At 40.9% G+C, this 265,904-nt stretch overlaps 4 protein-coding genes across 13 annotated transcripts; 2 read left to right on the forward strand and 2 right to left on the reverse strand.

The window, feature by feature from the left end:
- Positions 1 to 4,926: 4,926 nt before the first annotated feature.
- Positions 4,927 to 136,054, forward strand: cux2 (cut like homeobox 2). Of its 4 annotated transcripts, none has more exons than XM_023342649.1 (22): positions 4,927 to 5,218; positions 64,603 to 64,713; positions 67,680 to 67,727; positions 97,777 to 97,855; positions 110,930 to 111,067; positions 111,238 to 111,412; positions 113,844 to 113,935; positions 114,318 to 114,384; positions 116,334 to 116,382; positions 117,022 to 117,126; positions 118,540 to 118,731; positions 118,820 to 118,878; positions 118,953 to 119,001; positions 119,231 to 119,330; positions 120,308 to 120,937; positions 122,663 to 122,764; positions 123,649 to 124,487; positions 126,970 to 127,135; positions 127,673 to 127,978; positions 128,055 to 128,243; positions 128,326 to 128,602; positions 130,287 to 136,054. In XM_023342649.1, exons 1-22 carry the CDS (start codon positions 5,156 to 5,158, stop codon positions 131,095 to 131,097), a joined length of 4,647 nt encoding a protein of 1,548 aa, XP_023198417.1. In that variant the 5' UTR covers positions 4,927 to 5,155; the 3' UTR covers positions 131,098 to 136,054. The 4 variants fall into 4 exon arrangements, with proteins under 4 accessions (XP_023198417.1, XP_023198418.1, XP_023198419.1 ...); XM_023342650.1 differs by having other exon boundaries at positions 111,241 to 111,412; XM_023342651.1 differs by having other exon boundaries at positions 111,259 to 111,412.
- Positions 136,055 to 136,335: 281 nt separating this feature from the next.
- On the forward strand, positions 136,336 to 172,859 carry mtmr3 (myotubularin related protein 3). Of its 4 annotated transcripts, none has more exons than XM_023341633.1 (21): positions 136,336 to 136,522; positions 139,144 to 139,219; positions 141,163 to 141,219; positions 142,528 to 142,617; positions 144,191 to 144,307; positions 149,061 to 149,143; positions 151,678 to 151,844; positions 151,951 to 152,047; positions 152,313 to 152,426; positions 153,663 to 153,853; positions 155,233 to 155,364; positions 155,519 to 155,630; positions 156,522 to 156,717; positions 157,742 to 157,927; positions 158,146 to 158,316; positions 159,704 to 159,849; positions 161,389 to 162,850; positions 163,656 to 163,766; positions 163,854 to 163,942; positions 165,214 to 165,240; positions 167,129 to 172,859. In XM_023341633.1, exons 3-21 carry the CDS (start codon positions 141,217 to 141,219, stop codon positions 167,298 to 167,300), a joined length of 3,666 nt encoding a protein of 1,221 aa, XP_023197401.1. In that variant the 5' UTR covers positions 136,336 to 136,522; positions 139,144 to 139,219; positions 141,163 to 141,216; the 3' UTR covers positions 167,301 to 172,859. The 4 variants fall into 4 exon arrangements, with proteins under 4 accessions (XP_023197401.1, XP_023197403.1, XP_023197402.1 ...); XM_023341635.1 differs by having other exon boundaries at positions 167,016 to 167,222; XM_023341634.1 differs by lacking the exon at positions 165,214 to 165,240.
- Positions 172,860 to 173,652: 793 nt separating this feature from the next.
- Positions 173,653 to 237,982, reverse strand: LOC102221046 (citron Rho-interacting kinase-like). Of its 4 annotated transcripts, none has more exons than XM_023342177.1 (40): positions 237,664 to 237,982; positions 230,560 to 230,664; positions 225,360 to 225,503; positions 225,002 to 225,121; positions 219,129 to 219,299; positions 218,919 to 218,972; positions 218,714 to 218,767; positions 217,129 to 217,269; positions 215,326 to 215,451; positions 213,815 to 213,910; positions 213,280 to 213,396; positions 212,959 to 213,068; positions 212,558 to 212,732; positions 210,112 to 210,309; positions 209,962 to 210,015; positions 199,236 to 199,433; positions 194,787 to 194,980; positions 194,206 to 194,341; positions 194,016 to 194,120; positions 192,565 to 192,705; positions 192,146 to 192,253; positions 191,777 to 192,008; positions 190,601 to 190,759; positions 190,401 to 190,424; positions 186,488 to 186,664; positions 185,600 to 185,780; positions 185,061 to 185,149; positions 184,866 to 184,970; positions 184,515 to 184,684; positions 181,294 to 181,374; positions 181,067 to 181,202; positions 180,491 to 180,630; positions 180,290 to 180,382; positions 178,977 to 179,085; positions 178,748 to 178,876; positions 176,993 to 177,073; positions 176,821 to 176,899; positions 176,566 to 176,739; positions 175,510 to 175,798; positions 173,653 to 174,802 (listed from the first exon to the last, which is right to left on the reverse strand). In XM_023342177.1, exons 2-40 carry the CDS (start codon positions 230,566 to 230,568, stop codon positions 174,779 to 174,781), a joined length of 4,923 nt encoding a protein of 1,640 aa, XP_023197945.1. In that variant the 5' UTR covers positions 230,569 to 230,664; positions 237,664 to 237,982; the 3' UTR covers positions 173,653 to 174,778. The 4 variants fall into 4 exon arrangements, with proteins under 4 accessions (XP_023197945.1, XP_023197944.1, XP_005802173.1 ...); XM_023342176.1 differs by having other exon boundaries at positions 192,146 to 192,265; XM_005802116.2 differs by lacking the exon at positions 190,401 to 190,424.
- A 2,223-nt stretch (positions 237,983 to 240,205) lies between these two features.
- Positions 240,206 to 250,515, reverse strand: LOC102220792 (arachidonate 15-lipoxygenase B-like). Its single transcript, XM_023341680.1, has 15 exons — positions 250,391 to 250,515; positions 249,980 to 250,156; positions 249,223 to 249,427; positions 249,024 to 249,105; positions 247,844 to 247,966; positions 247,657 to 247,760; positions 247,100 to 247,266; positions 246,847 to 246,990; positions 245,087 to 245,290; positions 244,798 to 244,884; positions 244,536 to 244,705; positions 243,719 to 243,840; positions 243,175 to 243,275; positions 241,786 to 241,956; positions 240,206 to 240,849 (listed from the first exon to the last, which is right to left on the reverse strand). Exons 2-15 carry the CDS (start codon positions 250,130 to 250,132, stop codon positions 240,670 to 240,672), a joined length of 2,013 nt encoding a protein of 670 aa, XP_023197448.1. The 5' UTR covers positions 250,133 to 250,156; positions 250,391 to 250,515; the 3' UTR covers positions 240,206 to 240,669.
- Positions 250,516 to 265,904: the final 15,389 nt, after the last annotated feature.

A 265,904-nucleotide genomic window follows, 5' to 3' on the forward strand; every position in this document is an offset into this window, starting at 1 on the left:
ATGTGTGGATGTGCCAAAGCTTTCTCCAGCTGAACAGAAACAAAACTGAAGTTATTATTTTTGGACCTAAAGAGGAACGATCTAGAGTTATAGATCTAGAGTCAATGCACAGCTTCAGTTATTACAACTGAAAACCAGCGATTAGCCCGAAACCTGGGAGTAGTGATGGACTCTGACCTGAGCCTCCAGAGCCACATAAAGACAGTTACAAAGTCGGCCTTCTATCACCTGAAGAACATTTCCAGGATTAAAGGACTAATGTCTCAGCCAGATCTAGAGAAACTCATCCATGCGTTCATCTTCAGTCGCATTGATTATTGCAACAGCGTCTTCACAGGTCTGTCCAACAAATCAATCAAACAGCTGCAGCTGATCCAGAATGCTGCTGCTGGCGTTCTCACTAAAACCAGGAAGATAGAGCACATAACACCAGTTTTAAAGTCCCTCCACTGGCTCCCTGTAGCTCAAAGAATAGACTTTAAAATACTGTTGTTAGTTTATAAATCACTGAATGGCTTAGCACCACAATACATTAAAGATCTGCTGTTGTTGTATCAACCTTCCAGACCTCTCAGGTTCTGGTTCTGGTTCTGCTCTGCATCCCCAGAACCAGAACCAAATGAGGAGAAGCAGCTTTCAGCATCTATGCACCACAAATTTGGAACAAACTTCCAGAAAACTGTAAAACAGCTGAAACACTGACTTCTTTTAAATCTCAGCTGAAAACCCACCTGTTTAGAATTGAATTTGAAATGTAATCAATTACAAATTTATTGATGTAACTTGACTTAATGATTGATTCTATGTTGCATTGTGATTCTGTGTTTGTAATGAGGTAAAGCACTTTGAAATGCCTTGCTGCTGAAATGTGCTATACAAATAAAATTTGATTGATTGATTGATTGACTTACACAAAAGCTGACTTTGCTGCACCCCAATCTGGTTTTAATCACTTTGTTAAATACAGAAAGAGTTTTCAAAGAAATATGTTTCCCCACCATGAAACACTTATTTTAACCTCGCTATTACTTATTTAATGAATGAGGTGACATTAGCGACTTTAACCCTAATGTGGCATATCGGGCCAAACAAAATCAACTCATTGCTGGACTGAATAACATTCAATACAACTGGTCATTTTGAGCATCCTTTCTTCAAATCACAGAAGAAAAATCCTCTCCACAAAATAACAGAGGCAGAATAAGAAACACGCTCAGCATTAAATTGCACAACTGATTCGGTAGGGTTGCAGCTTCACAAGTCTTTTTACATGAGGAGTCATTTACTCAGTTTGTCCAGTAGATAGCGCTAGCAACCTGCCACATTCAGCATCCAAACTGCTTCACAAGCCTGAGTCTGACTTTCAGTGAATTTTGTTCTCGTTTGTTTGTGAACCTCAGTGGCTCAGTCAGAATGCGTTGTCACTACGTTTGAGCTTTTAATAGCTTTCACTCCTAACTCGAATGCAATCGAGGCGCAGATAAACATTAGCTTTGTGGGTGAATGTGAAAAATATGCTTTGAATATCCAGGCATTTAATTGGAAAAGCTGCTGTTTATTGAAATTATATCAGTACGGATGTGATCCTGTCAGAGTTGAATCTAAATGATGAAGCCGCGCTCTCAGTTTGTCGCAGCGTAGATCTTTCTGACGTGCACTCATACACTCAAAAAGTGGGTTTTATCAAAATCTCACAGTTTTGCATGTGTTGATTTATTTGCCAGAGAGGACAAGTAAGACTTTTCATTGAGTATGAAACTGTCAGCACTTTCTAATAAAATAAAACAAAAATCTGTCATTTAAAAATCTGTGACCTCATCAAAACAATGGCTTTAAAGCTCCTGGATAATTTCCCATCTGTGTCCTGATTTTGCACTGCTTTTTAGATTAAGTGTTTCCCCCCTCCCCTGTAAGTATGTTTTAATTTGAATGGGGTGAGAAAGTTACTGGAGGAGGCCCGTAGTGCTTTGTTGGTGACGGCAACAAAGCACTACGTTATCGTAGCACGAGGCTACGATTACGTTCAGAAACAGAGCGATGATTGAGGCAATTAGATTCAGCAATCCCCCCCCCCCATCCCTAAAGGTTGAGTGAGGATCCAGAGAAGCAAGACAGACAACTCGTCAGCTTCCAGCGGTGGAGGTTGGGAGCTCACGTCCCGCCTGGTCTCCCACTAACCCGGGGCGCTGCGCTATTCCTGTTGAGTCAGAGCCAAAGAGTTCCTATCTGTCGTCTGGAAAAGTCTTAAGATTACAAATACTCCGTTTGATCTGTGGGCAGCCACTGTGCCAAAGGTTCTGCTTTTTGGGCACAGAGACAAGACTAAAGATTTAGTTCAGAGAAACACTTGCCCACGTCCGGTAGGTCTGTGTACTTGCTGAAGTGTCCAGATTTCGACTTTCAGTCGTTTCAGCAGTCCTCTTTAACTGTGCTGCATAGAGAATAGTAATACAGTAACTACTTCCATTCAAAATAAAAATCCTCTTCAAGTATTGAGAATAAACGTGCATGTTTTGCTCAGTGAATGTTTAACAATGCAACTGAATCATGTGTGAATGCATCCGTTATTATTGCACATGTGTCAAACTCAAGGTTCGCGGGACAAATACGGCTCGCCAGAACAATTTCTGCGGCCGTCTAGAATCCATGGCAGGCCAAGCTTTACGATGATAGTGTGCTCAAATATTATTTTCTCACTTCACTTCACATGTGTGGTACACATTTGAAGTTAATCCCATTTTTTTATTTGATACCCTTCAAATGAACACCAGTGTAATCAATTAGGCCAACATAAATCAGTTAAATATAAACAGAGTTTAAATGTTTTTAATCAGCATGAATCCGGATGCTCCGTTAAGGCCTCAGAAGTTTGTTAGAGAAAATATGCAGCCCGGCAAACACGCAAAAACAAAGTGATTTGGTCAGATTAGATCAACATTTGGCTTTTTAATTTATTTATTTTTTTGGCCTAAAAAGTGCTGTGTGAAATACAACATTGCATATTCAATTCAAATTAAAAACTACTTTATTGATCCCAAAACTAAATGAAATGTTGTAACTCATTTAATGAAAGAGTTAAGTAAGCTTCATGTTATGAATTTGAAGAAGCCTCTGACTGAAGACACTCTGTTTTTCTGACAGACAGAGTCAGAAAAACAGAGTTGTCCATATTTGATTTATTTATTTATTTTTTGGTAAAATGCCACCTTGACCCCAACATGGTGACCTCTAGTGGTGGGAGCAACATGCTGTGTGGTTGCAGGACTTGGTTAGAGTTGATGCTGAAGATGGAGCCAAACACAGGAGTCGTGGCAGAAAAGCCTTTAGAGGCCACGCAAGAAACGGATGTCACACTTGTCGGATTTTTATTTGAAAAATAAAAAAATAATACCTCACAACATTTTCTCCTCAAAGGTAGTCAGGTCAACTTTATGTGGAGTTTAGCAACAAGGCAGTTCAAAGGGCTTTTCAGCCACCAATCATATAGCAACAAACATTACATTTCGTCAAATGTCATCATAAAAATCACCAACCAAATATAAACCAAATGTTCCGGTTGCTGCTAATCACAGGGAACCTCTAAACAAAGTGGGAGGTTTTAGGCTTCATTTAGAGGAACTCTGTGTTTCGGCTGTTTCGCAATATTCTGGAAGTTTGTAATGCGCTGCTGTTTTCACATAAACACCAAACGAAGCCTATTAAAGTGAGCAGTTATGGACGACGTGCGGAAACGTCCAATGGGTGCAAATACTTAAAACAGGACGACCTCACCGCTGTCCAAATGCAAGAATTTAGCTGCCGCCTCAAAGCCAGGAGACAACTTTTAATAATATCTTGGCTTGAATATGTGGCAAGAAAAATAACTTTTAACACCTTTAGGATTTTTTAAAAAAATTATTATTTTTTACTTGAATCATTAATGCACAAATTTCTATCTGCTGCTGATTTCAGGTAGCGAAAGAAGCGAGGGCCCTTCTGCTGGACTGTCGGCTGCTGGAACCTTTGAGTGTGACGAATGCCTTCACTTTGAGAGAACCACATGTATAGGATGTGTATGAAAGGAAATCAAACTGTGCCCTGCCCTGCTGCAGACACCTGCTCACTGTGTGGTGTCAGCAGGGGGAGCAGCAGAACTGAGCCACATGCTCCTTGACCAAAGGAATTACTCACTCTGAGCAGAAAAAGAGCACCCTCATGCTTTATTAAGTTAGATAGAGTCAGTTTTGTGAGAATCTATCTATCTATCTATCTATCTATCTATCTATCTATCTATCTATCTATCTATCTGTCTGTCTGTCTGTCTGTCTGTCTGTCTGTCTGTCTGTCTGTCTGTCTGTCTGTCTGTCTGTCTGTCTGTCTGTCTGTCTGTCATAGTTTCAGTTTTCAAATGTCAGATATTCATAGATTAGTCACAAAGACCTGCAGTTGTATACCAACATATGTATAAAATGTGTGTACATTTCTTCCTGATGTCAACAGTTTAACAGAAAAACATGTCCGGAGTGACACGCAAATAATAGTAGTTCTAGTTATGTACAAATAACAAAGCAGTACATGTACTGATAGTGCAGCCTTTCTCAAGTTTTGCCCCTCTGTCTCTTAATTGTAATGTTCCGGGTACTCCTGCAATAAACACGCAGCAAGAAGAAGAAGAAGAAGACGAAAAAAAAGAAGTAAGAAAAAAAAAAGTAGGCTTGGCTATTTTCCCAGAACTCAACTTATCTACACATCATCTCCTTCTCTTTTCCAGATCATATTGATCGAGCTCGGGCTTTACGTCAGTATTGATAACTTTGCCAAAGCAAAAAAGAAAGAAAAGAAAGAAAGCGATTGTCCATTTAATATTGCGGATGAAGAGGATACACTTTGCTTTTTTTTTAAATATATATATATATATTATTTCTTTCAAGACGCGAACAAATATAGTTTACTTTTTTCTTCCTCCCTCCTTTTTTTCTTTTTGGTTCTAAAAAAGACAACAAAAATGCCGGCAGACTTGGCCAGCTCATCAGTGGACTCTTATATTAAGTACTTTTCTTAAGAAAAAGAGAAAAAAAAGTGGGACCGGTGACCGTAAACGCTGTTTAACGAGGGGGAATCCAGCCCACATATTTATTGCAGCCGCCGAAAAAAAATCTCCTCAATATCCCCCAAGATGGCCGCCGATGTAGGATCGATGTTTCAATATTGGAAGAAATTTGATCTACGGCGGCTCCAGGTTAGTGCTATTCTCACCTTTCTCCGCGTATTTCTTCAGCGACATGCCTCCTGACGGCGTCCCGACGCTCGCTGACTCGATTCGGGCGAATACGAGCGGAGAGTCGGCGCTGTTTGCATTGATAGTTATTAGAAATTGATCCCTGTTCTGCCTTTGTTCAGTTCAATCATTGATCAGCGGTGGAGCGACCGGCGGAGCAGCACAGCCTCAGTGTTAGCCACGCCGATCTGGGATCAGCACCGCGGACAGCACTGCTGTTTTACACGCGCTCTCCTTTCTCCCGGTTGTATGTTTTTGTACTCTTTATCCTCCCAGACCAGCTCGGCCGTACTTAGGCGTAGGGAAACTTTTAATGCGCCTGTGAATCGCTGTTCCTGGACGTAGCTGCAACTTTTCTCAGGCAGCTTCGCGTTTTATGCGGCTCGTGTCGGCGGCCGCAGCGTCGCTTCTCCCAGCAAGCTACGGGGAATTAAGTTCTAATTACTACGCTTTTGGACCGCGGAGAAAGTTTTATTTCTCATTTGGAAAGTTGATTATTTTATTTGTTTTTATTTTTTTTGTAGCTGCTAGTCGTAACGCTCGGACGCTTTTATCTGCCCAGAATCATTGAATTGAAACGGCGTTACGGGCGTCTTAAATCGCGTCTTCTCGGCGTGTAAAGGCACGAGCGGCGGACTGCGTGGTAGCTGGCAGCAGAATGTCTCTGAATAATGGCGTGGAGACTGTGGCAGGTGAGCACTTTGTTTGTATCACAGCCGTCATTTAGCCTCCTCTGTGTGACAGCATCATATGCGCCCCGTGTAGCCTGCTGTAGCTTCAGCCACCCAGCTCAAAGTTGGCTTTATAAACCACGGCGCTGACGGGCTGGATGGTTGTATCCGCTGTTGTCGGGGTCCACCTCTCTCCTCTCCTCCAGCCGCATAAGGGCTGCTCTGCTCGGCCAGGCTAGGGTGGTGGTGGTGGTGGTGGTGGTTGGCGGTGGGGGCTGTGTAATTGTATTCCCCGCTAATGTTTGTAAATCAGCCTCAGCCGGCGCAAGGGCACCGTCTCTGCCGGCTGATTGATGTTCTGTAACATGAGAAATGACAACAGCGAGGCAGTCCCGCCCGGCTCCCGCGGAAAAACCAGACCGAGGAGCAGACATGAGACCCGGTGGCTCTCTGTCCTCGGTGGGTCGGGCTGTGCTGGTGCCGCTGGCTGGACCTTCCTCTCCTCCGGCCTGAGATAGAGCCACAGGGCCGGGGGCGGGGATGGAGGAGCTGCTATTGTTGCGGTGTACACTAATAAAACAAACTGTTAGGGTTTAGCCAACAAATATTCTGAGGCAATTTGAGTACAGTATACTTTGGAAGATTTTGACAGTATTTCATATTAGAATGTGTGTAACTTTAAGAGCTCAAAGACAGTTAAAATAAGACCTGCATAAATTTGAACAAATTAGAAAAATTTTGGTGATTTGGTCTGTTATCCCAAGTTGAAAAGAAACAAAATTAAATTTGACCAAGATATAGATAAGAAACCTTACTGGAATGATTAAATCTAATCTACCAGAAACCTTACTGGAATGATTAAATCTAATCTACCGAGGTGACGTTCACTGAAGTTTAATTATTAACGTTAGCGCTATTGCTAAGCTAAAGATAAAAAATGGGTGCAAATGTTTACTCTTGCTCCAACATAGAAACGTACTCAACCTTAAGTATGCCAATTCTCAGCTTCTACCATAGGTTGATGTTTATTCATAATGTAGCAGGTATAAACGTATGCGCCTCACTGCCTCCTCACCACACATGGTGAACAAAAGTATTAGACACACTGAACAAACCTGTTCAGCTAAATCCAAATTAGAATATTAAGGTAGGATCTCATCGAAAATAATGTTAGCTTTTAACCATTTACAAACCAATATGCTTGAATAAAATGTCAATATTGTGACTAATATCGAATACCCTCCAAAATCCCTTTTTGTAGTGCATTTTCATGTCTTCTAGTTGTAATGCCTGCTTCGTCTGGTTTCACAGGAAAGGTTTCTAGATGTTAGTAATATGAAATCTGCCTCAGAAGCCCTGGAGCTAAATCTGAACTATCGTTCCAGGCAGTCTGAACCAGCGTCATGAAAATAGAAATGGAAGACCTGTCGTTTGTGTTCAAAGTACTTAACCTAAATTCTGATATAAAAATGATTTTGAAATCACTTGAAGTGGTAAAAATCTAGTCTGAAGGCATGAATGCTATCGTATGGATGAATCTTTTCCTGATTGATGATTAGGTAAAAGGTGGATAGCCTTTTCTGATCGACATTGACATGTTTTTGAAAGGGCTGTAATGCATAGAAAACAAAAATAAATGCAGCAGATTCTTTGGTAAGGGTCATAGTTTTAAATTCAGATTTTCCCAATCTATGCAACAAAACGTGTCCTAAATTATGATCTGATGATTATCTATAGCTGATGTGTTTATAACCTGAAAATGATGGGAGTTTATAGTTTTGATGCATTTAATGGATACAGGATATTTGAAATGATTATCTGGCGACCTGATTAGAGGTGGTCAGGGAAGAATTAGTCAGATTTCCACCTCTGATTAATAGGTACATCTCTGTTTTGTTTTATTATGACTATGAAGCTCTGAGCAGAATCTTAAGCTAGTCAACTGGATATATTTGAAAACGAATTACTTGAAAGTAAAAAAAAAAAATTGGTATAATAAAAGCTAAAGCATGAAAACGGAGTAACCCTGTGGCTATAGCAGAAAATATGTTTTGTTTGCAGTAAATTGTAGTGAAATCTGTGGATAGTTTGGAACAACACTTACTGTGTTTGTTGATATTTTTATTTTAGATTTCTTGGTTTTTCTCTTTTTATAGTTGACTATGGGGATCTTCTGTATTTGAATGCATCGTCACCTCTCTCATGTTGCACGGTGAAAGTCATGGGGCACAAAGAGTTATTCCTAACTCTGGTTTACAGTACTACTTCGGCACTAATTTCGCTGCCTTTATATGGTCTCCATGTTTTATATACATATCAATTCATTCTCCTTCTTGCTTTTCACAGAATATGATTTAGAAATGTCAAATCTGCCGAGATTTTGAAATCCAGAACTGAGCTGGGACAGAAAGCTGTTGGGTTTTTGTCTCACGCGATGCCAATCGTCCAGCTAACCCTCATCTGTAAAACTTGGCGATGCGTTTAAAGTAGCGGTGTTTCTGGTCGATCGCAGATCTTTAAAATGACTCACTTTATTATTCTGATTTTGGTTGGTAACGTTTTGTGTTTTTTTTTTTTGTCAGAAAAGTTGCTGAATGTAGTCACAAAGTTTCAAAGTTGGCAACAGTGGACATGACTATTGTTAACCGCGCACATGCAGACGGGACGTGGAGGTGGGCGGGGCTATCGGTCAACCCTCTCAAATGACCTTTACGGATTGGATTGAAATACAAATCTCTGCCTATTGCCGATCCCCCAAAATGAAGGAAATCCCTAATTTAAAGCCGTGGTAAAAACTCTGGAGTCTAGACTTACTGTAAATGTTTCCTGGTATGTTTTAGGATGTAATGCTCTAATCTGCTGTGTGATTTTTTTATACCGTGTTGTGTGGATTTGAGCTGAGCTCCTGCTATCTTTGCCAAGTTACCTTGCAAAATAACTCCAAAGAAGAAATGTTGATCAGCAGTCATTGCAGGATGTTGTCCTGCAACTTTTAGACAGTTGCAGGACCGTCTAAAAGACAGGAGAGTTGTCTAAAAGTCCAACTCCCCTGAATCACATGCCTGGACTACCTCCTTATCCAACACAGTGCTACAGAGTTCTGCTAATGACCTAATTATGTGATTCAGGTGTCTCAATTCATGTCTTTTCCCACCTGGTAGTCCAGTAGACTTGGTTCTGTTGGGGACCAAAGTTGCAACATTTGTTTCATTTCCAGCTGCTGCGGTTCACTTTCACGGTACATTGTGTCAAATGATCCAGACTAATTGAAAACCTGCTCCTCTCCTCGCCCGTAGAAGACATGAGCGCGACTTCCTCCTTCACAAAATGCAAGCAAAAATTGAGTGGTGTTTGATTTTAGTAGTCGTAGGAGTTGTCTTCTGTCTTTGGCAAAAGACCACAAGACATTTCTCCCGCCAGCGCTAGACTTGTGCGCTTGTTTTGGTTGTATTTACCCAGAATGCCCTGCGCTTTACTCCGCATACTGTTTTTGGAGCGGGGTCCGCCTGGCGTTCAAATATGCATTCAGACCGTGCCGGAGTTCACTTTGACTGAACCCAGACTTGGTCTCCAGCCTCTCTTTGATAAACCTCCGTGGCGGCGCGAAGGTTTTCCAGATCAGGAACAAAAAGCTTGTGATTGTACTACATTTAGCATGACTCAGTTCTAAGTCAGCTCTAAGACCAGAGCTCACTTTTGTTGGTCCACATCAGAGTTCAGTCACACATTTACACCTCTCCAAAGAAAACAGACTTTCTGGGCAAGCAAACTATAGGTTGATCAAAGCGGACTGACGTGAATGGGCCCGTGTGAATGCTTGAAGCGCTTAAACACTTCACGTTCCTTCCTATAACAGACACGCTTGTTTAAACTCGACTCGCTGCGGCTCTTGAAAAGTCAACTTGCAGGCTTCTGGTTGTAAACACGCCCGTATCTCAAATGTGACACCTTCTGCTACACGTGTCAGAAATCAATTAAAGCACTTATTTCTCATTCAGTCATGGTCGGAGCCAGTTGTCGCCGCAGCTGTCTCACCTTCCCCCTGCCCCCGTACAGAGCGGCGTTCTCACTACATCCGCGGCCATCTGCGAGCTATTCATCCTCGCGGCTCACACCGGAGCGTTTATTTTCTCATTACAAGTTATTATATCAGCAAACTGAGTGTGCACTTTTTTTTCCCTTTTCTTTTTTTTGAGTGTTTGTGCAGTGGATTTGTGCCCCTGAGTTGCACAGGATGAATAATTCACCTGCAGGGCTGATGAAAAGGAGGGCAGGGAAAGTGCGAAGCGCTGAGGTGGAGTGACCTTGGTTCCCGCTGGCTGCAGGTCGCCCGGCCGTTGCTGTGGTAATCATTCACACCAGCCAGATGGCATTTCCGTGGGCGAGCGTGAAAAGGACGGGTCAGGGTCTGCGCTGCCAGGTCCTGCCTGGCCCGGAGACAACTCGCCAACCGGCGATGTACCTGGAGAGAGAGAGGTTAGAACTGCGGGAGGAGTTCTGGCCTGCGAGGTCACGAGGAGGACTGGCCGAGTAAAACTCAAAATAGGGTTTGATCTGTGCGGCTTTACGGGAATGTAACTCCCTTTTTATGAAGTCAAACATCAAGGATTTTCAAGGATTTAGTCAAAGGAGAGACTCGATTGTTCCCTCTTAAAAACTTTGGCCTGACTGGCCACCCTTCCTGAAAAATTGCTCCTTTTTTTGTTTTTTGTCCTTGTCGCAACGCCGCGCTCGTATGGCGAAATAACGCTCCACTTGTTCGCTTCCCGTCTTCCGCGGCCCGGTCTCCAGCCTCTCTTTCATGAATCTGCGAGGCAGCGCGAAGGTTTTTCAGATCAGGAACAAAAAGCTTGTGATTGTACTACATTTAGCATGACTCAGTTGCTCTGGTGTCAGCTCTAATCCACACACAGAGACAACAGTATTGCCAAACAGTGAAATTGCTTTGCAGCCTGTGAGCCTCGCTGCCTCCGCTGCCAGCCTGCTCTGTGTGCTGTTTGCCAGAAATCTCTCCTACACGCACACACACACGCACCTACACGCCTACACACACACACACACACACAGGCACACATTGCAATCTCAAATTGGCTATGAAAATCGCTCTCTGTTTCCCTTTCATTCATGCTTTCATATATTTGTTTGCTGATATTGTTAATGTCACATGCATCAGTCTAATCTCATTCTGCTGGAGAGCAAAGGAGTCCGCTGTCTCTCAGATCCTGTTTTATTTATCATAATAACTGTCATTTTATTTCTATGCTGTGAGCGATTATGGAGAAGCTTTAAAGATGACCCCTACACGTGTTGGCTCATTATCTGTTTTTGTATACTTCTGTTGTCAGGTTATTTAAATAAGGCAGATAAGGGGATGTGATTAAGTGCAGAAACTGCAACACGCCTTGCAAAAGTATGAAACCTTTTCCGCAACTTGACAACCACAAACTTCAAAGTACATGTAAGGCGTCGTGTATATTTGAATGGGGGGAAATCTGAAAAGTGTGGGATGCATTTCTCTCTACCAGCTTGTGCACCCGCTGACTGGAATCCGTATAGAAAGTTCTCTGGGTTTTATCAGGGTTGAAGGCACATCGTCAGGCTGCCACCACCGTAATTGACAAATTCAAAAGTACTTTATTGATCCCAAAGGGAAATCAAATGTTGCTGTAACTCCTGTTAACTCAAAATCCTTCAGAGTTATTGTAGATGGTGATGAACGTGGGCAGGACTGATCTCCTGTAGCCGTCTGCGTTGCAGCGAATTTGAGATTCAGTGTGATGTGCAGCGCTAGTTGTCTCAAAAAGTAAAATGTTAGTTTTGTACTAGGGCTGAAACGATTAATCGACTTAACGGTGATTAATTGATAGTCGAAATAACTGTCAGCTAATTTAGCAATTGGTTAATCGTGAACTGGAGTATACAGACTCTAAAAACGGACATCTGCTGAAAGAAGAAGTGATTAAACCAAAACTGTACAAAAATATACATTTTGGATTTAAGATGAAAAACATTGTTTGTCTGTAAATATGTTTTATCCAGAAGTCTTCCACTGGGAAAGTTTTAGCTTCACCTGGTTGAAATAATGTAAAAAAAACCAAAAACTTCTACTACGCACCTTTTGCTATCCAGTTATTAATTCACAAAAACAGTAAACAGAAAGTACTTTTATAGCTGCAGATGCATCCTGCGCTACAAATGATCAAGTGTACACTAAAGGAATGCTGTCTTGCTACATTTCAGGCAATAAAATGTTTATTTTCTTAAAAAATTAATTGAATTATTTGCTTACTTTGATCTTTTATTGCATTTCTGATATTGTGTAAAAAAAAAAGAAGAGCCGTACATGATCAAATGAAAAATCTGCAGAATGTGTCAATTTAAAAAAAAAAAATACAACCAATCAGAATAATTGATGACTCAAATAATCGTTAGCCGCAGCTCCAGTTTGTACCCGTATTGCGACAAAATGTGAAAAAGTTCAAGGTGTGAGCACTTTTGCAAGGCCCTAATCTAAACATCATCTCACGGGGGGGCAGCGTGTTTCTCATTGTCCATCTTTTCCTGACAACTGAGCAAACGGGGGAGAAGGGCTGCTCCTGCAGGACGATCCGGGGCAAATTGAGACGTGGAATCCAGCAGCCGTGGCCGTGGATGCATAAAACGGCTGGAACATTAGAGAGTGAGAGGAGTGAGACGGAGTCGAGCATTAAGCTGTTTAACCTCTCCGCGTAGCATTAGTGGTAGAGACTTCAAAGCAGATGCTTTGGCGTTGGAAGCAGAATGACAAATGGGTTTAGAGACAGCCGCGGCGAGCATTCTCACAGGAAGACTAGGCCTGTCATTAATGTCAGCTTAATCACTTTGACCTTCCTTCAACTAGATTTCCATACCTATCCTATCATTTTGCTGTGCTTGTGCTCCTGCTTCGTGGCTACAGGATGCTCAGGAGCTGCTGCTCATTGGTCCAATATGTGCTTTTAAACTGCTATGTTAAAGTTTGCTTCTGTCATATTGTAAAAGTTTCTTTACTTTTTTATTTTTATTCTTTAAACTTACTGTTTAGATTGTTCCACCATCACAAAATCAAATAATTAGATTTTTTTTTTTAATGTATTGATGTTATTTCTCTCATGGAAGCAAACAAAACAAAATGCATATTTTAAAGTGAACTAACCCAAAAATAAGTAATAACATGAATGAAAAGAAGTAATAATAACAAATCGGAAAGGGAGTGGGAAGAAGCAAATGCTCATTTAATTCTACTCCGCCTGTATATTATGTATAATATATGAGTTTACATAAAAAACTTTTTCTTTCCAAGGTTTAGAGTTGTAAAAAATTTCCAGGCTCACAAATATTATGCCTTCCAACCAGGATGTCTAAGTTTAGGATCGTTTAACTTTTGAAAACATAAAACAAAAATACATTCCAGTTACTGAACAGATGAGAGAATTTTTTAAAATAAATTACTAATTCTAGAGCAGAAACTGTAGAGCCCAAAACAAGAGGCAGCTTTATTTAGCTGTACTTACTAAAGGCTTGTATCCAGATATAGCTTTACTGAGTTCACCACTAATCAAGCAAAAAAAAAAAAAGCCTTGAGCCATTTCCTACTAAATTAAAACAAAGTTTAAATTTGGCACATTTTGACCAAAGGTACCCGTACGCCTGAGGGCTTTTCTTTCAAAGAACTGTAGAAATTATTATTTTTTTTGTTTCATCTGTCTAAGGTTGAAAGCTCAGAGAACAGCCACATTCAACACATTAGAATATTATAGAAAAGTTCCTTTATGTCAGTAACTGAATTCACCAAGGAAAACACGTTCTATTTAGTAACAGTAATTAGTTAATTATGAGGATTTTCTGCATACATCTATAGAAAACACTAACTCAGAAGGTTGGAATATTACATCAGACCAATAAAACCTTTAATACGGAAACGTGGGCGTTATGAGAAGCATGTTTACTACATGATTGAAAGTTTCTATTTTCAAAAGGTACTTTTAATCTGACAGACTATCCTTATCAAAACATGTATTCTAATTTATGGAGTTTAACTGTATTACACTACAATAGTTTTTGCTGAATTTTGAAAACCTATGTTGTCAATTTCACAGTTATTTAGTTGCTGGTTCCATCTTGGACAATAGAGAGGGTTCAGGACGGGAGTCCAGTCAAAGATCTCAGTTTCTGGAAGATTCTAAGCTAAACCAGTGACTATAATGCATTAACATTGTCAGTTGGACCCCACTGTGGCTTTTATACTTATTTTTTTCTCTTTAGAGTAGATCCGTAGTCCTCCAGTTTGCTCGACTGTCCACTTAACTAACTGTGTGCTTTACGTACAGTCATCTGTAGCAGTCTCACATGTCCATTTGAACTTCTGATTTTTGAGACTGAGCTAACAGTGAGCTAACAGATAGCGCTGATACTCCCATTTAAAAACACACAGCAGTAAAAGAAAAATGTAAGTTAGATCTGAAGAAGAAAGGAAAGGAGCAATACAGCTGTGGGAAGAGCAGGCCTTTTCTAAATTTGGAGAGTTTTCCTCCCAAAACTTCCTGAAAATTAGAGAAGGTGACTTTCATAAAAATGTTTTTTTGTTACATATTTGTTAAAATTATTACTATGTTCTGACAGTTTAATATGAAAGAGATAATCTCTGAAAAAGGACAGCTGCAGCTCTTCACGACTGTGAATGATAGGCCAGTAAGCAAAGCCACTGATGATGGTGGATAAACAGTTTTTCTGAGCAGTAAGTAGCTCCTCCACCACTAGCAAACTTAGCAGCACGTACACGGTTGTGATTGACAGCGGTAACACCCTCTTGGCTCTGATTGGTTGTTTCTGGCCGGGAGCTGTGCATTTCTGTAGAAGGCAGTAGGACCGAGCAAGGAGGTGGAGCTCAAATGTTTTCTCCAACAGTTTATCTCATAAATACTGTCACAACTTAAATGTGTTAAAAAATAAGATTAAAAAAAAAAAACAAACCTTTTTTATAAAAGTTACATACTTCAGCTTTAAAGCTGCTTTCCTAGTAAGAAGCTACTCTCGTCTTTTCTTCATCTTTCTTTCGGCGTAGACGCATAACAAACCGGCACTTTATCGCCCCCTTGTCTGCTGTAAAGAAAACTACATCTGTGTGTGGGAAGCTGTGCTTCCATGTTGGCCAGGTCAGCAGTAGCAATATGTGAAGACCATCAGGCATATTTCATTCACATTCACTACCAAAAAAAAGAAGGCGTTTCTTTATCGTATAGTATCAGCATTATAGATCTGGATCATTAGAAAAACCCAGAGTAATTTCATTGGAAAACAAATGGTGGTCCTTTGCAACCAGAGGTGAGTAAGTATCCATTTATATAATGCAGAAGAGCTGGAAATATAGCCAGGATTTGGACCTATGCCTTGTTAGTATTGATCCCAAACTGCTGTGGCCAAGGGTTGCCAAAAACTACTGTCAGTAAACCTCCCTTATGTTTCACATTAATCCTTCTGTTGGGCTGAATTTTTCTGGTTTAGAAGCTCGCTTCTCTATTCCTTTCCTAATGTAGCTCACTAGAGGTGCGGGGAAAAAAACCCAACAAAAAAACCTCTATGCTTTCCACGTTTAACAGGCCACCCCCCCGAAAGTTGACAGTGCTTCATAGCAAAAGACGGCAGATTTTTCATAACGGCGTGTTCTCCATGCTGCCGCCCCAAGGCTGCAGCCATTGCTTTGCAGGAGTAAATAACCAGCTTTAACAAAACTTCAGGGACACATTAGTGTGCTGGAGGATGGCTCCGTGGCGGCGAGGCGGCCTCTTCTTCCCCGTGCTGAGGCAGGCGGAAGCATCAGGAGGGGGGAGGTAATAGCTCATCGGCATGGGTGTAAAGCTGTGTCCTCTCTCCCCGCTGACAGCCCAGTCCCCCTGCCCAGTAAGTCCATATTGAGCTGCGTTCGCCACCGCGGCCTTGGCTTCATTTGTTTTCACCGTCTGACGCCACAGCAGACGTATTGAGTGCACCGGGGGTTTTTTTTCTGTCTTGTTCAGTTTACTAGACTTGCTATGAATCCTACAACCCTGCGTCTCCCGGTCTCTCCACCTGATACGCCTCAGTTGGATTTGGCAGAGGTTCATTGTATTTTACTCAAATGTATTTTTGTCAATAATAAAAATAACTGCATGCCTTTTAGGAGTATAGCCATTCAGCCCAATTAAAAGTGTCACAAGATTGTGACACGAGTATTTTTGAGGAAGCTTGGAATCTTTTTTTCTCTTTTTGGTTCTCTTAAAGATAAATCTTTGTCATTGTATAGGGATTGTATGTTGGAATTTCAAATAAATATACTTTATGGTGCATTGAGGTAACATAAAAACATATACCAAACACAGTGTGGAAACTTTACTAAAATAAATCATACTTGCAGCCCTAGTCAGAATTTTCTGCAATGATTACAGACTATTAAGTTTTTGATTTGTTAATTATTCTGATGATTAATTAGTAAAAATAATAATAATAAATTGGCACCTTCTGCAGATTTGTCATTTAGCAGCTTGAAGTTGCAGTTTGTAACATTTATAAAAATGTATTTTATTTTTTATAAATTTGTTAAAATTGTCACCATGTTGTGATGCATAATATGTGAAACAATCTCTGCCCAGTGCTACCAGTGCTAGCTGCAGAGTTACACCACTAGATCAAAAACAACCAATCAGAGCCATGAGGAGGGCCTTAGTGCTGTCGATGATGCATGTGTCAAATTATGCATGTTTGAGAAATCCTTTAATCTCCATGGCAACCGATCAGCTGTGCAAAACACCTGGATGGACCAGCTATGCCTTCGAGGACAAAGCTCTTTCTCAGAGCTGCAGTTTCCAAGCATCAAAACTTTCGCTTCACAGAGCAACTCTCTCCTGTGACTCGCCCACTCAGCTCCTTCAGACTAGTCAGCAGCAATTAGCAAATACCTGGTGGAACTTTGCATCAACTGAGCTCATTATATGAGCTACTTTTCAGTGAAACACTGGTAAAAACGTTGTTAAAGGTTTAATGGAGGAGCTATGTTGTTATGACTTCCTGAAAGCGGAGTTTCAGAAAGAGGAGTTTTTAAAGTGACAGACGCCCAATTTACAAGGTGTTAAATTACAAAGTACAACTTCTTTTGTCATTTTTGATACATGTATTTCATTTTTTTAAACAACTGAAGTAAACATGGTTACTTGATTGTGCTATAAAGTGACACTATGTGCATGAAAAACACGTAATCCTGCCTCTTTAAATATAGCTTCAACGCATTCTGTGAGCAAATGAAAAACCGCTTCCTTCTGTAGTTCAAAATAAGAGCTTCAGAACAGGGTCATGTAAAACCATGAAAATTAGCTTTTTCATCAAAGTCACATGCTGGCAGTGAATGGACAATGCTTTGCACACACAGACTTCACTGGGACTAGAAATATTGTGGCGAGGAAATATTGTACAGAGGGATGTACAATATCCCTGTACATATTGTTGTCCTTCCTGTTGTGTAGGCGCCGGTCGTCATGTGGGGTTAGCACCACAGAGTGCAGGGTGCTCACCAGATCAGTGTTTCACTAACCTCCTCCATGTTGTCTCCGGGGATCTCCGCTGCTCTCATTATGTGCTTCTGCACAGAGTGTTTACCGGACAAGAAGGAATATAACAATCTTGCGCATCTCGCCGGTTTGTATGACCCATTTGTCCTCATTTAAGTCGGAAGAGGGAAGACCCCAGAAACGTGTGGGGGAGGGGGGGCTCTCGGTGGTCTTTTGAGTATTAAACCAGCATTTGTTATTACTAAGCAGATATACTCTTATTTATCAAAATAATATGAAAGGTGTGTTATAGCAAAGGTAGATGGATCAGGGTTGTTGTCTTTGTGCAGCTGCTACCCCCCCCACCCCCCACACACACACAGTTAATTACTCTCTTATTCATCTCCAACAATGGGAGGGGGTTGGAATCTTGCTTCTTCTCCGGGAAAGATGCAGACTGGGACCCCCGAAGCAAGCAGAGTTGCTTCAAGAGGTACAGTTTATCATTTTTAATGGAGAGGTACAGGAAGTGGAGACATGAAACTGGGCCCTGTGATTTATACACCGCCTCAGTCGGGGGGAGATAAGAGCAAGTCTGTCTCCCTGTCCTCACCTCCGGTCTGCAGTCGCTCCCGCTCAAATCTCCCCCCTCCACCACCACCACCACCACCACCACCTCCACCTTTTTGGTGTTCGCGGCTCATCTTGAGCGCCGCGAAAACGCACTTTGTCTGAGCCTCTCCGGGGAAATAAGGTGAAGAATTTACCTAACCAACTTATTTTATTTAACAAAGGTCTGTTTATTTATTTAGTCTCCAAAATTAATGTGAGCAATTACAAAGTGCTGTGAAAAAAAGTATTTGCCCCCTTAAAGATTTCTTCTGTTGTCACAGATAGATGTTTGAAATCATTACACCAGGGTTTCCCCCCCCGTGTGTTTTCAGTCTGGCGGCCCACCAGGTTTTTTACTTGCCTTCCCACCAGGCTAAGCGTTGTTTGTTTATTTTAAATAGTGTTTTCTTTACGCTAGTAACAGTGACAGTAAAGACGGATTGAGCTAGGTTTATACTGGGCCTGCCTGTTAGCCTCGCACGCTATTTAGTTACAAATTCAGACGCCTGCTTGTGCACCTCCAAATTTTTGTACCCTTTAACATATTTTAACACAGAAACATGGACCGATGGTGGACTGCCCTAGCATGCCTACCATAGAACTTAGCAGGTTTTCTGTAGACTATTTTAATAACAGACATAGATAACCTGGAGATTTATATGAATGTTTTTATTAACCTTGTGGGGGAACAAAAGCAAAGCAACCTGGGTTCAAGTGAAAAAGTATTTGTTCCCTGTACATAACTGCTTGTGCCAGCCTATGGTCACAGGGTTTTCTTTTTTTCACATTGCTATGACGGGTTTTTGCCCCGTTCTGCTTTGTAGAAAAGAGAAGAGCTCACTAGCATGAACACATCTGAATTGGATTGAAGTCCCGACTTTTACTGGACAGCTTTAAAACTCCACCCCTGAATGCTGTTTTAAACTTGCCAAACCCATAGAGGGCAGTGTAGCCTATGTCAGCCAATTGGATTGCTTTAAAACAACCATGACTTCCTGTTAAGAATGAAACGTGATGTCTGGATAGGATGCAGCTGCTCCAACATGGAAACCCATTCCACGAAGCCCTCTGCACGCTGTTCCTGAGCCGATCCGAAGGCCACATGGAGTCTGGAGGTCTGCAGTGATCGACTCTGCAGAAAGTTGGCGACCTCTTCTCACTGTGCACTTCAGCATCCGCTCACCCGGCTCTGTCAGTTGACGTGGGCTACCACTTTGTGACTGAGTCACTGTCGTTCCCAAACACTTTCGGTTTCTTAGAATAATTGGAATAATTAGGAGCGTGGAAATTTCACGACTGGATTTGTAGCACAGGTGGCGCCCTGTCACAGATCCACGCTGGAATTCGCTGAGCTCCTGAGAGCGAGCTATTCTTTCACAAATGTTTTTAAAAACATTTATGAAATGGTGCTTAATTTTATACACCTGTGGCCATGGGAAGTGATCGAAACACCTGATTCCCATAATTTGGATCGGTGAGCAAATACTTGTGGCAGTATAGTGTATCTTTATATTCACACCTGTATTTTTTCAGAATATTTTCTCTGTACTCTGGTAGATGGGCAACAACAATTCGTTGCAAAATTCCCTTTTGTGTCAAAACAGAAACTCAAACTCTTTACTTTTTCATATACTTATATGGAAAGGTTGGCTTGGGTGTTGTAATAAATAAACTGAAACCTACTTGATATTTTTACATTTAATTGGGTAATCTTCATCTAATATTAAAAATGTTTAACGCTTACATTTAACAACAAACACTGAAGAAATCTGTGAGCGTGACAGTACTATTTCACAACCTTATCCTAGTGTACAGGAGCCCCGGTAAACCTCTAAATCAGATGTACCTGGACTCCATTATCCCCTGTGGTCCAGTTTATTGTGCGCTGTTGCACCCTGAAAAAGCCCAGTGATGTCACGCCGCCATTGTCACCTGTTCATTTACTTCGGTAAGGGAGGGAATCGGGGTATTGATCAGGGTTTGCAACTGTGTTAACAGCTCTGCTGGTGTGTAATATCGGCCTTGAGGCTATTCCGTCTGCGCTCGGCCTCCAGAGGGCTTTCCGGACCTTGTAGTCGTAATTAAATATGCAACGTTTGATGGCGTCAGGGTCACCGTTTTTTTGAATTGGAACGCGGTCGCGCTCGCCCCGTCTCCTCAGCCGAGAGGCATTTTGAACGTCAGTGGAAAGGGGGAAAAAACAGTGAAGAACAAAAGAAGCGATTTGAGATCCTTTCCTTTTTCAATTTCCCTTGTTAGGCTCCTGCTGCATTCCTCCTTATAGTTTTTTTTCCTTTTTTTCCAGATGAGTTTTATGATATTTTCCTCCCTCCCCCTTTCCTCTCTCCTCACAGCATCTCTGCCTCTTTTCTCGCTCTCTCTCACTTCTCGGCAGTTTTCCCCAGACAGGTTCCATAGTGTTTTAGAGGGGATGGATTTAATTGCTCTGTGGGGATTGGTTGGCTGTGCCGGGCTCGGCTGTTTAATTAGTGTACCCTGCCGGGATTGGTTTAATGCTTCATGATCTCGAAATTGTCTGATTGTTCAGCCCTCTGGGGAATCTCCCTGCCTACGTAGGACAGCAGGTTTAGCTAAACATTGCTCCAGGCTTTTGCTGTATGCAGCAGGAAGGAGATAATGCCTAAAGAAGCGGAATGTGGCTTACCTGGAGGGGGGTCAGCTAATGTGACAAAAATGGGGAACGTCCATGTTATTGTTCTTGCATACTTGACTGGAGAAAGTCTCCACAGACTTTTGGAGGGATGCATGTATTTAAAATGCTTCATCTGGAAAAACGCTGACTGGAAATGATCAAACTGACTAATAATGCAGAGCCAATATTTGTAATAAGCCAGCACATGGGTTTTAGCTGCGGCAAGGCAGAGCAATTTGCTTTTCATGGTGGTTCTTGTATAATTTTCACATTTATTTCTTGAATGGTTGGCATGGTTTTTGTTTTCTTTTTTTTTCACGTAGCTCTCACCTTGGGCTGGACATTTATTGCATCATTTATCATGATAAATTTCTTATCATAATAAGATTTTGATTTATCATTGTCACAATAAATTCTAATTAATACTTAAAAGCCGCTAAAACTGTCTGAATTGTCGGATTGTTAGTTTTACGATTATTCTTCTATTTTTATGTGACTGGTTTCCTACAGAATCATATTACAAATGAGAATGTTTTTCAAGCGACACATTTGTGTTTGTGGGGCTTTGATTGCTGTGCATGTGTTCACAGCCATGCAGTTACTTAAAAAAAATATATAGTTGCAACGATTAATTGATTATTGAAATAGACGTCAACTAATTTAGTAATCGATAAATCGTTAACTGGAGTGTACAAACTCAAAAAAAGGCCATTTGCTGAATAAGTCAACATATTCAAAGCAGTAATTAATCCAAAAGGATACAAAATATATAAATTTTTTTTCTTTAAGATAAAAAAAATCTGCAAATATGTTTTAGCCAAAAGCCCTGAAGTGGCTTAGTTCAGCTTCACCCGGTTTAGATTTACTAAAGGAAAGTTTTACAAGGTTTCCCCTAGAAAACTTGTGAAGTCCAGTGGTTGGTCCTTGGGCAGTCGTTCATCCAGCGGTCTGTTGTGTTTTTAAGTTAAAAAATGTTTAAAGTTGACAGGAAATTTGAAAATATCACTTGATAATTATGTGTTATTGAAAGATTGGGAGATTAATACCTGAACACCAACTATAAAGAATTAAAAATTGAATTTTTTTTTAAGAAGACTTAAAAAAGATAATCAATGCTTAACCTGGTGGGGGCACAAGTAAAGCCTGGTGGCCCGCCAGGCTTAAAATACACAGGGGGGAAGCCCTGCTTTGTTGTTGCATTTTTGGCAATAAAATTAATTTCTTATTTATCAAAGGAATTGGCTTATTTTTTTATTTGCCTCTTTAAATGTACTTCTAATATTGTTTTAAAGAGGCAAAAGTGGTTAAATGAAAACTCTCAATATGACATTTTTTTATGAGATGAATCATCAGAATTACAGGTTAATATATTACTAAAATAATTGTTAGTTACCGCCCTGAAAAAAGTAATAAATGGTTCTTAAGGTCGCTTTTATCGTCATCACAATACTACCATAACATGTGATGGAACTGCACTTCCGTATCGTCCACCCCTTCTCTCGCCGTCGTGTTTTAAATTTCTGCTGCAGCGAGACGTCCCGCTCTCATCCTGACATGATGTGCCTGATCACCTTGACTGAGCGGAGGGGAGGAAATTGCATTTGCGAATGGGCGCCGGGTCGGGTCCGCGTCCCCGCCGCGGCCTTCTCCCGGGTGCCCTTGGTTTGGCGCAATGAAACTCAGCGCCGCGTCCTGGAAAAGGGAATCGCTTCTGTTGTGGCGGCGCCGCCTGGTGCTCGCAGCGTTCTCCACCGAAGGCTAAACTCATTCCGCTTCATCAGCCCGATCAAGCCCACTCACTCAAAGAACTCAACCTTGAAGTGCATAAATCTCTAGTGGAGGATAATAAGAATACCTTTCCCTGCCTTTCTGCCCGGACTTGTTTGTCCTCACACAGAATGATGACTGAGTGCTCCAGCGCAGAAATGATTACTTTTTGTCTGAGAGCTTTCTCCATTAGGAATCCTCCTGGTAGATGGAACACAGATTTTGCTCTCTGGTGTTGTTGATCAGATTGTCTTTGTGGCAGCCACGACTATGGGGCAAGGGGGGGCGGGAACAAGGGGCGGTGCTTTGTTTGGGACTTTGTTTACACCCTCTGAATCACCTAGTGGGTGCATGTGATCGCTAAGGTGACACACGGCGTAGCAGCAAAGTTACTCCCATATGAGAATTGCACCCATCCCCAATCTCTCTGGGGGGAGATGCCCTGATTACTGAGTGACTTTGTGCTGAGGCTGAGGGCCCTCTCCAGCTCTGAGGATTGTTTTTGTGGTGATGACTGGTTGAGAATAATGAGACCAAGGCGGTGCAGACACATTTTTCAGAGATGCACCAATCAGATTTTTTTTTTTTCAAACAACTCTGGTTCTTGAAAAGCTTTAACCTGCCAATGCCAATTCCAGCTGATTTCAATTTTTCGAAGATTGTGATGTAGGTAAGCATTCAGGATATATATATAGTGCTATAAGATGACACTATGTGGCCGGAAAAGACATAATGTTGCCCTTTTAACTGTGGAATATCAAAAGGCTGCCAATATTTCAAAGTTCTGAATGCTTGAAAGCTCAACAGGATAAATAAAGCAGTTATCAGCTCCATTTCCCACTCGTTCTTCTTCCTTTGGAGCCTGAATGAACATCAAACATGTCTCAGCAGGTCATAGTTATTGCAGGTTTTCTTTTAAATAGCATTAACTTGGTTTTAAACACTTGAATGATGCTGAATGTAGTTAACTTTGAGGTTTTTTTCCCTCAATAACAACTTCCACACTAAAGAATGTGGTTGTTGCGCAAGCTAGTAATGCTTATTCGCGCTGTGTTCATCGATTGGGATAAAAGTTGGCCAGTCAAGCTAAAAATGAGCTGATTTCTAGGTGCATCTCCACATTTCTCTGATTCTCAAAGATCAATAGATCAATAAGCTTTCAGTTCTAATGAACATTTAACACTGGAACTGGAATACATTTTAAATATCCAAAATTAACAAACAAAACAACAGAAACGACAAATAAAATGAATTATGTTGAGTTTTTGTAAACAAAATCGTCCTTCCAAAAAAAAGGGCCAGTTGAGACCAAAACACCAGACTGAAAACTTTTGTCATCCAGTTTTCGGTAGAGAACAAGAGAAAAATTATAAATAATGCAAATGGTAGCGACAGGCCTAGTTGTTACATATAAACCAGTTGTTTTGTGATCAGTTTTAATTTGTACACTTCATTTCTTTGCTCAAGTACCAGTCCGGTTCTGTCCGTGGTTCTGGAGAGGCTCATTGTTGTGTTCCCCAGGCCAACGGTGGATCACAGTCAAAGCCAACAATGCTGCTCTTTCATAAATAAGCCCCAAGACTTAATATTGCCGGCTTGGCTCGCCTTCAAAGATAAAAAATATTATTACGTCCCAAGCCCATCCCCCCTCTCCGCCTTTTGGGCAGGGCGTGAGTTCAGCGTCCGTCTAGACGTGCAGCATCATTAACCCGCCGTGACCTCGGTCCCTGATGAATTCCCTCTCACATCCCCTGCAGCCTGGCGTTAGCAGCCATTCCCCTGTCCGCCGGGAGTCGGGTGCTGGGTTGGGGGTGCTCCTCTGGACCGGCCATTAGAGCCACTAGCCTCTGCTGGCAGGCATTAATAGGCCAAGTGGCCGGAGCCTCTTTCAGACTGCTGAATAATTCAGAGCGTCTGGGCTGCGTCTAGTCCCGAGGTGCAGGGAGACGCAGGGTGCGGGGGGCTTAGGGGTTGGGAGTGGGCTTCACGGAGGTGCAGGGGTTAATAACAGGTCTGCCTCTGTATCAGCAGCTGGTGTCACCCTCCCCTCTCCTTTCCCAAACGCCTAACAAACACCCCCGACCCCACCTCACGTATGAAAGAATCCTATTCAGCTGATTAGATTTTTCAAAATGGATCAATTTTTAATCAGTGGAGCATCTGACTTCGGTCAATAGCTCTGTGGCTGGGAAGACAGTTGCTGGACAGCCATCTTTATTTACAGGAATGGGTTTTGTGAAGACAAATTTAGTAAAAATGTTTAAATAAATTTGAATGTACACTTTATGATGTTTCTATTAAAGGTTTGCACTCAGTTGCAGCTCAACAGGACATATGCTCTTCTGACCCTCCTCAAATAAGTGAAGAACAGGGTGTTCAGCAGTTAGAAATGTGAGACATGGCTAAGGTGATAAGCCTAGTTTGTAGAAGTTCAGTTACTAGTATCTGTTTAGCCATCAGCAGAGAGGCCTTTTTGGAGAAATGCCTAAAGTTGAGCTGTGAATGTGTATGCAACCCTGCTCGACTGAAACTTACAGATAAGTAACGTATAGATTTTTACCTGACACTTGAGCCAGGGGGTGTGGCTACGTAATGTGTGACGTATCCTATGTAAATGAGGGAACGTTCAGCCCCAAGTCAGAACTCATCCGATTCTCACTGAGATGTGAGCTTTGTATGTTTTCTCCATTTGCAAATGTTAATTAAAGCTGTGTTTGTTCTCTTTTATAGCTGAAGTTTGGTCTCGAATTTTGTGCAGCTTAACAGTTTTTCTTTTGTCTTACTGTATGCTGATGGGTAGGAAGCAAAAGACTAACTCAGATCATTCCACTTCCAAATAATCTCACCTCGTGACGTAAATGTGCCAGATCCGACCCGGAGCAGGTCCATCTCTCTCCGACCGAGTTGGATGAAACAGCTGAGAACCTTCATTCACAGCCAACCAGAACTACAGTCTTCCTACCATCACTAGCTGCGTTCCCACTAAACAGAAAATTTTAATTGCGAAAATAAATTCACTTAATGGAAACACGGCAATTTGGAGAGGTGGTTTTTCGGACGTATTGAAGTAGATCTATTTTTCGCAAAACTTCAATTGAAGCGCTTTTTTTTTCACATCACATGATCAACAGCTGGATGGTAGCCCGTCACAATGAGGATTAAATTGATCTCCTACACGATAGATTAAAATGAGCTCCAACAAAAATTACCATTTGAACAACAATCGTTAAAGAGATGCTCCCTTTTTAATTTTGTCAAAAAGCTGCCATTTTGAAAAAAGCTGCAAAAATTTACTAAATAATTAGTTTGCACTTTTTTAAACAGCAATCCTAATTGCCACTTTTATTTGTTTTCTCTGTTCAGGCTGAATGGTTAAAATTTTTTGAAATGCATTTTTAGTCAGGAATTTCTTAATCCATTTAATTTATTGTTTTTTTAGTTTCTATATTGACAATGTTTTCCAATTGCAGTGTTAAATATTCTTTAGAAATTAAAGTAAAAAAAAATCAGTATTTGGCTTTACTGGATTAATATGCCATTGTTGCTTTTCAGCGTTAGCTGAATACAGACAAAAGATTTGTGCACATTTGTAACGGAAACACAGCTACTGAGGGCCTGTCGAAAGAGATTACCTGCCTGGGTCAGGACGAGAAGGAGTGAGGAGTCGACTCACTGGATGTAATACAGCCATCAACATTTCATTGGCCTTTGGGGAGACCCTAATATGTTAAATAATGAGGAGCCCGTAAACTTAATGTGGAGAACCTCTCTGAAACTGCTGACGGTGCCTAGTTAGGATGCGGTACTGAGATATTCTCCTTTGGACTCTGCTCCTTGTCAAAGCCCGGCTGCTTTCTAAACGTCCAGCTCTCAAATATTATTTATGTGATCACTTCAATTACCTCTTGATAAGATCAGAGTAAAAAAAAGAGCATGTTTACTGTAGACGGTACGGTCAGGGCTACAGTTAAAAGTTGACATTTAGAAACATCTGATTGCTTACGTGTTTTCTGGAGCAATATTGAAGGCCTGTCTAAAGATTAAGAGGGTTAGACTTTACATTATTCAAATCAAATTCTTTTTTTGTCTTACTAAAAGTATTTTCTGTTTTATGACATTAAACTACGATCTTCACTGTGTTTTCATTGGGATTTCATGAGAGAAACCAACACAAAGTAGTACATACTTGTGAAGTGGAAGGAAAGTACTATGATGTTCTAGAAAAGATGTCTCCCAGCTTTACACATTTTTACACTCGGTCATCAGAAACAACCAATCAGAGCCAGGAGGAGGGTCTTAGCTCTGTCAATCATGCTTGTGTATAGTGTGTCAGAGTAAAGGTTATTAATGCAAATTCAAGCAATCCTTTTCCTGTTTCCTTTTGTAAGTTTTTATCACCTAAACTGCTACCCTAAAGGATATTGAAGTTGTTTTGTATTTCAGTCAGAATTCTGTTCATGCAAGTTATTACAGATGCTGAAATGAAATCCGGCATATAGGAAGCTGGCTTCATCATATATACAGAAAATAGAATAGCTCACACCGTGTTCCCCTTCTAACAGCAAAATGTTTTAGTAAACAAGGTCAAATGGTGCAATGTAGTCTAAAATCAATACGTCTCTCTCCTGGTGCGGCCAAATCAATTTATCAGAGATGGAAAAAACAAGATTAATCAATGTTATGACAATACAAACACTTTTAAAAAAATATCCGTTTGTAATGCGCTTTGCTCTTTTCCATTTCAACGTTTCAACAGCTTCCACAGGCCAAAAACATCAACTAAAGTGGAGTGAAGCAGAGCTTTCTAAAGACTAAAATACGAAATGTCATTTTCTGTCTTCGTTTGTTTTCTAAAGATTAAACCTTTTCTCATTGTACTGTACCTGATAGAGCATATCATTTGACATCCTATTGATGTCAAATAAGTTATGGCACCATTGTGGTACTTCATGTTTTTTTGTAGCCTTTTGACATTCCTGAAAAACTCACAACAGTGAAACACTTGTCATAAAAGGGATAATGGAGAAGAACTATCAGGCAGCGTTGGAAAGACAAAAATATGATTAGAAATTTCAACCTGCAGGAATCCTAAAGCAAATCTGTCACCAGGAAGAAGAAGAAAAAAAATTTCTCTACACAGTTTATATGAGCAAGCGGTGGAGTCAATGAACAACAGCAGCATGACTCTTGGCTACCTAACCTATCTGTATTTAATTTCTAAAGGTACATTGAAAACCACCTAATATGTTAGTCTGGGACTTTGTAGAACAGTTGCAAACTGTGGGAAGAGCAACCTGCTGTCAATTAGCAATATTCTGTGGACAGTATACAAAATATTCTTATTAGATATTGACAGGGTGACATACCCTGACGTCACGCCTCAGTTCTGTATTGATTTGACACCATATTGACAAAATCACATATGGTCGCGGTGCTCTGATGAGTCCTTGATGTGCCATGATGTGAGCCATCAGTTTGCAATAAGTTAGTCATCGCTGCATGAACTCATTTATATAATATTTTGGTCACCTGATGACACTGATTGACATTTTGGACTAACAGCTAGCCGTTTTATAGATGTACATATTAAATCACACAATGAAGTGGGACAACTTGGATTTTTATTTAAGTAGTAAGATCAGAATTGAGCCATTCAGAGAGCCAAGAAAAAGTCGGATATGGGTCACATTTGCCTGGTGTGTGAGCGCAACGCTGGAGGGAGCGGCACATTAGATCTGCCTAAGAAATTAGCGTAACTCTCATCGACAAAAATGTCCGTCTACCTGTCTGTGTTCGGTCTCCATGACGACCAGCTGTTTCACTGGCTGATGGATAGTGGTCTTCAGTCCTTTCTGGATCCAATTTCGGCCTTTTACATAGCTCCAGCATCTTCCTCACCTATTTGAGGTGGGAGGATGCTTCTAGCTAGCTCGATTCAGAAACTTTGCTGTTTTGACAGTTAAAAATAATGTTGTTTAAACGTTCACGTTTGAACAAACATAATCAAACATAATTTGATTATTTAAAGCTGTAAATGATCAGTTTGTGTTGTGCTCTTTGACGTGTTTGTCTAAAAGCCTGCCGCGGTCCATGCTTTGGCTTTCAGCTAGCTTGGTCACCCCTTTGTTTTTTGTTCTTTGGACAGACTGTACTCTACCTTTACAATACAAGCTGTAACTTTATTCTACAAGAAACTGTTCTCCATACTTCATCGCAGGCTGTCTTTACCTTCATCTAAAACTAACAAACTAAAAAAACTCCATCATGTTGAATGAGGGTAAAACTTGGATACATTTTTTTCTGGATCAGAAGAGCCCACTGCAAAAAATGCACACAACTCTAGAATATGTACCTTTAATCTCATACCTTAATAAAATATTTACATTTTGTGGAGGCAAATATGTCATCAAGTCGTGTGCAAAGAAATTTTGACATGATCTAACAAATGTAACATAACCTTTTTGCTATATATGTTAACATTAAGTGTGGTATACGATGCAATGCATGAAAACAGACAAGTTGATTTATAACACCCTGCAAATGACACAGATCACATGGTGTCATGTTTGCTCATTAACATGATGGAGTCAGCCTGCTTCATAATGAATAGCTTGGTGCTGGAGCACACAGGATGAATGACAGGCTCATGCAAAGACTTAACTCTGCACAGCTTTCTGTTGCTTGGAGCCAATGTCATCGTGCTTCCTTGTGTCATCTGTTGCAGCACACTGTCTCTGGAATACATTCAGACATCAGTGCAGATTTATATATATATATATATATATATATATATATATATATATATATATATATATATATATATATACACAGTATATAGTTTGTAATGTCTTCAGTGGTATACACCATAATTCAGGGTAGAGGCAGATCAACAAAAACCTATAAAAGTACATGTTTTTGTGAATATAGTTTAGATGCTTCAGTTTCTGACTAAAGCTAAGCATTGGAGAAGTATGACTGGGATGGTGTAATTTAGAAGTAAGGCTTTTGCTAAGCTCTGACTTGACTTAAAAGACCCTGTGCTCCATGTAATCTTCCCTTTTAACATCAAACTTATGCAAAAAGCAGCAATGCTTTCACTAAGGAGTACTGGTTTTTTTTTTTTTTTTTGCTCGGTAATGAAAATGTTTTGAATCTCTGCTGTTGTGCCAATGGCGTATTTCCCCCCCCCCCTCCTTTTGCTCTTTGATAATAGAGCTGGATAAACTGGCTGATTGTGTGCCTGCAGTTGTGCACTTTCTCTGCTTTCCTCTCAATACCTGCTACTTCTGATGGGCCCTACTTTCTGTTTTCTGTTTCTGCCTGATTTATATCATGCAGAAAGGCGGCTGATGTATGTTGAAAACAGCTTTGAGGATGACCGGTCAGCAGGTACGGTGCAGTTTAGGGCCGAAACGGTTAAATCGGAATAATCGTGATGAATCGATTTTATTTTATTTTTTTAAATAATCATCAACTAATTTAGTTATAGATTAATTGTTATTTAGACTATACAATCTCAGAAAAGGCCATTTGCTGAAAGAACAATGCTCTTGAACTGTCCTCAATAAGGGCTTAAACACTATTTCAAAAGGAAGCGAATTAAATTAAAGTTTACTCTTCACTTTATGTATCAAAATCAAAGTTGCTTTAAATCTCAAGCAACACGACTACCCATAAATAACAGAACTTTAGCAGCAGTGGGTGTTATTGCTGCCTTTAAAAATGAAAGTCGAAGCAATTACATGATGTGGTACATCTTTAAGATTTTTGGCTTAATCCTGTGACACTTGAGATTATCGTACAGCAATAATCTCATACCAGCCTATGCCCAATCATCCGTAACATAACCCTGTTTGTTATGCTCCTGGTGAACCAGCTGATTCTCATCTGTACATACGGTGTTTAATAAAGCCCTCCGCTCCCCCAGACCATCAACGCCGCTGGTGTTCAGCTGATCTCTCGTCCTCCAGCACTGTGTCGCCGTTGTCTGTTTGGCCTGTTTAATATGCGAAGGCGGTCATTTAGGGAGTCATTTTGGACCCGTGTAAATGAGTTGGCAACAATGATTAGCTGGAGCTCCAGAGGAAGTGTCCATCACTTGTGTTGTTGTGTTCGGAGACCATTGTTCCTCCCACACGTCGTCCCGCTTCAGGAAGACGCTCTCTGAAAAAAAAAAAACACCCCAAACAGCACCAGCGTAAAAACACTGTAAGTGGAGTAACTTAATGGGAGATTTTGCATTTCTAATTGCGAGTATGGATTGAAGGTCCATTAAGAGACATCAGAGTCCACCATACAGTTTGAATAAACTCGAGATGGATTGATCCATTGACTTCCTGGCTTTTCTATCCCGAGGAGTAATCAGAAACAAGGAGCGAATAGCGGTTTTGAGCGTGATGAAAATAAAGTCATCAACGTCCCTGGACTTTTTTTTTGGTTGTTGTTTGTGCGGCGTATGCAAGCATTGCTTGAGGGTGGCACCGCCGAGGTCCGGTGGGAAATATCAGGGTTATTTATTGGAGCCTTTTTAGCCCCAGCTCAATAGCGGCGGTCTGATGGCCGGGGAGCAGAGGGACTATCTGGCGGAGGAAGAAGAGGGCGGAGGAGGAGCTGGAGCACTGGCGTCAGCCCCACTGACAAGCTCTTATTTACCGTCCAGATCTATGACTCATTTTATGTACCTAATCGTAAAGCACTGAGATTTATCGGAGGTAACGGGACGGTGGGGAATACCCCAAGAGACTGGCAGGTCCAACCCAGCCGAGCCCGGCCCAGTCTTCCCCTCCTCCCTCATGCTCCTCTGGCGGGGCGTCAGGTTCGCTCTACCTGGCCGGTCTTCTGGGAAAACGGGGAGTGTTGCAGTCCACATGAGGAAGCCCATAACTCAGATACATATAGACAGCTGATGGGCTCATCCAATAAAGAACAGGGTCATAAAAACCCGAAGGCCTAATGAATCAAGAACAGCTTATTGGTCAGGTAGAGGGACCTCAGTGCAAGGAGGAAGTTTGGGGCATTAAAGAGGAAGATGATACGTAATTCATGTTCTAGTTTACCAAATTCTGGTTTGTGGATTTCAGTCTCTTTTCCCCTGGACTATTAATAATGCATGCATTTCAAGGGGAATGAAGGGGGAGAAATCTAAAGGTTGACATCCTCACTTAGCATCTTCTTCCCCTCCTTCACCCCTCCTTTCCTCATGTCTGGTACTCTGGTGCTGGCAAAGGGGAAGCGAGTGCAAGAAGTTATTCCAAAGCTGTCTGTGTTCTGACGGGAGGCTGCTTTTGTATTCCTGCCGAAATAAAAATTAAACTTTCATTGTTGTGCATGCTGTTTAATCCAATAACGATCTGATGTAACAAACTGCCGCAATATCTCCGGGCATACTTAATCGGAGCGGACTTAGCCCTGTCGCTTTATATTAACCTCCGCCGCAACAAGAGAAGGGCCTCGCTAATCTGCCATTGTGGGCTTTGGCAGCGTGTAGCTGGTGCAAAACAGATTTGGCAGCGAGCGCGAAAGTAAAGGCTTTATAATGACAGCAGGGCCTCTCTGCTATTTGAGCTAATAATGTCAGAATCTAATAACGCCGTGGCCCTCGGAATTAGATGGGAGGTAAATGGCTGGGAGTAGTGTTGATGTGGAGAAGGTTTTTGGGGAAGGGGGTGGCTTCAGTCATATCCACCTCATCTAATTATGTCATTCACTTTTTAAAATGCAAATTGGCAAATAATTTAATCCCTAATGGCCTTTAAATTCCCTCACCCAGGGTCTGAGAGCGGGCCCCCGCAAGACGAGCTTTGTGTCTGTCTTCTGTGAAAAAACTTGTAGACCTGATGCGTCTCTCCCACCTTTTGGTTTGATGTTATCTTAGCGAGAGACGCAACAGAGAAATTAGTTGGTAAACAGATTTGGACGATTTTCAGTTTGACTGAGTCAAGCTCCAAAACTCAAAAATCCAATCTTCTGTTAGTCCAATGAACCAGATAAGTGACATAAACAACCTTTGGCGTGGAAGTTGTTATTGATGGAGGAGGGTTTAAGGTGCTCACCAGCCCTGTTTAATCCCACTCCAGTCCGTTTGCTTAGGAAGTCCGGATCGTTTGGAGAGATGTGAATGTGTAATCGAACCCTGATGCAAATTCTGGTCTGCCTACAAACCTTGGTCTCAGTTCGGTTGCAGTGAACTCTTGTGCAAATATGAATGCCGGCAATCACTCCAAAGGCATGAAGCGGACTATAGCGCAGGGCATTCTGGGTAAAAACAAATGTGTGAGTCTAGGAAGAAGACTTTCACCTAGTCTTTTACCTCTTACTAAAATCTGATGATTCTCCATTTTTGTTTACATTTTGTGAATGAAGTCGGATTTTCGTGATGTTTCCTGCAGTATTCATTGGTGCAGCGCCTCCACAGGTACGGAGGTTTGGATCATTTCATCAGTGCAGTGGGAAAGCGAATCACACCAACTGAAAATGTATCTGGTCCCAATTAACAGAGTCTCCCGGACTATCAGGTGTGAAAACACCTTTAGGGTTGGTTCTTTTCAGCATCAGTGAGATGTTTAACAACAAAGTTAAACAGTCCGGAGCTGTTAAAAATGACTACGTATTTTGTAAAGAGGACTGTCAGATGTTCATTTTATTTTGGTTGATACAGGGCGCTGAACTCTGTCTGGTTTGAGTAATTTCACTCTTTCACCATTTTGGACTTGTCCAGTTTTGGTTGTTTCAGACTTGATTGTTTTATTTTGTTCAGGAATCCTTAAAAAGGATGTCAAATCATACATCTTTGGGACATTTTGATGATTTGGCAAGATAGCAAGTTCACCTTGAAGCAGATGAGACGAAGGCTGAACATATCACAGCAAAGCTGCTCTGTTTTACTCTTTTGTGTTCGGTCGTTTGTGGAACATGTTGCATTTGCAAATGTTGCCAAAATGCTGCTTTTTAGACTTAAGGTGAGGGTCTACTGTACTTCTCTTGAAAAAAGACTGCTTGTACGGCTAAAGACGCTCAAATGTCACCTCAGCCCTGGATTTGTCTTTGTTTTAAAATGGTAAAGCTATAATTTGCAGAAATTGCTCTCTCACACACAAGCTGCAACACTACCTCCATCTCAATATAATTGACTACTCATGCCAGGAAGACTAAAAAGATTACATTTTCAACATTTTGCAATTATAGTTCTTGAGGATGAATCAGAATCGGCTAACATCTCTTCCGGCAGGTCAAAGCTTTATCAAAGCTGCTGTTTGGTAATCAGTAAGACTTTGCTGGTAAAGGTCGCAACTGAGATCTTGTAAATTATTGCAATGCCAATATAAACTGTGTTCATCCCTCGTTCCCCTCAGACTCTTGTAATAATCCTATATCTATAAGTCCATCCAGCCGATTAACTTAATATTGGCATGCGCAGTGTGATTGCATGCGTAAATATTTTTGTCAAAATTTCATAGAAACAGTCGCTTGCTACTATAATATATGATGGCTGCCATTCATATATGACAAGCTCATGTCTTTTGGCAACATGCTTTAAGAAGTTTAAAAAAACAAGCACATATCCATTGACCATTTTATTAACAGCAAGTAAAAAGAACATTATAAGTTTACCACAGGACAAACCGAGCCTAGATGACTGGATGGATATAATATGTGACTATCAAATGGAAAAAAAACCCCTTTCTCAATCACAGCACTGAACAATTTAGTTTAAGGTGGTAAAGTTGAGTAGACTATGTGAAACTCAGAAGATCTGATTTTATTTCTAGTGACCAAGCCTGATGAAACCACCCTGACAATCCGCTCTCTTTAAAGTAGACACACTTTATCATTATTTAATGCATTTTTATTCATTTCTTTGCTTTTCTTTCTTTCTTTTACATTATTCTGCTTTTTGTTCCGATTGTTGTAATCTTTCTCTGGGAAATAGAGTTGTGACGGTCGTCTGATGTATCATGATGGACGGTTCTACTTAATATTTTCTTCTTTTAAATGTTGAAATTAGGATATTGTGACCAAATGTTTTGTAAAATTTGCGTCCTTGGGAATCAATAGAGATTAAATATTAGAAAAAAGAAATAAATAATGACGCATTAATAGTTTGAACAGGATATATAGTATATATATACTGTATATGTATGTATATATATATTTTTTTGCAAAGGGACACCAGCAGCTCAGAGTGACCTCCCACTCCTCAGAAGGGCTTCATCTGCAGCGTCATCACTTGCCTCCTGCATTGTCCCTTTAAGCAGCCTTGCAACTTAAAACAAAAATCTGATTGGCTGCTCCCTCCCTCAGCCTCCCTTCATCCCCCTCAGCTGTGAATGAGACCTCAGCACGGGAGTTAAAATAGCTAGTTATTTCTCATGCGCTATGCCGTTTTGTCAGTTTGACTGTTCCACTTATTCAGTGTTTTTTTTTTTTTTTTGACTCGCTGAGCTTGAGGGGATGAGAGTGCCATTTCGCAGCCAGATCTGACTTGTGTTGATTGAATTAGACAAAGTCGGAAGATAATTAAGAACCGCAAGGCGCTGCAAAACTGTCTGCTTCTAAACTGGCGAAAATGAGACGCTGCCACATCAATGAGCTTGCTGGCTCTACTTGATGTCAGCGCTGGGTTATATCAGTTGACACCCTTACCTCCTGGTGCTGGAGTCGGTTTGCTCCTTTCCCTTTAATGTTTCTCCAAATATGATTAATCACGGGCCATAAAAGCGTCACATCTGACAGCGCACTGCGTTTGTGCGGCTTTGTTTGTTTCGTTCCTGGCGGTAACAGGATCCTCGCCTGCTGAGTGGCGTTTATACGTTAACGCCACCCCAACGAGGTGTCTCTGGAGGTCAGCTGGCCTGCAACAGCTAATCAACTTGTGATGTTTGCAACTTGTTTTTATTGGTCGCATCACATCTGACGGCATAGCAAAAGTATTTGTATCACTAGAATCTTGTCACATTGAGGTACACATCCTCCTTTGGAACTTTATTGATTAGGCTCTTGTACTTGGATAATATTAAAAGGGCATTATTAAGTTTTTCCAGGCACACAGTGCCATTTTACTGCACAATAAAGTAACTATGTACTTGTAAAACGATATATATACCAAATATAACTTGGTTAAAAAATATTACTTAGTAATTCAACGTCTTGAACTTGGGGCTCTGTCTATTTAAGAAGCTGCTACTCTTTCTGGATAGTGCTTTCAGAAAGTCATCACAACATGGTTCCTCTATTAACCCTTTAACAACGTTTTTACCAGAGTTTCACTCAGAAGTAGCTCCTGTAATGAGCTCAGCTGATGCTCAGTTCCACCAGCTGTTTGCTAATTGCTGCTGGCTAGTCTGAAGGAGCTGGGTGGGGGAGTCACAGGAAAGGGCTGCTCTATGAGGTGGAAGCTCAGAAGCTTGGAAAGTGGAGCTTTGCCCTTGAAGGCGGGGCTAGGTCCACCTACGTGTTTCGGATAGCTGAATGGTTGTCATGGAGATTAAAGGATTTCTCAAACATGCATGGAAGAATGTTTTGTATGAGGGAATAATATGATGTAAAACTCAAAAAAGTAAATTTTACATAATACTGCCCCTTTAACCAATTCCTAATCTAAAAGTGGAAAGAGTACGACACATCTAGAAACAAAAAAACAAACAGAACATGGCTGTCCACATGAACTGACTGATTAGATGTAGGGCTAACGACACTGGTTGAAGATCCATGATGCAGAGAACACAAAAAACATCTAGAATTACTAAATTAGTCGTCGATCGTTTCAGTAATCGATTCTCCACGATTAATTGTTTCAGACCTAACTGGGGTAGAGATTCACCTTTTAGTGACGACAACCCTAAGTTCACAGCCAGTTGTAGATTAAAGCCTGGACATGTGTTAAACTGGCTCAGTCAAAGTCCAGACCTAACCCTGATTCAGAATCTGTGGATGTGAAAATTGCTGTTCAGAGACAATCTGGCTGAGACTGAGCTGTTTTACTCAGGAAGCTTGGAAGATTTTTAGTTGTAAGATCATTTTGGAAACCATGCAAATCCCAGTAAAACACACTGAAGTTTGTAGTTGTACGCTGATTAAATGTGCCAAAAGTTCAAAAGGGGAGAACACTTCAGCAAACCATTGTATATTCATTTCCCTAATCGGTTTTCATGTTGCAAGTGTTAACTTTGAATTTCAAATGCAGCGACCCACAACATCTCGAGATCCGCTCCGAGTTTTGTTAAAGTTTTTCCTTTTATTCAAAACCTGACTTGTGCAGAAGACGCTTCCTGAAGCGGAGGCTCGACAGTTCAGGAAGCCGCCCCCCTCGGTCTGCATTCAGGCTCCTCGCTTCTTCACTTTTCACCCGTTTTTTATTTTTACCAGGTTTTATGGGCGCTCGCCAGGTTCCCTTCCATTTCCATCCCTGGACTTTTGAAGTAGCTGCGAGGTTAATGTTGAGAATCGTATAGCTGGAGCATAATAAAACTGACACCGCGAGACCCAGGGAAGAGTGTTTATAGCTCTCTCTTTTTTTTCTCTTTTCTTTTTTTTCTTTTCGGCATACACCAGATTTCAGGAAACGCTCCGAACGTTCGGTCTAGGAGGGCGGCAGCGCCGCCCAAACTGGGGTGTCAAAGGCTAATTTTCATAGCCACTCACAGGGCGCTCATCTCTCACTGTGAAGTGGCAAGCGTGGCAAGTGGCTTGCTGGTTGTCATGGATACTAAAGCATGGGACCCCAGAGATGGGGAGCTTGGGATGAATTGCTGCCCTGTCTATAGGATTCCTGTCAGCTCCGGCCTGATAGATGGCATTGACGGATCATTTGTCATACTGTAATTGTTCTCGGCAAACACAGAAAACCCCACCAGTATAAACAGTAGCGTGCCGCAGGGCTAATAAAGCGGGGTTGGGGGGGGGGAGTAGAGCGGGTTATCCACTGATCCGCTGCCTCTTTCACTTTAAGAGACAATGGCTCTGTTGTCCAGGCAAGGCGGTCTGATTAGAGCGCTGAAGGCTGAGGAAAAAGCTCCTGGCCGCGAGAATAAAACAAGGCAATCATAAAGCAAACGGCAGTCACTTCTCTGTATCGATGTGGCTAGGCGGGGGTGAAGTCTGCGAGAAGTGTTGACAGCTGAGGGAACAACAGGAGTAGGTCTGGGAGTGATTCGTTTTCTCCCGCCCTCACCCCCACCTCTCTCTATTTGGCCGGAGAAACAGTGAGGAAGGAGAGAATGCTTGTCCAAGATAACAAATACGGCACAAGTTTCAGACGCATGGTTTGGACTCGGAGCTCTATCTCCGCCGTGCTTCTAAGATAGCCATGTGCCTGAGCTGGGTACAAATGACTCTGAGTGCAAGGGTACCATTTGTTCAGCCTCGTTTTTTTTTTTTTTTTTGGTGCATGCTGTTTGCTGTGGCTGTTTGGGATTAACCCGCTGCCATCTTTCTCTGTTGTGTTTTGGTTAGAGGAGCTCAGACCTATGTGTCTCTAACACGGCATGTTGGAGACACAACCTGGGATTTTTAATCACTCATATTGTTGATAGAAAGTTTTTGATAAAAATGTGATTAATTACCAAAGTTGAGATGAACTTGACCAAAAAATTTTGGTAACACTTTATTTGAAGGGGTGTGCATAAGACTGACATGACATTTGTTATGAACATGAAGGAGACCTCATGAGACAGTTATGACTGTTGTCATGAAGTTTCATTCGGTAAATGACATTTTGAATGCAAAGTTGCATTAAAAGTCCATTCAAATTGCTAACTTTGCATTATTCTGTAAATAATAACACTTTTGAAGCAAAGTTGTAAAAAAACTTGCTTTAAAAGTGTCATTATTTGCTTCATGACAACAGTCACAACCATTCATGAAAACTCCTTCATATTTGCAACAGGTGTTATGACAGCCTTATGACAGCCTTATGCACACACCTTCAAATAAAATGTTACCAAATTTTTTTATTGACTCCCACTTTTAGAAATATCTAAAGGCAGTTTAGAATGGCGGCTTCAACACCCCTTTGTTCTTGTTCATATCCCCGAAATCCTGTTTTACAGTGAAATCTCTCTGACACACCATGGGGAATCTCCACTGCTCCTAATATCGATAACAAATGACACTCCTGGCAGCTGAGGTGGAAGAAAAGACTCTGAATGCAGTTGGTGTCGGTTCTGAAAGCAGATTGAGGCTTTACGAAATATCAGAGTTTGGGAATCGGCCCCAAATTCGCCGCCCCTCCTCTCTAAATAAAAGTCGTGGCAGAGAGCCAGGGTACCAGCTGGACGCAGCAGTCAGAATCCTCCTCAGAGCTCAGAGTTTGACATCAGCCGTCCTATCCTGCGTTATTAGGATTTTGCCAAATTAGATCAAACTTGTCAGGTGCCCACACTGTTTTTCTCTCATCTGCTAACTCCACGCGTGGCCCGCTGCGCGACCTCGCTGTAAGCGTTTTTCTGCAGGAGGAGGTCAGGAGATGGATGATGCGTTGACTAATGCATGCTGTTGGGGGGGCGGGCGGGGTGGGGAGGCCCGTGTCTCGGTGTGGTGTGCTGAAGCGAGCGGTCCTGGCACTCCTCGTGGAGCACCTCGCCCCTCGCTGACTGTACCTGACACGCTGCGACGCCGGGAGCACTTCAGGCTGACCCGGCTGCTCACCTTCCGCCTGATGGACAGATTAAAGGGCCATTAAACGTAATTACTGTTTCAGTTGGAGAGGCCGACTCATCCCGTCTGAAACGGCTACAAGTTGCCGCACCTCTGCCCTCTGTTAAATTCAGAATGTCTCTTTGAATGTCCACTTTCTCCTTGTCAAACAAGCTTTGAAAATGGAAAAGTGTTCAGTCAGGAGCATTACAAAGACTAAGCTGTCAGAAATGCAAATGTTGTGGAGATTTTTTTTTTCTTTTACTAAATTTGGCACTGAAAGATTTTATTTCAATCAGCGGATTAAGCATGAGCCAACACAAGAATCTGGAGATACAGATCAAAAATACCTAACATTAATAATTGCATTTCTTCCAAAAAAAACCAAAAATCCTTCTTGCTGCTAAAATAAAATATTGATTAGGACAGTTATGTCAAAGTTATTGAGTAAAGTTATTCTGATTTTGGCCAAAATTACATTAATTTAGTCATTTTTAAGTGCTTATTGCACAGAATACCCCGACTTGTTGTCAAGTTGGCACTTTTAACACAAGTTTAACCAGCTGATACAAGCTGGGTAATTAGTCTAAACCTGCTTTAGTGAATTTTGAAACACATTTTTTCTTAAGTATTACATTACAGTTAGTTTTAAATAGGTCTCTTTGTGTAACCTTTAGCTGGAGGGTTTAAGGATGGCATTAACAGTTTCTTCCTTTCTAGCTGTAGCTGTGTTTTGTCTTGTCTTCGATCAAATAAAATTAAAATAAATAAAAGCATTTCTTTTACAGGAGCGATGTATGGCATTCCTTTGATATCCACATAACAACAGTGAGAGTTTTTCACAACTAAAAATATTTCTAAAACTTGTCTCTAGCTAGGTAAAGCTAGCTAAACAGCTAGCTGAACACTTATATTGAGAAATGACTGCTTCCTGGTAGCATAGACTCTGTTGAGGTTTTATATTTTATCCATGTATGTAATGTTCCAGTTCGACGCTACGAAGCTTAGAAAAAAACGTACTGAATGGCTTTGTTCGCTTCCTCCGCTGCCATTCCTTAAGCTACAGGCAGACTACAATGCTAAAACATTACAGAACCAACCGACGTCGTCATTTACAACTTTTCCTTTTGTTTGCTAATTCACCTGGTTGAAATTCTGCCAGAGAAATTCTCTTCTGTGGGAGAAAGTCCAGACTCAGCAGTGCAGTGAGATTAGAATCGCACAGAATTGCGTAGAAAGGGAATGACTAGGCTAAGGTAAAACTGTAGAAGCATTTTTTAAGCTAGCTGACCAGCAGTACCCAGCAAAAGGTTGTTGAATTTTCAAACCGTGGCAATTCATGTTTTTCACATCTACAAGTATTTCTAAACAGCAAAATTAGTCTTCCTTCTTAGCCTTTCATTTAGCGATTCCTTTACTAGTAAACGCTAAAAGCTATCCTCTTTTAGCTAGCTAACTGCTCACGCGCAGCAGCTGTAATTGAGTCAATGCTCAGTGACCCAAACACAGCTGGATGAACTGATCATTTCTGCCATTTTCTTGTGTTTCATTGAAAGCACTTCAAACCATATGATTGAAAATGTTTTTTGGCGGATGTAAAACCTCCTCACACCTTGCCTCTGGAGGCTGTGAGCCAATCAAATCGAATCTGCGGAGAGGCGCGTGATGCGATCTGGAGTGGAGCAGAGTCGGTGTGTGTGGTCCGCTGCACTGTCTGTGTGATTATGTAAAAACGTGATGAGGTGGTGGAACTCTGGCTCTCTGTTTCAGGGGGCTGCCAGCCTCAGAGCCGGTTTCTGAATGTGCTCCCCCCCAACCCTCCACCCGCCCGTACCCGTAGGTAAACCCATGCTGCAGCCTCGGGGAAATGGATCGATACCATCATCACAGCTGGAGGCCACGGCCGCAGACAGAGTTTCCCCCTTTTTTTTTCTCTTTTTTTTTTTTTTACAACAACACCAACGTTTATTATGAAGTCTACTTTCACTCCCAACCTGGCCCGCTTTCGCCCCTTCTCTCCCTCATTTGGCCGTTTATTACACCCGTGGCGAGAACAAACAGTTTCCCTGCTTAATAATTCACATCACTTTCATCTGATACTCGGTTACCATGGGCAATTTAGTAGTTGAATAATTTTGTGAAAAATTCATTTATTATCGCTGCGCGTTATGAATCTGGAGAGATGGAGAGTGGAGTAGTGGAGGATTTTAAATTGCGCCCGTGGAGCGAGGGATCCGAGGCTAGGTAATGTGTTCTAATGTTCTCAGCCATATGCATTGTTTTCAGGGCTCATCGGTTTTACATCGATTCCCACTGAAGTGTTTAATTGCATCATGAATATGATCTAATTCTGTCCTTTCCACTGAAACTGGAGCACTCTCTGCAAATGATGTACGGTCTTGACAGCACCACATCAGGATGTATTTTATATGGAATGTAAATTATAGTGTTAAATTAGCCCGGAAAGATAACTAGCTGGCACAGGGGAATGGACTTAACAGTTTAATTTAGTGTCAAAAGGCCGTGAAGGAATAAATCACCCCTCTCTCCCCTCTCTACTATTCCATATTAGGCCTTAATCTTTCTCCTTTTACTTGTAATATCATTTGTTTCTCACTTCTAGGAGCTCTTGAGGACATTATTGTGTTTCTCACATCGTCAGCTGCCTGGTTATAAATGTTTTGGTTTCAGCATTTATAAAACAGTGTTTTGCTGCCGGCACTTTACCCAGTTTTCTTAGAAATGAAATGAGAAAGTGTTTATCCCAATACAGTTTTTTTGCTTTCTTTCTTGCATGTCTTTTATCATCAAACAAACCATCCAAGATAAACAGCGTGAATATAGAGTTGTCTCCAAATAATTCTCTAAAACCCTTGTCAACTTTTTTCTTTTTTTTATTTTTGCAAATAAGCTGCATAAATTGGGCCTTACGGGTGTAATCTTTTGCTACTGCTCAAATTGTGACATGTAAGCTTGTTCAATTGTCTAATATTTGGTCTAAAACCGTCGTAGTGCTGCCCTCTTTGGATTGAAGGATGGTACTGCAGCTGAATTTTCCTATTGGTTACAAAAGTGAAGCTTGTCTAAGTCACAGCTCTGTTTGGACGTAGAACCATCTCACTCAGACAAGCCCCCATTGCAAGTCATAGCGATAGCGAATAGCGATCAAAGACTGATAGCGTTTTTCAGCTTTGCGACTGACAGCTTTGTGTGAGTCTTGCAGTGTGGACCCAGAGTGGGATGGGCTCTGACTGCAGTGCTGAGGAAGTGGGAGGAGTTCATGGCAGGACTCGCTGCTCGCTCAACATTTGGAGCCCTTACCTGTTGATGTAGCCTCCAAGAACAGGAAAAAGTTTCTGGTTTTGTCGCTAGTCACTCCTTTTTTAAAGTTGCTAGAAGGGTCCGAAAAGTCGCCAAATATAGTGGAAAAAAAAAAAAGTTAAATCGATAAGTTGAATTTCTCTGAATTTTACTGAGGGTTGGGTTATGTTTCATGTAAATAGTTTAGCTAACCCCACAAAAGCTTGTTGCGTATTTGGCAAAGCAACACCGTCATGATCCCCAAAGACCTTTGGAACAATATTCAATGGAGTTGTGGGAGAAAAGTGAAATTTTTAGAACATCATAGTACAGAAAAACACAATTATGGTAGTGGGAGGTTCAGGGACTACCCTGTTACTTCAGCATATAGACAATTTGTTGTAATTGTTAGAATCTTGAATTCTGCTTCCGTCTACAAAATCCTAAACGAAGGTTCGGTCGTCATTTTGGTGTATAAAACAATCCCACTTGCTTTAAACAGCAGGGCAGTGGTCCACTGACAGGTCCAACTGGCGTGAAGCCTGGTCAGTGTCTTAAACCCAGTGTCCTGAGATTTTGTGACATGATATTAAGCAAAATCTAAATGCTTTTCATGCTGAAATGTGGCTGAATTAAATCAATTCTGCAGAGAAGACTCAGTCAAAATTCCCCCACAGTGACAAAAAGACTTTGTTCCCTGGCAGTGACTGCTACCATCTTTGTTGCCTCTAAGGAATAACCAAACATTTATTAGGCCTTTCAACATGAAGCGAGATTGGTTTGGATGTCTCCCCCCCCCAAAAAAAATTTAAATAATTGAAAAAAGCATTGCGTATTTACTCAAGTTATGATTGACTATTGTTAAAAATTATTTGATCTGAAACATTCAAGTGTGACTAAAAAGCAAAAACAGAAGAAATCTATGAGAGCACAAACACGTTTTTAGGCACTGTAACCTTAATGTAGCGTTCCACATTCAAAGAGAGTGAAAATCACCTTCTTTTTTTTTTTTTTTGTCCTGCAGCAGCATATTTCATAATGGCAGCTTTGTCAAAGGACATAACTCTTCAGTACACCTCATCACTGCAGAGACTGCTTGGTGGAACATTCATAAAAACCGATGAAAGACCTTAGGTAAAGTCTGGTTTAGAAGAAGGACCTCTCAGTGTTTCCTGTCCTCCAGGCTGAAGTGTTTGTCTGAGTGGCTCAGGCATTATCCAGGGTGACCCAAGTGGGCCGCTCTGCCTGGGAGAAACACTTTGGCAGCCTTGCCTCTGCAGGATGATTGTGTACGAGGAGAAACCACCTGGCCAAAACCTGTTTGTCTGCATGTGAGAACGTACGTAGCTTTGTGTTCCCAGAGTCCTCGCTCTGAATTGCCATTCATTCTGATTCACTTCTCGTCGTCCCGGCCTCCTGGAGACGGCCTGAAGAGCCCAGATACCAGTGGGTGACGCAACTCAGCCACCTTTTGCCTTTTCTACAGTGTCTTATGCAGACACAGAGCAGCCTGCTGGCACCCCTGGGAAAGGTGTATAAAAGATTTTAAAATATAAAATGGTCTTGTATTTCGGTGGCATTATTTGACATTGACATTTATTCAGCTGGGAAAAAATATCCACTTAAGAAATAATGTGCATACCATGCAGTGCAGCACTTATCCTCCTGTAACATTTCTTATGTAAAAACAAGGGATGTATATCATCACATAGATCTGCACAGTCTTATGTTTGTAAGTCTCTTTGTGCAGGGGATTGTCATCTCAAAATGATGCAGCTATCTTTCTGACTCTTTCACATCGTGACAGGAACAGGCCCACACCATCACTGATCCTCCACCATACAAGCTTGTTGTAGGAAAAACTTTAAGAAACTCGTCTTTATGATTGAATGTTGGAATGTTTTGGGGAGTTTTTTCGGTCTCGTTAACAACTTAACCAATCACCAGCCTAACGGCTGGTTAGCATGGCTAATGATAATGGCAGATAAACAGTTTTCTTGGAACCATAAGTTGTCTATCCGCCATTAGCACATTTAGCATCGCATACACAAGGGCAATGGACAGCACCAACACCTTCCTCAAACAGCTGCCTCAAACACCAAACTTTGATTGGTTGTATTTCTACAGACAGTAAAAGCAGCTCAATCTTTTCACAGATTATATGTATCACACCAAACTGTCACAACGTGGTAAAGAAAAAAAACATATTTTTGTAAAAGTTACATACTATAGCTTTAAGGGGATGAACTGGATGTGTAATTGTACACAAGTGTGGTTCTTGGATCAGGTTGTGTGTGCTGATGAACGGTTGGGTACCGTTTGAGGCAGCCAACGGGAACAGGCATTTAAAGGAATAGGAGACCGGCGAATCGGCTAATCCCCCCACCGTACTCAGCCTCATGAACCTTCCTTAACCTCAAGGCAATCCCATGACCCGAGGCAAAGCATTATACACATTAAAAAGACATGAACCTTTGCGCATCAGAGCTTCCAGCCCAATCAATGGGGCCACAGGTGCAAATGTTTTTATGCACTTCCAATGGAATGCCCCGTTCTCGCAGGAGTACCAACGGACATGTTTCTCTGTGTTTTCATGTTAATGTCAGCAATAATGAAGACTTGCAGCAGAAGAAACAATATAAAAAAAAAAAAAAAAAAACGTGCTATAGCTGAAGACAGCTTTCTAGAGGTGGGCTGGAAACCTCACAGGGGAGCCGAGAAAGAGGGCAGGATGAGAGGAAGTCTGTCAACTTCTCCTTGTCGGCTCCTGTTTTCGCTCGCTTCAGACTGAGGGGAGCAAATGGGCCTAATTCACACTGGCTATGTGCGATTGTCTGCTGCTGTCGAGCAGTGTGAGCAGGAATTAGATCTATGGTTTGTAGCCCTTCATCCCTTCCCAGACAGACTTGTTCCGGCTCAGAGGCGCTGCCTAATCCGCACCTCTCTCCCGCTTGCACTCCCGGAAAATGACTTCACACAGCTGCCTCAAACACCCAACGCAGCAATTCTCGTCTGACTGAACTTCCCCCCTCTGAAAAAAAAGCAGACCTCCCATAGCTCATTTAACATACCAATTCCTCCCCATAAAGCCCACACTGCCCCCCCTTTACCCACACCGCTTATAATAGGAGATGAAAACAGGGAAAACAACAGGAGTCCCACTTGATTCAAGGGGTGTTATTTTTTCTTCCAACGCAGAACCAAAGTGGTTAGATTTCAAAGGTACATGTAGATGTGGACAAATTTGTTGGTAAGTCTATTAAAAAAGAAATTAAAATTAAGAAATACTTGGTTTCTACATTGACACAGCACCGCTGCCTGGAACTGCTGGTATTTTCGGATGTTGATTGGGGAAAACCACATTTAGACCGCACTGCCAAGACGCCAAGAGTCAGCGGTAATCGTCACACCAGACCACAAGGTGGTGCTGTGATTTTAGCACATCATCGAACATGCCTTACCTTCCTTCTCACCATTGTCCAAAATGTTGGTACTCCCAAAAAAACAATCTACTGCTGTATATCTGAACATCTAAGCCTCTGAAAAGAAAGGTATCTTCAGGGGTATCATGTCTCCATAGCAACCATTAGGCTATATCTACATGCTAACCAGCCTTAGCAGTCATGGCAGACTGCTGACAGGGATAAGCTGTAGCATAGCAGAGGGCAAGAGAGGCAGTCTGAGCGGCAGGTACATGAGGGTGATTGATGGCGCTAAGACACGCCTTTTGGTACTGACTGGTTGTTTCTGACTGGTATATTTCTGTAGATGACAGCAGAACTACAGGAGGTTGAGGAGCTTGATTTTTTTAAAATTGTAAATTCATTTTCATGGTAAGCATTCATAATAAGCATCCACATTTTGATACATTACAAAGAAACATAAAGGGGACGTGCTGTGGTGGCGTAGGGGATAGCGCGGCCCACATTTGGAGGCCTTGAGTCCTCGACGTGGCCGTCGCGGGTTCGACTCCCGGACCCCCTGTGACATTTGCCGTATGTCTTCCCCCCTTTCCTGTCAGCCTACTTTCATATAAGGGACACTAGAGCCCACAAAGACCACTGGACAGGAGAAAAAAAGAAACATAAAGGAAAAGCACATCCACATAGAAGAAGAAAAGATAAGAAAAAAACTCAAACAAAGCTAAGTAAAACAAAAGACAAAAAACCCCCACTCGTATTACTGGAAAAGTCAATAACTTTTTCCATCCCACCCTTCCACCCTTACTTCCCCATATGTCTCTCACGTCTTGTGCTTTTATATTCCACACATTTCTCGCCTTAGCTGTCATGACACAAGCGTCCTCATGAACCCGTTGACTTGCATATAAGTGTTTATAGGGTGACAGTTAAGAGCTTAAGGATAAAGTCTGTGCTATTAGGAGACGGAGGATGGTCAGTTGCGAGCTAAGAGTCAAACTAAGCTCTGAGTTCTGGTCCTCACGCTGAACATGTTCAAGTTTTTGTTGCCTCTGGAGTAGTTTTACTCAAACAGCCCGTTTTTTTGGTTTTCCTCTCTTTTCCTCCACCATTATAAGCCTTACGTTTCGCAACCTGCAAAAAAAAAAAAAATCAATGGGGTTGCTTTAGTTATTGAAGTTGGTTTTAGAGCACAGTTACTTGTGAAAAAAGATGGAGACGTTGGCATAAGGGGTCTCCCCCTCGTTCTCTCGCCGTTGTACTTGTCTCTTCCCCATCGCAGCCCTTTACACCCTGTGTGCCCAGTAATGAGCTGTATTACATGCTCTGTGGTGGGCATGTCTTGCGTTAGAGGGGCTGCATTCAATCTTTGTACAGTGAGTGCAGGGGAAGGCTCTTTGTGTTTCTTTTAGATGCACTGGGTTGAAACGGTGTGCAGCGAGTGAAGCTGATGAGGAGAGAGCGAGTCCTGAGAGGAACATGTGGATGCCTGGCAGGCAGTGAAACACTCTCCTATGCTTGTGTGCACTTATACACAGACTACGTCTAACCGTGCAATATCAAAAGGAATTTTGAGGGTATTATTTATTAGCTATTAAACCTATTTTTAGCTCATTAGTTTGCAATAGGCATAGACCAGTTGGATCAAAGTATAGCAATAGTTTAATCCTTGTGTTGTCTTGCGGGTCAAAAGTGACCCACTATTATGCTAATATGTTTATATTTCCATGTACACCAGCCAGATGACCATCATCTCATGAAGATGTTCTTCTTACCTTACCTTATTTTGAGCAGAAGATGTTCCTGTGTTGAACATCTCATATAATTATGAGACGCAACATAAGAGTTGATGTTAAATTGTTCACAAAAATCAAGCTACATTTTTGTTTGTTGTGTTACGAGAGATATCCTAAAACAGCAGCAAGCAGGAAGGCCCACTGTAGCTTCTTTCAATCTTTTCAATCAGATGGTTGGGATTTCCGCACCCATATGTCAAAGTCTCCTTGCTACTGATTACTGAACCCCAAGTTGATTTATAATAATGTGAATATGTACATGAATGGGTGACTTTAGGTTTTTATCTAGGTTTAGTTACTTTAGCAACAGACCCAAATACTAATGTCAAACTTGCTAACAAGCTGAGTTTCTTAAACCCTGAAGCAGTACTTACCAACGAACAGCACAGGTTAACTGCGACTGACTGAATGGTTCACATTCAATCAATCAATCTTTATTTGTATAGCACATTTCAGCAACAAGGCCGTTCAAAGTGCTGAACTGAACATTATTCAAGTATTCTAACCTATTCCATCCTTGTTATGTGCTGTGCAGTAAAGGCAAAACTACACCATAAAATACTGGGCAGCTATCGAAACGGCATCGTCCTATCCAAAGGAATGTGTAACTGAATGGGATAATTTTCAAAAATTGTTCAAAATGTTCATTGTGCATTATAAAACAGGCTATTTCCAATATATGAACAATAAAACTGCAAACAGATGTGCAAATTAATTAATTATTTCATGTATAGCTTTTTTCTTTTTTTAGAATTTAGTAACATCATATTCCTCTGGGATCGCTTCTTATTTCTGTTTCTTTTTGATAGAAAAATTATGTCCGCGTTATAAAACTTAATTTGTTAAAATATAATTACTTCCATTGAGTAGGTGCATTTTAAAAAAATTGTTTGAATTTGCTAATTTAAAAGATCGTGAGAAACTCCTATTAGTTTGTACAGAGAAACTCCTGGTGTACTTATTGTTGTTCTGCTTAGCAACCCAGAACAGAAATATTTAATTTTATACTTCACTCTACCCAGAGCAGGAATTAGAACAAACTTAGAAACCAGAGAAACTACTCATCACCTTAGATTAACATTTAGCACTTTTTATACTTTTATTTTACTCTTACTTTTCTTTTGTTATTTTGTTTGTAATTCCTCTAACTCATGTACAGCACTTTGAATTACCTTGTAGCTGAAAATGTGCTATAGGAATAAAATGACTTTACCTTAAAGCAAAGACAAACTGTGTTTTTATTTCAAACTCTCGTTAGCATCATACATTGGAAATGAATGTGATACCTACTGTAGCTAGCTAGCTAGTATTGCTAGCATTGATTGCAGTCTCTTTTTGCATCCTCTAAAGAATGTAACTCCTTACCTTCACCCTGAGATACACGTATACTGCCAAGATTTCTAAAACCAGCATGTTTTATGTCAGACAGAGGTTAGATGCTGAAAACGATAAAATAAAGCAACTTTTAAGAAATGCGATAATCAGCCTTCCTGTTATCTCCTAGAAGTCTTACTGTCTCTCTCTTTCAGTCTGTCACATTGGATCGCTGCACTTCTTCTCATACAGGCTACTAGTAACTTGTTTGTTTTTCACTTACTAACTTCATGACTTGGTAATAAGTGAATCACTGGTCAGATTTTAGCATTTCTGACATGCAGGTCAAGAATCAGGAACAGTCCAGCTAAGAACTGGATGATGTCTTGTTGCAAGTCTGCATCTAATAATTAGTTTAATAAGGGTATGGATATTTGAGGAATCTGAGCTAGCAGAGAGTTGTTTTAGGTATTTGGCTAGCTCATTGCACATGTTTCAAACATCATTCCAAGCCTAGCTCACATTATCCAACAGGAGTTCTACTCTACTGGGCTCATTCATCACTTGAGCCTCTCTCATTGTGACCTGTTCTGAGGACAGCAGAAGGCCCTAGCTTTGGGCTAAGTGATTTTTATGAAGCAGCATCATGTTTGCCCAGGTCTTATTCCTTTTTCGTGGGAATGCATTTTCTACTTAGGTGGCAACAAACTGCATTTGCACTTAAAACATATTCTGTAATTTTCTGTTATTTTACATACAAATTGCATCCTGGGCGACGCATTCATCATTGCTCATATCCAGCCCACTCTTAAATGAAAAATGTATCTGAGATGAATAATGGATCCCTCTGTAGTATAATTTTGTGTTTCTTGAATATAGTCGAGAGTTCCCCCTCCACTATATGCTCTAATATTTTTTTCCTTGCCTGGATGAGGTTTTGGAAATGAAGAAAAATTACTTATTTACTCCACTTATTGTATACCTGAGAGCTTCCACAATACAAGCCACTTCAGTGCCAATGATGTGAGGAAAATGGTAAAGATCACAGTGTCGTTTTGGATGTTGGTGCAGCAACTTGCTGGTTCACTTGATATCCCAGCCCCACTAAACACACTGTGGGTTGAGGTGTGTTTAGTTTGTGATTGACCAGTTGGCGGGGAGATGAGCGGTTTGGAGCTGGCAACAGGTGTCAGTGCAGTGGTTGTGTCTCAGGGTCTCCTCTGGGGTCTATGGGTGGCAGCCTTGTGTGAAACAGGGGGAATTGAGGTTGAGCAGCTGAGCCCTCTGTCTTTATCTCTAATTACATGGTGAGGCTTGGGGAGATTGGGCAGAACTGTAAAGCCCCGCCCCAACATATAGCTCTGAGGCCCTTCCCGCCTCCCCAGGCTTCAACCCAGCAGGTTCTGAGCGTGTGAAGCAGAACCGGGTCTGCTGGGGCCTCTAATCCCAGCACAGATTCGCTCCCCGGGGAGCCCCCTGTGTTGTTTCCTCTTCACGTCAGTTTTCCCAACTCCGCCGCCATGGGAGAAGTGCGCCGAGCCGCCGAGCAGCCCACTCTGTCGTGCTCCACTTGCTCCTGTCGCTTCCCGTTGTCCCCAAAGTTTTCCGGGCCGTCCTGGGAGACGTCCTGACACCGAGTTGCAGATGGGAGGCAGTGGACCGGACCGGCTGGTGTCACAGCGTGGATTGGAATTCACTGCTGGGATAAAATATGAAACAAATATGTCATTACACATATGTTTTTTTTTTCTCTACAGTTTGTTCACCCAGCTGTTTCCTCCTTTCTTTCTGCACCACGTAAACCTCGCTAGGGTACCTAGTAATAATCCATAATACGTCCCGTTGTGCTCCATTTTTCTTTGAGTGGGTGTTGCAGCTCATAAGCATTACCTTTGCCGGGTTTTGCTTCGGGATTGCAGTGTTTATGCTTTGTTGTTTTTGATGGAATGAGGCAACACCATCATAAGACGGCCAAGGCGATACTCCCCTACAAATGAAAGCTGAAATTCTCCCCAGTCAGATAACTGTCCTTTGATTCTTTTGCAAGTTTAATCTGTAGGAATCAATAGAGGGATGCACGTTGGGCTTGGGGAGTCAACAGGAGCTGGGTTTGATGGGTAAATGGACAGGCAAATGGATGATGTGGGGGAGCATTCATCTTTCTTTAGGCAAATTGGGTTGCTAGGCCCCGGTTAATTGATTGATTATGCGACTTGCTGATACAATCAAAGCCTGGCCTGATTTATGGCGATAAATCGATTGATTAATAAGGTTTTGGGTGATGGGGTTGATCCGTAGCGGCCGTGTGGAGTGTGTGTGTGTGAGATGAGGGGGCGTAGGGGGGCAGACACCTCCAAATCACACATCTGTCTAGGTGCAGCCAGCCTTGTTGGTTTAGTGCTGTAATAAGCGAGACCTTGATCTCCCAGCTGACATTTACAAAGAGCCGACGGGCTCCGACCTGCTTCCCAGATTAACCTCCACTTGTTCTCATAAGCACCTCCGATATTAAAGAAAAAACAAAACAAAAAAAAAAACGAAGCGGCATCAGAGAAGACTACGTCTAAAGACCGACTTCTGTCACTTCGCCTTTTTGCATATGGAGAAACTACGGAAATCAATTAGGGACTGATAATGCCAGGGTCTTGCCAGGGATTATGTTTGGTCAAATATTGAAATTCTGATTTCCATCAAGATGGAGTCCGTTCCCTGCACTCGCCCGCCTGCCTCGCCTGTCTGCCTGCCTGTTCGGAATATGAAATGGAAGTTAAACAGTGTGAATCTCCAGCGTGGGGAGGAGGGCTCAGGACGTGTGGGCAGTGTAGCATCAAATAGATTGTGTTTCCTCCCGTGTAAACGCCTAATGTGTGCCGAGCGCTCTGACACAGATGAATGTAAGGAATTTGCTGTAAGGACTTTACGGCCCTTTTGAGAGACATGGCTGGTAACTGGTAGTGTGGAACATGCTGCACGCCCCCGACCGTACCCCCCTCCTCCCAACCTTCCTCGCCTCCTCACCGCTCTTGCCCCTCGATCCTACGTCTGCACACATGCACGTACACATTGGCTGTCACAAATGCTTACACATGCACACATGTCGGGGAACATGGCCCCCTGAGGAGAGCGACTGCATCAAGCTGGCGAGGCTTGTGCAGACATCAGGGAAACTTTTTATTTGCTTTGGGTCAGAAGTGGGGGCCCTGATGATGTGATGAGAATCATCTCACAGACCTACTCAGAAACATGAGCTCTTTTACGCCAAGAAATAATCCCGGTGATCCTCTTGACCAGACCCGTCATTAAATCTTGGGGAGGCAGCTGCTGTCTGTTGCACAACAGGGCAGACCGTAACGAGATTCAGGTATAAACTGATCGTTCAAGTTCCTGCTTTGGTTCTCTGGCAATGAACGTCTTCCAGATCGTCGAGGGTTTCTAAAACTCTTACTCACTTAATAATTCTGCCCAAGTATTGTTATGTATAATCCAGATTTTTTGAGTTTTACATCATGTTTTAATGTTATTCCCTCATCAAAAACATTCCTGGAGTGTTACCTTGCTTCTTTCATGAACATTTGAAAAATACCTTAATCTCCATGGCAACCATCCAGCTGTGCAAAACACCTGGGTGGACCACGCGCCGCCTTCGAGGACGAAGCTCCTCCTCGTTGAGCAGTCTACAAGCTTCAAAGTTTCTGTCTCATAGAGCAGCCCTTCCCCATGACTCGCCCACTCAGCTCCTTCAGACTAGCCAGCAGCAATTAGCAAACACCAGCTGACCTCATTATAGGAGCTACTTCTTAGTGCAACTCACTTAAAAACGTTAAAGGGTTAATAGAGGAGCCATGTTGTGTTGACTTCCTGAGGTTGGAGTTTCAGAAAGAACAGGAGTTTTTACAGAGACAGAGGCCCAATTTCAAAGTGTTAAATTTTGAAGTCAGATTTCTTTTCAGTCATATTTGATATATACATCATTTTTATAACAACTGAAGGTAACATAGTAACTTGATTGTTCTATGAAATGGCACCATGCGGCTGAAAAACACATAAAACGTCTCCTTTAAAGAAATAACAACAATTGCATTGAGACACTGACTGTGCAGAAATCTCTTCCTGAACAAGGATGTAGCAACAGCACACAGTCGATTGCGTCAAAACATTAATCCCTCACTCTAAGCATTCAGGTGGTAACAGTGGAAATGAGAACTTCATTTTTAACAGGTGTGACCAGCTATCTACCAAAACTGACTGACTATGACAAAGAAAAAGTAGAGGGTTAATGGCATTAGTGGCTCCTTTAGCACCTTCATCCAAAGGAGAGAAACACATCTGAACATGTAAGAACTGAGTCAGTAGTAAAATCAATGCGATGAAAAACACATTGCATAAAACTAAGTTGCAGCAATAGCTTCTTCAGTTGCTCTGTCCAAGACAAAAATTGTATAATCTATACAGAGAGAACATGAAGCCATTGGCAGCGATGCCAGGAAGGTGTCAGGGCTAAACAGAAATGCCCATTTAATGTCTGTGGAGTGATAAAACGGAACATAAAACGAATGGCTCTGACAGACAGTGGCATAAATATTCAACTATGTTTCAAATGCGAACATATCTCACAATCTCTTATTTTATTTCAGCACAATACTCACAGGTTTCTCTATGAATAAAAAACTCAAAACGGTTTGAGATTTGAGGCTTTATGGGTTCTTCTGTTGTAGTGTTTTTTTAGGGACTAGAGGTCTTAATTTGATAGATTAGAAGACAGGAAGGAAATGGAGGGCTGTTTCTCTCTACATGGGTGTCTGCTCTAACCATTGTACTCAGGAGGTATAGCCAGCTGAGTTAAAAACAACCTCTGACATCATGTTCAAGGGTGTTGCAGGAAAATGAGTCCATTTATTTTTACATACAGCTGCAGTATGTAACTTGTATGCTTTTACATTTTTGTTAAACCTGTCCCTATTCTGTGACAGTATAGCACCAGAAAAAAATGTGCTCTTCTGCCTCCACCCAGTGCTAACTAATAAATTCACAGCTTGGTCAAACAACCAACTCAAGGAGAAGGGTCTTAGCGCTGTCAATCAGGCTGGTGCTCATGCTCACACCCCGGCCTCTTGTTTTCTGCTACTCTACAGCGTCTTTCCTGATAGCAGAGACTGCTAAAGTTAGTGAGGAAAGTGGGAATAAAACTGCTGCTTATATTAAAAGGGATAGTTCAGAATTTCTGAAGTGAGGTTCTGGTAAATGTTCATTTCTCACCTGCAGTACACAACTCTCTTTTGATACAGCAGTGCTGCTCAGTGAATTAGAATATCATCAGATTGATTTATTTGTTTATGGTCATTTTATGGCCTAAACAATCGTCAGGAAGACTGCCGACTTGACAGCTGCGAGTCATAAAGACCCTCTAACAAGGCAAAGGTCACTGCTGAAGTAGGGGCTTTATATATGCATGTTAACGTAAAGTCATGTGAATGAAGAAAGCGTGTTAAAATGTTTTACAAGCTGTGTAGGGAAGGTTGTTTGAGTTCCAGTGTGAAGTTTCCACAACTTACCATAACAGTATAACTGTTCATGTTCACTGGTGGCCATGCTAACTCTATTTAGATTCATTTATTTTTGGTTCAAATGCAGTAAAACGAGAGTGCGCCGCGGAGAGAGGGAGGATAGAGCAGCACTCCCAACTCTCTCTCTCTCTCTCAGACAGGTGGCCCCGGTTTATGTCGCCGGGGGCCCCCAGGGGGGGCCCAGCAAAGTGAGTCGGAGCAAGAGGAGGGACCAGTTTGTGCGCGCCACGCAGGTGGTGTGAAATGCAAGTCCTCTCTCTGCACCTGAAATATTCAGATTCTTCTGGCGGCGTCGCTTTGATCTCGCTGCAATCGACAGGGGAAATCCGGGTGCGTGGGGGGCGGGGGGAGGAGGACGAGGAGGGGGGGAGAAAACAAAAACAAGAAGGAAGAGCAGCACACCTGAGAGCGAACAGATTAACATTTCTTAAGAGAGAATAAACAATCGCAGGTTAGCAGCGCCGTCGTCGTTCCAGGTGAAAGTGGGCCAGCGTGGCGACGGCCGCGCCTTCCGCGCCGTTCTGTCCTCCCATCGACTGACCTCGATGGTGGAGCTTCAGAGGAATACGTCCCCTGCAGGGGCACTACTCCCATTTTATTTCCTCACACTGAAAGCTATACAAAACAGGAAAACAAACCCTGTCCCCAATTTATTATTTGTTCATCTCGACAGTGTCACCGCTGTTTAAATTTTTAATGCGTCCCTTTGTAAAAAGAGAAGGGGGAAAAAAAACCGCCTCACTTTGGAGACTTGAACGTCTATCACCTTCCCCTCATTTGGCCGACTGAAGTTATCGTATCTTCTCCCAGGTTCTAACCCACCAACCTGCTAATGAATCATAGGACTGTGTAATTAGTCACCCTGCATGTACCACACAGTGACAATAGACACCCTGATTGTAACCACAGTTTGAAAGCAGCAGAACAATAGTGGGACTTAATGATGATATAAGGTGCTGTAATTGGGCTTCGTTTGGAGCATTCAGTCATAGATTGTAATTTGAAGTTTCTAATAGGGGGGACATTTAAAGTTATTCATGGGATCCGGCGCGGATACAGGATTGTTTGAAAGTGCCGTAATAAGATGCTTTCCTGAGATCTCCTGATACTGTAAAAAAAAAATAAAAAGACTCAAGAATAAATAAAATTAAGAGCCTCCCCGATCATACGGAGATGCGCTACCGTTACATTAGCAAGAAGTAAAAACAGAAAAAGAAATAAAAAAGAGCGTCTGCGAGTTGAAGTGCTCATGTTAGAATTAAAGAGGGAGAAGTGTTGACAAGTAGGCTGTGCTCCGGCGCATCAGGCGCCAAAAACTCTCTGAATGAAGCAGGGTATGACGAATAATGGCTGACAACACCAGTCACACCTTTCGCTGATGATTTTAACGCTCACGCGCTTCTCCATCCTTTTGTAAGATTTAGCATGCTGTTTGAAGACAGCCTGACTGACTGGGGATTAATTATTTTTGGGTGATTTAAAAAAAAAGAAAAAAAGTATTTATTTTTTTTCTTGCAGACTTTCCAGTCCAGAGTTGAGAGATGTGTCAGAGTGAAATGTGATTTTTTTCTTTTCGGCTTTGCAGGTAATTCCTGACAGCCTACATGGTGCCTACATGTTTCGGCACAGCGCAGCCAGCGGTAATTGTTGCAGAGTGGACAGGTGCAGACTCTACAGTAGCCTGACATGTGGGGAAACAAACATTTGTGTCACAGCGTAGAAGCAAATGTGAGCCTTGTCTTTTTAGACTGTGCTTGGTTTTTTACTTCTTTTTCCTGTTTGTTTTAGTCTTAGTTTTGTTCTTGTTTTTACTGCGTGGGGGTTAAAACATGCAGTAAACATGTTAATGACTTGGACTTGCTTTACAGCCAAAATACATTTACACCCTGAAGACCTGCTTTGACAGTAATTTCAAATTTTTAAACTGCCTTTGTGATCTAGCAAAAAAATTGGCATTATTGTGCATTCGTACAATAATTCCGATATGTTGTGCATTTGTAGTTTATAATTGACGCACTGAACTGCGAGGGGGTGCACATCAATTGTGCTTCACCTTTAAATTTTTGTAAGTTAAAATTTTTTGATACAAAAACCAGGTGAACGGCCCTAGAAATCAGTTTGGCGTGTTGCTCCACATCACACACCACAACCAAACCTTATACTTCAGATTTTGTGTGTGGCCTCTCAATGGCCTTAGCTAGTTAGCATTAGCAGAGCAGTACGCAGCACCTCAGTGGTTGCTTTGCTGTTAAGATATTTCTGTCATTTCTGCTCGGTGATTCTGTGGCTCCTTGGTACTTTTAAGTTGAGTGCCATCCTTTTGAAACTTACGGCTGTTGGAGACAAAATCTGGGGATGAAATGCACTCAGGATTTGTCCTGAGTGTGTGTGGTCTGACAGTACTCAGATGCTGCTGTGAGTTAAAACAGCTTTCTCTGTTCTCATGGAGAGTAGATCTGTTGCACTTTGAAACCCCCCCCAAAAAAACAATTGGAGAGAGATGCCAGGTGACTGCAGACCTCCCAAATGTTGTGCCTGTCAAAAGCCGCTTACTCCGGTTGCGTTCGCAGTGCCGGGTCACAGAGGTCACAGGCTTCTCCCGCCCTTTTCTCTCTGAACAGTCCAAAAAGCACACGCGCACACACTCGCATGCATAGAAATAGTCTATTTGTTGTGCCTTCAACTGCTGCTCAGTCGAAAGAGGCCAGATCAGAATCCATTTTGGATCTTTACTATGGACAGACGCCAATATACGCCTTTCCCGCTCTCCCCTCTCCAAACTCCTGCCTCCTCTCCTCTGCGACAGGGGCGGGGGGTTGCCAATAATAATGTTGAGTCCAGACTAGACTGCAGTGATTGGGACTATTGATTGCGGTGATTTGATTTATTGATCAACGCACCCTCTCGAATGTGGCGTCTGCGATGTGGGGCTAATCTGAGGCGGCCATAGACAGTCTTGTGCCTCACAGAGAACGGGAGGCGATAAACAGCGTGTGAAAGGAAACTGCACCTATCTTAATCACAGAGCGACCCCTTCACTGCCTCGCTGCAGACCCCCAGAGTACAGATGTCAGAGCACATGTGTACCAAAGAGCTCTTTTGTTGTGAGACCTTGCGTGTGCAAGAGTGTGCGCCATTGAAGGGGTGTGTGCACGAGTGGGGGAAGGGGGGTGAGGCAGTTCAGTCACCAGGCAGAACAGAGTGGATCTATAAATTGATGGAATTCAAAGCCTCCAGCATCGATTACCATTATAACAAACAGCAGCACACAGAATGTCTGATTATTTTTAGACAAAGATTTTTGTGCTCTCAGCAGCAATTCTGCTGATGCTGTCACACTTTCAGACATCTGCCTATGATTGCAATTAAATGGGATACAAAAAGAAAAATAATACCCCATCTGCATTTTCCCCTCTCTCCTCCTTGTTCCTGTTTTTTTTTCTCCTTCTCTTTTAATTTGTGCTGTCCATGCCTATTCTACACAAAAGAGACTCAGTCTACCTCATTTTTGCAGTACCTGGAAAGTTTTTTTCTCCCCTCCGCCCCAAACTCTCTCTAGTTGTCAACATTTTCCTCTATGGTTTGTCTTTGAGAAAGGCCAGAAAATAGCTTACGAGTACAGATGTAATCAAGATGCACTAGGTTTAATGAATCAATGTCAAATCTGTTCTGCTGCTACACAAGTGAGCGTTGCATTTCAGCTAAAACAAAACTCCTCTTTGGTACCGATTGTCACATCTTTTTCTGCTGGGTTTTGTTAAGTCCAGCATTTGTACTAAGATTAAGATACTTAACTGGCTCATGTCATGTTAGTTGGTGTTAGATGCCAACATTTCCAGAAAAAAAATGGAGGAATGTAAGTATATAATTATACATTGAGCACAGAAGATAAAAGGACACGATACTGGGTTCACACAAGGAGATTTCAGCAATATTTTGGAGAATATATAAGGTTTTAAACTTGACTAAACAAAGTCAGTTGTAATTTTATGCAGTTCAGGTTTGATCAAAGTGTTTCAGAGTTTGAGCTGGAGATGACAGAGTGCAGTCCAGACATATTAAAAGTTAGCTTTTAAGTTTAGCACTAGCATCATCATCGTCGATGGCTAACAGGTAGTCGGTATTCTTGGACCTTACAAAATGTTCTACGGAGTACCACAAATTCTTCAAAAGAAACACTGTAAACGTCTGTATAAGTCGAGGTCATCAATATAACCCATTTATTACTTAAAAATATGAGATAAAACATAAATTCAGCATCTCAAGGCTAAAGCTCCCTTCCCAGGCCCATACTAATTTAAACTTTAGAAGACAGCTCATCTCTGGCTGCTTTTCTTTTAACCAAGCCCAATGACTCCCGGAGTCACAGCATATTTCCTTCTGACATGTCATTGAGTCGCAGGTCCACTTAGGCTGTTGCTCTATCCGTTTAAAACCCAATAATCTTCTTGTTTTCTTGGTCTTTGTTTTCAGAGTCAGGAGTCTCTAAAATTGCTTTCCCCTGGCATATTGACTCAAGCGCAACAGGACCGGTTCCCTGCTCGTAATCTTTCGTCCCTGCCCCTCCGGTCCCTATGACAGCTCCACCCTCCCCAGAGGAAACTCATCAATTATGGCTGGATGTTTGACTGGCAGAGGCTTAATGACAGAGGCTCTGTATTGACCAGACTGCCACACACTTAAAATTTGCTCCCAGTTGTCCTTCTTAAAACCTGTCAAACCATGTCTGAGAAGCCCGGCTTTCTGCAACTCACCTCGATTTGGAGTTGAGGAAGGCATCTGGACGTTAATGTTAAAAAAAAAAAAAAAAAAAAAAGGAAGTTCTCCATAGTGAAGGCAAATAAGTGAATCTCATCAGAGGTCTACTTGTTGTGGATTGAAATGTATCGCATCTGATTATAGAGGAGAGGAAAAATCTTAGTACTTTCGCCTCCTGAGACGGCTTTACTATTTCAGCAGCACTATATTGCGGAGTTCCTCCCATCATCAGCCGTAGCAAGACAACCAAAGTAGCAAACAGCCTGTTCTGCCTCACTTCTTTCCAGAAGGACAGGCAGGAGGTTTCATTTGATGGGCTGTTGCCCAGGCTCCCCTCCCTCATAATGGTCTAGAAACTGTGGGGGTGCTTTCAGAATAACCATGCTACAATGATTGCACTGTTTGGCTTGCATACTGCATGAGCATCCAGCATCCTTATCATCCGAGCTGAAACCAGCTCCACACAGAGGCCACAGAAGCACCGGCAGACTTAGAATCACCATACTGTTATATCTTAAGCAGTTCAAAAAGAAAGAAAGAAAAAAGATCCACTCAACGTCATTTCTTGAGGAATTTTTCTCTTGGTGAGATTAGCTGGTCCGGGGCCATTTGAATCCTGCAGAGGTTGCCCACTGCTCAGAAAGCCCTCTCTAATCTCCAGCTAGGCTCATCCCAGATGGACTGTGAAAGGGCTAACAGGAATTTATAAAGTCCCATCGCCTTATCCCGTGCGGTAAAATCCGTTTTCAGTGATGGTACTATTCAAGGGAATGCCACACTAGCCAAGTATTTGGATACTTTATTAGGAGTTCAATTGAGAAATAGGGTGATGGTGACCAGTCATTTTAAAACAGTTTTCACTTCTAAATTGGAAGAGAGCCTCTGTTTTTTGCTGACTTGATTTATTTTAGGGGGAAAAATAGTAAAATACTAACATTGAGTTCAGTTTGGGAGTTTGTTTTCAATCCCAGTCTGAGAATCTATCAACATTTGATCACAGTTTTACAGGAGTACAAATGTGAAGAGATGAAGTGTATTTTGTGGAACTAAGTGTTGTCACATCTATCTGTTATGAGGGTCACTTTTGATGCTTTGCCATTTTGTATAGTAACTATGAATTGAGTGGAAGGAGTAGAATATTTTTTTTAACTAATTTGAATAATAAACTTAATACACAGTTAGGATCAATTGTATGGATCAATAGTAGGATCAATAGTAGGATCAATTGGAATAGACCTATGATTGAACGGAAATGACTCGTACCTTGACAGGACGTGTGTTGTTAATTGGCGCTATAGAAATAAATTGAATTGAAATTCTTGTCTTGTCATGACCTTAGAATTTTGTTGTAATTTTTTTATGGTGATCTGGAGATGGACATTCAATGCCTTACACAGTCAAATTGTAAAACCATTTTTACCTGCTTTAATCAGACTATAGGCCAGGCTGCCATCAGTTGGAGCTACTCAGAGAATTTGTCATTCCTCTGGTCAAAAAGAGGGCGTGTTTAGCTGATGTTATTGTTACGTATTGCTCTGTCATATGAACCATACATCTGGAAACTCAGAATACCACAGAACTTTTCCACCTTGCCAAAAAAATAAAACATGACAGCTTGGCTTAGCAAAGGATAAAACTGTGTATGCAGCCCATTTGTACAGTTTCTACATTTAAGCTTTACAGTTCTGGGCATTATGATTTCATTTACACGTTTTCAGTTTTATAGCCAAGAAGCCTAATGCAACACATTGATCCAATCTACTTATGTTTGAACGAATTAGTTCTGTTACAGGATAAATCAGGTAATCGGGTATTCTCGATTTTTCCCTGTCAGTAAAAGTCACTGAAAGACCAAAGCTGACTGATCCTCCAAGTACCTACTTTGTGTGTCTCATTGTTTTATATCCTAATATCCCTTCAAGAGCAGTAAAAACACCTCTAGCACACAGGTGAATTTTTCATTTCAGTTCTAGCACTCAACTTGTTAGAATATTTTGAGAGATACTTTGTGGAAATGTATCAAGATACTCTAGTCTCTACATTTCGTTTTGCTGCCTTGAATGCCACTTGTCTTTGTAGAGCTAGGTGAGGAACCATCTTTATGTCATCTCAGCTCAGGTTGTGCGTGTTGTTTCCTCTTGTGTGCAGTACAGAAAAGGTGAGAACACAGAGAAAGAAGTGGAAAGGTGAAGCTCCAATGGATTCTCTCACTGAATGCTAATTCCACATCTCATAGTTGAAGAACTGAGAGATGAGCCCAACCTATTTTCACAAATGCAACCAAAGCAGCAAATGAAGTACAAAGCGACCAATCCAAAGATGTGCTGCAAAGCAGGATTAATGGCTAATCTGCATAGATGAGATGTTGGAGTTTTAGTGTCACATGTGGCTGGGTTCAGTCAGGAAGTCGCAAACTTTCAGGGGCTGTTTTTTAACCTGACTGGTACCTGCCACCATGGTATGGGTCTGTCATGCAATACCTATTTTTTCCCTTGTTGATATTACATGCAGCACAAAATGGGTGTATTGACTCTCCCAAATCCTATTTAAAGAAGTGTTGCACTTTAAAGTTAAAGAAACAAACATCTGAAATTGTAGTTCATTCCAGATGTTACATATATTCAGTTGATTTGGTCAAGTTAACGTCATCAGACGATGGGAGCCGATGAACGGATTTCAAGTTTCAAGAAAAGTTTATTTTTATTCGTAAGTGCAGCAAGTGTTTTTGTAAATTGTATTTACATGAGATCTATCTTTAGATCACCTGAAAAGACTGACTGTTTTTGTGTGGAAAAATATTTTTCCTGATACCAATCCCAGGCATTTTAGACTTTGCACTCACCAGGTTTGAAGTTAATGAAACCAATGCCATGTAACGGCTGAATATGCTCCTAACTGGATTTCTCTCATACATCTTAAAATATGTAGCTGGGCTGATATGTGGGTAGGTTACAGTGGGTTAGAGCAGAAAAACAGAACACAAAACGTCTGAATTGAGGCAAGCTGCCTCAAAGTTTCCATGTGCCATTGTGCACACGATACCTGTTGAAACAAACATGCGTGATTGTGAATCAGCTGTTCACTATTTTAGCTAGAGCTAGCACCGTTAGCAGGAGCTAACTGGAAAACAAAACAAACTGGAAGACCATGAATGGATGTTTAAAGTGACAATGGAGCACCTTTAAGTCTTTGCACACCGTCCAAATATGTTTGAGAACATTTTTGTGATACCGATGCCAACCCTAAACTGTTGGAGTTGCTAACTGGAGCTCTTCCAAGCAGCAACTGCACAAACACCAGCATTTTCTTTCCTCTTTCTCCATTTGGTCATCCTTATCTTCATTTCCTCGTGTCACCTCTGCATTGCCTGCTATCTTAGTGCGCTGTAATTCACATTTAGGGGGAAGAACGCTACTTGTTTGTGCTGGATGGAGCTAGCGCTGTGGAACCAAGCATTTGTCGTCTTCTTCTTGTGTTTTTATGTATGGTTGGCAAACAACTTAAGGTGCATTACCGCCACCTTTTACATTGACCAGATGTTATAGTACTACAATATTCTTTCCAAAATACTAGGTTTTTTTTAGAGAAACTAAAAATTCTGGAAAAAACAGCAACCTAGCATTCATCTACCCAGAATGCATCGTAAACAATATGGCAACGTCCGTGTACACGTTTATACACGTTTTATTTAAGTGTATAAAAACTAAGCAGCCTACAATATTGTTACTGTATATATATATTTTTTATATACAAGATCAATGTTATTTAAATTAACTCTATTGTTACAAAGGGCCCATAAATTTCTACCACTGACAACAAAAAAGCTTGTAGAGTTTTTTTCAAACGTGAAGAATAGTTTTTTCCGCACGTCTTACTTTTTGCTACCGCACTCATCTTCACTTGAGCCGTCGTCTGCTCTGCCTGTCCAGGGACTTGAACCGGCAGCCCTTCAATTAGCGGCTGCTTCTCTGACCGGCAGGCTTTCGCCATCCCACGAGGCGCTCCCCCCTCCCGCGCCGCCCCGCCGTTAAAAGTTTCATCCTTCCATTTCCTTCTCTTATTTTGCCTTGCGAGATGATTTATTAAACCGCCTTTAACTAAGACTGCAGATTAATTAAAACACAGTCAATTTAATTTCCCAGCGTCATATATGAATTTGCAGTGGTAATTGAATCCCCTACCCTACTTTCTTCTATTTTAGCCAAGCAGTTACAAAAGAGGCTCCTCATCAATTACTGATAATCGCAGTCGGAACGAAGCCGGGGTCCGATATCCAGTTGTCTATGCTATTCCTGCTTTCAGCACAAAAAAACAGAGTTGGAATCTGTTGTCCTTTTCTTCCTTTTTTGTCTGTTTGCTGAAAGGGCCAGGAATTGGATGACCGATCAATAATATCGGATTTGCGGTTGGCATGCCGAGCAGCTGAGTCCGGCATGAATGCGAGGTTCTGATGAAGGCACAGCCACGCAGACGGCTTTGAATGGCGGATCAGACGCGTTGCCGGGGTGGAGCTCCGATTGGCCATAACACAGAGATGTAAACAAGCAATGTGCCGGAGGAGCATTAATGGAATAGCGATCAGGGCTGCTGCTGCTGCTGCTGCAGAAGGGTCATTTGGTTAAATCCGTGGAGGCTGCTGTCATGTATTGGTAATCGATGCAGGATCAATATAAGGATTGGTGCAGGTTGGAGGGAGAGGGGGGATGGGAAAGAGACTGGAAATAGACTCAAAAGCTGTGGTAATTACAGCAGAAACCGAGCCCGGTTCCTTCCACAGTCTGGTCTTGGCTGATTTTATAAAACAATGTTTTATTTCAGGAAGAAGCTGTGTGTTGGTAAGAGTGTTTGTCAGGTTATTGGGTCTCTACACGTGACTCGTCCTCCTGCTCCCTCCCTCCTTCCCTCCTTCCCTCCTTCCCTCTCTCTCTCTCTCTGTGTGTGTGTGTCTCTGGCCCCCTCCCTCTCGTCCCACTTGCTCACTGGCGCTCTATAGCCGTTGCAAGTGTATCGATTATTTCAAATACTGATTATCTAAAAGGCCTTCTGCTACTGTAGGCATTGGATTTATTTTGGCTTAATTATTTATGGGCCAGGGCTAGCTGTAAGTATTACTGCTGTGAGATCATGAAGGATTACATTGTTAATATTCAGCAGTGTGTATTTTTATTTATGTACACTCTCTAAGCTGTGTGCCAGATGAGCTTCGGCAGGCCACGTAAAATGGAAAGAGAGAGGGGAAAAAAAAGTGTGGAAGTGCGACGCCTCTTCTTCTTCTTCTCCCCCCTCAACGTTTCTCTCTTTTCTGTTTTCGTGTTCTTGCAGAGGGAGCTGAACTCTGTCGCCTCTGAGCTGGCCAGTCGGCAGGAGGAGAGCGAACATTCCCACAAGCACCTGGTGGAGCTGAGCAGGGAGTTCAAGAGAAATGTCCCTGAGGTGAGTCTAGCACCCTGCCCCCCATTATCTCAGCCAGTATGTGTCATTTTCCTCATCTTCACCTCAGCAGGTACCGGCTACCTTCTTCAGGTGGTGCAACTTAAGCCCCCGCGTGTGCTTATCAATGGGGAATTATCTCCGGCTTTTGGAAAAATCAGCATTCAAGAGCCGCACGTTGGGAGCGCGGATACTTCACGAACAGTCACCGGATAACTCCTGACATTAAGATTTGGATGCGGAGGCCTTGCATTAGCCTCCATCTATGACTGACAAATGGGATTTAACTCCAAATCATAAGCAGCAGTTAATGAAAAAGTTACCTCGCTTCTTCGCTTTCGATACCAATATCCGAGTGTCGGTCAGTACTGATCCAAAGCAGAAAAACATTTCTGATTTGGCTTGAAATTTTTCTTATTTTAAAAACAGACACAAATGTACTGGATTGCAAATTTATTTGATAACTCTGCACCAGTACAGCACACTTAAATACACCAACAGCTTCACAAGCTTGGTCAAACATGTAAAAACAACTTTAATTTGTCCAGTCAGAGCAATTAGGAGTAGAGCAGCCAATGTAAAATAAATAAGAAACTGAAACTGACAAAAACAAAAGGTTGACCACCTTGTCAAACATGCAAAACATTGTCGCAGCTACCCGATCTAGAATCTTTTTCAATATCGGGGCCAATATCAACGTTGGATGCCGATCCAGCATTAATATCAGATTTCTACTGGGGGTATTTCTGAAATTTCTTCAGCTGAAACAAATGTGAATTTGCAATAAGTGGCAAACTATCCTGAATCTAAGGGAAAATTAAATCCCTTCTACACCTACCATCACACATATTTCATTAAATTACATCTTTTTGTTCTGTACCTAAACAGTAAAACAAATAGATGCTGCTATCATAAAATGTAGAGTGTTTTCAGACTTTAATGATCAGTTTGAGAGCTCTGGTTAGAAGTAGGAAAAAAATAGTTGATTATTATCGTTTTCATAAAGATAGTAATATTTGGTAGAAAAATACTTCATTTTTCTACCAACACAAGAGGCTTTGAATTTGACTTCACTCACAAGTAAATCACAATATTTTTTTTTTTATCTTTCAGAAGATAGGATAAGTAGACTTTTACTGTAAATGTTGACCTCATTGGTTATGTACTAAAGAACATTAGGGCCACTGATTAAAAAAAATTAAAAAAACAATTCTGACTTTTTGTTTTTTAGAATTCAGACTTAAATCTTAGTAGATTAAAAGTCAGGATTCTGTAAGCCGTGTAGATCAATCCAGGTCTGTCTGGTCCATATATCAGGATTTCAAAAATATACTGTGGTGGTTTGTGGTACTGGTTTGTTCAGTTTAAGTTTTTAGGCACTGAACTACCTGTTAAGTCCAGACTTATTAAAATAGTGAAATAACCCTTTAGCACCAAATTAGAGCTCCTAGGACATGCTCTTTGTTTGCCGCTAATGGCTAATTGTTATTAGGCTAATACAGTCATTCGCTTTTATTTTCACAGTTCTTTGATGTTACTGTTACTCTTTCGCAATTACCTCGTTGTGTTGAGTGGCAAAAATGCTGCGTCACAAACATTTTAAATATGGCAGAAGCTTCTTTGAAGTACTTTAAGACCTAGCATGCCCCGTTAGCGGTCTCTTTTAGCTTGTGTCTCAAACATTGATAAAGCAGGACATCAAGACTGAAGAACTCACCTTTTTACCCAGGGATAATGTTAGCTTAGACGTGCATGAACAACAATGTCAAATGCTAACAGCAACCGAGTTCTGAAACTGAAAGTGTGTAGCGTTTATTGACATCTTGTAGTAAAACTGAAGATGCCAAATACTTTTCACTTCTGCATCACATCAAATTGCTTCTAACCTAGTAGTCAAGGCAACCTGTCGAGAATAATGCAATCATCAGAAACGAATATTAGGATAACTCATTTACTTCACGCGTCCCATACTGACCGTATTTGGGTTTTTGCTGTTTTTCAGCCCCATGTTTTCCTTTGGGCACCAAACCTACATCTAAATGCTTTGTTTGAAAGTAGATTAAAAAAACCCATTTTGGCAAACCGATCAGGTACTGAATTGAGCTGTTACTACGCAGGTGTACTTGAAGCAAGAGGCTCTGTTACTAGCAAAATAACGACGTGTCAGCAGGTTTAGTCAGTTGTCAGATCAGAAGCTGGTAACCCAGCTGACTGTAATGTCAGTTTGCATTAGGCAAACTAAAATGTCATTATTGTTCTGAATACAGTGCTCACACCTGCTGAGACGCCATCTGTGCATCAACTTTTTGTTTTCTCTGCCTTACAGTAAGACTTGTCACTTTTGTTCCATCTTACTTTTTAAGGGAAAAAAAACAAATAAACTAAGCAAGATTTACCATGCCTAAGCTAAATCTATGCATGGTACAGATATGATTTTGTCCTTTTTCATCATACTTTTCTTTGAAATAATCATGTATTGACATTTGGCTGAAGTCAAAGAGAATATTTTTATGTTTTATAAATGAACCCTGAGGCTATTTGCCGCGCCGCCTGCCTATCTCGGTGCGGAGCCGGAATCTTGTCGGTATAATGCAGGCGTTTAAGACGGGATCAGGCTGTCACCGCTGGCAGCACAATCCCTTTACCTGCAGCTGCGAGAGCTTGCACGAGTCAGGATTTCTGAGCTCTAAATCAAGCTATTGGAAAGCCCCACTTTTCTAACATGCCCACCCAAACCCTTTTCAGTTTTACCAGTAATACCCTCCGCCCTACAAAACTACAGACATCGCCGGGACCTTAGAGGTGTTTTAGACTTTCTTAGCAAGCTGTTTGTGCCTCCCAGGGGCCAGTCTGATTCCTGAACAGGTGGAGCATCTGCACCGTAAAATCTGCTGAGACAGAGTTTCCTTTTTTTGTGTTGTGCGTGTGTGTGTGTGTGTGTGTGTGTGTGTGTGTGTGTGTGTGCATAGGAGGTCCGGGAGATGGTGGCACCTGTTCTCAAGAGTTTCCAGGCGCAGGTGAGTTGCATGCCTCCGCTTAGATTACACACACTGCAGAGTCGAGAGACCACTAAGTAGTAGTTATTGACGACTTCCAACGTTTCCGTCCCACAAATATTAGTCGAAGGAGACTCTCCTGTTGGACACCGTGCGGACATTGACCAGAAATGGACCGTGGCGCTCCTTCAGCGAGTGATTTGATAGATAGAGGGAGAAATCCATGGCGTACTTTGCGTGTTGCTGCTCATCTAGTGCGTATTGACTGATGCCTTTTCTGTCAAAGTGAAGTAGCATCTATCTGCCATTAGATGATCAGATATCTGGCTTCTCATATTTTCTTGGCTGAGACAAGCCCTCATTTCCTGTTGAGATGGTGCATTCGCCGTCCCCCCCCTCTGACGTCGCCATATTGAAAAAGTCATCTGATACCTACGAAGACTGTGCTCCAGCCATTAAACCAAGGTCATAAATCACATTTGCGAGCCGCGTTATGGTCCGCAAAGCAGAGGCTTATGGAAATGATACCGCAAATATGTTTCCAGTCTCGTTTCCTACCCCCCCTCCTCTCCCGCCCCACCACCACCTCTAAACTCCCGCTCAGTGCCAACCTGAAAGCCCTATCATCTGTAAACATGAGAACACTCAGCATGGATTGTTCAGATCTCTTGGAAGTGATTATTGGCAGCTCCTTTTTAATGCTTTCTAATTGACTGCGCCCGAGCAGCCGCGTTCCTGGGCGGCGGCCGTCGCAGTCCATGCCACGCTCTCCAGCCACGGCGCTGTGGCTGATTTCTGTGCTAATTCAATTTCTCCCGACTGTAAAGTTTCAGAAATATGTGAATCAAGCCGTCCATGTCTTTATTGCGCAAACGGGAACCCAAAGGATTAATTTGAACACCACTGATGTCTGACAACTGGGATTTGAGAGATGCCTTATAGTAGATAAAATAGATGGCTGATAATGAGCCATGATTTTTATTTATTCCCCCTCCCCTTATCTTCTGTTTTGCTGCAGGCCTCTCTGGATACCTCTTGGTCTCTCTTGTGTAACTTGATAAGTGCAGGCGCAGGCTGAGGAAGCACACTCATGTAGTAGACTGTATAGATGAGAAGTTCCTGTACAATTATCATTGGGACCAATCAGTCATTTTGGATTTTTTTTACAAGCTTGAATTTTTTCTATGCAGACTGGTAATAAAGCAAACCTCACCAGTTCCTAAAAATAAGAAAAAGTCGCACAAGTTTGAACTGTAAACTATACATATGCTACCACTGACATTTGGTGGAGGCTTTCAAACCACACACTTTGTGTAGTCAAATTGTAGCATCTTTTTGGTAGATTCAGTGGTGAGGGACATAAGCCAAATCTAAGCGTATTCCATAGATTTTGGGTCAGGACCAAACAAGGTACATGATACAAGGCAATTATATCAATTAAAAATTATTTGGATGTTATTATTATTATTCCCTATTGTGTCCAAGTTTCAACTAACTTGTTGTCGATTTGAGTTGAGGCTAATCCTCCGTCTGGATTATTTCACCTACCTCAACAACCCTGGCAGTGAAACAGAACCTCAGCATGACGCTCCCACCACCATGCTTCAAATAATGATTTTTCTTTGGTATTATTATTATTCTGGCAATTATTCGATTAATCGGCTGAAAGATGTAGATAAACAAACAGTTCAGTTTGATTTTAAAACAAACATTTCATTGCATAAAATGCAGTAGCACATCGTTCTTTTAGTTTATGCTGTTGCAAAGGATGCATCTGCAGCTAAAAAATACTTCCAACATCAACATGTTAGAAGTATATTTTGGCCTAGTTATTGCTCTGAGTGTGTTGTTCTTTCAGCAAATGCCCCTTGTTTCAGTCTGTACACTCTGGGTAATGAATACTAAATTAGATGACGATTATTTCAATAATCGATTCGTCGTGATTAATCGTTTCAGCCCTAGTAGATCATAGAAAATGTACGCTAAATTCAAAGTTCTGGATCTAATGTTACTTCACAAAGACCATATTTGTTTGTGTATATTCATTATTCCAAGACGGAGAAGGAGCCGTTTAACATTCACGTCTTACGACTCGTGCAGTTTTTGGTCGGGGCGGTGACGCCTGCCGCATGGCGCACCACAGCGCTGTAATCCTCTGGTGTTTTCTGATACACTTTGACCTTATTGGTAATGTCAAACAGCTTGCAGAGGCTTGTGAACTTTACCCAGCAGTAGTCTGCACGACCTCAGCGTGAGCGCTGGGACCTCGACCTGCTGCCGCCGAGGGGGGCGAGTGTGAAGAGGAGGCTGGAGTTGGACAGGTTGCGTGGTTGGGAGTAGGCTAACGCTCCCCCGCAGCTGCGCCGTACAGGTGTGCGTGCGTGGATGTGTATGTGTGAGAACAAACTGGGTCCTCGTTTCTCCGTCAACCCCTCCTCCTCAGCCTGGGTTCGGAGGCCCAGAGGAGCGCCTCGTGGTATTTGGACCCTCATCATGCCACTTCTAAAGGAGAAGCCGGCTCCTTTGAAGTGTTCGCAACATGACAGGTTCCCTTTCTTTCGTTTTTTTTTTTTTATTTCAGCGTTCCCCACCCACTTTTTCTCTCTTCTCCCGTTCAATCTTGCCTTCTAATTATCACTAACCAGGCGACTGATTAGAAACACGTTGCCGACCTAGTTTTTCCGCCGAGCTGGAGGAGGAGAAAGGGTTAATCCCAGAGCTGGTGACTGTCATTGGTCGCTTCCCTCCTTCTTCTCCTCTTTTTTTCGTTCCGCTCTCCTCTTTTCTTTCCCTGGAAGTTTGCTAATGAGGTCCCGTCAGAGCTGAGGAGAGGTGTTAATTTGGCCTTGTGAAGTAGGAAGGAGATTAAGGACAGTGAGGAGCTGAGTTTACGGCTTAAAATACACCGCTGTCCTTATTAATCCACGGGGCCCCTGAGAGACCGGCGTTTTTGGTTTTATAATGAACACTGTCTTATAATGAAGGTGATTTTAATAAAAATTTACAGAGCGGAAGTGGAGATGGTACACGTCTCTGCGGTCCTGGGCACACCTTTGGGGCCGAGGAATGTGACGGTTATTTCTCAAATAACCGACCGCGGGAGAGCCGGCGCCCGTCAGACCTCGCTCTTTTGCAGAGCTCAGACTTCTCTCTCTGCCCGCTGAACGCACACCAAACAGCCTGGCCAAAGACTTTGTGGGTTTCTCGATGCAATTCACACCTCCCTCTCACTTTGGTGGGTAAAAACTCCCCTCAGGATAAACCTTTAGTCGAGACAGATTGAAGACAAAGCAAGAACAGTGACGGATTTCTTTTTGCGTTTCTTCCAACGAGGCAGATTCCGCCTCGCATCCGGAGCGTCGGGGCCCAAATTAACAAGTCATTCTATTTTTCTCCTCTCCTCTTGATGTCGTTTGGTGCTCTCAGAATAAGAAAACAGCAGTATGGTTCCCTAATTACTGAAACTTGCTTTACAATGATAATCCGTGGAGTAATTTAGCGTGCACAATGAGAGCCGCGGTGCTTGCGCAGATGGAGATTCTGATAAATAGTTTGTAACGTGTAATTAGCAGCTCTGCCGGTTACATACCATTAACCCCTTAAGCTCAGGAATCATTATTGGGCCTCATTATCAAGCAGCAAGGTACGATCGAGCTGACTAGACATCAAAAACATCAAACAGCTATTAAAGCACAGCGAACCGGCGGCCGGTGGACACCTGTTTATGAGTCTAACTGTGCCATTCTTTCCCCTGAGGTTGAGGAGGGATGGTGTGAGGTTAGATATTGTTTTTTATGTTGTTGTTGTTTTTGCAGTTGTTGCTCATTCTCTTTGAGAGCATGAGGGGCATTTTGAAGACGCAGCAGCTTTTCTTTTCTCCTCAAAACTAAATTACCTATCAGAAAATGGCAGCGTAGTTTCATCTGTGTTCCTAAGATTTCACACTCAAAAAAAATGCCTACTTGTATGAGTTGCACTGATGAAATTGTAGCCAATTTTGGACCTTTGATTTTTGAAAATGCTTGACTTGCTGTTACAGATTTAACGTCCACTAACAAACAGGATGGATCCCCCTCATGGCATAGATTTAACATGCTGTCAGAAGGATTCCTCGGAGACTTTGGATGTGAATTTTCCATTCTACTGCATCTCAAACTAGTAATGTGAAAGAAAGCAGATGGAGCTGATTTTTAGCTTCATTACATGGTGCCTTATCATGTCTTCAGATGATGGGTAGCTGGGTGACCCTGAAGGGACACACATGTAGACTAAAGGGCTCTGCTTGGTCGTGCTGAACTGCCAGAATCGGTTCTCATTGTCGCAGTTGATGAAAATTGTATCGTTTTGTTCTCCGCCTCCTGTCGTCTGTCCCTTTTCACCCTCTTCTCCACGCGAACCTATTGTGTGTTCATAGCTGTGTTTATTTATGTAGAAAACAGCATAATTTCCAGTAGCCGCCATTCTGAATGTCTGCGCAAAGTAGGACGGATCGTCAGGTAGCACAGATAGTCGTAGAGCAGATTTTGAGGAGCAATGTGAGGGAAGTACTGAAATATTAAACTCCCCTTGCTCAGTTCTGGTCTGATGCAGAGGGAGAACGGATCACCGACGCTGTCTGTGATTTTTTATTATTTTTTTTTTCCAATAACGTGAAAAGTAAAATTAGATTTTCCAGCCCGTCAATTATCATTTCCTCCTCCTCCAAACTTGTGAACTCCTACTAGCTGTTCTTCTCCGTCATGGTCGCTGTTTGCTGGGCTGTTGTAAATCACACATTGCAAAACATCCGGATGTTATTGAGGCGGGAAGGGGAGTGTGGCTCGGCATGTCTTATAGACCATAAAAGGTCTGTGCGAAAGTGAACATCCAAAAACCACGTGACCATGCATTGACAGTTTGACTTTGATCCGACCATGTGTGTACCTTTAGTTAGGTTGGTTGGTACTAAAGGGCCCAAAGTTTACTGAGAAAATATTTCACACATTGCTGCATCAGCAGCAGCCTAATCCATTGGTGCAAGGCCAATCGGATCCATGCTGTCGTGTTGCTTATGTCAAATTCTGATCCTATCGTCTTGGTGTTTCTACTGAAATTGAGTCGTGGATAGTCGACGGATCCTGTGTAAATTGTAGCGTCTGTTTCCTGTACTTCACTGACAGGAGTGGCATCTGCACTCCTGTTGCTTTAGCTCATCTCCTTCAAAGACGTGTTCATATTTCGCATACCTTGCACTTACAAGTGTTTATTCAGAGTACTGTCAACTGTCCTTCATCTTGAACCAGAGTGCTGATCCTTCTCTGACACTGACGAGCCATTTTAGTCATTTTGGTTGCCACTCACTGGAGGTTTTTTTTTCTTTTTCGGAGGATTCTCTGTAAACATGAGCAATGATGGTGTGTGGTTTTCTGAAATGCCTGTCCAGAACCAACATTCAAAGCAACTTAACACCCCGTTTCTCCATTCTGATGCTCAATTTGAACTTTGGCAAGTCATATGCACAATGTTCAGATCCGTGAATTCACTGAGTTGCAATTGAATATGTGTACCAGTGGGTCTACGTCCCAGCATTAGAATACGTATAAGTTTTAGTTCACAGAGGTGACGTCACACTGTGTGTGTTCATACAACAGAAGATTTTGTAAAATAACATCTCGAGTGACTTAAAAATAAGACACAACGATTTGCACTTTACATTTCAGAGATTGTGTTGCACACCTCTGTAGTGCAATAAGTACAAAATGGTGAAGTAGTAACCATCAAAGCCCAGCTTGCAGCTGCAACGACGTGGTAAACAGAGAACACGCCTTTGCTAAAAAATAAAAATACAGCTTTGTCTTAGTTTCTTCTACTTTTTGTCTTTCATTCAATTTCATTTTCATGCATTTTACCGACACTGAAATATCTCATTTTAAATCTTCTGATGTTGATCCGGTGTCGATGTCACTGCAACCTGGTAGCACTTAGCAAAAAGTCTTTGTTTTAATGATCAAAAACATCTTCAAACTTCTGTGAACCTTCATGTCGAGTATTTGACCAGTGTGGAGGAGTCTATGTTCAAGTGCTGGAGATCTTTTTCCACAGTGACTCACCCGGAGCTCATCTTCCATGCCAGGAAGTAGACAAGCTCCATCTTTGATGATCCATCGAGGGGCGAACAGTTCTTCCTCTTTTTTTTTGATTAATTCCTGAAGGAAATGATAATTTCTCTTGAATGTATGAATATGTTATGAATAGTGGAATGAATCAAAGAGTAAAGGATGATAATTAATTACAGCGCCATGATAAAAGGCTGTGGGTGTTATGACGCAAGCTTCCTCCGTGTCATTATGAGAGGCTCCGTAATTACCTTTCTGCACGAGCCAGCGCTCCTGGCAGTGCTGGCGGTGTGAGAGTGCCGCTCACTGAGTGAGTCTAACGGTCATAAAGCTTTTCCCTGCCTAATTGTCTGAGGGACTCTATGGCACTTTCATAGATGAGGGACTGCACCGTTAGGAAAAATGCTTGGCGGTACTACAGCTTTTCCAGCTCAATGAAGACAGATCTTCATCACGGGCTAAACCTTGGGCTTATTAGGTACAGATTGCCTGAGCGGATGGCTAACTTGGGAAGGTGGTGTCAGAATGAGTGAGCAGCACATTCATACAGTCTGATACAGTTTTAAAAGGCAAGCTAGTGTTGATTTCTCAGTACATCATACATTATAGACTCGTAATTCCATGGCAGTAAACCAGATCCCTACCTTGGAATTGGCTCAGAATACTCCCTTTGCGTTATTATTCATGCCCTACCTTATGTAAGGGGCATTTACGACACCGTCCACATTGTCACTCCCACTCTCACGTCGTCGTCCCCCCCTGGCTGCCACTAGACTGCTCCGCACTGGGCTGACGAAGTATCTCTAATGTCTGTCTGCTGCTCGACTGTCAGGCTCATTGAGCAGCAGGCCAGGCCCAGGATCTCCTGGCCATTACCAATTCACGGCACGTCCGTGCCTCCAGCCTATTGTGGGGAACATAATGGGCTCTGGGGCCATGTAAACCACTGGCTTTCTGCTCCAGGTTTATCACTTGTGTGCTCTTCATACTAAGAGCAGCGAATGAAGGTGAGAGACAGGAAGGTAGAAGTGAGGAGAGAGAGAGACGGAGCAGAGGGGGAGAGATGCGGGGGGTTCGTAGGAGTGTAATTGGACATTAGATAATACCTTCCTTGAGGCTCTTACGTCTCCTGCCTCTCCAGAGGTTTTTCACTTCAGTGCAGCAAAGCTTCTTTGACCCACACTTAAAGCACTTCTTTTCATATACTGTTTATACACCCTCATTACTTTAAGGTTTATGCGCTATACATTGAAGTTAATCAAAGTTAAATATAATATCCAATATATTCTGGACCAAGTTGTGTCCGCCATGAAGCCCAGGATGACAAATAATTGATCTGCCCAGACATTTCCAGTCTCATTCAGATTTGCACACACACAAACTTTTTCTTTCTATCTTTACAAGGGCTTTGCATTGACTTCCACTCTGTTTTAATTCCTTCCTATAGCCTGACCTTTACCCCACACCTAACCGTTACCCGTACATGCCTAGCCCCAACCTAAAGTCAGTTCACACTTTATGGGGAGCGACGAACAACAGCGACAGACGAACGTTTCCGCAAACTCTGGTGGCCAAACGCTATGATGACGCCACCAACGGTGACGAAAGTTGAACATTTTTCAACTTTCTTGTGTCGCGTCGCTTGCCGACGCGTTAACATTTACATGGATGAGCTCGAAATTTCACACCCACATATTTCACCGGCTGGTTGTGCTGGAGGATGGCAAGCGATTGTTGCCTAGTTGCACAAGTTCCATAGAAAATGAACGGAGAGGGACCGACGTCAGCTTGAGACTTGAAACATTCAGCTGGAGTCTAATGAAATAGTTTTCCTCTCAGTTTCGATCCAAGACAACAACAGAAGCACATCTACAGCAAGAATCCAACCCTGGGGTTCCCACTCCTTCACTGCATCTTCTGGTTTGCTTTTATGAAATGGTGATGGAGATAGCACCACACTTTTCTGCAGACTGTCTCGATGTCGCAATAACCATCCAAGAGTTTTTAGCCTTTTGACTGTCTTTTTTTACTAGATATTTAGTGAAGAATCGCAAAAATGTACGTAATTCTTTGTCGCTTCAAATAAACGGTCCTTAAAGTCTCTTGGAGATACAAACAAAATGATAATGGAAGTGGACCAGCTAAAGCCAAATATCAACGTTGCTGCCTGAGCGGGTTTCTGGATATATTAACAAACGTCTGACCAATCACACAACACTACGAATAGAGCGCCGTGGAAATGGTTTGACTTGGGTTTAGGTGTCGATTTCGGCTGGCAGATGCCTCTCTGAGAACAAAATGACACAATTTTAGCTGCGGACGTCAATAATTGTTTGCAATTCGAATGTCAATTGGCACAATTTGACATTTTGAAAATGAATTTGCATAATGGAAACATGGCAATTTAGTAAAAAGTTTTGGCGGCAAGTTTATTTTACAAAACTGCAATAGAAACTTTTTTTCGCGTGGCACGAGTCACAACTCCAACAACCAAATGTTGCCACTGGTGCAATATTTGGAGAAGACGACTGGTAGTTTGAGGATCATAATGCGGCATGTTGTCTAAGGACTTATCACAGAAATAAACTTTTTCACATGTGATTTTAATTGCATGTCTTATTTAATGGAAACACCAAAATTGCAAAATTGTGGGGCTTTTTTCCGACTTTCAGAATATCAACAAAGTTTTGCACACATTTGTAATGAAAATGCTGCCAGTGAGTCGATTTCATCGCTTTGGATGAAGATCGTTTTGAGTCTTTACTCTTTCTGAGCCCATAACAACTCAGGATGGTCTTCTAGCTACAGCCAGCAGACTGTCCATCTTTTTTAAAACTGTTGTTGATGCCTACAAGTTTAAATGAATTATTTGCTGAAGATTTGTCACATAGCGGGGGCACTAATTCACACATTGCTTGAATAAACACAAACTCAAAGTGAAAGTCGGTCTCGCAGTTCTTTCTTTGTCTTCCACAAACAGGTTTTGTCTTTCTGCTTCCACCTGCAATATTTGAAAACATCTTAACATTAAAAAAATATGACCTGAACATTACTGGAAGGGGGAAAAAAAGCCATCAGTCTGTTTTATGAAAGCTCTCCTGCTTAAAAAAAAAAAAAAATCCTAAAATACCATCAATTCAGTAAACGACAGCATAAACAAACTCAGAAGATGGGTGGCAGTGTTTCACCAGTCAGGCTCCATATTTCAGCTCCATGTTGGGCCTTTTTGTACAAGTTGAATATATCTGACTGCTCCTGTTTGTTTCCTGGCGAGGTGACTGATGGCTGCGATCCCGCCGCGAGCTTTTCACGGCGAGACGCCCCCCAAACCCTTCCATCAGCCTTTCCCTCCGTCGGCCTTATCCCTCCTCTGCCACGCGCCGATCTGACGGGGCGCGTGTGCGTGTTTGTTTTCCTGTCCTGACTGATGCCCTGTCGGAACGTCCCGCCCCGGTGTATTCATCATTACGGATGCGTGTTTAGAGCCAGGGATGCGCACCAGGTAAAGAAGAAGAAGGAATAAGGAGGTGGGTGGGAGATGGGGGGTGTTATAAATAGGCACTTGGCGCTCTAGCCATGTGGAATTGATGAGTTTCAGCACATTCTGCTCTGCAGTGCCAGGTTTAATTTCTACCGTCCTGACAGCACAAACCTCAGAGCCTCAGAGACGTCACGCCTGACTGCCACTGCTGTGCAAATGTTAGCCATGTTTGAGGATGGACGCCTGCCCCGCTGCTGGATGGTAGGCCCCTCTTCTTAAAGGACCTCCCCCTCCTGGCACTATAAGAGACAGGCAGATCTCACCAGCGTCTTGGAAGACGCTTTTAAGACCTAGCCGTCACCTGCAACACCAGCAAGAGAGGCCGTAGCACCGTTTCCGACATCCTCCGAAACCCCTGGCTCAAGTCTGAGCTGCTGGCAAGAGCACAGGCAAATTAGCCAATAAAAAAACCGTGTGAAATCGGTGGCTCGGTGCCGGCGAGGACACGCCAGGAGGAATAAACATCAGGGAAGACTCACGTGAGGAAGGGAAAAGGCGGAACGAGAGGGGGGGACGGGGGGGAGGGTTGATTCTCAGGCGCAGAGAGAGTCGGAGCCGAGCCGGAGAAACGGGCTTTTATGGAGAGAGCAAAGCCGCTCCGCTGAAACACCGGGAGTCGGCCTCCGATTGAGCCAGTGGCAGCACGAGTCGCAGGAACATGAGCTCCTGTCAGAGGATACCCAGCCCTCACATGCTGAACTGATTTAATTCCCTCCGTTCATCTGCAGCGTGTTACCCCCTCCCCCCTCACCCCACCCAGCCAGCTGCAGCCTGGGAATACCAGTCTTCATTTCACATGATGCTCGGCTGTGAAGTTTAATTTCAGCAAAATCTAAACACGCTAATTAAATATCATAACTTTCTAAAGAAGGCTCTGGTAAAGGTACCTGAAATTTTAATTTAGACTTCAAAAGAGCGAAGACTTTAAAGCAAATCTATTGTTTTTCATTTAGACTTGCAATTTTCTTTTTTCTGCAGTACCGCAGTACGTAGGTTATGATTGATCTGGTAATTAAAATATGCAGAGAGGAGGAAAAAATATTAGCTGCTCCCCTTTTTTTCCCCCTTTCCCGCTTTTCTTTTTGTTTTAGAAAACAGCCGACACATTTTCCTTCTCTTTTTTTTTTCCAGCGCAGATAATTAAATTTTGCACATTGATGTTCTTTACACAGCATTCATCGGCCTCATTATTTTTCCATTTTCATCTTTCTGCCGAGAGATCGATAGATTGATAAAGTGATGGAGTCTATCTTAAATAATGCAAGCCAGAGAAAAGTTGCACTCACTTTGCTGCCGGCTACGTGTTTGAACTTTTATTCTTCTTTCAAATTGTTTTTAATATCCCATGAAGGTAGATCTCACAGTATTACTCGCCGGTATAAAACATTTAATCCAGTTTTTTTCTTCTTCTTCTTTTTTTGCTGTCCCTATACAAAAAATTACTAAAAAAATAAACAAATCATCTCCACTTTTTGTGCGTCTTGGATGATGCTTGTCAAGGCTAATACCCCAAATGATAAAGAAAGTGGCAATTCAAAGAAAGACGGCGTAAAGTAGGCCAATTAGTACCTAGGGAACATTTTGCTAGAAGTGATAGCAGAGCGAAATGTCACATGCACGAACGTTAGGACCGATTGTTTATAATATGACCTGACAGTTTGGGTCTCTTTAATATGGGATTAACTACAATACTAATTAACATGTGGCTTTATTAAGGCGAGCTCTGCTGCCTGGGAGAGAAGCCGCTCCTCTGATGTCCACCGCATTAAAGCGCTGCTGCTTCCCCACAAATCAAAATGTTTTCACATTCGTAAGAGACCTATTTGTTTTATGCGTGTTATTTCAGAGATGTGACATTTCTGAGTTCACCACCCCCCACCCGCCCCCACCCGTTAAAGCATCCAAGCCCCCAGATCAGAGTGCTCTTCTCCTTTGTCACACACAGATATATGTTTTAAACTCCCTCTGCAAGGGCTTCGCTGTTTCATCAGACTCATAATGTGGCCGCAGCGGCCCCTGGAGAGTGTTAAACACATCCTCAATTAAAGCAAAGTAACTTTGCATCTTCTTGTGATTTCGCCAGCAGTCGCTGTAATTGGGTCTCTGTGGATTTAGAGGAAGAGCTGTGGTTCTTGTTTTGGAGTGGAGGCCCAGCCCGGAGAGGGGTTGAGGGGCTGAGGGGCCGGTCAGTGAGGCGGTGGCAGTGGTGGTGGAGGTGGTGGTGATGGGGGCTCTCTGGTGAGGCGAGGGGATTTCAGCTTCTGGGAGGAAGTGGTAAGAGCAGGAGCCAGCTCAATCGTGTTTCACCCAGAAGGTTTTATATTGTTGTTTGATCCACTCTGATCCTTATTAGACTTTGGAAAAGGATATTCCGATGCTAGGCTAATGTCTATTATTTTCTACAGAAAAATTAGCTTTCTTACTCCACAATTGCCGAAGACACAATTATATATTCATCAGGTTTTAACATGACTTGAAAATCATGCCTCATCCTCCGTGAACAACAGTGAACCCTTGGTATTCACAAAATACCTAAAATCCACCAATTCTTGAGACCCCGCCTCTAAAAACACTTCTAAATGCCTATTTTAATAGTTCAAATACCAAATATATCCTCATATGTATTTATACGCAGAGTGGAAACTGCCTTAGCCCTACTGCAGAAGCTAACATTCATGGTCTTCCTTATCTCTGCTCTAGGGGGAAGCAGACAATCAGCACCAAATGGCTATAAGCTAGTTAGCATGGCGTTGGCTGAGGGAGCGCTAAATATCTAGATAACCAATCCAAACTCTTTACATGGATTTACACTAAAGAGCAACTTATCATCATCTGTGTCCCGTTTGCTGGAGAACTGATTAATTTTTTCTGATGACTTTGTTAAGCTTGGTGGAGGTAGGCTGAATGCTATTCAGAACAAACTTATGTTCTTGCCAGTTTATTGTAAACTCTTCTTTTATGTCTTTCCTGTCATTCAGATTGCTTCCTGTTATGTATTGACATCTTCCTCGCTCTTCCATTCTGATTTTTTTTTGTCCACACTTGCTCCAAAACTTTCGACCTGCCTCCTTGGAAACAACCGACATATTTTGCCACCATAAACGCTGAATTAGGCTTGCAATCACTTTTATTTTTTCTGCACTCTCATTTACATATTTAGACTTATGCAGCTATGTTTTAGAAATTCAAATCGCAAAGCCCTACTGGTTTTTCTTTCCTCTGCATTTTGGGAAGCGTCTTGTAATGGTAAGCTGCTAAAAGTATACAGAGAAAGAAAAAAAATAACTATGATTTTTATTATAGCTATTATTATTATTTTTGGCCTTTAAAAATGTCGAGTACCAAGAAAGTAGGGGAAAAAAATTCTTGATATTTTTTGGTTGAATCATCAAACCTTATAACCCGACATGGACACACACACGCACACACACAGGCGGTGGAAGTGAGTGTCGGCATGTGTGAGTATGTTTGCCAGCATGTGTCTTTCGGCGGCGAGACACGTGAAGGACAGCCGAAGGTGCGGTGATATCCAGCGACGGGCTTGTTTTATTACATCTCATATTGAGACCAATCTTCGTCCGTTCACCTGAAGGACAGCCAGCTATTCCCTAACTAAATTAGTCCGCCGCTGTGGTGTGAGAGGGCCTCCACGGGCATGCACAACCACATTCTGACACACAGACACGGGCAGACATCCAATAATGTACCTTTTTTTGTTATTTTGTGTGTTTTTTCCCATCCTGTCCTGTTTCATGCAAGTATTCAGACATATATTCGTAATCGGGCGCCCTGTCGCTCACCTCGTCTCTCTTAAACTTATGCACACTCTGTCCCTCATACAGCTCCCTTATGGGGGCCAGTGGATGTGGGGTAATTGCAGTCATCTAGACTAGGTTGTGTGTGTGTGTGTGTGTGTCCCTGTCAACACGGACTCCGAACCGCCTCAGTCTACCACCGTACGGTGTCAACACGCGTGCAGGGGATCTGTAAATTAACCTAGCGAATGTTTTAGCTTAGACCGCACAATTGCTGAGAGACAGAACGTTCTCTTTAAGCGTTTCATTCCCTAATGAAATGTCTTTTGTACACCCTGTTTTATATATATATATATATATACAAATATATATATATATATTGTTCACTCACAATGGATGTTCTAATGAGGCAGAGCCTGAAATAGCAGTGGGGCTAGCACTGCAGAACTGTGACATCCCATGTGAGAAGTTGCCCAAATCACAGTGGCTGCAGCCGTGCGTCAGGTTTCGTTATTTATAACCCGCATTGAATTGTCCTACACTCTGAGCATATGGAGGCTTATGTAACTCAGCATCCAGTAGGTAACTGCTAAAGTCAGAACCCTATATGCTTATATAAATCTTGCTGAGGACTTGTTTTGAAGCTGCACAAGATCGATTTATCACTCCTGAATGTCTGCTTTACATAGATTGTGTGTTGGGTTTTTTTTGTTTGTTTTTTTGCTACCTCTCTTGCAATGAGTTATTGTGAAGTAGGAAACAAAATTACTGTCAATCGACTACAGAACTGCAGCGGTTTCTGCGGCAGCTCTTTCAAGGTGCTTAGAAGAACTAAGCCTGTCAAATGCTGTTAAAAAAAAAGTGTACCAAGAAGATCTGCAACTGCTTTTCAAAGGGCGGGCCGGGATGCATCAAGGCTGATTTTTATTGGGGCTTTTAACTCCCTCTGTGCTTGGTGTGACATTGAGTGATTCAGATCAAAACTATTTGTTGCTTTATTTTCCACAGCATTAAAAAAAACCCCCATCTTTCTTAAAGTCTAAACCTTTATCAAAGCGTTTAATAACAAAAAAAAGCAAGCTCTGCCTCAGTCCTGCCTGGAAAAGATTCAGTAGATAGTCAGATTAATCAAAAGTGACAAAATATTCCGTTATTTTTTATTTAACATCAGGATCAAGAAGGAATGTTCCAGTGTAGTTGGGATTGACACAAACAGGCAAATATTTGTACACCACATCTACTACAAAATGAATTTGATTCATTTGTCTCTTAATTTGGGAGAATAATAAAGTACCTTGTAAAAGTTTTCATACCGGGTGTGCTGTGGTGGCGTAGTGGTTAGCGCGACCCGTATATGGAGGCCTTCAGTCCTCGACGCGGCCGTCGCGGGTTCGACTCCCGGACCCGACGACATTTGCCGCATGTCTTCCCCCCTCTCCTTCCCTGTTTCCTGTCAGCCTACTGTCATATAAGGGACACTAGAGCCCACAAAAGACCCCCTGGAGGGGTAAAAAAAAAAAAAGTTTTCATACCTATTTTTAACTTTTTTTATTAAGCACCAACAGGGTTTCTTTTAGGATGTATTCATCTTCATCCATCTTCCAATCAACTCTGAACAGCTTCCTTTTTCTGCCCTGCAGAAAAGCATCCCCGCAGCATGATGCTACCACCACCATGTTGCACCAAGGAGAGAGTGCAGTGATTTTCAGAATGATGTGCAGTGTTTGTTTTTCTCTACACATACAGTTTCCCTTGCATGACTGCTGCCTTCCTACGCAGTCTTTCTTGATTCTCATCTCTCTTCAGGGCTCCGTCTGGGATTTCTCCCACTAAAGTGAATTTCTCCTGTGGAATTACAACCAATCACCGAACAGAGGGAGAAGTTTTGAATGATGACGTTGATTTCCTGCGCTGTTTAAACAGGACTTCTTATGGCCATCTTTCCAGAACGGCTTTCTGCTCATCACTCTTCCATAAAAACCAGACTTGTAAAGTGCAAAACTCACAGTTGCCATGTCAGCACATTCTTCCGTCCGAGTTGTGAATTAGTGCAGCTCCTCCAGAGTTACTATGAACCTGTTGGCTCTGTCTCAGACTAACGCTCACCTTGCCTTCACCGTCTGTTTGGGTAGACAACCATTTCTAGCCAGAAGTCAGGCCAAGTTTATTTGTATACATTTCAGCAACAAGGCAGTTCAAAGTGCTTTACACCATTAAAACATCTTGCAATTATGAAACAAGCAATAAACTTTACATTTCATCAAATGCCATCATCAAAATTATTACGCAAATATACATATGGCAATTGGTTTCCTTGGATTTTATTTCAGAGTATCAAAGTAAAAGGGGGATGAATACAAATGCTTGCCACACAAAATTTTACTTTGTAAAAATTGTTAGTGTATTGTTTTTCTTTCACTTTACACTTTTGCTCTACTTCCTGTTGGTCTATCGCATACCCAACATCTACGGAGGTTTGTGGCTGTAACGTGACAAATGAGAAAAATTCCTAGGCTCATGAACATTTTTGTAAGGCTCTGTAAATGTTTGTGGGGTGAGGGTGGGGGGAATAAAAAATAAAAAATCAAACACTCTTATTTCATCAGTCGTTGCCAGGATATGCATTTGAAAAACATCGGCGCGGCTGCTATTAGAATTCTCTTCTAATTAGCCCTCATTCAGTCAAATTGAAATGCCACCTCGCGCCTGTCACATTGTATATGAGCGATCAGGCTGAAAGCCGGTCATTACAATCATGACATCAAATGCCTGGCAGCAGAGGTCAATCAGTGTACATTAACCAAACAGAGCTCATTTGTTTTACAGCTCTTAGTGGCGTGTTGGCTCCCCACGTACATGGGCTTTAGGCTGGCATCCAGCGGGCACGGGTGGGCCTCCTGGCGGAGCGGCAGCAGGAGGGGCTCTTGGCCAGCTCCTCTAACACAGGAATGTGGAGGAGACACAGAGAGGGAGAGGGGTGCACGCATGCCCACCATGCCTCCTTCCCCCCAACTGTTCAAGCCCTCTACTGATTTATGTTGGCAGGATGAACTCCTTCACACCAGACATTCATAAAAACCTAAATGGTGTAAAAACGACCATCAGGGTCAGCGGCAGGAAGGTGCCCTGTCTTTGCTTGCCCTCTTTTCAACTTTCAACTTTTTAGGCCTTATCCGCACAGAGGCGAATGCCCGACACACCAAGTAGATTTTTATGCGATTTGACCTCTCATTTACAGGTGAACTCTGTTTAACTTCACTAAAAATAATAATAAAACCTCTGACCAAGGTGAAGATTTGCAAATTCTCCTTTTTTTTTTTTTTTTGCATTTGCGTGTGGACATCGGAAACTGGAAATCTAGAGGTTAACACATGAACACGTATGTGACCATTGGTACTGTTCGGCCATGCAGTGGAGGAAAGATGACCGCAATCAGAGAGGTGCTGCTTTCTGTTTGATTAGATGCTTTTTGCTTGTTTCATTTATAAGCCCAACTGCTCCAATACGTTGAGTTGCAAAGGAGAAAGAGCGTTTAGTGTTCAGCTTTGTCAGCTCCTGTCCCAATGTGGAGCCACAATGCCCTATGAGCACCGCATGTATCCACATATTTGCTTTAGCGTGATTCCAATATGTCTTGACTTTATATTCTATCACGGTCTTTAAAAGTAGTTCAACCTCTCTGCTTGTCCACACAAATGAACCTCCTGGCGCCTTGTTTAATTCGTAGTAAGTACTAGTGGCTACTTTGAAGGATTGTGATTGGCTGACATAGGTTTTAGCTTTTCCCTATACTGCCCCCTATGGGTTTGGCATGTTTAAAACAACGCTTAGCAATGTAATTCAGCGAGTTGGTGAGGATGAATACATTTTTAGATTATTTTATAGAAACAAAGGTCTTTGCTACATCATTTTAAAATAACCCGGCTATGTGTGGACAAGGCCTTAATCTCCCGGCTGTTGGACGTGACACTTCTGATGCATTAGCGTAACTCTGCGTTAAGACAAATCCTTACACACCGGCTCTGCTGATCCCTCTTTACCCTCACCTGGTCCTAATTATAACTGCAGAAGCCATATTTTAGTGGCGCGACAGTGATCCGTCATCGACAGGCCCACTCCAGCCGGGCTGGGAGTGATATCTCTCTGTAAAATATGTATGACATCAAAAAGCCTTAAAGGTTATTACAAATTAATAATGAGTAGTGGGCTGAGAGTAGTAAAAAATAGCCTCCCCTTGGTGTCATGTTTAAATGTTTAATTTAACATGCTCTGGTATAAATGTGGACTGCCTCCCAGCAATATCTGTGCGGGCCCCCGGGGCCCCCGGCAGCCTGGCGGTGGTGTAGAACATAGAAAACCCCGAGCGCCAGGCTCACGTGTATTGAGATCGACGTTCAGATTAGACCGCTTCATGCAGATGTGAACGATCGCGTGTTCTCTTTTCAAAAGGCGCCTCTTCAGCTCGCCGTCTCTTAACGGCACACGAAATTATATATATAAAAAAAAAAAACACACACACAGTTTTTACTCGCATCAAGCTGAAATCCTCTGCAGACTCTGTAGACACAGAAAAGCTCTCTCGGAGCGCCTCTCTGAAGCGAGTCGAATTATTGGCCCTGAACCCCCCTCTCACAGTAATGTCAGAAGACACTGTACAAAATTGCCTTATTTATGCCTGTAATGTAAGCTGTCTGTTCTGGTGTCGCTCACTCTCCGCAGAACCGACGACGGTGGCAGCCGAGTCTGGAGTGAATTTGCCGGGCGACTACCTGGGAAACATCAACAGTCATTAATTATGTAAAACCCTTCTCACAGTGGGAGCAGAAAGAGCTGCATAGAGCTGCAGCGCCCGCTCCTATTAGACTCAATGTACTCTACAATGAGCCCCCCACCGCCTGGGGGCGTGGAGGGATTAGCAGCCTACTGCCACGACCCCCCATAGGAAGACACACACACACACACACACACGCCGCACCGTACAGTGCGCACACACTCTTGCACATTAAACGTGACGTTCTATTAAGTTCTGCATCAAAGTATGCATGTGTTAGGCTGAGGGGAAGAATAACACAAATCTCTGCGCTGTCTTTCCTCCCTAGTCACCCCATCATTCACTTCTCTCCTTCGCAGGTTCTGTTTCTTGCTCCCCTGGCAATTGCGCGTTGTTCCGGCTTTCTCCGCCGCAATAAATGAAATCGGCAAATCTGACTGGACGAATGATGCGGCGTGTTTGTCAGGTACCATTTGGATGTGGATGGTGCCGCTGCAGGCGTTATAGTGGCGTGTCCTGGTTAGAGTGATGCGGCTAGTTTATTAGAGACTCCTGTTCAACTGCTTCTTAACACAAGTAGCGACACATGACTCAGTGCGTTTAGACATCTAGACGTGATGAAAATCACTTGACTGAAGTTCAAGCTAAGCATCAGAATAGGTAAGCAGAAGGATTTAGGTGACTTTGAATGCGATATGGTTATATTAGACTAATCTGGATTGCCGAAAGTGTATGGCTGTGTTAATGCAAATCAGAAGTTAAGTGATACATTTTTCTTAGTCTATAGCATATAATAAAGTATTTTGTCAGCTCACTCTGTGCATTTAGATAAGCTACTAGAAAAGCTTTCCTGAAGGTTTAGAAGCGTATTTCTGGGAATCTTTGGCCATTCTGTCAAAAGTGTAGTTGTGAGGTCAGACACTGGTGTTGGACGAGAAAGCCTGTCCACTGTACCCTGTTAGCTGTGATGTTTTCACAGGAAGAAGCCATCTGCAAACTGTTGCCACAAAGCTGGGAAAATGAAATTATCTAAAATGTCTTGGTATTTGAACATTAAGAGTTCCTTTCATTAGAGTTGATGAGGCAATGTTACGTTCTAAGAACCGTCCACTACGCAGTCAGGCAAATGTGTCATACTGAAGACCAGACTCATCCATTAGATTGTCAGACAAAGAAAAACAATACGTCCTTCCAGAGGAAATGTCTCCACTGCTCTGGAGTCTAATGACTCCATGCTTTACACTACTGCATCTGACACTTTACATTGTACCTTAAGACAAAGCTTGGATTCTGCTCCTTTTTCATGGAAACCCATTCCACGGAGCTCTCCTGGCAGTGTTCTTCAGCCAAGCTGAAGGCCATTGACTCCAGAAAGTTGGTGACCTCTGTGGACTTTGTCCTCCGATGTGGGATTTTTATGTTTCCTACAGAGGGGAGGCTGCCATGCACCAGCGCCAATGGGTCCTCTAACCAACACCAGCAGGCAAGGCGGGTGAAGTGTCTTGCCCAAGGACACAACGATAAAGGCAGACGGAGTAGGGGCTCAAACCAAAAAGCATTGATCCATCGTTCCTTGTATTAATGGTTCAGGCTGCTGGTGGTGGGGTATATTTTTATGGCTCACTTTGCGTCGGTACTAATTTGTTTCCTCCCACTTTCTTGACATGTCTCTGTACACCAAAACCTGGAGTGAGTCAGTCAGTCTTGTTTGCACAATGCAGTTTAAAGTGGCTTTAAATTGTGTAAACATAAAAAAAAAAATTCGTCCAGGGGTCAAATCTGCAGCAATCACTTCATTCCATCATCTGAGGAATGTTTCCGACACCTTTGTCAAATCTGGGCCACAAAGACATAACGCAGTTCTGAAGGCGAAAAGAGGTCCAACATGTTAGGTACACCTTTAGCACGGTCTACCTAATAAAGTGGCCAGTGAGTGCATAAGGCCGACCTGAGGTCTTCCTCCACACACACACTGCAGCTGACAAAATCAGATACATCAAGCAAATAATGGAGCTAATTTCTACACCGTGTGTTTCCAATCCATCTTCTGCTCACAACAAGACTGTTTTGCAGACTCGGGCTCGTCTCCGCGCCGTCCAGTCCTCTGTCAGCCACACACCTTCAGCCGCCGCGCGGGCCTCGTTCATCAGCGCCACTCTTCTTTAGCGGATGTGGCTTTGGCACGATGTTCCTCCACGCTGGAAACAAAGGCAGCACTGACACCTGTAATTAATTAGGCTATTATGCATTCCGCAATGATAATTGCCTCACTGGAAAGTCACCAGCCTTCTAAGAGGGAGAGAGAAGAGAGGTGGATAGAGAGCACTATCCATCATAGCCTAGCGCTCTCTCTGCCTCTTTCACTCGTCTCTCTCTCCCCTCCACACCTCCAGTGTCACGCTGTCTCACCTTGACTAGTGCAAGCAGGACTAGAGAAATGCTGTCAACATGTGTCTGAGGGCGAGATATGCAGCTGTGGCTCCCCGGTGCCAGAACCGCTCCGCCAGCCGCCTGCCAGGGTCTGTCCACTCTTGGGGCTTTGGCTCACATTGGCACAGTTACCCATGACACCCCATCTGTTGTAGCTTTGTTCACTCTTGCAGTACAGCACCGAGATAATGGGGGCGCTTTATTTTTTATAATTAGCCCTTACCGGCACCTCTCCTCTCTTCTCACCTCTTATCGGTTCTCCCAGCACCGAAAAACTGGTCCAGGAGCACTCAGCGCTGATTCTTACAGCCTTCCCTCTCAGCATGTCAAACCCGCAGCCTTCATCTCATCCTCAGCACGCCCCACGCTCCCTAACCATCAACTTCTGATAGATCCATTTTCAACAGGCGCACTTTCCTCAAGGTTTAGGTCATTCGCTGCATGAAAGGTTTGAGAAAAGCAAGCTTAAAGAAAATGACAACTCCTGCCTTTTGAAGTACAAAGACACTGAGAAAAGATTTGTTTTCGTCTTTCCGTCTGTCTCTTGACTTTGACTTTGCCGTGACTTTGAGGCGGGTGCTTTGTGAATTTTGCGGTGAGAGCCGGTAACACAGTGGTTCTGCCGGCTGCTGACGGAGAGGGGGACCCAGAAGCCACCTGCTGCGCGGTGGAGACAGCAGGCCCTTTGATCTCAGTTTAATGTCGTGCCATGTTCTGTCTCTCAGGCAGCTCCATATGCCATGTCCTCTGGGATTACGTCAGCTCCACCTTGATCCGCTATCTCACCAAGCCTGGGTCATTATCTTCATTCTCCTAAAAGACGTTGACCCGAAGTTTCTATCAAACGTCTCGCATCATATATCATATATATTTTTATTGGCTGCTGTAGTAGAGAGAGGTTAGTCCAAAGGCCTACAAGAAAGTAGCATAAGTTTGGTCTGCTGTTTGATCCAAAGTGTGTTTATGATTGTTGTCTTGTTGAAGCACCAATTCTACTCAGGGTTAGATTGCGAACTGGTGATAGTTTAGTTCTTAGTTTTGGCTCCCGACATACTTCCTATCTTTGTGGCCAAGCAGTTGAATGTTTCCCATCTGCTTGTCCAAAAGTAATTTGGCTTGTCCATGTGTAAGTTGAGCTTGAAGGTTTTGACTTTAGAGAAGGGGCTTCGTTTTCAGATCATGCTGATGTTAAGCATTCTTCACCGTAGACAACAACACTGGCATACTGGTGCCTGACAGACATTGGCTGTGCCAAACCTTTAGAGGGTAGTGTTTAATGTGTTCTTTTGAACCCTAATAGTTTTTCAAGATTAATTCTCTCGTGACTAAATCCCAGCAAAACCTCAAACTTGCTTGTTAATCAAAGCTTTTTTTCTCCGTGTTTATTACATACTGGCATATTATAGTCAAATACTGAGTATGGTTACTCTTAATTGTATTTAGGGTTTTAGTTTCAAGCAGATACATAAATATCTTTATGTATTTCTTTCTCAGTGGATCTAGCTAAATTCTATGCTTTAGGCCCCTATACTTGAACTTTCTTCACATTTTTGTCATGATGAAATCAGAAATCAAACACGTTATCTGGATTTTATGCAACAGTCCAAGTCAAAGTAGTCCTTAATTGTGAAGTAGAAGGAAAATGATCTTCCATAAAGACGATATTTGTGGAGTTAATTCTCTCATTAACTGTGAATCTCTGCTGCTCTATCAATGTTACACTGAGCCTAGCCACAAACCTCTGAAATCCTTAAATAGTAACTGGATTCATAATTAAATCAAAAATATACACAGGTGGACTCTACTCTTTGCTAATTGGGGAATTTTGGGCATTTTGTTGCCCTGAATCGTCAGAGGATTTTGAAGACCATGCATTTTTTCCTTGTCTTGGTCTGTCGTCTATAAACCTCTAAAATCCGTAGAATGTTGTGCTTGTAACTCAAGCTTAATAAAGTTTAGGCGGTGCAAGTCCATTTGAAAGACTAATCTTACCGCTCTGACCAAAGGTGGGAGTCGCGTGTGAAATCTCCAGGCCGTCCAGCTACCGTGAGTCCAGTCGAATTTGTCATTCATGTGTCGCTGTGACGTTACAGTATGTAGGCACATGAAGACAACCGGTTGCAAAATCACATCTGCGCGGTCAGCTTCTGCCATAATTTTTTTTTTTTATTTAATTTTTTTGGCTGAACCGGTAGCTCTGTAGAGGCAGAGTGGCTGTGGCGTCAGTGTGCTTTGACTGACAGGCGCCGCTTATTGGAATTGACACGGCGACGAGATGTGTGTCAGCGCTCTGACTGCTCATCTCATTGGGCATCCAAAGACGGCCGCAGCCACCGCCGCGCTGCCACTGCGGCTCCGAGACGGGGTGTCACCATGATTAAATCTGCCCTGAAACGCACGCGCCGCACATGTACGCCGCATTGCTTTGCCGTGTGTGTGTGTGTGTGTGTGTGTGTGTGTGTGTGTGTGTGTTTGCGTGCCTCCCATGGTTCGAGTGTGTGTATGTGTCTACGTGTGGGTGTATGCAGGTCTCTCACCATCCAGACTGTATTGCAATAGTGTTTACCTCTGCCCCTCTCCTCCACCCACTCATCAGTCACTCCTCACCAACTCATCTCTCTTGCTCCCGCCTCTTCTATGAACCTACACTCAAAGCAGGAACAAAATAAAGGATTGTTGGCAACACTGACAGCTGCAGAAGTGCTGGGTGGCAGAACTAATATATGATCGCTTCCCTTCTTCTGGATAGAAAATTACTGTTGTGCATTTTTTTACCAACAGAAGTTGTTTATTTTAACATGACACAGTCGTGCAACGGTGACCATATTGTGCCTCGTTTTCTCAGCTTGCCGTTGGTTCCTATAGGACTGATTTTTAAGTGTTCTGGCGCAGGGCTTTCTCATGGTTTTGTTCTAATAAGCATGGCACGGCGCCGGGGTTGTTGTGACACCCTGTCAGCCTGTGGGCTGGACTGCTGCTCTGTGAACAGCTCTGTAGGATGGACTCCCTGTGATTGTGCGCTGACCTTTGCATCATGAGGAAGATGACAGGTAATTTAGAGGCCTCAGGGACTGCGGAACCATACATTTGCTGTCCCCAAACCGTGCACCAGCGCAACCACGTTCACCTTGAGATGGGAGCAGCGCGTCAATATGCACTGCATGTGCACACACATGTGCACATGCAGTGAAGAGGAATCCATAGACAGCCCAAGAAGGTCTGGAGTTTTAAAAATGCTCCAGGTCTGTGTATGGAAAAGGGAATTGACTATAACAAAAAATACTTTTTTTCACCCCTAGACTCCTTGTCATAAATTATCCATCCATCCATGGTCTGTTCATTTATCCTTTCATCAGTCCATCCAATTGTTTGTGCAATCATATTATTGTTTATCTACCCATCGATTCATGCATCAGTTTATCTTAGTGAACTTTCGTTATTAGAATTTAAAAATGCCTTACCAAGGGACAGTCAAATTTGATTCCAGAATTTCGCTCTTAAAGTGACGGTATTATGCATTTTCCAGCCATATAGTGCCACTTTATATCGCAATCAAATTATTATGTTATTTTCAGTTGTTATAAAAACACTGCATATATCAAACATGACTTAAAAGAAAATTGACTCTGCAATTTGATGCTTTGAAATTGGGCCTCTGTGTCTTTAAGAAGCCCCTGCTCTTTCCGACACTCTGCTTTCAGGATATCATCACAACATCGCTCCTCCATTATCCTGTCTACTACTGACATTACAAGCGCTGGACTGAGAAGTATTTTGTATGATGAGCTTAGCAGACATTAAGTTCCACTGGGTGTTTGCTAATTGCTGCTGCATCTAGTCTGGTGGAGGCAGAAGGTTGACAAGAGACTCAAACTTCAAGGCGGAGCTGTGGGTAAATAGGCGGAGCTTTGTATGAGCAGGTGTTTATGCAGCCTGAATGGTTGCCACAGGAGATGCAAGGATTCAAAGAATCAAAGCAAAACTCCAGGTATGTTTTTGATGAGGAAATAATGTTATAGCCTGATATAAAGCTCACAAAAGTCGATTTTACATAACATCCCCTCCCTGCTTTAAAGATGTATTAAACACCTCTGTGTGTAGTCATGCAGACGTGCTTTGAGCTTTCCCAAAGTTGTTTGCACACACACTTTGTGCAAAAACATATCTTGACACACTCCCAACACCCAACAGTCATTGTCACACACTCTAATCACCTACATCGTCACAACCCGTCCTCAAACAACCAAATCACAAGGGGTGGCAAACTGGTAAGGCAGAGGGGGGAAAACGATGATTTAGAGTGATAATTGCATAATCACCAGTTGTGATAATTGTAATTGATGACTGCATAATTGCTAATTGCGCTCTTTAAGGGAGCCTCTCTTTTCCGTTGTCTCTCTGTCTCTCGGCACGTCACTCTGTAGCCCCTCATCTCCGCTCCAGTCTTCTTCACTTTGGATTTGTTCTCCTTTCCCTCATTTATTTCACACTCCCCACCACACGTTAGGTTGATCCACTACACACACAGACACACTCACTAGCGGGTACAGTAAGTATTCTCAAAGGCTCATCAGTAAGTATTTCCCAGCAGCCCTGTCCCAGAGGCTGTGCACTGCCCACTCTGTTTCTGCGCGAAGAGTTATGGAGGAGCTCTAACAGGTTTCCTTTGTGTCTCTCTCACTCGCTGTGCCCCAGGCTTTACTCCTGCTTGTAAAATCATCCCGGGGCCAAGCCTATTCCCTTGGTGGTCGTATCCTTTATCACAAAACGGGCGAAAACAAAGAAGGCGCTGTGAGCCAGAGCAAGAGATGGGGGCCATATTTTCCAGCCAAGGAGGAGAGGAGATTTCCCAGTCGAAACCCAACCTCAAGCTGCAACTCTTTGTGCAGCTCACTCTATCCGTCACAATGTAGGAAGTCACAAATCCCAGCTGTTTAAGAGGTGGCGGCTTATGCTGGACATGACGACGACTCTGTGATCAGCCTTTCATTAGGCACGAGTGTTTTGATGGTAGCAGAGGCAGCTTGGAGGGAGGAGGGCGGGGTCATGTCTGTACGCAGACAGTGGGACCAACATGAGAGGGCATCAGGCAGGCGAGTGATTGATGTCTCCGCCGACGTCTGTAGGCAGGTTAATGGCGTGATTGTGGAGGTAATCTCCGTGTTCTCTCGTTAAAGGATGATGGAGGGCCAGGAGACCCCCGGCATGTACTCTAGAAGATGGAGCCCCAGTTGCTGCCTCTGCAGGATTTCTAGTTTATTTGTTTGTTTTATTCATTCTACATATGCAACCGGGGATTTTGATGAATCCGCTTCAGGGGAGGAAGGAGCAGCCCGGCCAGCACGCCGTCAGCCTGATTACAGAGGGCTGGCGCAACCACTCCGCTGCAGTGGCCGGGTAGTTCAGGTGAAATCTCAGCTTGGAAGTAGTTTGTCTCGGTGTCACAAAGTACTCTTGACGGTTAATGTGCTGCTGCACGAGGAGTCGATGAGATTTGATCCTCATCACTGCTGCACAAACAGAGAAACAGTCTGAATGCTGGCAGGAGTTTTTGCTGAAGCAATTCAGATTGTTCACATGCTGTTGACCCACCATGTAAAATCCCATAAATGTCATAAAAAGTCTTAAATTCATCTATTTGTAATTAAGGCCTTAAAATGTCTTGAATTCATTTTAAAAAGGTCTTAAATTTTGATATTAAATATTTAGTCTTGTATAATCTGGGTTGTTTTTTCTTAGTCACATTCAGATATCTGCATTGCATTCTGTGACTCGAGATGGAGATAGACATAATAATTAAAGTATAAATACATTTATTATGTATGTGTATAGATATAGGTCTTAAATTCCTTATAATAAGGGTACTAAGAAGTGTTAAATTTGAGTTGGTGAGACCTGCAGAAACCCTGTTTAATATGGAAAAGTTAAAGCAGTTTGAATATTTCTTCACAGCATTCATCAAAAGTCTTTAAAAGTCTTATATTGATGTATTAAGACATGAATTTAAGTGGTTTAAGCTGGAAAAGTTGTTTTATGATAGCAAGGTGATTTATGCACTCTTGTTGTTTATTGTTGCCACATAGTTTCATAAAGTCCTGGAGGGAGGAGAGTTGATGGGAGGTAGATGAGGGCAGGTGTGTGTGGGTTGGCGGGCGTGTGTGTGTGTGTAGGGAGGGTGGAAGGTTAAACTGGGGTCCAGCTGAGTGAAACAGCAGCACTGTGTATCAGGGAGCTGCCTAAGAGCAGCAGACTATTGCATCTGTATTGATTGGACTTCAGCCTTTTCCATTTTCCATGAACTCCTCTGAGTTGCTCTGAGTGGGAGTGATGGGGGCTGGGGGAGGGAGTGGGAGGTGAGGTTCTGAGTGGGGGGGATTTGCTTGATCTTTATGATATTTCTTTAAACATGATGCTGTCGTTATGCCTCCCCGGGGGAAAACGCGCCAGCCATTTCCAGTAAATCAAAGGCTCTCCGTCTCACGCTATTTTCCACACACCTTATTTATAACCCCACTAAACAGCTCCAACACACTGCCGCCATTCTCATAAGTGTTTTCAGCCTTTTGCGAAATGAATGTGTTTTTTCTTTTTTTTTCAAATGCATTTACACCGCTGAGGAGCAGCACCGGCTCAGACGTGCCGCCCGCCCTCCTGGCCCCTTTGTTGGGGCCCCATCGAGCCGATACGACTGCGGGGAATGTAATCGGCAGCGACAGAAATGACACGAACAGTAGATGACGATCATTTGAATCCAGTCGATGAGTCAGACTAGATCCAACTTTACTGTTGCCGCGTAGAGGGCGTCGGGGAGAAGGCACCGCGCGCGTCCTCTGGTTTACAAACAGATCCGAAGTCTCGGTGTGCGCTGAGAGCGGGTAACCCACATACCCACTAGTGCAGGTGCCCTCTCCATGGGGCCAGGTGGCGGCTAATTTGCTTTCTTTGTCCCTCCTAATGAATCGTTAATTGGTTTGCGTCACCCGCCGAGCCGCGGTGCTGAGTGCTGCTGGTGATGGAGGCCACCGGCGAGTGTCCTCGCACACAACGGGCGCCTACATTTACCGGGCCAAATGTCGCCTGGCAACATGCAACAGCTTGGCAGTTAAACAGGAGAAACATTGCCACGGTTTAAGCTTTCTCAAGATGTCACTGATTTACTGTTAAGAACTCCTTCCTGTCCCGTAAAATCATCAGAGAATATCAGTATTTCTACTGTAGATCTTTCCTTTGGCAGCAGCCGATAATATTTTTTACGTTTTTTTAGTAGGACTGCACAGTATATTGATTAACAAAATCTGAGCAAAATCAATGTGCACAATATTTACAGTATGTTGGGTGCAGCGTTTGTAGGATCTTACCTTTCAAGTGCCTTGCAGTCTGACGTTTCTTGACATCAAGGTGAAACAGTGCATCGCAATAAGCAATAAATCAATAAATCAATTAATCGCTTGATAAATTAAAACCAGCTCAATAATTTCTATTTGCATGATTTATCATTTCTCTCTTTCTACCAAAAACTGCATGATAAAAGTCGTAAATTTGGTGTTTTGGTCTCAACTGTCCTTTTCTTTTTTTTCTGAATCACAGTTTTGTTTTCAGAGACGTTGTAATTCGTTTTATTTGTTGTTTCTGGTTTTCTTTGTTTGTTTATTTTGGATATTTAAAATGTCCTCCAGTTCCCGTGTTAAATTATCAATAGAATTTAAAGTTTGTTGATCTCTGATAATGTGTTCTTGCATTATTATGCCATTACCATTATATTATTTTAAAATTGTCTCAAAACAGCAATATTATCGTTGATTGCAATAACTTCTGGGACGATTTATCGACCAGTAAAACGTGTTTTTGTGAACAGGCCTAATGGGAACGTCGTGGTGATGAAACAGAACGCAAAAACGAAGGAAAGTCTGAGCAAATGGCAAGAAAAACCACCGCTGTAGATCCTTCATGCTGTAGATTAGAAAAGGTTTTGCAGCTTTAATTGGTGAGTTAGGTGAATGTAGAGTTTTGGCAACACTTGTAAAGTTTTTATTATGGTGTAACTGTAGTGAAAACAGGAAAGGATGAGCGCACCTCTCTTTATTTTGATTTTACTACTGTTGCTGCTCAAATTCCTACACTTGAGTTTCAAAGTGACCAAGTGGAAAAGATCTTGAAGCAGAAGTTTGGTATCATCTAGAGATAATTACATCCTGAATGTGGCGTGCAGCTTTCAAAGTGCAGGCCAGACCCACTTAGATATGGTAGGTTACTTAAATTCAACTTTTAAAACATTGTGTGGTCCTTTTGATATTCATAATTGCTTGAATACATTTTTCTCCTGAGGAAAACTAATTTATAGGAATAAAACTTATTAAACTTTTAAAAGATAACTAAATGAAAAATCTCAAGATGTGATGACACGTCGGATACAACACATAAAGTTTTGATTGTGGAGCAGCATTTCAAATTTTGATTGGGCTTTAAATGAGGGGAAAGTTTTATTGTATTTTATGTCTCAGAAAGTAGCACTGTGTGTTATTAGTATCATATTGTTGTAAAACATACAATTTTTAACTCAAATATGATCACAAATCTGTCAGTTCGCCTTTAATTCATATTATAATATTCTGACCGGTTGGAGTAAAGCTCAGCAGGTGATACAAGCATAACAAATGTTCTAACCAATAATCATACATAGCAGCTTTAGGTGTAGAGCCGCAGAAAATTATAATCATGTTAACAACGTTTGCTTGAAAATAATTTTATTATATTAAGTATTACAGTCATATTTTATGGTAGAAGGTTTTTCTATTACTCTAAACACTGTTTTAAAGGTGCGGCATTATGTAAAATTGACTTTTTTGTAATAATGTTATTGCCTCATCAAAGACAAACCTGTAGTGTTGCTTTGATTCTTTCATGCATGTTTGAGAAATCCTCTAGTCTCCCGTGGCAACCATTCAGCTGTGTAAAACACCTGGGTGGACCTAGCTCCACCTTCAAGGTCCTGCTGCGCTTCAGAGCTGTAATTTCCAAGCTTCAGAGCTTCCGCCTCACAGAGCATCCCTCCCCCACTCAGCTCCTTCAGACTAGCCAGCAGCAATTAGCAGACACCTGGTGGGACTATGTATCGGCTGAGCTCATTATAGGAGCTACTACTTCTCAGTGTAACATTGGTGAGAACAGGAGCCATGTTGTGATGACTTCCTAAAGGCGGCGTTTCTTAAAGAGACAGAGGCCCAATTTCAAGGCGTTACATTACAAAGTAAATTGTTTTTTAAGTCATATTTGATATACAAATCCCATTTTTTAACAACTGAAGTTATAATATATAAGCTGTAGTTCCAGTACTTCTAAACTACATCATGATTGTCATCAATGATGTTTTACCTTAAACTTTAAGTCAGATAATCTTTGCTTCACCTGACCATTCGTGTACTCTGTTCCTAGGTTATGCAACTCCATGTTTACCTTAATGGCATCTTCTTCCCTGCAGGTGGTCGCTCTGAACAAGCGCAGTAAGGAGGCAGAGTCTGCGTTCCTGGGAATCTACAAACAGCTTATTGAGGCCCCAGGTGAGTCTCCCACTAAGACCAGAGAAGTGCATATTCACAAACAACACCAGCACACTCGCCAGCATTACGTGTAGAATTACCATTCTGCCTTTGAAGATCAATCTTTTAAAAGATCAATTCCCCGTCAATTGTCACGTCTGCGGGTGGACCGGTTCGCTCGCTTCGTTCGTACAAACCACCACACACACACGAAAAAAACCAGAAAGTAATTTTTCCCTCACCGTGAATACGGTGGATGTGGTGCGGCAGCACATGGATGTAAAATACAGAAAACCCTATATCCTGTGGCTCTTATCTATTTTTCAAAGTCTATGCTCTCAGAGTGGTTTCCAAAACTCTGCGTGATGCCACTTCAAAACCCAGCGCTGGTCCTCGAGTGTAGCCCGACTGAGGAGCAAACACGTTCTTAAGGAGCTCGGCTGTTGATTGTGGAGGACCAATTAAAATCCCAACTGAAGTCTAGGTTTGTGTTGAACCTGATGAGGCCAAAGGGGGGGAGGGTAAGGGAAAGAGGTGCAAAAGGCGGAAAATTGGAGTAAAGGAAAGGCACAAGTCTGTGTTTATTCAGTTTTTTTTTTCCTCCAGTGCCAGGGAGCATGTAGCGTATTGCTCTCTGTTGCAGGAGACGGCAGCAGTACGCAGCCCAATCTCAGTCTAGATCAGAGAAGCACTTGTGGCAGGAGTAGAGAATGCTGTTTACAGATTCAATGAATACGAGATAAAAGCCAGCGTCAGAGAAAAAGCGACGACGGCAACTGACTTTTAAAGGTCTCCATTTTTCCTTGAAGTCCCCTGCTTGATATTGCGCCACCAACCACCCACACTCGCTAACCCTCGCGCTCAGGCGCACACACAAACATAAGCCGTCTTTGAATGGAGTTATTTCCTTGATAAGAAATGCCTTTCTTTGAAGACGTATTCAGTTTGATTAATATAACCTGTGCCTTTTTTTACATGGTGACCTTAATTCCAGAGCATTTTAATGGTACACGATTTTAAAAGAGACCTTTGTCAGGTAGCAGAGGCTGCTGCCATCCCACGTAACACAAACACTTTGTTTTACAAAGCTAAATATTTTTTTCCCTTTTTTCTTGAAATATAAACTATGTTCTTTTTATAACCATTCACTTGCCTTGAAGATTGCAGAATATCACATACCCTGTTCCATCTGGTAGTCCTGCGAAGCCACTCGCCGATCTTCATTTGACATTACAATTGTAACGGTACGGGTCCTGCTTCTTTCATGCCACAAATATATTAGTATATTATAAATATGCAGTGTCTTGTAAAAATCTCTGCAGACTGAACTTCTTTGTTTGCCACTGTGCCACTTAAGTGTTTGGTATTTTATGTGAAGGAGCAACACAAAGATCATTTGAACGCAGACTTAATGAAAAGTATGTTTAAGACCTGCCTGAAGATTATTTCCAAAAGGTATTTTTAATCCGTTTAATCGGACCTGCTAGCCTCATCGGAACACACATTCTAATTTGTTGAGAAGTATCTGAACGAAAGAAAGGAACTGGAGGATTGTCAGAGGATTGTCCTCAGCTGAGAATTTACCACTGCATCTGTGCTACCAATTTCGGTCTTGGTAACTGTGGTTCTCGCTTCCTTCAGGTTGTTGACCACAATAATCAGTCTCACTCCATCTCACTTGGAGCTCCAGATAGATTTCCTTGGTTCTAGTGGCCTTGAGAATTGATAGGAAGTTAGAAGTTGGGTTGTGAGAGACGGACAAGACATGCGGCAAAGATCAACGTACCGAGACTTTAACGGTTAGAGTCTAACCTGTGACGACCATGTCGAGGACTAAGGCCGTACATGGGTCATGTGCTGCACTACTGCACATGACAGTGGTGCAGCACTATTTCTGCCCTATTTCTTTCAGTTTTTGAAAGATCAAACCAACAGTTGTCACCTGGCAACCTATTTCAAATCTTTGGTGTTGAAGAAGTTGGATTCAATCAATCAATCAATCAATCAATCAATCAATCAATCAATCAATCAATCAATCAATCAATCAATCAATCAATCAATCAATCAATCAATCAATCAATCAATCAATCAATCAATCAATCAATGTGCTAGATGTGTACCTACAGGAGGCAAAACTCCTTTTAACTTTTTGCTCACTGTATTTGTTTGTGTTATCAGGAAAAACATACACACTTACAATTAAAATCATTCTTTTAAAAAAACTTTCAGTCTGAACCTGAAAAATAAGTAGAACTTTCTTTTCAATTGATGCAATATATAAGTATATATGCCTTCAACATGAAAGATTTGGTGTTGCCCTCAGCATGTTGGGGGGTTTGCTCTGTATGTATCATCTGTAAGGACTCACTGTATTCTGCCCCTGTTTGTCACTGTACAGCTTGCTGCTGGTGTCCAAGGTCACCCCCCCCCTGCACCCCCAGTCCTCCTGCCCCGCCAACTCCCCACCCCCTCCCTCTCCTACCCACCTCTCGTCAGAATGGATGACTCCAGGTACACGGGAGGACACTCATTTGGCCGTGGCCCCGCTTCATTTCTCTCTAGCCCCCTCAAACACAACAAGCAAGCATTCCCGCCGTTCCCCCTTCCAACAGACGCCACAGCTCATGTATTTTTAATCTTTTGACAGATGCAATTATTCTTTACACGCCATGCTCGTTAATCTTAATGCAGTTATTACTATTCATGGCGTGGCGTTTTTCCCCTCCTATTATTTCATTTGAAAGTGCTTCTTCCCCACGTGTGTGTGTGCGTGCGCGCGTGTGTGTGTTTGTGCCCAGAAAGGCTTGGGGTGGTCCAATCAGAGGAGGCCAACAGCAAAGTTAATGAATGCAGAAGGAGGGGTGTGGGGGAGATACTCAATATGTGACCTGTTGTATCTGGATGCTGTTAACATCTGGTCTAGACGGACATCTGGACTGAAAATTTTATCACAAGACTTTGTGGAATTATTGTGATAACAATAAAAGTGACAATAAGAGCAGTTTATTTCTTTTCTTGGCCCCACAAACAGAAATACTGCTCTCGAGAAGCACACCAATTTGTAATGCACTTCTTTTGTCACCAGTCACAAACAAGAAGCTGCACACAGGTACTGCATTTAGTCGTATTTTCACATTTGCTGACATGCAGTGATACTCTAATTGAACAAACAGTTGAGAAAAATATTAAAGCTATCAATTCATTAATTGAAATTTATCTTGACAATGAATCAAAATTCTTATCATAAGAAATGTATCACGATAAATGATAAACTATACAATAAACCCCACCTCTAATCTGGTCACGCACCGGTTATCCACTTTGCCACGCCGTTACCGTTGGAAACGGGTAACAAAGCCGTCACACACATGAGCGTTAGTCATGACATGTTAATGCTTTGTTAGTACCTGCATACAACTAGAATGCAACAGTCAACTCTGAGCGAGAAACTTTTGATCTGAGTGATTGAAGTCTCTTTTTTTTTTTTTTATTACCATTACTTTTATTTTTTGTTAAATCTCATTTCTCCGGGCCCCTAAGCAACACGTCAATCCACCGGAGTGTTTCATTAGCGTGCTATATTTTGATTTGCCTGTGACACTTCCCCATGCTGCGCGCTGTAACTCCCACCCAGTCTGGCGCTTGAAAAGAGGGCCTGTTAACAGCGCTTCCCTAACAATGTTTATATCACCTCCGCACGGTTTTGATCAGCGCGCATAAACATATCCTGATCACTGAACGCTGGAAAACAGTGGCAGCATCTGCCCGCGTCCCGGAGATGCACCGAACCTCTCCTCCTCCTCCTTCTCCTCCTTCTCGTTCGGCTCGTCTCTCCTGGAGCGTGGGGGTGTAGGCGTGTGTGTGTGTGTGTGTGCATGCGTGCGCCGTTTGAACGCCTGCGTTTGTTGCCACCTCTGTGAGAGCGGCGAGGCCCTGTCGCCAGGGGCGTAGCCCTGAGACTGACACTCCAGGTGTTTGCTCTTCCTCGCCTCCTCACAGTATACACACTCATCCCCCAGGATCCGCCCTGCTCCCCCTCTCCTTTTAGAACACGTCTCCTTTTATCTGAGCGGAAAGCTCACGGAGACTTTGTGAAGATTCTGATCTAAATACACCCTTCTTAAAGTGTGTGCGTGTGTGTGCGCGCATGCACGTGTGTTTTCAGGGCCTACGGCATGTCTGAAGTGGATGCGCATGTCGGCGTGTGTGTGCGTGTGTTTGTTGGTGGAAATGCTAGGGCAAGAGTGCTTGCTAGTGGTGACCGTTGGTACTGCGGGTAGAAGTTAATGTTTTTTGTTAACAGACATCATATAAGTTCAACTTAATAAATTAGGTTGAACGAAGTTTTAAGTTGAATTGAAGTTTGTTTGTTTTTTCAGAATCTGTTAAAAATTCCAAGTCTTGTTATTTAGATTCACTACAAATAGACTGAAATATTTCAAGGATTCATTGAGTTTATCAGAAAGTTGGAATATTACATAAGGCCGATTAAAAAACAACTTTTAATTCAGAAATGCTGTGGTAATTTTGTGCAGTGATAACAGTTGTCACTGAAATCCACCATACAAAGTCAGTGACCCCTCACACCCCCACCATGGACTGTTCTCCCTGCTGCCCTCTGGAAAGAGGTTCCGCAGCATCCGGTGCAGGTCCACCTGGTTCCGAAACAGTTTTTTCCCACTTGCCATCAGACTGCTGAACTCTTAACTGGACTGCACTCAAAAACTGGTCTCCACTTCATACCTTGCACATATACATAGCTAAATAACTTCCATTTTACTGTCATTCCTGCACTTTATATTTTATATTTATATTCTGGAGTAACCTCATAACATTGAAACCTCAAAACATTGTCCTGAGCCGTATGCAACGAAACTTCGTTCTGTATACACCCTGTGCATGCAAAATGATAATAAAGTCAGTCTAAGTCTAAGTCTAAAGAAGCTGGCTGTTTAATGGGCTTTAAATGGATAGTTGAGTGGAAGGAAAAAGTGTAATTGGAAAACTCAAAAATAATAGGAATGAAATAGGCTTGAGAGGATTTCTAAACAATCCAGTTTAAGAGACTGATGCCCAGGCTTTTAAGATTACAATAAATGTAGCATTTTATTTTGGAGAGTCAGCTTCAGATCTGTATGCAATGGGCCATTAATTTGACAGAAAGTCACAATAAAAGCAACAACACACCAACAATTAGTATTTAACTAGAGGGTGTGGCACAAAATTGCACTCCTTATTAGGTCAAGGTGTTAAACTGGACCTGGGAAACTTAAACTGTGTCTGGTGTTAATAGTATATGGTATAGCCTGCTTTAATCAAGCGGACTAAACCCACTTCAATCATAGTCTGCCTCAATCAACAAACTTCATAGAAAAAGAGTTATAAGCAAACCTTTGTTTGCCTAGAAAGTCTGGTTTGTTGGCGGAAGTGTGACTGGACAATCAACCAAAAAGCTAAACTCTGGCCCACCTACAAAACTCTGTCTCTGGTGAGGTTCGAAAGCATATGTGAATGCCAAACGGACCAGAAACCTCTCCAAAAGCAGGAAGCGGACTATAATGCAGGGCATGTTGGACGGAAAAATGGCTCGTTGTTTTTTGCTAAAGACAAAAGAGAAATCCTACAAGTGTTAAAATCTGACGCTACTCAATTTTTGTTTGCATTTCGTGAAGGTGGAAGTTGTGCTCATGTCTTCTTCAGAGGTTTTCGTGTTGTTTCCTTCAGCGGTTCTTGGTGCAGTGCCACCACAGGCTGGCAGGGGAACAGGTCTTTCATAGGGTTTGGTTTGTTTGACACAGTGAAGCAAACCACACCAGCTGGAAATGGAACAAGTGTTAAAACTTTGGTCCCCAATCAAACTGAGTCTACAAGACTCTCAGGTGTGAAAACATCGATAGTCTCTTTACAAGACATCATAGATCCCAATGTGAGAAATCTGTGTACGATGACCCAATCCTGACTTGACCCGTCTGTGTTTACTGCTTCGAATCAGAAGACAACTTCAGCATTATAGTCTTGCCTTGAAATTCATAAAACATAAATGAATACCCTGCCAGAAAGATGTAGAAGTTTGAGGAAACGTGTGTAATTTTGGAAGAAGGGTCAGAACCCTGCGATAAAGCGTTGTTACTGGTTCACAACAGATGCTGCCCTGTGCTACACTCTAAATAGTAGGCACTGAACTCAGCGATTGGCTGTCTTTCAGAAGCATAAAGAAGAGTCGTCCTTCCTCAGCCCACCCCGCAGACAAGTGCCAGCACCAGAAAGCGAGGCCTGCGAGGCACGGCCAGCCGGTTTTATTGTAATTGTGCGGCTAAGTACCTAGGATCGGGAGGCGAGTGGAGAAGTGCTTTGTGCGAGTCTGTTGGAAAATAAGGCCATATAAAAGCTGACGGAAAATGAAAGCTCTCTGGGCGGGACGAGATTATGCACAAGTGATTAATAAGAGCAGTAATAAACAAAGGCCCAGGAGATGTTTGAGGTGCTTAATAATGCATTATGTTCATAAAAGAGCCAGGCCTCTCCAACTCGTCCCTGTGGAGTTGGAGACCCTAGAGGGACCAGGAGAGAGTGTGTGCTCTCCAAAGGCAGCATCTGTGTGTGTGTAGGAATGTGTGCTGATAAGAGCTGATGGGATGCAGAAATGAAAAGAGAGTAGTATTTATTGCTGTTAATTCATTGGAATTTGGATTTGATAAGTCAGAATATAAAGTTTCTCTTCTTTTTGTTTTACTTCATGTATTCCAGTTCAGTTTGGTTCGGATGTCACGGCATCTTGTGTTAATTTTAAACGCCGCGTACGCTCCTCTCTTTGTTTCCTTGACACCCTCCTCTTTGTTCCGGGCTTTAAAATGCCTCGACATTGATGTCGCTCCGTCTTCGTCCTTCAGTCTGTCAAAGAAACACGCAGAGCAGCGATAATAATAACAAAAAAAAAAAAAAAGAAAAGAAATGCGCAGGTTAAAAAGTTTTCTCTTTCTCGGCTTTGTTTCGCGCCGAACGCTTCCCACAGTCGCACCTCCCCTACCCCCAACCCTCTTTTTCTTCTCATTCCACGCATCTTTATATTTGAGTATTTCCTCCTTCCTTCTGCCACATCAAGGGAAGAAGAAGTGTTCGCTCTGCCGTCTTGAGTATCAAATGCCTGATGGTTTAAAATACGCCACAAACAGACGAGGTTTCTGTATTTGTTGCGAGCAGTTTGTGTTTCTTTTCATCAAAATTGTTCCTTGACAGGCTGAAGATAAGAGGGGGGATTTTATTTTATTTTTTTCACATGGTATATGTCTCTACATTGTGTGTGAAGGTGAAAGTGCTCCGTCAACCCAGTTTTGGTCCTTGACAACAACATTACGACAGTGTTGCTGTTTGTTGCAGCAGCGGCGGCGGCGTGTGTTTGTGGACCTTGAAGTCCACTCGCAGAGAGAGAGAGAGGAAGAAGAAAAAAAAAGTCTGTTTTGAATGAAAAGAAAAAAACCTTGGAGCACAGCCTTGTAAATTAATTTGTTCGTGTTGTATGATGGGAACACAGCTGGCCTCATTAACATGCGCACAACAAATAATTATAGCTTTTTTCCCCCCCCTTCCTCTCTCTCCCTCTCTCTCCAGCCAGCCAATGCTTGGCTAATGGGCTTGCTGGGTTAATTATGTCAGAGCGTAATTACACAGAGCCCAGGGAGACATAATGGTGCACCCTACTGCGCCCACACCGCCTAATGATGGTGTATCGCTGACAGGGCCAAGACGGACCGCCCTGACACACCTGCTTGTCTTGGCTCGCTCTACGCCCGTCCACTCGCTCGCCCACCTAAACCTGCGCCCCCTCCTCTCCGTTTCCCCTCGGCGGAGCCACCCACAGCATGCTCAGCCGTCCGGCTTCTGATCCTGCTTTCAGATGTGCAATACGATGGTGACCACAAGCAGGCAGCTGCAGGGTGGTAACCTCATTACTGCTCAGCCAAAGTGATGAAACTCTGTATCAATCCAGCCAAAACCACACGCACACACATACACACACACACACACGCACACACACAAGACAAAACAAAAAATTCTGCAAACTTTTTTTTGCAGCTTGTTTGATATTTAGGGTTTTATTACGTTATTCTTGTTTGTGTGGAGTTTGCTTTGCCCTGATTTTGCTTTAATTACTCCGGAGCCGAAACAAGTTCTCATCTGTAGAGTGTCTTCAGACCTTCTAGACGGCCGTCGCTTTTGATTTTGTTTTGCGCCAAACACAGCAGTGGACAGTGAAATAAAAAATTTAATCAGGATAAAAATTGGTTTTCCTACTGAGCTTATGAAATAACTTTCAAAGGACAACTTAAATTGACCGCATTTTGCCACGTTACAACTACAGACTTCAGTGGAGTTTATTGGTGTTTGAAAGGGGGCGTATTATGTGAAATCAATTTTTTTGCACCTTTTACCATGTTATACTGTTATTCCCTCATTAGAAACACACCTGGAGTATTGCTGTGATTCTTTTATGCATGTTTGAGGAATCCTCGAATCTCCCATGGCAACCACTAGGGACACTAAACACTTGATCTCACAAAGCATCACCTAGTGGCACAACGTTCCTCCCCCGGAGTTGCAGTCTCCAAGCCAAGCTTCCCCTGTGACTCTCTCATTCAGCTCCTTCAGACTAGCCAGCAGCAATTAGCAAACACCTGGTGGATCTACAAGTCTGCTGACCTCATTACACAAACTATCTCTCAGTCCAATACTCGTAAAACCAGACGTAAACGGCATCATGGACGAGCGTTGCTGTGGTGATCTGCAGAAGGCGGAGTATCTGTAAGAGCATGTTATCAAATTTCTAAGTTGAATTTCTTTAAAGTCAAGTTTGAACCATACATAGAATTTTATAACAATTGAAAGTAACATACACTGCAAAAACTCATAATTTTACCAAGTATTTTTTGTCTAGTTTCTAGTGCAAATATCTTAGTGCACTTGAAAAAAGAGCAAATTAACTTAGAAGTAACTTTTCAGCAAGCTTGTTTTTAAGCAATAGACCAACACCTGGGTTGTAAAAGAGTGACTGCGTTTTCTACGACTTTGTATTTTCGTATTTTTATGATGTAAAGCACTTTGGACTGCCTTGTTGCTGGAACGTGCTACACAAATAAACTTTATTTATTGATAGATGAAATTGAAAGAAAAACTTTTTTAAAATTATTTTTTATTTTTTGCAGGTAATCTGGAGAGTGTGGGGTGTACTTGTGCTTTAAATTTTTCACAACTTTTTCCCTGACCTGGCTGCTTTGGTTATTGGTCTTCATGACTCTGTACTGAACTCAGGAAGGTTGACCTGACTGTAACTGAGACTGAAGATGTTATTTTTCTTTTAACAAGCAGAAAACATGTCCTTAGTCTGAAAATATTTGTTTGCTTCTCGTCTTTTCTCTTTAACGCTCTTCTAGTCATGATAGAAGAAGGAGACAAAGAGAGGGGAAAGTTCCTGTGTATCTGACTCCAGATAATAAAGAAGTGTTAAACGACTCCATCTGGCTTTACAAGATGCAGTTAAAGAAGGGAAGAAAATGATAAACCATAATGTTCTGCTGCCCGGAGTGAGAGGGCTGAGGTATTACTAGCTCAGGAAGAGAAACTAAAGGGAAGAAAGTGGAGATGATTTTAATTTTTGGCTTTCGATTCTTCTTCCTTTAATTAATTTATAATCTAGATAAAACAAATGGAAGTAAAAAAACTTGAGATGGAGAGAAAACTGCTAAAAGTCACAGAGGCTATTCACTTTTCTGACAGTGGTCAGCACTTACCACTGTCAATACTGACGGGGGTTTTCTGTTAGTTTCTATATGATTTAAATAAGAAAACAATTGAAGCAAAACTTTTAAAAATCTACTTGTTAATACATTCTGACCCTTTGAGATTATGATCTGATTGAAACTTATGGGATAGAAATTTTTAGAGATCTTTACTAAATTTAAAATGTAGCTCTTATAATAGCGCTGCTTTGCATTTAGTGCTTTCTTGATAAAAAAACCAAACAAAATCATTTCTAAGATCCAGTTCTTGTGATAATGTCATTATGAAAGGTCAGGTAGAGAAACAGAGAGCAGTCAGTCAGCTGTACATGTTGCAAACAACCAGTTTTAAATCGGAGCTGAGTCCCTTAGAAACCAACAAAAATAACACATTACATATCATGTGATTTATTGCCTGTAACAGGGCAATATTATGTGTTTTCTAGCCTCATAGTGCCATTTTATAGCAGTGTCAAGTAATTATATCACCTTCGGTTGTTAACAATAAGTTGTATATATCAAATATGACTTAAAAAGAACTTTGACTTTATAATTTAACACCCTGAAATTGGGGATCGGTTTCTTTAAAAACTCCTGCTCTTTCTGAAATTCCACCTTCAGGAAGTCACCACGATATGGCTCCTGTATTAACCCTTCAACAACGTTTTTACAACTGTTTTACTGGGAAGTAGCTCCTATAATGAGTTCAGTAGATGCTCAGTTCCAGCAGGTGGTTGCTAATTGCTGCTGGCTAGTCTGAAGGAGCTGAGTGAGTGAGTCTCAGGAGAGAGATGCTCTGTGAGGCAGAAGCTCAGAAACTTGAAAGCTGCAGCTCTGAGGAGGAGCTGTGCCTCGAAGGCGGGGCTAGGTTCACCCAGGTGTTTTACACAGCTGAATGGTTGCCATGGAAATTAAACTATTTCTCAAACATGCATGAAATAATCAAGGCAACACTCAGAGAATAACAACAGGATGTAAAGCTTAAAAAAGTCGATTTTACATAATACTGCCAGTGAAACTAGTACGTTTTCTTCAAAATTAAGGAATTATTGACTTAAAAAGAAGTCCTGCATCTTGCTAAGAAGTTACTTCTCAGTTAGTTTCCTCTCACTTCAAGTGTATTAGGATATTTCCACTAAAATCTAGACCAAGAATACTTGGTATAAGATCCAGTGTGTTTTTTTTTTGGTGTTGCAATTGAAAAATCAATAAAAACAAATAAACAAACAGAAAAAAACAGATGTGCTTAAATTTAATGTTGGATTTTTGAAAAGTTTTCAGTGTGAGAATGACTCTTAAACACCAGATTAAACGTAATCATCACTTCTGTATGTTGGTAATAATTAGCAGTGGACAGGAAGATGAGCAGCTTTCTTTCTCTGATTATTCTTGGTGGGTTTACCGCCGGCGCTTTCCCAACAGCAGCTTCTTATCGTCTCCATCAATTAGCAGATGCGGTTCTCCGGCGTTAGAGGCAGCCTTCCTGGGTGCTCTCTCACCAACTGTAGATCCCGGGCCCTTGGAGAGCCTCCCCGCTGCTCCGCTTTGATGGGGGGGGGTTTCATTTTTGTATACAGACTTAAGTTATATCCCTTCATTTTAAATTAGACTTTACTTCCCTCTGCCCTCCTTCGCCGCTGATTGATAATCCCGGCTTGTCCAATGCGTGAGAGATCCCTTACCGTAATCTCTGTCCTTTGATCATTAAAAGTTGAAAGGATATAAGGGGGGAAAAGCGGCTGATAAAGTGATTTCTGTGACAGAGGGGTCGATGATATAGCCACGCTTTAAGTCATCCTGTTTGTCTTGGAAGGTTCTGTGCTCTTAATAGTGACGTCCCCTGTGACTGACGCAATAGCTTCGCGGTTGCTGTAACAATGAATGCAGACGATGTTTGACTGTAAACGGTCCTGGGAAGCAAAAAAACAAAAGGAAAAAAAAAAAAAAATCATCAATTAAATGGTCCAAATTGTATCGTCTGATGAAAAGGCAGATGTGGCGCGGTGCAACGCGCGGCCGGGATTTCAACACAATTGCACCGCCGCTGAGGATCTGGTTCTTTATTTATTTATTTTTTTTAGGCCAGCCAGACGCAGAGTTTTTGCATTCTCTCTGTGGCATCTGGCGAAGTTTAAACGTTTGTGGCTCCCAACTTCTTATGAAAAAAGTCACTTCAGTCGGTGCCCGCACCGAAGGAACGGGATCCAATTGGGTTCCGCACAGAAGTCTTTAAGATGAGCCGGATGAAAGCGGTGGCAGAAAAAAGTTTGTGCAGCAAAGCAGCGATTTTTTTTTTCTTCTTTTTTTTCCTCCTCTTTTAGAGTTTTGAAGGGCTGCGGTGTGTGTAGCTGTGTGTGTGTTTGGGTGCACGTCTGCCTGTGTGTGTGGCTCTACCCCCCCCCCCCCCACCCACCACCACCACCACCACCACCACACACACACACACACACCTCCCTTCTTGTCAAGGAGCTCCCCTGAGCTTCCCTCTCTGTGCTTTGGCACTAGAAGTCACCTCCTTTGGTGTTCGGCAGGCAGGTACACAACAGGAGCAGCTCTCTCTCTCTCTGAGCTGTTGAACTTTTCGGGAGGGGAAGAAAGGGGAAGGGGAAGATTAAAAACAGCCCTGTGATGTGGAGTGCCGAGCTGCCTCCTGAGAATTCCTGGCATAATAATTTAAATGATCAAATGATACAGAGGAGACTTGTTAGCTGAGAAACAGCCTCCTAGTTGGCCCCATGGGCCCCGTGCTGCTGCACATGCATTGCAAAACAGCTCCTCTGTTGTGCTAAAGAATCTCCCTCTCTCTCTCTCCCTCTCTCTCTCTCTTTCTCTTTTTTAACCCCCTTTTCAGGAGCATACTTTTTTTTTCTTTCCACACTTTACCTAGGTGTATATTTGGCAGTTAAGCCCCCCTCCCCGTCACATATTTATTGTAATGTTTTCGTCAACTTTGCCATTCATCCGTGCGCCAGAAAGCTCATTAGATTTGATCTTTTTTTTTTCCTGCTTCTTTTTTTTTTTTTTTTGCGCTCACGTGGGTCTGAGCGGCACTCGCGTCATTAGGGTCCAGCCTGTGAGATTTTCAAAGGCAAACTGAGTGAGGAAAACTCCAAGAGTCACTCTTTTGGAAACAAGTCTCTGTGGAATAGTCGGAACTGTGAGGCAGAAAAACTCTGTAATGTGCTTTACAGGCAGCGCATGCCTTAAAACAGCTATTTAGCGTTTTTTTTTTTGAAAAGCAACATTGTATGTCTATTATGTGAGCTTCAGTAGTTCTTTTTGCAGTGATTTGTTTTCTTTTCTTCTTCTTTTTCTGCCACAGATCCGGCTCCTTTGCTGGAGGCCTCCCAGTCCCTGGAGGAAAGGCTGCAGCAGCTTCAGAGTTCGGCCCCAGACAGCGAGGCCCTGGTGCGCGAGATCAGGCACTGGAGGAAACACCTGGAGTGCCTTGAAAAGACAGGTCAGTCCGCAATCATCCCCCATGAAGCCACAATCCCTACACAACACGTCTGCAGAGAGAAGCTGCGGCTCTGAGGTTCTGCCGGAAAATCTGGAAACGTTTGAAAATAGGAAAGGGCTTTTGAAAATGTTCTTCCTTTTTTTTTTTTTTTTTTTTTTTTTTTCAAAAAGTAGCTCTCTGTACGTCTCCAGAGCCCACAGAGGACGGCTCAGCGGCTCCGGCTGCGCCAGAAGAGGCCTCAGAATCCGGCTCTCCGGCCTCACTGATGACCCCGAACAGCACGCCGGCCCCCGAGGCCCCGGGGTCCCCACAGCAGAACCACCAGGACCAAACGGACGATCGACGGTGAGAGTCACAAGCAAAATCCGTTCTTTTCAAAAGTATTTATATCCACTAATTTAACAATATACACTTTTTTGAGATTTGCATGTTATTCCCTCATCAAAAACGTACCAGAAGTGTTGGTTTGATTCTTTCATACGTTTGAGAAATACTTTAATGTTCTGTGGCAACCATTTAGCTGTGAAAAACACCTGGGTGGACCAAGCTTAGTAACTTGGTCCAAGGAGCTGCTAGCTCCTTGAGACTAGCCAGCAGCAATTAGCAAACATCTGCTGGAACTTCACATCTGCTGAACTCATTAAGAGCTACTTCTCGGTGAAACGCTGGTAAAACTTTGTTAAAGGGTTAATAGAGGAGCCATGTTGTGACAACTTCCCGAAGGGGGAGTTTCATAAAGAACAGGAGCTTCTTAAAGAGACAGAGGCCCAATTTCAAGGTGTTATTAAGGAAGTCAAATTTCATTTGAATCATATTTGATATATATTGCATTTTTGCAACAACTAAAACCTGATTTTACTATGAAGTTGTACTATGTGCCTGTAAGACACATAGTACTTGCCCGAAAAATATCTGAAAAGTGTGGTGTGCATGTGTATCCAGTATATCTTAGTCAATACTTTGAAGAAGGTTTTTTGGGGTTTTTTGCTGCAATTAGAGGTGGAAATCTTTTCTTGTTTTTCTCCAGCTTTATTCATCTGGAGAACTGTTACCCAGTCTTTGCAAAATTTCTCTTTTCACAGTTTCTCAATTAGATTTAGGCGTGCACTTTAAGTAGACATGAATATACTTACAATTTTTTTTTTTTTTTTTTAAAGGTTTTTGTTGGCTCTAGTGGCCTTTATTTGAAAGTAGTTTGACAGGAAACAGGGTAATCAGAGAGGGGGAAGGCATGCGGCAAACGTCGCCAGGCCGGGAATCGAACCTACGACCACCGCTACCAGGACTAAGGCCTCAACGTGGGTCATGCTTTGCCCCTGCGCCACCACAGCACCCCAGACATGAATATACTTACAATTTTTTCTGTCAATTTATATAATGTCACAATAAATTTTGTCTCAAGGCACTTTACAAAAAAGTAATTTCAATTCAATCACACATAAATTCCTACTGTTCCTAGTTATCAAAAAGTTCATTAAGTTGTAACAATACGAGATAAAAGTTATAGTGAGACGAGAATAAAGTCATATCACAATAAAATTTAAATACATGAATAAAGTTGTATTACCAGAAAAAAGTTGTAATAATACAGGAGAAAAATCATAATAATACTAGAATAAAGTCATAATGTTATAAGAATAAAGTTGTAATAATATGAGAAAAGTTATAATATGCAAACAAAGTCATATTATTAGAAAATAATATGACTATATTATATTATTCTCATAATAATACAAGAAAAAAGTACTAATGGTACGAGAATTAAGTCATATTACAATAAAGTCTAAATAATACGAGATTAAAATCATAATACCAGAATAAAGTTGCAATGACACAAGCAAAAATTCATATGACAATAAAGTCAAAACAACACGAGACTGAAATCATAATGTCACCTGAATATTGCTGTAATATCAGCAGAGTGGAGTTTTAATTTCACGGCAACACAAACAATTATGAAAAATAAAATAAGGAATGTTGAGCATCTGCTTAATCTTTTAACACGTCAGCATCAAATTGTTATAAGTAGCAGGTTTTTGAAACTATTGAGCAACGACTGAGTTTATTTAGAAGAAAGAAATACTTTCTTGTAAATAAAGTGAGTTGGTCACATCAGAGCTTGATAATTATTAAAGTTTTTCTCTCATTAGGACAACGTTTTCCTAGAAAGTGTACGACTTCTTGCAACATAGTGTCTTTATTGTGTTAATATTACACAAACACACTTTACAAATTTCATTTGTAAAAGATAATTTAAAAAAAAAACGAGCACTTCCTTTTCGCCTTATATTTCTGTGCTACATTGTGTTGGGCTGGCACACAACATTTCCAGTTTAATAAAAAGAAATGAGGAAAATTCCAGTGAAATGTTGATTTTTTTTTTGGCCTTCATAAGCTTTTGCGCGGCGTCAGTCCCCATTCACCGATGCTCATTTTGCTGCAGGATTTTGCGCAACAACAGCAGACCATTAGAAACGATGCAAATCTGCATGCAGAATCTGAGCAGCCTGTCTCTGTAAAACCTACAGTTAGTCAGAGCTGCGTTTCAACCAGCGGCGCTTCCAATGCGGCTCCGAACGCTTCCGATGCCATTTTCACGCCGTCTCTCTTTTTGTTGTGAACTCCGCCGCACATGCCCTCGCTAAGTGGGAGGAGGTTGGCATTTACATTTTTCTTCTTTTTTTTTTTTTTTTTTTTTTCCAGCCCCGAGCCCTTTATTGTAGCTTTAAATGTGTGCCCGTGATGTAGAGAAGGAACTGACAGTTTGTTCTTGTAGGGAGGAGGAGGAGGAGGAGGAGGAGGGCGCTGATGTTAGTTTGGCTGACAGACTATCAGAGGCCGAGGAGAAGATCAAAGTTCTGCATTCATGTAAGTCGTTTAAACACTGGCATGTACTGTAGCTGCTGGATTTAATTTCAGCTTATTAAAAAGACACTTCATTTAGAATTGCAGTATGGTGCCCCCTGCTAAACCCCTCTGCCTCCACCCCCATCCCGCTGGTGCTACTTACATTAATGAATGTTAAAACAGGCTTTATTTTTAAAGGCAGGGGGACTGGATTTCTCACTAGGTAGAGGCATAATCTCATCTGTAAACTCTTTGACTGCTTCACGACTCTTTGTGTCACAGTTTCGCAGGAAAAATGGCCTCAAATCAGACCAGTAAATCAAGCCGTCGTGTTGCTTTAAGGTCAAAGTTTGTGTGTTTTCTAAAAGTTAATATCTCACTTCCTGCGGTTTGTCTCTCCCAGCATTGAACGCTGCGCAGACAGAGCTGCTGGAGCTGCGCTGTAAATACAACCAGGAGATGGCAAACAAGTAAGAATCTCTCATGTTTTCATGTTCTTCCCAAAAAACAAACAAAAAAAAACAAACCCTGCTCTCCCCACATACACACACACACACGCAGGCACACGCCTCCACCTCTTGCAGTCAGGATGCCATGAAATCCCTCCTCCCCTCTCCGGTGTTGAGCATTTTAAGCCTGCGTAGAGTCACGTCTGGCGTGAAGCTGAGGAACGCCGCGGCGAAGGCTGGGAGTGACTCAGCCGCTGACACAGGTCGATTCCGCAGCCTCTGTGTTTGCCTTCTCCGGCAGCTGGGCCCTGACAGCCCTCAAGAAGAATTGCTCCATTTAAAGATTGCTTCAGAAAACACTCTACCTTGTCCCGGTCTTTGAGCGCAATGTATCCACCGCGCGGCCGAAATGAATCTGAGCTCGTATGAAGGATGTCGATAGACATTCAAAGTAAACACTCCTTTGTTTGGGTTTGTGCTCCAGAGCACAGGCGGCCCCGCCGCTAATGGATTTTCTCCCGGGCTTAATCCATGGCGCAATTGAACTGATGTTTCTGGAGTCGCCGCCATCTATTTTGTCGGACCGGACACATTTCCAGTTTGACGCTCGGCCTCGGCGGGCAGCGGGGAAGTTTGAGGGAGGGTCTCCGTAATGCGATTTGTCACACACGCTCTGATCGCGTTCCTATAGGCTGAGAACGATCACACAGTTCCAGTCACTTATCCTGTTCATGACACAGGCCTTTATTATTCTTAATGGCAGCTCCCTCTTTGTCGATGATGACGACTATTTGTCTACCTCACCTTCAGTGACTGAGGTGGCACTTCATATAAAGCGCCTCTCTTAATGCACAAGCTCCTTTTTGACCTGTCACTAGCTGCGTTTCTATTACAAATATTCTGCTAATGTCAAGAAAACACAAATTCACAACTGCGGTGTTGAAATGACAGAAATAAAATTAAAATCACATGTGGGTAAGCTTGTTCATGCAGTAAGTCATTAAAATCATGGCAGTGACAGATGTAAACAGTTACATGACATTATAACTGGCTCTATGCAGCCATAGAGCTAGGATTCATCAGCCATCACAGGCGCCGTCGGCGTCTTATTCAGGAATTGGAGCGACAAGGTCCTTAAACTTGGGAGCAGCTACATATGTGACGATTTCACAGAAGAACTTTGGATTCAACACATACAAATAACACCATTTTTTCCCCCTCCATAACCAAACACAGACATAAAAGTGGGAGTAAAAATGTATTTTTACATGACTGGGCGTTAGCAAAAAGTCCTAAATACCAGTGGGACACTGACTAAACTGCATGAAAATCATCACGTATGGGAGAGTTTGGTTTGGTTTGGTTTGAAAACAAAACCAAACTAGGTTTGCATTCTGTACGAGTCTAAAATGAAATAATGTATGTTGAGCTGAGCAGTGTAAAAAGATGATTGGTAAGTCAGGTGTAGAAGGTTGTAGTTACATATTACAGCATCATCTGCAAAAGGTGTCACGCTTGTGATTAGTTATCATTAGGTCGTTTACCTGAAAGTGTAAATAAAGTTTCATTTGATAACATTTGAAAAGCAAACATTGAGAGCGTTAAGAGGAAAATTGCACACGTCTACAAAATGCAAGTACGTGTAATTTTTTTTTCCTTTTTGTTAAACGTTTACTGAACCAGGAAGTCACCTTTGAGATTCCCAATCCCTAAAAGGTTAGTTTATCATTCCTGTGGTAGACTCCTTTAGTCGAAACTGAATTCCTCTGAACGTTCACGGTTCCAGGTGCAAAGCTTGTTCTGTTTTCCCCAAACAATGCATGAAAACACTAAAAACGGGGATTTCCTTTGAGGTTTGACATCTCCTGAGGCAGGAACGTCTATTGTCGAGCGTTAGACTTTCCTCCCGGAGGTTTAGCGAACGCCGACTCTTTAATCCACTTGTTCTGCCGTGTTTGTGTGTGTTCCAGGAAAGCCGAAGTCGACGCCATCGTGGCGAATCTGGAGAAAGCGAACCAGGTGAGTACAGTCTGTCTGTGTACTGTTCCCCTGATTGAGAAGCTTCTTCGTTAAGGTAATCACTCCTGTAATCAAGCCCCAGCTTTAATTAGACACCCTCAGCCCCCTCACCCCATTCACGCCGCCTCCCCCTCCCCTGAGTGTGTGATTAGTGAGCATAAACTGGAGGCCCAGTTGGTGGGCACACCATGGCAGAGAACGGGAGACCTGCGAGTAGCGATTGACGCCACACAGCTGAACACTGGGGTTCTGGGTTATCTCATTCCCTTGATTACTTCCCATCCCGGCGATACTTCTTTCTTTTTCTCCTCTCCCTTATTCTCTCTCTTTCTCTCTCTGCTGCTTTCTCTGCCAGCAGCTCCCAGATAAATGTTCTCAAAATGAATCATTAATTAGCAGGCCGGGTGTGACAGAGCAGGTAAACAGTTTGGGGAATAAAGTGGGCTGACTAAACAGCCCCCTCAGCAGAATAAACCCGTGGCTGCACCCGCCTGCTCCGGCCCCGCGCGCGCTCCCTGTCCTCAGCCGGCTCTGAATCCCCATGTTTTTGATTTATGTGTCTCCGCTCGCCTTGATCATGTCATTAGCCAATTGATGTGGCAGGCGTGTAAAAACGGGCGATGCCGTTTCTGTACGCAGAGAGCAGAAATGGCTCAGAGGGAAGTGGAGCGGCTAAAGGAGCAGCTAGCCAGCGGGCCGGCCACAGTGGCAGGGAGCTGCCATCCAGCAGAGGGCGCCACCAGGGTAAGCGTGGCGTGAAAAGGTTTAATGCTGTATATTTTCAGCTCAGCTACTTTTATTGACAGATATAGCTGCGGGTTGTTTTAATGCTTAAAGAATCAAAATACTTCAAGAGTAATAAAACCCAAACACACATTCATCTTTTATATGCCCCATAATGCAGCAAAAAAAAAAATCTACAGAGAACTGGTCCTGCTGTCAGAAAACATCTTTTAGTTTCATGCCTTTATAGTTTAATGTGATTGCTGTGTTCACTAGTTTGAATACATGACATGCAGCTTATTTTAAAGTCGCACTTTACCCCATTTTATTAAGAATCCATATCTTCGATCAATAAGACATAAGGTGTGCTACATCTATAAGTGCAAATTCTTCTAATTCTTATAAAAATCTTCATAAATAGAGCAAATATTCCTGTTTTTGTAATTATTTTAATCATGGGTGTTCTGATGAGAGTTTTCTGGACCCAAACAGTCCCCTCCAGGATTTTCTAACTATTTTTTGTGATTCAAGTCAGACTTTGTGGAGCTACTTTAGAAATATTTGCGATGAACTTTGTGATTTTTGTTTATCATTAAATACCTTCCAAAATCTACGCATACAACCAAAAAGCAAGCAGACTGGACACAAACATTTTTATTCTTCAATTTTTGTTACTCGCCATATCGATCCCAGACTTTAACTTGACATCAAGGCTGAGGAAAGAAAGAAAGTTACAGAGAAAGTTGTAATGTTATGAGAACTCCAATGTGAGAAATCCATCTTATAACTGGGTAAGAAGAGGAATGTTGAGCATCTTGTGACTTTACACATCAGCAGCAGGACACACCACTGCAGTGATGTTATGCCTTTATTCATTACATATTAGGACTTTATTCTCATAATTTTATTTATTAGTTTATTAGCCTGGTCCTAGTATTCAGAATACCTTTTTTGGAATAGCTTTATCATTGTCATAAATTTTTCTTATTCAACACACACAGCTTCTTCCATTATTTCCCGTCTTGCTAGCGATGTCATGTGCAGTTTGATTTAGCGCCAGGCTAACATTAGCACGTTTCCTCTCTGTTTTGATATGACTTGTTGATAAGTCGACTTGGAATGTTTTCCCAGTTAATCGTGCCACAAAGTGTGGAAAAAGTTATTTTACTGCTTCATAAACGAAGCGCTATGTTTTGAGCATTCCTGAATTTAAAAGTTAACGTTCCTGATGCTCTCTGCACATTTTCACAATAAAGACATGTCTAGTTACATTTTTTCAGTTAGCCTACATCAGTTACCTAAAATTTAGACCAAGACTTGGACTTTATTCCTCAGATGCACCTGAAGAAGCCAGCAGTACTTTCTGTTATTCAGCTTATTTGTTTCCTCAAATGAGACTTGAAGTCTGTTGTCTTTGTCATGATGCCTACAAAGGACAAGAAGGAGAAGAGCGAGCTGCTGTCAGCCCAGGTGGAGGCCGCCTTGCTGGCCAAAGATCGCGAAATCCTTCGGCTTCTTGAAAACATTCAGCGGCTGCAGTTCACACTGCAGGACGTCCAAGAGACTTCGTCCAACCAGATCCTGGAGCTGGAGCGCCAGCTGGCGTACAAGACGGAGGCTATCGAGGTGAGACGCGACAGAACACAGCGCACACAGTTTTGTTGAAAATAACCAGTCGCTTCTTATTATAAATATATATTTTTTTGCGACTCAGAGATTAGAGGCTAAACTGCAGTCACAGATGGACTACGAGGAGATTAAAACTGAGCTCAGGTAAAAAATAAATAAATAAATAGTGGTATCTGTCCCATATAGATCCAATTAAAATCAATTTTCTCCGTCTGTAGCATCCTAAAGGTTATGAAACTGGCTTCGGCAAACGGCAGCTCGTCCCAGGTATGGAAGCTCCGGCTCACACAGCACTTTGCATATTAAAAATCCCCCATTTACAAAATGAGATGCCTGCTTTCTTCTTAATCATCTGTTAGTGTTTGGGAAGAGAAAATAGCCACTGCAGAGCTATTGAACGCTTCATTGATCCATCACCCATTATAAGGATATCGACAGCCACTGCTATTGATTAATCAGAAATTAACAAGGTTGGTGTGTGTGTGTGTGTTTATAGGATTCTGCCAAGGCTGCAGAGGCTCTTTTGTTAGATAAAGATGTCTTTCTTCCATCTCACAAGTACACGGGAGATAAAACCCGACTATTGCACAGTAATGGTAAGCTTCACTTCCTGTCTGCTGCTAGAGTTCAGTGCTGTGAAAACATTACATATCCTCTTACAGATTTCTTCTTTCTGCACTTTTGTCACACTTTATATGTTTCAAACATGTAAAAAGAAAAGCAATATATTGAAGCAAAGATAATCTGATTAGTGGGCGACATTATTAGCGCTGTCAATCAACCTGGCGTACACACAACTCACATCCTCCTCCTTGTTCTTTGCTTTGCTACAGCTGGTTCACAACAGCAGTGCCAGCAGTGAATGCTAAAGCTAGTTAGCATAGCCACCGATAACCATGGATAAACAGTTTTTCTGTAACGTTAGCTTCTTTCTCCACCAGGTCGGGATTCTCTTGTTAGAGATTTTTAATCTTAATGGGAGTTTTCAGGTGAAATGAAGCTTAATGAAATAATGAATAACCATTAGCACCTTGAGCAGCTCATACACAAGCTTGATTGACAGTCCTAAAACCCTCCTCCCGTACCTGATTGGTTGTTTTTGACTGGGAGTGGTGTGTTTCTGCAGATGGCAGTAGAACCACAGGGAAAAGACAGAGGAACTCCATTTTTCACAGATTATTTGTCTAAAGTTATGCTGTTGCGACACAGTGACAATTGTACGGAAAAAAAAACGTGTTGTTTATAAAAGTTACAAACTACAACTTTAATGAAAGACGGAAATCATTTGAAAACTGCTTTTCTATTTCCTGAGGTTTCTTGGCCTGCTGCCTTTTATCGAGTTTAGTGCAGAACATTGTGGACATTTGAGAACTTTGACACCATCTTAAAACTTAAAAAAAAAAAGAAAAGAAGAGAAGAGGTGTTCAGGCTCAGCTGATTCTGGTGTCAGTTTTTAGAATAAATTTCTGCAAGATGTAGTTTGAATCTGCCAGGCGAGAAGGAAGGTCATTGATATTCCTTACCACCTGTTATCACATCGAGAGCAACGAGAGTCTGTTTTTCCTCTGATCAGACGATGACCGCTCGGACAACACAGGGAAGGAGGCGAGCAGGCCGCCCGGCTCCCATTCCTCCTCCTCCCAGGCGGAGAGCCGTGCCTCCCCCAGCCCTGGCCCCCCCACCCTGAACGGGTCGTCCTCGGGCCACGACCTCCCCCGTCCCTTCTCGGCGTCGCCGTGCTCCGGAGACAGGATGTCAGGAGACCACATCCTCCACAAGCAGCTCCTCTCCCCACACTTCAAGAAGGAAGGCATCATGGCTTTCCCCACCGCCCTCTATGCAGCGAAGGTCGCGCTCATGTCGGCCTCGCAAGGGTCCGCGGGCGCCGGCAGTATGGACGCCGGCCTGCCCAGCGACCAATCGGAAAGCGGCAGCTCAACGGCAGGCGACGAGGACCAGCTGGACACGGCGGAGATCGCCTTCCAGGTGAAAGAGCAGCTGTTGAAGCACAACATCGGCCAGCGAGTGTTTGGCCACTATGTGCTGGGCCTGTCCCAGGGGTCGGTCAGCGAAATCCTGGCCAGACCCAAACCCTGGAGGAAGTTGACCGTGAAAGGCAAAGAACCTTTTATCAAAATGAAACAGTTCCTCTCTGATGAGCAGAACATCCTGGCTCTGAGGACCATCCAGGTCCGGCAGAGAGGTGAGTGGAAAACATTGTGGCGGGAGCTTCTGTTCAGATATACTCTGTTTGGCTGCAGTTGACACTAAATGCCTCTTGTAATAACTTGTGCTTTGTACTTTTCAGAGATATTCTTATTGTTATATATGCGTGTATTGTTTGTCGCTATGGTTTCTCAGTTCTGTGGGGTTTTTTTAGATTTTTTTTCTCTCTTCATGGAGGTGTATATGCAGACTTCGATGGTGTTATCGTGTGCTATCACCTCATCCTTCTTTCTCTCTTTTACTCTAATCTCTTTCTTTCTCTTTAAACCTTTTCTCGGAACTTTCTCCGTTTCTTTTCTCCTTTTCTTTTCCATCTCCATGTCCTTTGTATTTGAAATAAATCCAAAGCAATTTCCAATAAAATGTTGTTAAAGTTCAAGTGGAGCATCATGGCAAAAGATGTAATGCTCAACTTGTTAAAGTAAATCTGTTGAGCCACAATATCTGCGTTTACATCACAAATGTTCACTAAAGTCAAAAAAATTTAATTGTGTAATTGAAGTGTTTCCTTTAAATACAAAACGCAATTAAAATCACATGAGAATAAGTTTGTTCACGAGTAAGACTTTTAAAAACATGTCACTCCCTGATCCTTCAACTACTTCCTGTCGTCTTCTTTGTAGTTTGTGCCAGTGGCAACATCTTGGTGTTCATCGTGTGACTGGTGTGATGCTAAAGAAGTGCTTGTGTTGCAATTTTTACTAAATAAGCCCATTTTGACATGGCAAAAACAAAGAGAAAGAAAATTCATCCAAGAACAAAAACTTTTATCAAAAAACTTGAGTTTTTTCCAAATTGGCCCATTTCAATTAAGGAGATTTATTTTACAAATGTCCAATTGTGCAAATATAGTCAATAGAAAGGCAGACATTCCTAGACAGGACACACATAAAAACAATTGTATAACTAGAAAACATGCAATGCCTTGTGAAAGTACTCCCATGCCTTATTTCTGTGTATTGTGCCATTCTTGGTGCTGGTGCCTATCTCCAGCAGCCATTAGGCGAGAGGCAGGCTAAACCCTGGACTGGTCACCAGTCCATAGCAGGATCACACACACAATTTATATATAAAAAAAAAGACCAAATAATGATGTTTTTTGACTGCTGGAGGAAGCCGGAGTACCAGGAGGGAATCATTTAATTTCCTTCCACTTCAAAGTTGAGCACCACTTTGTGTTAAGTAAACACATAGCATTAATCTAAAACATTATAGATTGTGATGTGACAAAATGTAAAAACACAGAAAGGGTATGAAAACTTTTGTAAGACACGAAAAAATTCATTTTCTACCACAAATGACCCAAGCAATCAAAGGTGTTTGAAAACATCTCTTTAATCTTTTTTTTTAGAGAATTTTGAGCCTAACAACCTAGTAGTTGTTTTTTTTTTCATACAGATGTGATATTTCTCCTGGACCTGTGTACGCCTTAATCCACCTGGACCACATCCTTGACTTCGTCACAACTTCCTCTGGCATGTTTATAGTGTTACTTCTAAACTTTGTTTTCTCCCTAGATTTACAGCGTTTGAAAGTTGAGCTTCCCGTATACTGCAACCTCAGACAGCACGCGCTCAAAGGCAGCCATTGATCTACCAGTCAAAAGCAAAGCCTTGGAACTGCTCTCTGATCAGCCATCCCACTCACCCCCAACCTCCTCTCTCTCTCTCCTTCTCTCTCTTTCTGTTACCCTCTGTGGCAGGGAGCATCACTCCACGCATCCGAACTCCTGAAACTGGGTCAGATGACGCCATTAGAAATATCTTGGAGCAGGCCAAGAAGGAGATCCAGTCACAGAGGGGCGGTAAGGATAAAGGCTACGAGCCACGAGTCACAGTTGACAGCTAAATTGATTGGGTTTTATTTTTAAATTGACTGACTTTCTTATCTATTTTGATCACTGCTTTAAAGCTGCAGTATGTAACTGTTAGATAAATATATATTTTTCCATATTTATTACATCTCTCCCTGTGTTGTGTCAGTTTAGTATGAGACAGATAATCTGTGAAAAAAATTGAGCTTCTCCACCTCCTCCATGAGCTGCTAATGCTGTCTGAAAAAATGCACAGTTCCCAGTCAAAAACAACCAATCAGAGCCAGGAGGAGGGGCTTAGCGCTATCAATCAACCTCTTGTACGCTGCGTAGTGTGCTACTGGTAGAAAAAACATCTTACCGTTACAGAAAAACCGTTTGTTCGCTGCCATTGGTAACTGAGCTACCTAGCCTTAGCATTCATGGCAGACTATGTTGTGGTGAACCAGCACCACCACAGGCCTTAAAGTGATTAACAGCTCTAAGGCCCTCCCCCTGTCTCTGATTGGCTGTTTCTGAGTGGTGCAAATCTCCAATTGGTACTTAATTATAGTTCAGTTTTTTCACAGATTATCTGTCTTATTATGATCATTTTAGCAACCATATAAAAACAATAAAAAGTTACATAGTGCATCTGTAATGGATCTGAGTTGTAGTGGTCATTTAGAATGTGTGTTTTTTTTATTCATCAATTTCTGCATACAAACAAATATTACATACAAGCAAACAGAGGTACTGACCTACAAAATAACCAATGACACATAAGAAAAAACAACAAAAAGGGAACAAATTAAAATGGATAAGACAAAAAACAAAACACAAAACATTACCAAGTGGTGTCACAACAAACATGGAGTTGTTTTTTTCTTGTTTAGGTGATGGGAAGTCGTCTCTGAGCAGCTCATCTGGCCGAAGCAGCAACGGAGCAGGCAGCAGCTCTGATGAAACCATAAAGAACATCCTTGAGCAGGCCAGGAGGGAGATGGAGGCCCAGCAGCAGGCGCTCATGGAGATGGAGGCCTGCGGAAGGTCGTCCGCCGCCAGCTCTGGGGTCCAGGTGGAGCGCCTGGGGCCCCCAGAGCGCTCCAGAGTCCTCCCATTGCCCATCTCCATCAAACAGGAGGACGGGGGATGCATCGCCGTGTGCATGGCCAACTCCATCAGCAGCCCCCAGACGCCGCTCAGCGTCCTCTCCCCGGCCGCTTTCGTTCAGAACATCATCCGCAAAGTCAAGTCGGAGATCGGCGAAGCTGGCACTTACTTCGATCAGCACTGGTCTCAGGAGCGGGGAGCCATGATACTGAGCGGCGGAGGCTCCTCTCGGCCCTTTAGTTCCGTCTCTCCCTCCTTGTCTTCCTCCTCCTCCGGGCCCCCCACGCTGTCCCGCACCTGGCCCCGCCTGGAGAACGGCGACGGCCTCGCCAACAGTGAGGAGGTGTCCAACGCGGACGACGAGCTGGGCCTGGGCCGGCCCGTGGAGGTGAAGGTGGAGTCGGACACCTCGGTGAGCGGCGAGTCCCCTGGACCCAGTCCGGGCCGTCTGTCTTACTACCCGGCATACATCCCGCGTGCCCTGAAGCCCACCGTGCCCCCCCTGACGCCGGAGCAGTACGAGATGTACATGTACCGAGAGGTGGACACCCTGGAGCTGACCAGGCAGGTGAAGGAGAAGCTGGCGAAGAACGGCATCTGTCAGCGGATCTTTGGAGAAAAGGTGCAAAGTTCATCATTAACATCTGTTAGTCCTCAAAGAACAATGAAAACTTTCTGTATGCAGGCATCTATTCTTGCCACAATAAATTTTGCTGGACGATAAATTTTCCCAGTATTTATTGCGATAAATGATAATGTTGTTACTTTGAGACAATTTTCAATTAATAATCATAGTAGCATAACTGTGCAAGCACACCTTTTTAGACCTGTCACAATAACAAATTTTACCAGACAATAAATGTTCCCAGGTATTATTATGATAAACCATCATGTTGTTTTGAGACCATTTTCGCCTTTTCAAAGACTAATAAACTTTTGTTTTGTACAGAACAAGCCACGCTGGAACTGGAAGACATTTTAATAAAAAACAATACATAAAAAGGAAATAAAAACCTACACACATCTGAAACCATAAATCAAATGGATTATGGAGTCTCTAAAAAATATTGCCCTTCAAAAAATGTATATATTTTTTTGTCTGAAAAGTTACTAGATATAGTGACAAAGATGCTAAGTTGGCAACTGACTGTTGTTAACGCACAGACGTGACCTGGTGAGTGAGTCTATCGCTCAGTCCTCTCAGACCAGAGCTAAAGGGGACAGTGGCTGATATTCAGACCGTTGAACATGTAAATATCAGCCAGTCTCCCAAAATTAAGGAAATTATGGCATATTTATTGGCGCACCAACAAACCCAATCACACGCAACTGATGACTGCCATGAGCTATGATACACGTTTCATTTCATCTCAGTTGTGATGCTATTACTTTGTAATTAAAGGTATAATTTGTGATTTTTGAGGTTAAGTTACTGGCAGGTAAGTTAATATCTTACGTCCATTGAATAACTATTTTGGTTTCTTCATTTAGCATCAATCTAAAACAAGTTTGTCCAAGAAGTTGAAGCGAAACCAGAGTGAAGCTTTGCTGTCATGAATCAACTCACAAAACCACTGCAGTGATTAGCTTTAACACTGTTTAACGGACCTTTACATCAGCGTTAAATTTGCACTTATTTAAAAGTGGATGATCATTTTATGTTAGGCAAACTTGAAACGTGTGCCTCAGAAGGGAACATGTAGAGTTTCTGTTTAACTCTGTTGTGAAAGTGGTACAAAAAGCAAAATATTACAGTAGTTTAATCAGACGACATGTCGGAGATTTTCACACTGCCACATTCATCAGACAGTTACTCTGACCAAACACTTGATATCTTTTGTTCTCAGTGGCGGCTCACCACCTCCAACCTATTTTTGTGTAAATAATCTTTGACTTTTATGTAAATAACCGCCCACTGCAAATAAAAGTTTAAAAGTTCAGAAGACGTTTTATAAATTGCTGTTATTTTCTGGAGAGTGGAGTTGACTTAAAAGACAGTAAAACTTTCACTCTTGGCCTCTTCCAGACTTGCAATTAGCTTTGTCCTCCAGGACATTCTTATCTGGATTTATATTTAATGAAGATGCCAAAAGAGTTATCCTCTGCAGGTAAGATGTTAACTGCTTATATAACCTTTTAAATGAACTTCACTTGAAAATATTCTTTAACGTTTTTCTTGTCCGGGCTCCCTGTGGCCTAATTTTAACTTCTATAGCTGTAAATGATGTCAGAATAAATGAACCGAAGGAAAAATGTTGAATCGTGAATTAAAAGAGGCATGTCTACCTGTAGAATATTGTTTTAAACACTGAAGATCAAATAACATTGAGATTGTTGTTGAAAAATGTGTGTGTGTGTGTGTGTGTGTGTGTGTGTGTGTGTGTGTGTGTCTGTGTGTGTGTGTGTGTGTGTGTGTGTGTGTGTGTGTGTGTGTGTGTGTGTATGTGTGTGTAAGTGTGTAACTTTTACCTTTAAGTAAGTGATGTTCAAATAGATCAATACATCACTGAATTTAACAATATGATATTATAAAACACTTACATAATCAAGCATACTGCAGTTTTAAAAGCAAAGAGAATTTATTTTTGAGTTATTAAATCAAATTTTTTGCTCTAGAGTTTATTTCTCAATCATATGAATTATAGCGGCTGTAGAATGCACAAATGATTTGTGGTACACTGTCTCCCTCTGGTGGCACTCTACTGAAAGTCGTCTAATATTTATCTTTAGAGCACTAGGATTTAATTTCACCATTAAAATAACAAATATTGCGATCGGCTGACTCAGATAGTGAACATAATTTTATTTCTATTCATTAAATGCATCAAAACTGGGCACCTCTACTATATTCAGCACAAGATTCACCATCATTCTTTGTAAAGGTATTAACCAATGGCATCAACTTTAATATATAAAAATAAGGTTAATACACTTTGATGCAAAAATTGGAAGAATTTGGAAATTCCTTCATGTTTTCTCTTTTATGTGTTACAGTCCTTAGAATAAAACAATCTGTAATAGTAAAGACAGGTAAATGTCTGTGCCTGGTGAGCCACAAAGACAGATTTGTTTTCCTAACATATCGTTCTGTTTGTGCTGAACAGGTTCTGGGTCTCTCTCAAGGCAGCGTCAGTGACATGCTGTCACGTCCCAAACCCTGGAGCAAGCTGACCCAAAAGGGCCGGGAGCCCTTTATCCGCATGCAGCTGTGGCTACTGGACCAGCTGGGCCAGAGCCTCAGCCAGCCTCCGAACCAGGGCCACACTCAAGGTGAGCGTCCACACACAGGCAACATGCAAAATTACCATATTCTCCGGACTATAAGTCGCTCCGAAGTGCAAGTCTCAGGAGACAAAAACAAGCATCATGAAGAGAAAAAAAAAAACGTACAAGTTGCATTTATTTAGAAACATGATGGAGGAGTTGGAGAAGTTGAGAAGTCCATGTTGATGAAAAGCTCTGGTGACATCTTGTGGTCAGTTGCTTCTTAACAAACTTGCTAAAACTGTCGGCTTTGGTTTGAAAGTTCTGACAGTTTCTGAATCACTGATATCTGTGCTCTAAATCAGTGGTCAGTAACGACTTCGCTCCGCCAGTGTTCTGACAATCTGGGCCGCCCTGTCAGATATTCCAAGAGTTTGATTAAAGAGGACTAAGCTGGATGGGTGTGAATGTATTCTTATAGTCTAGGAAGTACGGTATCAGAACCACTTTACATGCTGCACTAACAAAACCTTTTGACGTTAGCAGCTACCTTACAGGAAGACAAATACTAATGTAACCCACATGAAATATTCTTAATTCCAGATAAAAGTCCCGTAACAGCCCAGTCCTGTCCCTCCCCACCGCCCAGTCCAGCAGAAAGCAACCCGAGTCCAGTGGCTGAGCCGGTCAGTCTCTCACTGGAGAGCAGCAAAGAGAACCAGCAGCCTCAAAGCCTTGGCTTGGGGTTGCCCAGCCACCCAGAAGGTGGAAAATCCACTTCCAGTCTCATGGGTCTGCATCAGCCTACGACCCCATTAGGAATCCAGGAGCTGGTGGCCATGTCTCCAGAGCTAGATACGTACGCCATCACCAAGAAGGTCAAGGAGGTGCTAACAGATAACAACCTTGGTAAGTCTGAGTTTACTATTCCCTCTGGAGGGGCAGGAACCGTTTTAATGCAACATCTGCCACTTGGTTTTGACAGGCCAGCGTCTTTTTGGGGAGACCATCTTGGGTCTGACTCAAGGGTCGGTGTCTGACCTGCTCTCCAGGCCTAAACCTTGGCACAAACTCAGCCTAAAAGGTCGGGAACCCTTTGTCCGCATGCAGCTATGGCTCAATGATCCGCACAATGTGGAGAAGTTGAGAGTCATGAAAAAGATGGAGAAGAAAGGTGGGGACCGAGACCTACTCACGGTTTGAAGTTTGCATGCTGGTTGTGTAGCCTAATCTCGGTGGATGTTTGTGCTTGCTAGCTTACCTGAAGAGGCGGTACGGTCTGCTGAGCACTGGCTCTGACAGCGACTCGCCCAGCACTCGCTCTGAGTGTGTGAGTCCGGCCCTCGCCTCGTTGGACTTGTGTCCCTTCAGCCAGGTAAAGAAGCCTCGAGTGGTGCTGGGAGCCGAGGAGAAAGAAGCCCTGAGGAAAGCGTACATGCAGGAGCCGTACCCGTCCCAGAACACCATCGAGATGCTGGCGTCGCAGCTCAACCTCAAAACCAACACTGTCATCAACTGGTTCCACAACTACAGGCAAGACCGATTGTATTTATCCTGTTCAGTATACACCATCTTCCAAATTATTGTGCAAATTGGATTTAAGTGTCATAAAGATTACATTTTTTGTTGTGCTATTAAATTTATAGATGGTATTGTGTGTCAGGGCTCTTTGAATCACTATAATTAATTTCAGAGAGCTGGTTGATTAGTTTGTCTGGTGAGCTCAATTAAAGGAAATCTACTTAAGAAGGATGTTCCACATTATTAAGCAGGCCACAGGTTTTAAGCAATATGGGAAAGAGAAAGGATCTCTGCTGATAAAAATCATCAGATAGTGTAGTGCTGTATGACAATGTATGAAAACATTAGATATTTAATGAAAACTGAAGCGATATCGTACTGTGAAGAGATTTGCGGCTGATTCAGAACAAAGATGGGTTTGTACAGATAAAGACAGAATGAGGAAGGTTTCTGTTAGACAAATTCATCGGATTAAGAGAGCAGCTGTTAAAATGCCCTTACAAAGCAGCAAACAGTTATTTGAAGCTGCTGGAGCCTCTGGAACCTCAAGGTGGAGGATCCTCCAGAGGCTTGTGGTGCATCAACCTACTATTGGGCCCCTAACCAGAGCTCACAAGCAGAAACGGTCTCAGTGGGCCCAGGTGTACATGAAGATTCATTTTCAAACAGACTTGTTCACTGATGACTGCTGTGGAACCCTGGATGGTCCAGATGGACCATCCAGGTGGTGGTGGATGGCCATCAGCAAGGAGGTGGTGGAGTCATGCTTTGGGCTGAAATCATAAGGAGAGAATCATTGGTCGGGCCCTTCAGAGTCCCTGAAGGTGTGAAAATGACCTCAGCAAAGTAGATGGACTTTCTGACTGATCACTTTTTTTCATGGTTCAAAAAGAAGAGCCGAACCTTCAGTAGCAAAATCATCTTCATCATGACAATGAATGCTGCAAGGAATACCACTGTGTCATTGGCTGCTATGGGCATAAAAAGGCAGAAAGTAATGGTGTGGTCACCATCCTCTGACCTCTGACCTCAACCCTATTGAGAACCTTTGGAGTTTCCTCAAGCAGAAGATTTGAGGGTGGAATGCAGTTCATATCAGAACAGCAGCTCTGGGAAGGTTTTCTGACATCCTGCAGAGAAATTCAAGCAGAAACTTTCCACAAACTCACAAGTTCAATGGATCAAGAATTGTGCTGTGATATCAAAGAAGGTCCTATGTTAACATGTAACTTGGCCTGTTATGATGTTTTTGATTGAAATAGCTTTTGATTTTAGTACATGTGACCATTTAATGCTGCACAAAATGTGCTCCATAAAATGTTTAGAAAATCTCCTGTGCATAATAATTTGGAACAGTGCACTTTGAGTTTTTTATTTTTGAAAAAAATACTGTTCTCACTGACCAGTGTTGTCGAAGTCATTTTGAGCTGTATCAAGATGATGAATGTCCCCAAAGGGCCGGTTATGGTAGAGCGTATTGAGAAACCACCTCACTGTTGAAATATGACTAAATAACTTCCTCTTCATTCAATGAGTGCTTCTTAAAGTTAACAAAATTGAACATCTTTTCACATTGATGTAATTTAGCAATATACAGATAAAAACTGCTTGGTTTTGGGAGTACGGACATTTTTGCAAGGCACTATTTCTGTCTGTGCTTTTAGAGACTTTTTCTAAATAAAATGTTTACATGCAGGTCCAGGATGAGGCGTGAAGTGCTGATGGGCGGTCTTCCAGATAATGACACAGACGCCGAGCCCAACAGCTACTCCCCCTCAGTAATACGGAGCCCCAACTCCGATGGCGAGGACAAGAGACTGCTGCTGCCCTCAGGACAAACCCACCCCGGCCTTCCTCTTAGCACTACCGACGCACTGCCTCACGTTAAACAGGAGGCAACTTACAGGGAAGAGGACAGCATGGGCGGAAGGGAAGGGTCACAGAAAGAAGTCGGAGTGCAGTGTTTTCCCGCCACCATGCCGTTGTCCCCTTTGAAAACCGAGCACGAAGACTCTGCCTCAGGCTGCCGCGAGCCCCACCCGGCTGGCCAGAGCCCGACGCAGGAGGAGGGCGCATGCAACCAGATTCAGGGACTCCACCTCGGCGCAGCGTCCGCGGACGGCCTGCAGCGAGCCAACAAGTCCAGGTACGATGGAGAAGAATCCGGGGAGTCGCCCATTGACCCGGTCAGCTTCAAGGCTACATCGGAGCCGTGCCGCAGCAGCCTGGAGGTCTCGCTGAACTCGCCGTCCGCCGCGTCGTCACCCGGCCTCATGATGTCCGTCTCCCCCGTGCCCTCCTCCTCCGCGCCCATATCGCCCTCGTTGCCCAACCAGGCGACAAGCGCCAACCACGGCATGGACGCTAACCCGCTTCCTCCATTCCAAAGCCCCAAACTCAACAGAAGCACTCAGAGACGCAACGAGAAAATGGCCAACCTCAATAACATCATCCACAGGCTGGAGAGGGCAGCCAATCGAGAAGAAACACTGGAGTGGGAGTTTTAGGGCCTGCTTTGACGTGTCTCATCCAGAAAGACTGCTGCTGCACACAACGAGGAAGAAAGGTTGGATGGAAGCTTCCGGACCTGAACGGAGCTTGGCTCCTTGAGGCAGTGTCGTCTTGGACTGGAAACAGGAATGCAGAGGAGAACACGAAGCTGAACTTCCTACAATAATTTAAGAGTTAAAAAAAATTTATAAAAATGTATTTGTTTTGTTTGTTTATTTTTTTCTTTTGATAATGCATACTACTTTGAAATGTATGTGACAGCGCTAGCTGTTGTTTTAACTTATTGGACTCGACATGAAGACTTTTGCAGCTATGGTGTCATTTAATGTACACTGAAGTTCTGAAGATTGCCACTGGGTGAGATTAAAAAAAAAGACCTCTGTCTTAAGCCATTAAAAGCACTATGACTATTTGAAAAAAAAAAAAGACACTGACCAAATTTGCTACTTTTTGAATAGCAGTTTTTCAAATTTTGTCTGTCAGACTGGACAGTTTAAGTCAAGTAACGTGAATTCCAATTACTGACTGAGGGATAGTCCTTTAAGACTCTAAATATACAACACCTTGTATGTACTTAGTTTCTTGGTGATATGTTTTGAAATCTTTGTAACTCACACGTATAAAATGTGGTTGTACATGTTGTAGAATTGTCTGCAATAGCCTTCTCTAAATCTGATGTAGCATGGTACTCACCTGACCCTGTTATCCTCTGTAGTTAGTCACCTGTGATTATACTTGAGCGAAAACGAACAAAAAAAAAAGAGGTTACACAACAAATAGTTGAAAAGCCTGCAAAAAAGGAAAAAAAAGTTAAACAAAGGAATATAAATGTTTTATTTTATTTTTCTCTCTTCATTTTCTTTTTTTTTCTTCTTTTTTTTAAGAATACTTGAGGTTTACAGTTTCGGGCCCTTGTACCTTTTGGTTAAAAGTGAAAGCTGCGCTTCACTTGAGCCGGGTTTACACAGTTTCTTTCAGACTTACCTCTTCGACCCTCTTAGGCACTGGTTCTCAGACCGTAAACAGGCCAAGACACACGGAGCTTGGTTTACCTCAGATTAGGTTCACACACATCACGCTACGATCACGCATTTCATGAACAGAAACGACAGATTTGACTCAGCAGAGGAGGAGCGCTCTGCCTTCGGCTACGGGACACTTTGCCCCTCCACTAATTTGTACCTCAGGATTGCACCCATTCACTTAAACCATCGCATATGTTTATTTATCTTTGTAGTTAATAGGCACAAAGTGCTAACTAGATATCTATGTATACTGAAGTTTAAGAAAAACACGTTGATTTCAAAACCAAGACACCCAATGCCAGACTTACAAGGATTGAGCCTCTGGGCTAGAGCCAGTTTTGATACCCAATAATAAAGATATTTTACTAATGAAAATTACATTTAGGCCTGTCAACATTAACGCGGTAATGCATTAATCTAATATTACATCGTTAATATTACATGATGCAGATTTATCGGCTTTCCTATTTTGACCTAAAAGCCTCTCTTGTGTGGAAGATTACCGCGTTCCAGGCTGCGCGTTACACGGTCTTGTACTGCGGTCAGCAATGCAGATTTCTGCTGTAGTTTCATGTTGTCCTAAAAAAATAACAAAAACAGAATTAATGTTATAATTTTCAAATACTTGAGATTGGTTTGTATTTATAAAAGAAATCCTAAATATTAATGCCGTTGACCTCATATGGGTTCAGGAGTTATGTGAACCCATATGAGTTCGCATAACTCATATGGGTTATGAGGAATTTGTTGAATGCAAAACATTTAAAAAAATAAATATTTGGCGCCCCCCAAAATTGGTGCCGTGGGCTACTGCCCCTTTAAGCTCTTTCTAAAGTCTGGTCCAGAAGATGCCAGACGATGTGATAACAGTATTCCTCTGACGGTACGAAGCAGGGCTGCCTGTCTCCCAGGTGTTGCTGCACACTGCCAGTCAGCTGGCCTAGTTAAAGCCCCTATTTTGTTCTCATACCTACAGAAAACATATTTCAAGTTGCATATAGACAGTTGTGGCATAGAAACTAAAAGAGCGCCATGTCTCATTTGTATTAATGCAGTTTTAAAAGTGCAGTTGTAAATTTTTCTAAATAAAAACTTTTACATAATATGTTTTATTATAGCTCAGCCATGTTATTTTATTGCTCTAGCTTATAAAATTAAAATCTCATCCTGGCCGATGTCTCGAAGTATAAAGTATATTTATGAATGAAGAGGTTGGAAGGCCTCCTTACCATCACCCTAATCTTCTGCTCCTTCCAGATTCTCAGGCGTGTCGAGCTCATTTTCATTTTAGGCCACATCAAGATCAAGAACACTGGATTGTGTTGATAAAATTACCCAATTACAAACTGTTAAAATATTAATAAATAGCTGTCTTAACAATTGATGCAATCCTCTTAAAGTTAAATATTGAACATATTTTCCACCTTTGTGGAATTTGGCAAAATATACAAAAAAAACAACAGGGATTTGACTTATGAAATAATATTCTATTTGAAATAATGTCCTATTCAAAGGTTTTATTTGTAGTCTAGAAGGCCACATGAAAGCTTCTCTTGGTGCCAGATGTGGCCCGCGGACCTTGAGTTCGACACATGCGCTGTTGGATTCAAGTGGGGCCACTCTGAACACGTGACACGTTTCACGTAGAAGAAACACGATGTTGAAATTAAAAGATGAAAATGGAATCTAAATCTGCCGGATTTCTAAACGTATTTATATTGTTTTCAGAAAACTTCATTTCACAATTTTTATTTTTCACATATTTGGGTTTCCGATTCCCATTTTGGTTTATTTCTTTACAAAATACGACAAATTAAGCCTCCTTTTCAATCTAAACTAGCTCCTGCTAGTAGGTATTATTTATTCACCCACTGTTATTAATTAACAAAAATGAACAAATTGCTAACTCTGTTTTGTTGGGGGGGGGGGATGCTGAGTATGCGACGACCAAAACTTCCAAGGTATAAAATGGTGACGGGGCGAAGTGAGCCTCTGTTTAGTGGCTCAGGTGAGCGTTCCCTCCACTGAGAACCAGCAGGAAGCAGGGTGCGTGGGAACGTTCTCCTTCGTATGTGTACAGATGCTCCTAACGGGTAACTTCTGAACTCAGTCGGGTCTCTCCCAGTCGTGAGAATAAATGACACTTTAATGGAACAGCTGCCGCGCGCGATGCAACGTGGTCAACGTAACACTGCTGAGATGAGATGTGCACCGACTAAAGCTCGGTATATCAGAAAGCACGATGCTTGTCATCATCCTAAAACCCTTCAGTCTGTAAGTAAGGTATATTAAAGAGCAAAACCCCCCGCATATTATCTTTGACCACTCGTGTATTGTGTCTGTAGCCGTTTCTTTGTCATGCTTGCAGGATGTTCTTTATGTATTTTGCCTCTATTTTATACTCTGAACACTTACCTACATATCCAATACCTCCTGTACGAACTACTTGCAGCACTTAGGTTTTTGATAATTGTGGGAACTCCGAGAACTTTTTTTCCAATATGAGCGTCATCCTTACTTAGCGTCCTCAAAAGTCTTGCCTTTACTGTATTGTTGGATTTGGTAGTAAACACTTGCACATGTCTACATAGTTCAGAGGACTCGGATTGTATTATGTAGAGCTATATATATTACACAATTATTAAAAAGAAAAAAAAACATAAAAGTAATCCTACATCCTCGGGACAAAATGTGCTGAATATATTGAGATATAGTGTACAGATTTTAATAAACCAAACTCTGTCGAGCCAGTTCTTGTCTGGCAAGCTTGCCCACGTTTTAGACCTTCTCTCAGGGTAGTCTTGCTTTTTAAAGCTTTACTGAAACGGTTGCTCTCATCGGTGATGGTGATCATGATAAACATGTGGTGTGTAGAGAATGACTCTGTTGTGCTCTTCAATAAATGATGATGTGGATCTTGTACGGTCGCTGGAGTTTGAGCTGTCTCCTATGAAGTCTCGGTTTGCTCGGAGGACCGACGCAGTTTTTGTAATTCACCGCGCGGATGTGCGTCAAAGCACAGCGCAGACCGGAAGCACCAGAAGGAGGCTTGTTGGGTTGCTTTTTCTAAGATCAGCGGACTTGCTCTCCAACGACACGGTTTTGTTTTCCTCTCGGAGTCGGAAAAGCTTTTGTGCCGCTTTTCCAGCAACCATCCTCTGTGCATAATATACTCTGATTAGATTTGATTAGATTTTCTTATGGAGAAAATGTCATTGTTTTTCATATTAACATGGTCACGTGAAAAGAAATGTATTTACCCTGACCGTGATCTTCTCATGTAAACATCATCTAATTGTTTTTGCATGCAATTAATTCTGGTCACATGACAAGGGGATATAGACTGGGTTTTTTTGTGTTATTCTTCTTACACAGGAACGGTGAATCCGAACTTAAGGTCCTTTTTACATTAGCAATGTCCATGCATGGTGCAGCTGATTTATATGACTTGCAGAATCATTACAAATCTGTCGAAAGCAGGAACTCAAAAATTCTTGGTTCATATTTAAATTAAGGTTATTTTGTGCCATATCATATGTTTCGTGCATTTTTCCTTGCAGAGGAATTTCTTGTGTGTGGGGCTGTTTGTCACCCAGTTCAGAAAGAAAAGCCTAGCTTTGTTTTTAATTATGAACTTTAAACTCAGTAGTTTTACTTTATAATTGACATTAGTCACTAAAAAGAAAGTAGCTGGCAAGCAAAAATTTAGACGATCGGAAGAAATATATATATATTTAAAAAAAGTGGCTACAACTCTGGCACTGAGGGTTTGTCCCAAAGAAAATTAGTTTAAAGGTTGCCTGTAAGGAAGGCTCCAAAAATGTTTGAAATGAACTGTAAGGCCTCACATGTCAATCTATCAAATGTTAAAGAATGGTCAATGGTATGCCAATTTTCTTGGAAAATAAATTGCATATGTAAGCCATCAGTCAATACATTTTTGTTTAAGACCTGCTGTGTTGTGTATTTATTTTCCTCATAAAAAGGATGCATAGATAGATATTTTTGCCTATAGAACTCCATAAAATTGTGTTTCAAGATGTGACGTTGTTTTATTAACTAGACCGTGAAATGTATGCTTCACCACCACTTAGTATTTTTGCGGTAATTTGGCAGTATGGACAGTGTTTACATTATTGTACCGCGTGGTGTTTCTGAGCCACGCCCCCTCGCGTCTGCTCTCTCACGTAATGACGTCGCCGGCACGTATGCTGTCGGGCTGGAGATTTCGCGGCGATGGCGACGGAGGCTCGGCGCTGGAAGGGGACGTATTGAAAGCGGGGCTTTGGCTTGGATATGACGAATGCGTATTTGCTGGAGATTGCTTTGCTCTTCAGTTATTCCATTGGCTTCGGATAAATCCTCGGCCGCGGACTTCTCAACACTCCTTTGACTGGTGAGTCAAGCGGCTGTAGTCTCGTCCGCGGTGTGTTTTGACAGAGGCCTCCGTCCCGGGGTCCGCCCTCCATCTCATAACAAAAACACTCGCTCTGAGCGGCTAGCTCCCGCAGCTACAGGCTAGCAAGTGAACTTACTGGCTGTTCTGTGGTTTAACCAGCGCTCGGACAATGCAACATAACAGCGCATTGCACCATTAGAGCTAGTGGTATTCCTTAAACGTCCTCTTAGGACTAGGCTCTAGTGTACGTTGCTATTTAGCTGGAATTGCCTGACGCTAGCTGGCTAATTGTTGATGTTAACGTTAGTTAGCTTGCCCAAAGAGAGCGAAGACCAGTCAGTCATCATTTTACAGTTTTCTCCGTCGCCACTTCAGTACGTTGACATTGAAAAGTGGAGTTAACTGCTACCTGCGTGTCAGTAAATATTTCCTCTGTAGTCAAATGTATGTTTTGAAGCTCAAAAATTAAAATAACGACTGTGGTTTTATTGTAGCTCATTTCATACAAAGCAAAGAGTGCAATAGCGTTTTTTCTTTTTTTATATTTAGTCTGTTCGGTCGAAGCTTTTTTTTTTTTTTTTTTACCGCTGACCAGCCGTTAATGGCCGGTTGTCAGTTTGGACTTTCTCAACCAGCTAAAACCGAGGAGGAGGCGGAGAGATGCTGCGGCTCCTGTCACGGGACAGGAGTAACGCCAAGGCTCTAACGGAGCTTATCCTTCCGTGTGTGAGTCTGACTGAAGCCAGCCGGGCTCTGATCATAAGCCTTCCGCTGTAAACAGAGCCGTGCCTCGGTCAGATATGCTTTATCAGGTAGCACCAGCAGTAAAAGCAATGGAGTAATGACCTCATTTGCCTGCTTCTTGGAGACGAGGCCTTGTTTATGGGGCTCATCTGTTACCATTTCGACTATTTTTTTTCTCCCATGTTTCTCTCTTTTTGCCCTCCCCTTGCCTGGGCATCTTAAATGTTTATGAGTAGGTGTGTTGTGCTCCTGAGCTGTCCATTCACTGACCCTCTTAGATCAGATTTCAGTCTCTGCAGTAAGAGCTGACCTTTTCAGCTATTTGTTGGGCGGTTTGCTGAGATATCCCTAACAGGTTGCCTGTTTAGAAGCAAGATGTTTGGTCTCTTTTTAAAAAAAATGCTACATCTATATAAACACACTTTAGCAATGTAAAAGAACATTACGGTACATAGCAATTAGATTTGTAATTATGTTTAAATTTGTTTTCTTGTTCTTTATTAATATAACTTGTGCCACCCTGACTATAAAATAATACAGTTTACTTAGTTAAGGTTATATGTTTGGCATGCTATTTGTCGGTTTATTTTAATCTCCAGCATGTCTTTCATAATGAATTAATTAAATGCATGATAAATTCAAGCTCAATAATTTCCATTTACATGATTTATTGTTTTTCTCTTTTCTCTCTCACTTTCTACCAAAAACTGAATAACAGAGGTCTTCAGTCTGGTGCTTTGCTGCGAACAAACCCCTTTTTTAGGAACAATTTTGTTTACAAAGACTTCGTAATTCTTTTCTTTAATGTTTTGGTTATGTATTTTGTGTATTTAAAATGTCTTCCGGTTCCGGCATTAAATATTTGTTAGACTATAAAGTTTATTGATCTTGGAAAATGTGTTCTTGCATTATTATTCCATTACGATTCTATCACTTGAAAATGATTTAAAACAAACAATGTCTTCGTTTATTGCAGTAAATTCTGGGACAATTTATTGTCCAGCAAAACTAGTTATTGTGACAAACCTACCGATAGCTGAATTAGCTCAACGTTGCTAACAATGGTGCATGTTTTCCCTCTAACAAATTCTCTGACAAGGAGTCCACAGCTGGCTAATCAAGTTTGGATTTCTGCTGCATGATTTTACTAAATGAAAAAAGCAAAAGCAAATTATCCGTGTGCTTTCTGTGGAACGATCTACAAGACACAAGATTTGGTTCTGCTGAGTTGTTTTCCATCTGATTGGTTTCTGTGTGTACTCGATTTGTCAGTACTGTTTTGATTTGAGTCGTGTTTACATACGATACATAAGTTTACCCATATGCCTGTCATACCAGCTGATCGTTTTCACCAGAGGTGGTAGGGGGGAGCTAGGTCAAAAGATTACAAATGGACTTGCCCTATGCCTTGGGTGATGTCACCAGAACCACATGCGAGTGGGAAGCTTTAGTCTTGATTTAAATATGAATTCACCAGAAACTAACCAAATTAAAACCGTCCATGCTTTGCTATTCTGTAGTTGATAAACTACATCTGACGTCAGTTTGATTGATTTTTAATAGGAAGGCTTTAAAACAAGTTGTGTGTAAATTTAGTTTTTATGTGATCAAGACTCAAAGCTGGCCAGACGTGGACTTGGTGCCTTAGGCACCAGCAGGCATCTTTTTTTTTTTTTTTCTCCAATCCACATCTGAGTTTAATTGGTATCTCAAAGCTCACATGCATGCCACTGTGACCACCACTACATCTATGTTTGCCAGGGAATCAAAATGGCTCCTGTAGTTTGGAAAGAAATCTTCTGTTTGTGTAAGTATAAGGATATTTAAGAAGTAAAAAAAAAACATTTTCTCACAGTTTCTGTTCATTTCCACAGATTTCCACGTCTTCCTTGTCAGAATTTCCGAACAGATTAACCAGGACTGGAGACTGATCCGTGCCAACCTTCTGCAGTAAGTTTTAATCTGTAATGATTGACATTTTTGTTTGTCGTCTTCAAACTGACCCGAGATTTCATGCTAATTATTGATTTTTCTCTCGCTTTTTTTTTTTTTTTTTTTTTTTTTTACAAAACTTTGAACTGCTGATACAAATTTAATCTGATTGAGTTCTTCCTTCAAAACTATGATTGATGCCACCCAAAACATTACTAGTCTAGCCTTTCTGTTTTTATATGGGATTAATAATTTATATTTGGAGTTGGAGCCAGGTAATAAATCAATTTATATTTACTAATTGAATTTTTGGGGATTTTGAAGATTACATTTGTTGATAAAACACTTTTTTTCTCTTTTCTTCTCCTGTTTTTTTTTTTTTTTTTACCAATGCACTTCTTAAAGTTCTGTAGTTCTGAGTGATGTCAGCACGCCCAGGGCGGCCATCTTGTTTGACAAACATGTTTTACCGCTTCTATGACTTCGGAATATGAGAGGCATTATTTTTCAATTATGAAAGTAAATTTGTCATATTACAAGAAAACAGTCATAGTAATATGAGAATAAAGTTGCATGACAAGACAATAAAGTCGAAATTATATGAGAATGAAGCATTAATCTTACCAGAATAGAGTCGTAGTAGTAGCAGAATGAAGTCATTGTTTTATGAGAACGCCAACACGGAAAATAATAAAAACTTTAAAGTAGGAATGTTGAGCATTTTGTGACGTTATACTTTGGTATGTCGTTTACAGATAAGGCAGTACTGCATTTTTCAACATATCAGCATCAAACTACCAGCAGCAGGACTCTGAAGCTATTGTGAAACTCAGTTTGCGTGGTTCTATTTCAATAAAAGAAGTCGGTCATGTCAGATCTCAATAACTATCAAAGATTTTAGCTCTTTAAAGCAACCTTTTCCTTGTAACTTTTAAGACTTTCTTGTAAAATTGCATCTTTATTCTGCTAACATTATGACTATATTGATGTAATTAAATAAAGATTCCTGTGCCCTCTCCCTAGTCCTGCATCGTACAACTCAGAAAAAGGATGATCGAGCTAGAAATCACTATTTGAAAATATTTTTTGTTGTTTGTGATTTTATTTTGTTTCTTGGAGTAGAGGTGATGTCACACTGTGTGTATTAGAGAATTGCTTCTGTAAAAGAGGATTTCACTGTTATTTTAACATTGAATCCATCTTCAGCATTTTATACAAATATTTTACCTGTAAGATTTCCAAAAGGAGCGGCGACATTTCCAAATCACCAAGATCCATTACAGACAGAAACTGAATCTTCAAAAGGATAAAAAGGAGCGACGTTGCTGTTTGATCTTCCAGATTTATGCTAAATTTAAATGGCTTTACTACTCATTCTTCCTCTAAATTCATTTGGTACTAATAAAAAGCTACTTTTCCGTCTACAGTACTTCATCTTCTGAATGAAGAATGTTTTCATGACCAAGTAACGCTCAGGTACGGCGTGTTCACCGAGGGGGAAACGGATCGAATGATTGAGTTTCCAGTCTGCTGATCCGCGGCTAAGATAACTTTTGTCCAGTGACCTTAGTGTTTCTAAGCTGATGTTCACCAGTGGACACGTCAGATTAAACAGAGATGATGGATGTTGCTCAAACGGCGGTCTCTGATTGGAGTCAGTGTGGGAAAATGAAAATGCGGTAACAGTTTGGCCTCCGCGGCACCCGGAGACCAATAACCAGCAACCACCTCATGAAGCAATAACAGAGAAATCTGTAGCAAATTATTGAATTTGTTTTTCAATTCAGACAGGCCTTGTTATGATGGTGGACTGATGGGTAAATGCAACACTTTTACGTGCGAGGCAGCTAGAGTTGCTGATTTAAACCCCCAAAAACCTCAGAATAAGTCGAATTAAAAATGATTGCCTGTACAACCTGATGCTGTTTATAAGTATCTCTCTGTGTTTCTGTGTTGAGCAGACATAACCGAGCCGGAGTTCCTCCTTGGGAGACCCACACTCCTTGGCAGGGGCCATGGTAAAGCATCCTCACTTTGTTTACTGCGATGAATGCTAATAGTTGTTAGTCGTGTCCCTTGTCCTGCAAGCAATCTGCAGAATGGGAGCGATCCATTGATTATCGCTTTCAGTCAGCCCTAATAATCAGGAGGCAGACGGTTGCGTCAGCTCCGTATGTGTCAAAGGTCTTCTGAGGACAACTTTCAGTTTCCACTGCACAAATGTGTTATCATTACTTTGTGATGTGGGCAGCTGACTGGATGTGCATTTCCTGTTTGAGCTGCTTCTGTTTTGTTTTTCTGTAATTATAGTAGCATAGTAAAGTGCTGTCCTTTTGGCTGGATTTAGCTTCATGCTACAGCATTGGCACTTGGTGAACAACTCTCTGCTTATGCTGACTCAGCATCTCACAGGAAGTTCTACTGCTGTTTATCGTTAATGTCTTTGCTTTCACCACAATCTTTTTTTTTCCCCAAAAAAACTTTAAATTCTTCCTTCCCTTCTGAAATGAAAATATGGATTTGTTTAAAGGGTCAGTATTATGTAAAGTTGAGCTTTGCATCATGCTATAGTGTTATTTCCTCATCAGAAACATACCTGGAGTGTTGTTTTGATTCATTCATGCACGTTTGAGAACTTCTTTAATCTCCCGTGGCAACCATTCAGCTTGCAAAACACTGGATGGACCTAGCCAGGGTTAATAGAGGAGCCATGTTGTGATGACTTCCTGAAGGCGGAGTTTCAAAAAGAAATAAGTTTTTAAAGAGACAGAGGCCCAATTTGAAGGCGTTAAATTATGAAGTAAAATTTCTTCTAAGTCATGTTTGATCTATATGGCATTTTTTGCAGCTACTGATACTAACATAATTGTTCATAGTGCCATAAAATACAGCCTCTTTAATTTAATTTTAATTTTGGGAGTTCTGTTGCTTTTGTTGATTCTATCTATCATGGTTTGTTGTTTTAAAATCCTCCCGCTTGCGTAATACACTGTGGTGGAAAGAGGAAGACGGTCGTTGTGACATGCTGACCATTTACGAATCATCTGAAAGCCAGCCTTGATGCTTTCTGCGACCAAGCTGGGAGAGAAAGCTGAAATAAGGCTGTGTGTGTGTGTGTGTGTGTGTGTGTGTGTGTGTGTGTGTGTGTGTGTGCGCGTGCGTGCTGGACAGGAGATAAGCAACACGAAGGAAATACTCAGCTAACCATCTCCTGTCACATGTTCCAAATTAAAATTCAAACTAAGGAGAAATATGACAGTGAAAGAAAGCTGTGGTTTTGAAACGCTGGTTAGTTTGCAGATAAACGTGCTTTGCTGTCTGTGCAGGAGGAGGAGGGGCAGCAGAGCCTGGAGTGCATCCAGGCCAATCAGATCTTCCCCAAGAAGTCCCCAGTGCTGGAGGAGGAAAACATGCAGGTGAGCCACGCCGTGTCCTCGCTGGTCATCTTACGCCGTAAAACGGTTCAACCTCACTGTTGATTTCCGCTAATTACATAACTGCCATAGTGAGTTATTAAAAGCGCACCCTCAGTTTAAGCGTAAAATAAAGCAATGAAAGGAGAATAAACATCTTTGGGATTTAGCAACAACAGTCCGGGCTGGATTTTGGATCTACGTTTTCTTTTTTTCTCTCTCTTTTACTTTCGCAATTGATTTTCAAATCCGTTTTCCTTTACAAGCCGCAATGCAGGAGAAAAAAACCATTTTCATCTCGTTTAATTGTGTATTTTAGAAGCAGAGGCGACATTGTTCTGCAGTGAGCGGTTGCTGTAAATATAACAAATATTGTAATCAACAAAATGATTAACAAGTCAAATTTTAAAGTCTCTGTGTGAGAGCTCAAAAAGTAAAAAAAAAAAGAGATCCAGTTGGCTGCGTTCTGTTCAGGCTTTTTGCTTTCTGTTCAGAAAGTCTTGCTCTCTCACTTTTTGTCATAAGCGACAACATTTTAAGCTAGGCATTGTCAGTTGTTAATGGGACTGATGTTTTTCAGTTTTCAGCAAAACTACACTAGAAATTCACTTTGTTGTTTATGGTTGGAGCACGAGTTGTTGTAGGCAACCAGGAAAACCTGGAGTGGAGTTTTAGCGGTCTATCAGGTGGAATGGATCCTTTCATGAAGCAATAGAAACATCACTTGGAGAAGTAATATGTTATTTGATGTTGGGACTCGATTTAAAATTTTTAATTGGGTTAATTTCAGGGTCTATAATGAATTAATCGCAATTCATGAAATTAGCCACATTTTCAATTAAAGCCCCCTTTTGCTGCCTGGCCGATAGAAATGGGTTTCTCGTCCATTGTTGTTGTTTGCGGACGTTGCTGGTGCATCTGCATTTATCACAAATGCTTCACTACAACGGTTCTGGCCGGAACTTCAGTATGTAAAAAAAAAAAATAATAATAATTAAAAAAAATCTAATTGTATTAAAACATTTTACTGCATTAAGATCACTGTAATTAATTAATTAACCATCAAGGTCTGTGCCCTAATTTTATTGCAAACGTAGGGCAGTTCACACTGATACTTTTCAAATGTCTTCATGTGAATAATTATCATGATCTTAGCTGGAAATCAATAAGAGGAAAGTGATCAGAAGTGATACGGCAGCAGGTGAGATGTTGGTTTTGAGAGATTGTATTTGCACCATGGTTTCCTAAGCATTACTCAGTGAAACAGAGGAGCACTAACTTTATGTTGGCCTTGTGGAAATGACAGACTGTGACGAATTGATGAGCTGCTGTTATATAACACGTCTGAAAAGGAAGCTCATTTCTGAAAGTGGTGCCTGTTTTATTACAGAACAGATATTTCTTTATAATTCTGTTTTAAAATCCCTACCAGAGGCTAAAATTGTCATCAAGTTATATAAACACATTTGGTGACTCTGCAGGTTTCTTTTGCGTTATCATTTTTGCTGATCTGGTCTGTGTGGCTTTACAGTTCATGTCAGATGTTTTTTCTCTCTCCCTCTCCTGCTGTTGCTAGGTGCCCTTTCCCGAGCTGCACGGCGAGTTCACAGAGTATGTCGGGCGAGCAGAGGACGCCATCATCGCAATGTCCAACTATCGCCTGCACATAAAGTTCAAGGAGTCCGTTGTCAACGTAAGTGTGTCCGAAAAGTTTCCAACGAGCGTTAAAGTTGCAAATCTGATTAGAGAACATCGGTCGCCCGACGACTGGAAATAACTCCAGAACGAAGTGCATTGTGTGTGTTGGAGGCTGTGTGAAAGTGTGTGACATTGTTTTGTGAATGAACAGAGCCGGCCTGTTGAGCCAGGCCATTCAGACTTGATCTCCAACGGCAGCAGTGCCGCACAGCTCCTCTACAGCCTCTGTTTCTCCCCACTCCCCCCATCCTCTCTGGACTTGCTGTTGCTATGGTTGCAGCTGCTCCAGAGGGGATGCACAACAGTCAGGCCCTCTATTTGTCTCTCTCAACCTTTTTACTCTATAAAGGAGGCAGACCGGGTTGGTTTCATTACACACAGCACAAGTAGTTTAAATTGGAAATGTCTTCGCTTTCATCTTAGTATAAATCATGAAGTTTACAGTTTATTATGACGGGAAGCTAAAAAAAAAGATAAATAATTAAAGTTGCATTTGTTTATGTTTCATAATTCCAAGCTTCTAGAGCAGCTACGTTTCCATTACAAATGTGCGCAATTTCGCAAATGAGATTTTTTCCATTAGAGTAGAAATACAATTAAATTTCTTATGTAAATGAGTTTGTTAGTTACATAAGAAATAAAATAAAAATAAAAAACATGATCCTCCGTCATGCTTCCTGTCGTCTTCTCCTTCGTCATTTCCGCCAGTAGTAACGTTCGGTTGTTGATCACGTGACTCGTGATGCGGATAAAATGTTTTCATCGCAGTTTTGTGAAATACATTTATTTTGATGTGGCCAAAAAATCCACCTCATCCTAGCACAAAACTTTTTAGCAAAGACTTGAGGTTTTTTTTTATATATATATATAATTGGGGCACTTTCATTCAGCAAATTTATTTTTGTAGTTTTAATCTGCGCAATTTTATGGTTAAGGGAAACACAGTTAGTGTGGTTCCCAGAAAAAAATGGACTATTATGATTTGATCAGTGTGTTTTTTCACTGCTCTCTTACATGGAATTCTTCCAAATTGCTTTGATACCAAATTAAATATTTACCGAAACTCAACCTCTTTTCTTAAGAAAACATGAGCTTTGTTTAGACAATGCTAATACTGATGCAATGCTAACTTTAGCCAATTCCATTCTTCCTCAATAACCAAATGAATTCCGAATATTTCCCTCTAGCTTTTTTCTTCTCTACTGTTTTGTGTTTTTACTGTGTGGTCGTTATGAATGGGCTTAGTGCTGAACTCCACAGCCACACAAAGGAAGGCCTGGATCAATGCCCTGCTTGTTTAACTACTTTAATGGCTTCTGCTTACGGTACAAAATGTTATACTACACAATATTACTTGAGTAAGTGATGCTCAATGAATTTAAATAGGCCCCATTGGGATTTGTAGTGTTTACTATCATCATTTTGTATCAGTTAAGGACACATTTGTTGACGTGCCTGTTAAATAACAGCAGTGTTGTTGAGACATGTTGGGCTCCATTTAGAACAGCAGTGTCCAAACTTATGTTTGTCTAATGAAAAACGCTAAATGATTTTGTGATTTTATTTTTTGTGATTTAAATATGCAGCAATTTTCTGAAACAATGTAGAAAGGAATATTTCATTGCAGGTCTCAGAGGTTTTCCGTAATGAAAAAATGTGTACAGGTTTCTAACTTTTTATGGCCAAATATGTTCTATTTTATTAGTTTAGAAAATGTTTTTTTTTTTTTAAAGTCTAATCTCAGCAAGAAAAATGTGAACTAACTTCTTAAATTCTTGCTGCTTTCGCTAAGTTTAAGTCTGTTGATCAGCGATATAAAATCAAAGTAAAAATCATGTAGTAAAAGAATAAAATACTTTGAGTTGCACTGAACATTTTCCTTTTGAAAAAGATCTCATCATAAAACCGTATAAAGTGTTCATCTGCATCAGCTCCTTTTGCTGGAAGGGCCGTCTATCCGCAGTCAGACAACACATACACTTAAACAATAAATTGTTTTATTGAAATATTAAATCGGCTAAAAATGATTAAACATAACATTCTTAAAAAAAACCCTGAGTTATAATTTAAAGTTGGTAATAATTGGAACGCATTATGTGAGCGCAAAATAGAGATGTGACTATTGGTTCATAATGAAGAAAATGTGGATATTTTGATGATTATGCTGCATGACGGAGTCTTTGTGTTTCCTGTTGCTGCCTGTCCATCCTTCACGTGTTACTGGGGGTGAGTCTGAGCTTTACTGACCCTCTGGTTACCGACCAGAGTTCTCCTCACACATATTGGGTTGAGTCTGTTACATGACAGCACTGTAAGGGCCCAGAAAACAGCTGCGGGAAGTTCTGGAGCAAGGTGAGCGAGAGAAGCAGCTGAAAAGCAGTCAAAGAATTTCGATGACGGCCAGATTAGAGATGCAGATCGCAGCACAGGAATTAAATAGTGACAGCAGGATGTGGAAACATCCGGAATATGCAGTAACGGCAGTCCTGCGGTCGCGCTAAAAGTGCTAACAAATGGACATTCCCCTCTTACATGACTGTTCTCTTTGTTTTTTTTCTGTTTTTGTGGTGGGGGTCTAGAGTTGTTGTTGTGAGGTTTCAGTAAGTATCCTGCAGAACTGCATGGAGTGGAGTGGTTGAATTTTAACCGTGGAGCTGACTGTGTGCTTGCCTGCTAACTAGCTGGTGCCTCAGGGACTGGAGGCTTCAATGCTTGATGCCAGATGTTAGTTTTAAGTAGCTTCTGTAAATTAGATAAAAGAAAAAGATTGGATGTCCATACAAAAGATGAAGGTTGCCAGCCTCCCGTCCATCAACAACACTGTACCTGCCTTTGTGTTCTTGTAATGAGAGCTGACTTGTACATTAGCTGACTGGCAGTCATGCATGACTGTCAGAACATAAGCTTCAGCCTCACATTTTCTAAAAGCCCACCACACCACCATGAAAAGCTCCTAATTCATTAACAAAGCTCAGTATAAAGTAGCAGAACTGCCTTCCTGCTCTTTTCATGTCTTATCTGGGCTTACGTGCTTGTGACAGTTCTGTACTTTGAATTATATTTGCCTATAGTTGATGTGGCGACTGAAACCAGTGTCAAGGAGGAGGACGTATAAGCAAGCTCTTTGTGTGTGTAAGTCAGTTGCAATAAGCAATAAATGAATTAATCGCACCATACATTAAAATGAGTGCGATCATTTTCATTTGGACAACAGTGTTTTAAAGAGATCCTCTAACAAGTTTGAGAGTTTGCACTGCCTCAAACTTGCCTGTTTTCCCTGTCAAAGCTGAATGATGATTATTTTTTGAAATGCAGTTTCGGTTACAGATGCTTTATAATCCATTATAATTATTGTCGTTTTGTTTGTTTATTTTGAATCTTTTAATTGTTTTCCAGTTCCAGTGCTAAATATTCCTCAGAAATTATGATCTATTTTTTGTCTTTGGGTGGTTATACCTCCACTAATAAACCATCAGGATTGTTATTATTATTAGTTGAAAATTGTCTCAAAATGACATAATGCTCATTTATTGGAATAATTTCTGGGACAATTTTTCATCCAGCAAACTTTGATATTGTGACAGACCTACGTGTGTATAATGATTTTGTGCTGCCACACACGCACACACACACACACACCTCGGAGGATTTAGTATATTTAAAGCCCACAGGGATCTGTGGTGTGTTACGCTGTTAACAACTGCAGTGTGACAGAGTGGTTTGTGTAAACTGATAATTGTCTGCATGGCCCTGGATGATCATTTGGTTTGGTAGCCATGCATTTGAAGTGAACGTCACCCTGCTGGTGGTTAATTCTTGGCTCTGAACGTTTACTGTAGTGATCCTGACTAATTTGCTAAAGGGATTTTCAGTCTGCTGTCGCCACACGGCCTGCACTGACTGCATGAGCATGATTGGTACACGTCTTAAATACTCTTTGCTGGTGAGCCAAATGGGTGTTGTGTATCTAATGTCTCACATTTCGTCTCCTCCATAAGAGCAGATTTTATAGCAAGCTCTTCAACGTATTTATTATATTTTCTTTTTTTACATTTTGTCACTTTACAACCACAAGCTATATTTTACAGGGATTTTAATTGAGAAGTGTGAGGTGCATTTAGAATTGCATACCCACCCACGCCCTAACCCAACTCACACTTCTTGACAAATACTTTGTGGAACCGCCTTTTGTGGCGATGCCATGCATGACGTTTCCAATATGTTTCACACAGAGACAGGAACTCTGTGCACATTCTTGATGTACTTTGCAGAATGGTTCAAACAATACCTGATCAGATGAACATCCATATTTTCAAGTCGTGACACAGATTTCTGGTTTGATTTCAAAGGAACAGTAATAAATGTCTTCTTGACAATATCTATCTATCCAATATCTATAATCTCACAAGTGGTACCGTTTGTTTATATATAAATGCACAATTTTCTATTGTACATTTCTGTTGTGAAATAGGTCTTAAATGTCTTTAGTACTGGTCTTAAGTTTGAGTTGGTGAAGCCTGGTTGTAATAATGGGGGTTGAATACAAATGCATGTAATAGTTTTTGGTCTTTTGTCGGTAAGAAAGTTTGACAACCATGTCCCATGTTTGCTTTCACTTTTCTAACACATGCCACTTGTTTAAGCCTGTGGTTGTAATGTGACAAAATATGTCAAAGCTTTAAGTAGTGTGAAAATGAACCTCTCATTTTAAAGGAAATGCTCTCCCCCTCCTGTTTGTGGCTTCACAGGTCCCCCTCCAGCTGATTGAGTGTGTGGAGTGTCGCGACATGTTTCAGCTTCATGTCACCTGTAAGGACTGCAAGGTCGTCAGGTAAAACTCAACTCCTCCTTTGCTGTTGAACATACGTAAAGGAGACATTCTCTCGTTTTTGTTTTTAAGAGAAAGAAATTCTGTCTGCTCTTTTAGCACCTTTGAATATAAAGAAATGAATATGGACCAGATCATAACTTTCCTCATTGAAGTTCAAATCTCAGAATCCAACTAAATATGTTTCTCCTGCATAAGTGCAGTTAGTCATCCAGTTAAAAAGCAATGATCCTAAAGCATTACTATGTTTCTTTTGGGTTTGAGAGGATCAGATATTCATTGATTTATAAAGAATCCATAAATCTGAATATAGGACTTCTTCTTGCAGTTGTCTTTGAAACTAATTGGCGCGTCTACTGCAGCAAATTAAAACTCATGAATTCCTTCCTTAAAGCGCCGCTGATCATGTTCTGCAGCTTTATAGTCAATGTTGTTGGATGATAAGAGTTTATCAGTCCATCTGCCCGCCTCTTCCTGTCATTGCAAGTTCCACATATTAAAGCCTGATTACTGTAGGAGTATCTTCTGTAAATCCATTTGTGATTATTTTGTTTTTAAGCTTAAAATAGTCTTCAATAGTTCTCAACCCTGAAAGTTTTAGTCAAGAAACTGTTGAAAAATGTATAGGAACGCTGTACATCTGTTAGTTACTGGTGTATTTTGTTCAGGTTGAAAAATTGTTCCCAAATGACACAAGGGAATTTGAATCTGGAGCCTTTTATAAAGATTGGAAAAGTAAAAAAAAAAAAAAAAAACACTGTGAGGTTAGCTTGACCCTACAGATGACTGGCGTTTGTTTCTCAGACACCAGCTGTTTTTTTTTCAGCTGATAGTAACGTTAGGGGCCATGTGTATATGGAAACATATAAACATGGCGTCACTCTGTTTAGGTTTTTTTCCCGTTTTTTAAAAATTCAATAAATGGACAGATTTTTTAGCTATAGAATTATTCCGTCTCAGAGGTGTCTTTAAATTTCACGTGATTCCCCAAACAGTTATTTTAGACAACAGTTGCGTAAAAGTTGTATACCAGTGAAAATGAAAGTAAAATGGGAAGGAGATGGTTCACAGTTCACTGTACAAAGTGATTTCTCTGTAAGTCGGACTGATCTTTGAACAAACGTCAAAGAACTTAAAGATGTCCAGCTGGCTTCGTTTTCATAAAGACAACAGAAAGTCAGGATCAGTGGTTGTGCAGTAAATCTATACTGCGGATAGCCACAAAACCCTTAGACCTTCTTACAGATGAGTACACATTTAATGGGAAACAGAGTGGATTTGAAAATACAGTTGAAACTTTGACCTTGTTCAACATGTGAATAGGGCAAAAATCTGGAAACTTTAATATATCAGAAACGGTGATTACTCTGTACCTCCAGCATGCAGACCTGCAGGGTTTGGTGCGTAGTCCATTTTGTTCCTTTAATTTTGCCAGCAAATTCCATGTTGGAGTCCATTGCCTTTAGCCTGGATTTATGAGTTTTCTGAACTGAAATCCAATTAATGGCAGAAAAAAAAATAGTATCCTTTCTTTATATTCTCTGTTCCTCAACTGTTCGTGGGAGGCAGTTAAATGTTTTTCCCTTGGCAGTCTCTCTAGGTTGTGTGGCCACATTCCTTCTTTAATACCCCCACCACTTCTACCCCTTCCAGCTTTATTGCAGCAGGATTGTTATTAGTATTTTACAACATGGAACATGGTTAAGATTTAACGTTGGCAAAATATGTTGGGTGTTAAAAGTCTTAATGGGGCATTATTATGTAAAAGAAACTTTTTTTAAGCTTTACATTGTGTTATAATGTTATTCCCTCATCAAAAACACACCTGGAGTGTTGCTTTGATTCTTTCATGCATGTTTGAGAAATGTTTTAATCTCCATGGCAACCATTCATCTCGGCAAAATGCCTGGGTGCACCTAGCCTCGCCTTGGAGGACAAAGCTCCTCCTCTTATCCGCAGTTTCTGAGTCTCCTGCTCACAGAGCACCTCTATCCTGCGACTCCCCTACTCAGCACCTAAAGACTAGCCAGCAGCAATTAGCAAACACCTGTTGGAACTGCACATCTGTTGAGCTCCTCAGTGCAACTCTGATAAAAACGTCATTAAAGGGTTGATAGAGGAGCGCTAACATCAAGGCGTTAAATTACAAAGCACATTTTTTTAAAGTCATATTTGATAGTTTATTTTTCTTTGAGATTTTTCTGTTAAATTGGACACGGACATCTTTCTGTTCTGTGACTTGAGGCAGTTAGCGGTTGAGGCTAACTAGCTAGCTAGAGTTTTTGTGTTTATCATTGGTAGGTGTGAATTTCTTGCCAGTTGGCTGGACAACGTTCGTCTTCACCACTGACTCACTACTGTTGCCAACCCCCTGTGTTCTGTGCAATAAAGCTTGTCACTACTACATTATAAAACATAACATTTTCTTTTGCACCTTTCTGTTGTAAAACAAGTCTTACAATTCATTCGTAGTCTTAAATTTGAGTCGTGAAGAAACCCCGTCATGGAATCAACCTGGTGTCCCGTTGAACTTCCAGGTGTCAGTTCTCCACCTTCGAGCAGTGCCAGGAGTGGCTGAAGCGTTTAAACTCTGTCGTCCGGCCGCCGTCCCGCCTGGAGGACCTGTTCTCCTTCGCCTTCCACGCTTGGTGCATGGAGGTGTACGCCGGGGAGAAGGAGCAGCACGGCGAGCTGTGCAGACCAGGTGCGCTGCCACGTTCTACGTCTCTTTCCAAACCCCATAGGAAGACTTCCTTCGGCCCGGCGTTTATCGGGCATCGCCGGGTTTTTTTCTCGTTTTGTTTTTGCAGGAGAACATGTGACCTCGTGGTTCAAGAATGAGGTGGAGAGGATGGGCTTCGACACTCAGAATGCCTGGAGGATATCGGACATCAACAGCAAGTTCAGGTAAAAAGAAAAAAAGACTATCATTCAGGATTCTGCTGCTGTGTTGATGTCCGCAAGACAGTCCTGTCCTTTTGCTTTCTCTGACCAACAACGCATTTCCGTGGGTCTCTGTTATTATACCCTGCTGGTGCTGCAGCCCTCAGTAGATAAGAAGCCAGACCAGGATTATGTGGCTGTAGACAGAGCCTGTTGTTGAGCCGTGGGCCCTCCAGGGCCCCCACCTCCCTAGTTTGACTCTGTTCTCTGTGGCCCTCCCTCCTGCCAGGCTTTGCCCCAGCTATCCTCAGCAGCTGCTGGTGCCAGCCTGGATCACTGACAAGGAGCTGGAAAATGTGGCCGCCTTCCGTTCCTGGAAAAGGTTTCCTGCCGTGGTTTACAGGTCAGTCTGTTTATTTCTTCCTTCGAACCGTATTTGTTTAATTTATTCATTGCTGCACATAAACTGTTTTTGTGAAAGAGCTGATGGAGTTGTTTGATGAAATCCTTCTGGTTCTATATCAGACTGCAACCAGGAGGCAGAAATAAAAAGCTTCTTTAGGTGGTTAAGAATAATATAAAGTCTTTATGGCTGTTTATTGTTGCCCCATGGCCTGATGACTCTATTTTTGCTCATAAAACACTGACATCACCTTTTCAGATCTCCAGTGTTCAGCTGGTGCCTAAAACCATTTAACACTGGAACTGAAAAGCATTTAGAAAATCCAAAATAAACAAATAAAGCAACCAAAATAACAATAATTTATTATGTTTTGAAATGCAGTTTTGGTTACTGAGATGAATTTTTGGTCATTCAGCTTTGACAGGGCAGGTAAGCAAAATTGTCAGGTGGTGCAAACCAACTACTTTATCCTGGGTATCAAATGTTTGCAGCGTCTCTCACAACGGCAGCTTTTCAATGATATTAAAGGGTAGGGTCTCTTTAACAACTGTTGCATTTTATTGTTAATAAATAAATTTTTGGCTTATTGTGACAGGCTTTGTCGATATTGATGATTATTGATTAGCTTTTTGCGTTAACTATCCATTTACCCCTGTGCGTTGGTGGTGCAGGGGTAAACGTCCCCCTCCTCTCTCACAACTGACTTTCCCGTTAATTCACTGTGAAATATGGCTTCGTTCACTCTGCAGCCTGAAGTGACCCAAATCTGTTAAATTTTTTTTTCTTTTGTTTTTGCTGGGGGCAACATGAATCTGCTCCTGCACATATGAAGCAGGTTGTTGCTAGGTAACCTGAGTGAGTGAGTTTAGTTGATGCCACCAACTTTCCTTAGCTGGCTGTGAGAGGTCGAGCAGCCAAAGCCTTCCCTCTGCCTACATCCCCCAGAGTGCCTTGGGGTTCTGAATCAGAGTTCAGCAACATTATCAACATTCTATCGGCCATTTGTTTTTCTTTCTATTGTTATTATCACGTTTCTATGGCGATATATATCATTGTTTTATCACCCAGCCATTGTCTCCAAGCTGCTCTGTGTCTGAATATCGACTCTAACTTTGTTTACTGCCGTGTGGCTGTTCATAGCATTACTGTAAATACAGTTTTCTTGATAAAATCATAGATTCCTTGCTCAGCCCTGTAATCTGTGGCTTATCTTTTTTTTTCCCCCTCCCCATGCAGGCACCAGAGCACCGGCGCTGTGATCGCCCGCTGCGGCCAGCCAGAAGTCAGCTGGTGGGGATGGAGGAATGCCGACGACGAGCACCTGGTGCAGTCCATCGCCAAGGCCTGCGCCGTGGACAGCAGCGGCCGCAAACATCTTACCAACGGCGGCTACACCAACGGCTCAGACCTGCCCGATACTGATTTCGGTACGAGGGTTTTTACTGATGAGATGCGCTGCTGTTATCCTCACAGTCACACACACACATTCCCCACAGCGGGCCTGCAATCAGCAGAACTTGTGCAAGCCTACCTGTTAGAGCTCGTCTGTAGCAGCTGGCTGACTCAAACGCACATCGCAGTAATAATGTGTTGTCGTTTTAGCTTGAAGGTCCATAAAGGCATCCTGTAGTTTAATTACAGAGCCTTGCAAAACTATTCATACCATCTCAACATTTTTGCATTTTGTTTTTAGAAAGCAAAATAAAACTTATTGGAATATTGTTTTTCTTAAGCTACATCAAGAAAAACAATTTTTCAAAAGCGTTCAAAAGTTTAGCAAGTAAAGACATGTGAAGTGTGACCTTCAATGGTATCAACAAAATAAAAGAAATTGCATTTGGTTGCACATGGAGGTCAGCCACATTATGCTATAATTAGGTTGTTGGGTCATTGTTCATAAATGTCTTTAATGAGTTGCTTTTGTTGCTGGTTTTGGATGCTGGCAGTAGGAAGGATTTTTGGTCTTATGTTTTACTTTCAGACAGCTGTTATGATATGTAACCGTGGCAACAAGGTGTTGTTTTTACAGCTGGGAGCGGCTGATAAGCTTCTTAAAAGCTCGTATAATATCTGAACTCTGACCCCAAATCCCAGAGCAGCTGAAAAAGAGGCTTCATGGATTCAGGACCAAACAGGAAGTTCAGATCACCATAATGGATCATCCACAACGACTCTTTGAATTTACTTGGATGATATGAGTTATAAAACATTTAATTTTCCTTCATAATAAATCTGTTTTTCTTATTTGAATCGAGTAAACCAATATCCTAAGCTTTGAATGTCTCACTGAGAATTGAATGGTTTAAATCAAGTCATATGCATGTGTTAGCATGGCCCCTTCAAAGTCCAAACCTAAATCTAATTGAGTTACAGGGTAAGACTTTGAAATTTTAACGATGCTTTATGAAATAATTCTCATTTTATTTTTTTACTTTTACAAATAATTCTTATTTTACTAAAGAACAGTGGTGCAAAACATTTCAGTCTCTAAATGTGAAAATGGTTTGGATAAATATTCCTGATTTTTCAGAAAAAAATCCAAATGAATAAATAAAGTTTATGAGTGAATTGCGATTAATTATTTTTCTTTCCCTTCGCACTTAGTTGTTTTTTTCCCACATAAAATGTTAAGACAACGTATTAAAGTTTGTGGCTATAAATGTAATCAACTGGGAAAAATGTCAAAGTTTCTGAATTCCTTTGCAAGGCAATTCAAGCATATTTTTGGAATGGCAATTTTTTTTAGTAACATTCTAAATATTTCTATTAAATCTGAATAAAACTACAATAACTCCTTTTTTCCCAGAATCCTCCATGACCAATAGTTCAGAGGTGGAGACTCTGGCCATCCAGCCCCACAAGCTGCTGATCCTGGATGCTAGGTCGTACGCGGCAGCGGTGGCTAACAGGGCCAAGGGGGGAGGCTGCGAGTGCCCAGGTAGGCTTTGTGTCTCGGTTTAAGGTTTCAAGCAGATTTAGGTCAATGCATGCTGCAGAATCAGAAGCTCACTTAGCTCCAAATGCGATTGTTCTTTGTGCTAAAATTAAACGGGTTTAGTTTTTGACTGTTTCTTTTTTCTTTTTTTTTCCAGAGTACTATCCCAACTGTGAGGTTGTATTCATGGGAATGGCCAACATTCACTCCATCCGCAAGAGTTTCCAGTCACTACGTTTCCTCTGCACTCAGATGCCTGACCCAGCCAAGTATGTTTTTTTTTTTACTTCTTCTTCTCTTTATGTTTAATTACAGTTCCCTCCAGCAGTGATTTCAGACTCTAGACACAACATTATGACCATGCAGGCTGAGATTACAACTGCAGCACAGCTTTGCTTGCTGGAGGTACCTAGTAATCACTGTTGTGTTATGGAATAGCTCAGACATCTGTGCCTGATTTAGAGCCTGGCCCCAGCCCAGGTAGAGGATCTCTTCCATTTGAACTCTCCAAGTTAACTCCAGGTTGATGTGTAATTAAACTGCACTGCTGCAGGAGAAGGTTGTAGAATTCAGCTAGGAGGTCAGAAATGTCCTCACAGTCAGGGTTATTCTAAATGTACTAGAATAGATGTGTTTTATTTTGGGGAACATAAAGGACTCTAGCTTATGTTTATTTGTGTCTGTACTGTTTTAAATAATTCTATGCTGTAAAGGTGCAGAAAATTAAGCAGAGGGATGCACCAGTCCACTTTTTTCACTTCCGATATCGATATCTGAGGTTTACTAGAATCGGCTGATCCCAAACAAAAAAACTCTGCTGAACTTTTCTTTTCTTAAACACAGACATAAATGTACTGAATTATAAATATACTTGATAGCTCTGCACCAGAACAGCACCCTTAAATACACCAGTAGCTTCACAAGTTTGGTGAAACATGTAATCAGAAACATTGTAAAATTAAAGCGTGAAAACTGTTCTTATTTTTTTCTGGGAAATTTGCTGCTTGTTTTACTTTTCATTGTTTGGTCCCATTAAGTTGGCCTTTTAAAACGCCTGATTTGAGGAAAGAATTGAGCTGTTGTGCTGATCTGTGCTGTCTGACTGTCCATGAGAGATTAAAGCGGTTGCTCAAAGTTTTTCTCTTTTGCCGCCTCCCCAGCTGGCTGTCTGCGCTGGAGAGCACCAAGTGGCTGCAGCACCTGTCTCTGCTGCTGAAGGCGGCCCTGCTGGTGGTCAACGCGGTGGACAGAGACCACCGGCCCGTCCTGGTGCATTGCTCCGACGGCTGGGACCGCACACCGCAGATTGTTGCTCTGTCCAAGCTGCTCTTGGACCCGTACTATCGCACCATCGAGGTATTGACGTTTCCATTTCCTTGAAATTTCTTCAACTATTTGAAGTGGGAAGTTACAGACGAACAGTAGTGATGTACTGATCATCACTTTATGACAGATTACCAAGTTTGTCTAAAACTCTGACCTGCCCATTTTAGGCCATCCAGATTTTTCTTTCTAAACAAAAACGTCAGACGATGTCAAAACAACAAAATGAGTTCAATTTGAGTTTCTGGCGGGATCTGGTGTCAGATTCTGGTCATCAGCTGGTTTTATTTTTACAGGTAATACCTTGAATACTACACAAGTCTGGACTGAATCATTCACACACACACACACACACACACACACACACACACACACACACACACACACACACACACACGCACACACACACGCACACACGCAGCAGTAGGTATATTTGTGTTCTGTTATATTGCTAAATCAACAAAACATCCTCCATTCTTTTTACAGGTTAACTGCAGCAACATGTTTCAGCAGCAAAACCAAATCAGTGGTGTTGTCCATGGTCTGATCTTTTTGTTGATAACTTTACTCTGTTTAAAACAATCTGTGTTAACTTTGCAGCAATTCTATTGAGACTAAATTTAGTGAGAAGTGAGATTTTTAGATTTTGTTCTATATTTCTGCAGCTTGCTTAGTGCGGCCCGGAGGCCATTCGTTTTTATAGCAACTGAATGTAACATAATTACTTGATTGTGCTATAAAAAGGCACCATGCACCTGGAAAATATATAATACGGCCCATTTGAATGAGATTTATCAATTATTTATTGGTGAGAGCTGTTTTAAGGTCCATTTAGGAATTAGACCAAAAGGACCTTTACTGTGCCTTTGGTGGACAGACATAAATCAGTAATGCTTTATAAAAATGGAAGAATTTAACTTATTTAAACTTCTGCAGGCTAAAATGCTCACTTTGGCAGCATTTTCCATCCAAAATACAACTTATGACACAAAAAGGGTCAGTTTTTCCCCCCCCTAGTTGTTTTCTACAAGTGAAAAGGTGTGATGCGTTTGCGCAGGGCTTCCAGGTTTTGGTGGAAACGGAATGGCTGGACTTTGGCCATAAGTTTGCAGACCGCTGTGGTCACGGGGAGAACTCTGAGGACCTGAACGAGCGCTGCCCCGTCTTCCTGCAGTGGCTGGACTGTGTTCATCAGCTGCAGAGACAGTTCCCATGTTCCTTCGAGTTCAACGAGGCCTTCCTGGTACGAGCTCCTCTGCTAGTCCATATTGTTTCCACCACTTCTGAATGTCTTCCTGTCTAGAAGTGAGGATGGTTTTCCTCTAATCACTACACATCTCAGTTCCCTTCAGGGAACGTTAATAACACTAAGAGAACTTCTTTTGATTTGCACACTTGCGATGGATTGTTTACAAGCCCGGGCATGTTGGCATGCGTGTGTGTGTGTGTGTGTATGTGCAGGTGAAGCTGGTGCAGCACACCTACTCCTGCCTGTTCGGCACCTTCCTGTGCAACAGCGGCAAGGAGAGGGAGGACCGGCACGTTCAGGAGAGAACCTGCTCCGTGTGGTCGCTGCTGCGGCCAGCCAACCGCACGCTGAGGAACATGCTGTACTCCTCCCACTCTGAAACCGTACGTCTCACCCACTCATCTCCTCCAGGGGTCCGGGGCCTCTGCGCCCTGCGTGTTTTCACCCTGCATCTCTAGAGGGCTCTTTCAGCCCGTTTCACTCACAGGAACGTTGATTAAAGCCCGACAAGACGAAGCATGAGAAACGTCGAGCTGTGGAGTCCGTAAACAGACAGGATGAAACCATAGTCTTGACTTTCACAGCGTTCTAGATTTATCGGCAATTGTTTTGCTTTCAAACTTGATTTAAAGTCTGTTTTTCAGCCTTCCAAGTGTTGCATTGTTGTGGTTGCTGTTGTTGTAGGCAATGAAATTCCCCCTTTAGCAAATTTAAAAACAATACTCTGACAACGCAGATGTTCTTGTCACATCTTGTTCAGACTTCCATCTATAGGCTCCCACGCGCTCAGGCTTACTGTCCGCTCACAGTTGAGATTTCATAGTCAGTCGTGCAGACGTTTCTCGTGACAGACCCTTTCATTTCGTACAATCCAAATGGGTACTAGGAAGATTGAAGAGCTTTTTGGGAACTTAGCCCCAATTCTTCTCCTTCATGGCTAAAGTTTATATTTATGACCCAGACCTGACCCAACATTCTTACCGGGTCAGATCAGAATTATTTGCTTAATTGTCGGGTCAGGCCTGTGTTAATGAGCCTGCAATACACAGAGAAAACTGAACGAAAATGCATGGTATAAATCTAGTTTTATAGTGTTGATAGTTGAACTTGTTGAGGAAATGAAGTAAGCAGGATTCAGAAGTTAATCAGACTGTATCAAGCGCAGCGCACTGCCTGCATGCACTGCATGGAGCAGCAGCAGAGACGGGATCTGTTCAATGTGTGATTTGTACCCGACTCACTTTGTGGTTACAACAAGTGACAAGATGGAGCGGGAAGAGGTTGAACTAAAGCTGAACATGGGAGAAGTTACACTTCTCACTTACAGTATCTGGTGGTCTTAAAACAAAGGCAGTAAAATTGGAATTAAAAGAATATGTCAAGTTTACTTTGGGTTCAGGCCTCTAACTCAAGTTAATTAGTCAGATTGGACTCTCACACAACGCCTTGGGTGCGTCGGATTTTTCGGGCCTGATCTAAACTCTAACCAGGGCAGCCGTCACACACCTATCAGTGTAGCTCAAAGAGCAGCAGTTGCTCTTTGAGCTACACTGGTTACGCTGACGCAACATTTTCAGCTCAGTGTCGCATACAAACCAGTTAGTTTCCCACCAAGTAGTTTACTTTGCGACAACGCGTACTTGGGTGTAAAAATTGACCTTTTGCGGACCTCAGGTGAGTGAGGTGCGCCTGAGTATGCTGGGACTTTTAAGACTCCTACTGTTATATCCCACTGATCCCATTTGGTGGGTGGGTTTGTTCTGCTCGCAGGTTCTCCACCCAGTTTGTCATGTGCGGAACCTGATGCTGTGGACCGCAGTTTATCTGCCCAGCTCTTCCCCCACCACCCCCTCTGACGATTCCTGTGCTCCCTACCCTGTGCCCGGTGCCAACCCGGAGGATGCGCCCCTGGGCAGGTGAGCCTGGCGCGTTGGCACCCGACCCCCCCACTTCCTGCTTCATGTAAGATAAACACAAACCGAGGACCCCCCACAGCCAGAGGGTCCCGGCTTAACAACCCTTCTGCTTCTTGACGTTGCTTTTACCAGACCTCACAGCAGCTTTATGTCACCCAGCAGTCATGCAGTGTCTTGCAGAGGTTCCTCTGAAACTGCATTTAAAATGTTGAAGTTTTTTTATTTTATTTTATTCGAAACAGATACTTGGAAATAATTTATTATACAGGGCTTCCCCTAGAAAAGCTGCTAAGCATGGTGGTAGGTGGGCTAGATCAGACCACCAGCAGCTCACTGTGTTAAAAAATGTGAAAAGTTGACAGGAAATTGGACTAGTTAGTAATGTTATTGGAAGACGTTATAATGGAACGGCAACTAAAGATTCTTAAAACAGGCAAACATAAAAGCATTTCATTACAACAAACATCAGTTTATTTGTACCTGGATGAAGTAATCAGCCGATGGGTCTTAAAACAAGCTGGTCATATTTAAAAGTCAAATGAATTAGAGGAAATATTACCTAAAATGGGCAACAATGGATATTTGTATACTTAGCTAAATATTCCTGGTACAAAATTTCAGGGTTTATTGTCTGAGGTTTTCTTGTGTTTTCCTAAATCTACCCGTTTAGTTTAATAATGTTTCGCTTTGCTGGTTGTGATTGGTTGTTTATCCAAGTGAATGCAAGGTATACTCTGAATGAAAAAGACCTGTCTGTGATTGGTTTGTTTACAGTAACTTTGACAAGTTGCAAGATAAAAACAACGATATTTATTGTTTTTAATCAGTTATTTAAGCTGTTCAGCTGTCAGCTTGATGCACAGTGCTGTCCTCCTCATTCGGCTTTCAGGTGTTTCAGGAACACTGAATCATTTAACTTCTATATGTGAACTGTGGATGCTCACATTAGCGTAGGGGAAGTTTGTGCTACTGCTACACGTTTAGCATTGAGATCCTATTTTAGGCTTGAATAGATTGATGGGCTAACTCCTTTTAGCAAAACTTTAATTGTCTTTCCCTTCATCCAATCAGATTGTTTTTTTGAAGCAAAAATGACCCTCCAGTGGACCAAGAGAAGCAGCTTCGTCGTCCATCACTGTTTGTGAATGTTCCTTGTGTGTCAGATTTACAGGTGTACCAGAAATGCATGATTATAAAGGTTCCATCTAGAACCTTTATAAAGAAAAAAAAGGGATTTATGAAGATTAAATTTATTAAATAAATTCAAATCTATTTAATAAAAATTCCTGTCCCTGGTTAAGATATCTATAAATATTTCTGCAAGGCACTAATGGTCTTAATGATATATTAAGACCATTTTGGGCTGCAAGAGTATTTAAAAAGACAGTCTGTGTTCAAAGTCTAATCTTTTGTCTTTTTCTTGTTTTGATGAAGATGACTGGTTAACACAAAGACTTGGTCTGTCAATCTTAGCCAGAAGTGCTGAGACGGTTTAATTGTGTTTTCACCGCTGAATTGTTTTTCTCATTTCCTGTTTAGACGAACAAAGACTCGCTCTTTTGACAACCTGCCCAGTGCGTGTGAGCTGGGAAGCACGCTGGCTCCCAACCGGCGCTCCAGTGACCCGAGCCTCAACGAGAAGTGGCAGGACCACCGGCGCTCTCTGGAGCTCAACATGGCGGTGGGCCCTGAGGGAGGGGGCAGTCAGGAGCTGCAGGCCGGCGGAGAGGGACCGCGTACGGACGGACAGCAGTCGGAGCTGGGCGACGACCAGCATCCCCGCGAATCCCAGGCCGCGCTCCAACAGGACGCCCCGGTCAGCCCAGACGGGGGAGCAGAGGAGGCTGAGCTCTCCGTGGTGGTCGACATGGCTGAGGGGCAAATGGAGAACATCCTACAGGAAGCCACGCAGGAAACGGGAGCAGATTTACAGGGGCAGAGACCTGCTGCTGCTGCTCACACAGAAGTGAAGAAGGAAGTTGAAAGTGAGGGGGAAACTCCAACGATGGAGACGCAGAGAGAAATAGTTACAAACGGTCACCATCCTGACAACGGCGAGGTGGAGTCTGAGGACGATGGGGATTCTCCTCCTCTGCCTTCACAGGAGGAACAGGAACTCCATCAGCAGCCGAATGACCAGACTCAAACACCAGAGGGCGCTGTGGAGCAGAGCGTCAACTGCTCTGCTGTTAGAGAAGAGTCTAGCTCAGGAGAGCAGCCGCTGTCTGAATCCCATAAAACCATTATTAACGGCTTTGTGGGCGGGTCATCAGAGGAGCAGGACATAGACGAGACCGGTCCCGCCTCAGAACCCGAGCTCGCCGTCTCAGAATCGGACGATCCGCTGGACAAGAGGGCGTCTGTGATGGAGAGCTCCACAGAGACTTTAACAGAAGAAGCCTGCAGCAAGCTGGAGCTTCTTCCTGGACAGCCAAGTGTTTTACCCAACCGTCAGCCGCACGGCGACGGCAAGAGCCAACACCCCGGCTTCAGGAAGGACAGGGAGGTGGCCGAGTCTGGCTTTAGCAGAACTTTAAACGGGGGCAGCAAGCATGCCTCGGTCAGTGCCTTTCAGTCTGCCAGTGCTGAGCTAAGCAGGGAAGGGCTTTACAACGGAGACTGCTCCGATGGAGACCCCAGCGTAGGACCGCACTGGGCCAAAGGGAACGGGGAGCGGGTCCCGCTCAGCCGACAGGTGTCTCTGGCCAGCTGCAACTCCCTGGTCCTCCATCCACGTGGCGCCTGCCTGCAGCACCGCTGCTGCCACACCGCTCCCAGCCGGACCGCCGTCAGCCCAGAGCAGCCGACCCGCAGCCACCTGGACGACGACGGACTCACATTGCACACGGACGCCATCCAGCAGAGGCTGAGGCAGATCGAGGCCGGGCACCAGATGGAGGTGGAGACGCTGAAGAAGCAGGTGCAGGAGCTGTGGAGCCGCCTGGAGAACCAGCAATACGCTGGATCGCACCGGATCAACGGAGATGTGGGTGACGAAGTGGTGAGACGCTGCTCTGCCTTTTACTCTTTAGAGAAAAATTTAACTTTCCATGCTGTTTCCATCCAAAAATATGCACAAATCTTTGTCTACATTCTGCCAGGGTAAAAAAAAAAAACCTAAACTTTGCAGTTGCAGTGTTCCCATTAAGAAAAGACTTTAAAATCACACATGAATAAGCTAATTCACAGGATTAGTCATTAAAAATTATGGCAGCCACAGATGTAGTTACATATTCATAATTCAGCCGTGGTGTCAACACTCATCATCTATCAGGCATCAGAGAAACGTCGGCGTCTTATTCAGGCGTTGGTGCAATAAACCTCTTAAACTTTGGAGCAGCTACGTATGCAGCATTCGATGAAGCTGTAGTTGGCGACTTTACAGAAGTGTTATAGATTCTTCACTTTAGAGTGATGCACAACTTTTCATGAGCTGTGTGAAGCTGTAATGGCTCTGGTGGAGCCAGCTGCACATAGTTTGAAATAATCAAATACCAAGACAAACCATCTTTCTCCTACCACTTCCTGTTGTCGTCTTTGACGTTTTCGCCAGCAGACTCATCCAGCTGTTGGTCACGTGATTTGTGTGATGCAGAGAGTGTTTTTCCATTGTAGTTTTGTGAAATGCATCTATGTGGATATGGCTACAAAACCACCTCATCCCAGTTCCAAAACTTTTTGCAAAAAAAGTTGTTTTTTTTTTTTTAGAAATTGGGGTGTTTGTATTAAGCAAATGTATTTTTGTCATTTCAATTTACACCGTTTCATGGTGGGTGTAAACTCGGCTCCTGTCTCTTTCTGTGCAGACCTCAATGACCGACTCGGAGTACAACCTGGACCCAAACTGCTTGTCCCGCTGCAGCACGGAGCTCTTCTCAGAGGCCAGCTGGGAGCAGGTGGACAAGCAGGACACGGAGGTGAGCATGACCACCCCGTCACCACGGAGACCATCCGGAACTCCTCCGTAGACGGGAGCGGTCAACGGCTCTGTGTGCTTGCTGCAGGTCACTCGCTGGTACCCTGATCACCTGGCCGCTCAGTGCTACGGCTGCGAGAGTCGCTTCTGGCTGGCTGCCAGGAAGCATCACTGCAGGTGAGCTGGACTCCCACTGACCACTTCACCTCCAACCAATCAGTACCAGTGATGTCACATACCAGTGATGTCAAATAATAACATCCCGTGAATATCTCCTGTATATGTTGAGCTTTTGGTGGTTGCTATAGAAGCACTTTAACAGTCTCAAAATGCCACGGTCAGGACATTCATGTTAAACATGTTATGTTTAGTTGTTTCTTCCACTTCAATGTGTGTCATTGTGACTGTATGCGACAGGCCGTCACAAAGCAGTGTTTGGTTGTGGAAGTGGAAGGAAAAATAATGGCAGATTTTAAAAGTTTGTGAAAATAATAATCAGGGATGTTCTTTATCTCGGCCGATATTAGTCATTCACACGTTTCTATTTTTATTGGTCATTTTTTAACACATTGCTCTCAGTCCAGTGAATAAAACCGAGATTTGATTCCGTCTTGCTGCCGCTTGGTTCTGGAAACCAGGTTCTGAGGAGGAAGTTGGTCATGTGACTAATAGTGATGCAGCACAGGATTGTGGGTATTTACCTGAAGCAGAAACGTAATGGTGAAGTCAGCTGTGTTTATATATTTCTTTATTTTTGTCCAAGATGTCAACAGGCATATATACAATATCTGTAAATATTGGATATCAATATTTGCTCAGATTTTCTTACGGATGGGTCCCCAATAGGTGGACTTGGCCCTCTGCTGTATTTACAGCTACAATAGTGTAATAAAAAAAGCTGTCCTGCTCTTTTTGTTTCACTTCACTGATTCACTACTTTCTCTTGGTCTGTCGCATAAAATCCCCTAAAAGTTCATTTGGTTGTCCAGGTTCAAAAAGTAAAACTGCTGTTCCAAGAATGACCTCTAATTACTAAAGATAGATGTTGTTATCAGACTGTAGCTTCACCTGTGGTAGATCACAGAGCGTCTTATTATACAAATTTTGGTTTCCTTTGTCAGTGCTAAGTAGTATGTTGCCATGGTGACTGGTTGTTGGATTGAGTTGAGCTGTTTTGGTGAGGCGCGATGCCCTCATATTCAGAATGATGTTTCGGTGGATTGAAGCGCTGCCGTTTGAATTCATCTTCATGTGAGACATTTAGGAAGTCTTGGGTTTTTTTTAGATAAAGAACCATGTTTGGTCAGGATGTGGATTCAGAAACAGCTGGTCGTTGTCACTCCTCCTAACCTAAGCGCCGAGCAGGAAGTGTGTTGTTGCTGTGCTCATGTTTTCTGCGCTGCTCCGGCAGCTCTTACCCATCGTCTGCCACTCTTCCTCCTCTACAGTGGCAGAGAGGCAGTCCAGGAGGTCTGGTGAGATCCCGCCCAACCTTCCCACCGCTGCACCCTGCTCCTCCTAATCCTAATCCAAGCCCCTCCCCCTCACACCCTCTGTCCTCACCTGCTCCGTTTTGGTTGATTATTATTATTATTTTTTTTTAAACTGATCAGTAGCTTCACAGGGACACGCTGATTTCTGACAGCAGAGTTTTCCTCCTGCTGTACGGTTCCACAGAGTGTTGTGTTTTTAACTGGCTGTAAGTGAAAGCATGGCGCCGTGACCAGGCCCGCTGTGATTGGTCGAAGGCTGATTTTTTTCCCCCCTTTTTTTAAGTTCATTAGAGAAATTGATTTGCTAATCAGAACAGAAGTGGACTGCCTCAGCCTCAACCCACCATAGCAGCACATCAGCATCCAGTTGCCCCGGCAGCATGCTCCCCCCACATCCCACCCCCCCCCCCCTCCAGCTCCACAGCATGGCACCCAGAGCTGCTGCCATCACTTGGTTGAAATAAAAAACTGGAGACCCAGAAGTTTTTTTTTTGTTTGTTTTACTGCGGTTCAGTTCGGCTCAGGAAGCAGTGCACCACAGTGTGTGTAGGGGTGTGTGTGTGCGCATGGCCTGACATCTGAATGTGAGCATGGGGATCTGAGTGTTGGCGTCCGTCTCGCTTACTGGCCGGTCTCCAGGTCTCATAAATGTTTCTCTTGTCAAATACTGATTTCAACTGATTCTGAGTTTTTTCTATTTCAGAGCTAGAATACAAGTATTTATAAAAAATTTTAAAAAAAGATTTTGTTTTAACTGTACTATTGAGTAATAATCGTTTATAGTTGGAGCAAAGGTAATGTTGCTCTGTGAAACAGATTTACTATTAGAAAACAAAGTAAAACTGCCTGAGCAAATATTTTAAGATGTTTATTCCCATTTAAATGAGTAATTGTCCAAGTAATCCAGCTAGCATTACAAAAACAACGGTCTGATGTAGGGCTGCAGATAATGATTATATTCAGTAATCGATTATTCTAACCATTAATCGATTAATCAGATGAAAAACATATTGCCACATTCTGATGATTTTTTTTTTTTTGCCATATTTGCAGTATATTAAATATATCCCTTTTTAAAATAAGAAAATAATGATTTTATTCCTCAAAATGCAGCAATGTAGTATTCCTTTAGCTATGTTTTAGCAAAGAATGCATCTGAAGCTAAAAACTACTTCTAACGTCAACATGCTGCTTGACTTATCCACATGAGGTAGAACAAATTTACAAAGTTTATTTTTTTTTATGAAAATGTATGCAAATATGTTATAGTTCTTCTTTCTGCAAACGACCCTTTTTGAATCAGTATCCTCCAGCTAATGAGTAATCAATTAGTAAATTATTTGACAATTATTTCAATAATCGATTCATCGCGATTAATCGTTTTGGCCGTAGTCTTGTGTGTTCTCTATAGAATGTGTATCCTGACTGTTCCAACGTTCCCAAATTCTGCGTGTTCCATGAAAGACAGAAGCTGAAAAGGCTAAAACTGGCCTTAAAACTCATTTTAGTTCAAACTCATTTTACAGTGAAAAGTTTTATTATGGTGCGTTTACTGATCAGAAAGAAAACGACAAACAACTTTGAGTTTCTGATTCTGGCTACGAAGCAGAAAATGATTTGATTCCTCTGTCCGTCTCCGTCTTTATCTGAGCCGGTAGTTCAGCTGTTCCTCTGCTTCCTGTTAGAACATGTAGCGATATTTCACAGTGATGATCCTGTGTGTTTTGTGTCCCTGCCTGTTCCACCATGTGCTGCAGGTCCAAACGAACGATAACGGGAGCTGCTGATCGCTCAGACCCACCGTGCACGGTTTAGCCTCAGAAAATGCCTGCTAGCTGAGGACGTGATCGCCCTCTGTCTCCCTCTGCAGGAACTGCGGCAACGTGTTCTGCGCCAGCTGTTGCGACCAAAAGATCCCTGTGCCAAGCCAGCAGCTGTTCGAGCCGTGCCGCGTGTGTAAGAACTGCTACAGCAGCCTCCAGCTCAACTCCGCTCCTCTCGACCTCGAGCTCGAGAAACCCATCGCGGCGAGCTCCAACTGACGGAGCGCAGCGGAACCGGGCCGGGCCGGGTCAGACCGGGTCGGGCCACCAGCCGCCGACACAAACGCACCGCTCAGGAGCACAGGAAGCTACGCAGAATGTCCCGTGTGTGTGTGGGTGGGGGTGTGTGTTGCCCATCTGGAGTTTAAAGTGTATATTTTTAGGATGACATGCTGGCTACGCAACAAGAACTCTGAATGTTAGTGTCTGGAGGGGTGTGTGTGCGTGGGCGTGCGTGTGTGGGTGGGTGTGTGTGTGTGTGTGTGTGGCAGTGAGGAAATTGCACTTCAAGGAGCGAGAATGGACTTTCCAGGTGCCGAGAGAAGCAAGTCTCGGTGCGGAGCTCCGAACAGCCGACAGCTCCAGCGCCTCGCCGCCACCCAGAGCTTCTGCAGACGTCACTTCTTACACTGAGCTGAAGTTTTTCCTCTGGATTGAGAAACAAAACAAACCAACAAGTGGAAAGAGAATCTCCCTGTATCAGAAATCTTCACACAAATGGTGTAAAGAAATCACTGGCACCATTCAGACTCCACTGTTTTTTTGGGTTTTTTTTCTGGTTTGCACATTTTTCCGTCTAATCAAAATCCCAGATTTGAAGGCTTCTTAAAGAGCGTTAAACCAAACTGACTTGGTCTGGTTTCTACTGAAATGTCTTACAAGTGAAAACTAACTTACAGGCACCTTTCCAGCTTGATAGGATCTTGCTTTAAGTCAAGAATTCCTTAATATTAATGAAGTAGTGTTGGTTTCATTATCAGATCGTTTTACTTATAACAAACACGTTTAATCTGCCAGTGAAACTTGCACATTTTCATCAACATTAAGGAATTCAAAGTCCCTACATCTTGTAGGTTAATTTCTGTCTTGTTTCAAATGTACCAAGATATTTGCAGTAGAAACTAGACCAAAAATCCTTAAGAGTTTGTGTTTTTGCAGTGTAAAGCTTTGTGTAACTACAGGACTGAACCGTCAGCTCCCAGCATGTGGGTCACTCTGCTGGTGAAAATCCAGTTAGGAAGCGTTTTGGGTGTTGCTGCAGCGATGATCCCTGCTGCCCTGGGAGACCAGCAGCAGGGGGAAGGGCTCTTTGTGAGATCAGACAGCAAAGCTTCTCTGCGGCGCATCCTATTCAATGACCTCCTTGCGCTCACACACACGCAGACACACTCTTTTTCTTTTTGTAAAATAAATGAATGAAATAATATATTCAGATACATATATAGCATTTGAGAAAACTGTATAGAATTCTTGAATAGTGGCTCATTTAATTAGTCACATTTCTTTTTTTTTTTATTTCTTTGTTCTCTTGTTAAAATTGCACAAAAATACCTATATTTTGTATCCTGCCAGAAGAGGAACAGGATTGTTGTTTTTTTTTTTTAAAAATTAGAGAATCCTGTTTTGATGCTGCAGTGGTTTTCTCCTTTGAATGCGATTTATTATTTGGAGGTTATTTATTAAAGAGTTGTTGTTAAATTGCTGTTAGGAATCCAGATAATTCAGTTGCTGCAGGATAATCAGGGGGGTGAGAGATGGTTTTGAACTGATTCTGACAGGTTCGTCCCTTTAGGATCAGCTGCGTTGTTTGATCTGTTGATGGGGTCCTGTGACGGAGCGGAGGGGCGCCATCTTGAATGAAACGTTCAGTGGATTAACAGTATCATCTATGCACTGAGAAAACAGTGGCCCAAATCAAAGCATCTCATCTTAACTTCGATATATGACTCCATTCAAACCATCTCCACACACTACCTCTACTTTGTAATTGTTCATACACACGCACACCTGACTTCTAGTTGCTCGGTGACTTTTGTCATCAACAAAGGCCTTGGTTTTTGTCATTGTTCAATACATTTTCTCCTGTTTTGCTGAGTTTTAAAATAAAAAGGTACACACCTGAAAGAATAGATTAGCATCCCAACGATCGTCTTTTTGTTGTTGTTTAGACATAGGGCTGGGCGATATATTGATTTGATTTTTTTTGTTTATAAAGATTACATTTATGGAAAATCAAGATTTTTTTTTTTCCCCCACCAAAGCACTCCTTGGGTTTCCATAGGTCAGAGTGATGTCATCGTGTTTCATAAGCGTGTTTTACAGCTTCTATGAATTCAGGTTAACTTTACCACAGAATGGCGCCAGACTACGACTTTTATTTACTAGCAACAAAGTGCTGGCGAAGGCCTATTGAATTTGCAGGATTTCTTATTGTTGTTTTTATATATATATATATATATATATTCCGCCACTTTACGTCGCTGTTTGGGACCGCTAACATATTCAAAAACACACCAAAATTGTCCCCCAAGGAAAATTTTCGGATTCTGGTGGAATCGGCCAAACTGCTCTACAGCGCCCCCTAACGTGAGTTGGGAGAAACTGTAGGTCGTAGAAATCTGAAACTCTGTACGTAGGTAGATACCCCCAAATCAAGAATAAAAGTCTCTTGGAGGTATCCTCTAAAATGCACAGGGAGGCGGCCATTTTGAGTCAAAGGTCAAATTTTGCCCATTTTTCACTTTTACTCATGTCAAACTTTAACGAACTCCTCCTCGGGATTTCGACCTATCGGCTTCATTCTTGGTCAGAATGCAGTAAAGGCATAGGGCTTTAAAAGTCATCGAAAAAATTTACTTTGCGTATATGTTCAGGATCAAATCCGCCATCATGTCCATTTTATTGATGTCGTGTCTGAGCGAACTCGTCCTAGAGCTTTCGAGAGCCAGGCTTCAAACTCAGTCAGCACAGTCTTGAGCCATTGAGGGTCAAAAGTTATCAAAGGAATTTTCCTATGTCAAAGCATGTGGGCGTGGCCAAGCCTCAAATCTGGCCATTCGCCATGAAACATCAAGATGTAATAACTTCCCAATATAAGCTCCCAGCTGCATCAAACTTCATTTGTATCGTCACAGACGAATGTGATGAGCTCATCACATTCAAATAGTCAATTGGTGACATCACTTCAGACCTGCCACCTTCTAACAGGAAGTCACCTGTTTTCCTATTTTCCTTCCTCTTAATCTCTACTTCATGCAGATATTAAACTGTGTTTAATGAATTAGAATAACATGATGATAAATCCTTCTTTCAACGCTGGTGGGAACATGTGGTCATGGCTGAATTGCGAATCCTAATCCCTCAGTTTGCCTACGTCTCTAAATCAGTGTTTCTCAAACTGTCTCAGGCTGAGGACCAGTGAACCCATTTAACAAGCTGTCAAAGATCACTTAATCCAAAATTGCACCCGCCATAACACATCTTAATATATGATGCAACCTGAAATGAAAATATGAGTCTCTCATGTATTTTTCTTTGTTCATCCTAATGAGAAGCATGGTGCTGTTTGGTAAATGTGGCTGGCCACAACAGACTTAAGAGGTCTACTTTGGCATTTTGAGTTACAAAATTAAATGAAATTGACAGTAGCTGTTTACCTGAAAGCAGAGCATCATTCATTACAGAGCAAAGAGCAGTTCTGACTAACTGGAACGATTCCTACCACTAACCGTTCCAGCCGCTATAACTTGGCCTCCTCTGATCATACAAGTAGTCATCGAGTTCTTTTCTGTCCACTAGGCGGTGCCCTCGCACCACAAATGGTCCACGGACCACAGGTTGAGTAAGACTGCTGTAAATCATACATGCTTGCTAGGATTGACCTTTGTTAATCTTTAAAGAGCCCAATAGCTTGAATTTGCAATTCAGTTCGACTGCGCTTGTGCGTCGTCACGAAGCGCTGCCTAAGACGCCGGTGTGTGTCGCCTGGCGGACGGCTGCGGAAACTGCGCGAGAGCGTGGCGTTGCGTTCGCCACGAGGCCGGCGGCGCGCTTCGCTGCGAGGGCCTCGAGCGCCTCTTGCGGCTTTAATTTGTTTTTTTAATTGCAAAGTTAAAGTCATAGTATTATAAGACTACAGTCGATAATTTTCTGCTCGAATATTCTCCCAATTTTACATTCTCGTAAAATTAGGAGAATGTAGTCATTTTATAACTCTCCCGAAAAATAATAAAAACTTAAAATGAGGAATGTCGAGCGCGTGGAGTTCTACTTTAATGTTTTTTTTTCTAATACGGAAATGACACGTCAGCTTTGACTTATTAGCAGGACTTTGAAACGATTGAGTTTATTTAGAAGAACCACACAGACGGACCTTTTTAACTATCGAATCTTTTTTCTCTAGAACGACCCTCCCCTCGTAATTTAAAGACGTTCTTTTGGTTAAAAAAGAAAAAGAGGAGTCGCTTTTATTTCGCTAATATTATGACTTTATTCATGTCATTAAAAATTCGTGTAGCCTAATAGCTACTTATACACCGTCGTACATCTCACAGGTCTGATTGAAATAAAAGCCACTTTTTGAAAATATTTGTATTTTCTTTGTAAGACCAGAAAGCGAGACAATAAAATCAGTGCAAGTCATATCGCCCAGCCGCAGTTAGGCGCAGAAGCAGCATGTTTATTTTAATCAGCTGAAGTGCACAAATGTATCTGATAAAAGAGAGTGTGGGTCCTGAACGCCTCGTGGTGCGTTTGTGTGTGTAAATGAGTGGCGCGTGCAGCTGACCTGCTGCTAACAGTGCGTTAGCTTTCCTGCTGCACGTGCTTTAATTGACCTGTGTTCGCCCGTTAGCGGAGGACTCTTAATTTTAACATGTTTGAGATAATCTGTCATTCTCATTCCAAACTATTTTGTTTATCACTATATGACATATTTTTTAATCAATTGGTCCACGGAACAAAACGAAATGAAATGTATTGTCTGGCTTTAAGAGGCCTTTGTGAGGCTAAAGCTCTTTAATCTTCCCTCACGCCATCAGCCCCTTCCCATTTCCTCCCCGCTGCAGGCGTAACGAGCCGCCATCTTATCTTCAACAATCCATGAATGTGAACTGTCTACATTGATGAATATTGCACGACATTAAGTAGACGCTGCCACAGATCAGCTGCAACTGAACGAGCGCTGTGCTCCTCAGTATTGAAAGGAGCACGGTGTGTGTAGGAGTGTCGCGCAACACACCTGTTGCTGTACCCTCTTCCCCCCCATCCCAAGAAATCATCTCGGTCTGCAGATGTTTATCCTTCTCAGCTTACGCCGACATTCTCTGTCGGAGGCTTCGCTGCAGCGGCCCAGTAATCACTGGACGTGTGTGTGTGTGTGTGTGTGTGTGTGTGTGTGTGTGTGTGTGTGTGTGTGTGTGTGTGTGTGTGTGTGTGTGTGTGTGTGCGTGTGTGTGTGTGTGTGTCAGGCATTGCTGTGAGAGACTGACTGAGTGAGTGGGACTCTTTTGGTGGAGACTGGTGCCAAGCAGTTTATTACGGGTCTCTCACAAGGGGATCAGTCATGTTTTTGGTTGGTTTTACTTCTTTTCTTCTTCTCCTCCGTGTTTGACAAGGACTTTGAACCTTCTGTCTGTCAGAGGAGTGTGTAGCTGTACATAGCAACTTCCTGTAACAAGTGCTCCTTGTTCAGTCTGGATATTTAGTTTTATTGGATTTACTTTACAGAGCATTACATTGTTGTAGAATTCAAATGAAAAATAAACTAGCTGAACCAAAGCGGTGGGTTTTATCTGATTCCTGCTTTCACAATGACAATGTCTCCCATGTGCCACGCTCACAGGAGCTGCAATTAGCAAACACCTGGTGGAACTGCCTGACTGCTGACTTCAAGATAAATATTTCTTAATCCAATGCTTTGTTCCAGTTAAACTCAGAATTGGGGAAACTCCAACTTCCCAGTCCAAAAAAAATAGAGCAAAATAAACTGCAACGCTCTCCAAAGTCTGAGGGCTCAAATTGCAAAGTGACATTTCTTTCAGCACAATCAAGTGCTATAAAATGGCACTGTGTCCCTTTAAGGGTTCTCCAGGTCTGGATACATTACATGAAAACATTTACATTTCTTTCTCTGTTCCAGTCATGTTTGTTAGTTTGTCATTCATCTATTTATCCACCGTTCAACCCATTTATCCACTTACTCATCCATTAATCTGTTTGTCAGTTTGTCAGTCCATCCATTATATTTGCTCCTTAATTTTTCAAGTCAAACATCAGCTGCAAATCTACAGTGAACTTGTACATTTCTAGTTAAAAAAAAGTCTGGAGGGGCGTGCCGTGGTGGCGTAGTGGTTAGCACGACCCACGTTTGGAGGCCTTGAGTCCTCGACGTGGCCGTCGCGGGTTCGATTCCCGGACCCAGCGACATTTACCACATGTCTTCCCTCCTCTCTTTCCCTGTTTCCTGTCAGCCTACTTTCATATAAAGGACACTAGAGCCCACAAAAAAAACAATCTGGAGTTATGTTGGAATCCTGTGAATATCTGCTGGTGAATCAAAGACGACAACAGATCCTTTGATCGTGTTTAATGTATGTTCTCTTGTACAGCTTTAGAAATCAAGAAAATCTTAAGTTACTAACACCAATGCCTACTTACCGAATGCAAAGTCAAGTGGATTACATGACAAAAAGAGAACAACCAAGAAAAAGAATCAAGATCCAAAAGCAGCTAATGCTTTATTAAGTAAGTCATGCTCACTGATGTTGATGTGGAGGTGTTCTTATTGGCCCAAAGAAACAACGCGGGGAGAGGGGAGGTGACAACCCTCCTGACAGTTACTAGACTTCATATCACAGCACAGGAACGGGACATCTGTACCACAATCAGCAGCGGCGGCGGACTAAGAGCAAGCTGAGGCGGCTGGACCTGCTCGACTGTGCGACGTCTGGCATCAAGAGGCAGAGCTGCATGTTTCTTTATCGTAGGTTTGCTAAAAAAAAAACACCACAAAGAACACTCGGAGCAAAAACATTGCTTACTTGTTTTAGTGAGGCCGGACAACAACGGTCAATAAAGCAGTCATATGCATGTAAATCTATCAAAGGCTAGTTAGTGAAGAGGACCTTTCAGTTTGGTCTGAAGTAAGAAGACTGGTCATGTGACGAGAGCAAGTCTGTAAGTCTTGTTCAACCCAATCGAATGTGCAAAGAGTTGCCCCTCAGAGAGCTTTCTCAAGGTAAATAAAATCTGGTCTCACTCTCGGAGCAGAGAAGAAAAAAAACACCTTAAAGTCATAATTCATAATGAGAGGATTATATTGTTTCTTAGCCAACAACATTACGAATCTCCCTGCAACATCTTTAGAAACTCTTTTTAAAAAAAATAGACATGGCTTCACCGGCCGACTGTTCCCTTTATAAAAACTCACACGTATATGTACAGCGGATTAGATAAGAAAAGATTCTCACAACCTGGAGAACAGCGCCACCTCCCTGCCAACCAGACCTACTGCGGGGTAATGTCCGTGAAAGCACATGTTGGAACGAGGATTGTCACAGGAGACTCCTGTCGCTGCGGTGTGGCTGAACCAGGAGCTCAGGCTGCAGTATGTACAGGCGATGGCCTCAGACACAGTGGATCGCTGTGCTTCAACTCACACTGGAACCAGGGTTTCAGTCACTAGCAGCATGGAGGACTCACACTGATGACTGATCCCAGACCTGCAAACCAACAACACAGAAAAACATAATAGGAAAATTATAATCCCTATGGGGGGCATGACAAAAAATAATTAAGAACCACTGAATTATTGTAACGTTACATTATAGAGGAAAGTCATTCAAACTGCTGAAGCTCAAAAGTTTTCATGTCCATTGAACCTTTACACATTTTGTCACTATACAACCACAATATTCCAGGTATTTTGTCCTGTGATAAAGTGATGCCCCTGTCATGGTTCAATCAAGAGATAAAGAGATAAATGTAAAACCAAATTAAAAAGAAAAACATATATATATATATATATATATATATATATATATATATATATATATATATATATATATATATATATATATATATATATATATATATATATGAAGGCTGTACAATAAATCAATAACTATATACTGTATATTGCGATAGATATGTGGTCAATATCAGTATGTCTGATAGAATATTCAACATGAGGAATATTCAATGAACGCCGATCCAGAACTGCACAGCATTCTGGGAGAAAAAAAGCTTTAGAATTTCAATACAATTCTCCTCTGGTTGTGGTTGTACTTTTACTAAATGTAAAACGGTTCAAGGACCATAAACATGTCTGAGAGTCTCTGTGCTTCATGTTGCTTTGTTCAGGATGTTGTACCTTCATGTAACACATAGCAGCCTGTTTTCAGAACCACTGGGATCCCACCATACACACCTTGTTAACGGGGGCTAGCTGTGTCCGGACGGACCCGGCATGGAGTCGAGTGCTGTCCCCAAATCTCCCAGGAGACCGTTCCCTGCGACTGTCCAACACCCTGCCGGGGGACTTCTCTCTGTCCAGGGGACGAGCAGGAGACTTGTCTCTTCTGAACTCTGTGCGACCCTCCCGGTAACGGTGCGGGGTGCTCGGCTCCCGGTGCAAACCGTCATGGCTGCCGGGGCCCGAAGTCAATCGCTTGGTGATGTGCTCCGTGTAGGTGGGGGGGCCTCGCTTACTGGGGCTGCTGCAGATGACAGAGCAGAGAGAAACGGCTTCACTGCCTGACCACAATCCTGTCAGATACTAACTTTAGATGTCAGTACACTGACCTTTGACCCACAAAGACGTTGGTTAAAAAAACAATCCTAACTTGGTGTTAGGTGGCTCAGCGTTGTCATGGACACAGTTGGGTTGGATAATAAACCAAAAACAACATATATCTTGATAGACATGTGATCAATATCAATCGATTATACGTTCAGTAAGATTGGTGGCATCAATTAACTCACTCCTTGGTTACCTAGCAACAACCTGTTGAGTAACTTGCACAGCAGCAGTTTAGTAGTTTCATAATTACTTAAAAATAAAAAATGAAAACAGTGGATAAATCAGGACTGGCCATGCCACTTGTCTAATCAATTATTGATATCGACTGATATGAAACATTCGTATCTTGATAACCTGCCATGAATGCTCAGGCTAACAGTTTTTCTGTCACGGTAAGTTGTTTCTCCACCATTAGCACATTTAGCAGCACGTACATGAGCTTGATTGATAATGCTAAAACTCTGATTGGTGGTTTCTGACTGCAAACTGAGTTTCTGCAGTAGCAGCACTGGATGGAGGAGGAGGAGCTCAATCGTTTTTCATAGACTTTCTGTCTCATGTTACACTGTCAGCAACGATTTGAACAAGTCTGCAAGAACACTTAAGTTTGTAACAGTTACATAGTGTGGCTCTAAATCGAGTGTCTGTGTGTTTTGTAACGGTGCGGTCGTGTGGTCAGCTGACCCTCTGCTGGAGCCGGTCCTCTGCAGCTCTCCAGACTCTCTGATCAGGCTTCCCTTGCAGCAGATGACCCGCAGCTTGCTCTGGTAGGAGGAGGCCAGGTAAACGGCTCCGGAGGAGATGGCTGGGCCAAGGTAGCGCGGGTTGGGAATGTCCAGGTGGGCCAGCACCGCGGGGCTGGAAACATGAACAGAGCTTTAAGAGCTTCCAGCACAAAGACTTTTAGATGAGAGTTACGAAGTGACTGATCTGCCTCACCACACTGCTGCGTGTCCCTGGACTTCAATCACATCCAGGGAGTTGAAGTAGGTGACAAACAGGTAGGGTTCTCTGTAGGCTGCATTACAGGACACACAAACTTACTCAACGACAGTAAAGATAGGTGGAGCTGAGAGACAAATGAAACCAGCAAGATAAAAGTTGCTTTTACCAAACGACAGAGGCACGCGGCTCCACTTGATTTCATCGGTCCGACTTCTTCGTCCGTACGAATCCACAAAGAAACCAAACTCTGTCACAAAACATTTGTTACAGCCACAGGAAATAAAACGATGATGTTTGTTTGGCAATAGACGCCAACAGTTCGCTGAGAAAATGTTGAAAAACAAGCTGAGGATTTCACATTGTGGACGGTTTGATAATTCATGACATTGATAACCGATTTATCAGTTCTAATTTATCATGAAAAATTTATTATGATCAGAATTTTGATTTATCGTTGTCTCGATGAATGAGTGACATTAGAGAAAAACACTGACAGTATTATTGGACTTTTTTTTTTTTTTTTACTATTTTCTCCATTGTTTGTTTCACCAGAGCATCAGTAAATTCAAAAATATGATTAAATTTGAGCAGCTTAATTCACACTTCAATTAAGTGGCGTCCTGAAAAAATCTATTTTTAATGGGAATGTTTTTCAAGAGCAGTACTTGTGTTTCACAGCCATTCAGCCAAACTACCACTTTTGTTTTTTACGTAAAAAGGAAGTGGCAGTTCTTTTTAAATCATCATTTTCATAGTTATCACAATAGTGCCACAAAACATCGCAGTAAAATTCGAAGTCCCTGTTGCACTCCACTGATGTTGAATAAAAACATTGCTTTGTCAGTATTTGCACAAGCATCCGAAATAAAAATGCATAACGTGATCTTGCACTGAGGCAACAAATATTTGTACAAATTGAAAAATACTAAAACACAACTTCAATTTAGAGATAAATCTTCTGGCAGAATAGTATATTTTTTTTAGTACAGTTTCAAAGTCAGCCATGACTGTCTGTGTTTTCTGAACCTGGAATGTTACCAAACTGCTGAAACAGTTTTTCTGCTAAACAAGAGAACCGTGAAGTTTTCTCTTTCAGCCAGCTGAGCAGCAGTGAGCAGCTCCACACAGCAGCACTTCTCTGGCATGTTGGTGATAGAAATTGAAACGATCAGACGGTATATTTTTGTGGTTTCAGGATCCCTTTAAGTCTTGGTATGTGGACCATGTCTGATCTCTAGATATCTGATCCTGTTAGTTTTCTCATTCTAGCTGTAGATTCCTAAACTGTGACAGAAGGAGCTAGAGAAGAAGAAAACACTTTTACATCCCAATTGACCTCTAAATGTTTTGAAGCTTCAACAGTATTCCAGTGCTTTACATTTATCTTTTTGATTCCTGTCAACACTTAGCATATAATTTCATTCAACTGGCAAATACATCAAATTTATTTGAATATTTAGAGTTTTGGTCCTCTCTTCTTCTGATTGTTTTTTTAAACAAAAGCTGATTCTTTCTGTCCTCCCACTAAAAGATCGTCTTCACGTGCTGCAGACTCAGATCCACTTGCTGCCCATAAGCTCTGCGCCGGTGGAGACCGATCGACACTTTCATCCTGTATGTACAACATTCTTAGCAACTTTTCCTCCTGCATGTGAAGTTGGTTTGATGCAAAGTGGTTTGTGGGAAAGGAAATGATTTCAGGCACATCTGCTCCCGTCACTTCTACTGGATCCTATCTGATCCAGTAGTAATTCATACACATTTTTAAAAAAATGTACTTATATGGATACCATTAAAAAATAACCCTGAAGCTGCAAAACACAAGATTTGCATCCCAGTAAAAACGCAGTTTTTATAACCCTCCGCATTGTGTGGGGTTCTATCAGTTCCTGGTGACAGTACAGTGTATGTTCGAACTCACCATGGAAACAGAGAAGGTATTCCTCCTTCTGCATGCTGCTGGCCACCTGTAAGATGGCGATGGGGAAGCTGTGAGAAGAGGCTGCGAACACGGCCGAGGCCAGCGACACGTCGTTCTTGTCCAGGAACTCTGCAGGACGGGAGCAACCAGAGGGATGCAGTGTTACCCTGCAGTCTCCAGAAGACAACACACACACACACACAAACACACACATTATTTGCATTCTTACCCTCGAGCACATACTGCTTCATCTCGATCTCGTAGAACTTGTTGGTGCCGATGATGATGCTGTAGCTGGTCAGATGGATGCAGCTGCACGGCTCCAAAGTTTCAATTTCCTGCCAGTCGAGGAATGTTGGCGCACAGAACGACGAGAAAACGACATGAGAGTGAGGCCAGACGGTATGGACTGAAGTCAGATGGAAGGATTGTAAATGTGTTGGAAAAATCAACATAGCCTTAAACTTTTTTCACATTTTGTTACATTACAACCTCAGAGGTATTCTTTTAGGATTTTATGATAGATCAACACAATGTAGGACAAAGTTTTTAAGAGGAATACAAATGATTTTGTTGACAAATCAAGTGCAGCTTGCATTAATATTCAACCCCAGTGAGGTCAAACTTTCTAACTAGAGTTTAGCTGCAAGTCTTTGGACGTTTGTATCGGTTTTTGTTTCTATCTCATTCATTCCATCTAGACAACTAACTTTTTGTCCATTCATTTCAATCTTAGTGAGTGGAAAACATCAGTAGATGGCAGCGTAGTCACAAACTCTCAATTAGATTCAGGTATGTACTTTATAAGACAGATCACCTGGATTACAAATTTAGGTCAGAACTCAGCAGCTTAGTCACATGAGGAGGATGTAATGTTTGTTGTTTTCCACAAATACACTAAAAGACTACCGAACACTGACCTCCATAATAATGTACATTATTTGTACATTTGCAAAGTACTGGATATTCCTCCCTTGTTGCCCATTTACCCTAAAAATGAAGTTTCATTCTGCATATTTTATTTATGCCATGTAAAAATCTGTTTCATGTAGTAGTGAATATGAATGTCCACATTAATGCACTGTCTGCTGATTACAATTAGCCTTCGCAATTATAATCCATAAAAGCCATCATTCTATACATTGTTACACATATTTGTGTTCAATGATAGAAAAAAAATCACAAGAATTTCTTTGCTCATTTTGTAACATTTTGTCTCCAGCAGTTTGTTAAGCTGTTTAACTGGATTCAAACTGAAAGGCTGAGAGGGTTGGAGTGAAAGAACAACTTATTTACTAATTAATAATAAGTAAAATATATATATATTATGGAAATATATTACGGATTGTAATACAGCATATTTACACATTTGCAAAACACAATCTGCACTCCACAGAACAAACAGCTTCTTTCCTGAGGACGTTTCTGAGTGTTAAACGTACAAAAAGACTTGAAGTTTCAGCATCAAACCATTTATTCCTGTTGCTCTCTCTCCATTTTCAGCAAACATTTCATGTTTCTCTACCAACCCCTGCAGCTCACCTTGCGGATGCAGTATTTGTTGAGATTGTCGTTGTAGCGCAATATGGTGATCTTGTTTGGCATCGCGGCGCATATACACGACCCGTTGTCAACCTGGAAGCAGAACATTTACCTGTCAGCTCTGACGGTGAAGTTTCCCATCGCCGTGGCAGCACATCTGCATAAACACACAGCCTGCTGCATGGCGAGCTGCAGACTTACTTTGCCAGCAGCAAACAGATGGCAGCCTTTCACCGTCTCAAAGATGTAGGGAGCAAGTTCAGTCTGGCTGGGCAGGTGGGACTGGGCCAGAGACTGCTTCACTCTCTTAATCTCCACCAGACACAGAGCTCTCTCATCCCCTACAGCACACACACACACACACACACACACACGCACACACACACACACACACACACACACACACACACACACACACACACACACACACACACACACGCGCACGCACACACACACACACACACACACGTTACCAAACCACAGGTTACAGACAGGTCTTTGGTTTCTAAGGAGTCTCCTGTCCTTTATGATGAAAAGAATGTGCCCACATGTTAAAATACGATATCTCACCATAACTGTATGGAATCACATTTTATTAGCCTTTATTTAATCTGTCTCAGAATCATTTTAGCAACTATTTATTTAAAGAGGCAGCACAACGCGTTATTAGGAACATAGTGCACATTGAGATGAACTCTGCCAGCAACATCTGGACTGAAATTCTCCAGCGGTGCTCGCCGGAGCACCAACAGGTACAACCAAAGTCGGACATGTTACCAACAATCATCAGGAGTTTCTCCTGCTCTTTGATGATCTGGATCTGAAAAACGGATCCCAGGCCCGGGATGTGAGTCAGCGAGTTCTTGATGACGTTCAGAGCGTACAGCCCCTCCTCAGATCCCACCAGGACAATCTGCACAACAGGCAGACACACACACTTACTCAGCTAGTTGGAAAACTACTTTTGTCCTGTATTCAGGGTCACGGCATCATGCGTTTGGTACCTGATCCGTTAGAGGAAGAGTGCAGTTAATATCCAGTCTGTCGTCGCCCTCCAGCTTCAGCAGAGAGTTTCCAAGCAGCTTCTGTAAGATCAGACAGAAACAGGTGAGCGGTCAGCTCCAGAGGGGCAGGGGCAGGTTTACAGGCTCAGAGGTGGGATCAAGTCACAAATCTGTCTTGTTTCAAAGAAAGAAAAACTAAAGATATGTCTGTATAACAGTTCCAAGGCGATTTCAGAGGAAAAGTAGAAAATAAAACCCTAAAGTGATTTGAGAAAGCACGCAGAGTTTAACCCGATTTCAGTTTTAACAAAGAACTCAGAGCAGAGGTCACCACTCTACTGGCACACACATGCTAATGTTTCGTTTAGGCTAACTTCAACTGGAATTCAAGAAAAACGTTTGTGTTAGTAATACAGTAAAAGAAGTTTAGTTAAAATTCTACTATATTCTGAAAAGCCGTTTCTCAAAATATTACAATTTAAATAGATTGTGACTTTCAGGGTTTGAGTGAAGAAATAACTTACATTTGATATTTCATCTGGAGGTATAACTATTTAGAAATGATGTTTTTGAGACTAATATTTAATTTTTGGGGGGCAGAGACTCGCCCTCCCACCCCTCTATCTATAATGGCCATAATATGCCATCGCACAAAATAATACTGCTTCACTCACAATAACAAAACGTGTTATTATGACAGGCCTAATTCTAACTAGCTTGGAAATGTTAAAAAAAATTTTTTTACTGTACACAGATATATGACATATTCTAGAGTTGGAAAACTTGAATTAGCCATAATACAGTGTGTTAAACTGAAATGTTTTTCAGGGATAATATCCAAATCATGACCAAAATAAGCTCCTTGATAAATAAGATCATAAACTTTGTTAGCTATTAGGTTCAGCTCATGTATCTAATAATTCATAAATACATCAACTCTAGATGTCTAGTTTCTGTCAGCCAGTGTGTGATGTGTCTCAGGTCCAACCAGAGACTCCAGCTCGGTTCTGACAGGACAGCGTAGAGATCTAAGACGTTCTGAGATGCAGGACCTTACAAAGTATTCATGCCCTTTTTCAGGTTTTACTACAACCAGGAAGTTTAAGACTTTGATTGGGTGACAGACCGACACAATGCAGTGTTCAGCTGTGAGATGGAAACAAAATACATGGTTTTCAAAAATGGTTTTAAGATGTACCATGAGACTCCCCAACACATTAAGTCTGTGCCGGTCTTTACACACTCATTTCAAAGTCCTGCTACTGGTAACAATTTGATGCTGAGGTGTTAAAAGATCGGTGAAACCTATAGCAAAGTATAACTTCACAAGATGCCCAACATTTGTCATTTTATTTAGTAATAATTTTTGTGGAGGAATCCTCATAAAAGTTCTCCTTATTCTGATAGTATTATGGGGTAATATTATGATATTATTCTTATATAATTATGACTAAATTCTTGTATTAGTTTAACTTCATGTAGCAAAGCTCTAAGACCTTAACAGATAAGTAGGATTTCCACACAATGCTGATTGTTGATTGGCTGATGACAGATGGGCTCTGAAGACAATTGCTAGGACTGAATTGTACTTAGAGATGCCAAAGTAAAGTGGACAGAATATAAACACACGCCATCCTTTTCAAATTGTGTATGCAAACCATTTTGAAAAAACATTTATCATTTTGCTTTTACTTTCCACATAAATCACCGCAGTTTGTGTTTCCAGCCAGACGAAAACGGAACAGTTTCAGGGGGTGTGAATACGTTTGCAAGGCATCGTGTGTTGGTGAGAACAAAATGTCAGTTTCGTCTCTCCGTTTCATACAGCAGGAGGTTAGCAGTGGGGAGGAAGAGTGGCGGCAGGTGAGGTGAAAGCAGGAGGACCAAGCAACACGACAACAGGGAGGTGCAGTACAGTGTTCCTCGGGAGGAAAGAGCAGACAATCTGTGCTCCCGTCTCTCTCCAAACGCTTTACCTGAACCAGTGGAGACAGAAGCATTTGTCTTTTGCACGCAACAGCCTACATGTGTGAGGAAAGGCCACGGTATCGGAACCACGCCGCAAATCAACAAATCGTGCCCATATATCGGACATACAGTGCGGCATGATGGAAAGCAACAAACAGGAGCGAAAGAGACAAAGAGAAAAGAAAAAGAAGAGAGAACAGTTAATGACATATGCATGTGAAATTAGAGGCCAGTATTTGAATCTTCAAATGAATCCTTAAAGGGGCAGGATTATGTAAAATCCACTTTTTTGAGCTTTACATCATGTTATAACATTATTCACTAATCAAAAACATATGAAGTGTTGCCGTGATTCTTTCATGAATGTTTGAGAGATACTTTAATCTCCATGGCAACCATTCAGATGGGCAAAACACCTGGGTAGACCTAGCTTCGCCTTCAAGGTGCAGCTCCTCCTCAGAGCTGCAGTTTAAAGCCTCCACCTCACAGAGCAACCCCCCCACCCCTCCGACTCCCCCACTCAGCTCCTTCAGACTAGCCAGCAGCAATTAGCAAACACCTGGTGGATCTACACATCTGCTGAGCTCATTATATGAGCTACTGCTCAGTGAAACGCTGGTTAAAACGTTGTTAAAGGGTTAATAGAGGAACAGCGCTGAGATGACTTCCTGAAGGCGGAGTTTCAGAAAGAGCAGGAGCGTCTTAAGGAGACAGAATCCCAATGTCAATGTGATATAGACAGCTCTGGAAAAAATTAAGAGACCACTGAAAATGATCGGTTTCTCTTTATAGGTATATGTTTGCGTAAAATGAACTTTGTTCTTTTATTCTATGAACTACTGACAACATGTTGGTATTTATGAGCAGATTACAAGAAATGGTCAAAATGATGAAAAAGTTGCAGAGCTTTCAGACCTCAAATAATGCAAAGAGAACAAGTTCATATTCATTTAGAAACAACTATACTAGTGTTTGAACTCAAGAAGATTTTAGAAATCAATATTTGGTTGAATACCCAGGAGGTTTTCAATGGGGTTCAGTGCAGTGGGCTCTTCAATTTTTTCAAACCTGTATGCATAGAATATTTTTAACAAATTAAGTTAACAGTTACTTGATTGTGCCATAAAATGCCACTATGTGGTTGAAAACGCATAATGCTGCCCCTTTAAAATGACTGAAGACGTTCAGTGTGTTAATGAATATTCCCTCATGTGTGAATGTAAGACATCCAGCGTCTAAGCAGCAACACTCACTGCATCGGCCTCCGCCTTCTCCCGCGCGGCTCGCCCCCCGGCCACCGCGGACTCCATCACGGCCACCCAGCGCTGCTTGTCAGGGAAACTGGGGGCCATGAAGTAGACAGGCTGACCAGGCCAGCACGGCGTATGGCAGCGGGACTCCAGCTTCAGGACGTAGGCAACATCTGACACAAAGGAAGTTATATGAAGGCGAAAAAGTTCAGAATTCACCTCATTCCCTTTTTAAAAAAGAATGACAGAATGTGACAACAACATAAAAACTTAAATATAAACAAAAACTAACAAGCAGGCAATAGGTAGTGGGAATGATTGTGATGTTTGGAGATGAAGACAAAGTGTGTCTACCAGACTTGGCGGTGTTTGGCAGCTCAGAGGCTCCGACTGCTCCATGAATCATCACCTCTCCCTCTGACAGACACAAGTCAAACTCCTCCAGAGGCTTCACAGAGTCTGAAAGGCAAAGGGACCAGGAACAAGCGGTGGGTATATGGTAGCGCTTGTATTTCCAAGTGTCCAACAATCGTTCACTCGTTGTTTAACCTTCTCTTGGCTCAATCTCGTAGATGGAAACTTTAGTGCCGTCCAGCACCACATATTTTCTCTCCCAGCCCTGACCCCGCTTCCCGTTTCTGCCACACACGGAAAAGGAATATCAAATAAGTACAGTACATATGTGTTACTGTACTTACAGAAAGTGTTATTTTATGACATGTGGTAAACCCTCAGCTACTGTACATCTCAGTCTTACCACCATAAACATTGAGGAAGACGGTGATAAAAACAACTTAAGAACTCCAAGCTCACTATTAGAGATGACTGGCAAGAAATATTGCACTTTTACATAATTTTTCTTTAGATGTACCAGTATCTAAGCAGCTTTTACACAAAACTGGGTGACAGAACATAATAAATGGTGCCTGTGTTGTTCTCTGACAACCAGCAAATTTTCAAAAGGGGGAGTTGGATTCATGTACCATCTGATTAGCTCCCTAAAGCATATTACTGGCAGAGAACAATGTAAAAATGCTATTTTTGCTAAAGACTTTGACTCTCCCTGTGTTAGCCTGGCCACAGCTGACCTGGGCTGCTTCATCCAGCCCTCCAGGTGCATGTGGCCGCCGGCTTCTTTGATCTGCTGGCCTTGAGAGCTGCCTTTGTCTCGACACAGGCCCTCAGAGAGGTGCAGAGAGCAGTCGCTGGACATGCCGCAGGTGGCTGGAAGGCAGGCTGAGCACTTCGGATGGCACAGAGCGTGGCATTCTGCAGAGAGAGACACAAACACTCAACGCAAGGCCGTGTGTGCACCACCTGAGAGTAGAATATATTAAAGTTATATATTTAAAAGCACTTTGAAGTGTTTAATTATACCAAATTTAACCAAAGTTATCAAAGGGGCATCATAACATTACTTACTTCAGTTGTCGTTAAATGCTATATTAGATCAAATTTAGTAAATTTGACTTTGTAATTTAAAGCCTTGAAATTGGGCCTCTGTCTCTTTAAGAAACTCCGCCTTCAGGAAGTCATCACAACATGGCTCCTCAATTAACCCTTTCATATGTTATTAACAGCTTTGCTCTGAGAAGTAGCTTGTAAAATGAGCTCAGCAGATATGCAGCTCTGCTCGACTTAACGTCACTACAGGTAGGGCTGACCTGGTAATCATTTTCTTGATTAATAACTGGCTAGAAAAATGTGCTCAATAGAAGCATTTTTAATACAATCTGAATCAGGCAAAGCTACATTTTGCCACTTGAGTTCTGGGTAGAACAAATTTACAAAGAAGGTTTTTCTTTTTGTGTTTCTTTTTCAGTCTGTGGCCTCCAGTTAACGGTCAGTCGATTAATACATTTGTTGACAATTATTTTAATAATCGATTCATCAGATTGATTGTACAGTTGTACATAAACAGATCTAGATTACATGGAGGTAAGACGGCTCTGAGGTCTGTGTGTTCTCTAACTCACCGAGGCAAGTCGCTGCTTGGCGGCCAAAGTGAACGGTATCCAGGCACACAGTGCACTTGGCGGCCCTCATGTTGAGCCCCACTGTGAACCGGTGGGGGGTGTTGTGGTGCAGCACAACACCCCGCTCTCTCTCCCTCTCTCGGTCTCGCTGGCTGTCCTTCAGGCGACGGCTGTACTCTGAATACAGACAGGGAACACGGTGAGGGCGCGCCGCTCCGCTTCGCCTCGCCCAGGTACATCCAAAACCTCAACACCTTAGAGCGTCATGCTGCTAAAGGAACTGGAAGATGTTGAGCAGAATGCGTATGCAAGTAAACTCTGAAGGCAGAAACGCTTGGAAGGTCAACTCGTTTAATCGTTTGCTTTGGATTGTGCTCACTTTGCTGATCTTTAAAGGGATTATCCAGTCTGTGTGAAGTCTCTTCATTGTGTATACAGGGGGGAAAAAAAATCTCTTCCATGTGCAATAAAATGTAGTTTTAGAGCTGATTATCGTATTGATCCATTCACTTTACAATGATCAAATAAAACAGGTCAAATGAATTAGACTGAATTGAAATGGGAGGTGGTCTTTATTTGGACAGATCGTTTGCAAAAACATAATCCCACTCAGTAATAGTCATTTTAAAAGTCCATCCTTTCATTTGAAAGTATTTATTCAGTGATGGGGAACAATACATGTTAAGAAATAATTGTTTTTAATTAAACTCACTGGTCTAACAGTTACTGGCACCCCAAATAATCCCCTTTAAATAAAAATAATCAAAGCTTCCAGGCTCAATTTAACTCCTCTAAATTAGTCAGTTTCTAGGAAAGTCTAATCCAAAACTTTCTGTTGGCTTGGAGAACACATAATTATATACGTATTTTAGACACTAGGCTAGACAAAAACTCATATTTATCTTCCACATAGTGAAATAAAAACAGCTTAAGTTCACTAATCAAGAACTACACCAGAGTCTCCATAACAACCACTAGACAGCTAGCTACCATTTAGCCATGCATAAAATATATATATATATTTTCTGCCCTTGGTAGAAATCTACCAAAATCTTAACTAGAACTGTGTTCTAGTTAAGACTGAAGGTTTTCATATGAACGGTAGAACGTCCCGTGTCTCCTTTCAGGAACACGGAGCTAAATTTGTTCAAATATTGTTTGAAGAACAGAACAAATGACTCTAAAGTATCAGGAACCTCAATAAACAATAGTTTAACAGAATAAAAAGAACTACCAACAAATTACACAGATTTTAATTAGGTTTAAATTGTTTTCTCTCCACACTGTTGCAACACAAATTGTGACATTTTACTAACCAAATGTTGAACTTTTGGACTCCACAGTGAAAACCTGTGGGTTGATTTGCCTTAATGCAATGCAGCGGTGTCGTGTGAAGCTGCTCATAAACCAGCATATTCATTAGATTTCACAGTCAGTGAAATCTGTCCTCGCCTGCATTTTGGTGATGTTAAGCGTCGTCATAATGAATGCAGGGAAAATCTATCAGCCAGGTACATTTCTCAGCTTACAGCTCCTGCGTGGGTGAGATGAGAGGTTAGCCTTCTCATCAGTCCCTCCCCCATGTAAATAAACACCAACACAGACAGCTGGGCACAAAGAGAAAAGGACAGAGTAAAAATTCACGCTTCACTGTCAAACCCCGCTCCATTAATTCTACCGTTACATCAACCAATGATTTAGACATCAATAAAACCCAACGCTCCTCTCTTTTAACAACTACCAAAGCTTTTGATTTACTTTAGCTTCTTTACTTGAAGGTTTGTTGTATGCGCAGGTTTGCTGCACAGTGGCGCAGTTGGTAGCACTGTTGCCTTGCAGCAAGAAGGTCCTGGGTTCAATTCCCGGTTCAGTTCTCTTTCTGCATGGAGTTTGCATGTTCTCCCTGTATATGCGTGGGTTCTCTCCGGGTACTCCAGCTTCCTCCCACAGTCCAAAAACATGACTGTCAGGTTAAATGGTCTCTCTAAATTCTCCCTAGGTGTGAGTGTGTGTGTGAATGGTTGTGTGTCCTGTCTGTCTCTGTGTTGCCCTGCGACAGACTGGTGACCTGTCCAGGGTGACCTCCACCTCTCACCTGGAACGTAGCTGGAGATAGACACTGGCAACCCTCCCGACCCCTTTAGGGACAAAGGTGAACAGAAAATGGGTGGAAGGTTTGTTGTAGTCACAGGCAGGTATGGACCCCTCTAGGGGACATGGGGAATCTTTTTTTCTTTTGCGTTCCCTCGCAAAACCTTTTGCGTTCCCTCGCAATACTGTACTGGTCAGTTATGCAGCTAATTGAACACTGTAAGCCTTTCTTACGGTGGGCGCCGTACTTTATGCTTTAATATAAGGTTATGTGAGGTATTTCCATGAATTTTAGTATCTTTTTGTGAAATATCTGAAGTTTTATATCTTTCTTTAGGATAGAAAGGCACCACAAACCTACGATATAAACAGAAACCTTCCGTAAGTAGGAAAGAAATAAAAATACATCCTAATTTGGTCTATTTCTGAGTTATTATCGTGGGTAATAAGTCATCTGACAGTTTTGATTGTGTCTCTGTTGTGTTCATAGTCTGAATGGTTTAAAGAGCTTTCAGTGCCGCTCCATCTTAGCATTAACAGACATAAACATGCAGTAAAACATAAATCGATTTTCAATCAGTGTTTTGCACCAAACAGTTAATAATAATAAACAAGTTTTTACTGAGGCTCTGTAAGAGTCATATGAATGAAATAAGTAATTATTGATATGACAGGAGCAGGAGGCTTTGACACTTAGGTGTGTCGACGTGGGAGTGACGTCACCAGGTATGAATGTGAAGGATACTGGCTTTGTGTGTATGAGGAAGCAGGTGAGCGGGGCGGTCAGTCCTTGCAAAGTTTGGAGCCTGATGATCAAAATGGAATAAATCGATAATTGTGACGGAACAAAGAAAAGGTTTGGAGTTGATTGATACACAGACAGATGAGATTCCCCGAGTTAACCCAGTGCGGCGCTTTACCATCATTAGTTTGTCGTGTTTTTAATAATAAAAACTTGTTAATAATAAAAACTTGTTAATAATAAAAACTGTTTGGTGCAAAACTGATTGAAAATCAATTTATTTTTTACTGCATGTTTATGTCTGTTAAGGCTAAGATGGAGCGGCACTGAAAGCTCTTTAAACCATTCAGACTAGAACACAACAGAGACACAATCAAAACTGTCAGATGATTTATTACCCGCGATAACAACTCAGAAATAGACCAAATTAGGATGTATTTTTATTTCTTTCCTACTTACGGAAGGTTTCTGTTTATATCGTAGGTTTGTGGCGCCTTTCTATCCTAAAGAAAGATATAAAACTTCAGATATTTCACAAAAAGATTCTAACATTCACGGAAAAACCTCACATAGCCTTATATTAAAGCAGAAAGTACGGCGCCCACCGTAAGAAAGGCTTACAGTGTTCAATTATGCTGCATAACTGACCAGTACAGTAATGCGAGGGAACGCAAAAGAAAAAAAATTCCCCATGTCCCCTAAGGCAGTGGTCCCCAACCTTTTTTTTGTGTTCATTTGTCTTATAAACATGACTGGATAAAACCTTCAGCTCAGAATGTAGTTTCCAATCATTTGTGCACTGCAGAGTTTATCACATGGTGCATCTCGCTGTATGGTGTGAAGTTTAGGTGGGACTGCAGTCGGCTAAATAACAGAGAAAGGTTCTGGGAATGAGACTGAAAAGCAGCAACTGGGATCAAAAAGTGCTACAGATTTCTAAAGCTTTGCACTGAAGCCTTTCAGCCACCTCTGACGAACATGATGCGACCCGACATTTCAAATAGTGCAGAGCTTTTAAAATCTGGCCAAAAAAGGAGAAAAGAGCTGAAACTGCGGAGACCATGACTTTGTACAACTTACTTTCAAATGTGACCCGCCTTCTCTCTGAAAGGTGTGTAAAAGAGGATAGTAGAAGTTTTGTAAATGAATCTTTCAAATGTTATTGATATCAGCTTGTAGTCATGCTGCATTTGTGCTGGGTCAACATGTGATTTCATTGTCAAGCTGTATTTAAGCGTCCTGTGTGACTAGAGCCATGGTGGAGGTTGCCCCTGACTCACCCTCGGGTGTCGGCGTATCTTTCCTGCGTCCTGAGTTGGAGGGTGCCAGGCCCGTCGGGCCCTGCTGGTGCTCAGGAGACTTCACCATGGCAGACATGATGATCTGCTGCCGTGCTGCCGCTGGGTTCGTAGCGCTGCCTTGATCCTTATACTGGAGGGCTGAGCGCAGAGTCATTAGATGAACTTGCATTGTTATGTAATCCTCACCTCTATTACAAAGATGATTTTAAGAAGAGGGACAAATCTTTTCCATTTGGTCAACTAAAAACAAAAATTTACCACATGTTTAAGGTTCTTCCTGACAGGAATTTATTATTTTTTTCCCTCAATTTATTCATTCATTTTTATCAATGTGCACATACACAGCCTGTCACACTTACGTATCCTCTTAAAGATACGTAAAATAACTGAGAATAAAGGCAAATTTTATTGCAGCAGCAAAATCTCATACTGGCGATTTTAGAAACATCCTTTAATCTACATCACATTTATTCAGTGGGAGGGAAGCCACATGCTGAGAAACAACGGCTTTTAACAACATTAGAAGTGGCCCAGCATATTCTCCCTGTACTTGAATGGATTCTTTCTGGGTACACAACCTTTCTGTCAGAAACATGAATTATAGGTGTGGCCAAGTAGGAACTTAGCAATCAGGTAACTTAGTGCTGGCTACCACAGAGTCCATAGGGTTAAGCAACCCTGCTTTATTTCTGCTAACGTTGAGTCCTCTGCATTTCAACCATGGTTTAAGTTTCTCTGTGGTGTCAAGGCATTAGCCTGTAGGTTCTCATCCACAATAGTGGCCACCGGCCAAGAGAAATTGATCTATGTGTCACCTCAAAGAGTACACCTTGAGGAAACAGCAATTCATGAATTACTAATTAGAAGTTTCTCAAAACAAAAAAAACAACATAAATCTAAACAAAAGGCTTCAAGTGCATTTATTTTAAATGGATTGTAAGAGGTACCAAATATGATGTTAAAATTATTTATTCTTTGATATAGTAGTTTTTTCTGTGTGCTCAAATTAAAAGTTAGATTTTTCTAAACTGTTCAGTGTAAGATCATGCTACTGCAATAATATTAAGGCTTTTAAGCATCTTTACCAGGACTGTCTTATGTTTTAGATGACTAAACGTAGGATTCAGTGTGTAAGCTGGTGCAGGTCAGTCCCACCTTCTTCTCTCAGAGATCTCAGCTCTGCTCTCATTTTCTGCAGAGCGTCTTCCAGCTCAGAGCAGCGAGTGCGCTCTTTATCCAGAGCAGCCTTCATGTCGCTGTACTGCAGAGGCACCGGTTGGATGGGGGGCACGGGGGAGACCTGACCTTGACCCTGACTCTGGCCCTGCGCCTGGGCCTGAGCAGCCATGGCGGCCAACAGGTCCTCTCGCCTTCGCCCAAAAAGACCCTGAAACAACACAGTGCAAACGAGAACAGAGAGAAACACAGCGGAGAACGGCTCCAAGGTTATCAGCTGGCATGCTTCAGACGTCTTTGCTTGTATTTCATAAAAACAGCATGATTTGTTGTGCGAATCGAGCTTACTTTTTTCTTCTTGGAGCCTCCGTGGGCCTGGGATTGGAGGAAGTCGATGAGCTTGGTTTGCTGGGTGATGGTTCCCTCCATTTTCACCTTCTCATGAGAGTATACAGCCTGCAGGTGGAGCTAAGTGAACATCACTACTGCCATGAATTTCTCCTCAAGCAATTCACTTCACACAGAGGGTGACAGAGAGACATGGAGATGAGTGGAAAGAAAGGGGGACGACTGTGTGCCATGTTTGCAGGGGGGAGTTATGTAATACTGTGGACCAGAACAGATAACGACACAAAGGTTTACACTAACTTTAGCATATACATATGTCAGTGCTGATTGGGAGCTCTCATATCTCTAATAAATATGTATTGATCCCCCAGCCGTCCCACATGCTAGCTGTGGCGCATGCACATGCCAAGTAGAAGCACCTGGATGTTCTCCAGCTGGTATTCCAAGTCAGTCCTCTCTGTTTTGAGTAAATCGGTCTGGTCCAAAGCATCCTGCAGCCCCTGGGTCAGGCGGAATATGTGGGTCTTCTGGGCGTCCAGCTGCTGCTGTAGTTTCTCTTGCTGCGTAGGGAAAAACAGGTGTTCACATCATTATCTGAGTAATGATGTGAACATTATTATCTATTATGTTAGGGTGTTTTCGCACCTGATAGTAGTAGACTGGGGTTCGTTTGGAGACTGAAGTTGCAACATTTGTTACATTTTCAGTCGGTGCGGTTCGCTTTCACACTGCAACCCTTTGAAAAACATGTTACACCAGTGGGGGCGCTGCATCAAGTACCACAGAAGAAAGCAACACAAAACTTCCAAAGAAGACACTGAGTGTAACTTTCTTCTTCACAAAATATAAACAAAAATGGAGTGGCGTCAAATTTTAGCGGTTGCAGGATTTCTCTTTTATTCTGGCAAAATATTTCTCCTGCTAGTGCTAGAAATGAATCTTTGTTATGGATGCATTTACCCAGAATGCCCTGAGCTGTAGTAGACTTCCTGTTTTTGGAGCAGTTTGCCGTTCACATATGCATGCAAACAGCATCAGCGGTTACTTCAACCAAAACATGAAACCAAGACCAAGGTTTGTAGGTGGACCAAAGTTCACTTTTTTGGTCCACCTGGCACCCTTAGGGTCCAATCACAACATCCTTGTTAAGTCTGCTTCAATTAAACTATGTTTGACTGATTTGTTTGGAAAGGTGTGAATGGAAAATCAAACTCTGATCCGGACCAAAATATGGAACTTTGGTCGGTTGAAGCGAACTCTAGCGCAGTTCGAATGCATATGTGAACGCCAAGCGAAGACCAACATTGGAGACTGTTCCACAAACAGGAAGCAGACTATAGTGGAGGGCATTCTGGGTAAATACAACCAAATAAATCGTGTAAAGACTACTGCTAGCAAGAGAAATGTCTCACTATCGGTCTCGCTGATCTTTTGCCAAAGACAAAAGAGAAATCCTGTAACCGATAAAATCCATTTCTGCTCAGATTTTGTGAAGATGGAAGTTGCGCTCAGTGACTTCTTTGGATGTTTCTTTTGTGGTTGTTGGTGCAGCGCCCCCAGAGGCGAGAGGATGAACAGATTTTTCAGAGGGTTTACTTAGTCCAAACACAGTTCAGTGTGGAAGTGAACCTCACCAGCTGAAAATGTAACAAATGTTGCAACTTTGCTCCCCAAACAAACCAAGTATACAGGTTGGAAAACACTTTTAGCCCTGAGTGTTACTGAGTGTTTGCTAAGCATTCGCTTTTAGCAGGGTTTCTGTATTAATTGTAAAGGTAACGCATGAAGAAAACAACAGACACATCACAAAGCATTACAAATATCTGCATGTGAGGTGGAAACACAGTAGGGTTCAGAGACAGCACTGCACCTCCTCCAGCAGCCTCTGCTTCACGTCCCTCTCACTCTCCAGCTTCTGCTGCAAACTCCGGGCGTTCATCTCCAGCATAGAGTGCTTCTTTTCCAAATCATTTAACTTAGGAACACAAGAAAAAGCTTTAGGTTTGAAATGTACAAAACAGCAAGGTAAAATGTTTGTTGTACAGTGTAGAAAAGCGTACAGTGTCTGCAAGGCTCTCGGCTTTGAGTTTCTGGTCTTTGAGGGCCTGTTGCAGGGCCAAGATCTCAGCTTTGTGCTCTTTCACGGCTTGCTCCACAGCCTGACGAGACTCAGAGCAGCGCTGCTCTGTACGCAGCCTGAAACACAGAAGACAAACTTAGCTACAAGATGTCTTAAGCTTTTGAGGACCTAATGTTGGGGGGGCGTTCATTATTTTTATCTGTTACTCTAGTGACGGTGACAAATCAACAGATCAGTAGAGCATGTTTTAATACTCTTTTACTGCACCATGTGTTCATTGCACTGCTATTCTCTGTAAAATCAGAGAAAATAAATCCAAAACTCTTTTTCCAAAAATAAACTCAAACAGACCCAAGAGAAAACGCCCAAAGCTGGTTGGTTTCATTGTGTGTAGGTGGAACTGGAGCTAACAACAATATCAACTGAGACATTAAGAGCAAAAAATGCTCGGTATTTCTAGTAATTCAAGCACTTGTTTTAAAATATAGCGCGTCTTGTCACTAAACAAAAATGTATTCTTGCAGCACAGATCACTCACCCTTACACAGCGGTGTAGTCTACCTGTTCTGTTTCTCAGTGTCCAGCAGCCTCTGGACCTCCCTGGTCCTCCTCTCAGCCTGGCTCTTCTCGTCCTCCAGTGTGGCCCTCCAGGCCTCCCACTGCCGCTCCTTCTCCAGCAGCTCATCGTTCAGGCTCTCCAGCTCCACAACCTGCTCCTCCAGCATGGTGCACGTGGTCTTCAGGGTCTCGAGGTTCTGTTCACATCAGATATATGCAAATGAAGAGTCAAGCAATGAAAAAAGCCATTAAGCAAAAAACATGTTCCAAAATAAGTCTCAGCCGTTTCAGTGGAGACTTCATACACAATTCATCCTAATCTGACAGGAAGTTCATAAAATAGTTCATAATATCAATACTTTACTTAAAAAGACAGACGGATGCAGTCAACAGCAATGATGTAATGTAAGTGAATACTTATGTAAATGTTGGTTTTCTATTTTTAATAAATTTGCTAAATGCTCAACAATCTTTTTCCACTGTCAGAACAAGAAGGAAAGAAAACGGATTCATTTACAATTTGGAATAAGGATGTAACACAACAAAATGTGGAAAAAGTGAAGTGCTGTGAATACTTTCCATATGCATGAAAAGTAATATTAACACTAAATAAATATAATTCTATTTGGTTTATTTATGAAGCGCCAATTCACAGCAACTATCACCTTAAGGCACTTTGGGAAGAAAAATCACTTCATTTCAATCATGCATACATTCTAACTGATCCTAGTTATCAAACAGTGCATTAATGTTTGTTAATTATTCAAATTAGTTTAAAGAGTTTCCATCTTAGGAGATAGACTGCATCAAGTCACTGACTTGCAGGATTCACTCCTGTACAAACATGGCAACAGATACTCTCTCGCGTCGTGTTGTTGATTTTACAGCAATTCCTCAAATAACATCTCAAGCTTAGGAGATGTGATTATTTCTAACATCACAAGGTCACAAAGTCAAACATCTGTCTGGTAGGTAGATCTGAGACACAATGGGAGGAAAGTGTGGTTTGAAGAGACAAATTAGTTTCCCAGATGTTCCTTGGAAGAAACATACAGTATTCTCAGCAACGAGTCCAGAAAGCAGGCTTTGTGAATGTATGAGGCTGTGCCAATGCCCTCTGGCAAAACTTGGCTACAACTTGTCAGCATAGTTGCCAAAGTATGAGTTATGACTTTAAAGCAAATTGCTTTGTATTCCTTTAGAATAAAACATTATTTCCAGCTAAATCCATGGATGACAACGATAACCGACATTTCTGAAACGCAAGAGAGGCATTGCTGGGGAGGATGATGGTACCGTTTCCTCTACACCCTGGTAGAAGCTTTAGAAGATTTAAAGATAAAATTCATAGTGTATGCTGCGTTTGCAGGAAGAACTTGAGACCATTACAGCTAAAAACCCTTCATCTTCTGGCATCCCCAAGGCCACAACGTCTTAAATATTGTAAGAAGGGATGACAGCATTACAAAGTGGTAAAAGCTTTCTCAGACATTTGCAATAGACAACAGGCTGGAATTGCAAGTAAGTACTCTGAGTTTTTTTTCTGTCAGCAATGAAGTAAAAGTTTAAATAATAAAGTAAAAATCCATTTTAGTTTCAATAATTTGTTTATTTGAAATGTTCAAAACAGCCAAACTGATCACAGTCCTGAAGCACTAAATTATGCATCTTCAACAAGAGACTTGAAAAGTGACAAAGTATCAAAGTTTTATCTGTGGATGACTGGCGTCAGATCATATATGGCTTATAAAAAATGGAAAGTTACTTTTTCAGGTAGACTGCAGCTTGCAAAATTTGAAAATATCTGGGTTAAATAGAAAAAAAACACCAATAAAATAAAACATATAATTGTCTGCCCTCATTTTGAATAATAACACAAACCAATGCAGCTGCAGAGCTTGTTTGGACGCAGCAGGGCCTAGAAAGACCTGTGTTTCACGTCTTACGGTGCATTGCTTTAGACAAAGAGCATGAAGACAAATATAGCCTCTGCCGGTGCAGCAGCAACACCACGGCCCTCTGAAGTCCAACGCTTCCACAGCTGACACGACCTGGGAGTGATGGGGATGACACATCCCTCCCACACACCACCCCGTCCCTCGTCTATGACTTCCATCGTTGGTTACACAACCAGCAGGGCTGAGAGCGATGCTGGACACCCACACACACATCCTCCCACAGGGCCAGCGCTCACATCACGCTGCCTCATCTCTCTCTCTCTTTCACTGCAGCCAGAATAAAACATAACCAACACCAAAATAACACAAGACTTTCACAGGCCTGATTTACACTAAACCCTGTCAGATGCAAGATGTTGAGGTCATCCATGGATAACAGGACTGTGGATATCTCAGGTAAAGTGTAGACTTAGAGTGCGTTCACACCAGCCCCTTTCAATCTGAACGCCAGTCGGTTCGTCTAGAGTCCGGTTTGTTTGGGGAGGTGTGAATGCGCAATCGAACTGTGATGCGGACCAGACTCTGGTCCACATATAAACCTCGGTCTAGGTTCAGTTTAAGTGAACTCTGGTGTATTTTGAATGTCTGGATTCCAAGCGAACCAGAGACTCTGCTCCAAAAGCAGAAAGTGGGTTATAACATGGGGCATTCTGGGTAAGTACAACCTAAACAAGCACGCAAGTCAAACACTAGCAAAAGACATGGCTCATGGTCTTTGCAAAAAAAAAAAAAAAACACAACCTACAACAGCTAAAATCTGATCCCACTCCATTTTTGTTCACGTTACATGTCTTTTTTGAAGGTTTCCTACAATAATTCTTGGAACAGCACCACCACAGGCGAGGAGGGGAACAGGTTTTTCAATTAGTTTGGATTGATTGACAAAGTGCGGTGTGAAAGCGAACCGCACCAGCTGAAAACATAACTGATGTTGCAATTTTGGTCCCCAATCAAACCTAGTCTACCGAACTATCAGTGTGAAAACATCCATAGCGTCTAGGTGTGAGAATGAAGTCCAGAGGAGACACGGACCAGAAGACAAACTGAAGCATCGCCTCGAAAACGGTACACTGTGACAATTATTATTACAGAAATGAATCCAAACCTAGGGTACATCCAAGTATTGTTGTAAAATGTTGGCCAAACAGTAAAACTGGGCAGAGACATTTGCTGTTTGTGTGTTTACTTGCGAAAAGACTCACACATCCAAGGTGTTACAGAAAATGAAGGGAAAACGGTTGCTTTCTTGTCTGGTTGTGATCCATGTCAACATCTTACACGGTTTGTTTTTCTTCCTTTCACATCCTTATGCTACTTTGGACCTCAGACACAGTTTTCATTTACTTGAACAGTTGCGTGTTCCAGCCGGCTTGTACGATCTCCGATTGTCTCCCAGCAGCAGGTTCAACTTCGTCTCCAGCTTCTAAACCAGCCATTCCCTGATTTACCGTAAAACATTCATTTGTCCTGAACTTGTCCAAACTTTTTCATGTCGCAACAACAAACTTCAACCTATTTCAGTGGATATTTATGATAGATCAACACAAAGCAGTTCATTATTTTGAGAAGCTACCTTTGTTAACCCCTGATAAAAATCCAAAGATCTAGTTAGTAAACAAGCTGTGGAGAAGTTTAAAGCAGGGTTGGGTTATAAAACTATATCACCAGCTTTGATCATCTCACTGGAAACTGTTCAATCCATTATCTGAAAATAGAAAATGTATAATAAAGCTGCAAATCTACCAAGACATGGAAGTCTAAACAGAGACGGAGCATAAAGCTTAATTAGAGAAGCAGCCAAGAGACCCATTGTGACTTTGGAGGAGATGCAGAGATCCAGAGCTCAGGTTGAAATATTTCTGTTGAGCAACTAGTAGCTCATTCAGATATTTCATGTGTGAGTGTTTAAAGGCATCAATCTTAGTGAATATGATAGAAGTTTGAATGCAGTATCTTGGGCCCCAATCTCATCACTTCATGGCCTTGCTGTTTGTAACGCATTATGTAATAAACGTAATAAAAATCGGGCTTCAAAGTGTAATAAAACGGCATCAAAAATCACAAAAAGTAATAAAATTCTTGAACATGTTTTGTAGGACTTTGTGCTGCATTATGTAGTAGCATTACCACAGTTTAAAAACAATTAGAATGTAATAAAGTTGTGCATTATGCAACAATATTATGAGACTTAGGGACATTTTACAGGACAATTTATTTACAATTTACTGTCCAGTAAAATGTTGTGACATGTCTAGACATAAGAATCAAAAAGAATGGCAGCTCTAATTATATCAAATGGTGCTTCTAGGAAGCATCGACTTTGGGGATGAATGCAACTCTTGGAAACCAATCAGTTTCATTCTGCTTCAAAATTATGGGCAACCTTCCCCATAACGCTTGCTATTTGAAAGGCACTTTCAAACTGAATTATCCAACCTGTCCTTAAGTTACAAAGACATCATTATAGCAGTGGACTGATTGCTGAGCAGCATACCTGCTTCTGGTTGTTGAGGTGCATTTCACGGTCAGCCACCTCATGCCGCAGCCTGTCCACATCCTGGCTGAGCTGCAGCCGGTCCTCCCGCTCGTCAGAGGCCTCGTCCAGCTGCTTGGACAGGTAAAAGTTCTGGCGGTTCAGCTCAGAGTTCTCCTGAGTCAGAGTGGTTAGCTGCTCCTCGAGATCAGTGATCACCTACAGAAGAATGGAAGAACTTGGATTTTGTTTAAAGAAAATACAAAATAAGCAGTATATATGTAAAAAAAGATTAATAATAAAAGCAGGAGCTTCCTGTCCTCTACTTGTTCTGCTGGCTCCTATAAATAGCTAATATGTCAAGTGCATCTTTTTTTCCCACTGACTTTTGAGCAGGTTTGCAGAAACATGATGGTGAATGATGTGAGATCAGATGTGATCTGTCCTGGTTAAAATAGCTCTAGCCTGCAATACATTTGAACACATCTGTCCATGTGCTGAGAGGAAGGCAGTTTGTTAGTAAGAAACTAGTATTTTAAAGAGCAGCAGGTCTGAGCTATCCTTTATATTTCGTCTTTGTTTCCAAAGAGCCAAACATTTATGTATTTTTTAGAAGGCATACCACAAATCTAGAAATGTTCATGGTTTGACTTTTTAATCAAATTAATCTACAGCAAAATACAGTAAATCTACAATTTACATTATGTAAACTGATTTACTTTTTGAGCTCAACTTTTTTTAAAACTTTCATTCAACAATATTATATGGTAAGATCAATTATTTCTAAAGGTAAAAAAAAAGATGACAAACGAGATAAAAAAATGTTGCGTATACATAAAAATGTATTTACCTCGGTTAGTTTAGCTTTCAATTCACTCATTTAGGCCTCAAAACGCTGTAAAGCTACTGCATGTCTTAAAGAGGATTTAAGTTCTACAGTAACATGCAGTTGGTTGTAGTTTGCCTCCATGTGTGAATAATTCTTCACAATATATTTTTACACTTATTACATTTGTAGTGCCAAAAGCTCATTGACTTACTGTTTTCTCAACTTCAGCTTGAAAAACTGTAAATTCGTTGTAGTATTTCAGTGTTTCTGACCGCATCTCTGGCAGTTGGTGGCGTTTCCTGTGTTTGGTCATTCATGGCTTCATACTGGGTTTTGGGAACATTGGCCTCATACTCGCAGGTTACTTGTTTTAAGGTTGACAGGGTTTCCCCTAGAAAACCTGCTAAGCCTGATGGTAGGGGCACCAGAGGAGTTCACCAGCAGGTCACTACGTTTCTGTTAAATGTTGAGTTACAAAAATATGGAGGCGCACAGGCAGGCATCATCAACTATAAACCTAGCTTAATAAGTCTTTGCTATAGCTGTTATTGTTGTATAAAAAAATGTATTTAAAATAAACAATGCTTGGTCTGGTGGGCTGCCAGGTCCGACTGCAGGCACCCGCATGTATCCTTCAAATATTGTAGTGATTCTTCCATTAGTTGAAGCCGTCCAAAGGCAAACGAAATTAATAAATATTTCACTACTAATTAATTTATAAAACCTGGCAACTCAAAAATAAAATCCACAATTTTGACTTCTGCAAAGGTTTATTCAAGGATGGACAAATGTACTGAAAGAAATTCTTGATCTAAAATGCTGTGTCCAAGGATTGTGCAGAAACTGTTATGTATAAAATGTTTTCACAGAACCCCACTGGATTCTTCTCAGGTGTCTAGAGAAAGATCAGTGATGAGGCACCTGAATGTACTTATTGCAGAAACAGCTGTTGCTCTCCAGACCCCATGCCTGAGCCTTTCCCCTGGGGGTTGTGTGGGAGGGCTGATGCCACATGCACTGCCTACTTGACCGGGGAGTCAAGAGTCAGTGCAGGCCTTTTTGAGTGATAGCTCTCTTTGTAGGTGCGCTACTGACAGCTTTCTCTGGGTTTTACTGATTTCTTACCCAAACAGATCAATCTGTCTGATTTTACCCAGATCACAGAGACAACAGTGATTCTGATCTGGAACTCTGTTGATTATCCTCTCAATTTAAATGACCCAGTTCCAGTAAATAGGAAGATTTCTCCAAAATACATGCGATATGCCATCTGTCAAAATCTGATTTAAGGGTGTCAAACTTTGAAATAGGTACATATTATGGTCTATTGTGTTTACAGAAGAGGGGAAAAAAAACATTTCAACTAGCTTTTCTACCAGTTTGTCAAGATGTAGGTCATATGAGTGAAGGAACACTGTAGATGTGTTTCCATTGCAAATATGTGCAAAGTAAATCTTTAGAAAAGAAACAAAACTGTTTTGCAATTGCAGTGTTTCCATTAAATAGGAAACCCAATTAAAATCACATGAATAAGTTTGTTCAATAAATCATTAAAAATTATGGTAACAACAGATGTAAACAGTTGAGATATATTCATAATTCAGAACTAATCTAGCAGCCATCACGTCTTTTTCATCCGTTGGAGCAACAAGCCCCCCCATAGTCTGTGATTTTACAGATTAGATATGGATTCAACGCGTGGGAATGCATATTGTCTAAAAAGAAAAGTATAAAATAAAAATAAAATAAGTCCTCTTTGTTGTTTTCACCAGTAGCAACATCCAGCTGTTGATCATGTGACTCAGGTGATGTGAAAAAAATTATTTCCATTGCAATTTTGCAAAATACATCTGTTTTGATACAGCTGAAAAATCACCTCTCAGTGGTGCTAAAACTTATAATCAAAAAACATGAGCTTTTTTCAAAAATGGGTGTTATTAAGGAAATTTGTTTTTGTGATTTCAATTTGCACGACTTCATGGTTAATGGAATCGCAGCTACTAATACTGCGTTGATAAACTCTCCTATTTTTGCTGAATGAGTCCGATTTCACTAATGTCAGTTTGTCTGTGTTGTGTTTAGACCACAACAATAGCAGAATATGGCCATGCTCTCTGCACACCGCATTTTTGATAAGTGTTATCACATTAAGTAAGCGATATAACAGAGACTAACAGCCAATCTTCAAACTCATCCCAGCCATCCAATAATCACAGCCGGAGTCTATCTACAACATTATCAAGAACAGCTTGTGAAAGAACTGAATGAATCAGCTCCCCTCTGTTTCTGAATGGTAAAGAGTGAAACCATAAAACCAGATCACAGCTCAGCTGTCTGCTGAGGAGAGCCACTTAGTTTCTAATTTTAAGACGAGATGAGCTATATGAACAACGAAGAAGAAATTCAATTCTTTTAGCCAAACTAATCTCTGTAAAGTGATAAAGTGGCATTTTGCCATTTCTAACCCAGAGAAAGTCTTATGTTGTCTATGGATGTGTTTATTTCATTTGACCGAAACCGTCACTGTAATATGGCAATGTAATATGAGACAGATAATCTCTAAAAAAAATGTTTTAAAAATAATAATAATATCAAGCTCCTCTGCCTTTTCCCAGTGATAACTAGAAACAACCAATCAGAGTCAAGAGGTGAGTCTTAGCGCTGTCAATCATGGCCGTGTGTACGCTACAGCTTCTCCCCGTCAGTGGTCATGACCGTTTACTCATCAATTACAGATTAATAATCAGTCACGAATAAACATTTGTTTCTCCTCCATTAGCACATTTAGCACTTCACAGAGGTGATTGACAACGCTCAGATCCTCCTCTTGGCTCTGATTGGTTGTTTTTGGCTGTGGCTTTAATGCCATCTGGAGACATGCAGAGTTTCTAGAGAGGAGTTGGAGGAATTCGATTTTTTCACATTTTGTCTTGCTCATGTTATTAAAATGGTCAGATCCAGTACAGCAGGGGTGTCCAAAGTGGGTCCTCGAGGGCCGGCATCCTGCGTGTTTTAGTTCTCTCCCTGGTTTAACACACCTGGATCAAATGATGGCTCCTTACATGAAGCACATTAGGTTAGTAGGCCTAGTGATACAATGCTTTCATCATTTTACCAAGATCTCTTGCTTACTTAGTCCAGGTATTCAGAAGTAGAAGCGGGCCAATCGTTTCATTAGCATAAGGTCCGTTTTCTCCATCAGCCTTCACCAGCAGGTACAGTAGGAGAAATGATGGTTAGACTGATGAGGCTCAATGCTAAAAGCCTTTTTCTCTCGGCTCTAATAGGGACATGTAAACCACGCAGAACTTCAAGGAGGCAGAGGAAAGAAGCAGAGCTTTTACGTACATAAATTAGCTGTCTGCTCAGCACTGACTCAGTGCGTCAGCTCCTCTAAGGAATGGAAGGACTGACAACATCCACTGAATCCAAAAGGCGGGGCGAGAGATAAACTGTGTGAGGGCTGCAGGGGTGATCTGTCATGCATCTATATTTACCCAACTCAACTGGCAATCAAATCAATTGAGCAACTTTCAGAACTGCAGTAAATTGCATTGAGAGATTTACTTCCTCAACGGTGTTGAATGCAAGTAGCTCGATTCTATTTGTGGAAGTTGTGGGTGTCAGTCTCCCTGATTGTAATTAACATTTACTGTGAGCTGAAGCTGCAAAATGTCGATAGATCTTCGCCTTCCTCTGAGTATGACTAAGCAGGGAATTGATAAGTACGGTAATCTATTGCCAAACTCAAAATGGAGCCTCTATTTTGAACTGACGAGGTTTTGACAGATTTGTTGTATACGACTAGAACATGTCCTTGTCTTTCCTTAATGTCTGGGTGATTTGAAAAAGTTCAGAAAAACACTTTCAACTGATGCAAAATGTGAGCAATCTGATTAGAGCTGGGCTGCCACTTATTCTTAAAATACAGAATAACCCTTTAATTGATGAGTAAATACTCTGTATTCTAAATACGGACAAATAAATAAAGACAGGTTAATAACACAATGATGGAAACTCTACTTACATTCAACAATGTATGAAAACTGAATAAATGTATAGTTTTTACACTCCACAAATCCAGAACAAACATCTAGAAAACTGCAAAACAGCTAAAAACAATGAGCTCCTTTAAATCAAGGCTAAAAACCCATGTGTTTGTAGCTGCCTTTAATTAATGATAAATGGAGCATTTACAAATATATTTCATATATTTAGCCAAATACCGAATACAGTTAGTAACACATTTTTATATTATCCTACTGTTTTGTGTCATTTTTAGGTTGTAATTTTGTCCAGACTATACAGTATAGTCTTAGGAATCTTATATTTATTATTATATTTTAGCTTTGAGTGAATCTGCATGTGCATCTGCCTATTATCTGAATTTGTCTATTCTGTCCTATTAACATTAGTTTTTCAGCTTTTTATAATGTTAATTAATACAATTTAAAAAGCCCTTAAAATACTAAATATGTATCTCAATACTTCTTGCGACCATCTTTTTTTAAAAATAACTTCTGCTGATGCAGAGTGCTGCAGGAGATTGCTGTCTGCTGAGTAAAAGTAGTGACAGGCCTGCTTTTACTTTTCCACTTGAAATGTGGCAACCTTAGACAAAAGGTTAATGGAGAAATCATGTTGCTTCTGTAAAGTTCTGGCCTCCCGTTAATAATATATGAGAAATGTAAATTCTTTCTTCACAGTTCCCCATAGAGCGTTCTGCTCTCAGATGACAAAATTTACTTATGACTCAGAATACCTAAAGGTGTGTCTCCAGAACTGCTTGGTCTGCTTTAAATGGACCAGAGTTTGTTTCCTTCTGTCTTCTGAACTCTGGAGCAGATAAAAAAAAAACTGTTTTCTCAAAGTGGGAAAGCAGACAGACTATTCAGGAGCAAAATGAAACAACGGGAGAAAGAGATGTGATCTGAAAGCTTGAAATCCTTGAAACACATCACTCTGTGTCTTTGTGGCAGCAGCACATGTCGAGCTGTGTTTCCATTGACCATGTAATTGCACAATTTGACATTTCAAACATAAATGTGCTTAATGGAACCATAACAGTCCTGAGAAAATCTCTTTGGTGCTTGGATGAGGTGTGTTTTTTTTTTTTTTGGCCCTTCCTAAATTTGTTTATTTTTGCAAAACCGCAATGGGAATCACAACAAAGAAGACAACAGGAAGTGACAGGAGGACGATGGCACGGCCTGCTTTCCAGTGACTTTTCGCCTAAATAAGATTATTTGCATGTGATTTTAATTGTGTTTCTTTGTTATTGGAAAAACCTCAATTGTGAACTTGTGTTTTGCACACATTTGTAATGGAAATCACATGAACATAAAGCAACGTGCTCTGTTAGCAAGCAACTTTTGTAACTGCATTACATTGTTTAGGTGGGTTGATCAGCTGTGAAAAGTGCAGTGTGAAGTTAGGGTGTGTAATTTATCACATTATCTAGATTCTTTTTTCAACAGCGAGGAATTATCCTGCATTATCCAGAACACGTCACACTGCAAAAACAGTGACTGTTCAGCTAATGGAACGTCTGAAGAAAGAGTGATGAACTTGCAGACAAGCTATCAGATTTGCTGTCACATTGTTCAGAACGTGTAGGAAGACGCAGGTCTTTATCAGTCGAGTGAAGAAGGTTTGGCCTCAGGAGGGAACAAACCAGCCCAATCTGCCAACGTTGTGGAGAAACGGTTACCGTGGGAGATCCTGTTCCACTTCCTGTCGACTAACTGCACCGTTACTCTTTGCAGACATAATGCTTTGTGGAGAAAAACTGGTGACAATATTACACGAGGTTGGAAAGAGGTGCTGACATGGTCACTCTAGAAACAAAACAGTCTCCATGACAACAGACGAGGGCACTAATGTTGACAGGGCACTCTGAACTACATGTTCTGGTTTTTTAAACATGCTTCACAAAAACATCACTACCTTTGTTCCGTCTTCACCTTACACTCTTCTGACATATTCGATTTTTTGTTATTTTTATTGTAAAGCACCTAGTGTTTTATGTTTAGTTTTACTTACTCACTACTTTTCATTTTCTGTTACGACTCGAAGTTTTGAAAATTGAATTTAAGAAAAATTCCACGTAAACATACCGAGAATACAACTTGTTGTCCTGTTTTTGATTTCTGTTAGCGTTAATGTTGCATGTTTTGGTCCAACAACACCATGTTTAGTTTAAGACGAAATCTAATGTTTACTTTGTAGAAAATGTAAGCACCAAGACTATCACTCCAGACAATATTATGTCTAATAGTTGCAAAAGTTAGCAACAGTCCTTTCAACCAAATAAAAAGCTGTGCTAATGTAATCTGTTGAATATTTTCTCTAATGTCCAATTTTTGAAATTAAGATTTGTGTGTGAAATGAAACGTGTGTGTTTTGGAGCCATAAAAAAAATCATCAAATTAATCCGTTTTTGTCAATATCAAACAACCCAGAGTGAAAGTGAACCAAAAACAATAACTGTGTGATTTTTTAGGGGATTTTCCATATTATCTAAAACCTCAGTGGAAGACTGCTGTCAGTCATCAGGCTCCCTTACTGTGGAATCACCTTCATGTTTTTATCAAAAGGTAGACATTGTTTATTTGTAATACTAGATTTCTATCAGAGCTTAAGGAAGGGAGAATTTAAATCAACTGCTGATTAAGCCAGGATATATCAGCAGGCAAAAACATTTCTTATCCTTAATGCTTCATGTAACTGTGCTAATTACAACAAAGAGGATGTGAAAGTGTCAGTGGAGAGGCTCCGTCATATGAAGCACTTCTGAAAATGTTCACCCAGGATGAGAGCAGGAGATATCACTCCAAGCCGTGCCAGTGCTAATGAAATCTCATCACTTGGAATCTTGTGCAAAGAAAGTATTCATGTTCTTGTTCATAGTAATTTAGCTTAACATTTTTATGTCATATTTAATGTAGAGAATATAATCTACAACTTTGTCTTAAACAAACTGTCCCTGAGTGCAAAGCAAACATGATGTTCCCAGCGGTTCAGTGATGCATTATCTTCTGAGATAATCGCTGCTTGCAGATGAACAGAAGGTCGCACAGCTGCCAGTTCAAAAGTTATTTTTATGCGTTTCATTTATTGTGCCATAGTTTTAAAATTTGTATGCTTCAACTCAGTTTCTTTAGCATGTGGTCTCATTCTGAAAAACAATTCTAAAACTTTAAAAATTATTTCATTTGTGTTAAAATCCAGACATTGATGGGAGGCCATGATGGTTGGTTGGCCCTAGCCAGCCTTGGGCCAGCTCTGGCTAGTAAACAGCATTTGTGTTTTGGGGACGAAAAGTTCATTTTTGGTCTCATGAAGCCAAAGCACCTTTTGTTTGCTCTTGTCTCTTGCATGGCTGTTGGAAACTGCAGGACAATTTATGGCTGACTTTCAACAATGGCTTTCCTGTTACCGTGCTTTCAGAAAATCCACATGTGTGGAGTTCAGGACCAATAGTTGTCTGGCTACTGCTCTCTTTGTTTGCAGTGCCAGTTTAGGTGGACAGCCATGTTTTGGTAGTTGTGCCTCCTCTATTTTCAGATGATGGATTGAACAATTCTCCATGAGAAGCTGAAAGCTTGTATTAAGCTTTTTAAAACTTTTCAACAACTTTCTCCCTGACCAGTTTGCTGCACTCATGATGCAGTTTGTTCTTTAATAAACCAGCTGGATTTATACTGACATTAAAATAACACCCAGGTGGACCCTACGAACTATTTAAGTACCTTCTGTGCTGCCTTTGGTTTTTAGGCGTCACAGTAAATGGCACACTTTTAAGATTTCTACATGTGAAAATATTTTTACAAATTTATTCTTTTTTCTCAATTTTACAATTTTGCACTATTTTTTGTCTGTCTTTCACATAACATGTTATTAAAATAAACAAAAGTTTGTGTTAATATGAAAAAATAAAAGTTTTAAATAGTATGAATACTTTGTCTAATGTACTGAATGTGTATCCAAACAACAGTCATAAAAACGTTTATAAAAACAGGAAATGTGGTTCTTTTGGATAATCCTGGAGGCAGATCATAATTTTATCCATCCTGTTATTTTGAAAGAAGATCATTTATTTTCCAATTCTGCTGTTTTAAAGTGTGTCACAGACAAAGTAACTCAGACTAGCACTATGCAGTTTTGCGGATCACAAAACTGAGAGGTACTCAAGTTCCAATATAATTTGACTAATGGGTAGTCCTTGATGCAGACCAGATATTTTTAAGTAGATAAGATGCCAAGTCTCAAATAATTCAAGAACAAAAAATAGAAAAAAGCCAGGATAATATAATCACAATATTCACCAACAACATTGAGATGCTTTCTGACATCATGCAACCCCATGTAAGAAGCTTCTTAAAAGGAAAATGTAATTCTGCATGTCAGCTGAAATACAGCAGTAGTTCCTCCGATGTGAAACAGGAAGTCTGCTAACAGGAAGTCTGCTAACAGGAAGTCTGCTAACAGGAGGTCTGCTAACAGGAAGTCTGCTAACAGGAAGTCTGCTAACAGGAAGTCTGCTAACAGGAAGTCTGCTAACAGGAGGTCTGCTAACAGGAGGTCTGCTAACAGGAAGTCTGCTAACAGGAAGTCTGCTAACAGGAGGTCTGCTAACAGGAGGTCTGCTAACAGGAAGTCTGCTAACAGGAAGTCTGCTAACATAACAAAAAAGCTGCTCCGTTTTATCTTTTTGAGCTTTCAGCCTCATTTAGAAATATTAGCAAACCTCTGCAAAACTCATAGTTAAGGTAAGATGTGGTTCATTTTAAGGTAACACTCTGCAGTTAGCTTACCATCAGTGAAGCTAACCATGCCACTCACTAGCATAATATGCTAAAAATGGCTTCAAACGTCAACTCTGTGATTTTTTTTGGTTTTGAAAATTATATTAAGTCGTATTTTACTGAGTGGACACCCACAAACAGTGTGGCCTGGCTTCTGCTCCTAAAATTAAGGATTATCTTCTCAAAGCAGATATTAATCTGCTTTAATTATAAAAACAAATACAAAATTTAAGTTGATTAAGAGAAAAATGAATGAGCTGAAATTTATATTTGCAGTCCAAAACTGGAGACGAAGAATCACCGGTTATCACATTTCTATAATTTCTCAGTTAATCTTGATAAAATACTCAATACTTTCACTACAGCAATGAATAAACTTGAGAATTTATTTATTTAAAATAGCATTTGAAATAACAATGAATAAATTAAAAAAGCCTCAGTGATTTTGTATTGCCCTAAAAAACAGTGCATTCATAATACAATTTAAATGTTTGCACTTAATTTTATTACTCTGAAAAAGGTTCAGCAGCTGCGTTTCCATTGAATGTATTATTGCTAATTTGACATTTCGAAAGTAAATTTGCTTAATGGAGACATCGATTTTGAAAAAAAAAAAGTTTTTTGATTAAATGTTTTGCTGCTAGGAAGAGGTTATTATTTGGTTGTATTTCACATAACTGGAAAGGAAACTTTTTTTTTATTTTTAAACATCACACGAGTCACATGATCAACATCCAGATGTTGCCACTGGTGCAAACCACTAAGAAGAAGACGACAGGAAGAAGTTGGAGGCGCGGCATGTTTTTAATTATTCCCGTATAATTTAAATTGCGTTTCTTATTGAATGGACCCACTGCAACGTAAAATTGTGTTTTTGCGACATTAGCGGAATACTAAAAGTTTTCCGTGAAGTTAGATTATTTCAGTATGTTATTGAGAAGTGATATATTATGAAGAAAAAAGGTGCAAGAGCTGCATTGACTCTTGCACACACAACTTAAACACGCTATTTAAGTTGTGTGTGATGATTCAGAAGGTGTTCAGGGAAGGAAAGCTGTCAATAACAAGAAGCAATGAAACGGCAGGAAAAAATAAAAAAGGAGCAACTCACTGCACAGCTGTCTCTCAAGGCATCGTACTTGCGTTGTATCTCATCTCTGTGTGCCTACGAAACATGGCAAGAGAGACAGGGAGACATCACTGCAAAAATGACGTGACACCAAAGCTTAGAGAATCCTTCTTTGCTTTCTGCCTTCCTTACTCTGAGAACAGTGATCTCCTCCTCGGCCTCTGCAGTGGTCTCCTCCAGCTCGGTCTTGGCCTGCTGCAGTTGGCTCTCCAGAGCGTGGCGAGCCGCCTGGAGGTTGGTAATTTGAGATTCCCGCTCTTGCAGCGACAGGGTCAACTCTGTCACCTGGCGCTTAATTTCCAGCTTTTGCTCCTCATTCTCCAGTCCGATCTACATGGGAAAATGAATCCCCTCATTTGCAGCTGAAAGTCAGAGGCATGTTGACCTGTCAAAGCTTTCCACAGGGATCAAACAGCAGCAGTGGCACCTCTAGAAAATTTTCATGACCAGAAAAAATGTAATGTGGGCCAAGACTAAAAAATAAAATAACAAATGTGTCAATATAAAAATGTTTTTTATTTGTACATTCGTTTCCTTATTTATTGGGTTTACATTTCTGTCTTGAGTCAAGAAGACACTCTGTACGCCTTCCTATGACCTGAACATGATTTTCTGAGATGAGGCAACTTTTTTCAAGAGGGGGCCATGGCCTTCCTGATCCCCCTTTGGGAGCGCCACTAAACAGTAGCAAACTGGTTAGCTAAAGTAACTTAAATTAACTGATTAGTAGATATTTAAAATAGAATTAAAAAGCTAGAGATGCACTGAACAATCTGCTGGTGTCTGGAATTAGCATAGTTTTAGCTTGACTGGCCCTAGTCAGTAAGGGCCAGTGATAATTTTTTTAACACACTATACCTAAACACCAACAAGTTCTTCCTACAATAATCTTTGTTATCACAGTTACTACAGGATTGCTAACTCAAAGTTAGCCATCTTAAAAATAAAGTCTGAGGATGCCTGAAAGGTATAAATGAAACAGGTGTGTCACTGCTTCAGGGAGTTAGACTTTAGCAGATAGCAGGAAGGCTAAACATATTACAGCAAAGTTTCTCTAAGTCTTTGGAGCATTCAGCTTCTGTCTATAGCGACTGACTGAATTTGGAAAAAGTTAGTAATATTTTGTGAACTTCAGACCCAGGATAAAGATTTCAGACGTCTCAAAAATCTAGCTAGCATTGTCTTACTAATCATGGCTATGCTAACTGCTACCATAAATGCTAAAGACAGTTACACATTGCAACTCTCTGATTACCTTTTCTATCACTATTTTTATAACTTGGTCGTGGATGTCGAATAACAATAAAACTCTGAGTTAGTCTCTGTTTTACATTCCCTGGCACCTAACGTACACAAGTGATGATCAGTAGCTGAGAACAAAAAGATCAGGTTTGGTTTAAATGGCTATTGTCAGGGCAGAGCTTTATATAACCAGTCATCAGATATGAGCTAGAAGAGTCCGACTGGTGCTTCTCATCCTTGCTCAAGCGCTAAAAAAAATAAAAATAAATCTGGTTGATTGAACAGGAAATTCAACAATTGTTTAAAAGTTTTCTTGTTAATTGAGATAATTTCCTATAAAAAAACACAGCAGCTCTCATTTTAATGAGCTACACTTTCAGCAACTGCTGTACACCAGATGCTTATTAACATCGGATATTAAACTAATAAATGTAAAAGTTAAAGTCATGGAGTGCTAAGATGATGCAATAACACAGGCGTGTTTCCGCTATTTAGAAGCAGATCGACACAAATGGGAGCTCAGCTTTGCAATTCAAAAGGACAGTCCATGAAGTTTACTTAAAGGGGCAGTTTTATGTATTTTCAAGGCACATGGTGGTATTTATAGCAGAATCAAGTAACTATGTTAAAGTCACTTTTTATAAAAATGATGTACATATCAAATATGACTTTGCAATTTAACGCCTTTAAATTGGGCCCCTGTCTCTTTAAAAAGTCCTGCTCTTTCTGAAGCTCTACCTTCAGGAAGTCATCACAACATGGCGCTTCTATAAATCCTGTAACAATGTTTTTAGCAGCGTAGGACTGAGCAGTCGCTCCTATAATGAGCTCAGCTGATGTGCAGTTCCACCAGGTGTTTGCTATTTTATGCTGACTAGTCTGGAGGAGCTGAGTGGGGGAGCAATGTGGAGGGATGTTCTGTGAGGTGGAAGCTAGATAGGTTATAATCTGCAGCTCTGATGAGGAGCTGCACCCTGAAGGCGGGGCTAGGACCCACCATGTGTTTGCACAGCTGAATGGTTGCCATGGGAGATTCAAGGATTTTTTAATTATACATGAAAGAATCAAGGCAACAATCCAGGCATGTTTTTGATGAGGGAATAACATTGCAACATGATGTAAAGCTCAGTCAGTTTTACATAATACTGGCCCTTTAAATTGTTCTTTTACTTAAACTCAAAAATCACAGAAGAAATACTGCAAAATAACTAGCAAGACTAAAAGAGAGAATGTTCAATCCTACATCTACTTATCAACCACAAGAAAAAAGAGGAGAGAGAAAAAGTCTGCTAAATAAAACAGCTTCACATTTGACTCCCCCTAAATATCTTCTCACCTCCCGGAGCCGAGTCTCCAGCTCCAGCACGCGGCTCTTGTTGCTCTGCTCCTGCTGACTCATTTTCTCCAGATGCTCCTCCAGTTTGGCGTTCTGGGCTTCCAACTTCCCGGCCTGAGACTCCAGGTAAAACTTCTGCTGCCGAAGCTCCGAGATCATCTCTTCCTGGGCTTTCCTGATGCGATCACACATTGATCTGAGCAAGCGCTTTAACAGAAGGTTATGCAGCAGAGGCACAATCTAAATCAGTCGCAGTAGCTGCTGGATGTGATTTATTAAAGGCTGTGCACAAGCTTCCTTCACTCTTCACAGAAAAGTGGCGTGAAAAGCTGCGGCCTACACTTTGGTAAAGGAAGATTTTGAGATGTTTAATAGTTTAGGTGGAAGACATGGATGCTTACATGTTTTTCTGGGTGTAGATGCTGCTGTTAGCTGCCAGTTTATTAGCCTCTGACAGCTCTGCAATTCTCTGCTCCAGGCTGTTCATCTTTGAGTCCATCGCATTAATGGTCTGAACAACAACAACAACAAAAAAAACATGTTTCAATTTGACATTTAGAAAGTTCTGCATATGTTGCATTTAGGTCAAATTTGTGTCAGGCTCATTTTTTTTGTTGTGCAACAAGATTTTTTTTTTTCTTCCAAATGTAAAATATGTGTCAGTACGATCAATGTTAAAATAAGCCTGAGAACTGCGCGGTTGCCAGCTGGTCAGTTCTTACCGCCTTCTGTTCACTGATGATGCTGCACTTCTCCCGCACCTCCTCCTCATATTTGCTCTGACTGGACTCCAGCATCTCCTTATCAGCCATGTCCGCCTTCATCTGAGCCTCCAGCACCTGTTCAATGCCAGCCAGCCCACAGAACCACAACCAGGATGTCACTTAGCAGCACAGAGAACGTTGTGAAGATGACATGGTGTAGATTTTCCATGCATAAAGCCAAAATATGGACAATAAAAATACAGTAACGGTGAGAGGTGTACAGACATTCATCATTTTAAAAAACTAGAATAGGGTCAGTAAGTTTTTTTTATTTTTTAACTTGTTTTGAGAGGGTTATGTTTTGCAGTGCAAGTCATTGAAGTTGTATGCTGTATGATTATTCCATCTAATGAAAAACATTTGAAATGCATTGTTAAAATCCCCAAATAATTCCACATCAATGCTAATGATAAGTGTTGGTAAACTTCTCACATCCTGAAAGTTAATATTGATATGCCTATGGGATGGGATTTGATGTATTTGGTGACCAAACCTTTATTTTGTCTTCGTAGAGCTTTTCCTTCTGTTTCAGGTGGGTTTCCAGCCGTTGGGCAGTCGACTGGGTCTCTCGCAGATTCTCCTCCAACTCCTACACAAAAACACAAACGAGTGACGAAAGCAGCAAACGGCACCTCCAGACTAACCCAGTGAATTGGGTTTTATACAGACTCTAATTATGGCAGCTTTTAATTGTTGTTGAAAATATTCTACACACTTCTTACGCTGGGAATTTCTTGTGATTTTAGAAATCTGAAGGTAGTCATCTTTCAAAATGAACATGGACAGTTTTTCTTTGCACCATCTTTGGCAGCAGCCTTCATAAAACATTGTTGACAGGAGACAGTATTCATAACTGTATGCTGGAAAAAGCAGGGCTCTCGGTTTGTCAACTGAGAAAGAAAGGAAGCTCATAAAACCTCTTTATCAAAACATGGACTCCTTTCCTTTTTGATGGATTCTTTATTGGTCTTATGAAGAGCACAGATCGACTTACTGTAGCTAGATGGTGACTGGAACAGGAAAATTTTTATTATTGATCGGCTTTGATTAGTGATCAGCAGACTGATTTTTTGCACCATAGTGCAAACAGGTTGCTAACAGCAACACCTCGGTGTGAAAATTGCGACAAAGGAAAGTTTCAGTGAGGCTGTTAAAAGGAAAATAAAAAGAGAGAAGAAGCTGAAACATGTTAAGAACCTTTTAGAAAGAATCCTCACAGAAAAAGTAAGGCTCTACTGATTAAACAGGGAATACACATACAGCGAGACTATGCTTACAGTTTGTAATGTTAACCACGCTAAATAGGCTAACAGTGTAATTATGTTAACGGTGCTAAATGCTAACATAAGATGCTAAAGAGTCTAAAATATCAACTCTTTAATCAATTGTGTTTTTTAAGGAGTGAAATACTGTTGATCTCTGGAGCTGTGTGACACTAACTGCTCTCTCACAGATATAAATAATAACAGTAGTGACAAGATAAAGGCTGCTTAAGGTTCCTGCAGAGACATAATATGTATATAGATGATTTACTAACATTATAGATGAGTAAATGAGAGATTCTTTTAAATTATTTTTTATTATCCTATGGCGTGAATCAAAATTCTGTTACATAAAGGAGCAAATGAGACATGCTGTGATTTTTTAAAGTTCTGTTTAAAGATATTCTTCCACCAACAACCTGACGGATTTTTACTGCATCTTTAGATTTTCAATCATGAAGAAAGAGATAACTTTATAACCTCTGACTTTCCTTAAGTCAGATTTTAAGACTTAAGAACCTATTACTATTAATATTTACTGTTGAGACAGTAAATAGTCTCAACAGTAAAATGTTGAGACTATTTTATGCCAGAAGTAGAAAGCAATATTCAGCATGCCACTTGTAGTTCCAAAGAAGGGATTTTAAGGAATCTGCTCTCCAGAAAAAGACGACAAGCTTTTATTCCGCTTGTGGCTTTTCTGACTCCTCTATAAGTGCCAAACACATAAAAGCTGAGTTACCAGAATCTTTTCTGCCATCTGCTGAATCTGCTGGGATTTGCTCTGAAGTTCATCTTTCAGTTTAGTCTCACGGCGCTCAACAATCTCCAACCTTTTCACTTGATTTTCGAGAGTCTTCCTTCCATCCTGAAGATAAGAACGCAAACAAAAAAACAAAGATATGCACAAAAACATGAGGGAATGTTTTATTTAAAAGGGGTAGTATTATGTGTTTCAGTGACGTGTGGTCAGGGGAGGCAGGTGAGGCAGAACCTCACCTGTCATTATGGAAAAATAATATATAATGATAAAATCATTTATATTGCTATTTTCACCCTGTGGTTTGTACTGTGAAGTATTTATTTTTCATTTAGCTTAACCAATTTTGATTATTTTTTCTTCAAAATCGCTGAATTTTCGCATTTTCCCATTCAAATGCTCGGAAGCACAGCTGCTGAGGCAGCAGCGAGCTGAGCCTCACCTGGGATTGATCAACCTCTGCTAACTGCACTGGCTGCCATTCTATGGTAGCATGCTCCTCCTGTCTGTACGCCGCCGATAAAATGGCTAAAAAACACTTAATACATAAACTGGTTTTCCATAATTTATCTTATGTATATAATGTACAGAGTTTTTTGTCACCAACTGTGTGTGTAACATGATTCCTGTGCTGAGGAGCGATCAGAAACGGCAGAGAACAGATTCGAGGTGAGTCAGGCAGTTCTCTTGCCTCATGGCAGGGGGCGCTCATGATCCCAGACATTGTGACTCCACAACTGCAGAGTAAGAGACAGTAACAGCGAGCTAGCCATGGAGCTAGCCATACAGTAAAGTCAAGTGCAGCGATATATTTATAGTTTTCTCCTCTTACCACAGCAATCACTTATTAATAATCACAAAATAAACATTAAGCCTAAAACCATATTACTGCATCAGACTGAATGTTCTGCTTTCTGTGTGGGAAATAATTGAGTGTTTTTTTTTTTGTTTGTTTGTTTCGTTGTAAACGGTGTAGCAAACGGTTTCTCCCTTTGCTGTGGAGTACAGCACGAAATTAATAATATCTACATGTCCAAGTGGGATTAAGTTAACGGAATTATTCTACGGCGGCAGCGCGGCTTTGCATGACATGTAGCAGAACAGTGTTTTTGCCCTGCAGCGTTGTAGGCATGCGCGAAATTTCCTTACGTAAACAATAATATGATTATGATTATGATTAAGTCAGTGCCTCACCAACTAATAACCTCACCGCACGTCACTGATGTGTTTTCCAACCACATAATGCCATTTTATATCACAATTAACCTACTGGGTAACATAGCTACCCTTTACAAAATGTCTGCATTCAGACAAGTGAAATAGGAATAATGTGATATTACATGAAAAACAGTGTTTTAAAATTAATTAGGGTATTATTTTTTACATCCCAAAAATCTGAGATTTACAATGGGTGAGGCGAGGCACACTTCTGAGAGCCACTCCACGTCCCACGGATCCCATTAAAGTTCAGGAGAATGAAATAATTAGGTCACCATGTTGTTTTAACTCAAAATAATTCAGTAAATCAGGTCCACTGATGAAGAAATCCAAGCACTTGTTCAAACACAGAGACGTTTTGACATGCTACAACAAAGTCGCAGCACAAATGTTCATCAGGGGGTGCAACAACTTGTCGTCTTGGGAACATAAGGCCTCTTTGTGCTTTGTGGCGTCCTGCAGCAGATTTATTTACCCAACACCTTCAGAGTTGTTTTTTTTTTTCTTATGTGGCCAAATAAATTATTCCATCATAAATCCTGACAGAGAGGCGCAGCAGAGACATACCTCCGTCTCACGGAGACGTCTGCGCAGGCTGTCGCTGGAGTCCTCCTTGTTCTGCAGCCTCTCCAGATCCCGCTCCAGGCGCTCTTTGGCCATTTTCATGCTCTGAAGATGGTCTGTGGCCTCAGCACTGGCCTTTGACGTCTGGAAAAGAAAAGAACTTCACTGATGTCTCTATACAGGCCATTTTAAACACTAACTTTACTTTGTTTACCTACTCTCATTAAATTTTAACTTTGCCTTTTTGTTTCTTTTATATGTTTCAATCTTGAATTATTATTTTGGTTATGGATCTATGAAAAACTATTCAGGTGAATTTTTGATGCGTTTCCACATCCACTTATATGAACTAGTAAAGTTCATATAAGTATCTCATACAGTATATCTATAATATATATTTACGCCCCATCAAATCAAACAGAGAAGTCTTCATTTTAGAATATGATTTAACACAGTACATCACATCAACCAGCTCTTTATAATAAGCCCTGACACACACTGCTGATAGAAACCCATTACACAAGTAAAGTGTCACATGCTGATTATTTAATAAACTGGTTTCTCCAGAGTCAAATCTAAAGGTAACATTTTATTTATATAGAGCATCTTCAACAACAAGGCAATACAAAGTGCTTCACAGGATTTAAAAGGAAATACAAACAAAATAGCAAACCAAAGGAAAGAGAAAAAGAATAAAAAGAATTTAATGTTGATCTAAAGTATGTAAACTAGGTGCTCCTGTTCAGGGTTGTTAGAACTTCTGCTCTTGACACCACTTTGTTATAAATGTAAATTCTGTTGCGACACCTCCAGGCGCTGCAACCATCTTCTGATGTCTATTTATTTCTCATTTTGTACTATTTACTTCTTTATCTTTGTATATTACGTATATACACATAACCTGCATCTTAACTCGAGTCGAGCAAATCTCAATCTCGTTGTAATTTGTTGATGACAATGACAAATAAATCTTATCTTATCTTAGATAACTTACTAAAGAATCGTCACCACTCAAACCTTTTCACTGCAAAAACACAAAATCTTACCAAATATTTTTGGTCTACATACAGTAGTTTCTAGTGCAAAAATATCTTAGAACACTTGAAACAAGACAGCTAACTTACAAGTACAAGAAATAGGAGCTTGTTTTAAGTTAGAAATTCCTTAATATTGATGAAAACGTACTTGTTCCACTGGCAGATTATTTCACTTATAACATGGGGAAACTGTGAAATGATCTGTGAGTGGAACTAGTACAGTCAGCAGGACTTCCTTTATTTTTAACTATATGGGAGGTGTTTAAATATTCATTTCAAACAAAAGGCAGTTAGGACGAAATGATCTAATTCAGCACATTTAAAGAGGAACCTTTCTATTCCTCAGTGTATTCAGAAAGACAACTTGATAGCTCTCTAAGCAGACAGTTAATAAGAAACAGACTCCAGGAGAGAGACACAGAATGAACGAGGTCAGGAGAGGTGAAGAGGTAATATATATAGACCCATCTGAAATGGTAAAACGTCTGTCTCCTGCATTTGAAATGACAAGCCTCTATAAATTATTCATTATTCTTTTTAAAGTTTTCTACCTTCACAAGCTTCTCTTGTAGATCCTGGATCTTCACCTGCTGCTCAGCACTCGCCTAACAACAAAGCAGACATTTAGATATGAAAAGAATCCCGTATCCTTTACAAAGCTTCTATAGAAAAAAACCCATTAATGTTTAAACGTTAATATTTAGCAAATACAACAGACAGTTTTTATGGCAGAACTGTGGCAACTTCTTAATCTACCTTTTCCAGTTTGGTGATCATGTCCTCTACCTCTGCTTTGCCCTGCTCTTTGGCCTGTATTGACAGAGGAACGATTATGAGAAATGACTACAATTACTTATTATTACAATGTCCATTAATTATAATATTTTCCCATTTTAAAATGGTAAAAAGCCCACAACTTCCTGTTTCTACTTTTGAATCATGAACAGCTTCAGTGACGGTGAAGACCTTCTGAATCCTGTGCTGATGGTCTGCAGCCTTCCTCTTCAGTTCCTCGTTGGCTTGTCGAGACTCCTTCAGCTCTGCTTCATACAGGTCGCTACGGCGACGGGCGGCAGAGAGGTCCTCCTCCAGCTGCCTAATAGAAACCCGCATCTCCTCTACTTGAGCCTGGTACTCCTGTGCAACAGCAAAGGAAACGACAAATAAGTCACGGTGGGAGAGCTGACAGAAGAGATTTGAGTACAGAAGTAATAAACTACTGTTTAATTTAAAGATAAGTTTTCTGTATTTTTGGGGCGTGCTGTGGTGGCGCAGGGGGTTAGCACGCCCCACGCTTGGAGGCCCTAGTCCTCGACACGGATGTCGCGGGTTCGACTCCCGGTCCCGGCGACCTTTGCCGCATGTCCTCCTCGCCCTCCTTCCTGTCTGCCTGCTGTACAAAAAATACGAGCCACTAGCGCCGCAAAAACTCTTCGGAACAAAACAAAAGTTTTCTGTATTTTGCACAGGGATTATTTGTTTTGATGTGGCTTCATAAAATATAAGATACTAAAAGGAAAGTTTGTCCAAGTTACGTCTTTGTACATTAAAAGTTACATTTTTAAAAGTTTCCTAATAATCAACAAAATTTTTACTTAAATTAAGGTTAATGTATTTTCCAGGCACAATTTATAGCACAATCAGGTAACTATGTTAACTTCAGTTCTTATAGAAATGCTATGTATGTTTATGTCAAATATGACTTAAAAGAAATTAGATTTTTTAATTTAACTCCTTGAGATTGGACCTCTGTCTCTTTAAGAAACTCATAATCTTTCTGAAACTCCACCTTCAGAAAGCAATTGCATGGCTCCTCTTCTTGCTGTACATATATTTACATATACATACTGTATCTGCATTTTTTTGAATCTTTGCAAGGACTGCTCTAAGTTGCTTTTTATATTAACAGCATTTTATATTTTATTTTTATTTTTTATTTTATAACTACTACTCAGTGGTAGTTGTTATTGTGTCTTGTCTCTATGCTGTAACTGCGAAGTAATTTCCCTGCTGGGATGAATAAAGTAATTCTATTCTATTCTATTCTATTCTATTCTATTCTATTCTATTCTATTCTGTTACCCCTTTAGCTTTGCACAGCTGAATGGTTGCCATGGGAGATTAGATGACGTCTCAAACATGCATGAAAGAATCAGAGCAACACTCCAGGAATGTTTTTGATGAGGGAATAACAGTGTAACATGATGTAAAGCTCAAAAAAGATGAAATAATTCTGCCCCTTAAAAACACAAAATGGAGACATTTGTGGTAAGAACATTTGTAGCTGTGAACCTTTTCCTTTTGTCTTTACAGCTTTAAAAACATTAACTTGACACTTTCCAAGCTGAAAACTGGCTGTCTGTAAAAGTGAGAAATGTTCAAAGCCAAACAATTAAACATAAACAGGAACAAATGAACCTGACTCTCAATTTTCTATGCAGCTTAAGGTATGTGTCCTTTCTTGTATAACAAAGACTCTGAAAACCATCCAGTCTTGTCCTTGGATCAAGTGCTACATGAAGAGGTGGTGTATGTATGACTGCATGTCACTGCATGAATGTTAAAGCTGATACTTGCAAACGATGCTGCTATTCTGCAAAGTCACTGTTGAGATGAGGTTTTATTTGGTTAAATCAAGGTTGCAATAAAGAAAAGTAATTATGTCAAAATAAATGGATTGTGATTCACTGTTAAAAGTTTAAAACTTGTGGCATACATTTGTACTCACCCCCCTTTATTCTGAGGCACCTAAATATAATCTAGTACATCCATTTGTCTTCAGAAGTCTCGGTTACTAAATGGAGTCCAGCTGTGCGTAATTTCAGCTCAGTATAAATCCAGCCTGTGAAGGCATCAAAGGTTTGTTAAAGAGAAAAAAAAATCATATATACTGTATATATATACAGTATATATATATATATATATATATATATATATATATATATATATATATATATATATATGTATATATATATATATATATATATATATATATATATATATATATATATATATATATATGTCTCATTTCTGTGTTCAAGGGGAAAGAAGTTAAGGCAATACCCAGGAGAAATAAATAAAACATAAATAAAAAGAGATTTTTAAACCTACGATAAACACGATTGTCACAATTAGTAACTTAACCATTAAATTTAAAAAGTAAATAAACTCAAAGTTGAATTAGAATTAACTAAATAAGAGATAATAAATAACTGTATACTTCAACTAAAGGCCACATGAATAGATAGAAACACAGATAAACTACAAATCCAGGTTTAAAAAAAATACTAGCACTAATCTAAGAGAAATAAATCCAGATGGACAAAGAAAAGAACACAAGAATAAACTAACAAACTAAACACACACACACAAAAAAACTGAACAAAAAAGGCCACAATCATAATGGCAATAACAAACGACTAAATGTAACTCAGTTCTTATTATCCATATGAATGTGTGCAATACATGCATTGCTTACGGCTACATAAAGTGCCGTGTCTTCATGTCTTTTAACCTTTTCTTGTTTCAAGTTTCCATGAATTCTTTGTCTCAGAACAAATCCTGCCCCTGATCTCTGCACTTTGTTGATCCAACAGTGCATGACTTCTGAACAAAAATGATAAAACAGCACAGTCATATGACAGAGCGTGGGAGACAGATGCTTTTTAAGATGAAAAGCTGGATTTAGCTGCTGTTGAGAGCCCTGCAGAGAGAGGCACCAAGGGGAACACAGAGGAGTATAATAAGCATGAGCAACAAATGCATCATCATAAAATTGAAGAAACAGACAGTCCTCTTACAGTTTTAAAAATGCTCCAAAGTGTTGGCTTCATGCAGTGATTAGGCAATTGTCTGATTCAGTGTTTGAGATTTGTTCCAGTGTTGTTGGGTGATTTTTGTTGGGGTTTTTCCAAAGCACAAAGTTGTACAAAGTTGTCTGTTTTTGGCTAAGCTCTGAGAAACTGATTGTAAATGACCTTCAGAAAGGCAAAACTCACAGTAAAGCTGCAAACATAAGGGATTACTCTTTCAGGTCAAACTAAAAACCCAGATCGTATATTTCATCCAAACCTAGTTTATGTACTTAAAGGACCAGTACTATGGATTTTTCAGGCACACTGTACCATTTCATAGCACAGTTAAGTAACTATGTTACCTTCAGTTGTTATAAAACATGACTTAAAAGACTTAAAATTGGACTTGGCAATTTAACGCCTTGAAATTAAGGCTTCTGTCTCTTTAAAAACTCCTGCTCTTTCTGAAACTCCGCCTTCAGGAAGTCACCATAACATGGCTCCTGTATTAACTCTCTAACAGCGTTTTACCAAGCGTTGTACCGAGGAGTAGCTCCTATAATGGCAGATGCTTAGTTCCACCAGGTGTTTGCTAATTGCTGCTGGCTAGTCTGAAGGAGCTGAGTGGCGGCGTCTCGGGGGAGGGCTCCACTCAACACTCTTATCTTACTGAATTGGCTTTAGTTTAAGATATTTTTATTGCTATTTTAACATACTTATTTTAAATATCAAAAAATATTAATTAAGACAAGTACATTTACCATTATTTTTTACCATTGATGTATAATAGCTGAAGTTTTTAATTTTTATACCAGTTGTTTGAATTATATGTAGATTTGAACTTAATTAAACTTTTTATCCATCTTTTTACCTGTCTGATGTCAGTTTAAACATATCCCCTCAGTATGTTTACGTGTGTCTCTGGTGTTTTGTCACCGTCATTAACTAAAACTCCAACATTCCACAAAACCAACATTATCTCTGTTAAGGAAATTTCTGTTGACATTTTTTGTCATTTTTTATTGTCTGCTTTTCTGTGCATAGCACTCTGTTTCCCACTGCTGTTTATTAAATAGACACTGATAGATTTTTTATATATATATAAAAACAACAAATTAGGTAGATGTCCTGATAAGAGAAATACCTTGTGTTAAACTCTTGAGCTTGCAGATGCCTAATTTCATTGGTTTTTCACAATGCATAGTGATGAGATGTAACATCCTGCCCCAAGCAGTCAGGACTCCTTCCTGCTATCTTCTCTAAAGACATTAGTGATTGTCTTTGACCTTGTCTTTCTAGGACTGCAGATTCGATTAAACAGGCACTTTATATTCCTTGAGGTATGGATTGGGTTCCACAATGCTTCAACCATGCATGCTCATGTTTTACAAAAAATAAATAAATAAAAGTATTGCGTAGAGATGCATATCATACGTCATACCTGACTGAAAGTATAGATATGAATTTGATGACCTAGCAAGTCTTATGTAAGTGGCAGATTGAAGAACTCTACATCCTGATATCTGTACATTTACACTGTAGGGTTTTCTGTTAAGTACCTGCTTTTACCTATTTTATGTTTACCAATGTACAATCAAAGAACAGAGTTCTTCACCAGAAAACGTATTTTTTTCTTGTTTTCAAATAAACCTTAAGATTCATAAATCTTCATGAATGTGGGGGTGAAAATACTTTCATCTGAAATTAGATTTTGCACACAAGCAAGACAAGCAAAGATGTTTTCCCACCAATACTTTCACTACAAAGATAAGTGTATGTAAACCATGAGACATAAAAAAAAAAAAAAAATCAGCCAAAAGAAGGAAACATGCTGTAATCCTCTTTCAGAAATCCCTGGAAAATGAACTCAACAAAATTTGTTTTTCAAACAGTGTGAGCAAAAGGCCTCAGCACCCCATCTCAACAGCCTGCCCACTGCATCATTTTGCTCCCCATTCTAGGTATATGGCTCCCATCGCCATGGCAACCAGAGCACAATGTATTCAGCACGAGTGTAGGCAGGGAAAAACAGGTTGCTTTAAAATTACCTTTTTTTTCCCAATAGATAAACACAGAAAGAACTGCGCGACAAAAGCAGGAGGATCTTTTGAAGCCGTTTATGAAACGAGCGATCGGGCGGCAGCTTAATTCTGACAGCTGCACCGTCATGTGGTGCGGGTGTGTGGCTGCATTTAAAATATTCATTAAGTTAGTTGAACTTTACAGACATCAGACATGAACAAGTTACTGCAAAAAAAATGAAACATTGCTTTCCTTCCCAAAACGCAACAAGTGCAGATGAAATTAGAGTATAAAAATAGAAAATAATAACAATAAATTTACATAAAGAGGTTTTGCAACAGTAGAAATGGCTCCATGTTTGAAGTGTTTAATGTTAGACTCACTGTGCCCTACAGAGAGGGGCAGGTTTTCAGCATCTTGTGCATGTTAGTACACAGCCCACACACACAGCCTTGATTACCTGACCTGTTATGTAGTTCTAACTGCGATAAGAATATACTATTAATCCGTTTTATTGACAAGACAGACATAAAACAAGACTTCTTAAAGGGGAGGTATAATGCCACATAATGCCGTCTTATAGCACAATCAAGTAACTATACCTACAGTTGTTATAAGAATGCTATAGATATTTGACTTTGTAATTTAACACCTTAAACTTGGGTCTCTTTAAGAAGCTCTTGCTCTTCAGGAAGTCATCACAACATGGCTCCTTATTAATCCTTTAGCAACACCAGCGTTGCACTGAGAAGTGGCTCCTATAATGAGGTGCTTCTTATTATAGGAAAATCAGCTCATAATGAGACCAAAAGTTCTACCAGATGTTTGCTAATTGCTTCTGGCTAGTCTGAAGGAGCCGAGTGGCTTCACAGAGGGCTGCTCTGAGAAGCTTGCACAGCTGAATGGTTGCCATGGAGATTAAAGAGTTTCTAAAGTAAACCAATGTTACTAGTTTATAGTAGTTTATCCCACATTATCAGTCTCAATCCAAAGTGTTTGATGGCTGAAGTGTTTTTGTCCTACCTGCTCTTTGATCTCCTGAAGCTTGTTGCTTTGCTCCCGGATGTCATGCAGCAGCTGGAGAGCTTTATCATCTTCTTGGGTCACTTCCATGCGTGCTTGTTCCAAACTGCGCTTCAGACTCTAAAATGAACGCATAAATCAGTTGGATGAGTTCGTTTGTTTGTTGTACCTAAAAGTAATGCAAGATTCTTTAAAAACAAAATGCAGTTCCTAGTCTGGTTTCCTTCAAAATGTAGTCAATTAACTTCAGTCATTTTGAAAGAGAATTTCCTTACTGAATTCATGGTGCCGGTTTGTTTTCCAATTCAATAAAAAGGATTTCATAAGGTGTCTGTTCTTTAACTACCCAGCCACTCACACTGCATTCTGTGATGTACGTTGCCAAGTCCTGCTCCAGGATTGTCCTCTGGGTCTCGGAGGCCTTCAGCTCGATGTCTTTCTGCTGGAGAACCGACTCGAGGTCAGACATCTTTCTCTGGACCAGTGAGATCTCTTGTTCAACCTGGATGGTACGACACAGATATAAGTGTGGCCTTCAGTGACGTATGGAGGATGATGGCTGTCTTGTCATGATGGAGGGAGTCAGCTGAGGGGTAGACAGACTGACGGAGCCGACTTAGTGAGGAGGCATGGGATGAGGTGTGCCTGGCAGAGCTGGAAGCAAAGAATGGCATAAAACTTACTAACACTGCTTTCCCATGCAATTGTATGTCCGCTAGGCAATAAAACGCATCATTTCCTCATGCAAGTGTTTTTAGTTTTGATCAGTTCAAAAGCAAACTACTTAGACTTAGTTACACACTGAACACCGGTCTGATGCTCTCCAAGGCAAAGAAGTTGAGCGATATCCTAATGATGGGTTGAATGTCTGATTCAAAGGGGACCTATTGGGGAACTATTATGCTCACATGTTGCACCTTTTTGTACTTCCATTTGGGTTTCTGCTGCTTCTAAAAACAGCCCAGGCACTTAAAAAAACACACCCAGGGATTTTTGGGCAATAAATTTATGTTTTTTGTAAAATTACCCCATTCAAAACTCACCAGAATGTAACATCACAAACCAACAGGAACTACCCCTCACCTGGCAACCCAAGCAAAGTCCAAGTAGCTCTGCTTGTCACCTAGCAACCCAAGCTGAGCTCCAGAACATTTGGTCAGCTGGTTTTTACGCTGTATGCACTGTACAATGGCTGCTGAAAAAGACAAGTGTTTTGTTGTTGACTTATCTAGAAACCACTTGCTGCATTCTTGTTGGTTGTGCTGGATGCTCCACTTCTGCATTTCAAAGATATATGGTTGTATAATAAGGCAGACATTGAGTTGGGGGGCGTGGCCAGCAGCAGTTTATTTGGATTTAAAGTGACAGGACGCCCCAAAACAGCTCATTCTGAAAGGAGCTCAGCAAAGGCAGAACTGAGCAGACCGACATCTCATTAAGAATGAAGAGCCTAACCTACATGATGATGTAATGAAAGCAGCAGAGGTTAGCACCACCCTCTGGCTAGGATAGCAGTTGGTTGCCGTGGTAATTAAATGTGGATTGGGACAGCCGTTATTACATTGACTTTTTTTCGGCAACTCCTTCTGTTGCTTGGGGTGTGATGTGACAGGTGCTGCTTCCCTCTCAAAAGCTGTTTGATTTCCTACATCTGAAGGAAAACTTTTCATCTTCGTCAATATTCTCCCAGACAACAGAAACACTTTGGTGTCATTATGTGTTTCAAATAGGTGAAATGACAACACATTACTTCTTACTGGTTTTTCAGACAAACCTTTTAGTTTTGTAAAGCAAAACCAGCCTAGCACAAAAATACATGCGACTGTGTGCGCATGTCTGGGTATATGTATTTGTTGTTCCCCATATGTCACTGGGATTAGTGGGAGATTTGCTGTTATAGCAGAGCATAGCCTGAGTGGAAGTGTAGACTGGAGGGAAACAGCAGTGATCACAGCACAGTCACAGATAATCACAGTAGTCAGCATGCAGTATGGTTGATCTAACACACAGTAAGAATCAGAACAGAACATGTCCTTGCAAACACATGCAGTCACAATGTGGCCTTTTCAGACACAAAGACCAAAGAGTCACCACAGCAATGGAAGCAAGAATTAGTAAGCAATCACAACATGAAATATGAAAATAAAAACAAGAAAAATCTGTAGCTCTGATGATTTTAAAGACATTTAATTTTAGATAAAGATTGGGATTAGGCTGTCACGACAACAAATTCTGCTGGATAATAAATTGTGGTTTTGATCCCATTTTCAACTAACATAATGACATATGACACAAGCTTGCCCTCTGAAAGACTAATAAACTTTAACTTTGTACTGAACACTCCACACTGGAACTGGAAGACACTTTAAATATCCGAAATAAAACATGACAATCAAAAACAATAGACCAAATTAAATCACGGAAATTAAATCACAAACGACTGAAACTATTAATAAAATGCATCTTGAGGTCTCTAATCAAAAATGTTAATCATCAGAGCTTATTGTAATTTATCATGCAATTAACTGATTAACTGCGTGTTCCTTAGTTGGGATGTTTTAGATGATGACTTAAGCCACAGGTGCTGAACATGGTCATAAGTCGGAGATTTTCCTTCTAAAACAATATTGTTGGATTATAATGCTTTGAAATTAGGGTGTAGCAAGACTTCATTGCAAAATCTAGTTATAATAAGACACCATATTTCTTATCAAAGTATTTCTGTCCCTTAATGCTACTTTAGTGCTGCCAGCACGTAATGTCATCTGGTAATAGAAGTGCACCTTAAGCTATTATTACAGGCCCTAGTTATTAATAAGGTGGGATTAAGCATGGTCAACTTAATTTATTAAATGTTATTCCAATGTAAAGCAATTGTGTTGACTCAACTTATGTTATCATGGTTATTCTATGGGTGATTCTAAAGCAAATGTGTTGGTTCAACTTAATATATTATGGTTATTCCAATTTAAAGCAAATGTGTTGGCTCAATTTAATTTATTACGGTTGATTCAACTCATTTACTATAGTTGGACCCAATGTAATTTAAAAGAGCCAGCCCAACTAATTTGCAATGTTTTGGACCAAATTATTTACTTTACTTAAGATTAATGCAAATTTAGAAAACTGCAGTAGTTGAAACCAACTTTTTGTTTTTCAATTTTTTCCTCCGAAGAGTTTTTGCGGCGCCAGTGGCTCGTATTTTTTTGCGACAGCAGGCAGACAGGAAAGAGGGTGGAGGACATGCGGCAAAGGTCACCGGGAGTCGAACCAGCGACATCCGCATTGAGGACTAAGGCCTCCAAACGTATGGCGTGCTAAACCCCCTGCACCACCACAGCACGCCCGAGAAACCAACTTATGTTACAGTGGTACCTTCACACTACTTCATTAAGTTGATCCAACTCATGAAAATTAGCTCAACAAACATGCTTCATGCTGAACGAAAGCTATTTAATCGTGTGGAAATCCTTTCCATGATTTAATTACGTTAATTCAAAGACATTTTTTAAGTTACATTACATTAAGTGTTTTAAGACAGGACTGGGTGAAAGGGTAGAAAGAACACTCAACAATTAGAAAAGGTACAACAGAACTGTATTTTCAAAACCCAGCCACCTTACTGTATTTTCATGCTGTAGTTTTTACAGCCATTTGTTACAGTGCAGTTCTTAAATGCCAATAGTGACCTGCAGAGAAAAACAAATATCTATAGTTTAATGTGTAACTAAAACCGCTTTGAAGTTTTCCCAGGCGCAAAACAGTTATGTCGCGTGATCTTCCATAATCTCTCGTGATCCCCTGATCTCGCTAGACCCTCCTCGGAGGGAGATCAATCTGACTATAATGAATCATGTTATCTCAACATAATTAAAATTCATAAACGTTAAGTTGTTGAATTTCTTGTTTATCCAACATGATTTTATCACATTTTTGTTTGAAACATGAAATTATTTATTTAAAAGTACATGATATTCTTTTGTTAATGTAATAACCCCCGAAGTTCATTTTTTCAGTGTAGCTATCAATAATGCAAAGGTTGCCATCTGCTTCAGAGCTTCCCATCGACACAAAACTAAATGGTTGTTTCAGAGTTTTTAATGAGTCTGGCTGCATATCTAGTTCAAAACCTCAAACACGTGAACTCATCAAACCTGGGCTGGATTATTTTACACCGACTGCAGATTCTGCAAAAATACCGCTGGTGAAACCTTTATTCTGTTAATAAAAATAAAAACTTGAGGTTTAGTTGTTTCTTTTTTGTATATATATATATATTCTAAAACCTTACACTGTCCTCATGAAACCAATGTGCATTTTCAGTTGGACATATTGTTACACCCCTAACAGACAGAAATGATCTCAAAAGTTAAGCAGGCACATCTAACATTACAATATTATGAAGAAGTTCTATTTTTTGTCAAACATTTCAGGAAGTAAAACTCGTATTATACACAGTTAGTATATACATTTATAATAAGTAGACTGAAATATTTTAGTCTCTCTTGTAATTTACATGGTGGCATATACATAATAAAGTTTAGAGTCTCAAAAAAAAAATAATATTGTGAAAAAGTTAAATATTGGAAACTCATGGTGCCACCCCAATCAGCTAATTAGCTCAAAATACCTGCAAAAGATATTCTGTGCCTTTAAATGGTCTCAGTCTGGGTCAGTAGGACACAAACAAGGAGAAAACTGCTGACTACACCATTGACACATTTCACAAAAGGCCATTGCTAAAGAAGCTGGTTGTTCAGGGAGTTCTGTATCCAAGCTTATTCGGAGAAAGTTGAGTGGAAGAAAAAAGTGTGGCAGGAAAAATTGCAGCAACAACAGAGAAACTGCAGCCTCGAGAGGATTGTCGAGCAAAATCTTTTCAAGAATATGAGGGAGCTTTAAAAGGAGTGAACTGATTCTGACAATCTGCATCGAGACGGGTGCTATAAATGTAGCATTCCTCATGTCAAGACACTGCTAAACCACAGAGAACATTAGAGATGACTTATCTATAAGCCATAGTCCTACAAATTACACCAAATAAATGCTTAAAATATTTGTGTAACAAGTCTATATATAAGTTTCACTTTCTGAAACGGTTACAGAAATGTTGAACTTTTTCACAATATGGATGGTAATTTTTTTTTTGATGCACCTGTATATATAATAAAAAAAACTGTTGCTTATATGCCAGAATAAAATATCATGGCCTCATAAAACAATAATGATTCTCTGTTATAATGATAACCAACTAATTTGATTAAATGCACCTGCTTTTGCACGCTCTCTTGTTAAAGCAGTTTTGGTGAATGATCTGCATTTGGATACGTTTATCAAGTCTGTGGTCCCAAAGCCGTCATTCACCCTTTCATGCACAAATTCACACAATGTTATCCATTAGATTTTATTTCTAGATGACAAGAGAAGTTGATTTCAACAATTGACATCACACATTTACATCCGGTATACCTGAACAACCTCAAGGGAAAACTAGAGAACTGAACTAAATGTGATTCTGCTCCGCCTCAAAACAAGAGAAGCAAGACTCAATCACATACCTGTGACATTTGCTTGGTTTTCTCGACTACTTTGAGTGTGAGAGTAGTTGTGTTTTTTCCAGCGAGATGGTCTTAGCTCGAGAGTTGATGGCTGTCGTTGGTACTCTGGAAGAAGGGAGAATAAATTTGTTTGAGAGAGAAAAGGACGAGGAACACGACAGGCAGAAGGGCTTAATTAATGCTCTTGATGACACACTTAGCTTTTAAAGGCATTACGAAGTTTCATGAAGCAAAAAAAAAAAAAATCTATGAATGGCAATGTCTCTAAAAAGAACAAAAGCACTTGCCAGAGCTCTGAAATTTTAACAGGAAAAAATACTGTTGTCATCCTGGTGTGTCGACACATCAGATTTATGACTATAAGGTACAGCGATCACAGCTGAAATCTTTAGCAGTCGAGACGCATATTTTTCCCACTAAAAGTGTGATCGTTGTGTATCTCAGCAGAGGCTAAGAATAGCCTGCTCGTGTTCACACAACAGCCTCTCTTTCCACCACTGGATATATTTGGCAGCTTTTGTGATCAAGTAGCAGGCAGAAAGAATGAACGACAGAGAATTTCTATTAAAAGCTCAGGCTCGCCTCCTACTCCTCCTTACAGTAACGTTCTCCACTCAGGCACAGCGATGCGTTTCTGCTGCTGCAAGACTGGGTTTGCAGCAACAAAAAAATCATACCATTTCTTCTCAGTGTTCTATTTCACCATTTTTTGACTCTTCTGTTAAGAGCTTTACTTGTAAGACTATAAATAAATGCAACTTAGAATATCACACGCAGAGAGAGATGGGAACGATGTTTACTAATATTTGCTTAGATATGAATGAAGTAAACATTATGCTTTGTGAAGAGAGAAGTTGAGAGGCTCAGAGCACACAGTGTGATCGCTGTTCTGCCATGACATGATGGAGGAACAGCCGTCTTGTAATGACTGATAAAGCATGGACAAAATTAAGGATGCACCAATGTGTGCCATTATAGATATCTGATATTAATATTATGCCCAATAACCTCGATTTGCTGATATCATACAGACTATATGTATTTCCCTCCCCCTTTGACAGGAAAAAAGACGACCAAGGGTTAGTTTGGAGCTAATGTGCTAACAAAGATTAAGCTAATGCCAAACACATGGTACATATGTATATATATATTTAAAAAAATCCAAGTACATTGTGAAAATTAAAGACTAATAGGATTAAAATGTGCTTATGAATATTATTCAAACTCATTCCAAATAAAAAAATAAGGTAGTCTGTGCATTCACATGCTATTTTAATGGCTTTTTGTACAACCACATTGCATCATCTGCTCCAGTGACACAATCCCACAATCCTGTGCTGCATCACTACTTTCAATTTTCGCATTTCTATAGCAAATGGAAACGCACGACTATAACATAACTGAACACAAACGACAACAAAATGGAAATAAGCATTATTTATACTTATCGGATCAAGACAGAGTTAGACAGACATGTTCGCCAAGATCCTCTGAGGAACCGCTGGATTTGTACTGAAATTAAATTAAACAAAGGTCGACTAATTAGGAGAGTTCTGAAAAAAATTATTTGCACATTATTAACACTTTATTTTGCACTATTGGAGCAAAATGGTCTGGATACAAATGCAGGAGACCCTTTTAAGATTTTTACCTGAAAAATGTTTTTGGAAAACATGTCTGAATTTTTTTTTTTTATAATTGTTTATAATTTTGCCAAACTTTGTATTTCTTTCCGTACAAAAGCCCACTAAAATGCATAGATGCTTGTAGCTGAACATAATCTAAAAAATGTCCAAGTGCTTTAAATACATTTGCCAGGACTTTCACGCCACCATGCTGACAAAGCTGCACGATTGTTTACTTCTTAAAAATGATGAGAACTGCCCCATCGGTTTGCCAGCGGTAGAGTTGGTGGTTTGGGGCAGGGAGCAACTGAGCATGAGGCACCAGATGGCAAACAGATTTGGCTGTCTTCCTCCCAGAGTCCTGCGCTAGCTAACGCTCCATTATGAGCTGTGCTAACACACTCTGCAGCTGGGATCCTCCACTGCAATAATTAACTCTCTGAAAGCAGTTGCAAATAACTATTCTTTTAAAAAGCTCATCATGAGTGCAGGGAAGACAGCATCCCTGCCAATCTGACAACATCTGAATCTCGATAGTAACTAAAAAAACTTCCGACTCTTTTAATGCAAAAGTGAACTCAGACACGTTTAAACCCAGAAAATGATCGTGTTAGCTCGGTACCGCAGTCTATTTGAAAGATTGTACTCCTTTGTCATCAGAGTGCACCGAGAACAGAACAGTCACATTTCCAGAAGAACTATGGGCTCCATCTCAGTCGAGGAGCTTTTTTTTTTTTTTTTTTTTTTCGTGGGTTGATTAAAATGTGCTGGGCTGTGAGTCAGAGTTCTTGAAGAGGAGGAGGAGTGGAGAGAGGTTGCATCCTAGTCATTGTGCTGCTCTACATTCAGTCTGGATGACCAGGGCCAGTGCTACTGTACGGGCTGTGGGCAGGAGTGAATCACAGACTTGTTGAAACACTGTAGTGGCACAGATTCCTCTCTAAAAATCAAGCTTTCATGTAGTTTCTGAACCTCCTCTGTGTACAAGCTGTGGCATTTCTTGCTTACAGTGGACAAAGACAAATTACTAGACCAGGTGTCCTCGGGCCTCAGCTGCCGAAATTCCAAGGTCTAACACAACATTTTCCAGCAGCCATCTTTAACTTTCAAGCTTACAATGTTTATTCAGTCGGAACAACAAGGACTAGCCTGGAGAAGGCCATCCAGTAGGGAATGGTACTGGAGGTTGTTGTCCAGATCCTGGGTTCCTTTGGTTTTTTGTGTTTACTTTCCACTTCCTTGTTTATTCATGAGTAGCCTGAGTTTCTGTCTTTATGTAGTTGTTTGTGTGTTTTGGTCAGACCTGCTGTTCATTCCTTGTGTTCAGTAATTCTTAGTTATTGTTAGATTTACTTTCTCCCTTCTCCCATGTTGCTGCTCCTTGCTCTCTTGTGCCATTTCTCTCTCTCCTCCCTCAGCCTGCCTTCTCCTCCACCCTCACAGCTGATCAGTAATCAGTCCCAGTCCACTATTCCAGCAATCACACTCCCAGTATTCAACCACATCTCCTTCATTAATTCTAGCTGGATTCTTCCATTTGCCTCATGAACCCGGTCTCTGTATGCTTTTGCTTTCTGTACTCTTCTTGCTGCTTTGTAAGTTTTTCATTATTTTTTCAATTAAATTATTAACCATCCACTCACCACCTCCGCCTGTTCTGCACGGGGGTAAAAATCATTGCCACAAACATCATGACAGACGAATCTTCAAAGCTACTAATCAATATGGTTAAGTTTACCAAAAGCATCTAACACAAGTTAATCTGCGAAAATGTGATTTGCCATTTCTGTCACACATTCCAGTTGATTAAAATAATTTTATTGATATATAGCAGGAAGTGCCAGAGTTTTAAGGAGCATAGAGCAATTTAAGGCTCTATGCTCTTTCTCCACCTGTTGCTACCCCTTCACCAAACCTGATCAGGCTGCCTTACAATATATATATATATATATATATATATATATATATATATATATATATATATATATATATATATATATATATATATATATATATATATATATATATATTCTGTTGCTTAGACAAATTTCAGGTCACCAAAGAAAAAAATAAGCACAAGTTATTGCATGCATAGAAACTAATAAAATCAGCCCCCACAGCTGGTCCAGAGCTGTTTATGGCTCTAAGCTGAATCTTATTTGGGGGCCCTCCTCCAGTTAAATCCTCCTACACTGACCTGACCTCCGATTTATACCAGGGACTCCTGCTTTGTGTTTCTAAATTCTGCATCAACTGTTTTAGAGTTATAAACTATAAATAGACTGAGCGGTGCTAGGCACTTGGTAATTATTTTATCAGTTACACTTCATTTACTCATTCCTGTCAGAAAAATGTTGCAAGGTGGTAACGGCGTTGAAATCGAAAAACCTAGATTATGTCCCTGAATGTTTTAGAAGGAAATCAGTGAATAACCAGGGAGTTATTACGCTTAGCACATACTTATTTTTTTCTTCAGCAGTCCACACGCAATGGTCAAGGGCCAGGTTTAATGATGCCTCCAAAGCAGCAACGGAAATGGCCGTTAATTGCCGATCTACTTACAAACACTTACAATGTGCATGAAATATTTTCCCAGCTCAGACACAAACAGTGAAAAATGTGAAATTGTTTTTTAATGATGAGTGTGTTACACTAATTTTCAAGGTCTATCTTGGTGCAACTTCTCCTGTTTGAATTCACACACTCTGACGCCTGACAAAACCAGCAGGGGGAGCTAAGCAACTGGATGGTAAATGTAGACTTTGGGCTACATTTACTGGAAAGTACTGGGGTTACAGTTACTTACTCGGTAATACGACAATACAACAGCCCTTGTATTTAGGTAATGCTGCTATAAAACCACATTTGGCAAAACAATAACAAATTGCCTCTTAAGTTTGACAACAGGAACAGACAGCCTGACTGATTAACATAGTAAATTGGCCTGCTATACTTAAATTACTCCATGAAGAAATAAACAAGAAAAAATGTTTAATATCCTGAACAATAAACACTTGTAAACCGCCACCATATTCTCCAAGTTTTATTTGACTCTCATGATAAACTATACTAGCCTTCCTATGCAATTCAGCTCAATTCTCATCTCCCTTTAGTGATCTTTCTGGGACTTCTCCCATTGAAATTAATTTCTCCAGCTGAATTTCAACCGGGCCAATCAATGAACAGAAGGAGAAGTTATGAATACAAACTAGAAGTTTCTGTACTGTTGTAGAGTTTTAGTCTGCTTGTAGTTTTAGCAACGGCAGCAGAGAATGTGCATGAAGCCACTCACTTCATGTTGGTCACATTTTCAAGTGTTAAACAGTTAAAGTTGGAGAAAGAGGAATGTTTAGGACATTTCATTGCATTTTAACAGCTATTCTGTTCAGCTTGGCAAAACTTAAACGACTGGCTAAAATCTAAGCTGGTAAAAAACCAGCACCTTGGTCAATCTACACTTTGTGTCCAGAGGGTCTGAGCTCTTTGCTATTGAGAAACTATTATTATCTGGAGGCCTGGACTCTGGGGTGTGAAGTTTTACACAGCTACCAACGTTTGTGATATATGCAATACGGCAGTTTGACGCAAAGAAGCTTACCACAGATTGTGTGTGCTGTAAACAATCATCCTCCACTGCAAAGAGAGAAATGCTGCGCCAAGCAAGATGTTCATTCAATATTTGGAAGAGTGGCCAACTGAACGGCTTTGTTCACTTTCTCCTCTGCCATTGCTAAAACTACAGGCAGACTACAATTCTAAAACAGCACAGAAAATCAATGTCATCGTTCACAACTTCTCCTTCTGGTCGCTGATTGGCTCGGTTAGCAAATCCACTTCGATGGGAGAAAGCCCGAACTGAGCTGTGAAGCGGAATAAGAATCAAGTGGATTTGTGTAAGCAGGAAATGGTCAAGCTAAGGTAAAAATCTAGTCGTCTCGAACTTCAACAGAGTCTACGCCTTCAGGAAGCAATCATTTCTCAATAGCCGGGGGTCCAGAAGACTTGGATGAAGCAAAGCGTCGGACAAGGAGCTGATTTTCACCAGACTAAAAATGTATCAAAACAAATAAATGCTATCCAGGAAGTTAAAATCAATGTTATGACAAGCCGTAAGAGTATGTTGCTTTCTACTTGGTTGTCTTCAGCCAGAACTACAGCCACAACGAGCCTCTGACAGCTGATTGACTTTTAATCTCCATGAAGTCCAATGACTGTGCTCCTTTACAGCCACCGTCCCAGAAAACAAGTTAGAGTGCAAACACTTTGAGCCTGGCGGTGCTGCAGAGAGCCACTTCAACATTTCGACATTGAAGTATTATTTATTTTTGATGTGGCTGAGCTGAATGAATATCACAATCTATAAAAGTATGCAGAGTGTCTGGAAAAGCTCTTCAGAAATCCAGCCTATCATTATATCACAAACCCTGATGACAAAGATGATCGGTGTGGGCTTCTGAAGAAGCGCTTTGGGAGAATGACACTTGCGGATATGCAGCAGTGGAGATCTCTCTCTCACATCGCTGCTGCTCACACCATAACAGACTGGTTCTGCAAAAAAAAAAAAAGTCAGGTTTGCCTTCAGACTGAACTCAGGTAGATGTATTTTCCCCATTATTGCTTATTTTTTTATCATTTACAAGTCAGTCAGACAAAAGATGAACATGTTAACGAGTAGCCATCCTTACTTACCTACAACTGGTTTATCAAAAGCTATAAATCTGTCATCAGACCACTTCTAGATGGAATCCTCATTGCCAGAATAAGCACACACAGAATTTATGGCATATTTCTTTACATGGTATGAATTCCACATTATATTTCACCTCTTTTTAATAAATATCCAGTTGGCTCTGTGTGAAAAAGTCCTGTCAGAAATGTATTTCCTGATCCAGCTGAACAGATGCCAGGGAAAAAAAAAAAAAGAAAAAAAAACTCAGCAAGCTTCCTTCACCTCTCCTCTTCCCTTGCCTGCTGTTTCCATAGCGATACTTTTCTCCAGCCACAGTCTTTATCTTGTTATGCTTTTCTCTTTACTGACTTTGTAATTTTTACCCTTCTTCTTGTTGTCGGATCTGTGAACCTGAACTTCTTAAAATCATCTGGAGCACCCACATTCACATCATGTAAAGTTTGACATATAACTTCCTCAGTCTGACATGAATTAATCATAATTCTGCAGAGAAATAAAAGCTCCTATTAGAGATTATGAGTATCGACCAAAAACGGAGAGTTTGAACACGGTTTGAGGGAGAGACATCCATCTGCATGAGTGTGTGATCAGCGGTGAGGACAGATGGGCAAACAGAGACAGCATTTCAGTGTCGTGACCAAGACTAGTGCTATAAGCCCTGCTCAGTGAGGTACAGCTGCTGCATAGGCTCGCTGCTGCCCGACTTTACTGTACCTCGTCACTGTACAAATTCTCAACTCTGGGCTCAGCCTCCACCACATCACGATCCCAACATGCTGGAGCACTTACCCAGCGCCGTCCAGAGCCGACAGGTTTTCCACGAAGCTCCTTAGACGTGGCTCCTCCTCGTCCCACGAGCCCGTTCATGTGGGGTCTCCCTCGGAAGCCTCCTGCCAGAATGAGAGCTTCGCTGGTTCATCAGATTTGGAGATGTCATCCTCACCAGGGGGAGAAAGGAAAGCTGATGGAAGAGAGAGATTCGCTGTGGCAGTTTGGATCACAGAGAGGCAGCGAGAGTGAGCGGAGATCACTACTCAGCGCAGAGGGATGAGGGAGGGTGAGGAGGAACGGAAAGAAGTTGCATTGAAGAGTAATGCAGCAGAACAGTGACTGCCTACTGGAAGCTCTCGCACGCTCATCTTTGTCACCAGTTACCCTCCTGCTGTCACTAAACGGCACAGCTTCCTCTAAATGCGCTAACATATGTAAGCTTGGAGAACAAAGTATGTGGCTATAACTTAGGCATAGTGATGCCTAATAAACAGCCTCATCAGAGAGGATGATATTACAACACATGATTGGTTATTGAATGAGTCAAAAGGAACAGAGTGCAAACTTTAGTACACTTGTTCATAGGGGTGGGCATTTATCGTATTGTTTATCAATTATCATGTTAAACTTTGTATCATGATACAAATTTGGATTTATAGTTGTCACAATAAATTCCAATTGATGACAATTAATACCCCACACAGCAAACCAGTGGTGGTCCCTCACACAGCAGATTAAACTGACTACAGAGTTGTAATCAGGGAACTCTCTTCACCTGAGTGTCCTGGACATAATGCAGGAGCTCTGATGACAGAATTAAAAAATAAATAGATAAAAAAAATACATCATCAACTTTCAGCTCAAGATGGCCCAGTACCAAATCCAACTAGGGACCACCTTGTCGTTATGCATGGTTTTCTTGATTTTAATTAGGCCCAAGCAGCAAAGCGCTGCGAAGGTCTATTGTTTTTGTACTGTTTATTATTATTATTAGGCCCGAGCAGCAAAGCGCTGCAAAGGCCTATTGTTTTTTGCTGCGAAGGTCTATTGTTTTTGTACTGTTTATTATTATTAGGCCCGAGCAGCAAACACTGCGAAGGCCTATTGTTTTTGTGCTGTTTATTATTATTTTTCTTCCCTACAAATGAAATTGCTTTTTGGGGGCTTTATCATATTCAAAAACTCACCAAACTTGGCGGCCGCATACAGCCTGTTTCAAATTTACGTATTTTAAGGTCGTGGCAAAAATTGCAAAAGAAACGGCTCAACGGCGCCACCTAGCAATTTTCAAAAGACCCTCTGCTATTCCCTTACTTCATCATAGAGACATGAAATTTGGTACACTTGTAGAGCTCACCAAGACGCTCAGGATTTACAATTAATATCATAGTGCAAGTATCACAGGAAGTCGGCCATTTTGGATTGAAGTTCCGATTTTGACCCCGATTTTGACCCCATTTTTGACGTTTACAGCCTTCGTATTTGATTGAACTCCTCCTAGGGATTTCGATTGATCGGCTTCAAACTTGGTCAGTCTGATCATAAGGCATGGCCAATTAAAAGTTATCAAAAGAGTGAGGTTTTGAGCATGCTGAAGGGGAGTTAGCAGGGGTCAAATTTCACCTACTCGCCATGAAACATGAAACTGTTACATCTCCTATACAAAAACACATAGAGGCACCAAACTTTCAGTGATTGATCGTCATCAGGTATCCTACAATTTACTGTGAACCGTCGGTATCTTACCCCTTTGACCTAATCAACATGAAACTGTGTCCAGAGACAGAAGACATGTTGGTGTGTTGTGGATTCCAACCCTGACCAGCTTCGATTGAGCAGGTGGGCATGGCGGCGTGGCTAAGTGACCTGTAACGTCGGTGCCATAAGTTTGGCTCTGAATTTCACAGTTTCTGGCCGAGCTGTACCAAACTCACTAGGTTGCATCCTTATCCAACTGCCGACAGGAATCCATAACAAAATTTGGTGGGCGTGGCCTCATTTCTCTACAGCGCCACCTAGAATATTTTAAATGATCAGCCTCAAGCCATGCTTTAAGCTAGAATTATGAAACTTGGTACACATGTGTATCTTGTCAGATGTACAAAAAAAGTCTCATATAGCTATGCTTTATATATATTTTATTTTTGAGAATTTATTGAGCACTTGATCAGAAAGTTTTTTTAAATCACATGCCTTCGCTCTAAATCCACTCATTCCACTTCTCCCACTGAATTTGAACTGTCAGCCTGAATAAATGCAAGGTGGGTTTTTTTCATGTTCACACCCATTAAAAACAGTATTTATTATTTTATCTGGTTTTACCTCACAATTAAAAGTCTCCTTACTTCTAGGTTCTGATAGGAAACATAAACCTATCTAAAATGTTGTGCTTTTCTGAGGTTCACTTTGTTTCTTAAAACCCAGCCATGTGATCTTGGCTGGCTTTTCTCTTAACACAGTAAATAATTTAATAAGCTTGACTTCTCATAATGGAACAAAATCAATCATTCTTCTTGATTTTGTTTGTTTGGCTAAAAAGTGTAAGTGAAATGCACAATAATTGTTTTCTGCTTAAAAAGAATTTTTATTTGCACTTTGCCAAAGATTCTTACACAGATATTTTTAAGCAACAAATTAGAGAAACTCATTTTCTAAAATGATACTTTCATTTTAGTACTTGATCATAAACCCGGAAGATTTGTTTTCTGTTGCAAACATCTCTTATGCAAGACATGTCTCCAAAACACAATGTTAGATATTCTCTTTGGTGCAGAATATTATTCCATTACCATATGAATAAAAGAGAAAATACAAACTCCATTGGTACACTCATTCGCCTGACTCCGTATATCTCTGCATGTATCCCAAATAATAACATTGCACTCAAATCTGCATTATACATTTAAACTGAAATAAAATTGAAAATAATTATCATGTCCTCCCACGCCCCCAAAATAACGTGTAGCACATCAGTGTGGGATTATTATTAACTAAGAAAACTGAGAGGAAACTTCTCTTACTTTCCTAAATAGCCACACTGTTTTCTACCTCCTTTGGATCCAAGTATTTGTACGGCAGTTCCAGAGTCTTGTTTCTCTCTTTGATTGCTGCACTCAATGCTGCCAACTCCTTTTGAAAGTTCTCTATCATCTGCTGTGGAGTCTCCTCACTGAAGTGGTTCTCGAGGTACTGACCAAGAGGTACCTGGTGAAATCAATGACACTTAGTTTTTCTGCCACCGAGATGCAAATGTTTGAAAAACGTAGGCTACTTGTGTAAACATATAGAGCCATGAAGAAGCCATGGAGTTGCATAGTAGCATTTTACCTTATTTATATACAGGTTCATCTCAAGAAAATAGAAAAACCTAATTCATTAGGTCATTCATTGCAAAAATGAACCTCATATATTATAAAGAAACATTACAGGCAGAGTGATCTATTTCAACCATTTATTTCTGCTCATTTTGTCAATGGATTGAAGCTACAGAAAATCCAAAAGGAAATTTCTCAAAGTTGCATAGACCAATTAATACATGGACATTTTCTTGACAGAATTTTAGGGTGGGATGGTTAATTGTTTGTTTTGTTTTGTGGGTTTGTTTTATTGATCTGCACAGCATTTTGAGCTGCTTTTAGTATGAAGGATGCTTCATAAATAAAATCAATTGATTGACTGAACTCTCCTTCAATCTGATGGAAAGCTGTCAAATCATCAGTCTTTATTCTCCTAGCTCCACTTCATAACATTTCCTACAAATACATTTGTATGTACGGAAGAGGATTAGAGCCACCGAAAAAAGAAAAAAAGAATTCTGAGTTTAAAGTCAGAATTCTTCTTTTTTCTTTTTTCGGTGGCCCTAATCCTCTTCCGTATGTATCCATCTCATGTAATATTTAAGATTTCAAAGAAACTGAATTTTGGGTTTTCAATAGCTGCAAGGCATACTCATCAAAATGCGCTGAATACATTAGACTGTCTAATTAATGTATGGATATATGGGTTTTTGGTTTTAAAGTTGAATAACTGAAATGGATTCACTTTTTAATTATTTTCTGCTTTATTGAGATGAACCTGTTCAAATGTTCTTGATAAAGCTTGAAAATTTTTTGCAAAACACACTGAAGTGTGAACACTCACAAAGTCACTGGACTGCTGGCTGAGCAGCCACAGGGTGGCCATGCCCTGAACAGTGGTGTTGACATCTGGCAGTGTTTTCAGCATTGTTTGTTCAGTCGCTTCCCCTTTTTTGGTTGGAGGTGGCAGTTGCAGGGAGATTGGAGTGTTTGGCATCCAGCTATCAAAGTCAAACTGCGGTATAGAAATGAGTATTATAGTTTGTTATTGATTTCTTTTGCTTGTGGAATTTCAAAATACAGTTCTATTAACTTTAAAGCATAATGGTTATAATTACAGTTGTAGTTGTCTGACTGATAGCTTTAGACAGTTTGCTGACTGGATTCAGGCCACGATTGCTTGAACCTTTAGATGGTTTAAAATAGTGTTTGCTTGTTTGTTTGTTTGTTGTTGTTTTTTTTACAACCAACCTTTAAATATATTAAACTTGATATGACAACCTACCCTATCTTAACAAAATGTACATTATTAATAGAATCAAGGTAGAAGGTTCTCCTTGATATTGACCTGAGAGACATTTATATTGATAATTCAAAAATAATATGGATACAAATATCCCTGCATACCACAGACAGTATACCTTATCAGAGTCACATGCGTTGAAGAATCATGAAAGGTGTTTTACTCCTGCATTTATTGACTCACTATAGGAGCCTGGCAGAAGATCAGTTAAGACAGGGGTCGGCAACCCGCGGCTCTTTAGCGGTTTCCTGTAGGGTTTTATAATTAAGTAGTTGGAATTGGGTCATTTTTCCTGTATTTGTTTTGTTTGGGTTCAGGATTGGTACTGGCTTTATAGTGGATGTGCAGATTAATCCTCTGATTTTTTAAATTTTTTCTGAAAAGAAGCTGGAAAACTGGTTGCAGGCGGCATTTGTTTGAAATTCAGGTGGTAACGTTGTAGGAGGGTTTGTGATTCTGTCAACTGTTGCAAATAAAGCTCGAGCACTGTTAACGTTTTTGTTTAAGACATCTGCAAAGAAAGCCTCTCTTGCATGTTTCAGTGTTAAATGATAGTTACGTAGTCTTTCTTTATATATGTCACAATGAACGTGGAGTTGAGTTTTACGCCATTTTCGTTCTGCCCTACGGCAGAGTTGTCTTGCAGATCTAACTGTTTGTGCATTTCTCCATGGAGATTTCTTTTTGCCAGACACAACCTTCATTTTAATTGGGGCAACGGAAAGTCTGTATTCAAAAAAACTATGTGATTTGAAGACCATGTTTGGTGAATTTGAATTATGTCCTAGCATTTGTAGCATTATATACAGTATCAATTGATGGCTTTGTATTCATTTACTCTGAAATAGCACAGCGAGCTTCAATTCATGTGCAAATAATACAAATCCTATCTAAATCTTAGAAAATCATATCTAAATCCCAAACCCTTACCTGTCCACTGTTCACAGCAGCATGCTGGGCTGAGCCGGTGAAGATTACCATGGTGACAAACTTGATGAGCTCATCCACTGTGGTAAGTTTCTGTGGGATTCCTGAGAATTACAAAAAGTAAACTTAACATTTAAAAATTCGATGTTTGATCAATTCTTAACCGTCCATCCCATCCCACCGATTGTCTCTAACCACTTGTTCTTGTAGGTCTGTAAGGTTGGGGTGGGTTGGTGCCTATCTCCAGCAGTCTTTGGGCAACATAGGGGCACACAAGACAAACAACCATGCACACACACAATCATATCTAGAGGTAATTTAGAGACTAAATAACATAATAGTCAATTGACTTATAGGAGGCAGCTGGAGTACCCAGAGAAGATCCATTCATACATGGAGAAAACGTGCAATGTTCTGGGTTGGGACCCAGAGCGTCCTTGCTACCAGGCAACAGTGCTACCAGCAGCATCACTTTGCAACCCAAATGCTTCCGTTATACAGATCTGTAATATGTTTATCAAGCCGTATTATTTTCTTTAATGCATACCTGAGCAAGGCTGGGAAAGGAATCCATGTTCATAAATGTCCAAAATCCACTTTTGAAGTTCAGAGTCTTGCTGAACTTCAGCATTGGTCTTGTAGTAGTAGCTCAAGATACCCCGTACAAATCTTTCAGACACAGAAATATTTTGTAAAACACGTTAAATACATACCCAGTAAGAGTAAAGCGTGTTTCTCCTTTCATGATTTTTTTTTCAGGAATATTACTGAATTTATGATATCTTTTTTCTTTTCTAATAATTTACATTTCGAATATTTTAAATATCACAGATTTTTTTAATACCACAAATTATTTGCATGAGCAAAATGACCATAAATGATACAAGACAACAGTCAAGATGATTACCAGAGGAAGTTACCTGATTTAAATTTGGGCTGATTTAAATTCAACATGAGACAGGATTAAAGAAAGAAAAAAAACTGAAATCCACTAAAATCTTTCTTGAATTTTTTAACAAAGCTTTATTTAGCCCCAGACATAACTCTACCCATCTGTAGTTGCTGGAGAAGTTTTTTTTTCCCTGGGTCACAGTATAATCATTAATGTTGTTCTGTACAAACATGATTGTTTTGCAAGCCAAAATGGAAGGCCTTAGTCAGTATAAACAACAAAGCAGTCTGAAAAGCAGCTCAGACAAAAGGCAGAAAAAAATTATTGCTACCCATTTCTCTTCCTAACACATTTATACATAATCCTAATAAGTAGAAATGTGGAAGTTTTGCACAATAAGCCATCTGACAATTTGTCATTAACAGCTAAAGTAGCATAATGTAAGATGCAAAATGGAAATAGCCTATTATACCTGTTGATTGTATCCCACACTCTGAGTGCATCATCTCTGTAGTAGAAGTTTGGTACGTCCTTCAGTCCGCGCTCAGCAATGTTTTCAGGCACACAGAGGGAGCTGTATGTTAAGGAGGACAGCGATCTCCTTAGAATTGTCATCATACCCTCTCCTCCAGAAGCTGAAAACTAGAGAAAGGTAAAGTCAAAGGTAATGACAAACGCTGTCATTCAAAATTAAAAATAATGATGTCCTTCTGAGTAAAGTTATTTTTTTTTACTTTGGTGAAAACACCCTCCTCAGATATGAGACTTTTCCGAGCTAAGAAGTTGATCTGCAGAGTGTAGCGAGTGTGAGGTATGAGAAGCTGAAAAAGGAGAAAACACTGTTGGTTATGACAAGAACAGTTTGCAAATAAAAAAACGTATTCTGAATTACAATAACACACAGTCAAAACTTCAGAATGAGTCAAATTAACAAATGAATAGCTCAAGTTTTCTACATGTTGCATCATCATGAGAATCTGTCAGTATAGGCATAAACACAGTGGAACCTGCAGCTTCAGTTACCTTGTAGAGAGGATGCACCATGGGCATGTTGCGCAGCAGTGACACTGCAAAGACCTCAGCCAGCAGGTGAGTGCACAGCAGGTGAACGTTGAGCTGATGCTCACTGAAATCTGCACTTCTGACAAAAATCTTTGCCATCAGCCAGTCATACTTGGAATCAGATGGCAAGAAGACTGGATTGTCCTCTGCTGGTTTCTGCTTCAGCTACATCAGAGTTTAAATAAAGTATAGGCATTTATTTGATTACTGGTAAATCATACAGATGAACAATGTTTCTGAAATTGTTTAGTATTTTTTCTGCTGACGTTTTTTTTGAGAACCTCTGTGAAGAGTTTGAACTTAATCCAAAATTTAACTTAATATAGTCTGAAATCAGATTAAACAGACCAGTAGTCAGATAGGCGTGTGTGTTTGAAGATATAACCCTTCGACAAATGAACAAACCAGACTGGTGGTTGAAGTGATAAACCTATAATCTTTGTGTGATCTGACTTCCAAGTTTTTCTACAAGTCTACTTTCTCAGAAAGGAATTTGGCTTGCGACTTATGTCAATTCTTTTCAAAATACACAACTTGGATGTCAATTTTGTTCTTGTTCTTTCTACATTTAAAATTGGCTTGATTAATTCACAAACTTATAACCCCACAGTAAGTGTTGCCATCAGGCATCAATGTCTTGCTAAAAGTGCAAATGTCTCGTTTCAGAATCAGAAAACAAAAAAAAAATATTGATAGTGTGAAGGATCCATGAATTGCAATTGTTTTTAAAAGCAGATGCAGGATTCAAAAACACTTTTTTTAAAACAAAAAAGGTCCTTTGGAGTCATGTATCCCTAAAACAGAAAGAAAATAATAATAATTTTGTTTTAAATAAAAAAAGACCACTCTAACAGGAATGTGTTGAATTAATGTCTGAGAAGTAGAGAGTGATCAGAAGAAAATCTTATAAATCAGCAGGTTTAAACTTTTCCCCAAACAAAAATACAGTTATTAATTAAGTTAATTAGAGTATAAGTACAAAAATACAGTTATTAATTAAGTTAATTAGAGCATAAGTACAAAAATAAAGCACATGTTAGTGAGGGGGTAAATCCCTCTCACACTGACTGATCAATTTATTGAAAAGAAAAACTTTAACTGCATTCATTCACTGCTGCAATGTTTTACAAAGTCACTGCATAAAACAATGTATTGTACTGTTGAAGATGCTAACACCTGCACACCTGTTAACACCAGAGTAACAATGCTAGTCACAAAATAATCTGAATACTGGATACTGTCCGAATTTTACATATTAAAAAAAATCTTTTAAATCACAGGTTTTGTGACAAGTGGTCATGAATTACTGATAGACCAGTGTTATCATAGAAGGCTTACCAGACAGCTGTCCTGGTGGGTCCTCCAGCTGTGAGCAGACAACATTTCTCCTCACTTCCTCCTCATTCCGGCAGTTATCATGAAAATGTTTGTCTTATGAACTTGATTTGAAAATGGCAACTTTGCAATGAATACTTTTATCTGGAATGGCTGTAGTGTTAGACACTGATGTGCATGTTTTGGGTTCCAAACTCAACCTAATCAATGGTTGCTTGGTCTTAAGAGCCTGCTTCTTTCTGTGAAATATTTTCCCAAAGTTTATGTTATGCCCGACTGTCTGGTTCCTGCCAAACTTTAATCTTTTGGCTTGTACAAAAAATACATTTAATTGAATACTTAATAATTCGTGTACTTTAATTACTGTATACGAGTGCTAATCTCACCTGAATAGCAATTGGCATGAGTTTATCATCTGGAGTTTTGTGGAGCAAGACAAGTGGAGCCATCAGGTACTGCTTCTCGCCATTGATGGTGTTTGTTTTCACTCCATCCATTTGCTTGTAGTCACAAAGGAATATGTTGCCTTTCTGTTTAACATTTGAAGAAAATGTTACCAATTTTATTTAAAGATGCAAGAACCTCAAATCTACTTAGAGATTTGTAGAGATAGCTATATTTTTTTATACAGACAACTACCTTAATTTCTTCTGCCAAGCTGCAACAACCATCAGGGAAAACCATTTTGTCAGTAACAGGAAAGTTGCCAGGCAGGATGGTGCAGCGGCGAATCAGCATGGGATTAATACCGTTTAGAAACTGGTAACCAAAAAATGCATCTTCCATCCAGTGTTTTTGGACATAGTCTGTAAAAAAATACAAAAAAAAAACACAATTCTTCCCCAAAAAAACACAATGAATTTGTTTAAAAATAAAAATGAAATGATAAATTCAGCCTTCAAAAATGGTGGAAGAGCAAGCTGAATTTTTTGCAGGCCATGAGAGCACTTTGATCTTTTTGTTGTTGTTGAAGCATAAACATTCTAAAATACATTGTGAATACATTGTGTCAAGGAGAATTATTTTACATTTTCATCCAAATCACCACAAAACAAAAGTGTCGCTGCGTTCTTTTTACAAGGAACTTTTGGTTACAAAATGCAACTCAAACAATTACAACAAATATTAAACCCACAGCCCAGTCTTAACAGGTTTCATGGCTTAGTAGGATTAACTTTAGCACAGGTTGTCATTACCAGATATATCAGACTGTTTGCAGGAAAAAACTCTGTTGATATCATCAATGTTCTTCCAGTTTGTTTTTTTATCAGCCAGCCTCTTCAGTTTCAGCTCTGCCAGTCTAGTTAAGAAAAAGCAAAAAGTTAATGTGACATAAAAATCTCAAATCAAAGGCATCTGTGTATCAAACTATTAGGAGTTTACCCTGTGCTTGCTGTGAACAGAAATTCAGTCTGCTTGGTAAAGGAGAACCTGACTTCAGCAGGTAGAGAGAATGGGCCATCTGCTTTTATGCAGTGAGGAATTCCTTCCACATACACATCCCAGCTGAGAAAAAGATAGAATTTCTATGCTGTTTTATTTTTAGTACAGATGGAAAAAATTATTTTGTTTCTCAATACAAAACACACCAGCACTTAGTAAATTGGAATTTCATCAAAAAGGTAATCAAAGTGAAGCTCACACCCAAATCAACATTTTTTGCTGATCTAAATAAGCTATCTGGGCTTCTGTCCTTATGTTTCTGTGAGAATTTTGACATTTTTGTGCAATACTTTTAGTTCTGCATTATTTTGCTTAAAATCGTCACACTACTGGTCTCTTCGGTCAAACGGTTCTTAGACATTTGAATTGTCCTATTGGTTGTACGGGTTGGTACAACTTTGTCACTTGTGGTATATTACCACAGCCCTCCGTCCCTCCCCAGCTCTTGCTCGCCACTCTTAGCTTGGTGGAGAGTTAAGAGTAAGAAGTGCTGCCATGGCGACTGGCGGGCATTGCTAATGGTGCCACTCAGTTTTAGAAATGTGTGATTTATTTGCAATCTTGTGTTACATTGTTACATTATATTTAGTGTACTTTATATTATTTTCCTTCTTTTAATTCCACTTAAAGTCTGTTGTCTTGTGAACCTTAATATTTCAGCATAACAGGTAAAACACTCTTATCTTACCTAGGCGTAATTGCGTACGAATACTGTACTTTAGACAATTTTTTGGAGAGGTACCTTTTATAGTTTCTTTTTTTTTCTGTAGAATATTCTGAATAATATTTGTCATGTTTGGTATTGTTGCAATCATATGCATAAAAGAAGTGTATTTGTCCACCCCAATGCTTATGGAGGAAACGCACAAAATATTCTCTTAAGTAGATTAAGAACATTTGAAAAACAATCTGTGCTCAATTTGTGATTACTCGTGATTAAACATTTTAGTAGTTTGACAGGCCTGTCTGTCTATAAATTTGAAGTTTATAATATAACGAGTTTCAGTGTTATATTGAATTGCTGAAGTACATTTACTTCCAAGTTATTAAGATGCACTCGTAAACATAAACTCAGACAGGGAAAAGGGGGTTTTGTGTTTTTGCCACTCTGATTTCTCACCAATAGTCTTTCTGACGTTGCTCGAGCTCTTGTTCCCGGCTGTATCTGCCAAGATGATGATCATCGTCGAACCCTTTCAAGGCTGGGAAAAAAGAGAGGAAAAATATCATGTGATGATGTGTTGGTATTAATTTGCTCCTGTCTTCCTCTAGTTTAACAGAACCAAGCTTTTAGGAGAATTTGCGGCTGTTCGACGGACCTGTTCCTTCTCTGAAGCGGTGCACCTTGCTGTCAGTAATCCAGCGGTAGATGGGGAAGGTGTAAATGTCTCCCCCTGGGGATTTGACTTCAACTTTAGCTGGGAACCAAGAATCTTCTGGGAACAGCAAAAGAGGCTGTTTGTCAAGCTCTACCAGCACCAGTTTTCCAAGGGACGTGGGGGAGGAAACTGTAAAAGATGCCACCTGACACAATAAAAACAACAATTTGAAATCATAAAAAGGCGTCAAGTGCATACTTATAGCAAGAGGTCAACAACGGTAAACCTCAAATATATTTTGCAAATAAGAACAGAGAAATATCAGCCTGTACATTGGTAAAGCTGGCAGAGACATACGCTAAAATAATACCAGCTGTAGTTACAGAAAATGGAAGTTGTTTTGACTTAAGAGTGCAAATTCATGACTCACTTTTTTCTCATTTTGTTTTTAAAACATTTTTGTAATTATATATCCTATTCTGTCCACTTCCCAATTATACATTACTTTGTGTTGGTGTATCCCAATTAAATATAATGAAGATTGCGGTTGTAGCATGACAAAATGTGAAAAGTTCAGTGACCTTTAATACTTTTGCAAATCCCTGCATTGTACTTCTGCGGGATGCATTATATAAAACAATGCGGTGACTTTATATCATTACACATACCCTGTTGTGAAATAAGTGACAGTTATTTTGTGATTCTTGGTCTAAAGCTGCTCTACATTTGAATTTGAAGCTCAATCTTTCAGACTTACAGCTCCTTTGACAAATGCTGAAGCTCCTCTCAAGCTCAACAGCAGCTTGCGTTCATTTTCCCCTCTGGTTCCAACCAGCTTAATGTAGACATTGTTGAAAGTGGTGGCAACGGCGCGATTAGCAGTGTACACAGTTACTTTATAATCCAACATTTTTGCTGTTGAAAATTGATCCACCTTGATGTCAAGAGAGGGAAAAACAATCATCATCAACACTGATTGGTTGGTTGCTCTAGTTCATTGCAATACAATTCAAAAGGATTGTCCTGATAACTAACAAAACGTTTTACAGACAAACTGATGAAAGACACTGGATCACAATGAAATAGACAAATTCAATTTGATATAACAACTACAAATAGAAGATTCTTGCTTCTGTTTTTCAGCAACTTTTGAATGTACTAGTCTTACCTCTGCTAATGAGATCACAAAGTTTCCCTGAAGAGCTGCTGGGTTGATGCAACTTAACACCACTGTTTTCTGTATATATACACGTATTCAATGGGAGTGTGTGTTAAGTACCAAGAAACAGCTATGGCAATGAAACTACCGTAGATGGAAAGTAAACCTCCCACCTCTCATCTTTAGTGTTTTTCCTGTTCTTACGTAAATGTGGGGACTTTCACAACGTGAGATATGGATCTTGAGATATAGATAACATCAATAACACCTGCATGCCACTGCAGAATGACACAGTGATAATAACAAAAACCAAGATTTTTGTTTACAATTGTTTTTCCCAGAACAACAAAACAAACTGAGCTCATGTTAATTTATTACTTAACACAAAGATGGTTTTTCACCGTTTTTCACACCAAACCACATTTAGAGTAAGCAACACATATCTTGGATGTAAAACTATTTCTCTGCATAGTTATTTGATCAAAATCCCTTCTTACAGACAAAAAGGATTTAGCAAGAACTCTACAAGTAGTAGGGCGGTCTTGTAAAAAGTCAACAAAAGGAAGACTTATTTGCATATTATCTGGTGCTGAACTTTTGGCAACATTATGAGACTATTCATTTAATCATTTAGGAAATAGCTTGATGTTTAACGCAATACCTGGAATGCAGTATCTGACAGTTATGTGTCATGTTTGGCAAAGTACAGAGCTGAATTGTTGCCTGACCACATGTGTTCAGCATTGTTAAAGCACATACCAACTGAATGTTCTTCAATCCATTGATTTCAACAAATAGAAACAACATGCAAATTCAATATACTGTTAGATGAAACAGATGTTGCTTTCATTTGGTTTCTTATTGCATATTTAGCTCTAAATCAAAATCTTATTACAGGGTGTTACACCCCCAAGGTAGTCTAGGGATATTGGAGGGGGGCTGTAACAATAAATAAACCAGGGAAAAATTAAGAGACAAAACCAGGAGGGTAAAGTTAAAGTTTTATTCTTCAAGAATAATCTGAAAAAATCTTAAAGGCAAAAAAAATGAGAACCTAGAAGAAAAGAAAAGGAAGAGCAACAACAAAAACCAGGGTTTCTAGCAGACAACAAATCCTCCATCACAGCACCGCAAAGCTGCCACACACAGGCTGCCCAATTGGCCAAGAGGCCCTGAAATCAGTTTCCCAGCTAGCCTTAAACTCTGCTAATCAAGAGGCAGAGTGAAACCAGCTGGGCCTGCTTAACCTGTCGGAGCTCAGCAGCAACCTGAAATCCTACATGCAGCCACCACTGCATGTAACACCACCTCCCATAAAATCCAAGCCCTGAGAAGAAATAAAATAAATAAATAAAAATAATACCAAATAGCACACCAACCTCTACCAACTAGGACCAACCATGTATGTACACAGGATAAGGCATCTTCCACCACATTCTCCGAACCCTTCTTGTGCTTAATTATGAGTTTAAATCGCTGTACCATCAACGACCAGCGCATGAACCTTTGGTTGTGGTTGTACATTGGTCACAAGAACACAATGGGGTTATGATCAGTAAACACGGTCACTGGAGAAGAAGAACCAACATACACCTCAAAGTGTTGTAAGGCCAAGAGCATTCCAAGAGTTTCCTTTTAAATGGTGGAATAATTCATCTGGTGAGTTTTGAACTTAGCAGAAAAGTAACTTACAGGATGACACACCCCATCTTCACCATCTTGAAGTAGTACTGCACCAGCACCTTTAGCATAGTCATCCACTTCCAGCTTGAATGGCTAAGTGACATCAGGAGCGACCAGGACTGGAGCACTGCAGAGAAGAGATTTAGCTGCATTGAAAGCCTCTTGACACTCACTGGTCCACACCAAGGGGACTGCAGGGCTACATAAAGCTGTAGGGGGTATAACCACAATAGCAAAGTTTTTGCAGAAACATTGGTAGTAACCAACCATTCCTAGAAAACGTTTCAAATCATATCCACTGCATGTAACACAGGGGAACAAATAAGTAATACACAGAACACACATGTAGCATCAATATTTAGTTGAAAACATATCAGTTTCATTAATTACAATATCATTTTTATCAGTCTCCAATTGTTTGCCATCACAATGAACAAATTACAATGCACAAAATTAGAAAACCTTCAATCACACAATGCAGAAAAAGCAACAAATAGAACAACTTAAAAGACCAGAATGTTAAAAAAAAAAGTGTTTAAAAGTCGTGTTGAAGCCATTTAGGGCTAGTAGAAAAGCATTGTCTAATATACTGTAAGTGCATTAAACATAAATAGGGGGAGGTTTTTGCTCTGCATATTTAATGACTGTGGCAATATTTTTCAGAGTGCACGTAGGTTGTGCTTGTGATTTAAATGCAATGTTTAAATGCAGTCTTTCTGTGCTTATCTAAATGAAATGCTAAAATGTGACCCAAACCTCTGCAAATAAAAACACCTTAACATCCCACAGTAGTTGAGAAAGATAACACTGATAGAGGAATAGAGGATGAGAAAAAAATCTGTAACCAACAGATTTAAAAGTTACAACACTAACAACATATTTCGATTAAACAATATCCTACACAGTTCATTAGGACTATTTTTTGTCGAAACAAACAAACAAACAAAACATTATGGTCTCAGTTGTTGGTATACTGTTATTTCATGGAAGTTAAATGCTCAACCAAGTTTTTGATTTTCTTATATTGGTGAAACAAACTTAAGCTTTCAAATAAGATTAGTGTTTTCACATTTTACAATAAGTTAATACTAAAGAAAGCAATCTAATACAATTTATTTTAAATTTGGTTTTGAAAAAAAGTGTGGCTAATAACTTTAACATGGTATTAGCCTTCAACCTGGTGTCAACTAATTCCAAAATTTAAATGTCTCAGATTTGTCTCAAGCACAAAAAATCCAATATGCAATCATTACAAATGGATAAACAAAGACCAAAATGGTCTTGATTTTACTCAAACAAATTAAAAAAGTTTGTTACAACTTTTTGGTTGTAAAAGTGAACGGGCAACCAGACGTCTCATTTTAACCTGCTGAACATGCCTTTTACTACAACTAGTTTATCAAGTTCTTTAACTTTTTAAAGGAATTTTGCAAACTGTAAATGAACAATTAATGTTCTAGGTTTCACTTGAATCTAAAGGGAAATGCCTTTGACTCAAAACTCTGGCTGTGAAAGCTGTAGCAACAAGAACTTTTATGTAAATAGCTTAGTTTACATAAAACTAAGCTATGTAAACTAAATAGCTTAGCTGTTAGTTTGCAGCTAATAGCTGTTAGATAACTATTAGCTGTTAGTTATGTCTGTAAGAGAAGCAGAGTTAACTGTTTACTGAGAAGCAGTTAAATGGTTCTCAGGAAGCAGTTATCTTACCGAAAAGCATTCCTTATCAGTAAGATAATGAGAAGGAATGCTAAAGGACAGATCAAAGCATACTACATCTAAACTTTGGACTTTAGTACTAAGCACAAATGCTTAACTGTCTTGTCTGTTTTTGCTAAGATGAGTCAGAAAGCCAGTTTGAGGGAGTAACTTTCAGAAAATCTGGTCTGCTTTTATCTTTGACTGTGATGTAAATGGGCAGAAACAAAAGCTTTTCTACAAGAGATAAGAGCCGATATAATCTATTTGACTTTTGTTTCTTATCTGTTTGTATTTTAAAAGTCTCATTTACATAAAAATTGAAAGGTTCAAGGAAAACATTTTAAAGCTCTCCATGAAGAACCATTTATCGACGTCAAATAAATAACTCATTGTCATGTGTTAATGTTTAATATGTTGTACACGGAGCAAACATTGTTATTTTTCACTTTGAGACAGAAAAACTAAGAAAATAATAAATGAACCTTTCTAAAACAACATGAGTTGCTGTAAATTTTTAGAAGCTGGGATAACAATTATTAGGCCCGAGCATCGCTTTGCTGCTCGGGCAGCAAACATCACCAAGACGCTCAGAATTTACAATTAATATCATAGTGCAAGTATCACAGGAAGTCGGCCATTTTTAATTGAAGGTCCGATTTTGACCCCATTTTTGACGTTTACAGCCTTCGTATTTGGTCGAACTCCTCCTAAGGATTTCGATTGATCGACTTCAAACTCGGTCAGTCTGATCATAAGGCATGGCCAATTAAAAGTTATCAAATGAAACACAAAACTGTTATATATCCAACACAAAAACACATAGAGGCACCAAACTTTCAATGATTGATCATCATCGGGTGTCCTAAAACAGTGGTCCCCAACCACCGGGCCGCGGACCGGTACCGAAATAATGAACTACTTCCAGATCTTTTATTTTGAAAATCCTAAACGTCTTCCACAGCAGAATGAGTAACAAAACAACATCGGAGTACTGCGTGCGCAACTCCTAACTGCTACATTTTCACAGAAGTGGTCGCTCTCGCTATTGATTAAGCAAGTGCTTCTAATTCTACTTTCCCTCTTATATTCTGCAGAAACAGTAAGCCTTTCTACACGTTGCTTTTTTGAGTTAGGTTTGTTTTTGTTTAGTCAATACTGATAGATTAGAATCTATCAAATATATTTTTTTATCATGATTAAATGTCATAAAGCCCTGTAAGAAGATACCATATTTGTACGTACTGGCTGGTTTAGTTATTTGTCCAGGATGTACTCTGCCTTTCACTTACTGGTTGCTGGAGCAGCAAGATACAGATGGATTGTCCTAATTAGATAGATTCCCTAGGAGGCCCTGGAAGTGGTCAGCAGGGTAATAAAAAATGTTACGATTAAACAACAAAATAAATAAACAAAATTTTAAAAATAAACGACTAATGTGGAGGAGAGAAACTTCTTCAACAAGTAGCTACCTTATTGGTTCATCCTCATCCTCAAGAAAGAAAAAAAGTTTGTGCAGTGGTCTATAAATATGTTCCTTTAAAATTATGTCATTACATAACGCAAGTTTGTATATGTATGTTTGCAACAGCTCACCTATTCATCAAATCTATAACCTTTCATAACAACTAGCGTGGCAAAGCAGCTGCATAAAAGCCGGATGGACCATCTGAATTCAAGTACTCTTCTCACTGATGATGAGTCACAAGTGAGAGCAATAAAGTTGTCAACAATACTGTTAATGCTACTTTCACCATGTCTGTGAGCATGTTTACTGACATCAGTAGGAGAAAGGATGGCATTTTCAAAGTGACGTCTAGTACTGGGCTTAGGCACGGAGAAAGTCCTGATGTTACCTAGCAACAAGACGGTGTATACCTCACAAAGAGCAATCTCAGCTAAACTGACCTTAAGCTGGGAAATAAAAACTCTTCTCCACTGGACATTTACTAGTGTCTTATCCTTTAATAATTATGTCTGTTCTGTCTCAGATTTTTTTTGTATCCATTACATGAAATAATCTCACATGACATAGTCATAGCACGTCTTGTTCATGCAAAAGAATAAACATTTATTTAGATAAATATTAAACTGCAACAGTAGTCACTATTCTTTAGCAAGACCCAAAATGTTTTTAAGTCACTGTATAAGCATCAGTATATGAACACTGCCATCCACTGGCAATACATTGAACTAAAGTCTCCATGATCTCCTGGGTGGTGTTTCATGCTGATGTAAAGTAGGCCTTTCAGAAAACACACTGCAATATAGAGGGTTAAAAATCCCAGCGTTGTTATGTAACAACCTTGGATTCATTGGGGGGAAAAAAGGCAGAACCAGGGCCGTATGACTAACAGTCGATGTTACATAAGCGACATTAAGCAACCGAACACATCTCACAGTTTTTAATGATTATAAACTGTAAGTGATGAAGAAGCTAATTTTTCAAGGGTTCTAAACCTGAGCACACATTTGGTGGACCGAACCACCGCCACATGCAGAAAGAGGAGCTCTAACACAGAACTGTGGGACATATTTCAGCCATCCATCGTTTAAAAACAATACACCGTCACTAAATGAAAATTTTAGATATGATGTGTGCAAAGGTGCAGCAGCCGTGCTGATCATTGTTTACCCGTTTCAAATAATGATGTGTAAGAACGGTTTCCAACCCCTAGAGGGCGCATTTGTCTGCCATAAGAAGCAGTGGAGTGCTGCTTCAGCACTGCTGCTATGTTTACATAATTTTAATAATATAATAATCACATAAAAAAATACAAATAAAGAGTTAACGGATACAGTTTGTGTCTAGTTAATAATTTAATGGGTCTGAATGCAGGTTGCTGCTGGTGGCATTTTTCCTCCAACCAAGAGCATTACACTAATAAGGATTAAAGGAGGCGACTGTATTGATTCGGCTTAGCGGGTTCATCAAAGTCCAGCGTTTTTGATGTGTTATGCGGAAATAATCTATGAGGCACTATGACCCCCCCCCCCCTGGCCCCTAGTGGACCAGCATGCAGTGACCCACTTCTTTTGTACCTCCAGTTTATCAGCTCAAGAGGCTTTTGTTTGTATTCAATCAAAAGAGCCCAGCACTCCTCCTCCCCCCATCTCATGGCAACTGGTATGATCCACAAACATACTAGAATATCTGCAGGAGCCTCAGTTAACCTTTAACAGAACTACAGAAGAAATCAGTGTGTGGATGTACCACAACTTTCTCCAGCTGAACAGAAACAAAACTGAAATTATTGTCTTTGGTCCTAGAGAGGAATGTATAGAGTCACACAGCTTCATCTTTAATAGCTACAAACCAGAGATCTGGCCCAAAATCTGGGTGTAGCAATGAACAGATATGAACCTTCAGAGCCACATAAAGACAGTTACAAAGTCGGCCTTCTATCACCTGAAGAACATTGGAGGGCTAATGTCTCTGCAAGATCTAGAGAAACTCATCCATGCATTTATCTTTAGTTGCATTAATTACTGCAACAATGTCTTTTCAGGTCTGTCTAAAAAAAAAAAATCAGACAGCTGCAGCTGAAAATGACTTCTGACTAAAACCAAGGAGATATCACACCACCAGTTCTAAAGTCCTTCCACTGAGAGAGCAGAGTTTGAAGTACTGTCGTTAGTTTATAAATCACTGAATGGCTGAGCACCACAATGTATTAAAGATCTGCTATCAACCTTACAGATCTCTCGGGTCTTCTGGTTCTGCTCTGCATCCGAAGAACCAAACATGGAGAAGCAGCATTCAGCTTCTATGCACCACAAATCTGGAACAAACTTCCAGAAAACTGAAAAACAGCTGAAACACTGAGTCCCTTTAAATCAAGGCTAGAAACCCAAAATGTTGCTTAAAAGTTGCTTTAAATTCATTGTAACTGGAATTTTCATCAACATATTTGATGTATTCTTGCTTGGTGGCATTTGACAAAATTGAATGTTTATTGCTATTTTATAATTTGTCACTTTGTTATGTTTTTATTGTGTAAAGCACTTTGAAGTGCCTTCATGCTGAAATGTCCTCTTTTTCCAAAAACTGATTTACCATACTGATTTTTTTTTCAGCAATAAAAAATATATGCAGCAAAAATCTATGTATCCAAAGATTATACCTATGACCCACCCTACCCATGAAAGTTATAGAAAATACAAATACATTCAGCTCAGACTCAGTGGCTAAAAAACTAAAACATTTAACAGTAAGACTTTAGATAAGAGCTACAGGAAGAGATATTTCTTCAGCTCTAGTGTCTCTTTAATGGCTCCCTGTTCAGAGCCATTAAATGTAAAATAAAATGTAAAACTATTCCCCTTACAAACAAAAACCTTATGCTTACAGTTTCTTCTGAGCCATCTCCACAGTCATGCTGCTTGGCGACCCACTGACTGTTTTTTCCTTCTCTGCTGAAAGGAAGGTATGACATTTTTATTCAGTGACGTACAGGCAAGATTTTACAGGTCAGCGGTAAGAAAACAAAAGAAATGCTTGTAGACTTTAGTATGGACGGGATAATTGTCTCCCCATCCAAAATTGATGATGAAAAGGCAGAGCAGGTCATAACTCACGAAGGTTTAGTCCAGTGTTTTTCAACCTTTTTTGAGCCAAGGTACATTGTTTTCATTGAAAAAATCACGAGGCACACCACCAACCAAAAATGTAAACAAATGATACTCTATCGCCACCTATATTAAATATATAGTCATTTTTCTTTTCATAAACCTTTCCATCACTGTCATCAAAGTCTTGCCAGATACAATGCTCTCACCGCTACCTGTCACATTCACGCATCACTAATTCTCTTGTTTTAACGTACAATGCTATGTACCTACTGCCATCTAGTGGTAAGGAAATTACATGATTATGCCGCCAGTCACTACTACAGCACACACACTCGAAGATAGCATATTATTTGCAGATAATTAATTTGTTTTCAAAAAATCTTTTTTAGACCATGATGAAATTTCCACGGCACACCTGACGATCACTCACGGCACACTAGTGTGCCGCGGCACAGTGGTTGAAAAACACTGCCTCAATTAACTCTACAGTTTTTGGACTAAGAAATAAAAACTAAGAGTCTGAAGTAACTGAAAACTGCTCACAGTTTGAAACCTTTATATATCTATTTTAAAAGGACGTGCTCTCCTCCATACTACCTTGATTTAAACCTCAGCTGTTTCGTAACGGATTTTATTTCTAGTGCACGGACTGAAAACCATTTAATTGACGCCAGCCCTGCGCTGTCAGTGGTGTTTGCAGAAGAGGTCCCAGCGTCGTCGCACAGATAGCTTTCATTAAATATAATCTGTGACTGATCAGGGGCTCCGTGTTTATTCAAAGGTAATTTCCACAAAGTAAAAATCCAATAGAATTGATTGGTGTTGGTGTCAGTATACAGCTGGCAGTAGGCCACTAGATTAGTTTTAAAACAACTCAGCTACTGAATGTATTCCCGTATTTGTTTAGGCAAATGTTGGGCATTTATTGAATTGCTGTTTTATTTTGTGCTGGAAAGCAATATTTTCTAGCGACTTCAAAAAAAATCTCAATCGTGAATTTGTCAAAAGTGAAAAAGCTTCTCATCACTGGTGCCAGTTACTGCAATTGCTTGATATTATTTTGTTTCACCTGAAAACCTACTAAAGTTTCTACACTAGACCCTTAAAAACATTCAGCTTAGCCAGCACATTACTCTCTTTTGTAGCAAACAAAGATTGGAGAAGTAAAATAATCCAGTTCCGATTTACGCTGTCTAATCTGTTAAAACCCTGCTCTGAAGTCAGTCAGAGAGGATTCCCAGGTCTAATCTTTGCGTAGAGGTGACTGAGGGAATATTGGGGAAAACTGAAGCAATAAAAGCGAGACTGAAGCACAGAGATTTCCTTATTAATTGTCTGTCTGAATATTTCTTTTCGTACCCATAGAGCAATACACTACATCGTCAGTTCTGTGAACTCACGAAACGCCTTGCAAAAGTATTCACAAACTCTATGGAAGCCTGTTTCTGCCATTTATTTATTTAAAAATAAATAAATAATCTCATAATAAATAAATAAATAATCTCATAATAATGAGATACTATCTCATATCTCAGATACTATGTCATTATTTTGAGATTGACGCTTAAAATAATGAGATATCTCAAAATATCTCATTATTTTCAGATACTATCTCATTATGAGATTATTTATTTATTTATTTTTTTAACAGAGTGGTGGAAACGGGCTTCCATACGTTTCCGGCACTCTGTTAAAAAAATATATATATTTTTTATTTTATTTTATATATTTTCTAGATTATTTATCTCATTATAATGAGATAGATAATCTCATTATAATGAGATTATTTATTTTATTTTTTTTAACAGAGTGGCAGAAACGTATGGAAGCCCGTTTCCACCACTTTGTTAAAAAAATAAAATAAATTATCTTATTATTTTGAGATTGACGCTTAAAATAATGAGATATCTCAAAATATCTCATTATTTTGAGATGATATCTCAAAATAAAATACTATTTTGTATTTTATACAAAATAGTATTATATAGTATTATATCTACAAAATAGTAAAATATCTTATATTGTGTATCTTATTATACGTTATTATTTAGTATCTCATTATTTTGAGATAATTTATTTATTTATTTTTTAACAGAGTGGTGGAAACAGGCTTCCATATTGTATTGACATTTTAATGCAATACAAAAATGTTTTTAAAAGTAAAAAAAAAAAAAGTATGCAGACCCTGAATAGAAAATAAAAAAGGCGACTTAAACAGCAACTCTGACAGATCATCAGTAGAGCGGTAGCTAATCTACCACATTGATCACTTATTAATAATCTTAAATAAACATCAAGCAATAAAAACATAAAACTGTAATGGACTGCATATTCTGTTTTTTGTGTGGCAATATTAATATTACTCTTATTATTATTAAAAAACATCCATTTATTATCTAGTGTGAACAAAATCTTTTTGTACTGTGGGAGGAAGCTGGAGCACCCGGAGAGAACCCATTAATCAATCAATCAATCAAATTTTATTTGTATAGCACATTTCAGCGTCAAGGCATTTCAAAGTGCTTTACATCATATCAAACACAGAAACACAAAGCAACATAGAATCAACAATCAAAATAGGACATTAAATCAGGTTCCATCAATAAATTTGTAATTGATTACGTTTCAAATACAATCCTAAACAGGTGGCTTTTTAGTGGAGTTTGCATCCATAGAAGTTTTACCTGTTACACTCCTACTGTGTTATATGGAACAAAATACCTGTTGCTATTTTTATTCCCACTCACAATCACACAGTTTAAAACGATGTAGACAGCATTTTAATGGGCTTCTGGCACAAGGCTCCATACACCTCGTTCACAGAATTTCGAGCAGGGACTCCGCCGTCCCTCACGGATTTTTGTGCAATTCTTTTTGTAATTATTTTTTTATTTAGAAAGAGAGATTTCCATCACATTCGTTAATTACAGCTTTACCCATCTGAGATTGTACATGAGTATACAACCGGAGAATCCAAGTGATTTTGTCCATACTGCCTTTCTGGTATTTTCTTTTACAGACTATTACTAAATTTTGTTGTGAACAATGACAAAAATGAACAGAATTGAACAATAACGGGGATTGCACCATCTCGAGCAATAAAAAAAACACAAGAACATACAAGGGCAGAGCACATAGTTCTCAAGAACAATCAAATGAAGTCAGATCTAATTGGTTTTACGTACTCAGTCCAATTGGTCCAGATCTTATAAAACTTTCCTCTTTCAACTTGGAGGGAAAAAGAAATCTTTCCCATAACATAAATCTGATCAACAATTTCAATCCATTCGTCGATAGTGGGTGGGTCTGGTTTTAGCCATTTCCTTGTGATGGCTTTCTTACTGGCTGCCAGTAGTATAGCCAGACGTTTTTTTGTCTTGGTTGGTCCATGTGTCCAACTGTAGGTTGCCCAAGTACAACATTTCACATTTGAATGAAATTTTTACATTGAATATATTTTCATTATGTTTGTGGAACTCTTCGCAATATGGTTTTATTACTTGGCAGTCTCAAAAAACATGGAAGTGGTTGGCTCCTTTAGACTGGCAAAGTCTCCAGCAGGCGTCCCCGTTGTTTTGATATCGTCTCTGAATGGGTGTAACAAAAAATCGTGCAATGTTTTTCCAACAAAACTCCCGCCATGTGTTTGATCCAGTCGAGACCAACTGCAGTTGACATATTTCTTCCCATCATCTTGTGAGATTATTACCTTAATTTCCTTTTCCCATTTCCTCTTTATGTATTCTGTATTCTCATGTTTAGATAGCTGTATGGCATTGTATAACTTGGAGATAATTCTGCTGTCTGATCTGGGTTTAATTAGTGTTAGAAATACCTCCATGAAACTGGAATCATTTTTTCTCAACACCTCTTTAAAATTTCTATTAAAATAATGTCTCACCTGCAGGTACCTAAAAAATCATCTTTTTCCAGTCCATGATCCTTCTGTAAGGTTTCAAAACTCTGAAATATCCCTTTGTGGACAAATGAATAATAGGTAGTTAAGCCTTTTGAGATCCATAACTTATCATTTCTATTTGGTGTAAAATCCGAATCATAGGCTCACCACCTCATAATTTTAGATGCGTCTCAAAGGCATTCAAAATGTGATGCAGCACCTTTTTTTTTTTTCACGTCCGAGCGAACGTTTCTTCCTTTCTTCACGACGTCTCCGTTCTGCGTTGCAGACGTCGCAGCCAGGTAGGATGGGTTCTCGGATCCTGGGAGCTTTGGGAAGTTTGGGGGGGTATTTGTCCAATACGACAGATTTCTCTTCCTGGGTCTCTTTGTTTAATGTCTCTGACAGATCTGAGGTTGGGCCAGAGGTTGGGTCAGAGGTTGGGCCAGAGGTTGGGCCAGAGGTTGGGTCTACGGACTCAACTTCCCCAGCCGGGGAAGTCTCTTCTTCAGTGTCGTCATCTGAAGACTCATCGTGCTGCAAGTCTTCTCTATCCGGTAGTGTTTGCTTCTGAGTCCCGAAAGTGTTGAAAAGGTATTCGGAGTAATCCACGTTTTCGTCTTGAGAGCTGCTACAATCAAATGTGACACCAGGAAATAGTGTTGTCACAAGTTTTCTCACACCAGTCGTTACTAAATACCCGGCGCCAAAAGACAACGGAAAAAAGACGGCAGCTGTTAAAAGTTTCTCCATATTAAAATCCTAGTAAAAGAGAGCGAGGGGTTGAAGTGGTATCTGTCAAAGTGCTATTTGTAAAATACCTGATGTTTTGAGATGGACGCATTCATAACCTCGGATGTTCTTTGATCTATGACATAGATCTATGTCATAGATGTCGTCATAGCTACAATGAGCTCACTGTAGTTCTGGGGAATGTCTTGCTTCTGAACGTTGCTATGGAAACGGTCAGATCAGTTCTGCATGAAGAATGATCCCAAAGAAATGATGCTGCCGCTCCATATTTGATGAGTTGTAAACAACCCACTCCAACACATTTGTTCTGTATGGTGCGGAAATGTAAGTAATAGACAGAATGTAATGTCTTCCAGCTTTTTCTGTGTAATTGAGAGCTTGACACCAACAGCAGCCCACACTGCTGATAGCCGGGAAGGAGATAAATGAGTCCATTTCTATGCTCTCCTGTAAACTGGTTATGAGTCTGTTGGTTTTTTGTGTATTTTAACCATTAAAACTGGTAAACAAATTTTTATATCTGTTTTTAAAAGAATAGCAGCTTCTCTCTTATGTCTCCATCAGATGACCAGCATTAGCAGCTTTTGGTGACATTATTATTAATAATCCTCCGGGAGGGACTCAGAGTAGAGCCGCTGCTCCTTCACATGGAGAGGAGCCAATTGAGGTGGCTCGGGCATCTGGTCAGGATGCCTCCTGGACGCCTCCCTGGTGAGGTGTTCCGGGCACGTCCCACCGGGAGGAGGCCCCGGGGAAGACCCAGGACACGCTGGAAGGACTATGTCTCTCGGCTGGCCTGGGAACGCCTCTCAGGTATTGAAAATGGGCCGACAATCGGCCGATAGCTCTAAAATCGTGTAGTGTGCGCTGGGCATTACACATCATTTTAGATTTTTCTGAAATATCAATACAAGAGAACAATAACTTTTCAAATTGTTTTATAATCTTTTGTATGATATTTGTCTCATTTCATTTCACAGACATTTTATTTGAATAAAATAATCTTAGTTAATCTGCTAGGAGTAAATTTGCTATATTCAGAAGCTGATTTTGAATCTAAATGTCTAATCTTTGCTTATGTTAAGTTTTATGCTATTCTTGATACATTCACTGGTTATTTTTTAATGGAACCACAGGCAGATGTAAAATGTGATCAATAGTGAAGATTTCCACCAGAAAACAAAAACCATAGATACAAAGTTTTTACTTGTGAAAATATTCAGGAGTCAACTGATGCTCCAGGCAAGTTAAATTGTTCTGAACTGGTACCTCAATTCAGTGTTTTTCAACCTTTTTTGAGCCAAGGTACATTGTTTTCATTGAAAAAATCACGAGGCACACCACCAACCAAAAATGTAAACAAATGATACTCTATCGCCACCTATATTAAATATATAGTCATTTTTCTTTTCATAAACTTTTCCATCACTGTCATCAAAGTCTTGCCAGATACAATGCTCTCACCGCTCCCTGTCACATTCACGCATCACTAATTCTCTTGTTTTAACGTACAATGCTATGTACCTACTGCCATCTAGTGGTAAGGAAATTACATGATTATGCCGCCAGTCACTACTACAGCACACACACTCGAAGATAGCATATTATTTGCAGATAATTAATTTGCTTTCAAAAAATCTTTTTTAGACCATGATGAAATTTCCACGGCACACCTGACGATCACTCACGGCACACTAGTGTGCCGCGGCACAGTGGTTGAAAAACACTGGTTTAGTCATTGAAATAGACAAAGAACTGTGATTTAATCATTGTGCAGAAAGTAAATGCAGGAGGCTGCAACAGAGGATGTTCTTTCCTCAGAAAACAGAAGGTTTCCAGATTATTCTTTATTTCACAAAGCTCTGTTTTGTCTCCTCGGCTTATTTGCACTTTGGGAAATAAGCAGGCTGAGGATCATAAAGAATTGCAGTGCATTATTAAATAAGCTGTTAGGGTTATTGGAGCTGACCAGCCATCAGCAGCCCAGCTGAGCTGATTTCTGAAAGGATGGATGATATTCTGGTGGATCCAACACATCCTTTGTTCCCTCGGTTTGCTGCTTAGCTTCCAAATAATATTGTGTTGTAAACAACAATATCATTTTATCTTTGCATCGCTTTGGTCAAATAAATGTGTTTTATAAATAAGGTTTGAGTTAAACTGCTATGAACCGAATTGGAAATTAATCGGATTGTATAGAATTAGATTTGACTTAATTACTCATTAACGATACTGGACAGTAGAGAACTTTTTCACTAGCTACATACTGAAAACACAAACAGTACTGACAAGGCTGAAACGATTAATCGAATTAATCACGATTAATCAATGGGCTCAATAATGAGCCCATTATTGAAATAATCAAACCAATTTAGAAATCAATTTATCGTTAACTGGAAAATACAGAGTGAAAAACTGGCCATTTGCTGAAAGAACAACACAGTCAGAGCAGTAGTTAAACCAAAACTGTACAAAAAGTGCATACACTTTGCCTTTAACATAAAAAATCTTTGTCTGTAAAAATATGTCCAATCCCAGAACTCCTCAAGTAGCTTTAGTCGTAGTAGTTTTGGCTTCAGGCAGTTAAAACTCTGTAAAAAATAAAAAATAAAAAATAATAATAAAATCTTCTAATAAGCAATTTTTTCCAAAAAACACTCAACAGATTAGTAGACAACATGTTTTTAGCTGCAGATGCATCCTTTGTTGCAAATGATCCAGAGCTCACTAAGGGAAAGCTGACTTGTTTGAATGTTTTTTTCTCATTTAAAAAAGGAATAATTTTTTTATTGAATCTTTTATCGTTTGTCTACCTTTGTGCTTTATGGCACCTAACGCATTGGTATTAAGCCAGTGGGATTGTTCACCCAGGGCAGCAAACACACTGGGACCACCTCTACTAACTTGTGGTAGGATTTG

The sequence above is a fragment of the Xiphophorus maculatus genome, chromosome 11 (genome assembly GCF_002775205.1).
Source record: "Xiphophorus maculatus strain JP 163 A chromosome 11, X_maculatus-5.0-male, whole genome shotgun sequence".
In the NCBI taxonomy this organism is placed as follows: Eukaryota; Metazoa; Chordata; class Actinopteri; order Cyprinodontiformes; family Poeciliidae; genus Xiphophorus; species Xiphophorus maculatus.

Bases quoted from the DNA above. Each gene is read 5' to 3' on its own strand.
- mtmr3 (XM_023341633.1), top strand. The intron at 144,308-149,060 runs GTAAGTGTGTCC...GTGGCTTCACAG, and splicing joins TCAAGGAGTCCGTTGTCAAC to GTCCCCCTCCAGCTGATTGA. The intron at 162,851-163,655 runs GTGAGACGCTGC...CTTTCTGTGCAG, and splicing joins GAGATGTGGGTGACGAAGTG to ACCTCAATGACCGACTCGGA.
- cux2 (XM_023342649.1), top strand. From the start codon at position 5,156: ATGGCCGCCGATGTAGGATCGATGTTTCAATATTGGAAGAAATTTGAT. The intron at 114,385-116,333 runs GTAAGAATCTCT...TGTGTGTTCCAG, and splicing joins AACCAGGAGATGGCAAACAA to GAAAGCCGAAGTCGACGCCA. The intron at 118,879-118,952 runs GTAAAAAATAAA...CTCCGTCTGTAG, and splicing joins GAGATTAAAACTGAGCTCAG to CATCCTAAAGGTTATGAAAC.
- LOC102221046 (XM_023342176.1), bottom strand. The intron at 225,122-225,359 runs GTGAGTGGCTGG...CGTTCATTTTAG, and splicing joins CGTACATCACAGAATGCAGT to AGTCTGAAGCGCAGTTTGGA. The intron at 192,706-194,015 runs GTGCAGTGCTGT...TTCCCTACGCAG, and splicing joins AGCAGAGGCTGCTGGAGGAG to CAAGAGAAACTACAGCAGCA.
- LOC102220792 (XM_023341680.1), bottom strand. From the start codon at position 250,132: ATGTTGGATTATAAAGTAACTGTGTACACTGCTAATCGCGCCGTTGCC. The intron at 249,106-249,222 runs GTCCGTCGAACA...CTTTTTTCCCAG, and splicing joins CCGCTTCAGAGAAGGAACAG to CCTTGAAAGGGTTCGACGAT. The intron at 244,706-244,797 runs GTAAAAAAAAAT...ACCTTTCTCTAG, and splicing joins AGGAGGGTGTTTTCACCAAA to TTTTCAGCTTCTGGAGGAGA.